General features: G+C 40.5%; 8 protein-coding genes and 1 long non-coding RNA gene across 21 annotated transcripts; 8 read left to right on the forward strand and 1 right to left on the reverse strand.

Moving 5' to 3' along the window:
• The first annotated feature begins 9,753 nt into the window (after positions 1–9,753).
• Positions 9,754–13,211, forward strand: LOC114146372 (uncharacterized). Its single transcript, XM_028020340.1, has 4 exons — positions 9,754–9,960; positions 10,546–10,649; positions 12,544–12,693; positions 12,777–13,211. Exons 1-4 carry the CDS (start codon positions 9,769–9,771, stop codon positions 12,937–12,939), a joined length of 609 nt encoding a protein of 202 aa, XP_027876141.1. The 5' UTR covers positions 9,754–9,768; the 3' UTR covers positions 12,940–13,211.
• Positions 13,212–20,253: 7,042 nt separating this feature from the next.
• LOC114146373 (uncharacterized) lies at positions 20,254–23,590 on the forward strand. The gene is made up of 4 exons (XM_028020341.1): positions 20,254–20,460; positions 21,045–21,148; positions 23,039–23,188; positions 23,272–23,590. The coding sequence occupies exons 1-4, from the start codon at positions 20,269–20,271 to the stop codon at positions 23,432–23,434; spliced, it is 609 nt and encodes a 202-aa protein (XP_027876142.1). The 5' UTR covers positions 20,254–20,268; the 3' UTR covers positions 23,435–23,590.
• Positions 23,591–28,298: 4,708 nt separating this feature from the next.
• LOC114146376 (uncharacterized) lies at positions 28,299–32,460 on the forward strand. Its single transcript, XM_028020345.1, has 4 exons — positions 28,299–28,667; positions 29,252–29,355; positions 31,691–31,840; positions 31,924–32,460. Exons 1-4 carry the CDS (start codon positions 28,476–28,478, stop codon positions 32,087–32,089), a joined length of 612 nt encoding a protein of 203 aa, XP_027876146.1. The 5' UTR covers positions 28,299–28,475; the 3' UTR covers positions 32,090–32,460.
• A 619-nt stretch (positions 32,461–33,079) lies between these two features.
• On the forward strand, positions 33,080–36,440 carry LOC114146374 (solute carrier organic anion transporter family member 1C1-like). The gene is made up of 6 exons (XM_028020342.1): positions 33,080–33,422; positions 34,004–34,094; positions 34,961–35,212; positions 35,422–35,486; positions 35,559–35,676; positions 35,770–36,440. Exons 1-4 carry the CDS (start codon positions 33,276–33,278, stop codon positions 35,472–35,474), a joined length of 543 nt encoding a protein of 180 aa, XP_027876143.1. The 5' UTR covers positions 33,080–33,275; the 3' UTR covers positions 35,475–35,486; positions 35,559–35,676; positions 35,770–36,440.
• Positions 36,441–40,074: 3,634 nt separating this feature from the next.
• Positions 40,075–41,981, forward strand: LOC114146375 (calcitonin gene-related peptide). The gene is made up of 4 exons (XM_028020343.1): positions 40,075–40,233; positions 40,921–41,024; positions 41,375–41,521; positions 41,606–41,981. The coding sequence occupies exons 2-4, from the start codon at positions 40,945–40,947 to the stop codon at positions 41,778–41,780; spliced, it is 402 nt and encodes a 133-aa protein (XP_027876144.1). The 5' UTR covers positions 40,075–40,233; positions 40,921–40,944; the 3' UTR covers positions 41,781–41,981.
• A 3,826-nt stretch (positions 41,982–45,807) lies between these two features.
• pyroxd1 (pyridine nucleotide-disulphide oxidoreductase domain 1) lies at positions 45,808–52,689 on the forward strand. 4 transcript variants are annotated; one of them, XM_028020337.1, is made up of 13 exons: positions 45,809–46,133; positions 46,926–47,006; positions 47,107–47,226; positions 47,365–47,493; positions 48,217–48,290; positions 48,396–48,592; positions 49,177–49,274; positions 49,370–49,472; positions 49,579–49,694; positions 50,439–50,561; positions 50,692–50,829; positions 50,944–51,033; positions 52,011–52,689. In XM_028020337.1, the coding sequence occupies exons 1-13, from the start codon at positions 46,056–46,058 to the stop codon at positions 52,167–52,169; spliced, it is 1,506 nt and encodes a 501-aa protein (XP_027876138.1). In that variant the 5' UTR covers positions 45,809–46,055; the 3' UTR covers positions 52,170–52,689. The 4 variants fall into 4 exon arrangements, with proteins under 4 accessions (XP_027876135.1, XP_027876137.1, XP_027876138.1 ...); XM_028020338.1 differs by having other exon boundaries at positions 49,582–49,694; XM_028020334.1 differs by lacking the exon at positions 52,011–52,689 and having other exon boundaries at positions 45,808–46,133; positions 50,944–51,883.
• A 3,244-nt stretch (positions 52,690–55,933) lies between these two features.
• Positions 55,934–69,598, forward strand: LOC114146371 (ethanolamine kinase 1). The gene is made up of 8 exons (XM_028020339.1): positions 55,934–56,241; positions 58,688–58,947; positions 59,895–60,026; positions 60,471–60,613; positions 65,895–65,978; positions 66,083–66,243; positions 66,924–66,997; positions 67,189–69,598. Exons 1-8 carry the CDS (start codon positions 56,095–56,097, stop codon positions 67,259–67,261), a joined length of 1,074 nt encoding a protein of 357 aa, XP_027876140.1. The 5' UTR covers positions 55,934–56,094; the 3' UTR covers positions 67,262–69,598.
• Positions 69,599–82,179: 12,581 nt separating this feature from the next.
• Positions 82,180–131,394, forward strand: LOC114146581 (uncharacterized). 3 transcript variants are annotated; one of them, XR_003595919.1, is made up of 5 exons: positions 82,189–82,724; positions 82,813–82,925; positions 82,999–83,103; positions 128,970–129,136; positions 129,902–131,393. It is a non-coding gene; the product is annotated as an uncharacterized LOC114146581 (long non-coding RNA). The 3 variants fall into 3 exon arrangements; XR_003595918.1 differs by having other exon boundaries at positions 82,180–82,724; positions 82,813–83,103; positions 128,970–129,229; positions 129,902–131,394; XR_003595917.1 differs by having other exon boundaries at positions 82,185–82,724; positions 82,813–83,103.
• On the reverse strand, positions 115,549–225,202 carry sox5 (SRY-box transcription factor 5). Of its 8 annotated transcripts, none has more exons than XM_028020792.1 (15): positions 224,921–225,202; positions 212,844–213,039; positions 202,140–202,362; positions 170,012–170,098; positions 162,391–162,563; positions 160,903–160,971; positions 151,968–152,091; positions 147,485–147,561; positions 138,664–138,828; positions 131,581–131,779; positions 127,834–128,009; positions 124,878–124,980; positions 123,489–123,662; positions 121,304–121,520; positions 115,549–119,710 (listed from the first exon to the last, which is right to left on the reverse strand). In XM_028020792.1, the coding sequence occupies exons 1-15, from the start codon at positions 224,995–224,997 to the stop codon at positions 119,413–119,415; spliced, it is 2,358 nt and encodes a 785-aa protein (XP_027876593.1). In that variant the 5' UTR covers positions 224,998–225,202; the 3' UTR covers positions 115,549–119,412. The 8 variants fall into 8 exon arrangements, with proteins under 8 accessions (XP_027876593.1, XP_027876592.1, XP_027876596.1 ...); XM_028020791.1 differs by having other exon boundaries at positions 138,664–138,825; positions 151,968–152,094; XM_028020795.1 differs by having other exon boundaries at positions 127,834–128,006; positions 131,581–131,689; positions 151,968–152,094; positions 224,921–225,201.
• Positions 225,203–288,358: the final 63,156 nt, after the last annotated feature.

The following is a 288,358-nucleotide window of genomic DNA, read 5'->3' on the forward strand; positions in this document are numbered from 1 at the left end:
AGATCTTCTCTACATTTATTTTTGACTCCAAACCGTTGACTTTGTTGTCCTTAAGCCACTTTGTAACCACTTGTTTATTCATCTGGATGACCAATCTGTGCCCAAGTTTTACTTCCTGTTTGACATCTTTAGATGTTGCTTCAACATTTCCATATAATGTACTTATAAAGATGCCATCTGTTAAATGAAGGGCACCAGCTCCTCCTGCAGCAGTATGGTGCTTGGACATTCCCACCATGTGTATATTTGCGTATAATTGAAAGGATGAATGCGACACTTTTGTATTTCCAGCGGAGCTTGGTTGACGCTGTTTCTTTGTGTGTGTTGATGCGTCATGAGCTGGGAGGACCTAGAAAGAGATGCATACACCTTAAATGGGCACATGCTCTCTCTGTTGCAACACCTTCCTCTCAGAAACATCTATAGGATGTTTGGACATAATCCACTGTCAACACTGCAGATTGGATCCTCTCAATTATTATTAGAGACCACACGTCATTAAATCGGTGGGTGCAGGTTTACCAATCATCTCCTGTCGACTTTTGATCTCAATCATGTTCGACACTGAAAGCAGGAACAAACCTTGCCGGACATTTATGTTGCAGTTTATGAGGACCTGTGTTTGGATTTATTGCAAAGTTGCAATAAAAACTGCTTTACTTTGTTTTCTTGAAGCAGAAGTTTTACTACTTCCTGGGAAAAATCTTCCTCCTTAGTGTTCCTGAGTGATCTGTGGGTCAGGATGACATTTTCCCTCCATTCCTCTGACAAGGAAAAAATGTAGACTGGCTGAGTCGTAGGCAGTGGTGCACAGTTTCTTTATCTAAAAACAAACATTAAGCTGTACATTTTTGACCCAATTCACAAACATGTTGTCAAACTGGTGAAAACCAAACTGAGCAACCTCACAAGGAGGCTGAATAGACAACAAACTTTTGAGTTTTCAGTCTTTTCCTGTTAAGAAAGTTGCTGAAATTTTAAAATGCTAACGTAAACTGTGAAATTATAAAGTTAAGGTAAGTGAATACACTGAATCAGAAATGCTAACTGGGCTTCTCACAATGAATAGCATCAAAATACAGTTTTATTGCTACTTGTCTCTCTCACACACAGTGTGACATCACCTCTCCAAGCACTGAAGGGTTAAAAGGAAAACATAAATCAGACACCAACATCAGCATCATCAGCCAGTGGCGTTGTACTGCCATGTCTCCAATCCCTACTGACTGGACATCCCTAAAAGCCAATAGATAACCTGTTGTGGCCCAGTTGACAGAACCTGCCTGTGTCACCCTCTGATATAATGTCGCCCTGGGCAGTGACCCATATCATCCACATCAAAAACTGCCACAAGGGCTAATATTAAGTCAGATTTGTCATTGGTTGGTCACATTCCCAAAGGCCTTGATGGACACACAACTTTATTTGCATTGCTGGACACAGACTTTGCTGCCAAATTCCAAAAAAATTTATTTAAAGAGAATTACAACATAATCATTCAAAAGTGATTTAGTCTGGTTTTCCCAATTAACAAAATTTAACTTTGGTAAGTTATGATGGAAGATTTTTTTGATACATTAGGAGGAAATGTGTCCAAATCAACCTGCCCTAATATGAAAAAGCAATTGCTTTTTCTATGTTTTTATTCCATTAAACAAATCCTTTGAAATCTTTGAAATGTGTTTTGTTGTATTTACTCAGATTGGTTTTGCCTGATGTTAAAATTAGCTTGGAGAAATTAGTTTGTCCATTAAAAACAGTAATTGTTCATTTCTTCATTGGGTTTCACATACATGCAGTATTTTATTTTATTTTTTTACACTTCATCAATACGTTATGAATGAATCTGTAGTGAATGACAAATCACGCTAAACTGATAAGCGGCTATTCATTATTAAATGCAATTCTTCTTCAAATCTATTATTAATCGCCTTGGAGTCCCTCAGGGTCTCAAGTTTGGCGACCTGTTCTTCATGAGGCGTCTCACAAGGCAAACAGCACTTTGACAGAGTTCTGCTCTCTGTTGAGTTTGCGGCGGGTCAGTCCCAACACGGCGACTGATGACAATGGTGACGAAGGAGGTGATGATGACGTGCAGCAATTCCTCTGTATGTGGCTGTCCGAAAACAAATGTGGCTGAACGTATAAGAGTCCCTCCTTTTTCCACCCAACCCTACGTGGAAATAAAATTGCTTGGCTATATTTGGAGAGAGCTGATGTCACAAGTGGTTTGAGCAGAGAGTTTATAAACTGTGACATCCTGACAAACCATCAGACTGCTCAACAGACAGACGAGGACGAAACGCTACACCCAGTGAGTATAGGAACCTTCCAGTTCCTATAGGTCTTTATTTTTTTATGTTTTACTGACACTAAGTTCTTGCTTTAAGTTTGGACTTTTACAAATGTTTGTTTTTGGTTTTTGATGCAAGATTTCTGCTAAATCTGTTTTTCTTTTTCAAGATTTTCCAAGGCAAGTGATTTTTACCAAGCAAGAAAGGATGCAATTTTTAAACCATTAGCAAAAAGCTGGTTTATTCTATTAAAAATATAAATCAGTTTCATGTAAAGCTATAATACTTTTTATTATATAAATCATGACAAACACACGTTTGAATGTTTCCACTAAAATTTTGAGATTAAAAAAAGAATTCACTCATCAAATCCTTTGGGTATTTATTGATTCCAAAGTAATCAATAAATACCCCTTAAGAGAAATGACTGATCTCAGCTTCTATTATTTTTAACTTCATATTGAAATCTGTTTTTTGTATTGTGTTTTAAATGTTTTGGGGTTTTTTTTCTTTACCAATTTGCATATCATACTATACAAAAAACATTTCTGTAAAGATGGAGAAAACAAAGTCTAACGTTGATGAAACCCTTTGTGTTTCTCCAGGAAGTCATCAGCACCAGAAACACCATGTATCACCTGAGAGTGCCTGTGTTTCTCCTGGCGGCGCTTGTGTTGCTCCGCTGCATCGCAGCCGCTCCAAGCCTCAGGTGAGGAAATGAGCTGGAGAATCTGTAAAGTGGACAGCGGTTTCGTAATTTAGCTTTACTCATCAAATCCATTCAAACATGAACCTAAATAGCTGTCTGGATATAAATAATAAAATGCAATATTTGCACCTAAATTAGGAGCCATTTATCTGCGATATCCTGAAAGAATATCTCAGCTTCCTGGTCTGCATCAGTTGTACATAAATAATCTCAGGGGTTTTGAAGTTGATCTTGTTGTGTATGATACACTAGGTCAAATAAAATAATATTCAAGCAGATAACTGGAAGTAGCTCATGGCAACGTTTATTTTCCAACAGGGAACCTCGTCTTCTTCTTTACAGGGCCAGCTCACATCTCTTGTGCACAGCAACAGCGCCACCAATGGCGATTTGTTATATTTCCTGTATCGTCAGATTTACAATCAAACGGCCTTCAACACAGGAACATAATCAGACCGTGTCGAACGGAGCCGGGCTTGGCCAGACCTGGACCCTGCAGTGCAAAAACGGCTTAAAAAAGCACTGCATTTTGCAAACCTAGGATGGCTGACTAAGAGTCCACTGTCTCCCCTCTCACTCGGTGTCTCAAGACTAGCAGCTAGTATAAAGAGGGTATCATCAGCATGAAATACTTTGACCTTTTTCCATCTGTAATCCAGGTACTTCAGTTCCGGTTCCTCCTCCGACGACGACGAGCAAGAAAATGCTCTTCCAGACAAGGAGAGCAGGTCACTGCCAGAGCTAATCGCCGACCGGTTCTCCGGCCTCACAGGCGCGCGGCTTCAGAGGGGGCTCACAGCAACGAACAGGTACGCGCTCGTGAACATGAGTTTTTGTCGTGTAAAAACATGTTCCTTATTGTATTTTTAACGTGACGTTTTATCCGTTTCAGTCATGACTTACGGAAGAGAGAGGGCAACAAGCCTTCCTGTTTGAAGCAAAAGTTACCAGACTTCCTGGGCCGTCAAGACAAAAAAGGAGGAACCAAGGACTCATTCGGCAAGAGGGAGATACATCTGCCTCCCGCCCAGCTGCCATAGGGGAACTGGCCCAGAGGAGCCACGACTCCTATGTAGTACAAACTGGGATAATACCCCAGTGACCTAATGATCATGTGTAACAGTGAATGAATGAATGACGACTCTGATGATAAATCACATCATAAGATGATTTTTAAAAAATCATTTTATTAGCTTCAAGACTACAGTGCCTTTGATCTAAGCCTTCTGAATCCACGTATGTTTTCTTCCAGCTTTGTGAATCTCGTAAATCACAGCACTAATGAAATGAAGAAACATGTAGCTGCTCTTGCAAGAGATTTCTGTTTCAGCACAACATGCAAATTAAATCAATGAAAGTATTTCTTCCTCAACAGGTTGGGGTAGAAAACACAGTGAGCATTTCGTGTCCTTTGCTCATCATTTAAGACTGCTTTTCAATGTGTCTGTAAGTCACAGGTAATGAATGAGCTATTTAATAGCGTTTGTTAAATGTTGCCACAGGTAACCCTAAAGAAATGCTTTGTTTGCTGTGACGCCCTATTGCTCCCCTATGGTATGTAAGCATTAAACTTAGCCTGGGAACAAACCAGCTTTGAAGACTCAGGCTACAATATTCATACACCTTCAGATTTGCTCTATTATGTCAATTTACACAACAGTCCTGGGTGTCCAAATCCTGACCCACAGAGCCAGAAAATGGCAGAGGATGTCAACAGGATGACCTTTTGGTCGGCACTCCACAAATGTGACCTTTATGGAGGACTGATATGAAGAAAGTCACTGTAGAAAGAAAGCCAGAAGAAACCTTCTCTACAGTTTGCCATGAGCCATTTTACACTCCATCCACTTGAGGATGTTTTTTTTATTATTTTGTAAAATGGGTTGTTGGTTTTAAAAATACCCACATCTCCAGTTGAGAACATTCCTAGAAATGTTTTTGAGCCACACGGAAACGCCAAAATCAGGACAAATCACTATTTTTGCTCCCCCAGACCTGTAGGTGGTGCTAAACATGGAGCATAGGACATGCACTCAAAGTCTCCACAAGAGATTAGTTTTAGTTTAGAAATTAGCACAACATACACATTTGGGGTTATAGGTAAGGTTAGCGGTTTGGCTAATATGTTAGTGTTTTCACAACAGAGGCGTTTTGCTGCTCATGTGAATATGTAACTGTAAAACTTTCCTTATGGAACTTGTGCCCTACCTTTTGTGAAGGCGCACCCTGACTTTTGATCTCAATCATGTTCGACACCGAAAGCAGGAACAAACCTTGCCGGACATTTATGTTGCAGTTTATGAGGACCTGTGTTTGGATTTATTGCAAAGTTGCAATAAAAACTGCTTTACTTTGTTTTCTTGAAGCAGAAATTTTACTACTTCCTGGGGAAAATCTTCCTCCTTAGCGTTCCTGAGTGACCTGTGGGTCAGGATGACATTTTCCCTCCATTCCTCTGACAAGGAAAAAATGTAGACTGGCTGAGTCGTAGGCAGTGGTCAAATATTAATTACAGTTGTGTTTTCATAAGACTGCGATTAATTATACACCAGTGTCCAGTGAGATTAAGGTAAATCTAGGTAATCTCTGTTTTAGTCTACACACAAACTGTATGTGGAATTAATATTTATTCAAGTTTTTTTCCTGGTTTCCTTTCAACTTTTATGAGTCTTGTGCAAAGTTTTGGGAGGTGAATTGAAAAATATCACTCTATCACTGTTTAAGGTAAAGTGTAGTTGTGAGGAAGCAGAGATGCACTCAGAAACTGGCTGGTTGTGCTGGCACGGTTTCTAATCAGGAAACAATGCTAACAACTCACACTAGCAACTTTCCTTGGTGTGGAAGTTGCTATTGAGGGGATTCAACTCAAGGTGAGCAATTTCAGGATCAGTGTTAAAACGCTGCAATACTTCTGGGGTTCTACATGAAAATTGTGATCGCAGAATGTGCACCGATTAGATGCCCAGATGACCCCGAGCCAATAATGTAGCCAGGTGCTGGTTTGACTCTTTAATCAGCCGGTGACAACTGGTTTACAGGCAGGATGTGCGTGAATTGACGTTTGTAGGCCTGTGTGTGGTTCTACAAAAAATTAATAAATACAAATTACAATCCACTATGAACGCAGATACTAATTTACAAACATATTTTAATCACATTATTTGTCTGTTTCATTAATACACTGCCTGGCCAAAAAAAAAGTCGCCACCAAAAAATGGTCACACTCTCTAATATTTTGTTGGACCGCCTTTAGCTTTGATTACAGCCCGCATTCGCTGTGGCATTGTTTTAATAAGCTTCTGCAGTGTCACAAGATTTATTTGAATCCAGTGTTGCATTAATCTTTCACCAGGATCTTGTATTGATGATGGGAGAGTCTGACCACTGCGCAAAGCCTTCTCAAGCACATCCCAAAGATTCTCAATGGTGTTAAGGTCTGGACTCTGTGGTGGCCAATCCATGTGTGAAAAAGATGTCTCATGCTCCCTGAACCACTCTTTCACAATGTGAGCCCGATGAATCCTGGCATTGTCATCTTGGAATATGCCCGTTCCATTTGGGAAGACAAAATCCATTGATGGAATAACCTGGTCATTCAGTATATTCAGGTAGTCAGCTGACCTCATTCTTTGGGCACACAATGTTGCTGAACCTAGACCTGACCAACTGTAGCAACCCCAGATCATAGCACTGCCCCCACAGGCTTGTACAGTAGGCACTAGGCATGATGGGTGCATCACTTCACCTGCCTCTCTTCTTACCCTGATGCGCCCATCACTCTGGAACAGGGTAAATCTGGACTCATCAACCACATGACCCTCTTCCATTCCTCCAGAGTTCAATCTTTATGCTCCCTAGCAAACTGAAGCCTTTTTTTCTGGTTAGCCTTACTGATTAGAGGTTTTCTTACGGCTACACAGTTGTTCAATCCCAACCCCTTGAGTTCCCTTCGCATTGTGCGTGTGGAAATGCTTTTGCGTTCACAATTAAACATACTTAAACATACTTAACAATTAAACATACTCCTGAGTTCTGCTGTTGTTTTTCTTCGATTTTATTTGACCAAACGTTTAAGTAATCGCCGATCACGATCATTCAGGGTTTTTTTCCGACCACATTTCTTCCTGGAAGACGATGGTTCCTCACCATCCTTCCAGTTTTTAATGATGCGTTGCACAGTTCTTAACCCAATTCTAGTAGTTCCTGCAATCTCCTTAGATGTTTTCTCTGCTTGATGCATGCCAATGATTTGACCCTTCTTAAACAAACGAACGTCTTTTCCACGACCACAGGATGTGTCTTTTGCCATGGTTGTTTAAGAAATGAGGAGTTACTCATTGCATCAGCTGGGGTTAAATAACTTGTTGCCAGCTGAAAGATAATCGCCTATGCAGTACTTATCCAATAGGGGGCTTGTACCCATTTGCTTAGTTAAATCCAGGTGGCGACATGTTTTTTGGCCAGGCAGTGTATTAAAGTTAAATAAAGCAAAAGAAAGCAACTAAACATAATATAGTTTACCATTTTAGCACAGAAATTAGCTTAGCCTAGCCTTCGCTTATTCTAAAAGAAAATCTAACAACAGGAAATGTTCTAAGTACTAAAATGCACATATAATGCCACTCAAACATAAATACACTGCAACCTACCAGTCATATGGACGCACAATCGAACAAAATCACAAAACCATATTCAAACACCACGTCCGCTAACCTGCAAGGCTTCTCAATCAATGTTTTGGTATGAAAAAGAAATACTACTCACAAACGGTGGCGCCACCTGGTGACGGAGCTAGGAACTACAACATGGCCTTCAGAACAATCATTGAAACATGAAGGAAGATTCAAGAATTTTTCAGAGAAACTCAGAGAGACATTTGATGTTCAGCTAGTCTGACAGGTAGTGGTCTTTTTACCACCTTTGCTATTTTGCACAGTTTCTGTATCTAAAAACAGACATTAAGCTGTACATTTTTGACCCAATTCACAAACATGTTGTCAAACTGGTGAAAACCAAACTGAGCAACCTCACAAGGAGGCTGAATGGATAAAAAACTTTTGAGTTTTCAGTCTTTTCCTGTTAAGAAAGTTGCTGAAATTTTAAAATGCTAACGTAAACTGTGAGTTTATAAAGTTAAGGTAAGTGAATACACTGAATCAGAAATGCTAACTGGGCTTCTCACAATGAACAGCAGCAAAATACAGTTTTATTGCTACTCGTCTCTCTCACACACAGTGTGACATCACCTCTCCAAGCAATAGATATAATTAATGACCACTCATCGCTCAGAAAAGTAGGAAAAATATCTTGAATGCTGTTTATTGTATTGGTGTGAAGAGAAATTGAATTGGTTCAAAATCCACATTAGAAAAGCAAAAATTAATACAACTATGACTGGCAAGCCTTTTACTTCAGGGTTAAAAGGAAAACATAAATCAGACACCAACATCAGCATCATCAGCCAGTGGCGTTGTACTGCCATGTCTCCAATCCCTACTGACTGGACATCCCTAAAAGCCAATAGATAACCTGTTGTGGCCCAGTTGACAGAACCTGCCTGTGTCACCCTCTGATATAATGTCGCCCTGGGCAGTGGCCCATATCATCCACATCAAAAACTGCCACAAGGGCTAATATTAAGTCAGATTTGTCATTGGTCGGTCACATTCCCAAAGTCCTTGATGGACACACAACTTTATTTGCATTGCTGGACACAGACTTTGCTGCCAAATTCCAAAAAATGTAAGATCAAAAAAGGTGTTTAAAGAGAATTACAACATAATCGTTCAAAAGTGATTTAGTCTGGTTTTCCCAATTAACAAAATTTATCGTTGGCTCTGATGGAAGATTTTTTGATACATTAGGGGAACATTTATCCAAATTTAACTTTGGTAAGCTGTGATGTAAGACTTTTTGATACATTAGGGGAACATTTATCCAAATTTAACTTTGATAAGCTGTGATGTAAGACTTTTTGATACATTAGGGGAACATTTATCCAAATTTAACTTTGATAAGCTGTGATGGAAGATTTTTTGATACATTAGGGGAACATTTATCCAAATTTAACTTTCGTAACTATGATGGAAGATTTTTTGATACATTAGGGGAACATTTATCCAAATTTAACTTTGATAAGCTGTGATGGAAGATTTTTTGATACATTAGGGGAACATTTATCCAAATTTAACTTTGATAAGCTGTGATGGAAGATTTTTTGATACATTAGGAGGAAATGTGTCCAAATCAACCTGCCCTAATGTGAAAAAACAATTGCTTTTTCCATGTTTTTATTCCATTAAACAAATCCTTTGAAATCTTTGAAATGTGTTTTGTTTAGTTGTATTTACTCAGATTGGTTTTGCCTGATGTTAAAATTAGCTTGGAGAATTTAGTTTGTCCATTAAAAACAGTAATTTTTCATTTCTTCATTGGGTGTCACACACATGCAGTATTTTATTTTATTTTTTTACACTTCATCATTACGTTATGAATCTGTAGTGAATGACAAATCACGCTAAACTGATAAGCGGCTATTCATTATTAAATGCAATTCTTCTTCAAATCTATTATTAATCGCCTTGGAGTCCCTCAGGGGCTCAAGTTTGGCGACCTGTTCTTCATGAGGCGTCTCACAAGGCAAACAGCACTTTGACAGAGTTCTGCTCTCTGTTGAGTTTGCGGCGGGTCAGTCCCAACACGGCGACTGATGACAATGGTGACGAAGGAGGTGATGATGATGATGACGTGTAGCAATTCCTCTGTATGTGGCTGTCCGAAAACAAATGTGGCTGTCCCTCCCTTTTTCCCCCAACCCTGCGTAAAAATAAAATTGCTTGGCTATATTTGGAGAGAGCTGATGTCACAAGTGGTTTGAGCAGAGAGTTTATAAACTGTGACATCCTGACAAACCATCAGACTGCTCAACAGACAGACGAGGACGAAACGCTACACCCAGTGAGTATAGGAACCTTCCAGTTCCTATAGGTCTTTATTTTTTTATGTTTTACTGACACTAAATTCTTGCTTTAAGTTTGGACTTTAACAAATGTTTTGTTTTAGTTTTTGATGCAAGATTTCTGCTAAATCTGTTTTTCTTTTTCAAGATTTTCCAAGGCAAGTGATTTTTACCAAGCAAGAATGGATGCAATTTTTAAACCATTAGCAAAAAGCTGGTTTATTCTATTAAAAATATAAATCAGTTTCATGTAAAGCTATAATACTTTTCATTATATAAATCATGACAAACACACGTTTGAATGTTTCCACTAAAATTTTGAGATTAAAAAAAGAATTCACTCATCAAATCCTTTGGGTATTTATTGATTCCAAAGTAATCAATAAATACCCCTTAAGAGAAATGACTGATCTCAGCTTCTATTATTTTTAACTTCATATTGAAATCTGTTTTTTGTATTGTGTTTTAAATGTTTTGGGGTTTTTTTTCTTTACCAATTTGCATATCATACTATACAAAAAACATTTCTGTAAAGATGGAGAAAACAAAGTCTAACGTTGTTGAAACCCTTTGTGTTTCTCCAGGAAGTCATCAGCACCAGAAACACCATGTATCACCTGAGAGTGCCTGTGTTTCTCCTGGCGGCGCTTGTGTTGCTCCGCTGCATCGCAGCCGCTCCAAGCCTCAGGTGAGGAAATGAGCTGGAGAATCTGTAAAGTGGACAGCGGTTCTGTAATTTAGCTTTACTCGTCAAATCCATTCAAACATGAACCTAAATAGCTGTCTGGATATAAATAATAAAATGCAATATTTGCACCTAAATTAGGAGCCATTTATCTGCGATATCCTGAAAGAATATCTCAGCTTCCTGGTCTGCATCAGTTGTACATAAATAATCTCAGGGGTTTTGAAGTTGATCTTGTTGTGTATGATACACTAGGTCAAATAAAATAATATTCAAGCAGATAACTGGAAGTAGCTCATGGCAACGTTTATTTTCCAACAGGGAACCTCGTCTTCTTCTTTACAGGGCCAGCTCACATCTCTTGTGCATAGCAACAGCGCCACCAATGGCGATTTGTTATATTTCCTGTATCTTCAGATGGGGGCTAAGAGGGGTTCTAAAGAAATTATACTAAATAAATGTCTTTTTAAAATATTCAGTGGTAGATATTTTTTTCTTCACAATTTTCTTTTTACGGTATTATTGAAAATACATTAAAATTATTTTTAATAAAAATTGATTTAATGAATTAAAGGTTATGGTACTGCTCTTTTAACTGCTGTATGGAGATAGGATCACACTTTCTATCTACTAAATCAGGGATCTGCAACTTGAATCTCTGGAGACACAAGTGGCTCTTTGGCTCACATTGTTAAATGATGAAATATTGCTCTGTTTGTGTTTCATTCTTTTTTTAAGTGTCTCCATAAAAACCCTGTCTGCACGGGCCCCTGTGATAAATTTCATGTGGTCTTCAGACTCTGTTTCAAACTGAGTTTATACACCTCTGGAAAAAATTTTAAAGTTTCTCTGATTTTGCTCTTTATATGTATATGTTTGAGTAAAATGAACATTGTTCCATTGTTCTGTGAATTACTGACAACATGTCTCTTAATTTTGTTTGTGAATGTATGTAAATAAGCAGTTAGATTTAGAAAACCGCACCAACGTATATCGTCTCATGGCTCTTAGCCCTGCTGGGGGCTAAGCACCCCTAAAAATCAGATCCTAGAATCGCCCCTGCATAAGCCACTTTACCACCTTGCCGTTTCAAGCCCTTTCAAAAATAAAAGCATCGGCTACAAAACAACAAATACTTCTTAGTTACAGGAGGAAACAAAAAATACTAATAAGGTCATTTACAATCAATAACAGAGGAAGAGCACTGATTAGACGGGTAGCTTGGGCACTTTTGTCTTTTAAATTTGAATTGTAGTAGTGCACTCGACAACAGGGAGCTAAAGATGAGGCGGCAGAAAAAAAACTCTGGGGCACAAAACAGAAAACGGAAGGAGGGATAAAAATGTTGGAGAGACGAAGAAAAGCTTTTCAAAGAGGTTGAAAGACAGTAGGTATGTCAGTGTATCGACAAGAGAGTTGTAAATATTCAGGTTAGCTTAAGCTAGCCTGAAATGACAGGCGGTTGTTGTTGTCTCCGATTTATCCTGTCTGCCTATAAATGTCTGATAGACACACCTATCACACACATCTCAACAAAAACAAAACACAGGAAATATTAAGGTCAGCTCTTTGGCTCACTTATATATTAAATTATGAAATATTGCCCTGTTTTTTGTTTCATTCTTTTTTAATCGCCTTGTAGGCACCAATGTATTCACATATACGTACATCTATTATTATTGATACTTTAATTAAAGATGAGTTGTACAAGTTTATGTCATGGGGGGGGGGGGTTGCCGGTGACATGTTTGCATACACCTCAGAAAGAATGTAGTTGCGCCCCTGCCAATAGGCCCGGGTCGAACGGAGCCAGGCTGGGCCAGGCCCGGACCCTGCAGTGCAAAAAGAGGGTATCATCAGCATGAAATGCTTTGACCTTTTTCCATCTATAATCCAGGTACTTCAGTTCCGGTTCCTCCTCCTCCGACGACAAGCAAGAAAATGCTCTTCCAGACAAGGAGAGCAGGTCACTGCCTGAGCTAATCGCCGACCCGTTCTCCGGCCTTATGGGCGCGCGGCCTGAGAGGGGACTCACAGCAACGAACAGGTACGCGCTCGTGAACATGAGTTTTTGTCGTGTAAAAACATGTTCCTTATTGTATTTTTAACGTGACGTTTTATCTGTTTCAGTCATCACGTACAGAAGAGAAAGTGTGACTTAGGTACCTGTCATAGAGAGAGGTTAGGACACGACTTGATGGTTCTAGCTGGCAGAAAAGAAAAAAAAACAGACGTGGGAGAGAACTCATTCGGCAAGAGGGAGATACATCTGCCTCCCGCCCAGCTGCCATAGGGGAACTGGCCCAGAGGAGCCACGACTCCTATGTAGTACAAACTGGGAGAATACCCCAGTGACCTAATGATCATGTGTAACAGTGAATGAATGAATGAATGACGACTCTGATGATAAATCACATCATAAGATGATTTTTAAAAAATCATTTTATAAGCTTCGAGACTACAGTGCCTTTGATCTAAGCCTTCTGAATCCACGTATGTTTTCTTCCAGCTTTGTGAATCTCGTAAATCACAGCACTAATGAAATGAAGAAACATGTAGCTGCTCTTGCAAGAGATTTCTGTTTCAGCACAACATGCAAATTAAATCAATAAAAGGATTTCTTCCTCAACAGGTTGGGATAGAAAACACAGTGAGCATTTCGTGTCCCTTGCTCATCATTTAAGACTGCTTATCAACGTGTCTGTAAGTCACAGGTAATGAATGAGCTATTTAATAGCATTTGTTAAATGTTGCCACAGGTAACCCTAAAGAAATGCTTTGTTTGCTGTGACGCCCTATTGCTCCCCTATGGTATGTAAGCATTAAACTTAGCCTGGGAACAAACCAGCTTTGAAGACTCAGGCTACAATATTCATACACCTTCAGATTTGCTCTATTATGTCAATTTACACAACAGTCCTGGGTGTCCAAATCCTGACCCACAGAGCCAGAAAATGGCAGAGGATGTCAACAGGATGACCTTTTGGTCGGCACTCCACAAATGTGACCTTTATGGAGGACTGATATGAAGAAAGTCACTGTAGAAAGAAAGCCAGAAGAAACCTTCTCTACAGTTTGCCAGGAGCCATTTTACACTTCATCCACTTGAGGATGTTTTTTTTTATTATTTTGTAAAATGGGTTGTTGGTTTTAAAAATACCCACATCTCCAGTTGAGAACATTCCCAGAAATCTTTTTGAGCCACACGGAAACGCCAAAATCAGGACAAATCACTATTTTTGCTCCCCCAGACCTGTAGGTGGTGCTAAACATGGAGCATAGGACATGCACTCAAAGTCTCCACAAGAGATTAGTTTTAGTTTAGAAATTAGCACAACATACACATTTGGGGTTATAGGTAAGGTTAGCGGTTTGGCTAATATGTTAGTGTTTTCACAACAGAGGCGTTTTGCTGCTCATGTGAATATGTAACTGTAAAACTTTCCTTATGGAACTTGTGCCCTACCTTTTGTGAAGGCGCACCCTGACTTTTGATCTCAATCATGTTCGACACCGAAAGCAGGAACAAACCTTGCCGGACATTTAGGTTGCAGTTTATGAGGACCTGTGTTTGGATTTATTGCAAAGTTGCAATAAAAACTGCTTTACTTTGTTTTCTTGAAGCAGAAATTTTACTACTTCCTGGGGAAAATCTTCCTCCTTGGTGTTCCTGACTGACCTGTGGGTCAGGATGACATTTTCCCTCCATTCCTCTGACAAGGAAAAAATGTAGACTGGCTGAGTCGTAGGCAGTGGTCAAATATTAATTACAGTTGTGTTTTCATAAGACTGCGATTAATTATACGCCAGTGTCCAGTGAGATTAAGGTAAATCTAGGTAATCTCTGTTTTAGTCTACACACAAACTGTATGTGGAATTAATATTTATTCAAGTTTTTTTCCTGGTTTCCTTTCAACTTTTATGAGTCTTGTGCAAAGTTTTGGGAGGTGAATTGAAAAATATCACTCTATCACTGTTTAAGGTAAAGTGTAGTTGTGAGGAAGCAGAGATGCACTCAGAAACTGGCTGGTTGTGCTGGCACGGTTTCTAATCAGGAAACAATGCTAACAACTCACACTAGCAACTTTCCTTGGTGTGGAAGTTGCTATTGAGGGGATTCAACTCAAGGTGAGCTATTTTCAGGATCAGTGTTAAAACGCTGCAATACTTCTGGGGTTCGGCATGAAAATAGTGATCGCAGAATGTGCACCGATTAGATGCCCAGATGACCCCGAGCCAATAATGTAGCCAGGTGCTGGTTTGACTCTTTAATCAGCCGGTGACAATTGGTTTACAGGCAGGATGTGCGTGAATTGACGTTTGTAGGCCTGTGTGTGGTTCTACAAAAAATTAATAAATACAAATTACAATCCACTATGAACGCAGATACTCATTTACAAACATATTTTAATCATATTATTTGTCTGTTTCATTAATATTAAAGTTAAATAAAGCAAAAGAAAGCAACTAAACATAATATAGTTTACCATTTTAGCACAGATATTAGCTTAGCCTAGCCTTCGCTTATTCTAAAAGAAAATCTAACTACGGGAAATGTTCTAAGTACTAAAATGCACATATAATGCCACTCAAACATAAATACACTGCAACCTACCATTCATATGGACGCACAATCGAACAAAATCACAAAACCATATTCAAACACCACGTCCGCTAACCTGCAAGGCTTCTCAATCAATGTTTTGGTATGAAAAAGAAATACTACTCACAAACGGTGGCGCCACCTGGTGACGGAGCTAGGAACTACAACATGGCCTTCAGAACAATCATTGAAACATGAAGGAAGATTCAAGAATTTTTCAGAGAAACTCATAGAGAGACATTTGATGTTCAGCTAGTCTGACAGGTAGTGGTCTTTTTACCACCTTTGCTATTTTGCACAGTTTCTGTATCTAAAAACAGACATTAAGCTGTACATTTTTGACCCAATTCACAAACATGTTGTCAAACTGGTGAAAACCAAACTGAGCAACCTCACAAGGAGGCTGAATAGATAACAAACTTTTGAGTTTTCAGTCTTTTCCTGTTAAGAAAGTTGCTGAAATTTTAAAATGCTAACGTAAACTGTGAGTTTATAAAGTTAAGGTAAGTGAATACACTGAATCACAAATGCTAACTGGGCTTCTCACAATGGATAGCAGCAAAATACAGTTTTATTGCTACTCGTCTCTCTCACACACAGTGTGACATCACCTCTCCAAGCAATAGATATAATTAATGACCACTCATCGCTCAGAAAAGTAGGAAAAATATCTTGAATGCTGTTTATTGTATTGGTGTGAAGAGAAATTGAATTGGTTCAAAATCCACATTAGAAAAGCAAAAACTAATACAACTATGACTGGCAAGCCTTTTACTTCAGGGTTAAAAGAAAAACATAAATCAGACACCAACATCAGCATCATCAGCCAGTGGCGTTGTACTGCCATGTCTCCAATCCCTACTGACTGGACATCCCTAAAAGCCAATAGATAACCTGTTGTGTAGGGTGACCATATTTTCATTTGGGAAAACCAGGACACATTGGAGCGGGGGGGCGGCGGCGAGGGGGATCTCTGTTCCCATGCATAGAGATGTCTGTGGCATGCACTCATTTAACATAGGCCTACGTAATCCTACAATAACATGATATTTACAGTTGGTTTATTAAAAATGCTTTTCAGTAAAAGTCAACAGCAATAACTCCAATAACAAATGATAATTATATTCAAAATGTACTTATTAAAAAATGCTTAACAATTCCTGTAATGAATGAATAGCACAATGAAAGAAATAATGTCTCATCTAAACATCCCTCACTTAACAATAAAAGTTAACAATAACTCTCAACTCCCAATAACACATGATACTCAGCCTCAGTAATGAACGGAATAATGTCTGTTCTGTAGGCTATTGGAAAAAATAAATTAACAAATGAGCTAATTAACAAAAAATACCTCTTGTGTAGCAAAAATAACTCAAAATGTACCAAAAACTAACAAACATATCAATAGACTATCTTTACTTTCCTGCTTAATCCTCGTCTTCCTCTTCATCTGGTTTTTCTTCCTTGTCCTTGTTTGCCCATTTATATTTTGCTGTAGAGCTGATCTTTCTCAGCAGTTTCTTGTGGCTCAACACATATGTATGATAGTCCTTGCAAGACATATTTTTGAAGTTGTATTGCACAAATAGGATCCCTGTCAATGATTCAACTGAGAGCTGGTTCCTCTCCTTTGTCCACTGGCTCTGCATCAGTGAAAAAACTCTCTCTACATTTGCATTGTGAGGAGGAAGTGCAAAGACAAACTGTGCAATCTTCAGCAGTTCTGAGTAGCATGCAATACCTTTGGCCTTCTCAAAGTATTTGGTCCACTTCTGGTGCACCTGCAGGCCCATGAACTCATCATCACTGCAGCTTTCTATGAATTTCTTCAGATTGGCAACTTGGTCAAAGCATTTAACATCATCAATTGGGACCCCCTTCTCTCCAAGGTACTTGATACAGGCCTCCACATCATTCCACTTTGGTGGCTCACTCATGTCCATCCACATGAATGGTGAGAACTCTTCCATAGGTGTCATCCACTTCTCCAGATACTCCAAACATGAACTGTACACGCCGAGCACATCGGCCATGAACTTGTCATAGCCCTCTTCAAGTCCTTCTCTGCGATTTTCGGCTAGCAGTCCCTTAACTTTGAGGGACATGAAATTGTTGTTATTCCGTTCAATAAGAATGTTGTGGATGCTGCTCAATATTTTCTTAACCTCCATGATGGAGTTGTTCTCCCTTTCCATTTCTTGAATGTGATTGTGGAAGACGGACATGAGTGAGTGCATGTGCCACAAGTATATCTCACTAAATGGGTTTTCAAAAAATGCCCTGATCATCATGGGTGGCTTTTCCTGAGACAAAAAGAATGCTTTTAAAGCAAGGAACATTTGTAGCATCCTCTCTATGCCTGGGAACAGAGAGAGCCACCTTGTCTTGCTGTGTGACAGCATCCTCTTGTATTCAATATCAACAAAATCGCAGTACTCTTTGAGGGACTCTGTACGAACAGTGTAAATGTGGAAGTACTGGTAGATTTTAAAAATTATATTCTCAATGTCCACATCAAGTCTGTCTGCCCCGTGATGGACACAGTTGTTAAGTATGTGTGCTGGGCAACCCACGCCAATCAATGTTTTGTTTTGTAGCATTCTCTTCAAATTTGCAAATACATTATTCCCCCCTTCTTCACGCCGGGTTCCACCAAAATTAGTGTTCCAATTGTCCCCGGTAAATGCGACGCATTTGGAAGCCAAATTGTTTTTTGCCAATGTTTCCATTAGGTAATTGGCGATGGTGTTTGCAGTCTCATTTGGTGTATCTTGCACTTGAATCAACTTGCTCTGCACACCACCCTCCTTCCAATCAAAGGAGGGTGGAAGATTTTCACCGCACCGTGATTACTCCCATCAGTACTTACACCACAAAATGGGATGTCTTTGAGCGCTTCGTGCGCCACTTCAACAGAATGAGGAGCCAGAACACCATCAACAATAGCCTCGGTCTTAGTTCGGGCACAACTAAACTTTTTGGCAGTGTCTGAATCGGGGAGGGTCTTTTTCAACAATGAACTCGTGCAGTCCATAGATCGATAACTGTTGTGATGTTTCACTGTGTGGAATGACCATGCAGCCTCCGCTGCATTCACTGCATCCTCGTTCCCTGGTTTGACAAAGCACTGTGTGATCGAGCTAGCACTACTCTCACCTTGGACAGCTGTTTTGTGTTTCTCGGTGTCCAGGTGGCTTTTCAGATCCCTTGCACCTCCATTGGACACCGAGACATATGTGCCTGCTTTGCACACTGTGCACAAGGCCTCCCATTTGTCTCGACCCGGTCTGAAAGCGGGGAAACTCTTTTGTAAATCGTCGGTAAACATACATTTGCGCTTTGGCATGTTGTTGGCGTACTGACAGCCACGCTATCTATCTTATGATTAAGAACAGGGCTGCCCGCACTGACGCGGCTCAGGGATTACGTCACACGCAGCGCCGTGCACAGTGCCCTAGTGCCTGTAAATTTAATGGTCCAATGAAGGTAATTTAAAAAACAGGACATTTCCTCACTTTCTAAAAAAAACCCGGGACGCCCGAGACAGGACGTAAAATACCTACATGTCCCAGGAAATACGGACGTTTGGTCACCCTACTGTTGTGGCCCAGTTGACAGAACCTGCCTGTGTCACCCTCTGATATAATGTCGCCCTGGGCAGTGACCCATATCATCCACATCAAAAACTGCCACAAGGGCTAATATTAAGTCAGATTTGTCATTGGTCGGTCACATTCCCAAAGGCCTTGATGGACACACAACTTTATTTGCATTGCTGGACACAGACATTGCTGCCAAATTCCAAAAAATGTAAGATCAAAAAAGGTATTTAAAGAGAATTACAACATAATCGTTCAAAAGTGATTTAGTCTGGTTTTCCCAATTAACAAAATTTATCTTTGGCTCTGATGGAAGATTTTTTGATACATTAGGGGAACATTTATCCAAATTTAACTTTGATAAGCTGTGATGGAAGATTTTTTGATACATTAGGGGAACATTTATCCAAATTTAACTTTGGTAAGCTGTGATGGAAGATTTTTTGATACATTAGGGGAACATTTATCCAAATTTAACTTTAGTAACTATGATGGAAGATTTTTTGATACATTAGGGGAACATTTATCCAAATTTAACTTTAGTAACTATGATGGAAGATTTTTTGATACATTAGGGGAACATTTATCCAAATTTAACTTTAGTAACTATGATGGAAGATTTATTGATACATTAGGGGAACATTTATCCAAATTTAACTTTGATAAGCTGTGATGGAAGATTTTTTGATACATTAGGGGAACATTTATCCAAATTTAACTTTAGTAACTATGATGGAAGATTTTTTGATACATTAGGGGAACATTTATCCAAATTTAACTTTAGTAACTATGATGGAAGATTTATTGATACATTAGGGGAACATTTATCCAAATTTAACTTTGGTAAGCTGTGATGGAAGATTTTTTGATACATTAGGAGGAAATGTGTCCAAATCAACCTGCCCTAATGTGACAAAGCAATTGCTTTTTCCATGTTTTTATTCCATTAAACAAATCCTTTGAAATCTTTGAAATGTGTTTTGTTTAGTTGTATTTACTCAGATTGGTTTTGCCTGATGTTAAAATTAGCTTGGAGAAATTAGTTTGTCCATTAAAAACAGTAATTGTTCACTTCTTCATTGGGTTTCACATACATGCAGTATTTTATTTTATTTTTTTACACTTCATCAATACGTTATGAATGAATCTGTAGTGAATGACAAATCACGCTAAACTGATAAGCGGCTATTCATTATTAAATGCAATTCTTCTTCAAATCTATTATTAATCGCCTTGGAGTCCCTCAGGGGCTCAAGTTTGGCGACCTGTTCTTCATGAGGCGTCTCACAAGGCAAACAGCACTTTGACAGAGTTCTGCTCTCTGTTGAGTTTGCGGCGGGTCAGTCCCAACACGGCGACTGATGACAATGGTGACGAAGGAGGTGATGATGATGATGACGTGTAGCAATTCCTCTGTATGTGGCTGTCCGAAAACAAATGTGGCTGTCCCTCCCTTTTTCCCCCAACCCTGCGTAAAAATAAAATTGCTTGGCTATATTTGGAGAGAGCTGATGTCACAAGTGGTTTGAGCAGAGAGTTTATAAACTGTGACATCCTGACAAACCATCAGACTGCTCAACAGACAGACGAGGACGAAACGCTACACCCAGTGAGTATAGGAACCTTCCAGTTCCTATAGGTCTTTATTTTTTTATGTTTTACTGACACTAAATTCTTGCTTTAAGTTTGGACTTTAACAAATGTTTTGTTTTAGTTTTTGATGCAAGATTTCTGCTAAATCTGTTTTTCTTTTTCAAGATTTTCCAAGGCAAGTGATTTTTACCAAGCAAGAATGGATGCAATTTTTAAACCATTAGCAAAAAGCTGGTTTATTCTATTAAAAATATAAATCAGTTTCATGTAAAGCTATAATACTTTTCATTATATAAATCATGACAAACACATGTTTGAATGTTTCCACTAAAATTTTGAGATTAAAAAAGAATTCACTCATCAAATCCTTTGGGTATTTATTGATTCCAAAGTAATCAATAAATACCCCTTAAGAGAAATGACTGATCTCAGCTTCTATTATTTTTAACTTCATACTGAAATCTGTTTTTTGTATTGTGTTTTAAATGTTTTGGGGTTTTTTTTCTTTACCAATTTGCATATCATACTATACAAAAAACATTTCTGTAAAGATGGAGAAAACAAAGTCTAACGTTGTTGAAACCCTTTGTGTTTCTCCAGGAAGTCATCAGCACCAGAAACACCATGTATCACCTGAGAGTGCCTGTGTTTCTCCTGGCGGCGCTTGTGTTGCTCCGCTGCATCGCAGCCGCTCCAAGCCTCAGGTGAGGAAATGAGCTGGAGAATCTGTAAAGTGGACAGCGGTTCTGTAATTTAGCTTTACTCGTCAAATCCATTCAAACATGAACCTAAATAGCTGTCTGGATATAAATAATAAAATGCAATATTTGCACCTAAATTAGGAGCCATTTATCTGCGATATCCTGAAAGAATATCTCAGCTTCCTGGTCTGCATCAGTTGTACATAAATAATCTCAGGGGTTTTGAAGTTGATCTTGTTGTGTATGATACACTAGGTCAAATAAAATAATATTCAAGCAGATAACTGGAAGTAGCTCATGGCAACGTTTATTTTCCAACAGGGAACCTCGTCTTCTTCTTTACAGGGCCAGCTCACATCTCTTGTGCACAGCAACAGCGCCACCAATGGCGATTTGTTATATTTCCTGTATCTTCAGACGGGGGCTAAGAGGGGTTCTAAAGAAATTATACTAAATAAATGTCTTTTTAAAATATTCAGTGGTAGATATTTTTTCTTCACAATTTTTTTTTAAGGTATTATTGAAAATACATTAAAATTATTTTTAATACAAATTAATTTAATGAATTAAAAATTATAGTACTGCTCTTTTAACTGCTGTATGGAGATAGGATCACACTTTCCATCTACTAAATCAGGGATCTGCAACTTGAATCTCTGGAGACACAAGTGGCTCTTTGGCTCACATTGTTAAATGATGAAATATTGCTCTGTTTGTGTTTCATTCTTTTTTTAAGTGTCTCCATAAAAACCCTGTCTGCACGGGCCCCTGTGATAAATTTCATGTGGTCTTCAGACTCTGTTTCAAACTGAGTTTATACACCTCTGGAAAAAATTTTAAAGTTTCTCTGATTTTGCTCTTTATATGTATATGTTTGAGTAAAATGAACATTGTTCCATTGTTCTGTGAATTACTGACAACATGTCTCTTAATTTTGTTTGTGAATGTATGTAAATAAGCAGTTAGATTTAGAAAACCGCACCAACGTATATCGTCTCATGGCTCTTAGCCCTGCTGGGGGCTAAGCACCCCTAAAAATCAGATCCTAGAATCGCCCCTGCATAAGCCACTTTACCACCTTGCCGTTTCAAGCCCTTTCAAAATAAAAGCATCGGCTACAAAACAACAAATACTTCTTAGTTACAGGAGGAAACAAAAAATACTAATAAGGTCATTTACAATCAATAACAGAGGAAGAGCACTGATTAGACGGGTAGCTTGGGCACTTTTGTCTTTTAAATTTGAATTGTAGTAGTGCACTCGACAACAGGGAGCTAAAGATGAGGCGGCAGAAAAAAAACTCCGGGGCACAAAACAAAAAACGGAAGGAGGGATAAAAATGTTGGAGAGACGAAGAAAAGCTTTTCAAAGAGGTTGAAAGACAGTAGGTATGTCAGTGTATCGACAAGAGAGTTGTAAATATTCAGGTTAGCTTAAGCTAGCCTGAAATGACAGGCGGTTGTTGTTGTCTCCGATTTATCCTGTCTGCCTATAAATGTCTGATAGACACACCTATCACACACATCTCAACAAAAACAAAACACAGGAAATATTAAGGTCAGCTCTTTGGCTCACTTATATATTAAATTATGAAATATTGCCCTGTTTTTTGTTTCATTCTTTTTTAATCGCCTTGTAGGCACCAATGTATTCACATATACGTACATCTATTATTATTGATACTTTAATTAAAGATGAGTTGTACAAGTTTATGTCATGGGGGGGGGGGTTGCCGGTGACATGTTTGCATACACCTCAGAAAGAATGTAGTTGCGCCCCTGCCAATAGGCCCGGGTCGAACGGAGCCAGGCTGGGCCAGGCCCGGACCCTGCAGTGCAAAAAGAGGGTATCATCAGCATGAAATGCTTTGACCTTTTTCCATCTATAATCCAGGTACTTCAGTTCCGGCTCCTCCTCCTCCGACGACAAGCAAGAAAATGCTCTTCCAGACAAGGAGAGCAGGTCACTGCCTGAGCTAATCGCCGACCCGTTCTCCGGCCTTATGGGCGCGCGGCCTGAGAGGGGACTCACAGCAACGAACAGGTACGCGCTCGTGAACATGAGTTTTTGTCGTGTAAAAACATGTTCCTTATTGTATTTTTAACGTGACGTTTTATCTGTTTCAGTCATCACGTACAGAAGAGAAAGTGTGACTTAGGTACCTGTCATAGAGAGAGGTTAGGACACGACTTGATGGTTCTAGCTGGCAGAAAAGAAAAAAAAACAGACGTGGGAGAGAACTCATTCGGCAAGAGGGAGATACATCTGCCTCCCGCCCAGCTGCCATAGGGGAACTGGCCCAGAGGAGCCACGACTCCTATGTAGTACAAACTGGGAGAATACCCCAGTGACCTAATGATCATGTGTAACAGTGAATGAATGAATGACGACTCTGATGATAAATCACATCATAAGATGATTTTTAAAAAATCATTTTATTAGCTTCAAGACTACAGTGCCTTTGATCTAAGCCTTCTGAATCCACGTATGTTTTCTTCCAGCTTTGTGAATCTCGTAAATCACAGCACTAATGAAATGAAGAAACATGTAGCTGCTCTTGCAAGAGATTTCTGTTTCAGCACAACATGCAAATTAAATCAATAAAAGGATTTCTTCCTCAACAGGTTGGGATAGAAAACACAGTGAGCATTTCGTGTCCCTTGCTCATCATTTAAGACTGCTTTTCAATGTGTCTGTAAGTCACAGGTAATGAATGAGCTATTTAATAGCATTTGTTAAATGTTGCCACAGGTAACCCTAAAGAAATGCTTTGTTTGCTGTGACGCCCTATTGCTCCCCTATGGTATGTTAGCATTAAACTTAGCCTGGGAACAAACCAGCTTTGCAGACTCAGGCTACAATATTCATACACCTTCAGATTTGCTCTATTATGTCAATTTACACAACAGTCCTGGGTGTCCAAATCCTGACCCACAGAGCCAGAAAATGGCAGAGGATGTCAACAGGATGATCTTTTGGTCGGCACTCCACAAATGTGACCTTTATGGAGGACTGATATGAAGAAAGTCACTGTAGAAAGAAAGCCAGAAGAAACCTTCTCTACAGTTTGCCAGGAGCCATTTTACACTTCATCCACTTGAGGATGTTTTTTTTTATTATTTTGTAAAATGGGTTGTTGGTTTTAAAAATACCCACATCTCCAGTTGAGAACATTCCTAGAAATCTTTTTGAGCCACACGGAAACGCCAAAATCAGGACAAATCACTATTTTTACTCCCCCAGACCTGTAGGTGGTGCTAAACATGGAGCATAGGACATGCACTCAAAGTCTCCACAAGAGATTAGTTTTAGTTTAGAAATTAGCACAACATACACATTTGGGGTTATAGGTAAGGTTAGCGGTTTGGCTAATATGTTAGTGTTTTCACAACAGAGGCGTTTTGCTGCTCATGTGAATATGTAACTGTAAAACTTTCCTTATGGAACTTGTGCCCTACCTTTTGTGAAGGCGCACCCTGACTTTTGATCTCAATCATGTTCGACACTGAAAGCAGGAACAAACCTTGCCGGACATTTAGGTTGCAGTTTATGAGGACCTGTGTTTGGATTTATTGCAAAGTTGCAATAAAAACTGCTTTACTTTGTTTTCCTGAAGCAGAAGTTTTACTACTTCCTGGGGAAAATCTGCCTCCTTAGTGTTCCTGAGTGATCTGTGGGTCAGGATGACATTTTCCCTCCATTCCTCTGACAAGGAAAAAATGTAGACTGGCTGAGTCGTAGGCAGTGGTCAAATATTAATTACAGTTGTGTTTTCATAAGACTGCGATTAATTATACGCCAGTGTCCAGTGAGATTAAGGTAAATCTAGGTAATCTCTGTTTTAGTCTACACACAAACTGTATGTGGAATTAATATTTATTCAAGTTTTTTTCCTGGTTTCCTTTCAACTTTTATGAGTCTTGTGCAAAGTTTTGGGAGGTGAATTGAAAAATATCACTCTATCACTGTTTAAGGTAAAGTGTAGTTGTGAGGAAGCAGAGATGCACTCAGAAACTGGCTGGTTGTGCTGGCACGGTTTCTAATCAGGAAACAATGCTAACAACTCACACTAGCAACTTTCCTTGGTGTGGAAGTTGCTATTGAGGGGATTCAACTCAAGGTGAGCTATTTTCAGGATCAGTGTTATAACGCTGCTATACTTCTGGGGTTCGGCATGAAAATTGTGATCGCAGAATGTGCACCGATTAGATGCCCAGATGACCCCGAGCCAATAATGTAGCCAGGTGCTGGTTTGACTCTTTAATCAGCCGGTGACAACTGGTTTACAGGCAGGATGTGCGTGAATTGACGTTTGTAAGCCTGTGTGTGGTTCTACAAAAAATTAATAAATACAAATTACAATCCACTATGAACGCAGATACTCATTTACAAACATATTTTAATCATATTATTTGTCTGTTTCATTAATATTAAAGTTAAGTAAAGTAAAAGAAAGCAACTAAACATAATATAGTTTACCATTTTAGCACAGAAATTAGCTTAGCCTAGCCTTCGCTTATACTAAAAGAAAATCTAACAACAGGAAATGTTCTAAGTACTAAAATGCACATATAATGCCACTCAAACATAAATACACTGCAACCTACCAGTCATATGGACGCACAATCGAACAAAATCACAAAATCACATTCAAACACCACGTCCGCTGACCTGCAAGGCTTCTCAATCAATGTTTTGGTATGAAAAAAAAATACTACTCACAAACGGTGGCGCCACCTGGTGACGAAGCTAGGAACTACAACATGGCCTTCAGAACAATCAGTGAAACATGAAGGAAGATTCAAGAATTTTTCAGAGAAACTCATAGAGAGACATTTGATGTTCAGCTAGTCTGACAGGTACTGGCCTTTTTACCACCTTTGCTATTTTGCACAGTTTCTGTATCTAAAAACAGACATTAAGCTGTACATTTTTGACCCAATTCACAAACATGTTGTCAAACTGGTGAAAACCAAACTGAGCAACCTCACAAGGAGGCTGAATAGATAACAAACTTTTGAGTTTTCAGTCTTTTCCTGTTAAGAAAGTTGCTGAAATTTTAAAATGCTAACGTAAACTGTGAGTTTATAAAGTTAAGGTAAGTGAATACACTGAATCACAAATGCTAACTGGGCTTCTCACAATGGATAGCAGCAAAATACAGTTTTATTGCTACTCGTCTCTCTCACACACAGTGTGACATCACCTCTCCAAGCAATAGATATAATTAATGACCACTCATCGCTCAGAAAAGTAGGAAAAATATCTTGAATGCTGTTTATTGTATTGGTGTGAAGAGAAATTGAATTGGTTCAAAATCCACATTAGAAAAGCAAAAACTAATACAACTATGACTGGCAAGCCTTTTACTTCAGGGTTAAAAGAAAAACATAAATCAGACACCAACATCAGCATCATCAGCCAGTGGCGTTGTACTGCCATGTCTCCAATCCCTACTGACTGGACATCCCTAAAAGCCAATAGATAACCTGTTGTGGCCCAGTTGACAGAACCTGCCTGTGTCACCCTCTGATATAATGTCGCCCTGGGCAGTGACCCATATCATCCACATCAAAAACTGCCACAAGGGCTAATATTAAGTCAGATTTCTCATTGGTCGGTCACATTCCCAAAGGCCAACAATGAACTCGTGCAGTCCATAGATCGATAACTGTTGTGATGTTTCACTGTGTGGAATGACCCTGCAGCCTCCGCTGCATTCACTGCATCCACTGCATCCTCGTTCCCTGGTTTGACAAAGCACTGTGTGATCGAGCTAGCACTACTCTCACCTTGGACAGCTGTTTTGTGTTTCTCCGTGTCCAGGTGGCTTTTCAGATCCCTTGCACCTCCATTGGACACCGAGACATATGTGCCTGCTTTGCACACTATGCACAAGGCCTCCCATTTGTCTCGACCCGGTCTGAAAGCGGGGAAACTCTTTTGTAAATCGTCAGTAAACATACATTTGCGCTTTGGCATGTTGTTGGCGTACTGACAGCCACGCTATCTATCTTATGATTAAGAACAGGGCTGCCCGCACTGACGCGGCTCAGGGATTACGTCACACGCAGCGCCGTGCACAGTGCCCTAGTGCCTGTAAATTTAATGGTCCAATGAAGGTAATTTAAAAAACAGGACATTTCCTCACTTTCTAAAAAAAACCCGGGATGCCCGGGACAGGACGTGAAATACGGACATGTCCCGGGACATACGGACGTTTAGTCACCCTACTGTTGTGGCCCAGTTGACAGAACCTGCCTGTGTCACCCTCTGATATAATGTCGCCCTGGGCAGTGACCCATATCATCCACATCAAAAACTGCCACAAGGGCTAATATTAAGTCAGATTTGTCATTGGTCAGTCACATTCCCAAAGGCCTTGATGGACACACAACTTTATTTGCATTGCTGGACACAGACATTGCTGCCAAATTCCAAAAAATATAAGATCAAAAAAGGTATTTAAAGAGAATTACAACATAATCGTTCAAAAGTGATTTAGTCTGGTTTTCCCAATTAACAAAATTTATCTTTGGCTCTGATGGAAGATTTTTGATACATTAGGGGAACATTTATCCAAATTTAACTTTGGTAACTATGATGGATTATTTTTGATACATTAGGGGAACATTTATCCAAATTTAACTTTGGTAAGCTGTGATGGAAGATTTTTTGATACATTAGGGGAACATTTATCCAAATTTAACTTTAGTAACTATGATGGAAGATTTATTGATACATTAGGGGAACATTTATCCAAATTTAACTTTGGTAAGCTGTGATGGAAGATTTTTTGATACATTAGGAGGAAATGTGTCCAAATCAACCTGCCCTAATGTGACAAAGCAATTGCTTTTTCCATGTTTTTATTCCATTAAACAAATCCTACTTTGAAATGTGTTTTGTTTTGTTGTATTTACTCAGATTGGTTTTGCCTGATGTTAAAATTAGCTTGGAGAAATTAGTTTGTCCATTAAAAACAGTAATTTTTCATTTCTTCATTGGGTGTCACACACATGCAGTATTTTATTTTATTTTTTTACACTTCATCAATACGTTATGAATGAATCTGTAGTGAATGACAAATCACGCTAAACTGATAAGCGGCTATTCATTATTAAATGCAATTCTTCTTCAAATCTATTATTAATCGCCTTGGAGTCCCTCAGGGTCTCAAGTTTGGCGACCTGTTCTTCATGAGGCGTCTCACAAGGCAAACAGCACTTTGACAGAGTTCTGCTCTCTGTTGAGTTTGCGGCGGGTCAGTCCCAACACGGCGACTGATGACGAAGGAGGTGGTGATGATGACGTGCAGCAATTCCTCTGTATGTGGCTGTCCGAAAACAAATGTGGCTGTCCCTCCCTTTTTTCCCCAACCCTGCGTAAAAATAAAATTGCTTGGCTATATTTGGAGAGAGCTGATGTCACAAGTGGTTTGAGCAGAGAGTTTATAAACTGTGACATCCTGACAAACCATCAGACTGCTCAACAGACAGACGAGGACGAAACGCTACACCCAGTGAGTATAGGAACCTTCCAGTTCCTATAGGTCTTTATTTTTTTATGTTTTACTGACACTAAATTCTTGCTTTAAGTTTGGACTTTAACAAATGTTTTGTTTTAGTTTTTGATGCAAGATTTCTGCTAAATCTGTTTTTCTTTTTCAAGATTTTCCAAGGCAAGTGATTTTTACCAAGCAAGAATGGATGCAATTTTTAAACCATTAGCAAAAAGCTGGTTTATTCTATTAAAAATATAAATCAGTTTCATGTAAAGCTATAATACTTTTTATTATATAAATCATGACAAACACACGTTTGAATGTTTCCACTAAAATTTTGAGATTAAAAAAGAATTCACTCATCAAATCCTTTGGGTATTTATTGATTCCAAATAATCAATAAATACCCCTTAAGAGAAATGACTGATCTCAGCTTCTATTATTTTTAACTTCATATTGAAATCTGCTTTTTGTATTGTGTTTTAAATGTTTTGGGGGTTTTTTTTCTTTACCAATTTGCATATCATACTATACAAAAAACATTTCTGTAAAGATGGAGAAAACAAAGTCTAACGTTGTTGAAACCCTTTGTGTTTCTCCAGGAAGTCATCAGCACCAGAAACACCATGTATCACCTGAGAGTGCCTGTGTTTCTCCTGGCGGCGCTTGTGTTGCTCCGCTGCATCGCAGCCGCTCCAAGCCTCAGGTGAGGAAATGAGCTGGAGAATCTGTAAAGTGGACAGCGGTTCCGTAATTTAGCTTTACTCGTCAAATTCATTGAAACATGAACCTAAATAGCTGTCTGGATATAAATAATAAAATGCAATATTTGCACCTAAATTAGGAGCCATTTATCTGCGATATCCTGAAAGAATATCTCAGCTTCCTGGTCTGCATCAGTTGTACATAAATAATCTCAGGGGTTTTGAAGTTGATCTTGTTGTGTATGATACACTAGGTCAAATAAAATAATATTCAAGCAGATAACTGGAAGTAGCTCATGGCAACGTTTATTTTCCAACAGGGAACCTCATCTTCTTCTTTACAGGGCCAGCTCACATCTCTTGTGGAACATAATCAGCGGTGCAAAAACTGACCATGCACTGTATGCAATGCATAGGGGCACTGGATTAGAGTGGGCACCAAAACGATGTGGGGAATGCTTTTTCTAGTCAGCATTTTATGTACTTAACAGCTGTTTGTGTATGAAATGATCAATATATCGTCCCGGTTGAAAGGATGGTCTCTCAAAAATGTTGGAGAGACGAAGAAAAGCTTTTCAAAGAGGTTGAAAGACAGTAGGTATGTCAGTGTATCGACAAGAGAGTTGTAAATATTCAGGTTAGCTTAAGCTAGCCTGAAATGACAGGCGGTTGTTGTTGTCTCCGATTTATCCTGTCTGCCTATAAATGTCTGATAGACACACCTATCACACACATCTCAACAAAAACAAAACACAGGAAATATTAAGGTCAGCTCTTTGGCTCACTTATATATTAAATTATGAAATATTGCCCTGTTTTTTGTTTCATTCTTTTTTAATCGCCTTGTAGGTGTTACCCCGCAACCTTGGAGGGCTGAGGGTAATGTATGTGATGGTCTTCCCTCAACGTGTGGTGCTGTGGTATAGAAAAGATGAGGCACACACGTTAAGCTTTCGGCAGCATAACAGGAAGAGTTATTCTGCTTGTGTAATGAACATATTTTCAAATATTTGTTTTTTTAACAATTCAAATAACAGTGCATGAATTTGCTTTTCGATATTTTAATAGCCTTCACGACCTATTATGCATAGGTAAAACACACTTTAATGTCCGAGCATCTTATCTTACAACACTACCTTACCTGCCAGATAAATAGATACAACACTGGAAAGAAACAAAATGCATCAAACCAGTTCAATATGAAATTGGTAGTACTTTAGCCGTTTCTCAGCTAGCTTAATACATAGAAACCAAAGTCCGCTAGCATTAGCATACCCCAACCTCCAGAACTGTGTCCCGTTTTCCACACAATACTCAACACAAACCGGACAAAATGACTCACTAGTCAACAACCGATTCAATGAGCTCTTTAACTCCCGAAGGTCATCAATATATATGTATGAAAATACATTTTACCAACCTGTGATATAGAAAAGATGAGGCACACACGTTAAGCTATCGCCAGCGTAACAGGAAGATTTATTCTTCTTCTTCTTCTTCTTCTTCTTTTTGATTTATGGCGGTTGGCAAACAACTTTTAGATGTGCATTACCGCCATCTACTGGAATGGAGTGTGGATCGGGACGCTAACTATATACACCCCCCTCAAAACAAAACAACACAAACAAAACAATAAAATAAATAAATAAATAAATAAAATAATAATAATAATAATAATAATAATAATAATAATAATAATGATTTATTCTTCTTGTGTGCTCAGTCCTTTCTATACCACCAACGCGACAGCGTCCCTAGCGGCCGCGTGCGGAATTGCACGAACGAAATTAAACAAAACTATCTAACTTATTACAAAAATTAAAAATACAAAATGAAAAATAATGTTGGGGTGCCTATTTTTCTACTTCTTGCTTTTTATTCACTAATAACTTGTTTTTCCACCCCTCTACACTCTCCCTCACTTAAAAAAAATGTCTCCTGACATTAATAGTTTCTTGTGTGATGTCTCACTGTATGGGAGTGTACTGCTGATACACATGTGGATGTGAATATGGAATATAGGGAAATGGCAGTAGACCAGGAGTCATTGGGAAGGGTTGGTTGAACAGCAATGGACTAACATAGGCACCAATGTATTCACATATATGTACATCTATTATTATTGATACTTTAATTAAAGATGAGTTGTACAAGTTTATGTCATGGGGGGGGGTTGCCGGTGACATGTTTGCATACACCTCAGAAAGAATGTAGTTGCGCCCCTGCCAATAGGCCCGGGTCGAACGGAGCCAGGCTGGGCCAGGCCCAGACCCTGCAGTGCAAAAAGAGGGTATCATCAGCATGAAATGCTTTGACCTTTTTCCATCTATAATCCAGGTACTTCAGTTCCGGTTCCTCCTCCTCCGACGACAAGCAAGAAAATGCTCTTCCAGACAAGGAGAGCAGGTCACTGCCTGAGCTAATCGCCAACCCGTTCTCCGGCGTCACGGGCGCCAGGCCTGAGAGGGGACTCACAGCAATGAACAGGTACGCGCTCATGAACATGAGTTTTTGTTGTGTAAAAACATGTTCTTTATTGTTTTTTTAACGTGATGTTTTATCTGTTTCAGTCATCACTTACAGAAGAGAATGTGCAAATTCTCTACCTGTCATAGAGAGAGGTTAGCACACAAATTGAGCGTTCTAGCTGGCAAAAGTGGAAAAAAAACAACAGACGTGGGCAAGAACTCCTTCGGCAAGAGGGAGATACATCTGCCTCCCGCCCAGCTGCCATAGGGGAACTGGCCCAGAGGAGCCACGACTCCTTTGTAGTACAAACTGGGAGAATACCCCAGTGACCTAATGATCATGTGTAACAGTGAATGAATGAATGACGACTCTGATGATAAATCACATCATAAGATGATTTTTAAAAAATCATTTTATAAGCTTCAAGACTACAGTGCCTTTGATCTAAGCCTTCTGAATCCACGTATGTTTTCTTCCAGCTTTGTGAATCTCATAAATCACAGCACTAATGAAATGAAGAAACATGTAGCTTCTCACAAAAAATTCTTGCAAGAGATTTCTGTTTCAGCACAAGATACAGATTAAATCAATAAAAGGATTTCTTCCTCAACAGGTTGGGATAGAAAACACAGTGAGCATTTTGTGTCCCTTGCTCATCATTTAAGACTGCTTTTCAATGTGTCTGTAAGTCACAGGTAATGAATGAGCTATTTAATAGCATTTGTTAAATGTTGCCACAGGTAACCCTAAAGAAATGCTTTGTTTGCTGTGACGCCCTATTGCTCCCCTATGGTATGTAAGCATTAAACTTAGCCTGGGAACAAACCAGCTTTGAAGACACAAGCTACAATATTCCTTTGTATGTTTCAATTATGTGATTCTGATTCCACAGCTGCCCCTGAATTGGCTGGCATAAATTTGTGCCCTGCTGTAAGACAATAAGGAAATAAGTTATTTATTACGGATGTGACGTGTACATAACCTGACTGATACGGTCGTGGACGTTAGTGCTTATTCGCCTAGTTCCGCCGTCTACCATTGAGAAACCAGTAATTAGAGAATTATGGAAAGTTTTATATTTGCAGTCTCCGTTAAGTTTCATTAATTTATTCCTTTGAATGTTTTAGTTATTAGAAATGTAGTAAATCATATATTTGAACAGCTACGGATAAAACATGACGTGTACTGCGTTAAGCTCCGCCAGCGGTGCACGCTGATGATATAAACAAGCGGCTCTAAAGAGTCGGTGGAGTTACGTACTGCTAGCATCAGGGGAACTTTTTTTCTCTCACGGATGGGTGGTTCTTTCTGAGAGGCGTTGCCATACAGCGACTGCGCCAGGAATATATACCCGCAGTCACTTACTCTGTTTCATACGTTGCGCACCGCGTTGCCATTTCTAAGCACCGCTTACTTCGCCGTGTGAGTTATCTTGTGAAACGCTGTCTTCGCCATGGCCGACTACATTCACGTCCCAGACGAGGCTCCCGCTGTGCCCAAAATAGATGTGACGGTCGATGAGAACGACTACCGACCCGGTGCATTGCGGCTAATGAAGGAGCTCAGACCAAGCTGGAAGCCGTCCGAAATTAAAATGAAGGTAATATTTATGTCGTTTTATTTTAGAAAATGTAAAAATAGATTACTTTGTTTAGTGGACTGTATTTTTGCACGCTCTAAAACCGAAAATGTTTTTTTTTTTTTTTTTTTGCTACCTGCTCGAGTTAGCTAGCTAGGTGTCCAATTTAAATAAATGTCACAGGCTGACGTCAGACGAAACGGAAGGATTATAATATCATTGCAAGGCGCTGGAAGGACAAATATGTGCTATATTCCAACTAAAATACATTTCATTGTATCCGAAAGTGGTGGATAAACTTATCGATAGATGCAGAGATAGAAGGCGACCCTTTTATCATGAATATTTTAACTTTGCGGTTAGCATCTAGAACCGAGTATTTTGATTTCGCTTTTTATTGGGTATAAAACTCTGCTTGCACCCCCTCATTTGTTAAGGCAATAAAACTGGTAATGTATTGCTGGGTTTCAGATGACGTAACACAGATGTCACCCAATGCAGATGGAGGGCAAGAAGTAAACGCGGCCCATTTATTTCTATTGATCCAGCATAAAAATGCATAAAGTCTGTGTCATGTTTAATGTTGTAAATGTTTTTGGCAGCTTGTCTCCAGTCTATTACTCTCCATGGTTGGATTTCTCCTGGGTTCTTATATTGCTGAACTTTACGTTGACGTAGGATGTGTTGATATGGGTAGTATGATGGTACATTTCCTGAACATGTTCTAGTGATAAATATGGGAATTTGTACCAAAATTATGTAAAATGTTGTTGCTAATCTTGTTAAAGACTTGGATTAATGATATATGACATAGTAGCTGTATAAGAAACCAATTCATTTGTTATTTCTCATGTTTCCTGACTGATTATCACAGAAAACCAAAGGCTGAACTCTTGCACAGATTTTTTCCCCCTCAATTTAAGATTAAAATTAATCTTATAAACAAATCTGTAGGTGCTTTTTGGCAGCAATCTCACTCTATGTGACAAAGTGGATACACAGAACTTGGTTCTGAGCTTCATTTAGATCGAGGGCAAAAGGTTTGACACACTTGTACCAAAGCAGGTAGCAGATTTGTCAGTGAAGGTTAGTGAGAACTTTTCTGAGTTCCCTTGGGGAAATTCTTGACTTGTTTCCCCAAATCAATTATTTATTCCCCACAATAAGATGAAGTTTAGTGGCAAGTTCCAACACATATTCCCATCTCTGAAAATCAAAGCAAAACAAAATCTGCTCCTTCATGTGGATACCAGGGTTACTCTGCAGTCTGGAAAAGCATTAAAAAATATGGGATTTATTTTCAGTATTTTTCCATCCCTTATAATCAGAATAAAATAAAATAAGAGTACAAAAAATGTTTTGCAGACTTTTATCCATGTTTTATTGTCTAAAATGTGTTATTTTTCCATTCTGTCCTTTTCCCTTTCCTTCTCATCCCCCTCTCTTTCTTGTAGACATATTTTATCCCCTTGTCTTTTCTTCCATTTTGTTTCTGTTTTTTAATCTCTTAGCTTCTGTTGTTGCCCTCAGATGCAAAACTGTTTTCTTTCTCGGTGCAGAAAGCATCACCATAACTCCAAAAGATTCCCGCTGGGTGGGTGCCTGGTGGCTGGGCTTCCTGGTATCCTCTTCCCTGCTGCTGGTCTCCAGTATCCCTTTCTGGTTCTTGCCGCGCTCGCTTCCCAAACAAGGGCATGAAACGGACAAACCCACTGATCCTCCCTCCCTGATCCTCGTTGGGGCAGAGAGTGCACAGAACAGCAACCAAACCATCAAGCTGACCGAAATCGCAAAAGGTTGCATTTTAACAGGTGTGTGTATGACTTTTCAAAAACTATGGTATTTGATTACTTAGTATACAGAAGTAATTACGTGACCTAAACAGAAACTGCTTTGACCTCCCTATATTCTGAAAAGAGACAAAGTTGAGTTACAGTTTCCAGTTTTATTGTTCCTAACTGTAAATATTACTTGCTTAAAAGTTTCTCCTCATTGCTTTCTTTTTGTTTTTTCAACATAGCTGCATCACACCAGACCTCAAATCCCTCGCTTTGGGTATTCAGACTTTGGTAACCAGGACTCTTGGTAAGCATCATCGTTTCCCTTGTATATATCATCTGAGATTCTTTTATGTAATATCTGCGCTACATTTTGTAGGTGGAATTCCAGCACCTGTGTATTTTGGAGCTCTGATAGACTCTACTTGCCTGAAGTGGTCCATCAAGAAGTGCGGGGGAAGAGGGGCGTGTCGCATTTACGACTCAAATATGTACAGGTAACACGTCCGCTAGCACAAAAAAAAAAGGCTCTTCCGTCATCTTTAAGCTTCTAATCTGACCTTTCGTTTGTTCATTGTCTCCGATGAAAGAATCGTTTTCCTTGGTCTGATTACTTGCCTCAGCGGCACTTCCTATTTCTTCATGATTGCCGTCATCGTCCTCCTGAAGCGACAGTTTTGGAAAGCAGACCGGGAGACAGAGCTGCAACAACCCAGAGCGGCAAAGGAAAGTGGAATTATGGTTCAGCTGGACATTCAGGAGAAGAGCAGTGCTGGGAACACAAGTCCCAAACTGTCTTCTGACAAAACAGACTCTGCTGGAGTTGAGAAAGACTTGGAAGGATGAGGGGAAATAGTCAGAACAGAGCGACTCATTGCAAATAATAGTCTATTTTTCATAAATATATATGATGGGAACCTGACAGAGACTTCAGGTGAGTTGTTTTTCTTTCTCATAGATAGTCAGAGAATGTTATCAACAAAACCTCTGGTCTAAAAAAGATCATTATTTCCTAAGTCGTGCAATAAAGCAGGCAGTTCAAGTTAGTCTTCTCTTGCTATGTCTGTTTACCTCCATATTGGTTATCATGTAACAGTTCGTTTTACTACTACAGACAGGTTGAGCAGCAATTTAATATACTGACCTTTTTGTACATATGACAACGCTACATCTCTGCCATGTTGAAAGCAAAACTGATTGTTTAATCAAACCTCTTGTTTAAAAATGCTATTTTTGGCAATAAATAAATCCTTCAGTAAAAGATTTTGTCCCATTTGTTTTTTGTTGAGATCTTCTCTACATTTGTTTTTGACTCCAAAACGTCGACTTTGTTGTCCTTAAGCCACTTTGTAACCACTTGTTTATTCATCTGGATGACCAATCTGTGCCCAAGTTTTACTTCCTGTTTGACGTCTTTAGATGTTGCTTCAACATTTCCATATAATGTACTTATAAAGATGCCATCTGTTAAATGAAGGGCACCAGCTCCTCTTGCAGCAGTATGGTGGTTGGACATTCCCACCATGTGTATATTTGCGTATAATTGAAAGGATGAATGCGACACTTTCAATCATCTGGAAATTGTTCCTAAGGATGAACCAGATTTGTGCAGCTGCACAAATCACCTCCTGATGTTTTGGCTGCTCAAAAAAAAGAAAGCAATGTGTTTCTCACTATATAAAGAAAATTTCTCTATTTTTTGTTATATCTACTGTCCTATGAATTGTTCTAAGAACTCCCACATGATTACTTCTACATGTCCGCTTTAATAAAATTGATCATTTAGTACCGAAGTGAAAACCTACCAGCTTGTTTGAACAAAACAGCAAAAAATGTAAACATCTTGATTGACTAAAGAGTCGCTCATTTCCATACAATTAATTTTGATCTCTGTTTGTATTCCCAGCGGAGCTTGGTTGACGCTGTTTATTTGTGTGTGTTGATGCGTCATGAGCTGGGTGGACCTAGAAAGAGATGCATACACCTTAAATGGGCACATGCTCTCTCTGTTGCAACACCTTCCTCTCAGAAACATCTATAGGAATGTGGATGTTTGGACATAATCCACTGCAAAGACTGTCAACACTGCAGATTGGATCCTCTCAATTATTATTAGATACCACACGTCATTAAATCGGTGGGTGCAGGTTTACCAATCATCTCCCGTCGACTTTTGATCTCAATCATGTTCGACACCGAAAGCAGGAACAAACCTTGCCGGACATTTATGTTGCAGTTTATGAGGACCTGTGTTTGGATTTATTGCAAAGTTGCAATAAAAACTGCTTTACTTTGTTTTCTTGAAGCAGAAGTTTTACTACTTCCTGGGAAAAATCTTCCTCCTTAGTGTTCCTGAGTGATCTGTGGGTCAGGATGACATTTTCCCTCCATTCCTCTGACAAGGAAAAAATGTAGACTGGCTGAGTCGTAGGCAGTGGTCAAATATTAATTACAGTTGTGTTTTCATAAGACTGCGATTAATTATACACCAGTGTCCAGTGAGATTAAGGTAAATCTAGGTAATCTCTGTTTTAGTCTACACACAAACTGTATGTGGAATTAATATTTATTCAAGTTTTTTTCCTGGTTTCCTTTCAACTTTTATGAGTCTTGTGCAAAGTTTTGGGAGGTGAATTGAAAAATATCACTCTATCACTGTTTAAGGTAAAGTGTAGTTGTGAGGAAGCAGAGATGCACTCAGAAACTGGCTGGTTGTGCTGGCACGGTTTCTAATCAGGAAACAATGCTAACAACTCACACTAGCAACTTTCCTTGGTGTGGAAGTTGCTATTGAGGGGATTCAACTCAAGGTTAGCAAAGTTTTATTGCTACTCGTCTCTCTTAAAGTGTGACATCACCTCTCCAAGCAATAGATATAATTAATGACCAATTAATGATCGTTAATAAGAAAAATAGGAAAAATATTTTGAATGCTGTTTATTGTATTGATGGGAAGAGAAATTTAAATCGCTTAAAATCCACATCAGCAAATCAAACACTAATACAACTATGACTAGCAAGCCTTTTACTTCAGGGTTAAAAGGAAAACATAAATCAGACACCAACATCAGCATCATCAGCCAGTGGCGTTGTACTGCCATGTCTCCAATCCCTACTGACTGGACATCCCTAAAAGCCAATAGATAACCTGTTGTGGCCCAGTTGACAGAACCTGCCTGTGTCACCCTCTGATATAATGTCGCCCTGGGCAGTGACCCATATCATCCACATCAAAAACTGCCACAAGGGCTAATATTAAGTCAGATTTGTCATTGGTCAGTCACATTCCCAAAGGCCTTGATGGACACACAACTTTATTTGCATTGCTGGACACAGACTTTGCTGCCAAATTCCAAAAAATGTAAGATCATGTTATGTTTATTTAAAGAGAATTACAACATAATTGTCAAAAAGTGGTTTGGTCTGGTTTTAAACAAAATTTTACTTTAGCTCGCTATGATGGAAGAGTTTTGATACATTTCATTTATTGGGGGAAAATGTATCCAAATCAACTTACCCTAATGTGAAAAAGCAATTGCTGTTAGACCTGATAAATAGTTATGCTGCTCACGTTGCCTTCAAGCATTGGTGATAACTGGTAATTAGTTATCTCCGAGACTTTAACTAGGCCGTCATAAAACCTTTTTTTTAATTTTTTTATTTTTTTCTCCGAAGAGTTTTTTTTTTGCGGCGCTAGTGGCTCGTATTTTTTGTACAGTAGGCAGACAGGAAGGAGGGTGAGGAGAGGGGGGAAGACATGCGGTAAAGGTCGTCGGGACCGGGAGTCGAACCCGCGACGTCCGCGTCGAGGACTAAGGCCTCCAAACGTGGGGCGTGCTAACCCCCTGCGCCACCACAGCACGCCCCAGGCCGTCATAAAACCTTGATTTTGAGTTTCTTGTTTTGAAATGCTCTGTTATTTTTGGTCAACAGTGGTTGCGGCCGTGGAGGCCATTTTCAGCCAGTCTCATTCCTATTGTCAAATCATGAACTTTAACCTTTACTGTAGCAGGTGAGGCCTGGTGGGCCTTAGATGTTGTTCTGGGTTATTTTGTTACCTTCTGAATGCGTCATGGATGCATAGAGTAATTTTGATAAATCAGCCGTGTTATTACCATTTGTGGATAACTTTGACTCCCAAACCTGGAAATAACTTCCCAACCCTTCCCAGACTAGAGAAATGTTACTGACTTCCTTTCTCATCTGTCGTTGAATATCTTTAGATTGGATAATCTGTTACTTTTTGAGAATTTCTTGGCCTACTTCATGTTGTCGGATACTGCAGGTCTAGCAGTAGAATCAATGGGTTTAGCTAGCGAAACCGGAACAAAAATCTTGAATAATCATGGATAATTTATGATGGTGGCGATGGATCCGCTTTTAATCCATTTAACAAGTCATACTTTTAAAAATTGATTTGTTTCGTTGCATTTACTCAGATTGACTTTGTCTAATGTTAAAATTAGCTTGAAGAATTTAGTTTGGCCATTAAAAACAGTAATTGTTAGTTTCTTTTACACTTCATCATTACGTTATGAATGAATCTGTAGTGAATGACAAATCACGCTAAACTGATAAGCGGCTATTCATTATTAAATGCAATTCTTCTTCAAATCTATTATTAATCGCCTTGGAGTCCCTCAGGGGCTCAAGTTTGGCGACCTGTTCTTCATGAGGCGTCTCACAAGGCAAACAGAACTTTGACAGAGTTCTGCTCTCTGTTGAGTTTGCGGCGGGTCAGTCCCAACACGGCGACTGATGACAATGGTGATGAAGGAGGTGATGGTGATGATGACGTAAAGCAGTGTCTCTCTATGTGCGTGCATGTGCAGTGGCTGCCCGAAAACAGATCTGAACGTATCAGAGTGGATCAGATGTGATATACATGAAGTCCCTCCCTTTTTCCCCCAACCCTGCGTGAAAATAAAATTGCTTGGCTATATTTGGAGAGAGCTGATGTCACAAGTGGTTTGAGCAGAGAGTTTATAAACTGTGACATCCTGACAAACCATCAGACTGCTCAACAGACAGACGAGGACGAAACGTTACACCCGGTGAGTACCTGCCAGTTCCTATACGTCTTTTTTTTTTTACTTTCTTTTTCTTTTGTTTTTACTGACTCTAAATTCTTGCTTTAAGTTTGGACTTTTACAGATGTTTTGCTTTGGGTTTTGATGCACGATTTCTGCTACATCTGTTTTTCTTTTCAAGATTTTTAAAGACAAATGATTTTTACCCAATTTAAAACATTAGGAAAAAGCTGGATTATTCTATCAAAAATATAAATCAGTTTCATGTAGAGCTATAATTCATTTTTATAAATCATGACAAGCGTTTGAATCTTTTCACTAATATTTTGAGATTAAAAAGAATTCACTCCTTTGGGTATTAATTGATTCAGTATTAATAATTAAACATTAAACACCTATGAGAAATGACTGATCTCAGCTTCTATTATTTTTAACTTCATATTGAAATCTATTGTTTTTTTTATTGTGTTTTACCTGTTTTTTTTTATTTTTTATTTTATTTTCTTTACCAATTTGCATATCATACTATACAAAAAACATTTCTGTAAAGATGAATGTTGTGATTTGATAACACACTACAGGTAGATGATGCAGTTCTATATTACCAGATTTAATCTTTCCATGCATCTTTTTAATAAGTGGTAGCCCTAACCCTACCTGTAAAGATGGAGAAAACAAAGTCTAACGTTGAAACCCTTTGTGTTTCTCCAGGAAGTCATCAGCACCAGAAACACCATGTATCACCTGAGAGTGCCTGTGTTTCTCCTGGCGGCGCTTGTGTTGCTCCGCTGCATCGCAGCCGCTCCAAGCCTCAGGTGAGGAAATGAGCTGGAGAATCTGTAAAGTGGACAGCGGTTCTGTAATTTAGCTTTACTCATCAAATCCATTCAAACACGAACCTAGACAACCACACGGAACTCCCTCGGTTGCTGTCGAGACTCTGTAATGTGCCTGACTGGAAATCGCCTCAGCTCTTGCGCGTAACTGTGAGGCTGGAAGCAAAGTCATAACGCCTCTATGAGAAAGCACTCCATTGTGCAAACCTAGGACGGCTGGCTAAGTGGCCACTTTCTCCCCTCTCACTCGGTCTCTCAGGACTAGCAGCTACAATAAAGCGGGTATCATCAGTGTGAAATGCTTTGACCCTTTTCCATCTGTAATCCAGGTACTTCAGTTCCGGCTCCTCCGACGATGGCGAGCAAGAAAATGCTCTTCCAGACAAGGAGAGCAGGTCACTGCCTGAGCTAATCGCCGACCAGTTCCTCGGCGTCACGGGCGCCAGGCCTGAGAGGGGACTCACAGCAATGAACAGGTACGCGCTCGTGAACATTATTAGTCTTTATCGTATAAAAACACACAATAAAAGCAACTACGAATGTTTTTTTTTCTTCCCCAGTCATCACGTACATAAGAGAAAGTGCAACACAGCTACCTGTGTGACCCAGAGGTTAGCAGACTTCCTGGTCCGGTCCAGTAACACCATCGGAACGGTCTACGTCCCGACAAACGTGGGCTCGAGCACCTACGGCAAGAGGGACCTACATCAGCCTCCCGACTACCTGCCTTTCTAGTACAAACTGGGAGAATACCCCAGTGACCTAATGATCATGTGTTACAATGAATGTGAGAATGTCGACTCCATAAGATGATTTTAAAAAAAAAATCATTTGATAAGCATCAAGACTACAGTGCCTTTGAGTTAAGCCTTCTGAATCCATGTATGTTTTCTTCCAGCTTTGTGAATGTCGTAAATCACAGCACTAATGAAATGGAAAAAAAATTCAAAAAATAAAATATTCTGTCAGACAGAAGAAATGTAAGGCCCTTTAATATGAATCATCTGATATGTTTTGATAATAAAAATGTTGAACTCTATGTCTGACTCTTGCAGGAGATTTCTGTTTCAGCACAAGATACAGATTAAATCAATAAAAGGATTTCTTCCTCAACAGGTTGGGGTAGAAAACACAGTGAGCATTTCGTGTCCCTTGCTCATCATTTAAGACTGCTTTTCAATGTGTCTGTAAGTCACAGGTAATGAATGAGCTATTTAATAGCATTTGTTAAATGTTGCCACAGGTAACCCTAAAGAAATGCTTTGTTTGCTGTGACGCCCTATTGCTCCCCTATGGTATGTTAGCATTAAACTTAGCCTGGGAACAAACCAGCTTTGAAGACTCAGGCTACAATATTCATACACCTTCAGATTTGCTCTATTATGTCAATTTACACAACAGTCCTGGGTGTCCAAATCCTGACCCACAGAGCCAGAAAATGGCAGAGGATGTCAACAGGATGATCTTTTGGTCGGCACTCCACAAATGTGACCTTTATGGAGGACTGATATGAAGAAAGTCACTGTAGAAAGAAAGCCAGAAGAAACCTTCTCTACAGTTTGCCATGAGCCATTTTACACTCCATCCACTTGAGGATGTTTTTGATCATTTTATAAAATGGGTTGTTGGTTTTAAAAATACCCACATCTCCAGTTGAGAACATTCCTAGAAATCTTTTTGAGCCACACGGAAACGCCAAAATCAGGACAAATCACTATTTTTACTCCCCCAGACCTGTAGGTGGTGCTAAACATGGAGCATAGGACATGCACTCAAAGTCTCCACAAGAGATTAGTTTTAGTTTAGAAATTAGCACAACATACACATTTGGGGTTATAGGTAAGGTTAGCAGTTTGGCTAATATGTTAGTGTTTTCACAACAGAGGCGTTTTGCTGTTCATGTGAATATGTAACTGTAAAAGTTAAAATGTAACTGTAGTTAAAAACGTTCCAGTGTAAACAAAGACAAATATGAAAGAAGGCTCTCTGGTCAGACGAGACCCAAATTGGGTCTTTTGTGGAAAACCAACATTGCACATCACCCAACACCATGATAGTAGCACTTTACCTGGTCTTTACAAACCCATCCACACCGCTTGAATTTTTTCACATATTTTCACTTTACTACCATGAACCTCTGTGTATTTTATCTGGATTTTCTGCAATAGACACACACAAAGCAGTAGATAACTTTAAAGGAAAGAACATGATACCTAAGTGCATAAAGTGTTCTATCTTTGTCTCTCTTTAAAGTATTTCAAGCTCAGTCTTTTTGCTGGAAGGTGCCATCAATAAGCCAACGCTTTGTGCTTTTGCACTTTTCTGTCTGCTCTGTCCTTTCTTTCTGTTCCGTCTTTAATATGTAGATATCTGTATTAAAAATGATTCCGTGGGTAAATTTCTTAATATTTGTTAAGTTAGTAAGTGTACACTGTTTGGTATAGGTCACCTATTCTGGGTTCTACTTTAGTTAATTTTACTTTCAGTGCCAGTAAATCGTCATCTAGTGTTTACTCAGTTACGCTATAAATCTGAACATGGCTACATCTGGTGAATGTAACATTTTATTTTCAACAGTTAACATTAAAAAACAAATTTAAATTTTTTTTTTTTTTTTTTTAATGCAAGGCTTTCAATTACACGATCAAGTGTCCTGTAAATCATTTATGCCCACTTTTCCTCAGTTTATTTCCAAACTCATGTGGTATGCGGTGATTGCATCTAGTGCTTATTAGTGATTGTTTACCCACATTACCTTTAATGGCACAGCTGCAATCACAATATTGCCTCCCATGTTGTCATGTGTCGTCCTCCGACGGTGCTTACTCAGGGTAATGAAAATCAAGAGCGAAACGGTGACGCACGGCATCAACCCCTGTTTGATTAGCAGCGACCTGATCATCTCAGACGCTGACATCAATACCCTCGTGCGTGGCTAACACCTGTGTAAAAGGCTTTTCGAAAATAGAACAAGTGGCGGCTTTTGCTGATGAGTCCAAAAAAAATAAATAAATAAAACCCAGCCATTATCTGACAAACACTCCCCGACAGAGAACGGGGACCGTGTCAAGATCTGTCGAATACTTCATGTGAGGCCTGCAAATGGGCTCTGTTGCCGGGTTGTTTATTGTGATAATGATTGCGGTTGATGAATGCTTTGATGGAATCTCAGCTTATGTATTTATAATGATGAACTGTGACTTCCCCATAGGGAAACGCCTACCTGGCTTTGCTGCACAGGGGAGAGAAGGACCCAAAATATCAGGCGAGGACTACAGCAAAAGGGTTTTAATCCGTTCTTTTGTGTTAGTATGACCCCGTCAAAGTCCATACTAACATACTAAAACACAGTTTTTGTGTGTTAGTACGTCTCAGTCAAGGTCCAGCCTTAGATCCAGTTGAACATTTGTTCTAAGATTCAGTCTAATGTGGGTCGAGCTGATTTGCCAGGAAGAGCAAGTAAAAAAAAAGGAAATCTCTCTTTATGTGAAAAGCTTGTAAAGACAACTCCAAAATATTTTCACCTGTAGCTGCAACAAAAGGTGGCTCTTAAAAGTAAAGACTCAGAGAGGCTGAATGCAAACACGCCACAACTGGAACATTTGTGGTTGTAATGAAGGGGTTTTCACCTCAATTTCACAATTCTGCACAATTTTGTGTCGGTTTGGCATACAAAAACCCAATAAGATACATTGACGTTTGTTGCTGCTTCAAGGTAATCCATACCCATCCACACCTGGGATAATATGTGGAAAGCTTAAATTTAATCCATTTACCTGAATCAGGAAATTTCGATGATTGAAAACAGTAAGTACAATTTTAAAAATAACTGATAGTAATGAGCGACAGACTGGCGACCTGTCCAGGGTGTACCCCGCCTCCCGCCTGGAACGTAGCTGGAGATGGGCACCAGCAACCCTCCCGACCCCATTAGGGACAAGGGTGCACAGAAAATGGATGGATGGATGGATGATAGTAATGATCCCTATGTGCTTGGCCAGGTCTAACAGCAAATCCACAACACAATGAGTGGAAAAAATAAGTGAATCCAGCCCCAAATATATTTGGGTGATATAGTTGTAAAATGAGACATTAATTGGACAATGCACGTAAAAATATTCACAAACCTCGACAGAATGGAGCCGTGCTGATGTGAAATTCTGTGAAGTCTTCTTTGGGATTTACTAGTAATTTATCCAAGCAGCTGAAACAACTTCAATTGTCAGTTTCTCCATCTGGATGTGGCAAATGTGACTATACACAGTAAAAATATATTTTTCTATGTTTTTCATCTTTTCTTCTTTTTTAAAAATCAAACTGAACATTCACGTAGACATTTTTAAATTCTGTAAACAATTTAAAAATAACATCTGAAGAAATGGCAAATAAAAACATTGACATATATTACACACCTTCCAAAAAAGAAATGAACTAAATTATTTCACAAACGATGCGTACACAAATAAATAGAAAAAAATAAAAAATAATACTTTAAATCACTAATTCAAATAGACTTCATGACGCTGGCTAACGCTTGTGAAAACGCAAATGATTTTAGCGCCATCTACTGGAGAGCAGATGCAAACTGCAATTTTCAATGGTAGCCTTTCTTCACTTGTAGACTCTCGAAGATATTACATCAAACACATCATATCAAAGTGTTATATACGTTTAATTTTACATTTAATTGTGGTTAATTCTGTTTTTAATGAACCCGAGATGTTGCTCGTGTAAAGAAAAACATGCCCTGCTGCTTGCCGTAGATAAATGTAAATACGGAAGTGACGTAAAACCAGTGTTCTATAACAGAGTGCTAAAACAGGCTTGATAGAATTACCTCGAAATATTTGACATTTTTAAGAGTTACGTTTGATGTGAACGTTTTCTTATAGTTTATTTGTTTTCGGATTAAATGGGGGAAGAAACCTCAGGCAACATAAACTCATTTTGCGGTTTGAAAGGGAGGCTTCCTGTATCGCTGGTACTGTTAGCATGTTAGCTTTTTGAGCTATGGAGAGTAAAAAGGAGAAAACGTTCAAGTTTGTTGTGGTCGGAGGTGGCATTGCGGGCGTAACATGCGTGGAGCAGGTAAAAACAAAACTTACGGGTGTAACTAAAAGCGCTAAAATCTATGTTAGCATCAGGGTGTTGCTAGAGTAAAGGCCTGTCTCCATGTTTTAGGGAGTCTTCGATACATTGGCTCAATTCAGGTTAAATGTGTCGAATATTTAGGCTTGTAAAATGTGGACTGAATTCCTTATAGATTCTTTAACACCCAAGTTTGTCGTCTGTAAAGCTGTGAAATAATTTATTTGTGAAAGTGTATACTTGTGGAGCCGCCATTAATATAATACAAGTCTAAAACAACAACCCTAGAATAATCATCTGACCTGGATCAGGATAAGATAAGATTTATTTGTCATTGTCATCAACAGATTACAACGAGATTGAGATTTGCTCGACTCGAGTTAAGATGCAGGTTATGTGTATATACATAACATACAAAGATAAAGAAATAAATAGTACAAAATGAGAAATAAATAGACATCAGAAGATGGTTGCAGCGCCTGGAGGTGTCGCAACAGAATTTACATTTTTAACAAAGTGGTGTCAAGAGCAGAAGTTCTTATGGTCCACAGGACCTGGACATATTCTAGTCTTTTTAGTGTTAAAAAAAATAAATGCACGGTTATCAATAAAGACAACCCTAAGCATTTTTCTTTTTTTTTAAAGTCCCATCTCAGTAATCATAAACAGTTTTTAAGTATCTGGGAAAACAACAACAACATGGTTTTATGGGATTTACCCAAAACTTTTAAACAAAAATGTCAACATATTCTATATGTAACTTCTAAACTTAAAAATCCTCTCCACTTGCAGCTGTCATCTCAGTTTCCATCAGAGGCCGTGGCTCTTGTCACAGCAGGTCCCCACATAAAGGCGGTGACCAACTATAAACAGGTAAGTAGTTGAACTCTGGAGTTTTTTTGTTTTTTTTTACACTTCCAACTGAGAGGAGATTCATGTTCATGCACATCCTGATCCTGGTCCCGTTCATTAGGTGTCCAGAAGACTGGAGGAGTTCGATGTGGAGGAAAAACCCTCCAGTGTTTTAGAGGAGAAGTATCCCAACCTGACCATCATTCATTCTGCTGTAAAATCCCTCCGCACACGTACACATGTAAGGAGTAAACCTCTGTAAAGCCTATTGGCGCCCCCTTGTGGCCACATGGCTTAACGGCTCAGTGAAATGCTTGAATCTTGTTCCAGAACTGATTAATTCCCCCCTTTCAACGGATTTATTTCTTCTGTCACTTAGTGTGTGGAAACCGCAGACGGTCGTGTGTTTGGTTACGAGAAGCTCTGTATATGCAGCGGTGCCCGTCCGAAACTCCTGACCCAGGAGAACCCGCACGTGCTCGGGATCCGGGACACAGACAGCGCACAGGTAATAATAAGCATGTTTTTGAGTTCGAGGTTTACATTTGTCATTATTAGAATACATTTGATTTTAATTTTGGTATTTTAAGTAGTGAATTGAATATTTTCGTATTCAGGTCGAACGTCTTGGTCAGCAAGTTTGAATTTATTATTAATTTTTCAAAACCATGCCATATTGGACTAATGCGCACACGCTTTTATATACCAAACCACACATTTTGAGCTTTTGTTGTAGTACCGGCTGCACATTTGACTACATATTTTGACAGAAATTATATTTTATTTGCTATGGACACCAATGAGAACTCCAACACACCTGAAAATGACTTTAGGAATAGTTTAATCAGGCTGACATTAAGTTTTCAGAATGTCCCTGATCACTGAGACCATATCTAAAAGTAGGTCAAATTAAATTAATTCAATTTTCCCTGATACAAAAGGTGGTCACACGTGTAACCAGAATGATGACTGTTGTTAATTTGACTAAATTCACTATGAAATAAATGGTCATGTCTAAAAAAAAGTATCGAAGGTCTACGTCTCATAATCAGCAGTAATACTTTTTTGGTTGCATTGGATTGCATCTTTGGCTGCAATTCAGCTAACTGTTATTGAAGACATGAGTATAAATGAGTAGAATTTCCTGAAAATGATTAAGCTGAAGATCCAAGCAGTAACGTTTGCTTTGAGGTCACACAGCACGCTAGATGCTGTTCTGTTTGGGTTGCAGGAGTTTCAAAAGCGGTTAGCCAAGGCCAAGAGAATCGTCGTCGTCGGAAACGGAGGGATCGCATTGGAGTTGGTGTAAGTGAGTCAACGGAGCAAAGTCATTTCTCCTCATTTTAACCTGCTACTATTGCCTGTATTTATTCCTGTGTATTTATGAGCAGTTTGTTTGTTTTTTTCCAGGTATGAGGTGAGGCGCTGTGAGGTGATCTGGGCTGTGAAAGACAAAGCCATTGGAAACACCTTCTTTGACGCGGGAGCGGCGCAGTTCCTCATCCCGTCGCTGGAGGCCGACAAAGAGCAGGCGGCGGCTCCGTGCAAAAGGCAGCGCTTCACCACGGAGGAACCGGCGCCGGATGCTGCGCACACTTTCACAGCCGGTACTTGGGATGTTTCTACGTCTCTCACGGTTTATCACGTGTTCCTTGGTCTCCTTGATTATGTTTGTTCTCTAACCAACTGGTTGCATAGGAGTTTATTCAAGGATTTTAAATAGAAGGGAACCGAAACCCAAAACTTGTGTATGCCTGATCACGAAATTAGGGCTGGGAGATAAATCGATTCCATCCATTAATCAAATTTTCTGTTTTTGAAGATTACATTTCTGGAAAATTGTGTTTTTCTTTTTCTTTTTTCACCTCTTGGGTTTCCATAGCGATTTTAGCCAAGAACTACCATTTTGGATGATAAGGTGTTTTTTTTTTCAGATCAATTCACAAAATATCTGAAAAATTTAAACTTGCGGTTGAAAATTGAAATAAAATACATTTTAAAGATATTTTCTGTTACTTTTTTTAAGGGAATCATAAATCACATTTAGTTAAAAAAAAAATCTGAGATCTTATTTTTAAGTTATATCACCCAGCCCTGTGCAAAATATCCATATTACTGCTGTGACTGTGTTGCTCTTTCAGCAAATGGTGTTTTTTTTTGTGACTGTATATCTTTTCTTTTTCATTCCCAGATGAATATTCCCGCGGGCAGAACCCCGGTCCCGTCGAGTCCGGCAGCGCTCTCGGCCCGGACTGGCATCGAGGAATCGAGCTGCGAGGAGCGGAGCAGGTGGGACGATGTGTGTGTCTGCTCCGTAACCCTCTGTGTGTTAAACACTCCGTTTGTTTCTCACATATCTCTTCACTTTTTCTGTTTCTGTTCAGGGGTCCCGCAGAGTTTCAGTGGAGTACCAGTGTGAAGTGGAACACATCTTCACCTTGGAGGAGTTCCTCGTCTCCTCAAAGCAAACTCCAAAACCTGACACTGGTGGGAACTCCTCTTACTTCTCTAACTCTTCCTTTGCTTCCCCGCTTTCCTCTTTTCTTCTCTCCCTCTACACTCACTTTTCCCCCTCGCTTTTCTTCTCGCCCAGCAGGATCCTGGCCGGTTTACGTCCAGCTGACCAATGGCGAGACGTTTGGCTGCGACTTCGTGGTCAGCGCCACCGGGGTCGTCCCGAACACAGAGCCATTTCTCCACGGCAACAACGTGAGAAAACACTTTGGTCGAATTTCTAAAAGCTGCCTCAAAGCTGAACAAAACGGCCTAAATAAAGTCTTTTTTTTTTTTTCTTAAAAAAACCCCCTTATATTGAATTGGGACTGTTAAATGATACATTTGATATATATTTCCATCCTGGAACACTTCCAGGGTGGAAATAAAGTAGATCTCAGTGCACAAGTTTGAATTTATTGTGGGTTTTCTCGTAGCTATAATCACAGAAAACATTTTAATAAGTCGTTAAAAAAAGGGCTGTAACACATTTTGCCCAGTAATTATCACAATAAACGATAATATTAATGTTTTTACACAGTTGCATTATTTTGCCATTACCATTATGTCACTTGAAAATGGTCTCAAAACAACAATATTATCTTTTATTGCAATAACGTCTGGGACAATTTATCAACCCGAAATGTTTATTTTTTAAATCTGATTTATTTGCAAATAATAACAAAGAAAATCAAATCTTGTCTTTGTTATGAGACAGAACTCTACTGAGTCAATCTACTTCATCATACGTTGACAGAGTTTTATATTTTGTTATATTTAGTAAAAATGGATCTTCTTTCTGTGGCTTCTTGAAACAGATTTGTTCCATAAACAGAAAGACCAAGCAAATGTTCCATTTGCTTAGTTCTCACATTTTTCTCTGTTATAATCAAATAATAATAATAATAATCAGATGTTATCGACAATCAGGATCTTTTTCCCCCCACGTCCCCTGTCTAGTTTTCATTGGCAGACGACGGCGGCCTTCGAGTAGACGATCACATGATGACATCAGAGACGGATGTGTACGCTGCAGGAGACGCGTGCAGTGCATGCTGGGAGCACAGCCCACTTTGGCAGCAGGTAGAGGCACTACGAAATGTATTGGTGTGAAAAGCTTTACAGCGCAAACAATAGAGGATGTTAGCGGACTACATCTGGTGGGGGGTAAAAAAAAAGGTGTGTGTGTGTGTGTGTGTGTGTGTGTGTGTAGATGCGGCTCTGGACGCAGGCCCGTCAGATGGGCTGGTACGCGGGCCGCTGCATGGCGGCCGATGTCCTCTCCGAGCCAATCGACCTTGACTTTTGCTTCGAACTCTTCTCGCACGTCACCAAATTCTTCAACTACAAGGTAAGCGACGTTTTGGCCTCCAGCTAGCCGAGCTGCGTAAACGACAGCCAGCGATTAATTGAGCAAGCCGTTTTTTGGGGGGGGGTTTTTTCATCGTTTCTGCTTCTTCCTCAGGTGGTCCTGCTGGGGAAGTTTAACGCACAGGGGCTGGGCTCCGACCATGAGCTGCTGGTTCGCTGCACCAAAGGCCGGGAGTACGTCAAGGTCGGCGCTGGTGCCGGGACGATTTCTGCAGTGTTTCTGTTAATGTCTCTAGTTGATATTTTTTTTAAAATTTTTTATATAGGTAGGATCAACATGTCCAGGTGTTTTCTTGCTAAGTTTACAGATATCAGAGGGATTTTTATTTACATGAGGCACAGCACTGCAAAAACTCAAAACCTTACCAAGTATTTTTGCTGTAGTTTCTAGTTCAAATATCTTATTACACTGAAAATAAGATGAAGCTAACGTACAAGTAACTTTTCAGCAAGAAAAAGGAGCTTATTTTAAGTCAATTATTTAATATTTTGCTCCACTGGCAGATTATTTTACTAGTAACTAGCACTTATTCATCAATGTTAAGTAATTATTGACTTTATATAAGCTCACGTATCATGGCAAATGTGCATGTTTTGTGCAGACAAACTACCTAATACAGATTTTTTTCTCATTTTTTGATACATGTTTGTTTTTCATACATATTTTGCTTGCCATAGCATGTGACGGACAAAGATTTTGAATGAGTTTTATGTTTTAATTTTGATGAAAGAAACCAAATTTTCACATACATGGATGATAAGGTTGTCATGGTTTTTATTTTATTTTTCAATGGTTTTTCTTTAGGCTTTGTTATATTTCTTAATTCGTTTTCTAAAAAAATAAAAGAGAAAGTTTTCACGTTTCTGGTTGCAACATGACAAAATGTCGCTGTAAGCTGAAGTTCCCGCGAATACTTTTGCGTCAAACGGCACGCAATCTTAAACTTCAGAGAGAGAATAAAGAACGTGTAAATTCAATTCTACTTATCGGAACTTGGGGAGGGGGAAAAAAAAAAACGTGTCATTTTTTAAAACAGACGTAATCTAGAGCTCTCCGTTCTCCCGTCGCTGTGACCCGATGACGCATTGTTGTTAAAAACTCAAAGTCAGAATACGCGCAGAGCTTGTTTGTGACAGAATGCCGCCATTTTCCACGTGCAGGTGGTCCTCAGCGGAGGCAGGATGGTGGGGGCCGTGCTGATCGGAGAAACCGATTTAGAGGAGACGTTCGAAAACCTGATCCTCAACCGGATGGACCTGACGGCGTACGGAGAGGAGCTGCTCAACCCGGACATCGACATCGAGGACTACTTCGATTAATCGCTCTCTTCCGAGTCTGGATAACCGTGAAGAAAGAGACTTTTATTTTATTATTAGGTAGGTAAAAATCTGATTTTGAAGAATAATTAAGACTTTTTTACATGAATTATCACCTCAATCTTCTGTTGTTTTTTTTTTTTTTGCCAACTCATTGATCGATTGAGTCGAGTTTGACAGATGAAGGCTAACTCACAAATAAAAAAAGAGAAATTTAAAAGCTTCTTAAAACAAAACATTGTGATATTTCATGACTGGAGGATTATACACACAATAAAACCCATCTTGATAAATTCTATGTGCTCAAATGTTCACGATATTTTCAAATCTGTCAGGGAAAAAAACAACAATTAGTCGATAAAATCTGGCTGGAATTTAAGTTGTTGGAAACCAGAGAAGCATCTGAGAGACGGCTCGAGTCGTCGAGTTTAGATGATAAAAGATGCCTTTGTTTGCATCAGTGTAAATGTGTTTTTGTGCTATAATTATTTGAAAACAAAAATAAATTATTTTTCGAAAAAGTAAGTTTGTTTTTTTCTTCGTTGTCGCAGATACGCCCTTAACAAATACGCTGATGTTTAGCCAGATAAAGCCTACTTATGTTTAAGATTATGTTTGAATTTTCATCAAACACATTTGCCAAGGTAAATTAAGATACTGTCCTGCCAACTATCCTCAAATTTCATTGTCTAGTCGTGGTACACACACACACACACACACACAATAGAATGGTTTGTAACACTGGACCTTTGTTTAGCCAAAAAAATAAAGGGACAAAAAAGAAATGCTCATATCTAATTAAAGTTGACTTTTTATGGCATTTAAGGAAATTAGTATGTTTGGAAAAAGCTATGTTATTTCTCACAATTTTAAAAACTGAGAAATATTTCCCTGTCCCTATAATCAGGCTTGGTGGTGGCAGCATTATTCTTAGAGAATCCTAATTAAAATGACGCTGAATGTTTACATAATATTTAGATTTATAAGAGACCGAATGTGGAAAATTAGAGACATTAATTGTGAAAATTGTAGCTAATTATATACATTTCTTTCATTTGATGGTGGGGATGCTTTGTTTAATGTTAATAGGTTAGTAGGTCAACTAAATCCATTATAGTTTAGTTAAAAAAAAAGGCAATAATATTGAAAAACTTAAATGAGATGGGGTTTTTTTTTTTCAACCTAAGCGCTTGATGACTCTGAGCCAAAAGTGGATTTAAAATACAAGCTCCTTATTTGAGCTCAGACTATATTTTTATTGTTTTCCTTTGTTGATTTACTTGAACTCTTGCGTAATATGACCTCGTGTTTACCAGATCGGTGACTTTGCAGCAGGAAGTCGCCGACAGTGAGCGAGGTGTCTCCGCTGGCTGACCTGGGTTGGCATAGTAACAAGGCTTTATGTCTTCTGGGAGTTATGGAAAATTACCCAGCATGCATATAAATAGAAAAAAACGAGAGAATAATCTCAAGGCATCTCTTCTAGGAAAAAAATACATTTTTGTGGGTGTGTGTGTGAGTGAGTGTGTGTGAAGAGAGCGACCTGTTAACTGTCAAGAGGGAGAGTCAACAGAGGCACGCGTTTGAAGATCCAATTAAAATCCTTGTTCATATGGAGACGCTGGATTAGAGTTGGTCTGGAGAGAACTCAAGAAGCAACCTATTCATTATGAAGGTTGCTAAGTAACCAGGCAATCAGGCCTGGTATGCTGTGGAAGAACAGAGAGGGTCAGTGAGTTTTATCGCTGTCATGGGAATACAGCAGGATTTTTAAGTCTCTGTGCAGTGTTTTTCTTTATTCTTTTAAATATTGTTTATTTTATATTTTTGAAAGAACTCATCAATTTTCTAAAAGAATCCACCTGGAACCTGCAAGATAGAGCCGATTCGTCCCTCCTTCCGGAAGGAGGGACGAATCGGCTCATTGCACAATCAGAAAATATTTAACATTTTGAAGAGTCTCTTTCCAAGAAACTTTCTCATTAATCAATGACCAGAAAAGGTTGAGTTAAAGAGTAAAGGCGTTTTCTGGAGGCCACAGTAGCTTCAGAGCTGATGTGCAATTTATTCCAATCCTATTGGCTGATATGTGGGCGGATAACCTGCTGCTGCACCTGACTCCGGGACAGATTTCCTATGGGAGGTCCCTCATGCATAATTAAGACTTTCCACTATTCTTTTTTTAATTTTTTATTGAGCAGTTATTGTTGCAAGAGCGCTCTTTTGCTAGATAAAACAAGTAAATAACTGTGTAATTTTAATCAAGTCCCCTGGAAGAGGAGAAAAAAGGAGAAATGTTCACGTTTATTTCTCAGAATTTTGACTTTAATGCAGAGGAGCTCCTGGGAGCAACCAGCTCCAATGACAGAGATGTGCGTTGTGAAGAAGAAGAACTGCATTTCTGGAGAAATTTGTTGGATTTAATTGGTCAATAAAGTCAAAATTCTTTTTTATTTATTTATTTTTTTCAGTGGCCCAAATTCTGTACCAGAAAGTCCTCTAACACTAATACTAATACAACTCTAAGACACTAATTTCTATCTGGTAGAAATTGTGAATACAGTGGACTTTATTTATTCATAAGAAAAAATATTTGTTATTTTCATTCTCCCTCTATATTTTGTACTTTTTTTCTGTTTTTTGGGGATGCTCATGCAATTTCAATAAAGTGCATCGAAGTTTGCGATTGGAAAGTAGGAAAAGCAAAGTTTTCTCCATTACCTTAACTCAATGCCTTTGTCGGCAGAGACTCTGTGTTTTGAATTCCAAACGTTTTTGTTGATGTAGTACTACATCTGATTGTGACAATATCATACTGTATAACAATAAAGCAAACACACCAATTCATTTGTGATTAAAGTTGATCACATTTGAAAGCACCTCACATGGAAAAGACTATAGATTTATATGGAAAGCTGTCAGTTTGCCTTAAATGTGAAGCAACTCATGTTGATTGGTGGATTTTTTTTTTTTCTGAATGGGGGACTGATTTACCAATGTATGTAGTTAATACTGTTAATAATGTTTGGCCTTCATCTCGAGAGCTTGTGGGCGTGGGGGGCCCTCATGAACAAAAAAACCCAAATAGTTTTTTTTTCGTTGGAAAAGTAATAGAAAGTAAGGCTGGTTTTTAGGGTTTGTTTGGATGTAAGAGTTAAATGCTGTTGTTTTTATCAAGGTGCCATCAATACAGTTCAGATTGTTTTTATGAGTTATTCATTTAAGGAATCGCATTTAAGCTGTACATTTTGAGTGTCTTTATTTCCAACTAATGTCGTTTGTATATTTGCCCTTCAGTTAGTTGCTTGGTTCTGTTCTTCCTCTCTGGGAGGTCACGTAATAGCATAGTATTTTATTAATAGTATTGTTGTCAAGTGCGACTGAAATATCACGTTAAATGCCTTACTTAAATTTATTTTAAATAAGTTATTTATTACGGATGTGACGTGTACATAACGTGACTGATACGGTTGTGTACGTTTGTGTTTATTCGCCTGGGTCCGCCGTCCACCCTTGAGAAACCAGTAATTAGAGAATTATGGAAAGTTTTATATTTGCAGTCTACGTTAAGTTTCATTAATTTATTCCTTTGAATGTTTTAGTTATTAGAAATGTAGTAAATCATATATTTGAACAGCTACGGATAAAACATGACGTGTACTGCGTTAAGCTCCGCCAGCGGTGCACGCTGATGATATAAACAAGCGGCTCTAAAGAGTCGGTGGAGTTACGTACTGCTAGCATCAGGGGAACTTTTTTTCTCTCACGGATGGGTGGTTCTTTCTGAGAGGCGTTGCCATACAGCGACTGCGCCAGGAATATATACCCGCAGTCACTTACTCTGTTTCATACGTTGCGCACCGCGTTGCCATTTCTAAGCACCGCTTACTTCGCCGTGTGAGTTATCTTGTGAAACGCTGTCTTCGCCATGGCCGACTACATTCACGTCCCAGACGAGGCTCCCGCTGTGCCCAAAATAGATGTGACGGTCGATGAGAACGACTACCGACCCGGTGCATTGCGGCTAATGAAGGAGCTCAGACCAAGCTGGAAGCCGTCCGAAATTAAAATGAAGGTAATATTTATGTCGTTTTATTTTAGAAAATGTAAAAATAGATTACTTTGTTTAGTGGACTGTATTTTTGCACGCTCTAAAACCGAAAATGTTTTTTTTTTTTTTTTTTTGCTACCTGCTCGAGTTAGCTAGCTAGGTGTCCAATTTAAATAAATGTCACAGGCTGACGTCAGACGAAACGGAAGGATTATAATATCATTGCAAGGCGCTGGAAGGACAAATATGTGCTATATTCCAACTAAAATACATTTCATTGTATCCGAAAGTGGTGGATAAACTTATCGATAGATGCAGAGATAGAAGGCGACCCTTTTATCATGAATATTTTAACTTTGCGGTTAGCATCTAGAACCGAGTATTTTGATTTCGCTTTTTATTGGGTATAAAACTCTGCTTGCATCCCCGTTTTATTTGTTAATTTAACAGAACTGGTTATGTTGGGAGCAGTCTTTATCAAAACCTTGGCACAACTCTGTACATTTGTTAGCAGCGGTGTTTCTATCCTGACTGGCGCCCAGGGCGAGGCCATGTTCCCCAACCCCCTCTCTCTCTCCCAAAAAAGAAAAAAAGGTTAAGAAAAAACGAAAATAAGAACCACGGATATGTAGTTTATTATAAATATGGAAAAAATGGGGATTTTTAATACTGACACTTAGTTTTTTTTTCATTTGTTTTCATATATATAGTTTTAAAGTAATAAAGTTGTATTTGCTGTTGTGACATATGTTGTAATAATTGGGAATCTAGGTATCATTTGCATATTTGAAGTAGACTTTTTCTATTATTATTTATCTACACTCCCACACAGCAGGGGTGCTTTTTTCCCACGGAAAAGGGAAATAAGCATAGAAAACTTGTCTGGTTTGAAACTTGAATAATGTTTTCTTTTTCTTTTAACCCCCGCATGTCTCCCATATCATGAAGCACCACTACTTATTAGCTCATGAAGTTAGGGAAGCCAATAATTAGAGCTAAGAGATCAGAAGGATTTCATAACGCAGCTTTGGAAACTTCTGGAAGAAATGTCGACGACCTCGTGAGCTTGACTCTCAGACGTTTGCATTTATGATTTGCATAATTCACTTGATCTAATCCTTTAAGATTACAGATGTCCTAAAGTCAAACAGTACCTGACTCACGCCATCGGCACAGATAAATGCTGCGAGTCACACGTAAATTAGTCCAAGTGGAGCAGGAAAAAATTTTCCTCTCCTGTGATGGCCCGGGGGTGTGGCTCAGCTTAGTAAACACAGCCAGGATGGAGGATCACATGCCCTGCTGCTTTTCCCTGTTTTCATCAATGAGGCAAAGTGGGGGGTTCAGCAAATACCAGTCGGTCCTTGTGCGTGGAAAAATAAAATTCCACGCAATCCTGTCATTCTCCGTCAGTCCTAGACAGAGTAAACAGTCTGACTGTTACGTAGCAAGCTGAGATCTCCCTTTATCTCCCTCCCCAGTAAATTTCCAGCTTTGTTGTGCCGGTAGGTCAGTTTAAATTGGTCAAACAAAGTCACACTTCTAGTTCAGTCTGTTTTACTCTATTAATGTTTACCACATCCCGACCTGCTCTAAGCTTAATGGTTAAATCCTTCAACCCTTCATTCATTTGCCTTTTTTTGTAGTTGACCTATTTACAACTAGGTGCTCTACATTTGAATATTTTTGATATAAAAAAACATATCAGAGCAATTCATTCTATGGAAGTACAAACAAAATTCAAAAGCTAAACAGGTTTCTACAGAAGGTTATTATAGTATGTTTGTGGCTACAGCAGATTACTGTTAATCACTTTTCTGCTAATGTTTAACAGATTAAACATAAAAATAGAAAGTCTTCAGAATTTTTATAAATACTTGCACATTAATTTTATTTCTTGTGTATGCAGGCAACCTTTAGCTAAACTATACTTTATGAAATAAACAGACCTGTCACAATAACACATTTTACTGAACGATAAATTGTCCCAGAAATTATTGGGATAAACGGTAATATTTTTGTTTTTGAGACCACTTTCAAGCAATATAATAGCAACGATCGCATAATGACACAAGTTTACCCTCTCAAATAATAATAAGTAATTTTTTTAAAGGACAGGTAACACTGGAACTAGAAGATATTTTAAATATCTAAAATAAATGTTAAAAAATGATCAAAAACATTAAATGAACCCACAATAAATGAAATGGAAAGTAAAGAAATCAAAGCCCTTGATATCTGATCCACCACTATAATCCTTGCTTCTCAATTGCAACCGCTGCAGCTTGCCTCCAATGTTTACCAAAGTGGGACCAAATGAAACTAGTTTCATAGTAATGCTTCTGTCCTAATGAGTTGTTTTTAAACACAGGTCTGGAGTTAAAATAATGCATGAAATATAAAAGCTGGTACTCAAAGTCATGTCCATGGCCCCACAATTTACTGTAGGTGATGTTGTTCCTCTCTGCAGTTTTTCACTGATGGAATAACCAACAAGCTGCTTGGCTGCTATGTGGGCCCAGTCATGCAGGATGTGGTCCTGGTCCGCATTTATGGCAACAAAACGGAGCTGCTGGTCGACCGGGACAACGAGATTAAAAGTTTCAGAGTGCTGCATGCGCACCGCTGTGCCCCCCGCCTTTACTGCACCTTCAACAATGGCCTCTGCTACGAATTTCTGCAAGGAACCGCCTTGGAACCGGAGCATATCCGTAGCCAAGTTGTTTTCAGGTAAGGGAAGAAGACAAACCGGGATGAAAATCCCAATCTGCAGTCAAAACAGTAAAAGTGCTAAGTTACATTTTAAATTTTTATCTTCATACTTTCTTTTTAAGTTCCAGTGATATATGGTGTTTTGTTTTCGTTTTTTCATCTGACAAGTCGGTGATCATGAGAATCACCTTCAATGTTCTGCATTTCCATTGAACATATAATTGAGCAAATTGGAATTACAAAAATACATTTGCTTAACAGAAACACAGCAAGTTTGAAATATCTCATGTTTTTTGATAATGTTTTTGCACTAGAATGCGGTGATCTTTTTATTTATTTATTTTTTTGGCCGTATCAAAATTAGTGTTTTTAGAAAAGTGTGATGGAAAGACTTTATTTTTTTCACATTGCATAAGTAATGTGATCAATGCCAGATGTTACTGCTGGCGAAAAAGATGAAGAAGACGACAGGAAGTAGTTGGAGGATGACGGCGTGGCGTATTTTTCAATGACTTATTGCGTGAACAAAGTTCTTCATGTGTGATTTTAACTGCAGTTGCAAAAGTGAGTTTTTTCAACATCAGCGGAAGATAAAAAAAGTTTTGCGTACATTTGTAATGGAAACGCAGCTAGTGTCTAATGAAGGAATAATAATATAGGAACCAAAGTTGGCTGCTGCGATCACAAATGCTTGATTTGCGTGGACTAAAAAGCCTTGTACTGTAAGAGCTGGTTATTTTATAATTCCTCTTTTAGATGCCTTGTGTCATATTGCTGTTGGTAATAAAGCAAACAAAATACAATCTTGGTTCTTTGCTCTGATTTTCCCCGTTTAAAGTGACATTTCCAACTCAAATCTATATTTACACATCTGTAAGCTGATTAGCAGTATGGGGCATGTCTTTGGTCATATTGGTTTACAGTGACATCTTTACATATTGATATTCGATGCCCTTGCCATGCAGGCTTATTGCGAGACAGCTGGCCAAGTACCATGCCATCCACGCCCACAATGGCTGGGTTCCCCGCTCTGACCTGTGGCTGAAGATGGGCAAGTACTTTGCGCTCATTTCCAAGTGCTTCCAGGATCATGACAGGTGAGTGCTTGTCTCTTAACTCTTCAATGACTTAAAAATTCACTTCTTATTGCAAAATGTTGCATCTAATGGCTTTAATGGAAAAATATTATCTAGTCTACATTGCGTTGGTAGTAAAATATGTTGAGAATGGTTTTGGTAGCTGTTAAAGCCGTAGGGAAAAAATTAGCTGCTGATGTCCTGTTCCTGCTGGGTTGCGAAATTTTGCGTACCAGCCACAGCAGTCCCAGGAACCCAAATTGTAACCAGAACATGAAGTCATAATGAGATAATCACATGCTTTTCCTCACCTGACAGGTGTCATTTGTTCATTTGTCTCTGCTAGATGGTATTTTTATGCAAAGGCAAAAAAACAAATTTAACTAGTTCTTGACATAAACCAGCCTATTTTCCTGCATAATACAACAGCATGGCTCAGAGTGTGGACCTTTTGGCTCCCTCCAGGTTGAACATGGAGGTCCCCGGCCCTCAGTCCCTCAGCAAAGAGCTGCTGTGGCTGCAGCAGAGCTTGTCAGTGCTGGGCTCTCCTGTAGTTCTTTGCCACAACGATCTGCTTTGCAAAAACATCATTTATAACCAGAGGGAAGGTGAGTATGAGCCACAGAGGTGCAGTCTTGGACGTTTCTGTGTGACTGGTTGCTGGTGTGAGTCTTCGTATTGAGCAGGGGTGCATTCAGGGGATGTCATCTCCTGCACACTGCTTGGTAGTGTCTGTATTCGTCTGCAAACATTGAATTAGATCAGATTAGACATTCTAGTTCCTTGTTCTGCCAAAGTTTCTACTTCACATGAAGGTAAGATGAGATTCAGCCCAACTTAATACGTGCAACACTTTAGAATTTTCATTCATTGCAAATTAACTCAATTTTAAGAGTTTACATTTTTTTTATTTAGTCTTTTTTTATGTCTAAGTTCTAATTCTGTGCTGCTTTTACTGAAGTTGGAACAATAGCTAACATTAAATGAGTTTGCATACTAAGTCTCTGAGTTTATCCTCCTGAGGCTGTAATGTTACCACTTTGCTCATAATGTGTCCTACTTTTACACAAAGCAGCATCTTTCTGGCTAGCCAGTGAAACTGTTCTACTTTGTTGTTAACAATAAAACACAATAGGTGAACGGAAGAGCACAGTCTGGTCGGTGGGGTGAAGGAGGATGTGCGAGCTGTCGGCCCCCTCGTCTATTTGCGACGGGGGGGTGAGGAAATTCTCACAGCTCCTTGTGTCTAGCTTTTCTCCCCCAGGAGTGACGGCGGAGGCTTTGACTGCCGCTGCTGCTGGGCCGCCATGCCCTTTGGGGAGGCAGTGGAGAGAGACTAACCAGCACTGTGAGGGACCCTCATGTAGTGTGCCCACTGCTCAGGCTAATCGGGATGAGTTCATGGCAGCAGTAGGAGCCACATACATGCGTATCAGCAGTCAGTTGTTCACATGACATCTTAATATCAAAATAAACATCTAAAGTATCAGTATTTTAATCACAGGGATGACTAAATGGTTACAAAAAATATGATGGTGTGATATTTTTTTTTCTTTTCCTGTTAGTATGCCTACAGACAAGACCAAACCCAACCTTAAACCCAACCTTGTCACTCGTAGTTGTATGTTTTAGAAAGTACTTTGTTTAATCAAATAAAAATGATGACAAATCAGTAAATCTGCTGTTTGGTAATATAATTACAAAAAACATTTTGAGGAACATCGAATCAACAGGTGTTTTATTCCGGAAAGTTTGACAGTGTGTGACTTGTGGAAATTCTTGGTTCTGGTCTTGTTTTTGGGCGTAAACAACATGAATAACGTAGAATATCAACTTAATCTTTATAGGCTGAAACATGCTTATGTGAAGACAGTTTAAAAGCAGCTGTACTGTCCGTTGTTTTGTCGACATGCTCACTTATAGCACAGATAGTTAGCAAAGATAGCGATCAGTGTTTCCTGTACATGTTCCCTGCTCTCTGTCACACTTTTACACACAGGAATAACCGGTATCTGTGTACAGTCCCTCAATACCACCTTAAAGGAATCCTTCCTTGTACTCATAGATCAGTGGGCGTGAAATCTATGTACGTGTTTTAATCTATGTACGTGTTTTCTCTTACACAATCATGTCTCAGGTGTCAGTTAAAACAGGTTCAGGAGTTTCGTTGTTGGTAAATTAGTCAGAAATCTTTGCAGGAAAAATACTTTTGACCCATGCCAGAACACTAGATATCTTAAAATGCAAACACAAAAATAAACTTAAATACACTCGACATGCAAAGCCTGCAGCTTTAATTATTCTATGTTTGTCTTCATCTTTTCAGATGATTTTAATTTAGTTTAGCTTTTTCTTACCTCTTAAATGTCTTGTAACAGAAAAACCAAAAAACTTGAATATATTTTAATGGGATTTTATGTTTTATACCGACTCAAAATAGTATATAATTTAAAAGTGAAAGAAAAAGGATATGTAGTTGCTCCACCATTTATTTATTTTTTTCACATAGAAATCTGAATAATATGGTGAACCCTTTGTATTCAGTCCCCCTAGTAAAATCCAGTGAAATTGGTTTCCTTCATAAATATCTTGAAGTCACCTGTGTATCATTTTTTTTCTCTTAAGGAATTTGTTGGAGACCATTAGTGACCAAATGGTAGCATAAAATAGCGTAGTCAAAGTCCAGTACTAAACTCAACTGAGAATCATGAGCCAAACTTTGAAATTATTGTAATCAGACACTTTTCATCCTTTTTTTGGAGCTTTTTCTCAAAGAAACACTCCAAATAAAATCTAAGCACAAAGCTGGTAAACATATTGTGTTGAAAGGTGATTCTATAAAGTATCAACTCAGGTGGGCTAAGTACAAAAACACACCACACTTTTCCATTATAATTTTTTTTTCTCTAAAATAATTTTGAGAACCATTTGTCCTATTTCCTTTCCTTAAGTAAATGTTTGCTACTTTGTTCTGGTTCAAGGTCAAGAGACAAACGTTTTCAAGTCACTGTAGTTGAAACTTTTAATAGAGTAGATACGAGAACAGGTTTGCTGCCAGGCTGCTTCTTGTGCCTTTTTCTCTGTTGGACAAAATTGATACAGTAGAAAGTGCCACTTCCTGTGTGAATAAAACCAAAAAACCCAGGGTGGAAGTGCAAAGTCACTTAGCTTTTAGTGTTGCCCAAAAATAATGCTCACCTTTCATCTCAAAAAACCCAGTCACATGCTGAGTGTTTCTCTTTCTTTTCACTTCTCATGTTATTCAAAAAGTAGATTGAAACCCATAAGTAGGCCTCTCAAAGATCCTGTCACATGAAAAAGCAGCAGAGGTCTTACACCATTGGACTTTTGCTGAGCCAATAGGAGCAGAGCATTGGGAGGGGGAGTGGCAGGTGACTGAAACTGTAGAGGGAAGAGACTGTTGCTGTAAAAGTTGAGATGGGATTTTTATTTTTTTTTTTATTTGGCAGCAGGCCCTGATGTCTGGAAACTGTGAGAGAATGGTTAAAAGACAAATGTGTGAGGAGTGTGAGCATGTGTGAAAGATGTTTGCCCAAACCTTTTCATCTGCTGCACAGGGGGGCTATAGCCACTGCCCGGAGGTGTTCAGTTGTGTCCCGCTAGGACCTACACGCCGGCTGGTAACCCACCTCAAAGTGTCTTTCTCTCTAGTCCAGCCTGAGAAAAATTATTCTTCCTATATGTCAGGTTTAAGGAATTGACGAACGTTTAAGAAGTAAAACTATTAGGTTGCTACTCGGAAACAGAATTTCGGGGGCGGGGGTTTATTTTCTGTGTCAGCGGGCCTGTCAAAGTAAGGGTTTGGATTTTGAGATAAACCGCCTCATGACTGACTACTTCCTCCTTTCTTTGTCTGTTAGTGCTGATGCTTCATTTTGTCAGTGGTTTAAAAAAAAAAAAAAAAGCACCAAGGCAGCAACACATTTTGGATGGTTTATTTTACACATTTAAAAACAAAATGTAGAACTAAGCTAACAGAACAATGAAATTTGACATTTCAAATCCAGATTATCATCTAGAGAGAATACATTCGGGTTGATGTATTTTGCAGCTGGAACCATCACTCCATACGACACGCCTATTAAGTCATAGTTTCAGTGACCTCACCCCAAAAGTATGTTGTTTGGATGAACGAAACAGTTAAAAAGTTACAAGTTTTTTTTAGTTTTTTCTTTTAGTCCACGCCTCACAACAGATTCAAAACATGATGTATACTCATGACATGACGTCTCTGCAGATTTTTCCATTATACCAGTCAGAACACATGGATGTAGCAGCCAGGTGCTGGATCAGATCTTGTCTGCCAGCTTTCAGCTCCAACCCACACCGGAGATGAAACCGAATTCCAGAGCAGAACGTATCGATAGAGACAATCGCCGTGGCAGACTGTGTACGTTTGCTTACGTGCTCGTCAGCTTGTGGCTTTAAATGTTCTGTTCAAACAGTTGGCAGTTAATTCCTATGCACAATCCATGTACATGCATTAACGCTGTTTTAAGTACAGAAAGCTTCCTCCGATCCCCTGTTGGCTAAAAGCTCGTACAACTTAGTTTTTATGTTTCCAATAAAGTCTGTGACGACCTCAAGACGTCCTCTGTAATACTCCATGTAACTTAAAGAGGACAAGTCAGATATTCAAATGATAGGTGATATCTTTATGCAATAAAGTGGTTTAATAATTTCCACATTAGGGATGGAAGTCATCGATTTAATTTAAAGTTGATTGATCTCATCGATCAACTAACGATTAATAACCACCATTTACTTAAAAACCTTAGTTTTCTGTTGTATGAAGAGGGCTGAACGTCTTTCCGTAACATTATTAAGGGCTACACATTTCATAATGTGCTGAATTTTGGATAAAAGCACATTGTATTTTAACCATTTTTGTGTGTGTTAAATACTGATTGAATAAACAGATAACTATGGTTTTCTCACATTATTAAACTTAGACTCATTTTATAAAATGTAACAAAACTAAGTGGATGTTATTGGAACAAATTTTAATCTAATAAACCATTTAATCAACAATTAATGGTCTACAATTAATCGTCCGACGGTTGATTGTTTGCATCTCTACTCCAAACCGACTTAAACCTGCATATACAAAGATCTGATAAAGATATTTTATAATCTCTCTCATTTTGCAAATGAAAGAGATTATAACTCTTGGTGTGTTGCTGTCTTGCTACAGACTCTCTGCCCCTCAGTGTTTTTTGTTTTTTTGTGCTTTACCCTTTCACCTTCTACTTTTGTTTCCATCTCTTTGTTTTTCCGTGCCTTTCCAAAAAGTTTTGTCTGGCCAGTTTCCTTCTTACGCTCTGCATGTATCCAAAACAAATACTCACTGGAAAGTCAGCTTGCCCTCCTCCCAGCAGACTTTTACAAGTGTTGCACCGTGCCGCACACATTTTCACCTCTAATGTATCCCGGTCACCCTTTTCTGTGTGCGTCTGCATGTTTTCATTTCAAAACGAAGAAACAAGCAGCCCATAATAAGTCTTACTATAATAAATTACAGTGCGAGTGAAAATGTGGAAGCTTTTTTTCTTTCTCTTTTTTTTTCATTACCTTGGTTCAAGCTTCCCCGTTCTCCATAAATAAAAAAGCCTACATTTCTTAAACTTACTGGAAGGGGCTTTTTAGTTTGAGTACACACATCTTTCTGCCTTCCTCTAGTTTCTATTGACGCCTCAAAATGCAAACTCTTACTTCTCGCCCCTGCAATTGGCTGCCTAGACGGCTTGTCCATTTAGCTGACTAAAACATAGAGCTTTGACAATTCAGAGTTATTAAAAGGGAAACAACATAATCATTGCATCTGCATGTCCGGCATCACTGTCTAAACAATGCGCCTTCTGTTTCCAGGCAGTGTAAAGTTCATTGACTACGAGTATGCAGGGTACAATTACCAAGCCTATGATATTGGGAATCATTTCAATGAGTTTGCTGGTGAGTACAAATCCACAAAATCTGAAATGTTTCATTTTTGCTGTTGAAATTATTATTTTTATTTATTTATTTTTTCAATTATTGTCCATCTTCTCATGTTTTAGGCCTGAATGAAGTGGACTATAGTCACTACCCGGAGCGGGCCTTTCAGCTACAGTGGCTGCGCTCGTACCTGGAGGCCTACAAGGAGCACAAGGGCCAGGATGGTGAGGTCACAGACACAGAGGTGGAGATCCTGTACGTTCAAGTCAACAAGTTTGCTTTGGTAAGTTAATAAATAAATAAATCGCAGCAAAGCAGAGTTTGAAAAATTACCTTACTGATTGACAAAGCAGGTAATTCCTTCTTTCATTTGTTCAACAATTCATCCAGATTCTTAAACGCAACTATAGCGCAACTTAAATTAGTTTTTGCACAACTGACAGAATATATCAAAACACGTTGCTGCCACCTCTTCAGTGTTAAATTCTCTTCCTGTTCAGTATCTAAACTTGTCAGACTGGTAATTTGTTAATACCTCGTAGTCAACGCCCTTTGTTGTTTGACTGAACTCTCATTCATGAATTGAGTGTGGTGAAGTTTTCTAGGAAATGCTTTGCGGAACAGACATGCCATCATTCCTGCAAAAAAATGCCTGTGGGGCATAACTAAGAAGTAATTGACGCCTTTAGCCAGTGTTTTTTTTTTTTTTTTTGGTTGAAGTGCACCTTTTAGATAAAACAATAAACATTTCTTTATCTTACTGAAAGCTTCCTCGTTGCTAAAAATAAAAATGAAGCTGACTGCAGTAAATCCTCTCGGCTGTTTTTGTGTAAAGATTGAAAGACGGCTAACTACTTGTTTTCTGAGAGGACATGTCAGCTGGCTTGCTTATTGTGTCCAATAATTCAAAAATAACCTTCAGTAATCTTGATTCTTTTCTCTTATTTCTATCTTTGTGTCCAGGCGTCTCATTTCTTCTGGGGTCTCTGGGCACTGATTCAATCCAGGTTCTCCACCATCGACTTTGACTTCCTTGGGTATGTTTCTCCCTACAACAAGCTAGTGTGCTTACACTTGTGCTTAATTATTATTATTATTACTATTTCTATTTCTCCGTATTCAGCAGAAATTTTCTGCCATGTCTGCTGAAGCAGACGCATCTCTAGCAGAGAGCATTTTGTTCCATCTCATTGCTGACCGTGCTCTTTTCTCTCTTTTCTACCTGAAGATATGCAAAGCTGCGCTTCAACCAGTACTTCAAGATGAAACCAGAGACGGCTGCTCTGACATTACCCGAATAAAACTTAACAATTTCTCTCTTCTTCTTCCTCCTGCTTTCCCCCTGCCTGCACCCTCATATGATGACTGCAGGGCGCCCTCTAGAGGACTGTGTTGAAATTCCCTTTTGGTTCCCATTGTCCTTTTTTTCCAAAGGAAAATGTACCTTGTGGGTTAAAATGGAGGACCTGTTATAATGTGAAGCCCATGTGACTAAATGGTTCTTATTTAGTCATTTTTGTACTGATACTATCTGGGATGTGGGCATTAGATCAGCATACTGTACTCTGTACTTCACTGTATAAGCTGTTACAGAGACAAAACAAAGTCTCCTTCAAAACAGATATGGAGCAGGCACCTGATAGGCTGGGTTTTTTTTTTCTCATCTGGATTATAATAATACTGGCAAACATGGAGAGACTTAAGGGTAAAAAGGAGGAGATAAAAAAAAAACAAAAAACACACGACACAAAGGCGGTTTTGTGTTCCAAGAAATAGATATGGGACGACTCCTTTTTGAATCTCATGCGATACGAGTTTCGTTCCCCACCCCTTTCCTCCTGGCTTTGTTGTCACCCTTATGTTACCTCGTACTGTACATATATGGGTGCTACACCAGAGTAGCCACGCAGTCACTGCTGAGCAGCTAGACGAGGGCTGTTTTGTTTGCAAACAGCGACTTGTAGGAAGGCGTCACGTGTTTAATTCTGACGAGTTGTGAGTCACTGGATTGCCTTTTCAACTTGGTGTAAATTTCATGCTTTCTTTGGCACTTTTATGTTTTTCTTTTTCTTTTTTCATGGTTAGCTGCTTCCAGGAATTTGAACATTCCATGTTCATAAGGTCGTGCAGGAAACATGGTTGCACCCGTACGATGGGTCAGGAGCGGGATTGAAGTCGCTACTGTTTTAGACAAGAGAAAACCATTACACTGTCCGTATGGGGATTCTCTGTGGTATTCCATCAGTTTGCTGTTCAGTTCTGGTTGTCTTCGTATGCTACACACTGACCACTCCTAAATCGAACGTCTCAAATGTCTGAGCCAGTGCTTGGAGACGAGGTGCAGCATGGTGAATGTTCTTGTTTAAAATAGGCATGGGCTGGAATGCCGTTTCCAGAAATGACCTTTGTAAAAAAAATAATCTCTAGATTTATACACAAAATGTAAAATAAACATGTAAAACATGATCCAGTTGATTTTGTTTTTAGTGGAAAATTCCTACTGCTATTTAAAACCGTACGACATTGCTTAGTGGTTATGTTTTAGATTATTTTGATACCGAAATATAGAAAGAACCCGAGCCAAATCTGGTTGGAATCTTCAAGCATACATGCTCGTTACAGCTTTTAGCATTGGCAGTCTAACTAGTCGGGACAAACTTTGGTCACTGTGGCAAATTTTCTGGCATCTCATCAAAAGGACCATAAATTGTATTTTGTTGTTTTCGTTTCACCTTGATGTCGGTAATTGGCCCATGCCTAGTTTAAAGCTCAAATTAGTCGGATGACGAGTTTGTTGGGGAGGGAAATGGCCTCTTGATATCAAAAACCGATTTATTCTTCATTTTTCAAACAAGCCAAGACCAAAGTGCTGCCACCTTGCTTGTACATTGTGCACATTTCTGTTTTGACATGGAGTTAGTTCTATTTTTTTATGTATATATTTTGAAATGGAGCTCCTGTTCCACGGACACAGTCCAGCCTGGAATGTTGTGTGAAATGTTTCTGCACATTACCTGCTAAGGAGTTGGTTTCCCTGTGTGACATGTGAAAGCACATATTTCGCACTTCTAGTAAGTGACTCTTGGAGCCTGTTGACTTGTTTTTCTTGGCGACGCAGTGAAGAATAAACTGACAGTTTGAGTTGAACCCAATCTAATGTAGAAGTTCTCTCCCACGATTGATGTGAAAAACTAGAGTTCACTAGTATTTTTTAAGGGATCTGTAGGAGGAAGTTTTCTTTTTTTACATGTGGTTAATAGACTTTCAGATCATGTTTACTTTAAATTGATATTTTCTCACATTTTATTTTTTACATTTCATTAATTTCTAAATGATTAATTCAAATATTTTTTACACTCGTTTCTGTTTATACATCTGTTCCAATAAAAAAATGACTGCACATTTTTAGACGACTCTAAATTATGTGTAAATCTCTCTGGCCACTGTAACATTTTACATGTACATCGAGCGTATGTATTGTAATGCTTACACTCTAATGTGAATAAAAATGTACATAGCAGAATTTTTATGTTTTTTTTTTATTATTTTATTTTGAAGATTGCATTAAAGTGTGGTTGCCTGATGTAAGAGGCCATCTTGGATAAAAATGCTTTTGAAAATAAAGTATTTGCAAATAAGGGTGTTACTCTTGAAGTGTCCTCACTTTAACTGTGTTTATGATGGGAGAAATATTTGGCTTTATCTGCAGATTATTACTATTTTTATTTTTGCCATTAACATTCCTTTAGAGTATGCCGTCGTTTCAGGGCTCTTCCAACATAGAGAAAGATTTATTAGAAGAGCTTCTTTGTTCCTTAATAAATTGTTTTTTTTTTTTTTTTTTTTTTAAAAAAATACATTTATTCAAAGTACATTTTTCATTAATAATGTAGAACAAGTGTGATTCTCGGTTAAAAATTTAGCTTTTCACCGAAAAAGTGTAACCGGACCTTTTCAAAGTTCACTTCAGGTGTCTTCACACTATCAGCTGGTTCAGGTCACAGCAGAAATCTGAGTTTGTACCACGGATGACCACAAGATGGCGACACAACCCAAAGAAAAACATCGTCCTGCTCAAACCCAACAGGAATCACACACACTAATCTTATCCAGCGTTTGATTGTCGTGAATGAATCTAGATCGACATATAAAAATATATACAAAATAAACCCGGGTCATGTTGTTCTGCGAGATCCCTATGAAATTTAAACAACACCCTGCTGAGACTGGCTTACATTGCGTTTTGACTCAACTCTCTTTTGCTAGAAACTCTTAGCTTTACAGCCAAATTCAGTTAAACGTAATACGTTTACATAAATGCAGTAAGGGAAATAAAACGGGAGTAATTGTGCACTGTAAAACAGCGGGACGCTAATTTATTAGCTTGTTTATGCTAACCTAATGGTTAAATTCACGCCTCGCACCCAAAACCAAACAAATAACTTCCACTATTCTCTCGAAGCGAATCAAACCCACTCCTCGTCTCCCTAATATGAGCAGCGTCTTATACAGTGGAACAATTACAACAGTGCGTTATCCAACTCACTGACTGTAATTCAATTATCCTCCTCCCCCCGGCTTCATCCACCCAGATAATACACACATTAATTAACAACAGAATCCAATATCGCCTGTTCTGCGCCTCCACTTATTTTCATTTCCAATAAAAAGGTCACAGCAGCCACTTCCCACCGAAGACAATTAGCGTAAGTGTGCAGTAATGGATTACGCTTGTAAATCACCAGCGGCCCGAAGTGTGTGACGGGGAGCGGGAGAGTGAGCCCGGCGGTAGCGGGAGGGTGCGGCCTGGGAGAACGGAGGTGCCGACTCGGCTGCCATTAACATCCATCAGACGTGTCACTCTGGAGAACTCATAAAGCAAGAATCTCCGCAAGGTGGATGTTTTTGCGTCACGTATTCCGTGGGAGCACAAGGAGATTCTTCCCTCTGTTTCCTTCAGGTTCAACGGCAGATCACAGTAGTGGACATTGCCGTGGTCCAACCGGCGTGTAGCGCGAGAGTCCTCCGTCAATTCAGGATGGAGGTTTAATGCATAGAGGCTGGCAATGTTGCTAGAGTTTTGCATGCTTTCCTCATGCTTACCTAGGGTTTCTCCGGGTACTCCAGTTGCCAGAGCACTGTTCAGCCTATGGCTTGACAACAGAAACAATCAATCTGTCGCTTGCAAGCAAGACTATTCTATTTTTATAGCCCAAGGTAGATTAAAAAAACCCCACCTTGATAATCCTCTCTTTTATACTAGATACAGGTATCCATTATTTAATATGTTTTTAGTTCATTTCTATTCATCTCTTCATTTTTCTTACTGTTTAATTCTTCTTTTCTTTTACGTTACTCTATTTTGCATTTTATACGTCGTAATCTTTCCCTGGGAAATAGAGGTGTGGCGGGAGTTTTATTTACCATGAGGCACAGGTGAACTTGTCTGTTCAAGAGCACGAGTGAGAAAAGACACCACGGATGAAAACTCGATAACTCATGGCAGCATTCTCCCACTGTCACAGATGAGCAGACAGTAAATCAGGAAAATGCCAGAGTGAATGGGAGGGGGCAGGGTCAGTGCAGATTCAGTCATCCTCACTAAGGCTGCGACCTAATTACCCAAAGAGAGGGAAACAGTAATTAGCAGAGAGTCTCACCTCGTTAATCACAAAGGGCTCCTTCACTCTATTTATATCTGATTAATGGCTTGCTTAAGCACGCTGAGGTATTTATTTTTCTGTTAATTGTGTGCAGCTTGTCTCCTCTCAGCTCACTGCAGATTGCTAACACCCCCAACTGATGCACACACCTCCATGACACCTTTCCCGATCTTTATTTATTTTTTTTACATTCTCATTTTGACTTACTGGCTTCCTGACTGAAAGATGACAAGAAGTTGTTTCTCCAAATGTGAGGAAATGGAGTACTTTATCTGGAACGTCAGGTGTTTGTGTATAACGCTGCTAAATATTATTTTGACCCTCCCGAATTTTTGTTGTTGTGCTTTTCTGCTAATCTTAAATGTTATCAAATGATGATTTAATTTATTAAGCAATGAAAGCTACCCACACCAATCTGACCCTGCTTGAAAAGAAATAGCCTCCTACGTCGAATCACTAACACCCTTGGCCGAGAACAACTGCTACTAAGCATTTACGAGAACTGGCAGTGAGTCTTAAACTTTGCTGTGTAGAAATTTTGGCCCACTCTTCCGTCTAGAATTGTTTCTTTATTGTGGCCAAATTGGAGGGTTTTTCAAGCACCAACAACCTGTTTCAGGTCATTCCACAGCATCCTAATTGAATTCAAGTCTGAACTTGGCTGGACATTATGACCAGGCATTCTGCTTGAAAAGTTTCTGCTAAAGATAAAACAAAATTTATATTTTCAGCAGTCACTGATTTTCTGAAATGCTGCTTGTTTTACACCCGGTTTAATGGGATGGACTAGACTGGTAAACACCAGCCCTTTGTTCTAGACAGAGTCTGGACTCTTGGTTATGATTGCTTGCTGGAGGCATGGACTCTATTGAAGTCCGAAATGTTACTGAGTGAATCATGTTTACCTATGACATATGCAATGAGGCAATTTGATGCTATGAAACTTACCAGAAATTGCCTGAACTGCAAACAACCGTCCTCCACTACGAAGGCAGACGTGCAAAACCGAACCAGCTGGGTGTTAATGTTGACGGAATATTTGGAAACATGGCCAACACGCATTTAATGGCTTTGTTCACTTTATCTGCTGCCATTGCTAAAACTACAGGCGGACTGCGATTCTAAAAAAAAAAAAAAAAATCTATGTCATTGTTCACAGCTTCTCCTTCTGTCTGCTGTTTGGCCTGGTTGAAATTCAACCGGAGAAAATCCACCTTAGTGGGATAAAGCCCAGATGGGACGATGAAGAGAGATTAGAATCAAGTGGAATTGTGCAGTAAGGGCAATAGCCAGGTTAGGGATGGACACCTTCCAAGAAGTTCAAAGTTTGTCTCTTTAGCTCAGGGTATATTTTCCCAGAACTAAAATCCAGTTCTGCAACTTTTTGGTGTGTCCCTGGTCCAACATGCTGGAGTCAAATGGTTGAATTACCTCCTCAGTATGCAGTCAAGTTCCCAAGAGTACTGCAGGACATTGGCTCTTGAAACCTCGATTTGAGGTCCTATGATCTAGAGGATCATCAAGATTTTTTATTTTTTCCAATTGTGTTACATGCCTTATTGTTCTTTTTGGTCAGCAATGATTTTTTTCCTTGAAATTCTTCCATGAATGCCATTTTTGGTTGACCAGTCAATCTGGGTAAGGTTCACCGCTGTTCTTTGTGTCCCCCCATTAAAGGATTATGATTCTAACAGTGGTTTGCAGGACTCCCAAAACCTTAGAAATATCTTTAACTCTCTCCAGACTGACAGATTTCAGGGATGGTTCAACATAAGTTCTTCTGGCCTACTTCATGTTGTCATACGGGTACTAGAATATATAAAAGAGTGTTAATAAAAGGCCAAAACAGGGGACTTCTGTAGTACACCAACAGAATCTCACTTTCAAAACACCAAACTACCCCATAAAGGAATCAAACTGCAGCTTTAGACCAAAACCTCTAGATGAAAGCCTGGAGAACAAGCAGTCCTTACCATCTCCCTCATTGTTCGGTGAGGGCTGTCAAAGGGCCGCACGCGGAAGCGCAGTGCGAGACATCACTTTTCAGACGAGCCTCTGACGGGGAGCTCTGCGCGGGTTTCCCCCCCTCTCGTTCCCTTTCTCCCCGCAGATCCAACATTCCAGCACAGCTTTGCCAGGCTCAGCCGCTCGTCGTGAGCGGCGAGGGGAGCATAATGGGAGAGGATCAAAGAGCTAAACGAGGGGCTAAAAGATACTGAAGCAGATTAGGAGTGCTTCCCACAATGCCGACAGCTGCTTTAGAACTGCGCCGGGCCTAAAGATATTGTCTCAGATTAGCGGCAGCGCTACAATGCCCAGGCAGCTGCCGTCTGCTACCCGCAATACAATGGGAAAGGGAGGATCAGCGAGCGCGCTAAAAAACATGTGTTATCATCACAAAGGGATTGTCAGCTTCAAACGCCTTACATCCTCCATGCCATCCCTCAGGATCAAACAGGCTGTTGGCTGGCAGTTATCACAGAGCGCTACTCCAGTCTACTCATACCCATTCTCTACTTCTCCTCGCCCCCTCTTTCCCTTTTTTTCCTCTCTCAGCAGGCCTTAATCTCAGTCATTCTTATCCTCGAAGCCATCACAGACAAATAATCAAGACAATCCCCTTTGTCTAGTGTCTGGTTTGGGCCTTCTCGATCGCTTTCAATATTATCAACAACGCAGGATCTCATTGTGGAACTTGTATGCATCACAAGCGAGCAGCGTTTCTGAAACAGATCCGGGGATTTCATTGTTCCTCATTGTAAACCGATGAACTCTCCAACTCGATCCGCCGCATCCTAAGCAGACTCCGGGCTGAATGCATCACACTGGTATGAATGTGTCACATTATGAGGCAACAATTACAAGAATTAGAGAAGGATTGTTCTCCGTTAAAAGACGACGTTTATTCTCTCGCCGTTTCCCATGCTTCGTCCCACCGAGGAGTGATTTCCCAAGTCACACATGGATGTAAACAGCGCAAACTCATAAAAATGAAGAAGGAGAAGTAATAAAGTTCCGGTGGCTTTCACTCCAAGTTCTTGGGCAGATGAACAATTTGAAGTTTCCCCGTGTTTTGTGGTGCAACAAAATCAGCTTTTCTTTGTGACAGACCATCACAAAGTAGCACATGACTTTGAAAATGAAGGTAAGTGGTGCAACAGGCCGTTTGACACAATCCTGCTCAGCAAAGTGTTCAAGCTGTCTCATGTTTAAAGGATAATTACAGATCTGTTTGTATATGCCTTTGGATGGCCATTAAAGAATAGCCCAATGATTTCTTTACCCGTAACCTGCAACCGATGCTGAGTTTTCTGGCATTGGGGAGTATGATTTGCTCCAGAATGCCTTGGTAGTCTTGAGACTTTGTTATGCCCCGGAAATATTCAATGTTAGATGCTGTGAAGTAGCCCAATAACAAGACAACTCCTATCTTTTTTTTTTACGCATTCTTTTCTGTAAAAGCTTCCTTTTTCCTTTGATTAACAAAGAGATTAAACGACAGGCCAAAAAGGTTTCAGCTTCTTCCCATCAGCTCATCAGATAGTGAAGAAACCTCGGGTCTTGTCAACATGCATTTTGGTGAATTCTAGTCTAATTTTTTTTGTATTTTCCTGCCAACAGTTGAATGCTATTTGGTCTTTGTCTTTTATTGGTTGAAATGTGGTGTACCTTGACCCTGTAAATGTGAGGAGTAGCCATATTGAAACACGTAGCTGGCCTTAAGAATATGGGGTGAGTTGGAGTTTCTACCACTTTCCAAGTGCGAAGTCTGACGTCTGGGGGCGTTCCAGTTGATGTTTCTGACCAAGAAGTCGGAATTTCCGATCGATTTCTCACGGTGAGAATGTCTGACTGCTCCCAGAAAACAACAACAAATGTGTGAAGTAGACAAGAACAGCGAAGGCTTCAAAATCTTGCAAGCATCTGCATTGGTTTTTGGCAGAACAAGCATATTTGTGCACTTCTTTTATGAAAGCTGATTGGTCAATCGTAAAATTGACCAATACCAAGGACTTTCCAGCAATCGCCATTTGGGTGTGATTGGATGTGTTCATAAAGCAAGCATTCATGCTCTTATTTCACTATTTCATTAACTGTGTTACATCCTAAAAACATACAGGTAGAGATCAGATTAGATTAGACCATGTTAACTTCTATGAAGGTAATTTGTTGTTCTTTTCAAAGGACCTGACGTTAAATTAGCATCACAACATCAACATGCTTTCCACATGGGTGTACTTAGACATGGTTATTTATGCAAACTCTTTTGACGTGAAATGCCTTTTGATTTTTTGAAATAACATTCCGAGTCGGTGGAAGTCACATCCCTGTTATGTTCGTGGTTTTGTCCGAGGCGCCTCGTCTCTGGAGTTGTCCGTCTATCTGGATGGAGAAATGCCTCGGCGAGGCTTGGAGTGTCCCATGGACTCCCCTCGTTCTCCAGTAGATGCCAGCAGTGAACCATTGTAAGCGCAGCATCCAGCCCCCCCCCCACCTCTCCTGCTTTTAATTCGAGGGTTCTCTGCCTCTAACTGCTTTGGAGTTGGAGATGGTACAGATGGCTGGCCTAAACGCAACACTTATCCAGACATTTCACTGTTCGCAGAATGATATCAAAGTCAACTCAAAATGGAGGCTGTGCCATCAACTTGAAACAAATTCTAACACTCCCAACAAAATTGTATTGTGAGCAAAGTCACCATGGATTTTGGTCAGCGTTCAGCACAGATGTCCCCTCCCCTGAGTGTGTGTGAGTGTGTTGCGGTGCGCTCGCGCTTGTGTCTGAACGTGTGTGTGTGTGGGTGTGTGTGCGGTTGCGTTAAATAAAAACAGGAGCTCACATCCTCTTAAAAATTCTGCAGTGGATTTCGGGGGATAAATACTCACAGTTCTAATGTTTTAATCCAGATTGGATTCAGACACATTTATTTATTTTAGAGAGTGAGAGTTTAAATCATGCTTTAAAACATTAGGAGGGCCGCAACAAAAACAAATACCCTAAATTATGGGAAAACGTGGCAGCCTAATTCGAACAGCAACAGGCGTCAATTTCTCTTCATTTCTGTGCAAGATAGTCTTCACATATATATTATATTATATTATATTATATTATATTATATTATATTATATTATATTATATTATATTATATTATATTATGGAAAAGTATTATTGTTATATAATACATATTGTTAATACCTGGAATTTCTATTAATACTTTTGAAAAAAAAAATGCATTTTCTTATTCCTTTCTAGTTAATTCCATACATTCAATACAATTTTCCTAAAGTATTGACATAAATTCATTGAATAATTCATATTTTATTTGCTTTGCTCCTTGTTCCTCTCCCTCCTGACACACATCGCAGTCACACGGGCCCAGATTGAAGTTGTCAAATTCCTCTTACGAGTGTGCTAACCTCGGTTTAATTTTAATATGTGCAAATTAAGAACTACATTTGTTTCTTAAGCAAAGCGTCCTGATGGAGATGAATGAGGAGATCTTATTCATGATGGCATTAAGGGGGGGGAAAAATTGGTTGTGAAAACACCAGCAGCACCCGAAGAACCAGTTTAATTACAAAACATGTTCACAGCTCGTTTAACAGGAAATACACTGAATTTGTGTGTGTGTGTGTGTGTGTGTGAGAAAGAGAGAGAGCTGTTCCATTACCAACAATAGGCTATCTGTGCGTATTTCTCGAGGGCGGGGCCCCTGAGACCTGGCCTCCCCGTGCGATTGGCTGGCTCGCTGTTGTGAGAAGTTTACTTTGGAAGGTGCTGCACTGTGATTTTTATTTTTTTTATTTATTACATTTTTTTTGCTTCCAATTAAATGTGGAATGCAGGACTCTTGAAGGCCGTTTGAAGTGTGTTGTGTTTGTGTGCGCACGTGCATTCGTGTGTTTGTATCCATAACCTCCTCCTTTCATTTCCACACAACACAGGGGTCCTTCGAGCGAAGACGCGGCGGCCTCCCGAAGCAGGTAAGACGGGACCCCGAACGGGCTCGGGTCAGTTCTCCGTGCCAACCTCGCCGCGTCTCAGTCTGATTGCGTCCGCGCTCGGCGTCGTGACCCCGAGGTGGGAACGGGGAGGCTGCGAACACACAAGCATCAAGTTATTTTCTTGCTATGTCAAAATCTTCTCATCCGGAGAGGATTAGCACTTCCTGGGAATGTGTGTGTGTGTGTGTGTTGTGTGTGAGTCATAAAAGACTTCTTGCTTCTTGTTTACTGTTTGTCAGAGGTGTCTTGTGTCTGGATGTGATTACAGCCGGCTTTCCACCACCCCTTTCAGTTCAATCACACAGGTGGGTACGGCCTGTTTCCAGACGGCCTGGTCAAATACAGACAATTTACTGGGCACCTCTGGTAAAGATGTGCAAAAAAAGGGGGAAGCCTTGAAATTATTTCAGCTTTTATTGCAGCTATATAATCTCGTATTGAAAAAAAATAACAAGTAAAAACTTTAATTTGACTTTTATTCACTGAGATAACTTTTTTTTTTTTTACTTCAATGGGGTGGAGGTTCTGTGATGCTTTGGGCCTACATCTGTTCCATAGGCCACAAAGTGCACAGTTTGAAATATCATATTGGACCTTAACATGTCACACAACATAAACACGACGTGAAGACATGACAGTGACTCTTTTCACGCCGAGTGACGGAAGGTGCAGCAGAAACCTTGGACAGAGAGATCAGTCTCAAACTGAGTGGAGAGCAGGTTGTGATTGTTAATGCTCTCATTATTAAAATTAAAGTCTGAAATGAAAGTTCAGAGACCTTCTGATTTCCCTAAACGATTTTGTACAAGATGGCCAACAATGATCCAACATAAACCTGGCGTAAGATTTACATGGCATTGTAAATCCTCTGAAATTCAAGCTATTACCAAAAGCATTGGCTTGTTTGCGTTCACACACATATGAGTTTGGGTGAAATCCAGTTCTTAATCCACTTGATGATGACGGGCCAACTTCTGCAGCTACAGTACAATAGATTCAACTCTTCTTTGAAGACTTTCCACAAGGTTTTAAGAGTGTGCTCATGGACATTTTCGACCATTCTCCAAGAACCCCCGCAATGATTCATCCCGAATATGTTCTATCAATTTGAGGTCATGACTGTTTGCAGGCCAGACAGATTCCTACACACCAAGCTTGTTCATTCCTGACTTTAAAGACCTTGCCTCGTGTGAAAGGGTCCATCCTCGAACTATTCACGCAAAGTTGGGAACACAAACTTGTGCAAAATGTCTTGATATGTCGAACTTTATGAGTTCCTTTCACTAGAAATTAAGGGGCTGAACCCAACTGCTGGAAAACAGTCAGGTAAGCCCGGACTTGTCCTTGGAATTGCCACACAGACAGGCTTATTTGCCTCTGCAGAGAACATATCTCCACTACCTTAAAATCACTTGATATCATGCTTTACATTTGCAATTTACATTGCACAAAATTCTGCTGCTCAGCCATGAAAACCCATTCCATGAAGTTCTCTATTGACGTCACTCTCTTCAGAAAGCGGCGCACTCTGCCATTATGGACGTCAACGCAACCGACGCGCCGCTGTAAAGCTTGTCAAAGAAACCTAAGCCTAACCTCACTTTAAAAGCGGTCACAGGGTACTCCGCAGTCAGCTGCACAAATAGTCAAGGACGAAAAACAAATGTGTCATTTTAATGTGCAATTTTTAATGAGGAACAAAATGGTGGTGATGGACAGCAGCTGTCAATCACAAGGACCGGCAACTCTTGGTATATACGCGGATTTGTAGCAAACGGTTTTTACAAGGTAAGAGCCGGCAATTTGATCAAATCAGCACATCAAAAGGGAGAAGGTACGGGTCGGTTTCTAAGCTAACTATTTCTAAGCTACTATATCTTCCCAGCTTTTGTAAATATCGTTGTCTATGGATCTCAACTAGGTGTGCTACTTCCAAAGTCAAATTAGCTTGACTTGACCAAGTAGAAGTCATGGCTAAACTGGCAAAAACAACTTGGGAAAACAATCTCAGTCGTTCAACACTCCCGTCCTGGCGCCTCGCGTGATTAAGTGAACTATTGCAAAGGATCGATCCGTTGTTCTTTATCTAATATGAAGGCCACATGAAGTTTGGGTGTCTCCACTCAGCAGAACGTTGTTGACATCTTCGTAGTCTATTTGTATCCACTGACTCGGTCTGTTATTTTACAATTGCCTACTACTTCTTCTTCTAAATTGCCATACTTCCCATTCACTTCCATTTTGTTATAATGCCACAGTTGATTGTGGAATAATTGTTGTCAACAAGCAAACTTCCCAGTTGGGGTTACGGTTGTGGCGTCTTATCGCTGTATCACTTTGGAACTCACTTGAGTCCTTCTGTATTTTGTGCATTTATGGTCTTGAAAGTCATTCCAACATCTCAATTCAACGATTAAAATGTACAACCTAATACTTTAGACACTAGGGCGTAATCTGAAAAATTTGTCATCAATGCATCTTTCAATAGAAAACGGAGGATACATTTCTTATTAAAACTTGTCTTACATTGATTTGGAAAGACCAAACCAAGACAGAAATGGCTGACAATCCAAAATCAGCCATCTTTGATGACCGTCCTAAATCAACCTGTGGGCCAAGCTGAAGAGAAGAGAGCATGAGAGAGGATCCAGGACTTTGGATGAACTGGTCTAAGATCCCTCTCTCTCTCTGTATTCTCCAGCTTGGTGAAATGTCATCGAAGAAACTTACTGTAGCACATAATTTACAATTAAATTATAAATTAGATTTTTTGCTCTTTTTTCCCCCCGAGAGAGCTAATATGATTGCAATTACAAATGAATTCCTTTCAAGGCTTTTTGCACATTTTTGCCTGGATCGCCAATAAATTTGTTTACATCTAATGTAGAGGGCGACAAACGAAGGAGGAGATGTCATCGACAGCTTAAGTATTCCCAGACGATTTGTGCGGTACAATGTGCCCCGCCAACAAAAAAATTAAAATGAATGAATAAAAATAAATAAATAAATAAATAAAAACAAAGATGTTAGCACCCAATATGTGGAGAAAGCGGAAATAAAAGCGAATCTCAACTTAATGAACATGCATTACTGGCATGGGAGCGCTTTCATCAGCCTCCTTTTCAAACGTGTTTTCACGTCCCCTCAGATGCAACATCACAGCCCCACTGAATCTGACAGGGAGGAGAGAAAGTCTTTATTTAGACTCAAATGGGTCTCGTCTGAAATAATGAATATGTCCTTGAGAAAAACAAAGAGCCCCGCAAAACAGGCTACTCTTCCACAGAGGAAACGAAGATGGCAGATAATTGTTTTCAAGTCTGGCACCGCTCTGTAAATGAGTTTGTTCTGTTCTCCGGGCGGCTAACTGTGCCTTTACTTCCTTTTATTTCTCTCTGCTCATTGTTTCTTCTTACACACACACACACACACACACACACACACACACACACACACACACACACACCCATGCACCTTTTGATTTTCCTTCTTCTCTCACCTTTGTTTTTTTCTTGTTATCCAGTCTCTATGTTTACCCTCTCCTCTGCTTTCTCAACAGCCTCTTTTACATTCCTTCCTCTTAATTTGTCTTTTCTCCCTCTTTCCAGCATTCTTTGATGCAGTCAGCTTTTTACATCTTTGCTTTATTCGTTGTCCCCCCCCCTCCCTTTGTTTTGTTTGCTTGCTTGCTAAGAGCTTACAACAGAGGAATTTTCTATTTTACTGTTGTTCACAGCAAATAGCTCACCTTGACTTCGGCCGCCTCAGCCTGCTGTGTTCTCGTCAAATAGTTATTAGTGCTTGGCAACAATTGAAGGGGGTCTCCTCACAAAACGCGGCTCCATTGAGCTCCGAGCCGCTTTGGACAGTTTCTTACAGTAGCTCTGGCCATTGAGACAAAACAATAAATAAGAGCGAGGTACAAGGTGTCGCCCGTGGATTGTTAGTAGTCCTTGTAGACATAGATAAAGGAAGCCACTGATTCATAGAGCCTGGAGGAAATCCAAAAGAACTTTTTTTCCTTCAGAATATTCCTTCTCTTGTTGAACACATGGATATTTATACAGTTCTTCTCGCTTCCCCACACTGTGGGACTTTCATGTCCCTCTGTTATTTCAATTAAATTATTCAGTATTTTCAGTTGGGCTTGCTGAGGTAGCAAAACACAACCTTGATTATCATTACTCCAATAGGATGAGCTGAAGAAGAAGGAAAAAAATATATATATATTTCTTTTTAGATAATTATAATTATGATTCCAACAGAAATCAACTTGAATTGTTCACACAAAAAAAAGTCAAAAGATTTTCTCACCAACCAGGACCTGAAGACCAGCAAGACTAGCTCATACATAACACTAACAATGGTGACAAAGACAACTTGCATTTTTGATCAACTATCTTAATAGAATGTTTCACAAACAGTGCAACACGACCACACATTAGTGAGGACGCTGCTACAGTGTTTGATTTAACATGTAGAAAGAAATAACAGTTTGTTAGCCATGTCACTGATCACATCAGTTAGCATATGTATATCCAACAAGTTTTTGAACTTTCCTCAAGGTTGATGTAGTTGGTGATGTTTAGATTATATATTTATGATCTGTCCTGTAGAGGGCTTCTCATTTGTGTTGGTATAGTTTGCTAGGTATGTTTTTTATTTTTTATTTTTTGCAGAGAGAGTAAATTATGATCAATTCTCACCAGTCTACGTTCAGGTTGAATCAAAATAGATGCATTAGTGAGCATAAAACATAGAGAATAGTATGGAACTGGTTAACAAAATACATAAAATAAATAAAATACATGTAAGAAGCAGAAGTGTTATGAGCTGTACAGATTGCTTTAGGGCTCCGTCAATATTCCATGGGACTGTGAAAATGTATTCCATAATAAAAACCAACATCCCTCCATTTTCTCAAAGTGTTGAGATGCGTAACTGAATTATCTAACAACATGACTTCTGATTGGCTGAACGGATGACGCACGGAAACCACGTCAGGAAGAACGTGAAAAACAGAAACGCCGAACTAGACGCTAGGCTGCGAGTAGCACGCTACAAATGGAGGGGAAAAAAAGAGACTGAACATAAGGTCAGTGATACTTTAAGGCACGTCTATGTTTCTGGTTGTTGTACATAAAACAGCGGGATTTGAAGAATCTCTTTCATGTCCTGCGTAGCTTCGCCAGACTGAGGTAATGGGCGAGACGGCAACTGCACGTGATAGCGCTCCAGGTAACCAGGGGAAACCATGGTAACTCGACTGGCAACGCTGGATAAAGCTGGGCTTCATGTGAGTAGTAGACTTTGCTGCTTTTGTGGAAGACAGTCCGCCGGAGAAACCAGCTAGCTCTCCGTGCTACTAGGTCCTCTGACGACGCGGGATACAGCGACATGTGCCGCCGGACTCCGCCTGCTCCACGTGGTTGGGAGGCGTCACTCAAGGTCATGGACATTTCACCGCAGCTAAGGTGAGTACGGTACTAAATCTGGCCTGCGACGTCGGGGCTAATGTGTGTCGAGAAGTCAAACAGCGCTGATTTTGATTTGGGATTGAGTTTTAGCCATTTGTTCTTCAAAAGGTTGTGCATGTGTGAAATTAGATTCACATGTGAATTTTTATTAGCAATGTTCTATTTAAAAAATGCTGTAGTTATTGAGGGAGGGAAACTGACCGGGTATAATTGCTGTTTTATGTAAATCTTAGTGTTATTGAAGTAAGCTTAAAGTTCTGAGTGAAGCAAGACTGAGATATTTTGAAATAACCTTGTGGTTAAAAAAAAAACCTTACTGCAATTTGCTTTATTTTTCTCATTTTAAAATTGCTTTTATTACTCTATTTACGGTGTCCCAGAAGGGTCAACAAAATGGAATTAGTCAGTTGTCTGTTTGCTGTTGGAGTGCTGTGTATTTTTTTTTCCCGTTGCCTTTTAGCTATTTGCTGTTTTGTTGTGGCTCTTTTCTGCCGTTTGTGGGTTTTTTGCAGGTGTTTTGTGGGTTTTGCTGGCTTGTTGTGGCTGTTTGATGTGTGTTGGCTTTTTTTGTTGCCTTGTGACTCTTTGCTGTTGTGACTCTTTGCTGTTGTGACTCTTTGCTGTTGTGTTGTAGTTCATGGTGTTGTTGGGGCCTTTGCAGTAATTGCAGTCAAAATTGCTTCAATCGTACTTACCTCTCTATGATGGTGTACAAATAAAGCGGCACAAAATCAAATATATCATGAATTAATTTTTTATTGTTTATTTGATTGGACAGGCACAAGAAACTTGGATCAAGACAATCTGTGAATGAGAGATGAAAATATTATCTTCTGTGAGCTCTAAAGTCATCACAGAGATGCAAAGAAGTATAAATAATGGCTCATCTGTGTCCAGCATAAATTTCCATTGAGGACTGGAATACTAAAACACTACAATGTGTCCTTAACATTTTAAATTAAGGTTTCTAAAATTAAGACTGAAACGTCTTAAATCCATTTTTAAAAAGAAAGTAAATTGGCTTTAATTTAATCACAGGTTTAAATTTTTTTCTTGACAGGACTATTTAATCTTATGTATAGATTATAGATATAAACTGCATTTATTTTTTTGTTCTCATGGAACTTTTGAGGCCACTGGTAACTCACTGCTAGGACACCCTTGCTAGTTAGTTGACATTTTATGTACCTATTATGAATAACTTCAAATTTATCGCCAGTTGGCTGGATGAGGTTCGTACGTTTCTGTGGCGACATAGGTCTGAAGTTCTGTTATTTTTTTATGCATATATTTAAAACCATTACTTAATAATGGTTTTAAATGAACTTTTTCTGGCCATGCTTAGCCTTAAAGATAGGATGAGCCGACTGAAGCAGAACTGCTCCTTCTTTGCATCGAAAGCAGTCAGTTGAGGGTGTACTTGTATAGCGCTGTATATAGCGCTTTATCAAGTCCAGAGGACACCAAAGCGCTTCACACTACATTCAGTTTTTCACCCTTTCATGCACACATTCACACACTGATGGTGGCAAGCTACTGGATAGTAGCCACAGAGCTGAGGCTGCAAAGCCACCGGGTCCTCTGCCCACCACCAGCAGGCAAGACGGGTGAAGTATCTTGAAAGACATGATGATTTAAGCGGACGGAGCGGGAAACAAACCAGCTATACCATTGATTGTGGGACAAACGCCTACCACTGTCTCCATAATCATCCCATAACTTGTCAAAGGGACTTTCTGGGACTCTTCTGGCCTCAAAGGTCTTCCCGGAAAAAGTTAGAAAGTGTTTCTGGGGACAAGGATATCTGAATTTCCCTCTGCTGTTAATCTCACGACCTGTTCTCAGTTGCGCAGAAGACAGCATATCTCCTCTAGTCTGAGAACATGGCCAGATTTATACCATATCTGGAGACCTGTTACTACATTTCCGTCTGAATTCAGAAAGTTAAATGCTTTGCTTCCTCTCTGCTTACTTTCCCACTTCCCTTCATAGTCTCAGTGGTTTCCTATTCCCAGGGTTCCACTCCACACGCCTCGAGTCCCTTGAGAACCATTCGTAGCTCTCGCTGGCTGGTAATAATGGCTTTCTAACGTCGTCTATTTAGACTGCAAGTTTCCATTAAATCTCACCATGGCATTGCAGTTCATATCCTTAATTATGCAGCAAATGTCCCCAAGGGAATATCATGGAGGCCACCACTCCACAATCTGTCCATATGGCACTTAATTAAAAGTTTTCTTAAGAATAAATTGTATTCAATTCAATTAAAACTGTAATGTCATACCAAAATAATGGGCATAGCCTCCTACAACGTGCAGCTCAGAACGCGTGCACAAAAAAAATCCACCTCCCCCCCTTTCCATGTTTGCAATAGGAAAAGTGCATATCTGCCTTCCAAAAAAGCCCCCTACTAGAAAATATGCAAAAGGCAAATATCACCAAAGCCTCCTACATGCCACCAAGCCCCAGGCAACAACGCGCTTGAACAGTCGAGCTATTTCTAGATTCTACTCTTGGAATTCACACCATGACAAATGAACCTTTGGAGTTTGGAATTCCTATTTATCTGCGGCGCACAGAGCCTCTTGATTTGGGTGTGAAGAATAAAGGAATTATATGGACAAAAAAACAGACAACTTAAAGGATAAATGATAAAAAAAAAAATAAAATAAATAGATTGTGTGTGTGTGTATGCTTTCCCTCTGGAGCCTGAGCTATTTGTTCATCTGATTTGAGGGCGTTTTGGGTGGGTGTGTCCTTATCATCTGGATGCTCTGATCTAACCAAAGCAATGCAGTTTTTTATTTATTTTTTTTAAATAAGCTGCATCTGATATTGAACATCCCTGGCATAGATTTGCGGCAAAAACCCTGCAGGATTGTCTCCAAGAAAATCTGTCTCCTTTCAGACAATAAATAACGCGTACTTGCATATAATTTTTCCTTCCCTGAAATGCCTCAATAAGTTAAAACCTGCATGAGAGCAAACAGTCGCCTCAAATAATCACAGATTTACTCTGAGCACTCTCTTGCCTAACCTTCCAATTACAACTTCGTCTTGCAGATGATGAGCATTGATTAGAGGATGGGGGGGAACAAAGTCCATTTGGTAAAGTAGGCCGCTGTTCTGCACACCCCATCTGCTGGGTGTGAGATGCTGACTTCATCTGTTGACAACGCAACGGTGACTAGGGAACCAGGGATGAGTTGATTTCCCTCTTTCGCTGGTTGAGCAGTGAAGGGCCCTACAGCGTAAACAAAGTGTTTTTCTTGTTCTAAACACAGAGTCTTGGCTCGGGTTTGACTTGGACTTGGCTGCTACGTGGGTGCGTGCGTGTGTGTTTGTGTGTGTGTGACTCTGCTGCTCACTCAACCCCACTTAAAGGACCTGTTCAGTTTCTACAACACAAATACCTCCCCAACTAGCCATTAGCAGGTGACCAGCACACATAGAGTACAGTGCCTAGAATATGTTTTCACTCTCCTTGAACAGTCCCACATTTTGTCATGTTGCAGCCACAAACTCCAGTTTTATTGGGATTTTAAAGGCCCGTTTACACAACAAGGCCAGGACAGTAAAGCGAGAATATTATGTTGCACTTTGACTTCTTCATGTTGACATGGGATAATAGCATTTGCAAAAGTTTGACAACGGGTTTAAGAGTGAAACCTTTTAGAATCACACTGTGACTCGTGTTCATGTAAACGCAAATCTCAGTCAATCTCGAACCTGCGACACCCGGTTTTTCACCCGCGTACAACAATGGCAGACCTCCATGTTCTGTCAGAACAATGATGGGGTCAGCTAAGACTCTGATTACATCGGCAGATCATATGTGCACCTCAGAACTTGTCTTCCTTTTGTTCTGGACTTACAAGCCTGTGCTTAACCCCTGCGTTGTGTCATCATAAGGTCTCACTGCCTCCCGCCAGCCTGGCATGCCACACTACAGCGTTTTGCAGTACTAGCTGCGTTTTCATTCCTCTGTTGTGTAAACGCAACAATTTTTTTTGGAACATTGTCTTACAAATAGGGCGTGAATGATAGGTCACCATGGAGAGATAATTGGGAGGAGGCTTCAAAAATATACTTTATTCTAATAAATAGAATTTTGAGGTGTTTGTATTCTAACCCAAAGTCAAAACTTTGTAGAATGACCTTTCATTGCAGATATAGCCGATAGACCTTTTTGGGAAGTTTGACCAACTGCCAGGGATCCGAATAATGACATTCCCACAGCATGATACAACCACCACTCTGTTTCAGAGTAAGGGTTTCACTAGATCTTCCCAGAACTCCTTCTTCATATTTTTGCCCCCTTCACAGCCATAAGTACTGCTCCTTCTGATGTTCTTATAATGGCTTCCTTATGGGTTCTTTTTTAGATATTCAATGTTGGGCATATTTGTTTTTATAACCTAACGTACTTTAAACATCATTGTTCATCATTTAAACATTTTGCTCACTAAAGCTCCATATCAAACTACTAAGGTCTTCAAGTAACTTTAATACTAAAATTAAGTTACACATAGATGTACATTTCGTCATAAAGTGACTTTTGAAAGCAATTGGTTCTATTGGATTTAATTTCGGAGATCAAAATAAATCAAGCCCGACGTTTGTGAACGCCATAGAATTTTCTTCCACTTCACAACATTGTAGGTTTATCATATGGAATCCCTATAAAATATACTTTTGTGGTTGTAAAGTTGAAGCGCTGCGAATACTTTTGCAAAGTACTGTAAAATCTCCATGCTTACAAATGAAAAACACATCAGCGTCACCCAGCACACACACACCTACACACACACACACACACACGATGCTGCGTTTTTAGTAGTCATACCTTTGATTATTCGCACACTAAAGAAGTGGTGTGAATGGAAACGTACTTTAAAAAAAAAAAAAAAAAAGAAAAGTCAATGCTGAGGATCAAACAATTTCTTTCAAATCGTCGCATCTATTTTCTGCCCTCTGCCTACACAGAAATACTCTGACTCACTAAACAAAACACTGAGTTTTGAGTTAATCACACCAATCAACACCGTAGGTCCAGAAAACATGCCTTTATGTCACCGTGAGTGTTTGCGAGGATGTTTTGAAGGCAGATGCGTTGTTCCAGGCAGCAATGAGCTGCGTGGCCTCGACCTGCCCTATCCCCTCTGGAAATGTGATGTTTCAAAAAAAAAAAGAAACCTGGAAAAATCATTGATTTGAAACAAGTAACAAATATTTTAGCCTGTTGAAGATATAATTGATCTAAGTTGCTGGCCAGCACACTTTAAACGAAAGGGAAAAAACCAGAGGGAGAAATATCCGTGAGAGACAAAGAACAGCAGAGACTGGAGGAAGAAGGCATAAATAAATTTTGTCCTCTGCACTGTGGACATCTGATAACTCACAATGCGAGCCTGAGCGAAAACACTCGCTGTCAACAGCCAGTTTCACTGCACTAAGCCAGTCTAACAGATGTGCGCTCATCCAAAAACTAATGCAGATGCCACAGCTGCTGCTCCTGTGTGAGTGTGTGTGTGTGTGTACAAACAGGCTTATACTGTATGTGTATGGCCATGTCAGGCATAGTTCGGCTGTGCCTGCATAGCTTTAAAAAAAAAAAAAAAAAAACACGTTTAAAAAAGAGGCATAAATTTGCTCTTGTTGGATTTGATGATAATTACATTAGCAGATGGACACTTTCTTGGCTATTGTCCTGGTCTGCAGGGCTGATTCATGCTCACTTATGGGCCGTGATGGGCTTCCCTGCACAGTATGTCTGCCCTTAGTGAAGATATATTTTGTTCTTTTAGGGAGTGAAGGGGTTCAGGGGGGGCATCCTGTGGCCAAGTTGAGAGTCTCATTCTGGTTCAGATGCTCTAACCTCAAACTTTACAGCTCAGATAAAGCTGGGCTCCACTCCCAGCTGTTTGTTTCAGAAACAACCTAAAAGGTAAATGGACCATTAGTTTGGAAGTCACATGAGCTGTGACTTGATTTGATAGATGTCAAAGTTAATTTTGGTGTTTAGAAACGATACGTTTGGCTACACAAGATATGCGTTACTAACAAACTGCATGAATTGCAACATTTACAGCCATCTAGCGATCAAGATGGAGCAGCTAAATGTCCCTAAACATACGCCTGTCGTAATAAGCAATGATTCAACTAATCATATTATAAATTTCAAAAAGCTCAATTCGATTTCATGTTTTTCTCTTTTCTCTCTCTCTACCTACACCAACCAAATACTGGATAACAAAAGTCTTCAGTCTGGTGCTTTGGTCTCAACTAGCCCATTTTTTGAAGGACAGGTTTGTTTACAGAGACTTCAAAATTCATTTTATTTGTTGTTTCTGCTGTTTTGTTTATCTATTTAACGTATTTGAAACGTCTTCCAGTTCCACTGTTAAATGTTTATTAGACTTTAAAGTTTATTGCCCTTCTAAAATGTGTTCTTGCATTATTATGCCATTGATATTACATTACTTGAAAGTTATTTTAAGACAAAAATATTATCATTTATTCTAATAATTTTTGGGACAATTTATCACCTAGAAAAATGGTATTGTGACAGCCTTACTTACAAATGAACTATTTACTGCATTTGCAGCATTGATTACTTGCAACACAGTGATGTGATGTAGAAGGAAGTCTTTGCTCTCTACTCACCCATTCACTCATGAATGACCCATGAAAAGTACCTCATGAATGTTTTTTCATTGTCAATAATGGCCACGAAAACACATTTCACAGAGGTAGAAATGTGTTGGTGAGTGATGTGGAGAGTCAAAAAATGTTTTTTGGTAGCCACAGTGGTGTAGAAACAAATTAAAGGAAAACACCGCCACCATAATTTTGGGACGTCAGTGGCACTCCTCCACAGTTTGTGAGTGGTGTTAAAGCGCACATTTTGTGTGTTGGTCTGTGACACACATCACCCTGGTGATCATCTGGGAATGAGATGCTGAGAAAACTTTGAAATGGTGTGTGAACTTTGATTTTTACATTCAAGTTGGCTTATAGACGTCTTTTATTTGAAAGGTATTTATTTCTACGTATGGCTCGCTTAAATAACATTAGTACTATGATTAAAGTTCGATATGGAGTGAAATTAAATGTCTGAGAAGAATCATGATGCGGTGTGGCTTCAATTCCCCACCTCACCATGTGCGTCGCCAGTTTCCCCGTCTTAAAAAACGAACGCAAGAGTCAGAGTTTACGTGAGGGGCAGCATTTTCCCCCGTCAAGTTTATGTTTTATACATCACAACCTGCGTGGAAAGTGATCTATAAAAGTGATTCTCTTTTGGGCCCTGTTTTTATTTTATTTTTTTGCACACGCCACGTTTATAAGTGAATTCGAAGACCTTCATCCAATTAGGTATCCTCAAAAAGACTTACATTTGTCTTAAGGGAGCTGAATGCAAAGTTTCATTTTGCATTCAGCAAAATAAAACTGAATGCAAATTCAGTTTGCATTCGGTGCAATGTATTTTATTGCCGTTCAGACGGCAATAAAATACATTGGAAGCCACTATAAATAGGTACTTTAGTCAAAGAAATGAAGCAATTTGTTAAGAAAAACATTCATTAATCAATATTTTTTTCAATAGTCCTGAATTTGACTCAACTAAAAGACTCCTGATGAAAGTCAACATTTTCAAATAGGTCTTTCCAATTATATTTTACAGTTTCATTTAATTTCCACCCGATGTCACTTTGGAAAATTTGTCAAATTGATGCTTCTTTTGCTTTCATATCTCCCATTGGTTAAAAACACGTTCACACTAAGAGTTTGTCCCGTTGGCAAACTTACCTGCAAAAAAAATCTGAAACACACTCAACATAATCGCCCATCTGTTGCTGTTAGATCTGCGGCTATTGATCGTAATGTTGCCTTAAAAAGTGTGCAAAAAAGAAAGCGGCCCACTATCTCAACTTCTCCTCAAATTCACGGCCAAGTCTGGTAGCTTTGAGAACGAGGTTGTTTGGCGCCGTCCCTGCCTGGTGGGCAACGCGCAGCCAAATTACCTGCAACTGAACCATTTCTCACATAGAATAGGTTCAAAACTCCACATTCTGGTTACTTCGTTTATTCACTCGTATAAAATTTTCCAGGAATCTAGCTTTTTTTTTTTTTTTTTAAATTCGCGCGATGAAACTTTTCAAGCGTTTACGGAGCAAAGTGAAAGCAAATGTTGTTGTTTTTTCCCCCCTCCCTTATCCGTCCAAAGGTGTCGCATTATAACAAGGCAGCGCTTTTAGAAAACGGTCCCCGATCCACTCGCCAGACTGTTGCTGTTAAAACTGTGCGACTGTGGAACTACGGTTTCTCTGTGCACTGAGAAAACAGCCCCACAAACACACACACACACACACAGGCTCAAGTGCCATCATGGGTGTGTGTGTGTGCATATGCATGATTGACAAACACACACAGACACACCACTCTTTCTTCTTGTCTCATTGGCAGGCTCATATCCCATCTGCTCTCCAGGGGGGCGGACACAGAGATACTTGTCATTGTGGAACATCTCTCCGCAGGCACACACACACACACACACCACTGGGTACCAAACTGACTTACACACGCACACCTCACAAACCCCCATGCAGTCACTTTTATGCATCTTGAGTCCAGCCACATTCTTCTCTGCTAATTGACTGTCATAACGGCTGGCGAGATTAACTTCAGCTCAGTCCCTGCAAGATAAAGGATAAAGATGCGGGGGCCGGACTGGGCTCGGATGAGGGTGTGGTGCGGGGCCCAAACTGGGCTAATACCGCCACGTTTCCTAGATGTTATTGATATTTACAGGCCATGGTGTCACTCCTTGCTCGCTCGCCACCCCTCCTCTACTTTTCACCCAAACAACTAGCTCCCCCTTATAGGGATTAGCATTAGTGGCAGGCTTATGGAGTAAGCGAGCCCCTGTCAAAGCCATGTCCCCTCTTTGCCATCTCCCAGATTAGCTCTGTGACTGGCTCTCTCTGCAAGACACGACACTGCAGGCGTAAGGGAAATGACAGAACTTGGTGTAAACTTTTCCTAAAGCAGGGGGTAGGGAGCTGGTGACTGTTTTTCTTGAGAGCATACATTGTCTTATTTTTAAGAAAAATACCAGGTTTTTAAAACATAAGGAAGCTAGATAATGATAAATAATTCATACACTTTTTCCAGTTTTAATGTAGCACATACCATGGGGACTTCAATTGTAAATCAAGCTATTTTTTTAGGGGGAAAACAGGGCGAAAAAACTTTAAAAAAAAATCTGCATTCAATGTTTGAGCTAATTAGCATTGTCAAGTTAAAATGAGGCAAAGTTCTCCAAATCTGTCAGATTGAGAGGACATAGCTTGTCAACAGCTCTCTTCCAGAGCCCCAACAGATGCCTAAAGTAAATTTTCCTCCCATAACTTTTTTTTGTTGATGTGAATATATATTTGGACTCAGTGTGTAGCTAAAAAGATGTTCAATCAAAACTGAAAAGTATTTTGAACTGTTCCTAATTTTATCCAATGCAGCATAAGTAGCAAGAGATTAATGTTTGCACAACCGTGTTTCACTGTGGGTGTGGGGTTCTGATCTTTTGAAATTGTGGCCTTATTCTAGACTTGCGTACTAGAATAAGGCTTCAGAAATAAGCACATCTTCTCACAAGGTTTTTCAACAAAAGATTAAACAGTTTAAACAAATTAAATGCCCCATTATATCAAAAGGTTATTGAAATAATTGATCCACATGTGAAAACCCCGGAATTTTAACATGTTTGCACACAAGGATACATGCATATGGACTTAAATAACATGTAAAATATCTAAAAAGGCATAATATTCTGTTACTTCGATCTCTTTGAGCTTTACGTATCAAAGTTTTGTATTACTGTGAAGTAAGAGAGAGTATATAGGTTCCAACATTTATAAATAAAAATCAAGGCAAGTTTATTTGCACAGTACATTTTAGCTAAAAGACAGTCTAAAGTGCGTTACATCATAAAAGTATCATACAGTCATCAGTTAGGAATCAAGCAATGAACATTAGGTCAGAATCCAAATATAGTGTTTAAAATCTTAACAGCATGTAGGTAGGTTTAGGACTCTTATTTTGGAGTAAGAAAGGAAGTAGTTCAACCAAATTGGGTGCTTGTGTGGCAGTATTTTGGGTGCTTTCTAGAAAAAAAAAAATTAACAGTTTGACGCACAACGCTGTTAACATTTAACGGTCTTCCAACAAGAATACCCATTGTGGCTAATTGTTATCTGCTAATAGTGCAAAATTTGGCATCTGCTTGTGAGCATACCATCAGCACTGAAGAGCTATTTCATTTTTACTATTTCACAACATACTACTTATGGCTAACTGTTGGCTATAAAAAACACGAAAGTGTGAAAATGCACATACTTGGGGGCTGCTTATCTGCTAAATGTCTACTTTAAAAGTTTGAAAGCAGTGTAGGAATACTGTTAGCTAACAATGCTAAAGTTAGCATCTGATAGTTTCCTAGCAATACTAAACTAAAGGTCTTCTCATTATATGCAAGCACTGTGAAGCTAGGGCAGCTGGCTAACTCTCAGCTGCTAATGCTAAAGTTGGCATCTGACATGGAGCCTCTTGTCAGTGCTAAGCTAATGGTCTACTTAGCTTTAACAATTTTATGATTTGTAAGCACAGTGGGGATACGATGACTAGCTAACTGTTAACTATTAGTCATGGTTGGCATCTGATTCAGAGCTTCCAATTGATGCTTAATTAAAGCGTTATTTTACTCTAAAAGAAACTGGATTCCATTGTCTGTGTAGTTTTTCATGTCTAGTCCATAGACATGAGAAAACTAAGTCTATGGACTAGCTAACCTTTGATTATGTCATTCTACTCTAATTATTTATCACAAACATCTGGAGATTTCTGAAACCTTTTCTGTTGCTATTGGCTGTTAAATACAATGGGAAATGTAGCAACATTTTTTAGCTCGTCTGCTGTTTATACATTTCTGCAAAGTCAATGTCAAACCCAAAGAGAAAATCCAATCCACTATTTTTTTTCTAGAGTGACACACTCTGACCAGTAACATAGTAGAAGTTAGTGTTTTTTCTTTTCCTTTCATCCCTAACTCCTCTCATTTCTGCCTAATCTACTTCTCCTTTTCTCTCACTCCATCCCAGCCTCTGCGTTTCTTCCCTCCATCCTGGCCGTGCGGATGACAGCCGTGCTCTCACGGCATCTGTCTGCTGCTCCCCAGCTTGTCTGTGTGTGATCAACTCCTCTCCAGCTCTCCTCCACACTTTATCTCGTCGTCTTAGTGCTCCCTTTTTTTTTCTTCACTCAGCCTCCTCGCTGCCAACTCACTGTCGCTGTTAACTCACATACCATCTTATGTATTGCCAAAGCAGATTGTGTTTGGAGGGCAAGCAATTAAGGGGGAGGCAAGCGCAAAACTGTAATGTAATTTTGGCTGCAATATTTACAGGAGGAGGTGGGAGTGGGGGGGTAAAAGAAGAAGGGTGGGAGGCACAAAAAAGCACAGAGGAGGGCTTAAGCGGGTCGGACACCGTGGAGTCAACACCGTCGAGAATAATGATTCTGAGCTGAGATTTAGTGGGACGGAATCTGGCACTTCCCTAATTACGAGAGGCCAAATGTCAAGCCTGCTCGCTGTCAGCTTGGTGGCGCTCAGTGCTGCTTTCTCTCCCTCTGTTTCTTCCCCTCTCTCTCTCTCACTCTCATGCTCTCCCTTTTTCTGCAAGTTTGTGCATGTTTTATGAATCTCATTAAAAGTCATTAAAAGTGTGGCGAGATTTTCACAGCCTCCGCTCTGTGGCCCTGTAGTCCTCTTTCGATCTGTCACAAATCTGAGCGAAAAGAGACAGAAGGAAAAAAAAAAAAAGAAGAAAGAAACTAGTTTGAGAGTTGGAACATTCTAAGGTAAACAAGTTGGAAGGAATTACAAGAGAGAGCACTGAGGGCAAGGTTTCTTAGTGGAATAGGGGGTAGGTTTTGCTGAGCGGTTTCTAAAGAAAGGTCTCATTTTTACAGACGTGTGGTGTTATCGGCCCTTTTCAAGGAGCAAACAATCTAACATATTGGGGGAATGTGAACAAACACCTTGCTGGAGGAGGGTTTTCTGACAGCTTGGCCTATTTGTCGATCAGCATCTTTGGCCAAACATTCAATTCAATGAAGTCTTGTCTGTATTTACAGCTCCCATTTCAGCTGATGCTCGATACAGCAAAAGGGGTCAAAGTCAAGGTCTCTCTGCATCACTGATTGGATAAAACTTTCAGCTGCTTACAAGCTGATACAAAGACCTGTTTTGCCTGGTTTTATGGCAGACCCGGTCAGGGTGAGGGGGGGAGGTTTGCCCAAGCCGCGGACCTTCGGCTCATTCTCAAAACTCCCGGCGAACATTCGTGCCTTGCGAGCAGAATGGACCACCTTCGCTTTTCAGGAGAGACATGTGAACGGAGGAGTTGGAGGTGAAAGCGGGCGACGTAAAGCGATGAAAGAGTGTGAAGGAGAAAGAAAGGGATACAGAGAAGGCACTAAAAGCAGTTAGTCTGACTTATAGCATTCCAGCCGCTACATCGTTGGTCATGCTCCCAATTACACCACTTCAATAGACCGGCTGAAATCACATTGCCCCCCCTGTGTGTATGTACTTCTTCTATAGTGTCTCCTTCAGAACACACTGTCACACCCACACACAGAAAAAAATAAAAAATACCTCCTACCTCAATACAAACACACACACAAAGGCGCACATTGTTGCCTTCTGTGTGGCTAATTGAAGGTGTGCATGTGCGGGGCCTAGAAAAGGTAAAAGTAGTTGTGCAAGGGGATTTGGCTCGCTCTACCGATGTACTAAGAAGTCTAAAGATGGCCCTGCAGTGCCACGGCGGTGACACTAGAATGTGTGTGTGTTTGCGAGTCAGGGAGATAGCACATTGTGGAGCCTCGGGCACCATCGGAGACCCCCCTGTGACTTGGATGTGGGAAGCAAGCGGGGAAAAAGTCTGCGTGGGTGGGTAAAGGTATGAAATGATTTAAAAGAATAAGGACCAGGAGGCGGGGAATTGGCTAAATGGAAGAATGTCAACTTCAGGGGCAGGTAGGGTTTGATGATCAAGTAACGGTGTTGAGGGAATGGGAGTCAGTCTTGAGCTTTGACCGGGAATATGGGAACAATAAAACATCTATTCTATCCAAAAGTGGATTGATTTTATTATCAAACGTGGTCTGTTTTGCAGCACCCTCCAGTTGAGGAATTTCATCTTCCTCCTCTTATGGGAATGCTCTGGGATCCCTCTGATTGAGCTGGAGAGAGTTGATTGGGAAACTGTTCTTTGCCATGCTTACTTTAGCCAGTTTCTCTTTTTCTAAAATGACCCCTCGAAGTTCATTGTGACAGGCTTGTCATTGTGACAACCTCACGAAGGAGCTTGGAGCGTAATGTTGTTTTAGTGATGTTGTGTCGCTGGGTAAACACCTGGATCTGATGTGCCTTGTGATCCAAACTCTAGAAGACGATGACTAGGATGGACGAATGTCATGAAACAATCCACATGTAGGACAGTGGGAAGGCCTTCATTAGAAAGAAAAGTAAACAGTGGAGCACAACCACCATCATGTTTCAACAACATAAATCCTCCTAAACCTGCAATAACTTTTTAAATAATTGCTACCTCTTCATTAATTCTAATTTAGGTTGATGTTGTGTAGTGAGTTTTTCTCATTCTTTCTAAAATCTTGCAACAGATATTTGATAATATAACTAGAAGTGATGAAAAGATTGAAATACAAATGGCTAGCCATGAAAGAGAAAAGCAAGAAAAGAAAAGCCCGTAAAACTAAAAGAACAGAGCATGATATAAAAGACACGAGATCTAACAGCCTGTACATTACTGCTCCACACCAGGCTCACAGAGGTGTGAACGTAAAATTTTTATCCCCTCCAGCAGTGAGTCGTTTGGTCTTTCTGAACTGACTAAATGTGCACATATGAGGTAAAAGTGGTGAATAAGAGCAAAAATAATAAAGCCCTATTAATGCCTCATTAATAAGGTTCTAGTGGCCTGCAGAAAGTGAAAGGACACTAATTATGGGTAATTTTGTGCAGAAGCAAAAGGAAGAAAAAAAAAATTCTACTATTCAGGCTAAAACTCGATTGCTCAAATTGGAGTACAGCTGGGTTTTCCTGAGTCTGTTCTTTGTGAATACCATAGGAGCCTGTTTCTTATTACAACCCACCAGTTGACTCGCATTTTAGCTCAGAGAGACGTTAAGCACAATTGAATCAAGGGAAGAAGAACAAAATATAACGTTTCAAAGCATTTTAGAACGTTTGTTTCCAGTATAAAATTTACATCAAATTTGAATCAGGATGTCTATAGCAGGTTTCTTGTACTGCTAATATATTGAACCCGAAGACCTTATGGTCTGCTTCATGACTAAAAGATAAAAATAAAGCAAAAATAAGATTCATTCACATTGTATGACTTTGACCAATCCCCCAAAACTATTTACAATTTTCCCTTATGCATATATTATAGTTTTCTAAAACTAACATTGTAAAAATGCTCTTATTGTATAATTTGTCACATCGAAGGACCTTTTTTTGTGGGATTATTATTTTTGTTGGAATGGCCCAGATAAAGTTGGGAGCTAAATTAAGTTGAGAATCTGTGGCAAGATTTTAATCTTATTTTATGTTTTTTCTTCAAACAAGTCCAATCTGGCAGCGTAACAATCAGAATAGTTGAGTAGGTCAAAGAGGGAGATGAGAAGAGAGGAGAGGAAGAAGGATAAAGTGAATACAAGAAAACATGCTAGGAATCTGCTCCTGTACCTGCAGAAAGCGAGAAAACAGACACAGCAACGAACATTTAACAACGTGTACATGTATAACTTTGGCTTTGGCGGCTAAAAGTTTTGGACTAAAATAAAGTTTTAGTCCAAAACTTTATCTCTTCTTAGTGGAAACACGACAAGTTCCATCTAGAAAGTGTCTGTTTTACAAGATAGTGACTAAAAGAAACTAAATACAAAATTGCTCCAAATTTTTAAAAAGATTTCTGCGGTAAAAAGAAAGTATATAAACAATGTTGCTTTTTTTTTTTTGTCATGCTCTTGTACATAAAGTATTCAAAAGAAACCCTTGAGAGTTGTTGCTGTAATGGGGGGGAGAAAAAGTGTGTTCCCATGTTTTTTTAATTAATTAATTAATTAATTTTTTTGTTGCATTTTTCGCTAAGCTGTTGTACTTATCTAAGCTCCTCTATCCAACTTCCAAAACACTCAGAAAACAAGCCCTGAACGTCTGATTAGACTGTCAGATGACGCTGGTTCTCTGTTTTCGGGTTTTCAGAGACTCCTCTGTCACACACTCCAACCTCTGAGCGATCCGAACAGGGAAAAGTGAAACTGCAATGTGCAGGGGAACCCCTACTGGGCATGAAGACAAATGCGGTCCACACACACTCTCTCCGACACACACATGTCTGACAGAGCCCTGCAGTCCCACCTTTGACACTAAGCTTCCAGAAGCAGGGAACTCTGGCTCATCCTGACTAACTCAGACTGGCAGGTGAAGCTAAGCACCCTCTTTTTTCTCTTGCACTCCTCTCCTTTTCTGTCTCTCTTCCACTCTTTCTCTTACCTTTTTTGTGCGTTTCTTGCATTCACTTTCTCCTATTTCTGTTTTCCTATATCCATCTGTTTCTTTCCTATGCCCCTCCAACCACCATCCCCTTCCTTTCATTCCCTCCCTCATCTCCTTTCCTCTCTCTTCCCCTCAGAGGCTGCGGGCTGGGGTTGAACTCATCTGTCAGGATCAGAAAGGGTCTGGAGTGACGGGAGACTCCTGTTTTAGCAAGATAAACAGCCAGCGCAGATCAAAATGCTCTCTCTTAAACGTACACACACGCTCAGACACGCACACCTACAAAGGTACACACCGAATGATCCATCTCGTACGACGGCAGATTGGGGGAGTTGTCAGCTTAGACAAGGCGCAGCATCTAAATGCAGGTGGTTATTTACAAAGTTAATCATGGAAATTTTCAGCTAAAGCTTTCCAGAAAAAAAATAGGAGGATTGGGATTGTTTGTGTCCAGAAAGTTCCAGGTATATATCCATTATGTTTTAGATGAAGTCTGCTTGCTTTGACTGCAATGCCTAAAATCTAAAACAGCTTCTTTTAAAATTTTTTATTGCTGCTTCCTGTCTTCCTATATCGCCCTTCCCCCAAGTACACACTCCGTCAATGAGGACAATACTACAAAAATGTAAAATAACATTTCATCATGGAATTTAAAAAAAAAACTTAATAGATCCTAATTATAAACTGGTCTTTGATTTTCATGTACATGGTCTCAGTGTTACAATATTGAAAAGGTATAAATTATTTATGCTGTTAATTTATATAAGTGATTTATTTGTGTTGATTTTGATACGCTGACGATCAAAAATGAAAACATATATATCATCAAGTAAACATGCTTATTCTGCTGAATATTTAAAAAAAGTTTTTGCTGTTCTGCTGTTTAGATAATAGACTTCAGCCTTTATGAGATTATTACGGTATGATACCTTGAGTAAAAATATCAGAGCTACACAATATCCTTGGTATTCCTACAAATTCAAAAAATGAAGTTTAGCAATACCTCGCTGTTCTTATTTAAAACAAAAACATGTTGTACTTGTTGCTAAAAATATTACAGTTCTAATATTTTATATTTTGACTATTTTTTATATTTTTAATATCACTATTTTTATTTTAAATTTTTTAAATGTACACAGTGGTTAATGTAGAATAATCCCCGCACTGAATTGTTTAAGTAAACTTTTAGAGAGTGGGAGTCTAACGAGCTGATATTAGTTGTTTAATTGGCCAGGCTGGCCTGCAGTCTGCTGCTTAACAGACGTGCTGCTCTAGCCTCGTAGTATCTGTACTATGCTTTCAAATAAAAGCCACGTAACAACATTAATAGGCAGCATGCCTTTAGATTACTCATAGTGGGTTTCTTTCTTGTAAGCAAGATAAATGTGTTGGGGTGACCAGTAGTGCTCCATAACAAGTAATAGAAGCAACTCCAAACAACCAGAAAAAAGTGTCCATTCTGGAGCCTTCTTGCATATTAAAAGAACGATACATTGTAAGAATCTTGTTCTTACAATGATTTTTAAGCTAGTGCTTTGTTGAAACTTTTGAATACCTTAGCCTAAGGTATTCTGTAAGTCTGATGGTAGGGGCACTAAGGCAGTCCAACAGTGGCCCACCATGTTTCTGTGTTTAAGAAGAAAAAAACCCCCCTAAAAGTTACAAAAATTTGTAGGTGGGCAAGTAGGCAACATTATTTGGAAATAGTAGAGCAGCACAATTGGTACTCACCCTCTTGTGCCTAGCTCAATGCGGCAACTATAAACCTTGCTTAATCACGTTTTTACTGTCATTGGTGTATAAAAAAACCTTATTTAAATTAAATAAGCAGAATAAATAAACAACTTGTAGCCTGGTGGCGGGGGGGCAGGTAAAGCCTGGTGGCCCGCCAGTCTTGCAATACACCAGGCGGAAACTCTGCTCAGGACTATCTGCTTTGGTTATTACCTCACAACGGTCCAGAAATCTTCAGCTTTTTTTGTAGCCTCTCATTGAACTCCTTAAAATCATAACCGGATGTTTAGTAGTTCTGAAATTGGAACCTTTGATCACCAAAGTGGAAGCTATTCACCAAGCCAAAATGATCTTGCAGTACTGTAGAGAGGGGGTACCTAATCCCTACTGACAGGACAGGCAAATCAGCTGTAGAAAACTCATTTAACTGATATAACTTTTTTTTTTTTGTCTTGAGTGCTCCTGCTGCCCTGCAGGCTGTGCCGCCCTGGGCACTGAGCCACATCGCCCGTATCATAAAACCACTACTGGCTGCTCTTGAACTTGCCAGGATGATAGCAGTTGCCCACATGTCCCATTTGATGTTTCCTGCCTCAAGAACATGTGGGAGAAAGGGGAAGGGAGCAGGAGAAACAAGGGAGTATAGAGAAAATAAGTGGGAATAAGAGAGGGAGGGAGAAAGAGGGGAGGTGGAGGGGAGACAACAGGGGGAGTCAAAGCACATGAGAATGAGAGGAGTGGAAAAGAACATTAGCTTGAGAGATGCCAAGTTCACTATCTGCCAGCCTGAGGTGTGTGTAGCTCGGCTGTTGTGCAGGGAAGGAGGGATGAGGCAGGCAGTGGGTGTCAGGTATGTCTCTTTTTCTATCCGAGTGCTCCAGCACGCTCCTCTCTGCCGCAGCTGCTGCGCGCCCGGATAACAAATCATTCCCTACAGCGCCTTCTGGTAACCTCGTCATTCCCGCTAATAACATTTGGAGATGCTAAGCTTGTAAATTAGCAAATCTGGACCGAGGAGATATTATTTATGCTTGTCTCCCATCCTGAAAGACCCGTCTTGATGGGTAAATTGTGTTTAATTCTCGGAGGAAGACGTTTTTTTTTTTTTCAGCGCCCCAGCGTGAGATGAGATTAATCCCTTGACAACCTTTGCGGGCGCGCTTCAAAATTGCTCCCAAATGTCACCAGCGCCGCCACCATTGGTGCCACCGCACAGATTTGTGGAAGGGTGTAAACGGGGAGGAAACGTGCTGAAACGGGGACACGCCATCCCTTCCTGGTACACACAAACATACTCTTGAAGTGTATTTTATTTTCCTCTTCTTGGCATTCACAGAAAAAGCGAAAAAGAAAAAAATTACTCGAGCCACAAGCCGTCGCCCGCCCCCACACGCACAGACACACACACCTTGCACCCTCCTATAGATTATGTTCTTGTTATAATGACACACACATACCGTCGCAAAATAAAACTCTCACTTCGAACTGAAGCAGAGACGGCAGTCTCAGAAATACAGGGAGCACACACTGTAGCAGTTGTCCCAACACACACACACGACACAAACACTTACAGCTTGTTCCCCAGATTGCCTTTTACTAATTTGTTCCCTCCAAGTGAGAGTTTGTTTTTGATTTAATGTCTCTGTATGGCTCTCGGTGAAAAGACAGCCTGGGATTTATTTAACAAGAAGGCAGAACAGGCCCTGCAGCTTTTTTGTTTTTTTATTTTTTTTAAATCACACATGAAATCAAATAGTTGAGTGAAACACACACGCACACGCACACACACACACACACACACACACACACACACACACACACACACACACAAAAAAGCATCACCTCTGGTTGAATGTAAGTTTAAAGGGAAGTCCAGCAGCTCTGGAGATCAGCTCGCCCCTCGTCCCTGTGAGGTCTGTCGGCTGATGAGTTTTGGTCGCGGTTCAACCTACCCTGCAGCTCGGAGATCAGATTCCCAGAGCGGAGTTTAACTGGAGACTCTATGCCTTCCTTAATGACCCACAGAGCGGCAGATATCAAACCTGTCAACACACATCTGCATTCTTCCTCTCCTTTGACACTGTCTTAACAGTGCTATTAGATCAAATATCTAATATACTATCTAATATCTAATATACTCTCCTAAATGCGAACTTCTACATTAACTTACCTCTGGTGACATCACATAAGGTTGAATCCAACAAATCAGTTTTTAAGTACTTACATTTGTATCTTCCTATTCTTTGTATTTAGTTTGTTTGGTATTTATTTGGATTGTTTTAATAAAGTTGCAGATTTCCCTTTTACTAAATCCAGCTGATCAGGCTTGTGCCTCCTGTGATGTCATCGCTGCAAGACGTACACCAAGCAGGAATTTTCTTCAAGGCACATCTTAAAATCGCTGTATGTAGTGAAATTCTTGAGTGCAGAGCTACACGTCATTTCCCAGTTGTGTTTTTATTGTAGAAGTAGATTTGTGAGTGGTGGAAAAACGGAACAGTGAATAGTATCTTTAATGTGCAAAAAAATAAGTTGGAAAGTGTTGTTTGAGTAAATTACTCTGAGATCCCTCCGCTGCATTGAAAACCCAAAATGACACGTGGGACTGTTTTTATGGAACAAGTCATTTCTGATAATTACAGTTATTTGTGGCAACTGTCCATACACACTAATTAAACCCGTCTGGGGCCTTTCAGTGAGCATCAGAGGGAAAATAAAAGTTAACTTTTGTTTTTATTTTTAAAACGGCAAACAATTGTTGCAAAAAATAACCGGAAAACACACGACAATATCCCCACTATATAGTCTTAATTTTCAACTTTGACCTCTGACTCTAGAGCATTAGTCAAACATTCGACATCCAACTAGACTTTATGTAAGCGTGTTTATTGTGACATGAACTCCCCCCCCCCCCCACAAGAACTTTGATAATGTGTTTCATAATAATAATAAAATAAAAACTCAGGGTTTTAAAGTTGTTTTTGCAGAGCTGAAAAGATGTCATTTAAATAGAACATAATCCATAAGCTGAATAACAAGCAGAGATGTTGGTTCGTTCTCTCCCTCTCTCTGAGTGACACGGCTACATAATGTCTGTCTGTCGCCGTCTGAATGTAGGCTGGAGATCTGGTGACACACACTTTTTCAAGCACGCGCAGGCAGAGAGAGCTGTCTTCTTGCATGCTAACGTGGATCTATCAGAGCGTTTTAGAGCCAGCGTACTTCTGTGTATGAACTGACAGCTTGGCACAGCAACGAAAGAAGGAAAAAAAAAACAACTCACTTTTCCAGTTCAAGACGGCCTGATTGGCAAGGATAGAGAAAAATGTCCCACTGATAAGGACTGTTACTTTATTTTATTCCAAATGAATTGTCTTGTTGTCAACTTATAGTCAAGATAATGCAAACTTGAAGTGTTTTGATTTTTCTTAAGGTCTTTGAGTTGACAGACGGATGTCAATCTGAGAGTCACTATTGCTTAACCTCAGCTGATGTTAGAGTTCAAAATGCAGACACTAAGAAATTGGCAAACATGGCGTCAATGGCATTAGATGTAAAACTGACAGCATTTCAGAACAAAATACCAACAGTCAAACATAGTGGTGGTAGTGTGGTGATCTGGGCTGCTTTGACACTTCAGGACTACAGACTTACTGTAATTGATGGATGGATGGATTTTAAGCTCAATCACATGAATATTATGCACCAGGACAATGAACGAACCAGCAAAAACAAACTGGCTTGGAAAACCAGTTTCTGAGGCCACTAGTAAACGGCTGGATTTAAGTTGAGCAGATATGGTATTACCTTAAACAGGCCATTCAGTTTAACATTTCAGTGTTGCTGAAGTAAAACTATTCTGCGAAGAATTGACAAAATTGTTGTTGTGTTTACAATTATTATTTTCCATACATTAGTTTGGATAGATTTGATGGTCTTTAACAATACATTGGATTATAATTTGAAAAGTACTTTTTCTATTTACCTAGATTAGCTTTGTGTGACATTATTATTATTATATAGCAGGTTTGGATCAGTAGGTTGTGAGTTTGATTCCAACTTCCCTGTTGACCCTTGTCAATGTGAATCTGGACTAGGCATTTAACTCCAAGCTGTCAATCAGTATTAGCATCAGTGTAGGAATATGTGGATGGTGAGTTCAGCTGGGGAAATTCAGCCAATAGGTTGTTGGCTAGCAAAAAGATTCATTTTGTGAGCTTTTGGTGTTTGGATTTCACGGTAGATGAGTGGATCCATTGCTTGTATTTGCTGATTTTCGACAGTTTAAAGAAAACACCATTTGCTTTAAAGTTCTTCCACATAACTGTAAATCAGCATTTAATCTGTGTTTAAGCTTTGGACAACACACCTTTAATTAAGCTTCGTGCTCCGTTGAGACCATGCAACGGTCTTGAAGTTCAATACTTTAACCCATAAGGTCTGACCGTTTGGAAGTCATACATCAGATCCTTGCTTAAAATGACCTGCTTAAAGTTCATATCCCACCTTGATAGCATTGCAGATGCAATGCTGTTGAAGTCATTTTAAGCGTTTTTATTTTTAACGTTAGTGCAGTAAGCTAATGCCAGAACACTCATGTCCACTGCATCAGACCTGGAGTGCATGGTTATTTTGGAGAACTTCCTCGGCTGTGTGCGCCGGCCTCTCCAACACTGTTTATGGAGCTGTGTGTTGTGGTCAGTGTGGTCTCTCGCTTGTCCCCGAGGCCTAGTAAAGAGCCTCACCACAGGGCTGCTCAGACTCGGCATGATCCTACCACAACACCAGAACGCTCACATCTGCTGCGCAGCAACATGTCAGAGCTCCGGATTTATGTCTGGCACCCGGCGGGACGTCAGGAAAAAGCTGACGTTCTGCTCCCGAGCCCTGCGTTTGCACACTGTTGTTTCAATTGTGCCGTCTGATTTATTGTCTCGAAAAGGTTTCGCTTCCTGGAGCTCAGATGGGATTTTGGGTTACTTTGGGTCAGAAGTTTTCATGCCTGCTTATTAAAACCCAACATATCAGAATACATTCCAAGGATTTGGGGTTAAAAACATGATTAATTTGTCAAACCATTCTCCATCCAGAGGAAACATTATTTGCCTCTCTCACTGCGCCGTATATTCCCTAATGATGTTTCCTTTTCTAAAATAGTTGAGGGAAACTGATGATGTGAAAATAAATTGCAGTGATTGTGCATAATCGCTGGAATTTTCCCCTTTGATTAATGCAACAGAGAGCTTTTCATTATCCAGAGAGCGTTTGTTAAATAAAGCGTTAATTTGAATTCATTTAAAGCTTTTCAGAATACTTATTGTGAATGAGATTGGATTGGAATTTCAATGAATGTCAACACTCAAAGAATTCTTACTGTCCTGAATCTCTCTCTGCACCCCCCGTCCTCACACACACAAGCGCAATCTCTCACACACTCAAATGATGGCGACGGCTAACACAAGCCATTTAAACACCCCCCTCCCCTGCACCCCTTATCTTCAGGAGTTATGGTTCTAAATCTAGTCGTAATACATAGCTCACTGAGGGTGTAATCCCTGGGAACATCGGAGTAAATCCGTGCTATATCCGCTACATGCAGACTACAGCGACCAGAGCCAAGGCCATTATGGTGACTGAGAAAGTGAGGGGCATTAACGGGCTGGGCATGGATTCGTGTTAACGCCGAGCCATTAGGACACCTCCACTGTGGAAATCTCCCGAACCCTCGTGACCAAAACAGCTGTCCAAAGTGGAACTTTAAGTCCCTCCTTTTGGCTGTTTGCCCTCTTGTCTGCCTTTTGGCTCAGATTGTCCCCAATTTGTCCCAATTAGGGAAAAAAAACACAAAAAAAAAACAAATTAAAGTTTAACAAGTGCACCCAATGTTGTTTTACAATCTCACCCAACCAGGACCTGGCCAAAAACATGAAGTAGTCTATTGGTTTTTCACAAAACCAAAAGGTTTTCAAAAACTAAAAAAATCAAAAGAACAAACAAAATCATCTATATTTGATTCAAAGTTGGCTGTCAGGATACATGGCTGTCTGCGGAGCCATTATGACACTTGTTTTGTCCTTATTAGAAAAACCCCCACCGTGGTCAAAAACCAGAACATATATTTTGTTGGGTTTTTTTTACCCCAAAACCTTCAACATTTTCAAAAACTAAAAGATGAAAAGAAGCAACAAAATCAGTTATATCTATGATTCAAAGTCAGCTGTCAGGATACATGGCTGTCTGCTGGAGGGAAGAGAGAGGGAGGTGGATCTTGTCATGTCCAAAACAACAAACCGTGGAGGAATAAGTGGGTTTTTTAATCTTGGAGCAAAGAGAAGTGACGAGGCGCTCAAATTAAAAATGCAAACCCGAGCTCTCTCCCACCCTTTCCTCCCAGGCCAGAGTGAGAAAGTAACACAGACAGAGCTCTTCGTGTACTGACGGGAAAATCAGTACACGAAGGAACCCCTGGGTTCCTTAACTCCTTGGCCGGACGACAGTTTCCTGGCCTGAAGGGGTCAGCGGTGGGCTGTCTGGGAAGCTGGCAGCCATTGGGGCTCCAGAGGGATGGTGGGGGGGAGCGGAGGGTAGTTGAAAAAGGCTGGAGGGGGGGGGGGGTACATCTTGTGGCTGGTTGGCATGGAGCGGACACTGACAGTTTCCAAACACACTGGCTGTCGCTGCCAGGGCCTGCTGAGCTCTTCCACATTACACCACAGTCCGGGAAGACCAGAGGAACTGGAGGCCTGGAGCTACAGAGCCCCCCCTACAGATTCATTGGGTATCTACAGGGTCCAGGGCTCGGTTAGTGGTGCTTTACAACTCTCAATACTCCAAACAATTATATGTTGTTATGGTGGAGTTTAATTCCTGGAAGAAAACACAAAACTTAAAGCAATGAAAGTGTTGATAAATTTGATAAGCAAAATATATGTCCTTGTTCTTGTGTATATTAACTACTCTGATTTTTATGAGTTTATTCTACTAATTTCAAACTGATATTTTATTAATGGACTAACAATTGTTGATGACTGAAAAAGCTTTAAAGAGCTAAAACAAATACTTGCATGTTATAGAACTTTATTCAATAACTTTACAACGTTAAGCATAGTTTTTTGTTTCATTTTAAGCATAGTAAAAGTTAGGAAAACTAAAGTTCTAGTTTAGTATTCCTATCTATTTAAGCTTAGACTCAGAGCAGGGTTTTAATGCAGTGGTTGTTGTAAGGCACATATGTCAGAGTCAAGGCCCGCGGGCCACATCCGGCCCGCGAGAAGGTTTTTTACGGCCCCTGGAATGATCTTGATTTATTATTAGAACCGGCCCGCAGACCACAGTAAGCCGGCACCCCGTCTGAAAAAAAAATACCTTCCTTATTTGAACTGTAAGTAGTTCTTTAAATGTTCTGTGAGATGATGTACTTACCCATGTATCCATAACAACCGGAACTTTCAATATCCACCAAGTTATTGCCGAAATATACCATCTATTAAAGGAGTGCCCCCCGGATTAATTACACTCTCTGCAGCTGCAGCTGCGAAGTTACAGTATTAACCCGATACTTGCTGGAAAGTGCAACGTCTCCCCTTTCAGAAACCGTTGGAACTTTTCCACTTAGCGCTACGTGTGGCGGAATTACGGTACTGCAAATTTAGATGTGTCGCCGGCGACACGTGTAGCTGCGCATCCAGGCTGCTCAAACGTTGTCTATGTTTGGCAGCACATACCTGTGTGAACAACTGTTTTCTTTGATGAACCTGAACAAAACATCACACAGAAGTCAACTTACTGCTGAACACCTTCACTCAATTCTGAGGATTTCCTCAGCTCAGAGCCTTACCCCGAACATTGATGAACTTGTGGAAAAGATGGGACACCACCAAGTATCACCCTCAACCTCAAACAAGTGAACATTACTGTGCAATCACATATTTAGAGTTTTTACTCAGTTCAAGTTTAAAAGTTAAAGTTTAATATTTGTTTTCACTGCATGTTACTTCTCCTTGATGAAAGTGCTGTTTTTGATTAATAGATTTTTGCACTTTATTTTATTGTATTTCAATCCAATTATATTTTAAAAATATTTCAGTTGTGTCTGTTGAAAATTAAAGATTACTGACAGAGCCATAAGAAAATATTGCTTTATTTATCTGATCATATTGGAATATATTTGTTAGGTTTTCAGTAGGTTCAATTAGGTTCACTAGACTATATGCGTCATTTAAAAAAATTTCAATGAACATTCGATCAGTCCGGCCCTCGGCTTGTAGCTAAATTTTTTATTTGGCCCTCCGTCCATTTGACTTTGACACCCCTGTTGTAAGGTGTGGCCAACATGGACTTAACGGCTTTGTTCACTTCCTCCGCTGCCATTGGTAAAACTACAGGTAGATTACAATTTTAAAACGACGCAGAAAAGTGACATTGTTCGCTGATTGGCCCTGTTCAGATTCTACTGGGGAAATCCAATTCAATAGGAGAAATCCCAAAAGGAGCATTGAAGTTAGCTAAGAATTCCTGGTATTCATGGTCGTTAGGGACCAGCTTCTCAAGCTACATTTGCTTTCTAATTCTTTGGATCGGCTCTACAAAGAAATATCCAGAATTTCAAATAGTTTCGAGGTCAGTTTGATAGAAAAATCACAGTAGGGGAATCTGCAAATACTGCTAAATCTGAAGATTTCCACCTCTGTAGCAATTTTCCTCCGAATTTGAAAGTAAATATTGAACTCTCCCACCGGTGGCTACATAACAACCGTACCAACTTAAGAAAGTCATTGAAAGTGTGAGGGTGGCAATGCTTGATAATCCTAGCCTATTAAACGGTCATTTCAAATGTTTTTTCTGGCACCAATTTCACCTCGGAGACGAGAGGAAACCGTTCAGGCCGATCAAACATAGATGTTGTAGATAAAAATAAAAACAACAAAACATTCTAAGCCAGAGTCTTACAATCGTGAGACTGTAAACACGAGGCATGACGATAACAAGGCAGTCGTAAGAGTCAAGAAATAACTCTTGGCTGCTCACAGCACCGATGATCTCGTTCCCGTTTGCTACCAGGAACAATACAGGAAATCCAACAGGAGGCTCTTCTGCTTTTAGTGTGAGTGAATGAGGATACGGTAAAGCTCAGGGAAAGTGGATGCATTTACATAATGAAGCCATAAGTTAAACGGCGAAGCATTTTACGACGGTTTCCGTCGGGTCAGGCGCATTACATTCAATGAAACGCACCTGTGGGGGCAGGGTCACCAGCTGAACACATAATGCATGTTAGCTGCGTTCTCCCAGTCACCCCTGCTGCACCGGCGCGTCGCACAAAAGCACCCAAACAGCTCCACGTTCACGTCCCTGGCCCTTTCAGTTGAAAGATTTGCAATTACAGTTCCTTCCAAAAGTATTTACACCTCTTCAGAGTTTTAACTTCTTTACTTCAGTGCATTTTAGTGGAATATGATTAGCAAACTGGTGCATTGCTATGACAGAACGCCTGCTAGACCTGGTGGTAGGAAGGAACTTCACCGGCCGGCCACCATGTTTTTGTGTTAATATATGTGAAAATTGTCACTAAATTTAATAATAATTTAAGAAATTATTATAGGATCCCATGATATTAAATAACAATTTAATAAATGACTAGGTAGTTGTATGTTTATTGGAAGACATTGTTGGCAATGCTTACACATACAACTGTAGATTCTTTAAACACTTAAAGTCCCATTTAGTGTGAATATTAGATCTGATCTGTAGTTCTCTGATTCAGCCAGGTTAGCTTCATATTCAGATAATTGACCTGTTGCCGTTGCTTCCAGTGCAGCAAAATCATTCAGATTGCAAAAGTAGGCAAGGGCTTTATCTTTTCAGTTTTCAGCCATTAACTAACAGGTTCCTGTCTGTTCTTCAACTTTGTCATTTCTTTTAGCCCTGCTTGATTTCTCTTCTCGCTGAACACCTCCAGCCTTTGCTCCTGTCATTTTTCTATTTTTACTTTTTCACTCTTTAATCTTCTAAAGCCCTTTCTCCTCTTTCTAACCCTGGTCGCTCTGCTCGGCGATATTTCCATATCCCTGAGCTCTTTTTCTTTTCTTCCTCCTTCCCCTCACTCGCAGCCTGTTGTATTCCCGCTCTCCCTTCTCATCCGTTTATCACTGGCCCTTGTTCTGTTAATCCCCGAGGGTTTTGTTTATTTGTGTTGGAGCTGCTTTTACAGCTTGCGACTGACCCCACCTATTTTCTCACCAGTCATTTGAACAGCAGGGCTGCTTTGCAGCTACTCCACCAATTAACATACCATTAGCATAATATTTGCATGTGTGCATTAGGGTGTTGATGGGGAGAGAAAATAACACTTTTACAGGGTTCTAGATTTTTTTTCCCTTCCCATTTCTCAAAAAAAAAAAAATATAAAAAAAATATATTTCATAGAATGACGTTAAAGCGCCCACAGGCTGTTTTATCTCGCTTTGATTTGATTTGCGGCTCGGCGAGCAGCGTCTCTGTTTCAAGTTTACTGTGAAAAGTTCTGCAGCCCACCTACACGCTAACATCTGATGATCAAATTCAAATCATTTCCACTGTGTTAATTTAAGTCGTGTTTTATCAAAATGCCAATACTTACACGTTTCGTGTCTTCTAAAGTAGGAGTCAAAACTCAGAAATTTCAATATGCAACTTAGTGTTATTTAATAATAGCTACTAAGTTTTGGTGTTTTTAATATTTGTTTTTTTAACTCAGATGAGTTACAGATATGGATTTAAAGATTTGCCATGATATTTTGCGATACTATTGTTACTACAAGAAAACTGACAATAGCCATTTATTAAATCTTTTTTAGGCAACTTTATGATTTATAGCCCCAAAAACACAAAAACTGCCCTCGAAAACATTCCAGTTTAAGAGAAGTGTGATTTGTATGACTAAGCAGCTCACAATAACTTCAGTATAAAATGTATTTGTATTTATTGTTGCTTTAATTGAGCAGTGGAGAAAATATTAAAACTAAACCCTGAGAAGGATAATATTTGTTTTTTTTTTTAAACATCTTTATTGGACTTTATTGTGACAACGACGAATCAAAATCCTTATGATAAGAAGTTTATTACAATAAATCATAAACAATACGATAAATGCCCACCCCTGGTCACAGGTCAAGAGGATGGAGTGGAAACAGGCGGGGAAAAAAAATCTTCTGATGAAGGCAGAAATGAGAACAGTTCACTGGGAGGTGACGCATCACAGCAGGGAGCCTCGGCTTGACAATGCCGTAATAAACTCGTTCGTAGGTTTTGATGGAAGCCGACAGGAAGGGATGGGTGAAACCAGGCCAGCCGAGATAGACCAGAGGGGGAGAAGACGAGTCCGGGGCGTCGAGCCAGTTTCCCGGCGCCGATCAGGGATCCGCCCGCGGGCCCCGCTGTTCCTCCGGTGTGCCACGCCTGTCCCTCACACGCCACCGCTCCCAGAGCTGTCACATTAGGGCCGTCGCTCAAACCGCCGCCGCTTTTGTGTCCGTTTGAGGTTTCAGTCACCGAAACCTGAGTGACGACCGGCCTGAGGTATTAGTAAAATAAGCAGGTGTTCAGCGCATCCAATCCAACAGGAGCACTAAAGGGTACTAGAGTTGTCACACGCATCACGTATACGAATGAAAGTCTTTTTGTATAAGTGATACATCATTGGTAATCATGCAAAAACCTCCCCAAAACACAAAATGTGTCTGTAAATTGGTGTAGTCTGACATTTAACTAGAAATGTGTGTGGTGTTGAACAAGCTTTTTGGTTCTGCGCACCGTAGAGTTCCTTAGTTTGGATTTGTTGAAAGAACAGGATGGAGATGAAGACGCATTTTGTCAGATAAGTTCAGTCAGTCCAGCCAGAATTAATATCGGCGTTTCTGAAGCCTGAACAAACTTTTAATACAATTTAATACATTACAGGTCTGTAAAGACAAATAAAGTGACGTTAATGTGTTTAAGTTCAGACACATTGGCTGTAACGTTAAACAAAATAAAAAATAAATAAATCTAACTGTATATTGTGTTACTTATTCATGGACGGGTCGTATAAAATGTCCTAAAATCTTTCTTCAGTGTTCCTGTAACTTCAAGTCCTTCCAATGTGAAGCCATGGGAAACTCCAAGTTATCTTTGGCTTCCTTTGGCTGTTTGCTGCATAGAGTGACCTAGAACTGCCCCTCCCCAACTTGTTGCTGTACAAACAAAACAAAACAACAAAACAGCTGGACTTTCTTCTTAGAAGAAATTTAAATTTGGCTGTTTTGAAGAAACCCCCCCCCAACAATCACAATTTGGAAACAATTTATGTATGACCCATCACTCTTATTATGGTAAGGCTGAGACGCGACTAGCACCAGTTAAAGGGTGTATTTTCCAGGCACATAGTGATATTTTGTAGCACATTCAAGTTACTATATTACATTTAGTTGTTAAAAAATGCTATATATAATTAATAACTTCAAAGGAATTCAACCTTGTAATTTGGCATTTTGAAATTGAAGCTCTGCCTTCAGCGCGTTATAAAAATGCCTTTCCATGTCGAACATTTCAATTTTACATAACACTGCCCCTTTAAGGAGACGGCTGCAGATTAGCAGCCGACTCGGATAGCCTGACTAATTAAACTAACTCTGCTTGTTCCTCTTAAAGAGCAGAATATCAAAATGCTGCTCAATAACTACTTCAAGACTACAGCTGAATTTAGCAGTTGTTTATGTTATTTTCTACGTATAACTATAAAAAAAACTATCTGATATTTGCATGAATGGAAATAGTTGATTTAAGTAAAAGCAAATAGATCACGTTGTGCTCTTTTTGCTCATCATACTGTTATAATGTCATGCTTACCTGCTGTGGTTGGTATAATTGACACTTGTCTGTCATGACAACGGTTACATTAGATGTGTAATGCATAAACGTTCAAACATGAATAATGTAAAGGAAGTATAGGAGCTGTAGGGTCTGATGGTATTTGGAATCCATCCAAATCAAATCATGTTTTTCATCCCGTCTCCACCCGTTTGACCTCGTGGTGTTTAAAACTTAAATACAAATCAAGAAAAATAAAAATAAACTTGAAGTAGATTTTTATTTTACTGTGCTTCTAAGCCTCAAGTTACCTCATCTTTTATACTCTGAAATTTTAATACAGACTAACACAGACTAACAAGTCTTGTTTACCCCCCCCCACACCTTTTTTTAGCTTAATAAAAAAAATAGCTGATGAAATATTAGAAAACAGAAACCTAAACACTTGCTAGAGTTTTTTTTCCCTTCCTCTGATACTTGTGCGATTTTTAGTTTTCCGTGATGCTGCAGTTTGTGTGTGTGATGGTACGGCAGACCGGGGATTAGCCGAGCAGCCAGAATCAGAGATGAAAGGAGAAGGCACTGCTCGGAGATAAACACACATTTGTGCTAATATCCCAGTTAGAGGCAAGAATTAATTTCTTTGAAATGTTTTCATAATTGTTTGTTTGCTACTAGTCATCTGGGGAATACAATGTTTAGAAACTAAATCCTAGTCACACAAAAATAAAAAAAGAAAAACATATGTATATATTTTTCAATTCTGCATGCATATTTTTATTTCTAAAAAGTTGATAAAAAATTTAAATATGAAATTAATTTGCATTTATTTTATATATATATATATATATATATATATATATATATATATGAAATAAATAAATTAAAGTGAGGCCTTGGCTAGTGTGCTGCACTCAGATCAAGCTGCTCTTGTCTCTGTATAATCCTCCTCCTCATGAATACATTAACGCTGCAGCCTTAAACTCAGTTTAGCTGGCGGCTCAGCGTCACAGCACATCCTATTACCGACTTTAAATCATTAATGTGACATCGTTTTCACTCAATTTCCAAACACCCACGGTTGAAAGAGAGGGAGGGGGGGGATCCACGGCATGTTTCACCGAGCCGATGCAGGCTGAGCGGCCCGCTCTCGGAGCACACCGCTCAGATTTTTAGTGTTCAGTGCAGTTTGCACAAGCAGGAAAAGTTCAAGGCAACTGTGCTGATAAAAATAATTTTGCCATTTGATAGTTTTTCCTTCTTTGTTCTGAATTGCCCACCTCCAGCCCACCTCAGGGTGTGTGTGATTTAATCGGAGGCTAACCACTGTTTGCTTCCTTCAGCATTCCAAAACTGCTGACAATAAAATAGAAATCCAAACTCTTTTTCTGCTCCTCAGCTATTCACACACACAAACCTTTTCTCTTTCTCAGGTTCTTTGCCTTCGGGCCGCTTCTGAAAAATTCACGTCGCCCAGACAAACCGAATCCTTCACTTAGCGTATTATTCCGTGAGTTTTGAATCTGCCCCCCTTCTTGCCTTTTTATTGCATCAAAAGGTGTTTTTAGGGGGGCAGGCAGGGGAGTGTGTGTCTGTGAAGTTCTGGTAATTAACAAAGCACATAAAATCCTGTCCTCTGAATGCATTTAGCTTGTTTTCATGCGCCGCGCGTCGGGCAGGGCTGTGGGGGTTGATTGCGGAACATATGGACGCAGATGGGGGACAGCATTTTAATGGGCACGCTGAGTGGGGTTTGGTGTTTTTAACCCCGGAAAATGGAGGCACGAACATTCTCAACATCCATAAGCAAGCATCAATTATACATTTGCGGGGCTTTTTAAACCTGGTGACAGCAGCAAACATGTTTTTCTTTTTTTTTTTTTTTTTACAGAAAAGTGTCCCTTTAAGGACAGATAACCAGATAACCTTAATTAGGTTAACAGGCTGTGATTCTTCATCTTCTTCTTCCCTCTGATTGGAGAGGCAAGAAGGTGGACTTACCATAATTAACATTATGAATATGATTCAATCACTCAACTTTGCTGATGGCTCACATAATAAGAATAATAAAATAAGTCGTGAGGAAGACATTTCTAATTGCTGTTGGAAGTACCCTTCACTTACTCTGCGTCCAAGTATTTATTGACACCACACTTTTATTGGTGTAGGGAAAAAAATGTGTGTCTATATGAAAGTTAGTGGCGGGAAAAAATGAGCAGGACCAGCACAAGTTTTACTCAACACATTGCTGTCTTTATTAGAGCCTCGTCTGGCAGTAATACTGAAAAAAAAAAAAGTGAACTCAGAACAGATGGTGGTGGCAGCCCACGGATTTTTTTTGTTGTTTTTCCTGTTTTTCTTTATTTCGTTGATATTTTTTTCATTTTTTTGAGAGAGTACTGCGACTCCACTTTTCTGTGGCATGAATAAACATCAATAAAAGAGACAGTAGGGAGAGAAAACCAAAAAAAAAAGAAATATACAACTTATATTACACTGTGTTATGAACAAAATATAAATCTATAACTCTATGTTATATTTACATAATTATCTTTCTTGATTTTTTTTTTTCAAGTTGAGATGGTAAGATAGTTTTTTGTTGTAATAATTCTTACTTTGTTGTGAGCTCCACTCGTGACTTGATTGTCTTAAATAATATTTTCATTGTCTTGTCATGGGGACAGACCTTGCCAGCAGGGATGATTGATGTCTTTAATGCCCCACACGCTCTCCTGATTCCTCTCTCCAGCAACAGTGTGGTGATAACAGGGGTGACTTTACAGCATAATTAAGACCCAGAAGCTCTTTATGTGGAACATTTATATAGCGATTTAAAGAAGATGAAGAAAAAATAGATAGGGGGGTTTTGGGGATCATTAAGCGACGTCACACCTGAAGAGTAGTCATGGCTCCTGTAGCGTCGCGTGGAGCTCAAACAAAGCAAAGGGCTCCTGATGAGGGAGGTTAGAGATACCGCCGGGCCGCCTCGCATGCCGACACGGTGAAACACTCCTGCTGGGTCAGAGTAAACACTGCTCTCCTGTGATAATGATGATGATTGGATGAAAGAAAATCACTGCTATTACAAAAACATTCTAGATATGTACAGGGTTGAAAAAAGCAAACAGCATAGGATTTGTTTAGTTTCAATAATAACCTCTTTATATTGTCGGAGTGTGTTTTAGTGATTGTGATTGTGCGTGAAGACGGTTGAATACTCTAATCAGCATGAATGTCAAATAAGGGAGTTTAGATGATGAATTAAATATCTATAACTCTTAAATTAGAGTAAATAAAAAAAAATAGACCCACATAAACTGAACATTAAGATAAGCTGTGTACTATTTTATCAGTCGACTAAAATCAGTTTTTCTTTGTATAGGACCAAATTAGATCAGTGTGAAAAGATGTTAAAATTATTAAATTTTAACTGATAGTTTTATCATTACATAAGCCGTTCTACAGCCCCTTTGAGAACATTCATCATCTTGATGCGGTCCGAAATGAAAGGTTTGAATATGCATATTGTCAGGGCCAATCCAGACGCGCAATGGTGGGCAGTTGTACTCCAGAGCTAGATTTTACGTGAGTTTGGGACACCCAACTGTGTCTTAATGTGCAGCTATTCGTTGAATGAGGAGAAATTGGTTAGAATCTTCTGGAACAACCCAGAAACCACAATGGCTGAAGTTCTACTGCATGGTCTTAAATTTCTTCAGGTAAAGATTAGCAAGATTGATTGGAGGATTCGAGGTGATGCTTGTAAAATTAAGAAAACTGCACCAACTGCTACACATCATGTTGTGCAAATGTTTTGATGTCAGTGATTCTGCTAGATGGTTACAAAAATTGGTTATCCTGTTGGAAGCAACCAATTATAAACGTTCAAAACTGGTTTCAGAATAGTTAAAGCAGGCTAGCATTGTTTGCTGACCACTCCCAATTTTAGCCCGATTTATAACGTATGGCCTATGCTGGAGTCTTCATGCAAACTGAGCAATTTAAAGAGCCAGTGGTCAATAATCAGACAGAATTATGAAAATACAATTTCATGGCTTGGGAAAATGTGTACAACTTGCTAAGGTGTGTTTAACAAGACATATAAGACACAATTCTGACTCTTGTTTTATACAACATATTCCTTTTTTAAAAATTCATGTTTATATATATATATCTTATCAGTCCAGCTTAAAATAAGAAATGTTCAAATGTGTTAATCAGTTGACATTCATGCCGATCAAGAGTATGTAAACCTCTGGGCGGGGCTGTGGACGTGAGGATCCCAGCAGATGTTTCACTGCGTCTCGGCTCAGCGGCTCAGCTAGTAAACGGGGACAGGTCTTTGTTCACAGAAATCCTTCAAATCATTCTCAAAGAAAACAACAACAAAAAAAGAGGAAACCTTCACATTGTACATGGTGATAATCATTACAAATAAAATTATAACAATAATAATAAAAAATATTAATGTTCTTTATCTCTGACTGCAGAGAGTCTGAGTGCTTCGTAGAAATGGGCATGGACATAAAAAAAAAGTCTTCAGCGTCTTTAGAGGAGCTCGCTGTCCTAACTGAGCCACACATCCGTCCGCAGGGGTTAATACAAGTCAAAACAGATTTAGGAGGGGAAAAGAAAGACAAACAAACAAAAACAAAGCAAGGTAAAAGAACAACTTCTGCTTAAATCTAAATCCTACCAGCTAAATAGAATAATGTTTCAGTGACCGTTTCATACGGTCACAAAAACCTGATAAGGAGGAGAAAAATAAATTATACTGTACATAACTTACTTAACTCAGGAAACGCTGACCATCCTCTTAATTATGGTTAATAATAATAATAATAATAATATTAGACTAGAGGCAGTTTTAAAGAAAAATAATAATAAAATACAGAAACACTGACTGCACTCCGGCTCCACCCACTGGCTTACAGCAGGATGACGTTGATTGGAGGGAGCAGAAAACACTTAGACACAACAATAGCTTTCTGTGTGTGTGTGTGTGTGTGCGTGAGAGAGAGAGTGTGTGTGTGTGTTACAGCGCATTAACAGCAGCAGAACAAGTTTCTTATCCTTCAAGATTTTGTTTTAGCGCCTTTTTTTGTTGTTGCTCTAAACCAAAAACAAAAGTGCTGTAAGCAACACACACCGACGCGCACCTGTCGGATGTTTCAGGAGTCGTGCTGATGATGATTTTTAAACTTCTTTTCTTTTTTTTTTGCCCTACACGATATCGAGATGGAGACAGGAGGGACGGAGTGAGAAGAAAACTCGTGGATTGTCTCACAAACACAGTGCTTTCAATTCCTCTCCGGGACGCTTCCCCCCCTCGATCGGGTCCCCTCTGTCTCCTCCCCCTGAGCGGTGGAGGGAGAGAAAGAGGCGAGTGGAGACACCGATAGCACACCGCTAGGCTGAGGATTCAGTTAAAAATAAAGGTCTGATGTCTTTCAGGTGCTTTACAACAAAAGGGAGGGGAAAAAAAAGAAACGTCTCTTTTTTTCTATTATTCGAACTTGTAGCACAAAAAACAACAAATCACATTCACAAGCCACTTATTGGCACCGTGTACCTGAGTGAGAATATTATAGAACCAAAGAACAAAAAAAGCTGTTTCTTAAAAGTGTCTCTTGATAATAAACAGGTCTGCCGTCCTAAAGTGTCATCTGTTAGCCTTTGACAGGTCCGCTGTTTTAGTTTTTCAGTTTAAAATGTCTCCTTTCCCTCCAGATTGGACTGAAAAGGGTTGATTTTTATAAACGTCTTCTCACTTGTGGCATCACACTCTCGCAGTAGTACTTGAATATTCCTTAGTGAGCTTTAAACTGGCTTCCTCCCAGACTCCAGCATGTGTAACAGTCAGTGTGAGTGACAGGTCCTGTGCTTCCATTGATTGATCAGATGCTGGTATCAGGACTCCAGTGGGAGGGGAAAGGGAGCTGGCTCTGCCGAAAGAGTCCGTGTCAGTCAGGAGAAGAGGGGATGGGAGGTGTTTTTATCTTTTAAACTGGAGGTGATTGGCGAAATACAAACTCCTCTTCCTGACTGATGTGTTTAGAATCTTTAGAGCGCCACCGGCAGTGACCGGTGCCGCCTTAATGGGGGATATGGTTGTCGTTGTCGCTGGCGTAGTCGGCCTCTTCGTCCTCATAGTCAAAATCATCGTACACGTCACCGTTGCTGTCGTCTAGCCGCAGCTCCTCCTCCTTGATCCGTGGCTCGTCCCCCTTCAGTCCGGGCATGTGGGGGTTCTGGTGGTGGTTGGCGTTGGGCTCTGGGCTGCTGGACATACTTGAGTGCTCTGAGGGCATCTGGGGGGAGGGCATCCCTGCCATTGAAAGGGCACCTGGGTAGACCATGCCTGCAGAGGATAAGGGCAGCTGGCCCTGCTGCCTGCATTCACAAAAAGAAAGGAAAGTAAGGAGTAACGTCAGAAATATGCTGTAGTCAGTAAGGTGAAACCTTTGCCTCGTTTCCACTGTGCTCAACAGAAATTTCCACGGCCAGTTGGACTTTACCAGGGCAGGCAGGGTTGAACCCAAACACCTAACGTTGAATCAGACGAGTGCAACGACAAATTAGACGCACAAGAATGACGTTTTTCTGTTCCCTAATCAATACTGTGTTGAGAGATGCCAGTAGTTCCACTCTTACCATACCATACAACTATCCAATGGGCCTACACCTGAATGGGGCCCAGGAACAGCGTGGTACAGATCGGTTGTATGGGCCCCTTTTATAATAGACAAACAGAAAATAGCCTACCGAACCGTACCACTCAATGGAAACGAGGCATTTGTTGATAGCCCTGCTTAACAACTGAAGCAATCTTTCTTTCTTGTAGAATAAGATGTTTTAGGGGTTCAATTATATTTTTGCCATATGAAAATACAAGCATTTCTTATCAAAGTTGAGCCTGACCTACGAAGCACTATCTAATGGATGCATGTGACTTTGTAACTGAGCGTGTATGTAACAATTCACCCTCTACTTTGGCTTAAAAGGTTTGCTTCTTTTAAACCAAACCATGTTGGAAACATTTCCCTGATTACCACCATCAGAGCATACAGAGTCTTAAAAGGTTACTGTCGGAAAAAAAAAGTATAAACGTCTTTTAATTCCAGTTTGACTCCGTGTATTTCAGTGCTGTAGTCCTTCTCTGCCTGTTGTTCATGGCCAAGCAGCTAGCTCAAAAAGGCAGCTATTCACTTTTACCTACTCTTTAAAGAGAAACTTCAACTGTTTTTCAGCACAAACTGTGATTCGGAAAAATAAAATGTATCCCATTACAAATAAAGGATCCTTTTACACAATTTAGCTTTAATTTAATTGTAAATATGATGAAAGTGAGGTAGCTTTATTACCTGCATGTAAAACATTACTGACCCAGGCCTAAATTTTGGGTATTTGGTACAAAGTGAGCTACTTGCATTAAGTTGGTTTGTTTCAAAAGAACAATTACAGGAAGATCCAAATATGAGAATAGTACACATAAATTTAAAGTAGAGATGCACCAGAGTTTATCTACCAAATTATGATTTCAGGTTTGTTGTAAACACTGAAATATTTTTACTCGACCTTCTGCGACAAAGCACCTTTCCTTCGTCCTCTTACTTCCTTTTTGAACACGTCACTCATAGTGAATTTTTTCCTTTGTATTAACTTCTGTACTGAAGAGTGTTGTTATGGCAGACTGGTAAAGTTTAAATGTTAATGATCTGAAAAAGGTCCCACAGGCTGGTTAAGCTGAAACACGTCTGATGGGTCACCAGCCAATTTCTTAGTGCATCTCTTTGGTCAAAATCCTTATTAGTAACTATGATATATTTACATAAAAACTAAAAGAAGAGGAAAAGCAAATTTACATTCAGTCTCTGCGTTTAAAACAGAAATAGAATGATGAGAAAAAAAATCTTATAAATTCTGATCTTTTTATTTGCAAAACAAACAAAATCCTCCTGGACCTAGAACTACCCAGTCCCTCACCCTACGCTGAAGTATTGTCTCATCTCCTGCCTGCGGGACCTCATGATGGCCTTGTACTCGCCGATGCGCAGCTTCTTGCCGTCCACCAGGCAGGTGCGTTTGGGCCGCGGCTTGTACTTGTAGTCCGGGTATTTCTCCAGGTGCTGCTTGCTGAGGCGAGCCTGCTCCTCGTAGTAAGGCTGCTTCTCCAGGTTGGTCATGGCTTTCCATCTCGAACCTGGAGACAGATGGAGCTTTTATTAGCTGCTGCTTTTCTGTGAGACAATTTCCCACAGAGGGCCTGTTGTAGGGCTGGACAATATGGCTGAAAAACCTAACATGACATTTGCATTTCATGTCTACAATGGTGTATTAGGGCCTTTGTAGATAGAGAAAAAATTTGACAAAAAGCACTAAAAGTTCCAGATTAATGTCTAGAAATTAACTTTTTTTAAATTACGATTGCTCTAATACACTATTGTACATAGCAGTTGATATCGATAATCAATTTGGTTTTTGTTAAAAATATCTGAAATACTGCCAAGTTGGTAGCGTGATCCTTACTTTAGTTTGTAAAGCAGTTATGAGGCATGGGGGTAAAGCTGAAACTGTTGCTGCGCAAGTTACTCAACAGGCTGTTGCTAAGTAACCAAAGAGCGAATAAGTTGGGCTACGTTCACACTACAGCCGTTAATACTCAATTCTGATTTTAAACTTTTTTGTGTGTGGTCGTTCACATTTCCAAATACATGAGACTTGACGCGTGAACTGCAAGCAATGTAAAAGTGTCCGCATGTCCAGCAGAGGGCGCAATAATGCGAGCGTGCTCGGTGTTTATGGAAGTACATGTGGATGATAATGGTGGAACATAGTTTGCAATTTATTTATTGCATATTAGCTATTTTAATTTTCATTATTGTCCTCCATTGTTGTTGTTTTACTTCCCTCTTCTGCGTATCATGATGCAGAATAGTGACTTTTATTGTGTATCACTGACATACAGGTGGGATGTGGTACAAAGGCAGGTCACATTAGAAAAGGTCGGATACGTGTTGGATTTAGAACCACGTATCCAAGTAGCCCGGGTCAAATCTGTATAAACTGGATCTGTGTTGTTCAGACTGTCATGAAAAGATGAGAGAGGTCACAGAAGGTTAAAAAAATCTTATTTGGGTCACCTCAGTCTGCAGTGTGAATGTAGTCTTAGTTGATGCCACATTGAGCAGTAAAGTCTTTCCTGTGCCTACATCCCCCAGAATGCTGTGAGATTCTGAATTGGAGTTCAGTGAAATTATTGAATATTCTATCAGACGTATTATCTATTAATATTAATCATGCAATATTTATTTATTGTCCAGACCTATCTTTCAGCGCAGTCACTGATTACTACTAGTCCTGACATTTCTTTGAAAACATGACCGTCCGCGTGCAGATTGGCTACTCTGACTGATGTGTGGTGTAGGACGCTCAGCAAACAGTTTAAACTGATACAAGTGAGGATGAGCTTAGAACACATACACACACACACACACACACAGTGTGGTGCTGGAAGTGGCACCCGGAACAAGAACGCAAAAGAGAGCAAAAGAGGGTTAATGAGGAGCACCGCTGGGACGACAGGTACTCATCTCAACTAATGAGGACTTCACTTAACCTGCTGTCATCTCTCAGCTCGGTTGCTGCTCACAGATCTGTACTGTATGTGTGTGTGTGGGTGGGTGGAAAATCTTGTGCCTGTCTTCCTCTGTGTGTGTGTGCTTCATATCTGGTCTGAATTTGCACTTGACTACTGTATGTTTAATGGGTAAAAGCTGTCAGTGCACGGCTGTTCTCTCCCCCTCTCTCTTTTCTCCCTCTCTCTGTGTTCTGCGATCTGTTAGCAATCGAAAGCGCGGAGGCTTATTAAAACCAGATTTCCCTGTGTTATAAAACGCTTAGGAGCTCTTTAAAATGTCAGGGCCGATCCCGGCGGTCTGGGGGAAATGTCAGGCGGCCTTGCGCTGCTTGTTTAATGCATAATGAATTATATCATCATTTGTCGTGGTGGTGCTCTCCCCCAGCCTTTCATTAACGCCCGCTTCCACAACGCCGCCGTAGTACGAAAGCAGCATTAGTTTGCAATGCATGTGTGTGTGTGTGTCTGTGAGACGGCTTATATGATAAGGACGCAGCGAGCGCATTGAGCTGCTGAAGGGCGGCAGTTTACCGAGGATCTTGCTGATGTTGGAGTTGTGCATGTCTGGGAAGGCTTGTAGGATCTTCCGCCTCTCGTCCTTGGCCCAAACCATGAAGGCGTTCATCGGCCGCTTAATGTGCGGCTCGTTGTTGTTCCTGCCACGCGTTTCCCGAAATATTCTGGAGTCAGACACGCTGGGGGATCCTGAGGAGGAAGACCAGTCAGGAGGAGACAATAATTATGCAATGTAAAAAGAGAAAGTGTAGATCAACTTTTGTGCAAGGTTGAAGCACACACTGCAAAAAATACAAAATGTTACCAAGTATCTTTGGTCTTGTTTCTAGTGCAAATATCTTAGTTTTGTCTTATTTCAAGTCTACTAACTTACAAAAGTACTTGTTCCACTGGTAGATTACTTCACTTATAACTAAAATACCCAAAGGTGACAAGTTTTGATAGGATCCATTTAAAATGTACTGGTAATTCAGAGTTTGTAATGCTGGGCAAGGTTCCCACCTCGATCTTACAACCACAGACCAACGTCCCAGTAGAGTTTATCAGACTCTATATTTATGCTCATGGTGTTGGGACAGAAAAGGTTTGGTGAGCCTAAGCTGCCGATAGTTCCTGCAGTTCTCTAACAGAGAGAACTAGTTAAAATATTTCCTGTTTTACCTCACAGTGTGTAGCAAGAATCCAGCCTTCTTTGTCAAAGCTGTAGATACTTTAAATCTGAATCATTCCTCTGACTGGTGAGGTTCACATTAGTTGTCATGTTCAGTTTATTTTATACACCACAGTAGTTCAAAGTTCTTTACTCCATAAAAACGTAATAAAGTAAACAATTATGAAATAGCAATAAATAAATTTTTGTCAAATACAATGATCAATTTTGCAGATTATTATTAATCAAATGCATTTAAAGGGACTCTGTTTATGCAGTTTCCTGTAAGTTTGTTCCAAATTAGTGGAGCATAGAAGCTGAATGCTGCCTGAGTACATATTTTGTAGAAGTATAAATATTAAAAATATCAAAACACTTTTTTAAATTGAATGTTTTATCTTTAAAATTTAAAAGGTGGCAAAAAGAAATGGGACTTAGATCATATTTGTACCTCAGGAAAAAAGAAAGGTAGTGAATACTAATTAAGGACTTACAAAATCTCAAAGCTAGCATAAAATGAAAACAATGGTTTCAGTAATATTTGTTAAACTATTTTCAGTTTTAAATGAGTGTTAAAACTAAAGTTGAAATAAAATAAAATCAGAGTCAGATTATGCTAAAGCAATAAAAGATGAATTTTTACTTCAGCATATTTGTATCAGCTGTGCAATTCATCTCTCCTTTAATGTTCAGATATTCTGAATGCGAGAATCCTTCCTTTGGCATTTTGTGTGTGTGTGTGTGTGCGCGCGTACCGTCGGAGTCTCCACTCATGGTGAAGTCCAGCATGGCGTGGCTGAACTTGTCGTCGGCCTGCTGCTTCAGCTGCTGACTCAAACTCTCCAAGGCAGCTTTGTCCTAAACGGTTCACAGTAGCAGTCGGTCAGTGTCTGAGTCATACGCTGGGAAAACATGAATGAAACTCCAAACCTGCACTTCTGACTGGCAGCTCCCAGTCCAACTACTCTCATATCTTTACAAAAAAATTTTTCTCCCGTTTTAGACATTTGAGGTGAAAATGAGCAATTGTTAAATGTTATAAAAATATATATATTTTTCCCCCCAAACAGACAAGCTGTTTGACATGTGGAAATGTTAAAAGCCTGAACACACATCTGCGTTTTGAGTGTGTTTCCATGTAAAAGAATGTTGATTTTACTCCGGTTTGGATGTTTACTGTTATGTGAGTGCGCTGCTGATTAAGTGTGTGTTTGCGCGCGCGTGTGTGTGTGTAGCAACTCCTGGCAGCCACCTGCGAGAGTGGAGTGCGGCGGCTTGCCTCTCTCTTGCAGAGGCCCCTGAGGGTCGACGCATTAGAGGGAGAGAGCGCAGCGCGGACGAGAGCGGGGCCACGCCGTGCGGCCCCCTGGGTATTTATTACAACCAATAAAAGGCTGATTTACTGAGCATTTACATGCCTAATGCAAGCAGCCGGCACACACTGCGCTGGAGCTCGGCTGATGCTCGCTCGTGTGCGCACACGCACGCACACACACACACAGGCGGCGCGGCACCAGCGCCAACGTTTTACAGTTTAATTACACGATTAGGAGCTCTACCCAAAACACGGCCGTCTTCTAAAACGATGTTCCGGAAAGTGTCCTCCTCCATTTCCATGTGACCCTGGTGAGCCGGGTGGCTGCAAGCAGGGAGGGCAGAATGCTAATGAAATGCATTTTATCTATTTTTTTTTTTTTTTTTTTTTTAGTCCAACGCTGTTTAATTGTTAGAGATAATTTCCCCCTGACTCCCCCCAATAGGTTGGAATAAATAGGGAAGAGGAAGAATAAAAGCTCTAAATGTTTCAAAAGCATTTTAGTTTTAATTTCTTCTGCTTTTATAAATGCATAATAACCCTCAATGGTTTGGAGTTAGTCATTTTGTATGTAAATCAGAAATATTTTAGGAGTTTTTCCCTCATTTTGCTCTAATGAAAGCCTCATTCAGTCCTTGTTCCAGGAAAAAAATAGAGCACAAAATGTCTCCTCACACTTTCAGATTTTAAGATTAAATATGCGCTCTCAGTTGGCTTTATGGTGTGTGTGTGTGAGAGAGAGAGAGAGAGCAGAGACAGAGTGGATGACAGCCTAGTCTGACATTAAGCCCCGGTACAGTACATGGGAAAAGTGGATTGAATGGCTGACATGAGAGCAGAGACACAAAGTAGTGACAAAACTAATCCTCTGAGTGTCAGGGACGCCGCCGCTGTATCCCGACACACAAAGCCCAGAGCGGAGGAGGAGCAGGGCTGCAGAACATCACAAAGAACCAACACTGTTTCATAAAGTCTTTACAAATCTACAACTTTATAACAGAAACATCTGTTTGTCTTTCTTAAATGATTTCTTGTCCTTTAAAACTCTGAGCTATTTACCACAATGCCGAGCAATTTATAATATTTAATGCAGTCAAACCTGCTCCATATTTCCTCTTTGATCATACGAGCAAACAGTTTTAAATGTCATTATTTATAAGAAACATTTAAAGCATTTACATAAAATTTAGTGGTTTTAAAAAGTCCAAAGAATCAAATCATCTACTTTAAAATTGCCCGAAAGATGCTTTCCCACATTTTCACACCGACATTCTCTGAAAGATTTGTTGCTGAAAAGTTTAAATTAAATCTCAGCTGACATTTATTTAGATTGAAAATAAGAGTTTCAAATAGTTTTGACGCTACAGTTATAAAGTCGGCTGCAGTGTAAATAGTCTGTCCATTTAAACAGCCACTGTCAAAATTTATGCTACTCCATAAAGAGCAGGACGGAGAAAAAACTATATTTGCAACTTGCAAAAAACACTATTTAGTTTAGTAGTTGGTTTTATATATATTAGTGTTAATTAATGATCCTGAATGCAATATTTATCAGCAATATCAACATGAATACAGAAAAGCAGCAGGAGGAATAAGTCCTGCTTTGACACTCCAGCTGATTCCAAATATGTTGAACAAATACTCAGAGTTTATCTGAGCCGCTGAGGAGCCGACGCAGTCATTTCACATTACTGTCTCCTTGACACTCCGCTGTGCCACACACACACACACACACACACACACTCAGAGCCCTACAGTGTGCCTCACAGACGCAGTCATTAACCTCCACGCTGCCTCCGGTTTTTACCTTATCTGGCCACGTTTAGCTGTGCGAGGGCATTGTGTGCCGATTTACCTCCTACATGCCGCGGCGGGGACGGCACATGGCACGACAAATTACCGCACGCCGACAATGAAGACGGTCACGGCCTGCGATGACTTCAGAGGGCTCGGGGTAGATCTGTTGCATTTATTTATTTTTTCTCTTTTAGCGCTCTGAATTCAGAGGCTGAGATAAAAGGCGGCGATTTGTATTCGTTTGTGCCGAGCTCCAGCTGACTGAGTGTAAATCATTTGTTGTGGGGGGGAAAAATCCCGACACAATTAGTACTTCACCTGAGGCGGGAGCTGAGAAGATTTTTCTGATGTATTTATATACACTGTGTATTTCTGTAAGCCGTTACATGTCTAGGAAATGCCCACTAACTATAATTTCGATTTTTAATTTGTGAGGCTGTATAAATTGTTTCATTTAAAATAATTAAAATTGTGCTTTAAACAAACTTTAAAATAATAGAGGAAACAACACATAGTTGCTTTTGCCAAATTTCATGCCGCAACGACTGGGTAGATTTTAAAATCTTTGTGCGCTGGAAGGAAAATCAAAAGACCCTGACCTTGTCGGAGCGGCCGTTGTTGAGGCTGAGGTTGCTGACGGAGGCCATCTTGGCGTCCAGGGCCTGCTGCTCCCCCTTCAGCTGCTCCTTCATCTGCCGGGCCTCGGCGAAGGCCTTGCTCACGGCCTCGTGGTCGTTCAGGTAGGCTGTCGACGACAACGAAGACAACAAGTCTGCTGAGACGCAGACAGGAGGGACAATCTGTTAGCCATCCTGTTCAGCGTCTTTATTTTTCATAAGCACAAATGCAGATTGAGTATTAACAGCAAAAACAAAAAAAAAAAACAGCCTTTTTAAAATTATTATTATTGGATAAACACTCCAAAGTGTTTACTTTGAAGGTTCTCATCTGGAACAAATCTTCTGAACCATAAGGTAAAGGCATTAACATACAGTTGATGAGGGGAGGTTGCCAGGGTGTGTGTGTGGGCGTGTTTTTTTATATATATCTAACTGAAAACACTCAAAGCGACTGACCACTTTGCAGCCGAGTGGAGCATGTGAGTCAGAGTTTGCCCCCAGCAATCTCATCCCCTTCAACAGAACGCTGTAAGCAGCGTTACAGTCAGCAGAGGCACCTCTTATTATTCTGCATGTGTGAGAATGTGAGGTGGCGCTATCTCCGCTCCCCATCGGTCCGGTTAGTTCTTAACAAAGAGCCGCTGCTGCTTTATGAGGCCTTTATCTGCGCTAATCCGCGCCACTAATGCCATCTCGGACCAGATTATCGACTTCAGATTGGTAATGACAGAGCCGTGAACTCTTTCAGAAGTCATAACCGGAAAATCTGGACGGGAGTGGAGCCCGACAAAAAAGAGAAAAAGAGAGGGTGCGGGATCAGAGGCAGGACAGAGGAGTGAGAACAGAGATGAGGAGGTGGAGGAGGGGGGCAGGCGGGGTGACAGAATTGGGTGGCAGTCAATTTTAATCTGCAGTCAAAAGAAGAGGCAGCGGGGGGGTTGATAGAAATTCCTGCGCACACGATTGTGTGATTGCTTCAACTGACAGAAATGACAACCATCCAGACCTGACGAGTGAATGTGACCCAAATAAAAGGAGGGAAAGGTTGGAGGGGATGTCTACTGCTCTCTCGCTGCAATAACACAAGTTCTATTTTTTTTTTCTCTTCTCTGCAGATGCATGAGGGACGTTTATAAGGAAACATTTGAGTTGGGGGACTGCAGTTGTTCACGGTGCAGACTGAGACAAATGTGTGACGGTGGTGGAAATTACAGGCGCCTACATCGCTCAGTCTGGTTAGAGAAACATGGACGGATGGAGAGAGAGAGAAACATTCCTCCAGGTGGAAAGGTCTTCACAAACCAAAACACTGGGATCATGTTTAGGTTTACTGAATCCTAAAAAGTATTGCAACAAAGCAAAAGCATCTGCTTGGGTTAAGTTGAAAAGCATTAAAGTTTTAAGCAGATATCTTAACGTGATATTTAGCTTGGTTACAATAGGTCCTCACCTTTTTAATGATTGTTTTAAATTTAGAAAAAGAAATCTATATTTTCTGGGAGTAAGAGCAAGAAAAGATCAACATGGTTTAAAGAGATGTAAAACTAATAGTTTTAAACCTACAATTAGCATGCTAGGAGCAGATAGCCTGACTAATTAATCACCAATTATCAGTTAGTGTTGCTCTGTGAAGACCAGAACAAAAGAAAAATTTGTACAATTAGAAAGTTTTGCTAAATTTGTTATTAAAGTTTGTGCATATGAGGTACCAAGACAGCAACTCTAGAAATCTATAAATTTCTAAATCTATAAATTTTGATCTACATTTTATTTCCATTTTGTTCAAACAGTGTTAAAATGTGGATATTGTTTACTTACAGTTTTCCACCAGCTATATGTATATATAAACAAACACACACATCAGGGTTAAAAAGCTCTGATCTTATTATCAGACGTATGCGGTCTGAAAAAGAACTTGATGAAAAACTAAATGTGTTCTGCACTCAGAAGGGTTTAATCAGGTTTCATTCTGATTCCAGTTTGAATATAAATAACCCCAAAAGGCCCTCCTAATCTGCGACCCCCCTCCTCTGTCTCCCTCAAACAGATTGCAAATCAAAACGACCACCTCTGGACCCCGCTCCAATTTGTCCGTCCGCCCTGAACTTGTAAAACGGATCCTAATACGATGAGCCGGAACGCGGCGCGGCGCTCCTGACCGCCTGAAACTCAGCGGCAACAGATGGAACAATGAGCTCCTGCGTATCAGGGATCTGGCCTCCGCCGCGCAAGTAATTCAGCCAGGATCACACACAAACTTAAAACACTGTAATCCATTTTTCTGAACAAAAAACATCTGGGACCGAAAATCCACTAATCTGATATTAAATCCGCCGATTTGTTGAAAAACAGTGAGATTAGCCAGAATGTCAGGAAGAAGAAAAAAAACGGACTTAACTGCATTTGAGGAGGAGGAGGAGGAGGTTGGATTGTGTGTGTGAGGCTTTGTGTGAGTTTGAGTGTGTGTGCTGGTATTGTATAGTTAATGTTGGGTGTTTGCGCTGTCCTGGCTCATGTAAGAGGCTTGTCTAATCTCATTGGTGATACCTTCTGTCTGTCATGCACTCCTCTCTTTATTATTCCCCCACTTCATTGCTCTGGAAAAAAAAGGAAAGACTAATCCCCATCTCTCTCTCTCTCCCGTTCCCTCCCTTCTCCTCACTCCTATGTCTCTCTCTGTCTCTTTCAGTCACTAATAAACACATAACAATGAAGCCGCCCTGCAGGCAATAGCAGCACGGAGGAACAACACAAACACTAATTATAGCCTGTTACATATGTGTAATATTTGAACTATCAGTGCTGCATGAAAAATGGATTAGGAGTAAAAAAAATAGTGATTCATTTATGTCATTTTTTCTTTATGTGTGCATGTGGTTAGGAAGGATTATGGTGCTGTCATCACAGTACTGCTAGAAAAAACACTGTTCTTGTTGTTATAGAAACGCTGCAGACACTTAGTCTTAAAAACTTTGAGATTTCCACTTATGGAAATGTATCTTTCTGGTAAAAATGTTTGCAGCTTAAGAAATGGAGCTTGTACATCTACAGTTTGTTTAGAGATGGACTGGTAAGTTTTGATTGGTCAAAAAGCCTCACTCATAAGTGTTGAAGTTGTTACTGATGGAAGTAGACTCACAGCTAGATACTTTTAATGTCAGTAAACAGTTAAAAAGTAACTGTGTTCCCTATTATCCCTAAAATAAAATCTGGTACCAGTGACAATATGCCCAACCCATGTCTAATTCTACTCTTTCTGCTCTGAGCTTTACTTTATTTTACATATTTAGAATTCCTAATTCCACTTTCTGAACTATTTGAAAGAAGATTTGTTGCATTTTGTTTTTAGTTTGACCAACATAGTCAACCTATTGCTTTTGTCAGTTTAAGTTTCTTTATTTATTTTACATTGGCTGTTATTCTCCTAATTTCACTGATTGAACAAATTAAAGTTGTTTTTGCATATTTGAACAAAGCTTGTAAAGTTATTGATCAATTTAAGTGTACTTAAATTGTACTGATGCAGAGTTATAAAATAAATTTGTATATAAACACACAACAGTTTTCTGTATCAGATCGGTATCAGCCAACTAAACCCCTAAATGATGTTGGTATGGGAAGTGAAAAAAGTGGATTGGTGGTTCCCTACTTCCACTTTCAGCCCCTTACTTGCGTGTCTTTACTCTCTAGTGCTCTGCTGCTGTACAGGCTAGTAAATGTACTTACCTATTGAGCTGACTCTGGTGGACGGCGCTCCGATGCTGGAGGGCACGGCGCTGTGCTTCACGGAGCCGGCGGGACCCAGCTTGGTGGTGGCGGCAGCGGCAGCGGGAACCTGTGGGGAAGTTGGGGGGGAGTTGGGTGACTTGCTCTCGGATGCCTTAGGCTTGGCCGACAGGTTCAGTGGCTGTGCACCCTCACTGTCCTGCAAAAACCAAAACAGCACAGGTTCGCCCACCGTGACCACCGTAAGGTAATTTGGAAGCGGGGAGGCGAGGGGGATGCCCTCACATCTCCCATGACCAAGACCACGTGCCGATTTAGCCGAACCACCATGCACAGCAGTCCGAGGATGAGAAGGTGACGGGGTGCATGCCACTGCCTGTCTTCACACAACGACACACACACAGACCTTTGGGTGCAAAAAACCCCCCGCACTGACATTCACATGCAAAACAACGGGCCATCTATAACAGCGACGCATGCACACTCCACATGCAAGCTGCAGGAACATGCAGTACAGTTCTGCTTCTTGAAGAGCCTCACATCCAAACAATATGGCAAGCAACAACTAAATATACGGTGAGGAGGAACACTGTGGCGCCGTGTATAAATATACAGGACGCCTCCCGTCTTTCACAGAGAATAACGCAGCATTTAAAGGTGTGAGAGCGCAAAGATGCAGCGACGTCGCAACGCATCAAACAGCGAGCGGAGCAGAGGACAGTCTGTCACTTCAAATCGCTCCTGGTCCGTTAGAGAGCAGAGACCTCAGAGAACGTCCCAGTGTGTGGAGGAAGGCAACCGCTTATGCCTCAAACACACACACAGCCCCCCACACACACTGAAAAGAGTTATTTTACTTATTTTACTGGTGACTTGCAAAAGTTTTCACACCTGTCGAACTTTTCCACATTGTGTCGCATTACAAGCACCTCGACGGCGTACTGGGGCCATTGTAGACAGGACGGGGAAAAGGAGAACAGTTTTGAGTTCCAAAAGCTGAAAACTTTCAACTTTTGAAACTCAAAAATGTTCTTGGTTTTTCTAGAAAATTTCTGAGATAAATCCCAAAATTTCAGAGTTTTTGTATTCCATCTACAGTGACCCCAATAAGCCATCATACAGCCACAAACTGTATTATCTGATTGAACGGTTGAGTGGAAAGAAAGTCTTTCTCAAACATCTGAAAAGGGTACAGTACTACTTTAGCCATGACAGGCCAGCAAATTAACCAATCAGAGAAGCAGCCAAGAGGCCCATGGCAACCATGGAGCCACACGGGGAAGGCAGCATCATGCTGTGGAGTTATCCCTCAGCTGAAGACCTGAATGTGATGTGAAGATGGCCGTTTACAAATGCTCTCTATCAAACAGTGACACAGATGTCTGTTGTTTAATACCCCAGATTATATACAATTACAGAAAAAAGTTATTTGAAATATTGAGCAAGGGGCAATTAAGACATACAGCTGTATACACACTACACTTAACAAGGGAGGAAAAAATGAAACGTTTTCACTATATTTACAACTAACATCTTAACAGTTATACATTGCAAATGAAATTAATCAAAGTTTGTATTTTTGCGACAGAAAAATATGGAAAATTTCAAAGGACAGAAAAAGTTGAACGTTGTCTGGTGAGCTGTCATGGCAATGTAACCCCTGCTGACGACCTAATCCAATCAGGAGCAGCGTAGACGAATCACATGACGGGAAGGAAGGAATTAGATCAGAGCTGGAGCAGATGCACACACACACGCACGCACACACACCACCCAGTGTAATTAAAACTCCACAATTAAAAGCCCGATGCCAAACGAGACGGTGATGCAGGCAGGTCAGGCCAGACTGCAGTCGTGTGAAAATACAGTTCTGATTATTGAAATGTTATTTAACAGAATTGGGGATAACTTTCAGGTGTGGCTCTATTTAAAGCTTAATGGGAGATAATAGAGACATTATTTGTATTTTCTGGTCATTAGTCTAATTGCAGCTTAGGCAGTATAGAAACCAGAATATAGTGGGATTCAGAAAGAAAGAAAAAGTATTGTGTGTGTTGTATATTCACTCATTAAGGCCGACTTTTCCTGATTCCCTCTCCTTGAGTCACACTAAGCCTTATGAGCCCCTCACAACTCAATTAAGCCCTTCCAATTAAGCCCCTACGACGTGTATGTGCCATCCTCTGTGTGCGTGCGTGTGTGTGCGACGAGTCCTAACCGGATTGTCCTTCATTAGGGAGGTCTTTCTAAATAGACGGAGGACCCCCAAAGATGCCTTCAGAAAGACAATGGGCCGGAGAAGAAGAGGAGAGAGGAAAAAAAAGAGGAAAACTGAGCGGGAGCTCCTCAATCCTGACCCATATTACGGCTGGCTTTGGCTGCGAACGCGTTTGAATATTTATTACAAATAGATAATGCCTCTGCTGCTCGTACAGTGGATGGGGGAGTTTCCTCTCTGCGCCAAGCCAAATCCTGTGGTGGGAAGGTGGCCAACCTGCATTATGCCAGTGTGGAGGAATTAGTTTAGAGAGTGGAGCTGAGACGTTGGACAGACTTGTGTGTGTGTGTGAGATATTGTTCGACAAGCTCTAAAGTGTGTGTGTGTGTTTGCATGAGGACTCTAAAGGTTTTGGAATCTTGAATTAATACAATTGTTTTTGTGTCTCTCTTGGCGGAGGAAACAGTCTCCAGCTTTGAGACAGAAAACATGCAGAGTGACAGCGAGAGCCAGAGGGACACGGAGATGGAGAGGAAGCAGAAGGGGAGAGATAATGTGTGTGTGTGTGTGGGCTGCTTCTGCGGATGCCGACATGTGCGAGTGACATCAGTGTTCTGCATCTTATTGCAGGAGCTGACGGTTCAATTAAAGCGACATGTGCTGTGCCACCACCGTTTATCCCTATCTGCTCTGCATGACGGCGTGTGTGTTGGGGTGTGTGTGTGGAGGTGAGCTGTAGTGACTGTTCTATTAACTTTAATATCATTAATCCATCCATTATCTTACATGCTTATCCCTACTGGGTGCTGGTGCCTATCTCCAGTGGTCACCCTGGACAGGTCAACATATCAAACTTTAACAGGTTGAAGTCAATTTTAGGTCAGCGATGCAGAATTGCATCAGTCTCCAACATTTAAAGTGCCTTGCAGAAGTTATACATTATGAACTTTTTCACATTGTCAGGATACAACTACACGAGGCATGCTCTTTAATCTAGTAAAAACTGGCCCTCCATATTACCTACTGTGAAACATCACGCTGTGGGGAAGCTGGTCTAGGATTTGTACAACCTGCTGCAAAAGACTTGGATAGAGATTCAATTTGGACAACTAAACATACAGCCAGGGCTGCAGTAGTTTAGTTTGAATGGCCCAATTAAAGTTCAGACTTAAATTCAGTTAAGGATCTGTGGCAAAACCTGAAATCTAGCTGAGCTTAGGTTACTTTGTAATGAAGAATGGGCAAAAATGACTGATGGTCATTAATTAAAAAACTTCAAGGTGTGATTGCAGTAAAACGGCTGGTTATTGATTGAAGAGGCGCAACACAAATGCACAGATTCCCATTAAAATATTTCTGCAAAGTATTGCATACAGTCATTTAACAAATACTGGAAAAACATGTTGGCACAAATCTATGGTGGAGAAGTTCCGACTCTAGTTTGACAGATTAAAATTTTTTTTTTTTGCGTCGTTTGACTTTATCTATTAAGCAAGATAATATTGTTGAAGCTAATTTTAGTCTTATAATATGTCATAAATAAAACAGATTTAAAACAAACAATACAGATTTTTTGCCGCAACTTAGAATTACTTCCATCTATTCAGAAACATTTGAGAACTTTAATTAAATTAAATCTGGAATCAGCAGCAGTCTAGTAGCTTCCTGTTGCGCATTAAGTGGATTTTAAAATATTTCTGAACTCTGTTCCACTTTGTCTTAGAGCCCTTTAGTTGTGTTAGCAGTTTGTTTTAGATATACACGATTCCAGACTGCTGCAGATAAAACTCAGTTTGTATCAATTAACACTTTTTGAAAACACATCAAAATTTGCCTCTTTAACTGCTTTTCGTGTTGGCATTTTAAAGAATGTACCATATATTTAGTATTTTTACAGATTTCAAGATTTCCCCTAGTCTATTATAAGCCTGGCGGGGTACCAGGCTTTACTTGTGCCCCACCAGGCTTAGCATTGCTTATTTATTTAAATATTTTTTTAAATAAATAAGTATATTTTTAAATGTTTGCATTTTTTAAGAGTTTATAGTTGGTGTTTCAGATATTAATCTTCCAATCTTCCAATAACACATAATTATCAAGTGATATTTTCAAATTTCCTGTCAACTTTAAACATTTTTTAACTCAAAAACACGGCGGGCCGCTGGATGAATGACTGTTTCAACCTAGGATTTAATATTGTTTTTATTATATTTTCATTATATATTTTTCTGTTTGATAAACAAAAATTAAGATGCCTTTAATTTTAAGATATTACAGATGTTGTTTTTAACATCTTAAATCTTCTTAAACAATATTAAAACACCAGAAAATCTTCTCAATATAGTTGGATTGTATTGAAACAATAAGCTATTACCAACCATCACACTCTTGCATGTGTGTGATTGTGCTGCATGTCAGCTAAAGCGCTACATATGGCGCATCATTTTGACCTCCATTGTGTGTGTGCGTGTGTGTATGCATGCCTGCATCTCCACATCCACTCTTGCGTATAAGAAAGCTTTATGCAGTCTGCAGTGATTTAAGCACAGAGGGTGTATGTGTGTGTGTAGTGCTCCACACCTGTGTGTGTGTGTCTGTGTCTCACCCGAGGGTAAAGCACTTAAGCGGTGTGTGCCTGAGTCCAAACAGCTGTGAGCAGAGCCAGCCACTGAGTTTCTAAATGACTGGAGCCCTGACATAGAGCCCGCATGGGGAGGACACCAATGAAATATACATGTCACTTGACTGAAGACATGGTGACAAAGAGGAAAAGTTTTTGAGGAAGCATTGAGGAGGTCAGTCTAAGCCAAAAAAAAAAGGTGAATGTCTTTAAAATTGATCTAAAACGTTGGTAAATAGGCTGTCAGGGTCCAGTCTGGTCTGCTCACCAGCCAGCCATTACAACTCCCTGGTCTTCCTCCACCACAGGCCATGACTTTCACTGCCAGCCTGACTCTATATATATGGTAATAAGTGTGTGTGTGACAGCGGGGTATGGTGGTTGTGTGTGTGTGTGTGATGGAGATATAGGGAGTGCGTCGGTAGTTGAGGCTGCAGGGAACAAAGTCATAGATCAATTTGCTGAGAAAGGAAACAATGGAACATTGATCAGGAATCTGGAAACTGGAGAGGAAAAAGTAGAAAAAGACGAGCTAAACTTTCTTGTACGAACGTCCTTGTGCGTGTTTGCCTGACTGACCAGAGGTCATGCGAGCACCAGGGAGCGTGTTTGTGCGATTGTGCAGGAGGCCGACCAGATATTCATAGGATTCCACCTGGATGGACACGAGGCTTCACTCTCATCACACCGATCAGGCAGTCAGCCAAGAAAACGACACAAACTCCAACAGATCCCCCCAAATGGACCGCGATGGGACACCAGCTGGGGGGTCTGGGATGAAGTTACTCTATTTGATTTGTAGACATGAAGTGACTGAGAATCGTCGGGGAGCAAGTTTATCTGAGGAAAACTCAGAAAAAGAAGGAAGGACCTTCACTGTTTACACAAAGTCAACAGAGAATTCATTGTGACCACAAACAAAAAGTTGGTTGTTAATCTCAAAAAACGTACATTTTGAAAATTACTTTTGGTAAGACATATTTTAATCGTACATTATAGGAATGAATCCTGATTTTAGTTACTTTTAATGTTCGTTTGGGACTAGAAAGTCGTTTTTGAAGATGCTGGTAAATTATGTCAACGAGAGCAAAGGCAGTCATGTATCCAACTACAGCTTACACTTTATGTCCCAGGTTTAACACATGAAAGCATATTTCATGTGCCTTTAGGTGTTCTTTTGTACAATTACCTTTATTTAAAATTAAATTAATTAATCCATGTTGCTAGACTGCAAAAATACAAAATCTTACTAAGTATTTTTGGTCTAGTTTCTAGTGCAAATATCTTGGTACGTTTGAAATACAACTAAACTAATTTACAAGTAACTTTTCAACAACATGTAAGAGCTTATTTTAATTAAATAATCCCTTGATATTAATAAAAAAAGAACAAGTTCAACTGTCAGATTATTTTACTTATGGGAAAAATTTTGTTATAAGTGAAATCTCAGTCGAACTGGTACTTTTTCATCAATATTAAGGAATTATTAACTTAAAACAAGCTTCTATATGTTGCTGAAAAGTTACTAGTAAGTTAATTTTGTCTTATTTCAACTGTACTAAGATATTTCCACTAGACACTAAACCAAAAATACTTGGTAAGATTTTGTGTTTTTGCAGTGCTAATCTATATCATTTTCATCCATCTTCCTTTCAGCCTTAAAATTTAAAATTAGGGCCTTAAAATGCCTCAAGCTCAGCTAAAATAAGTGACCTTTAATAATGATACCAGGTCTTAAAGTTTGTCTTGACGGGACTATTTAATCTTGTATGTTCTTTCTCTTTTTTTTTCTCGCACAACTCTTCTGTCAGGCAAAAGTTTGAGTCGCACACAGAGATATCTTTATTGTGAGGCTACCGCTAACTAGCTACTAATACACCCAAGCTAATTAACTAGCTTTTTTGCATTTATTTTTGCCACTTGCTTTTATACAACGTTTATACATTTCTGTGGAGGTGCAGGTCTTAAATTCCATTCATAACGGTCTTAAAAGGTCTTAAATGTGTGTTACTTTAACTATTATCTGAAATAGAAGCGTCTTCATAGCATGGGGGGTTACTGTGTGTTCAGGCTGAGGTGCAGCGATACACTCAGCTCTGCCCTAAGTTATATAACATATAGAAATACATGACATGTAATCTTGCAGATGGGTTCTTGTTGTGTGTTGAGTACAGTAACATGCACATCCACAAGCGCAAACACAAGGCCTTTTGAGTTTAGTTTTTTTTTTTTTTACCCATCTTACCTTGTTTTTGTTTGAAGGTGGGGAGCTGCGGTTCTTGTCGCCCTGTGGATGTGAGTTGGTGGGTGGGGAGTGAGCGCCCAGGTTGGCTTGGGGCGCGAGGCTGCCACCGTGCTGCTTCGTCCCCGGGGAGACCTGCATGGCCGCCAGCTGAGCTGCGTACAACTGCTGCCAGGTCAGAGAGGGGGGCGGGTTTGAAGGAGTGGACAGTAAGAAGAAAGGAAGAGGAGCGAGGTTACGGGAGGGGGAGGAAAGAAAAGGATGACATGAATAAATGAATACTTAAGAGCACACACACACAAAAAAAGGAAGAAGGCAACTAAAAAGCTCCAGAAGAGGAGGCCATTAGTGGCCCGGCCTCTGTTTGTGTGACAGAGGGACATTTTTACTGTCACCCCCCTCAAATCCCTCCCTCAACCCATGGGAGAAGCGCTAACAGCCTCTCTGACAGGCCTAGAGATGGGCATGTCCCCTCCAGGTGCATCGTGGGAGAAAGGCAAACATTCTGGCTATCGAGGTCATGCCGGAGAGCCCGGCTCTGGCACAAGGTGGGAAAAAAAAATTATGATGATACAGAGAAAAGAGAGAAATGTGTCTCTTAGCTTAGTTACAATAAGAGCTGCAATGTAGTTCAATAAAGATAAATTAATTGAATAAACTGTTGTGGAGGAAACAAAAACGCAGCTTTCCGAGTCTTATTTTTTTGTATTTAATTAGTTTCTAATTAATTTAAGGCATTATGCTGCAGGATGCTGTGTTGGTAAATTCACTTGTTTTGTTTTTTTCCCTCGAGGCAACACACACACACACACACCCCCCACACACACTAAAATGATCACAACTTGGAAAACGCTTCAGTGTTCCTTTCTGTCTCAATCAAACCCATCCTGCAAAGCTCAGCTGCTTTCATGTGCTCTAATACAAATCTCCCAGACGCCGTGTCGTCTTGCGTTCCTCCGAATTGTTATTCCTCCCTCTGAGGAGCAACAGAATGCTTAGTTTAGAGAGAAGTCACTGATGTGTTGGTTTTTTTTTTTTGAATAGTTATAATTGTTATTTATTTCTTGTGGAATAATTTTCTGGATGAAGATCACCGTTTTTCTTTTTCTGAGTTTAACTTCCGTCCTTCTGTTGGCGCTTGGCTGCCGGCCACCGGCGTCAAACAAAGGCTGGTTTATGCAAATGGACAAGGAAGAGATGCTGTCACCGCTATTTTCTTCTCTTCATCATGCTTTTCTGTCTGCTTGTACCTCTTTCTGTATCGCTGCTGACAGCCATGTTATCTCCTGCTCTCCTCTGCTATCTCAAATAAAGAGATTAATCTCTGGAAAGAAACAAAGGCATACTTTCAGGGAGGAATCTACGTCCATCACAAGTGGCTGCAATAATAAATACTCCAGTAGTACAACAGAAACACGTTTTCTTTTACAATTGCCTCCCTTTTCTATTCCTCTTGCTGAATTTCTACTTTAGTTTATTTTTTTTTTAAAGAAAGGATACCAGTCATTCCAGCGAAATCAATTATTTACTGAAGGAAGAATCACATCTCTGGTTAGCCCTGACGAATACCTTGAAACTTTGCACTTGAAAACTACTGAATTGTGAAACTGAGTTTATGCCAAAAGAAAAAAGTTTCTTCACATTTGTGTGTGTACTTTTTAAAGGATTTAGATGTTTTTTTTAAAAAGAATTTCCTGAAAAGTTTACAACATATATCTCAACATCATCTGTTTTTGCTGTAACGTATCACTAGGGGTGTCCTGATGCAACTTTTTCACTTTCGATACGATACACATATCGCATATTTGAGAATTGTCTGATACCGATAGTGACCCGCTACGATATCTGCGCGAGTCACAGATACTTTTAGAACTTATTTTGTTCTGTGCAAGGTTAGAAAAGGCTTGATAGAGTGACAAACAGTGATCAACTATAGGTATGATAACAACTGACCCATTTATTATTAACCAGTGGCTCTACTTGTTAATAATAAATAAATATTTGAAATTTAGGATTAATTCTTGTAATTTATTCAGTCTGAGGAGGTTTTCACACCTGATAGTCCAGCAGACTCAGTTTGATGCAGGTCCAAAGTTGCAACATTTGTTCCAGCTGGAGTGGTTCACCTTCCCACTGCCAAATGAACCAAACTAATTTAAAAACCTGATCAACCAGTTGCCTGTGGTGGTGCTGCACCAAGAACTACCGAAGGAAACTACATGAAAACATCCGAAGAAGACATGAGCGCAACTTTCTTCTTCACCAAATGTAAACAAAAATGAGGTAGGTCAAGCCGTTAATGCTAGACTCATGCATTTGTTTGGTTGTATTTACCCAGAATGCCCTGCGCTATGGTCCACTTCTGACTTTTGGAGCGGTCAAACTGCATTCAAACTGCACCACATGCATTCAAACTGCACCAGAGTTTACTTTAACTGAGCCGAGTCATAGGTTTTTAGGCAGACCAGAGTTTGCTCTTTTGGTCCGCATCCGCAACAGAGTTCAGTTGTGCATTCACACCTCCCCAAATGAACCAGAGCTTGATTAAAGCAGACCCAACAGGACTGGTTGGAATGCACACTTAAATTACTCCACGTGTTTATTTCTCGGTGTCTTTACCAAGGTAGCATGTACATTATAAGGTGCGGTGTTTTGTAAGCCAGCAGATCCGTCATGAATCACTGGATGTGGAGGCCAGCTAGCTGAGATCTGATCAGCTACTTGCTCCCTCATTTCTCTTCAATTAGCTGCACTGTAGCTCCTGGAAAAGAGGTGGAGGAGAGGTGGTGGGTGGGAGGGTGGAGGTGCAACCAAGCATGAACTCCCCTCACCACTAGCCAAACTCCTCCAGCCTGTGCAACACAGGCGGGTGTGTATGAATTTGTGCATCTTGGTGTGTGTGTGTGTGTGTGTTTTCTGCCATATTCGGACCAGTGGTTCAAAGGCCTCTTTATTTGTGGACTGAATCGAGTTCCATTACAAGGCCAGGCCCGCGTCACTCAAAGGCTGCTCAATGGGCCGGCGAGAAATGACACACACACCCGTTTGACTGCACACATGTACACACACATGGTGCAGAGGGCAGCGGCACTGCGGAGCGTGCCCAGAGCGTCGCCACGACGACATGCATGTCAACAAACAGGAAGTGACAGCGCAAAGCCCCCTGGGGTGACTGGAGGAGTGAACACACACACACACAGACACACAAACAAAGAGTGAGAGGGGGAGAAAATTCAATCGAGGTTGCTGGATGAGACCAAGAAATTTAAAATGTCACTCTCTGGCCAGGCATACTGCTGCGCTTTCTGTGTGTGTGGGCGTGTGTGTCCATTAAGACCTGCTTCTCGCTCCTTCTGTCCTTAATCCCCTAATGTGAGTCCAGCAACATCTGCATATGTTTGTGTAAGCTCGTGGTAACATGTTTAGTGGTCAGTGAGTGCTTCTTGCCCTCGCTGACACACTGTGTGTGTGTAGCATGTACTGCTGGAGCCCTACTGATGGACAATGTGAGGCTATTGGAGATCCCAAACTCAAGACATAGGGTGACTGTTTGGTATTAGCGCTATTGACTCTGTGCAGTGTGTATCTTGTTGCAGTCAGTGTGTGTGTGTGTGTATTTGAGTCATTGTCAATAATCTGCAGCTTTAGAGAGATTACAAACTCACTTGATCCTCACTGAGCTAGCTAGCAATGCGTATTGTTTACATGGACACAAGGGGAGTTTGTATGGATCTGAATGGATTCTCCTCCACCACTGTGCATTTCTTCCAGTGATGACGAAATGTTCTGGTACTTTAAGAGACAACAAAGTCAGCATTTATAGACTTCAAGTAGCAATAAAACAAACAAAAAAATGATCATTTTTTAAATAACTCTCCATTTCTTTTTAAAGCTTGGACACAGTGCTTTTTTAAAAATAGTAATTCAACATTTTAGATTTTTTTTAAAAGATTTGTTCACCAGCTTTACCAGCCAGATTATTGCCAATTTAAAACTAATTTTAAGTCTTGCAACAGATTCTTGGATGAATTTAGGTCCTTACTTTGATTAGGCCGTTCTAACTCAAGATTACAACTTCATAGAGCTCTAGCTACATGTTTAGTCAATCCTCTGCCACAGTCTCGAGCCTTTACTTGCATCCTTCTTCCCATCCTGTCCATACCTGAGCTGTGGATATCCGTAGCTCCTCTACAGTTGCCATAGAAACGTTAACTTGCTTCAAACTTCTCCATAGCTTTATCCTCGACCTGTCTGCTGTTTTCTGCTGCCTTTATGGTATTGTTTGTTCACTAATCTAAATAAGAAGCTCAAAGGCTTTTTGTTCACACATAATACAACGAAAGAATTAAGCTGTGTTAAGAGTTTGATTTGGTATCAAAGTTGTGATAGAAAACTTAAGAATCTGTCCACAAAAACAGACCCTTGCTAGCATACCAGCTATCTGTACAGCCTTGATTGATTCCTTCACTTATCCCAGCTTAGCACGAATATTTCTTGGAATCAATTATCACCTCCGGTAGGAGAGATACCAACACAGACAGAATTCCCATGTCCAGGAAAACTGCTTTGCTGTTACTCCGCTTCTTCCCAGATAAGGTTTTTGTACAGAGACAAGCTACTCCATTGATTTCTCCTCTACCTCCTCTCATCTGTTCCTCCTTTTTCTTCCCCCTCCTCCTCCTCCTCTCCTCTATCTGTCTACCCGTTGTTCGTCCATCTATGTCTCCGGAGTACAGTGCGATAATCCAGGACAATATGTTCCAACATCTGCCTCTCCATATGATGCCTGACCCACGCTGTTGACCCTCTTTATAACACACATGCACACACACATTTTCTTCCTCTCACACATCCACCTACTTCCTTCTCCACCCTTTTTTTTATCAGTTCCTCCCTCCATCTGATCCTCTGGATGTTCATCCTTTACGGCATTATTATCAACATTCCCCCAGTCTGTCTTTCGCCATTTGTTTGATGTGAATGATAACTGTATCAATGTATGAAGGGTCAATAGGGAGTCAGATTAATATGCTCTAATGCACAATGTCCCACTCATCTCTCAGATTAAGATGCTAAATGCCAACCTTACACACTCCAAAGCCTCCATTGCCTTAAAAACCTTCTGTAGAGGATTCTGTGTTAAGCCACTATTGACTGGAAGAGCTAGTCTGCACATTTCTATGGAGGCTGTTAGAAAAGAAGATGACAGAAAGAGCATTAAATCACAGAGATTAAAACATTTTCTCTAAGAAATGCACTTATCACGGGGCTTTTGAGAGATCTCCTCTTGGTTGTCTTTTATCCCATGTATACACTTGCTATGGAGTGTCATCGGGTCAAAAGCCATGTTTCTAAGCATGACTCCTCGCCTCTTATCTAGAGTATGCATCAGTTCACTTGAGAGCAACATTATGGAAATAACAATAAAACCCGCAGCAGCTGTTTGTGAAGAGAGCCACAGCCATCTATGAAAAGTTGTTCATACAATGTGGTTTTTTCCATGCCAGTTCATCTGCTAGATTTTTCCACCTCCACTGGTGTAATAAACCTAAATGTAGACAAAGTAGAAGGGATTTGCAATATGGACTTAAAGTTTTATCATCATATTTTGTGGTACTATTGTGATAGCGATAAATGTGACGATAAGAACTATTTATTTGAGGTAACTGTACGGTTGTGACTGTGTCACTGTAATTACAACCCCACTAACACAAAACTGCTCTTGACAAACATTCCCATTTGTATTAGGCTGCTTTATGACACCAGTCACATATAAAGAAGTGTGATTTATATCACAAAGCTGCACACATTAACGGATATTTAATCGTAACTTCAAATGTATCGATACTCATTGAACAAATGGTGGAAAAAATAAAAGAGAGAATACAGACAATTTCTGGGAATTTTAAACAACATCAATTGGAATTTACTTTTTTTTAAATTGGAAAAAATAAATTATCACGATAAATGATAAACGATACTATAAATGGTCACCCCTACAAAGTAGTCTTTACCATGGTTTTAAAAATGTTTTCTAAAATTCTGCAGTGGAAATCCATACTTCATTACCTAGCAGGATTTTTACCGTCAGCAAACATTTGTTGGAGGAAAAAAAAAATATAGACAGATAGCATAATTAAAATGGAGATTTAAATAACAATTTACATAATTCGTCTAAGTAAGTGTCACTGCAGCCTCTTAAACAACAACATATCTTTATAGTTTCCAAGCACATACAGCAAACATTCAGTTGGGTGCAACTATACTGTAGACAACATCTATGTTGATCTTCAACGTCTGCCCTACTGACTTATAGATCATGACTTATGACTCGGAGATCATTTACAGTTTTGTTTCAGAAAGATATCCAACGGACGAGAGTGAGAAGTCTAAGGTTTGCCCTGTCTGGCCTGATGGAAATAAAAGGAAATTTTGAAATGTTTTGGTCTTAAAAGGTTAACTCTGCTTGCTTAGTGGCCCTTATTTGCTTTTTACCTATTTTTCTCCCTTCCTAACATAAAGGTTAATTAAGAATTAGCAGAAATGGAAACAGTTGGCAGCCCTTTGTTGTCGACAGCAGGGTGCTTCCAACTGCTTCAGATCTTATATTGTGTCAGTAGGGGTCTAGGATGCCCTTCAATAGTGCGATTACACCAGCTTCATATTGCCTTCACATTAGTGTTAGCATTGTGGTGACAGTACTCAAATCATTGTAGCAATTAGAATATTAGCATATGTAATCACTATGTCTCTGCATGCTAACCAGGCACTTTTAGCTTGTTTTTGTCGGTGCCTTTGTGACGCAGTGTGTCAGATGTGTGTGTGTGTGTCTCCTCTCTCTGCGGAAGCACTAAGGTTATCGCCGCGTCTCGTCTCGGCAACAGAAACACCTCCTTATCAAATGAGGGCGCCATGACAGCCCCGAAGGAAATCCATCCACGCTGAGACATCTGCACTCGTGTTAGCCTGGGCAAATCTGTTCCTCTCTGACGAAGCCTTAATCTCATCAGGCGACTCTGTCAGTGTGAGGACAAAATCTGTTACTGAGATGATTTGTTTTTCTACTAGTTGTGTGTTTTTTAACCTCTCAAAACTCGTAGAAAAAACCCCAAAACAAACTAAGGTGGACAAAGCTGTTGAGCTGATTTTAAGCGAACACATGGACAGCTAAATTGAAGCGCAGACAGAGAACATTATTCTCCAGCTACACACATACACACACACGCGAGTAATAATGAAATCAGTGTTGACAGCGGGGCCTGTTCTCCATGATAGAGTTACACAGCTATTGCGTTCTCCCTGTAGTGTCTAGCATATTGGGCGGCACGTTTGGCTGACAGGTGCAAATGTATTACGCGCGCACTGTGTCTAACCCCTTAACCCGTATTCTCCAGTCATTCTCTGTGGGTGTGTGTGTGTGTGTGTTTGCGGTCAGCAAAAAGACGTGTTAATGTACTTGACAACCTGCGTGTGTCAAAACAGCTGCACAGAGCCAGACATCAGTGCGTGCACGTGTGTTACATTTAATAATTATTCACATCAAGGAGGCAGAGGTGACGAGCCCAATACCGGAGATTAACGCGTTTTAGAAAGGCAGCTGATGGGACACCCGTACAGGCTGTTAGCCTCTGAGAGAGGAGGGCCACAGAGCCCGTGAGAATTGTGGTGAAACTGTGTGATCTGCTTGAAAACGGACCAAACACACAGTCATCCTGCTTCTAAGTGGGATAGCAGTTGACTCTTTCCATGGTTTCCCTTTGCACCCCTGCCTTTGCTGTTTTGACCTAAACTGGCTGCTGTCAGCATGCAGATAGCTGTAAATATTTTGAAGACTGTGTTTTTATATGTAGACATATAAATTCACCTATATTTTAACAATAACTGCAAATAAAAGATTTTTCAGCATTTTGAAGAAAGTTTGTCCCGTTTTCTTTTCTTCCTTCTATGTATTTTCCAGAGCAGCATAAATTAGTTTTATATGCAAATAAAACAAAAATGAAACAGTTCAGATTTCATTACTGTACAGTATAAATAATTTAGGACCGACGACAGAAACTTGAGGGACCCCAGAAGTGATTTTGATGAACTCTTACTAGAGTTTATTTTAATATATTTTTACTGACCTTCGCTGAACTGCTAAGCAATAAATGTGCTCTTTCTCTAATAACATATCTCTGAATAATGGTGTCGAAAATCATTTTATTCTCTATTGATTAAGAAAATGATTGCTACATTATTTCACCTACATCTTCTAATTAAGTTAAATACAGCTCTACTATTCTCTCACGAAAGTTTCTGTCTTCCTAGATTCAAAGCCAATTTCGAGACAAGTTGAAGTTAAATGTTTGCTGTGACCGGAGAGGGAAAAGTCTAGATTAATCAATATGGTTGATCTGAATAACTCTGCCCTACGTGTGCTGACCCCTGTCAGCCACTCTACTGGACAACATCGATCTCATTCCCTTTTTATCTCAGTAAAAGCCGAAGGCTAAGGTTGCATTTGTCAGATCCGTGTGATTTTTCATGTCTGATCATGGAGATCACGTTGCGGCTGTCTCTCTCTCTCTCTCTGATGTCCAACACTCTGGCTGAAAGTGACAGCTGTGCGTCCCCTCCTGCCCGCCACTCTGCTTGCGGCTGTGCGCGGAGCAGCAGTATGTTGTGTGAACGCTGCCGGGCTTTAGGAATTTATTCACAATGACCGCATTCATCAAGGAAGAGAGGGGGGGGGGACTGAAAAGTGTTTTCTTGAGAGTGTAAAAGTCGTTTGATTCGAGTTGCATGCTTGCCCTCTGGCGTATTTTAGTGGGCGATGCAGACTTACTTGTAGCTGCAGGGGCCCCAGGCCGGGCGTGGCGGCGGCCATTGTTGTGGGGATGAGCTGGAGAGGGTAGGGGTCACCTGAGGAAAACAAATATAGATATTTTTTTACTTTGCAGCCTTGCATTAAAACATCATTAAGGTGTGTTTCACGCACCGGTTGAACCTTAGTTTCAGTGTTTATCCTTGTGTGGACTTTTAAGTTTTCTCATGACATTTGTCTGTACTGTTGTAATAAGAGTAAAAGTAACAATAAGAACTATTTATTACATCATTCCTAAGTGTATAGTGTGTGTCACAGCAGTTACAGCCTCTAAAAAACACAAATAATGCTCTTGAAAAACAATCCTGTTTATAATATGTTCGCTTAGGACACCAGTCACGTAAGAAAAGTGTGATTTGTATCACTAAACTGCGCACTGTAACTGTATTTTCTAATTTATTGATATTTATTGAATAAACAGCAGAGGAAATCGATATCAATCCTGACAATATGGACAGTTTTGGGGAATTTTCAGCATCATTAATTGGAATTTATTGTGACAGCGATAAATCAAAACTCTAATCACTATAAACGATAAAAGCCCAACCCTAATAATCTTGTTTTACTCCCTTAATGCCCCCCGCTGTTTTTGTGCATCATTTTATTGTACTCGTCCCACCTTCATCCCTCGCTCCTCTTCCCCCTCCTACCACCTGAGTCCCTCTGCAGCTGTTAAAGCCCTCTTTTGTGTGCCCTGCCGGTATGGCCCTAATGAAAAGCCTGATTGTGTGTCCTCCTCCTTAATACCCCCTGACAAAGAGCAGCGAGGTGAGGGGATTCTGATAAAGCCAGCCCCAGCGCCGTAATTAAGAGCCGTGAACACCAATTGCTGCTCTTCCCCCCTCCTCCATTTTCTACCCTCGGCTGTTTGTTCTGCTTCAGGTGGCTCGTCCTCTTGTTTCCTCCTGTTGTCATCTTTCGCTTTTCATTAGTCTTCGTCGTCTTCTTCTTCTTCTTAATAATCTAAGCATTTCCCCTCTTCCAGGAAGAACAAATGAAAAAATAGATGTATGAAACAGACATAATAGGAGTGAACTGACGACAGCATGGAAGGAAAAGGATGAGTCGTGTTATTAGTTAGTAGGTGCAAGATAGGCTGTAATTACTTTGAGAGGCAGAGACGGGGGAACAAAGAGGTCAGAGATGAGGAGGGGAGAATGTGGAAAGGATATTGTTTAATTATGATCATATTGTATAAACATACTGCTCTAATCTGCGTTTAAAAATACCAGCTAACCACAGTGCACTACACGGAGGAGGTCAGGCTTTATTTCATCCAGGAAAACTTCAGTCTTCGCGGAGAAAACTTGAGAATGTTCTCTGGGCTTGAACTTGCATCTCTGGCTTGAACCTTCAGAGCAGGGGTCAGCCTCTTGGCTCTAGCACTGTGTGTATGTAAATCTGTATGTGTTTGCGTGCATCCTAGCGTGGCATAAGCCAGACTCTCCTTGCAACATATTTTCCCATCTCTTTAGAGACGAAAAACAACGAAAAGCGAAACCGAGACATTCTTGTTTCCAATGGGGAGAGGGCAGGAGGGATTAACAAATTATTTCAGGACTGTGTATTCTAGGAGATTGGTCTTTTCTACTTGCTTCCTAAGCAAACATGAGACCAGTGGATATTTATGCTCCTCCTGGGGGTCGCTGTAACAAAAGGGAGAGGGACAGGGAAAAGCAAACATGTTGCTCTTGGCTCGGGGACAGAGGCGAACCAGGCTGAGATTTCTCACCGACAACCAGACGAAAGACGAAGATGAATGGAGCGAAGAGGGAGAAATAAAGCAGGGACGGTCCGTCTCGACCTGGTGTCATGTTTCACACAGTTTGAGATGTAGGAAAAATCGTTAAGAGCACATGTCGCCAAGTCCGGTTTGATCGTCAAGAGAGGCTTTTAGGAAAGTGGTTCCCAAATTCCTCACCAAACCTTTGCACAAAGCTTCTGAACACGCTTCAACAGAAACATCATATATTATTTTAGGTGCAGGAAACATTTTATATAATTGGTAAACTTTTGATTTGAGAATATTTTGCTTTTTTTAACGACAAATCAATTTGAATGTTTTCTGGGAATTATCTTAGTTTTATCTACAGCAAAGAACGTGGATACAGTTAAAGTCCTGGCAGAGATTACTGAACTGTATCTGTTTACATTTATGATGGTGGGACAGAAAATCCTTTCTTCCAAACATTCGATTGGCATGAAAAAGGCATCTAACAGTTGTTATGGAAACACTGTTCAGATCTCCAATTGAGACCTTTGGAGATTTTGTTGTTTTATTTCAAACTTTGCTACTTTAGTCTTCATTGTGTGTGAAGACATGGGCATAAACTGCAGAAACTGACTGGATCATTTTTCATTTGTATTAATATCTGAGGCTCATTATCACCATCACTACAGCTGTTTAATTGTTTGCCCTGATCTGCAGTGTTGTATTAATCTGACTTCGTGTTACAAAATCTAATCGTAAGATCGATTCTGCCTTGTTCGCAGGGCGAAAAAGATTTTCACTGTCTCATTGTATAAAGTAATCATTTAATGACTAAGGTGTTAAAATGTCAAGACATTTAAATCAAATCCATTTGAAAATGCGACTGTATGAATTCTGCATGTCCCTTTTCAGTTTTAGTCAAAGAAAGTCGTGTTTGATGCTGTCCAAACAAGCCGAGCCGTGCTTAGAAGTCCGTACTGCACACACAATATCTATTCATATCTTCAGCAGCGCCATGAGAATATGTCAGAGCACAATGCTACACATGTCCTATTTAGAGCTTGCCGCACCAAACCGCATCGCTTCACAACAACTTCCAAAGTTGCCAGAGAGTTTTCTCAGGGGCGGCTTGGCCTGCGACAGTGTGCCAGTCCGGTTGGAGTTGGCTGAGGCAGCGAAAAGACAGGCCCACTACTTGTTAGGGTATTTACGTGGGCCGTGGGTGTGGGTGAAGATGGCACTAATTAAAATGGAGTGGACTTGTTTAGGAAGCTGTGAAACTCTAAGTGGGGTGGGGTTTGGGGCGGGTATTCCGGTGGTTCACCAGTCTGTGTTCTTGTGCGCTATTGTGGAAGTTTCTTTCGATAAATTTCATCGTCTCTATCTGTGTTTGAGACGCGAGTGTGTCTGCGTGAGCGCTAGTGCATGTGGGCTGAGTTGGAAACGTGTTTTGGCTGCGTCCCGTGTTAATGTGAGGAGAACCTGGGGCAGGTCACATTACCACCCCCTTACCCCCCTTCTGCTAACCCCCCCCACTGTGCATTTATTCCCAGCATCCCCTGGCAAGCAACAGTCTCTTTCTCTCTGTCTCTGTCTCTCTTGCTATCATGGTAAACAACACATTGCCACACAGCCGGAGTGTAATGGCCAAGAGAAAAGAAAAAAAAAAGTCCTGCAGAACGCCTTCATTTTGTTGCTTTTATATGTCAAAAAATAGACAAGACAAAAGGAAGGAGCCAAAAGGACTGAGTGAAAGCGGGAGAGATACTGAGTGTAAACAGGAAGGCTGTATTTGGACTGGTTTTTCTATTAGGAGGGAGATGTTGTTGTAAGGGCAAGCTTGCCTTTGGGGAAGCAACCAGACTCGTCATGTGGGAGAACGCTCAGCTTCTACCTTTCTTGGTGGACAACAACTGAAACATGAAAGTTATTTTCTCTGAAGGTTGCCTCTCTTCCTGACTCCACATGCAGTCAGAGTTACAAACGCTCCTCACCGGCCTGGATAGCATATTCATTCAAGACCTTCTTTTTCTGGGATGGCATGATGGTACAGCAAACAATTTGCCCGTTTTTCAATCAGATATGAAATGGTTTGCCTAAATTAGTTGACTTCTTGGCACCAGGCTTTAAGGAAAGTCCAGACATGTCCAACAGGGTTGAGGTCATTCCAGGAACCAGCCACTTTTCATGTGTGTTTGTGACCAAACACCCAGTTTGGTCAAAGTTTCAACCACCTGTCATTTGATTATTTGAGGTAAGATGGGAGTATTTCGAGGTACTCCTCTATTATCCTACTCCCTTTGTGCAACGACAGTATCACAAGCAATAAAACAGACTCACACCACGAGGATGCTACAATAATCTTAGGTTTAAAGCCTTACCTGACCTCTATCAAATACAGCTTAATACTTGAGTCATCTGATAATAAATCCTTTCTATAGTAGCAATTTGTTTAGCTTGAAGAAATTCTGTCTTGGTCGGCACCCTCTAAATCTACAGTGGCCTAACACTTTACCATAGATAGGAAAGCTGGTCTTCCTATTCAATTTAAAGTTTGTGTTCCTGAATGGCCTCGATGTTGATCCTATGTAAAGTTCATGGACTATACTAAGAAGTGGTACTACTTTTGATAAGACTGATTAAACATCCAGAATTCTGGAATTCTTCTTTTTTAATCCACTTAAGTTCTTAGTGCAAGAAAACTTTAGGTGTGTGAGTGTCGATACCACTCACTGCAGCCAGGCTTGTAGTTGAAGCCAGGGGGCATCAGGAAGCCCTGCTGGGCTGCGGCGGCCGCCAGGGTCCGCTGGTCAGGAGGAAACACGGGAATCATCAGTGGAGGGAGCTGGCCCTGGACCTGCTGATGAAGGAGGGAGAAGAGGTTGGTGGGTAAAAGTGGTAAGAAGGGATGGGAGATACGAATAAAGAGGTGGGAAGAAAAACAGAAACATTAGCGTGCATGTACAAAGTCAGGAAGCACATTACCTAGCTTAAAAACTGGATGTTGTCTCTGAAAAGAACATTGATGGGTTTTTCTTGACATTTTTATCTATAATATTGTCGCAGCTTGTATACTTTGTTGCCTTAAAAAGACCTGGGTTATTCTTGTTTTAATTATGAAACAGAACATCCCATTTGCCTGTTCCTGTCAAGCAAATCACCTCTGACACAATCAAGAAACCAGACCAACCAAGTGAGCAAAGAAAAATAAACAACAACAAAAAAACTGGTCTTTTTTATGTTTAATTGTATTCCATATTTGAAATGTTTATTTGTTTTATGTCTAGCAGATTTCGTTTTACCTCACAAATACATTAGAAACTGCAGAAAGAAACTAAAAAAGACCTGCCATCCCATCACTTCAAGCCACAAGGACAGTTCACTAAACTGTAACAACAGCTGGGCTTTTACTCTTATTTGGAAGATAATGTTCTCTCTCTTCTCTCCGCACCGAACCAAAAAGCTCGCTAACCCAACCCTCTGCGCGCGCCCGTCGGCAGAGTGCCATACGACTTCATAAGATTTCCAGGATTTGAAAAGGAGACGCAGGAAGAGAAAGAAAGAAAAAAGTCTCCTCCGTTGGGTGACTTTGGCAGAGACGGCAGGAGAGAGAGAGAGGAGGAGGAGACAGATGGTTGCACTAAACAGCGTTCTGCCAAAAACAACACACAAAGACTCGCATGTGATGGACTGAGTGACAGCTAAGGATGAGAGGGAAAGTGGGGAAGAGAAAGGAGGAAGGTGGATATGAAATGGATCTTCTCTACATGAGAGCTGGTGTGATGCAGAAGTCGGAGCGAGGCCACCGGTTTTGCTGTTGAATCTTTCGGGATGGCAACAATACAACGCTCGCCTACACTGTACTGAAATAAATGAGAAGTAGAAGCAGGTCCTTCAGTTTCACCACTTATCCTACACACTACATCTATACTTTTTTCTCTTTATTTAAACGTACAGCAGCACCAGGAGAGGTTTTGTGGAGGTAAAAGTGACAAACTGGTAAAATACCCCATGAAATCCAACCCTTAAAGCCTTTGACCTGCATGTTTCTGGCTTGTAAGCGCTCTTCCCTCTTCGCAGCTCATCTCCCTCCCTTCCTCTATTCTGTCGCTTTTATTTTGCCAGGAGGCCAGAGAGGTAATGGCTGAATAGGATAATGGGCAGGTAAAAGCTGTCTGATGTGGAAAATTGATCTGGAACGACGGAAACGGCAGCACAATCGTCAGGAAGGTGGTGCTGGTGGTGCCACGGTACAATCAGGTAATATCTCAGCACTTGAAGTGGTTTACAGCGCTTTTACAGTGTTCAGTAAGTACACCCCCCTCAGCCACCACCACCCTGCCATCCTCTCCTGCTGCTCCTACGTGTTGGCATGCGACCGCAGGCAGCACTGTAATCAAACTATCACAGCGCAGGGGGAACGGCGCTCTCTTCAAGCAACTTCCCTACCCCCGCCTTCTTCTCTTACACCAAAAACAATAATTACTCCACCGTTTTTCTTTTTTGGGTTAACCATAAACCGCCGCGCCGCCTGCGCGCCACGCGATCAGGCAGCGGACAGGACCCCCGCGGGGACGAATCACAGACAGAACTGTTCTGCTTTGCCTTTCAGGCCTAATTGGACATATGCTGGAGCAGCAAGGCTGGCTAGCTAAACTGTATCGTACCAAAGGGAGGAGAGGGAAAAGCAGGACGATAAGTTTGAGACGTGCGTATGGAGCGTGAGATGTCAGAGCGCGCGCGCACGAGGCTTTGCTTCTTTCTTTCCGCAATTGAAATTATCATAGAAAACCCTTCAAAGCATCCAAGGCTTCTCTCTTCTCTTATCTTTTCTTCTCTTTTGATCTCGTAACAAAAAGCCTGCACACAATGGGCAGACATTAATCAGCCTACAGAACTGTTGCATAACATATTCAAGTCTCCACAATATATATATATATATATATATATATATATATATAAAAAAACAGGCTGGGGGGGGAGAGCAACAAAAGGACAAGAAAGAGACACAAAAGCAGCAAAGCAGATATAGAACAACACCGGGGAAGGTTTCTAGTGAAACACTCTTGTCCATATGTTGCAGATATTTCTGCAACAGCTGTGGAGCTGATGAGCAGCACCACCATGCTTACTGGAACAGATGCATGTTGGGTATGAAAGGGGCGGCACTCGCATGGAAAGCAGAAAACGCAGGTCATGGAAGAACCTAAAATATACACCAACATGCAAGAGTTTCTGCTTTAGTGCACTGCAAAGCTGACACTGTGTACAGACTGGATGAGTCAGCTGGGTTAAATAAGCATTGGCCTCTTCATACTCCTTTTTGCCTGAATATGGAAGTCTTAGTTTATGTTTGGTTTTAATTCCTATTTTTATTTTTCTTAGATTATTCTTTTATATTTTTCTCTGGCATTTTTTGAAATATATGTTGGGAATAAAAATTACATCATCATCTGACTCGTCATCCCTAACATCTACAGTCTTCCTTATCGCCGCTCTGGGGAGTACAGCTAATCAGCGCCAAGGAAAATAAATGTTGCTTCCGGATTGGCTGCTTTGGAAACTCCAGCCAATAGCATGTCAAGTAGCGTTGTGCTTTGGTATTTCAGCTCTCCAACTTGTATTTTCTTATTTTCTTTCAAATATTTTAGATACACTCAGCGAAATTTACCATTAATAATAATATGGAATAGTGGGGAGGAGATTATAGTGCATCCCTGTGAAGTTGAAGAACAGGAATAAATCAACCTGATCAACTTCTTGTTCAGAAAAATCATCCTCTCCGATTGGCTCCGAGTCTGACTCTTGGTTTTCCAACACACCGTTAGCATTAGCACTTTTCCTGCTTCTCAAACTAATGATCTCCTTGCCCAGAATGCCAGTTCAATGAGACAACCATGTCTTGGTAGGTTTGCAGTTGAATATCAAATAAAGTATGTTGATGTTTGTGTTCATAATGTGATAAAAGATGAAAACGTCCAAGAGGTAGATATATATTTACAATGTGTTCAGTTCCATTTGCCCTGATATCCAAGTTTCTGTTTCCATTTCATCCAAAAGGGAAACAAGGTCTCCTCATAACCGGCCCATAATAATGTAATACCTTAAGATGAGCTGGAAGCTTTTGCATGTGAGTTTTGTGATCATCATAAACTTTTAAAGTTTATGACGTTCTCTGTAAACTAGAGAACGGGAATCAGAGATAAAGATGAATTGACTGAAAGAAAAGAAAAATAACGTTGAAAGGAACAAAGAGAGACCAGATCTATGAGACAATTTCTAGATTTTTTACATAAAGGAAGAGAGATCTGAAACAGTGGGCACTTTGGGGAATAATGCTCTCCTCAGCTTTTCTTTCTCATCAGGCCCAGAGCGAACATGAAAACCTACAGTACACACTGACAAAAGATCACACTGCTGCTTCTGTAGTCTGCTGACGTGGAGAATAAGAAGCTCCGCACGCTCTTCCACGTCCGAGAGAGAAACCTGCAGCAAACAAGACTGCGACTCATCTGCAAAATTCCTCTAATCAGCGATAGCCCAAAAGATAACAAAGGAAAGCCACTCCGAGTTAAAAGAGGGAAGTGGGGAGGAGAAAAATCACAAATATACACGAGGAACAAGTGTGAGACTTTATCTTGAGAACTTTCACAGGGTCAAAGAGGACGGGAAGAGAGAATTCACCCTGGCAAGACAAATTCTCAGGATTTTCTTTTTTTTTTTTGTAAAAAAAAAAAACAAGCAGCAGATAGAAACAACAGAATGAACAAGATAGGCAGAAGGAGCGTGAGGAAGACTCAGAGAGGGGAGCAGGAGTTGGATAATTGTCAGCGAGCTGAGGCTGCGTTCACCACGCGCCAGGCGGCACAGCTTGAACTTAAAGCGCCGCTGCGGCATAATGAAGATGTGGCCGCTAATTAACATATGGGGTGCGAAACAGGTTGGTTGGCACGCAGTATGCTAAAAAAAAACTCCAAGGTAAAGTTATTATTGGGGAGTAATTAGCTCTATGAAGTTAATGCGCCGAACAATAGCTGCCAGCGCCGCACAATATGGCTCGCATATGAGCGCACGAAAAAATAGCCCCCGCTAAAGTGTGAGTCCCACAGCTAAAATCTGTTGGCGACCATATGTTACGGCAATTAATGCAAGACCTGGTTGACCTATTGCGGAAGAGGTGACATACGAGCAATAGAACCAATAATTAATTTGGGCAGAGAGAAAGAGAAGCGGAGATATGGTCGCTGTTTAATATTAGTCCATTAACTTTCTATGGACGGCGCTATTAGGCCGGTCCCCTGTGAATGCCGGGGCCCGGTTCAAGAGGAAATAACGCTCACATGGCAAAGGATCCACAGACCAGAGTGTGTTTTTCAGGCTTTGAAAGGGTGGCAGACTCTCAGTGGGACGGGTGTGTGTGCCCGCGCACGGACACAGAGTCATACAGTGTGAATGGAAAGCACAAATTACTCGGGCTGCTGTGTAATGGTTGTGATTAAACAATTACACAGCCAATTGGGCTAGGTGCAGGTATGTAAGGGAAACAGAGGTACTCGCTGTGTTTTTGTGGGCGACACGAGGCTCTTTCTCCTTTTTCCCCCTCCTTCCGACATGATCTGAAGAGTTGCCACCAAGGTTGATAACAAGCTTGTTAGCGACTGTCCTCTGCGGTTCTGACCCTTCTTAAACCAGTCAAAGCATCAAGTGGTTTTCACTTTGTTCTGAATCTCCTCTCATTCACTGATATGGAACCTACAGCGACGGCGAATCTTGATGAGATGAAAGGCGGCACGCAGAGTACGTTGGACTGTGCCGGTGTGTTTTGGTTGACTGGCTTTGGACTCATTAGGGCCGACACTTTCTTATTCGCTCGTCCCTCTTGTTTCAGAACACAATGTCTGTGTGCGCTGCTGTTCTCTGAACATGTGCGCTCGCTCCCAAGGTAAGCCCCGGAGCCGCTCGGCAGGTGAGCTCCTTTCATCCCTGTCGCGCTTCCCCGCACGGCCGCAGCCGCCGTCCTGGCCAGCTGCAGGTGGGGGCCTCGTGGACAAGTCGTTTTAATTAGAACGAGACGGAAAGTAAAGGGAGCTCGAAGAAAATGTGCTCACCTCTTCCAGCTTAACAAGATGGCCCCTAGCGGGAGGTAATGTGCGAGGGAACGTGTTTTTTTTTTTGGTTTTTTTGTTTCTACATAATTCACACGCCTGTGTTGGGATTTCTTATATTAGCACGAGAGCTGCACATCAGGATTAAATGTAGAAAGTGAAGGTCAGTTTTCTTTCATCTGCAACTAGAAAGTAAAATGTTTTTTAGAGGACTCACGGCTTATGCTACGTTTAGATTTCAGGTCAGGCTTAGTGGTCTAGTCGGCTTAAAAATGATGGTTTCTTTTGGCCATTCCAACACACAACTATATCTTGACCAAAACCATTCGACTGTAGCTCTGGCTGTATTGTAGAAAGCTTTTGCAGCCTCTAACAAGTTTTCTTTCAGAATTGCCTTGACTTTAGCTCCATTTACTGTCTCATTAACCCTAAAGGGAGCGGGTTGGACGCATGGTCAAGTGGTTTTGGACTGTATGATTTTGTACACATCCTTCAAGGTCCACCAGTTCCTGTCAAACAAATGACCTTTACAGGTTCATAAGTTTGTAGGAATTAATGATCGAAGAGATGCAACTTCTCATTTTATTTTTTTTAATTTATCGGAAAAAAGAAAGAACAGAATGTGTATTTGGGATGTTTGCCCACTGCACTGGACGAGAACTGGATGTAAGGAGTTCAGTGTTTTTGTCTGACGCTACGTACTTCTTCACCGTCTCGGACAATTGCTTCTCAAAACTATCCATCCTGCTCTCTGGCTGAAGAACTGGCTTCTGGAAGTTGAGTCGTTGGGGCTGGCGACATAAAGGAAATAATGACGCTATTTTCATCACGCAACTGCGACGAGAAGCAATCCTTTAACCAGCTTTCCTCTCTGCTACTGTGCTACAGAAAATCAGTGCCAAAGCAGAATGGTTTCACCACAAAATCCCAATAAAACACACAGAAGGTTGTGGTTCACACCTGTCAAAAGCTAAAAACGTAATTACTAAATTTAAAAGACATTGTATAATCAGTTAGAATGACTGTCGAATGTTGATGCTGTACATCGATAGCGTGGGCTGCTATCATGACTTCCTCTTCATGCCAATTCCGAGAGCGCCTTTGGCCTAAATACGGCAAACGTCTTTTGGGGTTTCAAGGCGAGAAAAAATAGGAAACCCAATAGAAGGACAATAAATAATTTGTCCTCCATACATGAAGGATGTGTGTCACTCTCTTCTCTTTTTCATGAGCGTTGTAATTCGCTTCGTTTCATCACCTCTTCCGAGTGGACGGTTGAAAGCATTCTTCACGGGCCTTTGGGGGATTCGAGCCCAACAAAGCCAAGGACGGGACGCACACAGACGAAGGCGCGCGAACGGAGGGACAGCTGAACTCAGTCTCGTTAGGGGGAAACGCAATCACAAGGGGCTTATCGTGCTGGCACAAAACACACACGCACGCACGCACACACACGCACCCACGCCCCCCAACACACTGAACCTGGTGCCCTCGCTCTGGCAGGCCATTGTATTGTGGGATTGTGCGGACAATCTCTTCATGAATGATTAAGCAGTGCATTTCTCGACCAAGTCTTTGATGATGAGTGTGTGTTTGATCATCGACTCTACCCCGACTACGTGCGCGCCAGCAAGCGATGCCCAATATTTTACGTTTTTGCCCCGCGCGTGTGTGTTTATGTGATATTCATGTGAAAATGTGCGATTTCAGAGCTCCTGTGATGAGCCCCTGTTGATTGTGTCCCTCTCTTAACGAGGCTGCCTACAGCTGCCCCTGCTTGTGAGAAACTATTGTTGAGCGCGTTCAATGGAGAGACGCTTGTTTGGGAAAAGGTTGCAAAGTCATGGGAAAAGAGAGCTTTGTCTCGGCGGGGTCGTGAGGGAGTGAATCATGAGTGGACGTGTTTATAGCTTAACACACACACAGCTGCAGCAGAACGCACACACACACACACTCGTGAAGAAATGAAAGCATCAAGAAGGCACAGAGAAACCCTAAGAAACAAACATGTGCTCTCTTTTTTTTTTGTCAAAAGAGACAAAACGTGAACAATGCCGACTTTAACTTGCACAAAGCAAATAAACTGCTTTGCACGGAATCATGGACAGACAAACGTCCAACGCACATGCACTCACAAGGTCTCTTGTCACACAAACTGTGTATGGCTATACTCTTGGGGGAAGGAGAATGCGCGTGTGTGCGCTCCATCTTGGACAGAGTGTCTCTTTATGGTACAAAGCCCCGCTTTCTCAGCTTAAAATTCAGTGTCATCTGCCTTTATAAAGTCCCAGGCTCTTCGTTCCAAGCCACCTGGACCAAAATAGAGGCTCCAGTGTAGCACCCTAAAGTACAATACTTCTATTTTTAAAGGCTCAGATATATACCCGCCCCTTTCTCAAGCAGGAGACAAAGATTCACATTGAAAAGGACGAGTAACTCTGTGAGTCTATTTAAGGTTCTTCTTCATACTGGTCATGATTAGATTTGGACGTTTCAAATATGCGCTGAATAACTGGAAATTGAGTTTGCATTCTGAGTTTGGGATTAAAGGAGTTCCACCTGGACGTGTTACGATAATAATGGGAAAAAATGTGTCCTGTCTGTTGGAGACTGAAAGTATCTCTCAGAATCAGGACAAGGCTAAATAAAAATGGAAAAATTTCCAATACTAAAAAATGTTGGAAATGTATTGACACCCTTATGCTTTACAACCACAAACTTCTTTTACTTCTGCTGCACAGCTATGCACTCTGAGTTGGGTTAGCACATAAAATCCTAATGGAAAACAAAGTTGTAGTCATAATGTGGCAAAATGTGAAAAAGTTCAAGGGGTCACTGCGATCTATTAAACACCGACATGCTTATGCTTCCCCTGTTTAACAGAAACGAGGCGCCGAGTTGCTCATTATTTTCAACTTTACTCATCCGTTTTCAAAAATCTATCACTTAAAAAGTTATATTTCATAAAAAGTTGGCCAGTCTGTGCCACCTCTCCCCTCAGAGGAGAACAGCATGAACACTTGCTTTTCCTCCCTCACCTCTGCAGAGCAGCTGCAAAGTGGAAACTTGCTTCTTTTGTTGTTTTTTAGTCATCTTTTTTTTTCTGCCAACGCAGCCCAAATTCTTCTGAGACATAATTAGGTTATTCCTCCACAGAAATTAAAACTATAAGTGACTATTCATAAAGGCACCTGGTAGGACCCTCTTTTTTCAGCACTGAGAAGACTTTGTTTCATCACTTGATGCAAGGCACTCATTTATGCACTCGGCCGACTGACTCAGAATGCACAGCTTTATGCTTGCTAAAACATTAGCTGTAATCCATCACGGTGCACAGGCCAGTTTTAGGTGATTGCACAAGTTGTGTACATCGGAGCTGCTATAAAAGTCAATGTTGATTCAGGCCCTGAGTGCTGATGACAGAGCAAAGCTGCAACAATTACAATCACAAAACTGCATTTGTAGGCCACTCTGACACACACACACACACACACCCCACAACTGAAAGACGCTTTCACATTCAAACGCTCTCACTCGGGCGCACACACACAAGCGGGCCTCACCTGGATTTGTTGCTGCAGGAGGTTGATTTTGTGTTGCTGCTGCAGAAGCTGCTGCTGTTGCCGGGCAATCTGGGAACAGAGCACACACACTACAATGTTGTTTTTTAAAAAAAAAATTTTTTAGAGCGTGCATATTTCGAGTGTGTGTGCGTGCAGAGCTTGTGGGAGATGCGGCACATCTGCGGGTCTCTGAGGCCTGCCGGTTGCACGACAGAGGGTCGATGCCCCTTCATGAAACATTAAAGCTCGCCTCATCCGGACTCAGCAGTATGCAGCCCTTTATGTACAGGTACGAAAGCGACACGTAAAGTAAAAAAAAACAAACGCTTGATTTTGTAGACAAGTTTATGGCAAATTGTTCAAGCTTTGTTACAAATTTTGTATGAAGCAGCTCCGCTAAGACGTTAGAAGCTCAGAGTCTGGAGGGGAGAAAAAAAAAAAAATCCAGCAGGACATACAGTAACAGGGACGTGCTAAAGAGTCCAGCTTCCACATACATTCTTGTTCTGTCACAGTCATTCTGTGCGCTGCTGTGAGATGCAGCCCAGGGCTCTGTAATGCTTTGTGTTTGTCACAGGTGATTTGTCCTTACAGCTGTGTTTCTCTGTGTGGCTCTTTGTAAACCGAAGCTCTCCAGAAGCAAAGAAAAAAAAAGCACAATAACAACAACAAAAAAAGGGAAACCCTTCACTATGCAAATACCTGACAGACTCTTGCCTGGAAACCTGGATGTGTGTGTGTGGGGGTGTGTGTGAGAGAGAAAGAGAGCGAGGGAGGAAGAAGTGTGTGTGTGCTTTTACTACATCCGCTCCAATACAACATGCCCTCAGCTGGTTCCTGTGTGTTTCTCCAGTTGCACTAATGCTCTACGCGACGTGGAATTGGGTGTGTGTAAAAGAACTTGCACATAAAGTCAGATTTTTTCATTAACTTATGTTGGTGGAAGACTCTCTAATGAAGCCCCTATTGTTTATATATCCAGGTGCAGCAATAAAAGTCTCTTTGCATGGTTCCTACAACGTCTTTCACACTAAATTTTATTTTATTTTTTTACACTTATGCTGACTTGGGTAATGAAAAAAAAAAAATCTAATTGCAGACTTTCCTAGAATTTTCATGACTGCGCAGGAACAGTTTGTTCAAGACAGTAAAATAAAACTTTGGACACATGTTAAATAAATGTGCGCTGTTTCCAGTATTTCCAAGGTCTATTTATTTTCTTTATGTGTCTGCATAAATAAATGCATTTGACTGAATGCAAATATCTGCACGCTGTTGCGGCTTTGCCCACTTTTTAGCGTTTCAGCTTAGCAAATTTGCACAGAGTACAAGGTGAATTTTGGCCAAGGTTTACCTCGTTTAAAGGTAAACTCGGCGCTTTTATGATTCTTGTTTGCGCAGAATTAGAGCGACTGACTAATTAGGATGCAGTTTTCAGCTGCAGAGCTTTTCCAAATGAGGCCCTTCACATGCAGCGGGCTCCTCTACCTGGTCCTGCTGCTGCTTGGCCAGCTCCATCTGCTGCCTCTGCTTCTCCATTTGTGAGGCGGCCAGCTTCTTCTGCTCCTCGTGCGCCGCCAGAAGCTGCTCCCTCAGGCTGCTCAACTGGCCAATCATGCCCATGAGTTGGCGCTCTTTCTCCGCCAGGCTGTCTGGGGTACCTAAAGGGCAAAAAAAAAAAAAGGAGGAGGGGGGGAGATGGGTCAAAGGTGAAATGTTAGCACTTTGAAGAAGAGTACAAGACTCGGCTAAGGTTTCGCTAAGAAACTTTTTTTCCCCCTGCTCAAACGTAGAATATAAATTAAACCAACAATTTGCCTTTGTGTGGTTAGAAAGTCCTTCGTTCAGTGGAGGCGTGAGGGATTTGCAAAAGTATTGATACCTTGCAGGGCTGAAGAGATTGATTGGATTAATCGTGATGAATCGATTGAAATAATCATCAACTAATTTAGTAATTGATTAATCGCTAACTATTGGATACAGACTCAAAAAAAAATGACTACCCGCTGAAAGAAAACACTCAGAGCAGTAATTAGATCAAAACTGTACATCTTTTTTTTTTATCCAATTATTTATTTGTTAATCCAAAAAAATAATCATTAGATCAGCTGTACTGATATTGAGTCAAGCAGATGCATCTTTTGCTATAAATGGTCAACATTCACTAAAGGAATGCTACCAGTGCATCTTAGGCAATAAAATGAAATATAAGGTGCAGATTTTTAAAAAAATGAATCATCAGAATGATTGATAAAACTGTTGTTTACTAAAATGATTGTTTGCAACCTTGTAAACGTCTTTGCATTCTGACACAATGTAACCTCAAACATCCACCTATCTTTATTGATGCCAACGTAGTGCAGAATTATGAATGGAAATATATTCAAAATTGTTTAAAAATGAACATCTGTGATCAGGAATGTTCCCCTTCGTGATGGGATTTCGTTTGGGGCCCGGTAACAAATCAATGCTGCGCCCCAAATATGTTGAAATGCCACATATCGCTTTCCTTCCCTTTGCCAATTATACAATAATGTGTGTTTTTCTTTCACATCAAATCCTAATAAAATACAGAGGAGTTTGTGGGAAAAGTTTAAAAGGTATGAATGCCTTTAGAAAATCCTAGTTTCTAGACTTAAAACACCAACAAAAAAACAAAAAAAACCAACAAAAAGCATTAAACCCCAGTAAAAACATCCGTGGCTTGTTGGTTAGATTTATATATGGCTGGTTTGGGGGTTTGAACAGCAGGGGGGAGCGTGGCAGTGGAAGATGTGCTTTGATAACGAGCATTGGTCTGCTCCAGAGTCGCACAACCAGATGTTAACCGGTTTCCCTGGGAGGCAAAAGGCCGGCATCAATTAATCAAGTCCCATCCATCATCATCATCTTCATCAGCTTTACCGCCTTATTGAAAGAAGGAAAAATAAATCTGGCGGAGGAAATATTTGTAAACAGGCAAAATGTGGTGGGGAGCAGGAGCAGGAGAAAAAAAGAAGCACAAAATAAAAAAGCAAATGTAAAAATCAGAGCCAGATTCATACGTTTCACAAACAAAAACCGATCCGCAGCCAGGTTTGGGGAATTTACATTTCTCACTAAAAAACTGGAAGCCAAAAGCAAACGTATTTGGTTTTCCGCAGAATTACGGGGACATTTGGAGACTGAGCCGCAGCTATCAAGCTGTATTTCTGTGTGATTAAGCTTAGGAGAGAGGGAGAGAGAAGAGAGGGAGAACTGAGCAAAAGAGTGTGTCTGGTCTGTGTTTACTCTGCAGTCAGCCAACCTCCTTCTCACATTTAGCATGGCCTGACCTTTGACTCCTTAGATCCTGACATAGCAGCTCCATTACACACACACGTACACAGGCCTCCACACAAGGCCTAAATCATTCAACAGGATGTAGTTATAGGGAGGCACACTGAGGCCCAATCAGCACGAGTGTGTGAGTTCTTGTCTGGTCATATGTACTCATGTTTGCCTACATGCCTTTGTTTTAGCGTGTGTGTGTGTGTGTGTGCGTGTGGAAGAGCACAATGCCTCATTGTTCCTCGGCTGCTACCTTTAACAGGACCGCATTCCTGCACCAGTCAAACCAGATGAGGAAGAGAAAGGGAACAGAAAGACGGCGGAAGAAAGAAAAAGACAACACGATAAAAAAGAAAAGGAGTAAGGGATGGATGATCCGCCCTTTGACCGCTAGAGAAGGTGGAAGACGTCCATTTGTCCGCCGCCTCCTCCTCCGCTGCCCACCGGCAAACCCCGCACCTCCTCTTCCTCCCTTTTTCTTCCCCCTTCTCCCCCCCGCGCTCCATCCATCCGCCAACAATGAACAATAAAGGCAACTGTCGGGAGCGCTGGCCGCTGGAAAAATAAACACGCCGCTGTCCTAACTCACAGACCCACCTTTGTAGAGCCAGAGAAGGAGAGTGTGTGCATGTGTGGTGGTGGGGGTGGGCGTGCTCGCGTGTGTGTGTGGAGCTAAAGCTGACCGAGACAAGAAAGGGCCTTGTGTTAAAAACGTTAGGCTGTTCAAACGCGGGGTGAAGGGGTGTGGAGGAAAAGGGCAGAAAGAGGGGGGGGGGGGTCGCAAAGGTGAAACGATGGATCAAAGGAGGCTTTTTTGTAGGGGTTAACCAACCTTCCAACACAGACGTGAGACACACACACACACTCTGAAATGTAGTAAAAAACCAAAAGCTTTATTAGCTGCGTTTCCATTGAGCTTAAAACTGCGCAAATTGGAATTCAATTAACAGAAGCAGAAAAGAAGCTAGCGTTTTAATTAAACAATTTTTGCGCCAGGAGGAGGTGGTTGTTCAGCTGCAGGTGTGTTTTCATTTACCTTAAAAATGTGCAAATTGGAATTATGAAACTAAATTTGCTTTACGGAAACACGCCGACTCATCTTTTTCGCTGAAACGTTTTTTGCGCTAGGATGAGGTGCTTTTTCTGCCGTATTGGAATTAGCGTGTTTCGCTGCGATGGAAACACTTTTTTCCCATAACACTAATCAAGCGGATGTTACTACTGGTGGAAAAGACAAAGAAGACGACAGGACGTGGTAGGAGTATGACAACGCGGCATGTTTTTTAATGACTTATCGCATGAACAAACTTATTCACATTTGAGTTTAATTAACAGAAAGGCCTTAATTTTTTTCTTTAAAGGTTAAAGGTTTGTTTTGGGCTCTAGTGCCCTTTATTTGAAAGTGCTAAGACCAAAAAGCAGGTAAAGAAAGAGAGGTGAGACATGTGGCCGGGAATCGAACCTGTGACGGCCGCGTCAAAGACTAAGGCCTCCTTATGTGGGCTGTGCTTAACCCCTGTGCCACCACAGCACTCTGGAAATGCCTCAATTTTTTCGATATTAGCTGAACATCGACAAAGTTTTGTGCATGTTTGTAATAGAAACGCAGCTAGTGATTCTGGTGGGGAGAAAAAAATCTAAACTTTTCACACTCTGACCCTCTTTTGAGTATCACTTATCAGTAAACAAGAATATTTTCAGGACAAACTAGACCAGATCTCTTGCTTTTAGCTCCTCTTCTACTGACCCCATAAATCAGCCTGCATCGCCTTGTTTCCTCCGCTGCTCTGAGGCAGGCAGTCAGGCGGATCAATAACTGCTTTCCTCCACGGGTTAACACACATTCTTCCTTAGGCAGATTACTCCATCCTGTGATTATCAGAACCAAGACCAACTTTCTCCTTTCTCGCTCCCGCACACACACACAAACTCGCAGCCTCCCTCACGTACAGGATAATTAACCAATTTCCAACAATGTAATACTTGTCACCGCGCTCCTACCGCTAATTAATGACCCCGGCTGCGCTGAAAACTCCTCGCGGGTGAGACGGGAGGGAATGAGAACGAAGAGACGCAGCCAATAGATGGCGGAGCCTCGGGTAGGAAAGTGAAGGAGGAAAGACATGGAGGACAGGATGGAGAAGAGGAGTGGAGGCTTTTCAGGTTTCCAAATTTCTTCAGTGTCTGACGCCGCAATTCCGGTTTTTACTGATTCCAATTTAATTCCCAACAGGAAAGGGCAAAATTCATGCATTCAAGTACATGTCCCTCAACATTTACATGGTTTTAATTTAACTCAAAAGCGCATTAAAGTACATGATCTGGATTTAAAGAATGCTGGGAGTTATTGGTTGTGATATATAATGAAATCAAGGGAAAACTGGTTGATTCCAGGCGCTAACTGGTTGATTGGTGCAACTTTATTCAAAGAGTTTTGTCACCAACAACTTCATAAGTTATTTATAGACAATATTGTAAGTATTTATTGTGGTCAGGTCATTAATTCGCTAACAGAATTTAATGTTTGTAGCAACCAATAAGTAGATATATTCTATACTTCATAGTTTTGGAGCCGTTTTGACCATCATAACAATAAGTCATTGTTGGCTGGTTAATATATTATAGGTCCAGCATTCAAAACTATTTTTAAACATGTGATAGTGCAGGCATTTATGCAATAATATACAAATAAAACTGCTTTTATTGGAAATGAGAGATGTTTTTAATCAAAATTGGAATAATGGATTTCTTAATCATCAAATTCATTTATTTAACAATATACAGCAGGAAGAACTTAAACATTCATCTTTAAGTTGACTGTTGTTTATTAGTTAGTTGGGTATTGAATTAATGTCACATTTGTTTCAATTTATGGAACATAAGTTCTGCTACCAGCAGTGTTCATATTTTCGGTGAGCTTTGAATTTAACGAGTCTGTTTTTAACCTGGCCAACCTGAACACCAGGGTGCGCTCAGCTTCTTGTCATCAAGCTGATATTCATAGTGCACATGTTGAAAGTCTAATAGTTTGAAGGAAGGTGAGGTAAATCAAAGCCAGGACAGACATCTTTCTTTCCACTCGTCACCATCTACTGAGACGCGCTTGATGTTAATGATACTCCTCTATGTGAACATTTATTCTGTCTCTCCACTTCCATGTAACGGTGAGTGCATAGAGTTTGCGATGTGAACCGCATGGGGCCTTTTACCAACGCCTATGGAGCAGGAGGCGGCGGCGGCTCAGAAGCACTTTGTTCCCGGCAAAAAGTTCTTCAGTGGAATTTGATTTAGGGGAGAAAAAACCCCCCCACATACGTGAGAGAGCAGCGCAAACATCTTCACTTTTCCACACACACAACATTACGTAAGTACGCAGACACACTCGTCGTGGGTCCAGCAGATACGAACTTAAACAGAGGCATGCATATATTGCTCCCCAGCTGCTGGTGTGCGGCGCGCCAAGCGGGAAGCCCCTCCGCTGAAATGTCAGCGCGACAGGGAGCTGGAAGAGGGGGTTTGATCAATGGAGGCCCCCTCTAGATGGCCAGGCCCCTCAGTGAGCCTCTTTGATTACATATTGCTTTGCTTCCTAATGAAGTTCAATTACTGGAGGAGAACGACGGCTTTGCCCCGAAGTTACAGGGAATAATAGCTGCTCTCCTTTACCTTTCTCTCATCTTTTTCTCATTTCGGTCTCTGATTCCTGCATCCATCCGTCTTGGATATTAAGTAGAGGTGAACTTCAGAAAAAAAGATGGACCCACAAGGACGTAGTTAACTTTATGACATATAGCCGAGGAAGCGGGCGGTTTTACTTAACATATTTTTGAAACTTTAACCTGAATGCCTCCCTCACTCTGAAAGTAATTGACTGATGAGCCAATAAACAGAACGTGACGGTTATTCTTTTTGAAAATGCGCCAGCTGGTCCGGCTTAGTCATTTCGATACAAAATCCACAAGATGGTAGGGATGTTTGAATGGTTACCAAGAGAAACAAATCTAATGGGTTTCCCACGGTTACCATTACTCCACTAAGCTGAAAGTGATCGATAACGTCACATCCAGTTACAACACTACTCAAAACGCAGCGTTTCAGAAGTTAATTAACTTAATAACTAACATCTACATGACAGTTTAAGCAAGTTAAACAGAACTTTCTCAGCTCCATTTGTACAACTTTGACACCCTCAACATATGCTAAGCTCATCAACCGTAGATTTTACCGTTACCAGCGTCTCCAAGCAAATCCTCCATAAACATGCTTTCACAGTAACTGAATTTGACTTTAAATGGCTTTTCAGCGCACAATAAACCAACATTTTTGTGGGGAAGAATTAAATGTCTGGGAATGAAATTTTCCAGAAACAGTTACTGCTTGTAGCTTTGACACAACGTAATCTTTCTCAGCCACAGCGACACATCACAAAACAAACAAATCAACCTCAGAAGAAAAGCCTTTCTGTCAAAAATGTTAAAACGGCAGATGAACAGATGCAACTTCTTACAAACTTCAAAATAAGAGCCTTGGGGATCTAAGCTGACTTACTAATAGCGGGGTTTATTGTGTGTTTCGGCTGCAGCCTGATATTTATGCATGAAATAAAAGGCACTTGTAAAATTTAAGAATCGCTTGTAAAACACTGAAAATGATCTTAATGCTGTTAATATGTCATGAGTTAAGCTCAGCAGACAGAAACTAAGCAGTTACACATTTGCTCACCCAATATGCACTAGAGTGTTTAGTAATATTAGAGGTAAAATACTTTTTGCACAAATCTCACTGGGGTCACCCTTCACCGTCTTAAAACTATGAAAACCAATCTAGTAAATTGATAAAGTATATTCTGTTGTCTTCATGTGAATCTTTACTAAAGTGCCATTTTATAGCATAATAAAGTAGCTACATTAACCCCAGTTGTTATAAAAATGGTGTATCAAATATGACTTAAAAGAAATTTTACCTTGTAATTTAATTCCTCTGTCTCTTTAAAAACTCCTGTTCTTTCTGAAGCTCCATTACATCATTCCTTAATAAACCCTTTAACAATGTTTTTAGAAGGGTTTCACTCAGAAGTAGCTCCTATAACGAGCTCAGCAGATACGCAGTTCCACCAAGTGTTTGCTAATTGCTGCTGGCTAGTCTAAAGGAGCTGAGTGAGGGCATCCTGGGGGAGAGCTGCGCTGTTAGATGGAGCTTTGTCCTCGAAGGCGGGGCCAGGTGTTTGCACAGCTGCCTCCCATGGCGGTTGATGTGATTTCTCAAACAGGCATAAAAGCCTCGAGGCAAAACTCCAGGCATGTTTTTGATGATGAAGTAGCATTATAACATGACGCAAAGCTCAAAAAAGTCAATTTTACAAAATACTGTCTCTTTAAATAATCCTATTTTATTCATACATGTAGTCCCACAGACATCTCACTTTAGAAGACAGCCTGTGTGTAGGTGAGAGTCAATATGTGAAAAATAAAAAACACGTCACTTTTACTACTACTACTACTATTATTGTTAATGATTGTGATAATTATAATGTTACAAAAGGGTGATTTTTGGAAGCATAAAAATGTATGCTGTAAACAGGGTGCTTGCTCACTGTTTTGACTTTTTACTCATTCCAGTCATTGTGGTTAATTTGTATAAAACAAAGCTGAGCTCATCCTGGATTTTCAAAAAAATAATAAAAAAATCTATTTTTCTGATAATGCAACACAAAGTCCAGAACTTCACTTTGTATGGATTCAGTGGTCATTACCGTTACATAAGCGTTGCTTTATGCCGTTGTTATTTCCTTTTGCCGTACCTTTAATTTCTCCGATGTGCCCTGAGCCCATGGCCAAAAGTTTATCCTTCCAGTCCTTTGACAACAGCCTCTCAATGCTGGGGGCCTCTGTTTAGGGGAGGAAGGGAGGAGGTCGGGGGGTGAGGGTTTGCAGAGGAGAGGGAGAGAGAGAGGGATTCAGTTGGCTGGCCAACATGACAATAAAGCTCATTTAAAGTCCATTTGCTGTAATAAAGGCAGCGGCGGCTCAGCCTAATGGCCGCATCAGCAGGAGAGAGAGGGAGAGGGAGAGAGGTGGAAGGAGAGAAGCTGATAATCGAAAAGAGAGCAAATCTGAAAAACAAAAACAGGCGAGCGAAAGGGAAACGAGCGAGAGAGGAAGAGAGAGACGAGTGGAGGACAGAGAGACAGACAGAGAGAGGCTTTTTCTCCCCTCTCACCTGCTGCTAGAGAATCATTAGCCCTGTGGGCCCTGAGACAAAGAGGGCCTTAATGCACCCGCCACAATGGACACATTATCAGCTAGCGCTTTGTTTTCAACACACACTTCACACAGTCTCTCTCTCTCTCACACACACACAAAAAGCGCTGCACGGGCACACACGCAGAATCTCTAATTATGATTCTAACTGTGGTCACAATTCTGCCCAGATGTACACACACACACACACACGCACAGCGGGAGGAGTGGAAATGTCACACAGGAGAGCATGTGCATGGAGAGACTCAGTCCTGAGTGTGTGCATATAGACCGCACACACACGCACGCACCCAAATCAGAAAGTTACACACAGTGGTGGAAATAACATTTTAGTGTGAAGTCTTCCTAATCATTTACAGAGAAACAAACTGTATTGAACACTTCAACACCCTGGAAGTTTCTTCTAAGCGTTTAAATGACATAATTCCAAACTTTAACAGAGCCATGCCCAGCAGCTAAAGCAGAAACACCCAGTTTACACGCTGACACACATGTATTCATCATCTAATGGGAATATCTAAACCAATACCTGATGGTTTGCTTCAGCTTACAGCAGCTGCTAATGTTAACTCGTCTTAAACTCACAGTAAGCAAATTGTCACTATTCTTGTGAATCAGTGATGCATTGAGCTGCACACATCATATACAAACACTAATAAATTCATAAGTCACCACACACAGTCCTAAAGTTTAAGCGCATGGTTTATACCTGCATATTTTCATGCAGCCGATACAAACATCTGTCAGCTGGGTTTTGATGCGGTGAACTGGGCTGCTTTCATGTTTTTTTAAAGAAACTCAAAAGTCAAGTTGGACCATGAAGTACAACATCAATCAGACTAATGACTGTTCTACACTACAAGCAGTCCAGCTTCATAAATTTGACTGGCAACTAATCAGATGAGCTTGGAGAAAAACATTTCAATATATTATTTTAACTTGATTGATTGAAAATCAAAGAATTAAAAAGTTATGACTTAAAATGTTGAAAAGCACTGATTTAAATTACAGTTAGATTTTTATAAAACCTTTCCCCCCCCATATTTTTAAAGACACAAACACATACAAAAAAAATGCTGAGGGGAGTAAAAGGGGGCTCAGAAGGAAGGACCCGCCCAAGACACTATTCGACCAAGGATCGCCCTTGTAAAGGCATCGATGTTATAACCAAAACAAAAATCCAGGTTTATATCCATGTTGAGCTGAACAGCTGTTCTTCACATCCATCCATCATATTAAACAACATTATTTATTTTACTACCAATCAAAAACTGGATTCCTAATGGTTCCCTTTAAGCCGTGGAGGTATCGTCAAGAGACGAGGATGGCGGAAAATGGAAGATTTTCAGGATTCAGTAATTCCTTCAGTCACACACACACAAATCAACACATAAGGGACTAAAGATGTTCGGGCTTGGCAGAGAAACACACACTCACGCACACACACATTGTACCTCCACTGTTATGTGCCTCCAGCTTCCCCTGAGGGTCCGGTGTTGTCCCTTTCTTTTGGCTTTGAGACAAGTGCATTCACGCCTTGCTGATTACCGTGGTCGCACACTCCCAAACACACACACACACAGTCACACACACACCCGCACACGGTCAAAGATCAATACTGAAGTTCAAACCAGGCCACCTCTGACTTTTCCTGTTCATCTCGCCTTCGTCCTTGTCCTGGCCTGTCCTTGTGTTTGCCGCGTTGACAGAGATTCAGTCCCTGACGCACCCCACCACCCCTCCCTCCCCCGGTGCTTCTCGTGTCCCTCGGGCTGGGTGGGTAAGAGGGGGGGGTGTTGTTTGGCTGAGCGATGAAGGTATGAAGCAGGAGGAGAATGTTTGTCTAAAACAGGGAGCAGTGAGAGAACACACTGCAGACTCCTGCAGCTCTCCCCATGTCAGCTGTCTTAGCATCACCCCAACAGGTGCTATTAGCCCCTGCACTCCTTCTTGCTTTCTCTCCATCCCGTCTCCCCCCGCCCTCCTCCACCATCCCTCTTTCCCTCAACAATGACAGAGGCTTTTAAGCCAAAGAGCTTTGACAAGTGAGCGGGAACAACAAATGGCAGTGTCGCCCGTTCTCTCTCCGTCTCCCTCGCTCTCCGTCTCCATCTCCTAGTTATTATTTTTATTTATTAACAGGGCTGCAGCCATTGTCCCCGGTGACAGGCCGGGGCCACTTTAACTATTAATAAAAGCCAAGAGGCTCTTTCATTGTGTGGCGGACGGCAAAAAGGGAGGAAGTGGGCTGGGGGGAGCTGGAGAGGGAGGCTGGAGAAAAGAAAAGAGGAGCTGAATCTTTTAGTGAGCTGCTGAATGATGCGGTGAACCTCCACTGTTGCCCAAACCGCACTAAAAAACACCAACATACAAACTTCTGAATAGGTTGGAACTGTCACCTTAGAAAATGTCACTCTGACTCCCAGCTATTAGCTTCTCATCGCTGCTGTTTTTGGCGCATTAGAATGCTGTCAACCTCCAAATGTGCTTTCTTAGCCGACTCCAGACTCCCCGACAACAACAATAGCCATCGCGTCTGGCGCACATGGCTTCCAGAAAGCCTCCTTTTCACCTCTGCCACATTCACAGATTCAATACTTTTATCTTCCATTTCAGTGAGCAGAATGAAAACATCTCTTCTACTTTGTCCTGCATTAGAGTTGGGGACATTTGAGGCTAAAAAAACATCCAGCCGCAGATATATTTGTCATGATCCCTCGTAAAGATGTGTAAAAAAAAAAAAAAAGTCAATTTGGGCATCACTCCCCTGCCTGAACACTCAATCACAATCACATGATGTATTTTTTTCAATTACAAAGCACTCTACAAAGAACTCTAGACAGGTTACTAGGATTATTGAAAGAGAAAAAGGTTTACAGAACGACGCAACGCGGCAAAACTCCAAATATACATTTGTGATGGTAGGACAGAAATGGTCATATTCTGGCATGCTACAATGACCAGGTGCCCATAAGTTGTCACTTCTTGCTGTGCCTCTCTCACGACAAGCTCCTTCCATCTATCTCCATCAGTATCAAACTTTTAAAAACGGGCAATTTAAGTCTTGTAATTTGTAAGTTTTTTTTATTATTAAAAAACATACTTTCTAAAGTTGAAAAGCACGTTTTCTTGTCTTCCTTATTTTGAAGCCTGGCTTCACCAGGTCATATTTGTGCCACAGGGGGAACAGGAAGTCATGGATTACTAAACGGTGAGAGAAAAGCTTTTTTCCAGACATTCTTAGAGATTTCTGTACACTTGACGCCAGTGATTAAAAAACAAGCAAACAAACAAACAAAAACAGTTATTAACCTCGAATTCTTTGTACTTAATTTAAACAAAAATAAACAGCATTAAAAAAAGCAGCCAACTCATTTGTCAGAGTCTGAATATAAAATGAAAACGGCACAACTCTTTCCATGAAACTCACAAACTCCTCCCTCATCTTCTGGCGAGTGGCATGCTGCCTGCTGGGGTGTGTGGGCGTGCGTGTGTGTGTGTGTGTGTGTGTATGGGATGGGTGTATGTTGGCGGTGAGGTGAGGTAAGTGTGCGGAGTTTGTTGCCCACGCTGGGGCGGGAGCTGCATATTTCGCGGGGTGGGGTGCTCTAAGCAGAGGGCGGAGATGGGACACCCTCTCACCTCGGAACAACAGTAATGCCAACACGCTCATGTTTAAGCTAACTTATCGAAGATCACCCTTCCTATTTATATCCTGTCTAAAAAAAGTATGTTTCTTGTCATCTTGTTCCAGTTGCTTAATTAGTCTTATGATGAATAAAATATCACCTCTCCTGATGTCTCCGTGTCTCGCTCAAATTTTTCCCCAAAATGTATTCCCCACCCCCCCGACTTCTCTTAGCATATCTCTAAACACCTTCTCCATTTCTTTGACTTTACAGCACATCTGATTTAGTCTCTCGTTGTTTTTTTGTATTTTCCACACAAAATTATCAATGGGAGACGTCCTGATTGGAATCTCGCTCGGCTGAGGAGGATTCTGGGAAAAGCAGAATGGGGGAAAAAAAAAATGCTGACAATAACTCTGGACTCCAGTGCTATTATTTTGGCTCATTGGCTCAAACAGAGTCAAGCTGCTGCCCTGCGGCTGAGCCAAAACAACCCCGTCCACCTGCCGAGAGAGGGAAACCGCGTACATATGTGTGTCACGGCACCCCACCCCCCACCCACCCAACCCCCATCCGGGCTGTTTCGGATCCATGGTGAGAGGCGCAACCTCTGTCCGTCTCACAAACAATATCGCCTCTCTTGCTTTCTCTCTCTCGCTTTCTATTTTTCCCCGTCAGACGTTTTGCCTTGAGTCACCCACAAGATGCCAGCTCCATTTTTCCTATTATCTCATATTTGTGAAGACTTTTAGAGAAAAAAAAAAAGGGAGGGAACAGAGGAGGAAAAAAGAGGAGGTGGGGTGGGGGGGAAAGTAAGACGGACAGAAAGCTGGGGCTCTCGCGCGCACAACAAAGGGACCTCTGTGCCAGCGCCAGGCCCAGCCAGGCTGAGGAGAGGGTGGATGGTGGAGGAGGAGGAGGGTCCACAGGAAAGGGCCCCGGCTTGAGATCCCCGAAAACAGTCTCCACATTGACTTAAGCCTTGGCAGCGGCGGAGGGAGGTTCCAGCGACTCCACCTTTTTTCATCCTTCTCCTCCTCCACAAACACAGTAAGGGTCAGCGTTGAATAAGCAGCTATAGGAGCACGGGTGGAGTTTGTCTACGACTGCCCACCCCGAACAGTGAGGCATTGAGCCGGCAGGCAGGGAGGAACGGGCGATAATATCTGATTGAACACACGCTCACCGCTGATCAGAAACAAAACCATTAAAAGAATTCAAACAGAGAGTTTCAGAATGAATCTAAAGGAACATTTTACTTTTCTTATTTTTAAACACCATGACTGCACCAGTGAGACCTCACCCATAATAATCTGGGTTACACAATCGAAAAGGAAAATTTCAGGACGAGAAACGCTGTACTGGGAAGCACACCTGAATGCGCACTAATACATTATACAAATTACAACTAAATTAATTCTTAAAAATTTAGTTATTAAGAATGAAGGACTGAAGGACTATCTGCACTCTTCACTGCAAAAGTACAAAATCTTACCAAGTATTCTTTGTATAGATTGAAATAAGACAAAAATTAACTTTTCATCAAGATATAGGAACTTATTTTAGGTCAATAATTCCTTTGTATTGATGAAAAAATACCAGCTTCATTGGCAGATTAATTTCTTGTACTTTAAGAAATCACTTACTTAAATCCAGCTTCTATATTTTGCCAAAATGTTAGTTGCGAGTTAGTTTTGTCTTATTTCAAGTGTACTAAAATTTTTGCAGTATAAACAAGACAAAAACTATTCGGTAGGATTTTGTGGTTTTGTTGTGTAAAACGTTGCTTCCTTCATCCAAAAAAGGACGTGCTGCTGTTTGAATGATAGAGAACAGCTTACACCTCACAGACAAAAATGACTGAATGATTGAATGTTTAATACAAGATTTTTATTTATTTATTTTTTTCCCAAAAATCAGATGCTCATTTATTTACAGCCTGTTGATGCTGCTCAGTCTGGCTGTTCCCTCTCGTCGTGGCGGCGGCGGCGCCAACACGCTCCATTACGAAATGATGATGTTGATATTTTGATGATCAATCCATGTCTGGTTGAGCTGGGCCATGTGTGTCTGGACACATTTTTCATCGATTCCTTCTAAAGACGCTCCAATTGATCCAAGCCCTGCCAAGATTATGGGCAGTCTTTGGTAAGAGAAAATAAATAACTTATAATGTAAAAAAAAAAAAAAGAGGAGTCATTTTGGTGGTTTTGAGGAGAAACAAATAGAGAGGAGATGTATCAAAAAGCTTTTTGTCCAAGCCCACCCTTACAAAACCACCTCCGCAAGGTTAGCAGCTAAAAGTACCAATTACTGGCTTGTTGTTGGGGAGAACAGCGCTTGGCAACAGTGGCTTCGGCGTAAACATTAAGATCCCTCTCCTTGCTCTCTAACCCCTTCGCGGTGCTTCCTGAATACGGCAAAGAAAGAGACGGGAAGATGAAGGTCCACTGCGTGACTTCTTCGTTCAGAAGCAGCTCCGGCTATTAATAAAGCACCCAAGAAGAAGCTGAAAGAAATCAGCTCGGGTTCACACAGCGTGACGTGACAGCAACTTCGTGAGATTTGTTCACCTTTTTGGGCGACGCGACAGGGGACATATGGTCGTCCCCCTGGAAGAACGTCTCCAAACACATTTAGGGGCGGCACACCTGTTAGCGGAAAACTGCGAGCGTTCACACACAAAATCGCTTGCCAAAACACCTGAAGTGTGTCTGGGAAGCAGGTTTTATTTCTGTTAATTTAAGAAAAAAAGAGGGGGAAAAAACAACCCCCCTCGCGTCCCGATCACGCTAATACGAGGCGACTGTGGTGTAAAAATATATACACATAAATTTTTTTTTTTTAAAATCATTCAGCTATCACAAAACAACAGATGTAGCAGGATATTTTTTTCCACCCTAATATTAGGGATTGTAAGGATGTATAGCAACAAGCTTCTATGAAATCCGACGCGCTAAGAATAGGCCGCAACACATAAAGCGAAAATTTACAAGGGTGTCAGTCAACAATTTAATAAATTGAAAATCCATTTATGTGAATGCGGAGCTCTGCCCTTCACTCCGCTGCCTTTTCCCTAACAGATGGTGTTGTGGGTGCTTATGTCCAATTTGATTTGAACCAAACCCTCAGCCAATTTTTACACTGGCATGAAATCTCAGCGAGCCAGATCCACACACTGGCAGTCAGAAATAGCAGCGGAGAGGGCGCGACATTGTGAAAGAACGATGAAGGGCAAAATCTGGAGCGACATTTGAGAAAGTCGCAGAAAAACTTTCCCTGTTGTTTCACTCCGGTTGTTTGTTTTCTCTCTCTCCCTTCTTTTGCGTGTTTTATTTTTGTGCTGGGCTGGTAAAATTACCGATGCTATCTTAATGCTTTCTTTTTTCTTTTTCCCTTCGCAGGAGACAGAGAAATGTTCCTTTCACACACACAAGCGCACCATTTTCCCAATTGCCTCCATGACCTCCATTATCATTAAATGGCGTTTGATAGCATCGAGACATTTGAATCCGCTGTGGACTAATTCTGCTCAGGCCTTGATAGCCGCTGCCACAGCACCTTATTAGGGACAAGTTATGGGAGCAAAAGCAGAAGCCATTTTCATTTTACTGCCTCATACTTTACAGGCTGAAGTGTCAGCTGTGGTACTGATAACCACTGAATACGGCCCACTAATTGCCCGGTTAACAAACACGGCCTCTTGGAAGACTTTTGAATAGATAATAGAGACTCCCATGCAACAATGGGTCATGCTGTGTTTGAAAATGTATGAATTCATTGAGGATTGTTTCTTTTTTTTAAAAAACTGCTCTAACAAGTAAATGATAGTGTTTTTTTTGTTTTGATTTTGTTAAAGAAAGTTTGAAACTTATGTCTTTAGGTCTAATTTATTCCATGAATAGCATATGGCTAATCATTTTCCTGTCCACAAACTGTCCCACTTGAACTGTGGATCACTGCAGCTCCTCCAGAGTTACCAAGGAACATTCGCGCCTGTCTCATTTTGCTTCCATGTTTAATCAATTAATCAATCAAGTTAATTTGTGCAGCACATTTCAGCAACAAGGCAGCCCAAAGTGGTTTACATTATAAAAACACAAAAATAAAAAGCAACAAAACCGACAAGTCACCAATTGAGAAACCATTTGAAGATGGCACATTTTGACGAATGCCAGGTATTATGGTTTTGTCTTTATTTAAAGGAACTTCATGTTTCAGCTGTTTAGATGGTGGGCTGATAGGTGCTCTGTTAGATGTTCAAAATATTAGATTTTATGACCTAATATTGCTGTAAAATTCTGCAGAATTTTATTCTGACTGGTCTGCTTTGTACATCAATCTTCATGCTCTTTGTTCACTACTTTAACCTAACAAAAACCCTCTGAAGACTTCACAGAACAACTGGATTTACTAATCAGGCAACTTTTGAAATCAATTGGTTGCACTTCGATGTTTTTAATTTTAAAAACCCTAGTATCTGCCTCCGCATTACAACTATGGCCTACTTTGTGTCACGTAAAAGCTGCTTACAATTCTCTGAAGTTTGTAGTCCATGTGATTAAATGTGAAAACATTCAAGAGGTAGGAAGACTTTGCAAAGCGCTGCAAGAGGTCAAACGCAGGATCATGATGGTATCTTTTAACCAATCCATGTCAATCCTGCAAATTAGGTTTGAGGGCAGGGGAGTGGGATAATTTACTTATTCGCAAACCAAAATGAGATTTGCGTTTCACTCGATGCTTACACTTAACGGAAAAACTTGATTTACATCAACGACCTGTGGAAGAGCCGATCAGATAAGCCACCAAGAAGACAAAAAAAAAGAAGAAAAATTGTCATACCGAAGTCAGGGCGAGGAGAGGGTTAACGAGTCGAGGGCCAGCGCTGCGTTTTTAATGCACGCACATCTCTCCCTGTCAAAAGCATCCTGTTAAAGTCGACCGAAGCGTGTACACGGGCTTGTAGGGGTGTGTGGGTGTGTGTGTGTGTGTGTGTGTCGTCCACAGTGGGCTCGGGCTGCTGTAATGGAAAATGACACTTGCAATCTGTCTCGTGGCAATAACCCCTCTTCAGCGCTCTTGTCTCCGCTCGGCGCACGCCGGCGTGCGCGTGCACACACCCACACCCACCCTGAATGGTTCTGTCACTGTGGCAGCCCTCGGGCCGTCCTTGTCACTGCACAGCTTTATTGCATCATTTTAACGTGACAACAAAAGAACACATTGTGTATTAGGCCCCACTGTGTAGAGACGGGGAATGGACCCACGCATTAACCACGCTACACACACACACACACACACACACACACACACCCCAATGTTTTCACTCTCGAGTCATGACATTTTCCGTCTGCCTGTCAAAGCAATGACAGAGAGACAGGCAGAACAGCAAGGCACTCCTGACACACTAATGCTGCTTTGCATGTTGGAAGTCTTTTCAAACTGTGCTGAGCTGTGACTTTAACCTCCCCTGTCGGCGTGGGGGCGTGCGTGCGTGTGTGTGCGCATGCGGAGCTGATGGGTGAAGACTGTTATTTCTGATGCTATCATAGTTTTGGCCCTGTCTTTGCGGTTTGATTGACAGTTGGCTTGGCTTTCGCCGTTGCTTTGCTGGACGGCGGAGGCGGGGCCCGCCTATTTCGGTTAACGCGAACACTGTTGACGAGCGCAAACAGACGCGCATGCACACACTTCTCCCTCTGTTTATCTGCCTTGATATCCCTCTCTGTCTCTTTTTTTTCGTCTTTTTCTTCTCAGTGCGTGTGTGTGTGTGTGTGTGTGAATGCGTGTTCCATCTGCGCCATTGATCGGACCGAGACAGAGCGCGCCGTAGAGTCTTAAGAATAGCCGACATTGTCCCGTGCGCTGCCTTAAAGACAGGAGGACGGGACATGTGAAAGCCATTAGACTGATAGCAACAACGGCCCAAAGAGCGCTGGAATGCCCCTCTGACTAACGTGCGTGCATGTGTGCGCGCGTCCGTGTGTTTGTGTTTGTGGACGGTTGGAGCCTTACGAGTCACTGTGCTCCAATTATTCACTCATGTCAATGTCTCTTCTTGTAAATCTTTTCCTACTCCCAAGTTTTGCTGGCAAAGATTTCACCGCTTTTAGGCGAACAGAAAAAAAAAAAAAAGTTTGATTGGTTGTGGAGATCTGCCTCGTCAATATCGGGTGATGCTGCTGGTTAGGTCGCATTCAGATCATTTAGCCATCTGTGGCTAACAAATTGGAAGAGAACTCAGACAAATTAAATGACAATATCAGACTTAGGGAAAGAACTTGGTGTTTTCTTTTTTTCTTCTTGGCATGTTTGCTTTGATTTGACTGAACAGAAGAGAGAAAGACCAACAGGAAAAACAGAATGCAAGAAACATGCTTAGAGGCTCAGTTAGCATAGAGATGAACGAGAAACTCGGCCAGATCTAAGTTTGAAGTTTCGGATGAATTTTCAGCAAGTTGACCTGTTTCACCTGACAATGCAACAGAAATGTCATGGCTGCCATTTCCTGAAGAGCTAAGAAGTTTGGACGAGATTCAAAATCTCTAAACATTCAGCATGAAGGGATAAGAATGCTAAACTTCATGGAACATGTTTTAGTTTAATTTAGTATTTTTAGAGATGACACATCTTCCTGGTTTATACTTAATCCTGTATTTTTTTCAGGTCTGACCTGCCTATTCTGATATTAACTGATTATGCTTTTCTGTTTTTGCCTCAGGTCTAAGAAACAAATCTGCTCCAGATTGCTTGACAAAAATGGAAGTTTTTCATCAAACACCCAATGAAGAAGTTGCTAAAATATCCCTCTTTGTGCATCAAATTGTTTCCCCGAGAACCTTCATCTGATTATCGTTAAACTAAAAGTGTGTGTTGTGGGTTGATGCTTTTACAGACCACAAAACGGTGGGAGTTGTTAGTTTTCCTCACTTATCTTCTTCCTATGCATACATGACTTCATTGGACACTTCATCCTCCCCACTCCATTTGTCCTTTGACGAGACACCCATGACTCTTTGAGTGGGCTAATGATCTAACGTTTGGCTCACGAGAGAGTGTAGCCTACAGTGAAAAGTATGATAGCCTTGGAATGAACCGAGTTAGCGGAATTGAACAAACCAACAAACTGGACAAGGAAGGCGGGTTTCGCAATTAACTGGGGTAAAATATGTCTCAGTAGATTTGATACAGGAGTACTGGTAATGTAGCGACTTCAGTGTTGGCTTCGCGCACAAACCTGTCCACTGTCTGGGAGTGAATGACTCCCTGATCTGCTGTTTGCAGAGTGTCTGGTTTAGGTATGGGCCGGTGACCAGTATCAATGTTTCAAACACAGTTTCTCAAACTGTTCCTACCGTTTAAAGTAGGTGCCAGAGAAAATGTTGTGGGGATCAGAGGTTTTTCCCCTGAAAGGGGCAGAGTGAAATGAACGACTGGGAAACTGGCTGAAAGAACGCTATTATACTTTTCTCTCATTACAGCTGTTTGTAAATTTTTCCAGCTGCAAAAGACATGGACGGTCACGGTTTGAAACTAAAGGAACGCCACCCCGGGGAATGGGCTGGTTGCTGCTATCAAGGCATTCCAAGACATTTAAAAAATTAAGGTTTCAAACATGCTTTTTATTTCATTTTATTTTTATTTTTTACTGTTCCTTTGGTTTAAAGTCTTGCTTAACAAGATGCCAAAGAAATTTCCAGTGTGACTTGAGTTTCTTTTTTGCCACGCACCTCCTCTGTGCTGCTGCACATTGCTGGTTAGAATAAAACACTTTTCTTCCAAAAAAAGAAGAAGAAAAGAGAAAAACATGCCTGTATGGGAATATTTCACTAAATTAGAACCACCATTTGCTTTTATTAAGACAATCCAGATATAAAAAAAAGAGTTGGGAAGTGTGGGTGACATGCAGGATTAACTATCTGAGCAGATAGCTTGACTAATTACTCCGCTAATATTAGCTTGCTACTCTATAAAGAGCAGAATGACACTGAAAATCACCAAATATCCCATATTTTTGCTTAGGTCTGTGTCTAATGGAAAATAGCAATAAGAGCTAAGATTACATAACTAGATTTTGTTTTTCTGTGTAAAATAAAAATAATTAACTCATGTTATAAATTTTTACTTAACGCTGAATTTGTGGTATTTTTACTCACTCAAGGTTTTTACATTGTGAAGCTTGAGAACGACAGTGAGAAAACGCGTTCAAATAAAATGCTTCACATTTAATGAGACGCAAAATCCACAAAGGAGGGAGATGAAGATGGAAGACATCTTAATTTGTAGATGTTCTTGTATCTTGCTATTGACTGTCGTGTGTGTGTGTGTGTATAAATTTGGTGGAGCCACCAGCATGACCGCTCAGTAAGCCCACTACCTACCATCTGACACACATACACAGACGGGAGCCTGCAGACTCTACCCACATCTGAAGGAGACATAAATAGCGCTGCTGAAAACCACTTATACACCACTGATCATTTATATTCATAGTTAATCATCGTTTTACTCACATCACATTTAAGCAACAAAGATCCACCAAATCCAAATTTAAACCTCTGTCTGGCGGAAAAGGCATGTGAGTGTAGGAGGGGGAGGAAGGGGGGACTGCCAAGACAAACTGTGACGCAGGAAGACGTTAAAACACAGAGAGCTTGGATGTACAGGGCCAAGTTTATGGCAACAGTTTGGATCTTTGTTTGTGTAAATCCTAAATATTGCACGGTGGATGATGTGAAAGTTTGAGGAGTGAAACCCAAACTTTTCTTTTGATTTCTGTTGAGCTCAAAACGTCACTGCCGCCCAGTTTGCGGCCAACATAAACCAGTTGAAACTTGTCGCGTTGCAAATCGGCAAGATTTGTAAGCTTTATGACGTTTCCAAAATCTTTTAACAAAATACCTAACTTGGAAAAAAAAAAAGTAATTTGTCCTGTTCTATCAAGAGTTTTCATTTAAAAACAGACAGATGCCTTTGGGTCCATTCACTTCCGAGTGTTGCAAATGTTATTAGCGAGAGAATTCTGGCAATCAAGTCAGCGTGTAAACACATTTCACAAAGTTAGGCAACATTTTTTAAATTTTCTTTACCCAGTTTTCTTCTGGCCAAACGCCTACCTTTTGGCTCAGAGTTTATGCCACAGACTTTCTCTGATCAAATGGAGGTGTTCTTAAATCCTGAAAAATCAATATCAAATTTATTTATTTTTTTAATCATCGTCAAGCAGATTTGCTCTATGGGTAAATGAGAAATTTGTCCTGACTTGAACAGATCAGATCTGGTTCAGAAAATATGACATAGAGTATATGACAAGAAAATATGACAAGAGACAAAAAAAGCAAATGGAGGAGGATTATAGCAACGTTAAAAAATAATAATAATAATATTCTGACTTTTGATCTCAGAATTCTTTATTTTTGTGGCCCTAGTCCTCTGCTGCTATTTCCTTAGAAAAATCCACCACATTATTTTACCTTCGAATGAAAGAAATTTAAAAAACATCAGTGTTTTGCATCTCTGACAATGTTTTAATGATGACTGCACTCAAACAGACACCTGCTTTATACCTGCTGACTGTGATGTTTCAGTGAGGCTACATAAACACACACCTTGATTATTGTGTGTGTGTGTGTGTGGGGGGGGGGGGCGCGTTACTGCGTTTGCGTGTGTCTGCGTGAGTTTGTGTGTAGGTGACAACTCCAGCCCCAAACTGACTGGCATCTGGCGGTGGCAGTCGTTTTAACAGCTGAGCTGACAGCATTAATCTGAACGCACCCAAATCAAAAGGAGACAACACCTGTTCACCGCTCCTGAGCCCAGCTGAGGAGGAGAGAGAGAGAGAGAGATGAGGGGAGGGAGGGGGGCAGCGGGGTATGAATGAGTGCAAGAGATGGAGGGGGAGTGATTAGGAGCAGGTGGAGAGAGTGATGGAGAAAAAGGCAGATGATGAAGGGAAGGTAGAAGAAGAGAGAAATGCAGATCAAGGATGGGAAGAAGGGGATGAGGGAGGAATAAAGGGAGAGAGAAAAAAGAAGGGATTGGGAGAAAAGGATGAGAGTGGGCATGGTGCCAGGCGGCGCACACACTCTGCTTTTTTCCCCCCTGGAGCGAAGCGGAAAGCGGCAGCGGGCCAAATGAGGAAGGAGGAGAAAAGAGAGGAAGAGGTAAAGAGAACCAAAGTAGTAGTACGGGACAGGATTAGCTGGGGATGTCTGATCTGCTGGCCATGCAGTGGTGAAGGAAAAGAACGCAGCCAATGAAGAGCAAAGTAGCGGGTGGGGTGTTGGGGGGTTGTAGAGCAGCTCTTGAGATGCTTGTCTCCCAACATCTGGCTCAAATAAGCCGGGGTCATGCTGCGGGCTCTGCTCGTGACCCCCGAGGCTGACAGCATAGACAGCGCCACTTCATCTACCGCTCCCACCCTCTGACCGGCCAGCCAGAGGTTAATTAATAAAGACCGCGTGGCTTCAAAGACTGACACACTGACTGGCTGATGGAGCAGATGAGTGGCCGGCTCGCTGGCTGGCTGAAAGGATATCTCACCAGTGGGGCGGCGCGCCGGGTAATGACAGTGACTGGACGACTTGTTGCTCTCTGGCAGTGCTCTCACTACGCCGCACGCAAAAAGGGCACTTTGTGTTTTAATGCCTGTGTCTTTCAAAAACGTAGAAAATCATATATTTTAAGATAAACAGACTAAATAATGAAAAAGTATGCAAAGTAGTAAATTTCACTTTTGATTAAGAATATCTATAGCAGAGAAGTGGTCCGTTTAAAGTATGCTGTACTCTACAGTAGGCTCTAATGTTTCAATAAAGGTGCAAGAATTTTGGAGTAGACCTGCAGGATTGTCTGCTTTAGAAAGGTCACATGAACATTAGAAATGCAGCAATCCACTTTTTTCACTTCTGGTAACAATGCCGATATTTGAGGTTTAGAATAGGCAGATACCAATTCGATATAGAGAAACAGTAGAGCTGAACTGACTTCAAACTTTCTGTTTTTTAGACAAATGTAATGAACTACTCGTTTATTTGGTAATTCTGCACCAGTAGAGCACAGTCAAATTCAACAATATTTTCACAAGCTTGGTCAAACATCTAAAAACAACTTTAATTTTTTCAATCAGTGAAATAAGGAGTAAAACAGCCAATGTAAAGAAACTGAAACTGACAAAGACAATAGGTCAACTACCTTGGTCAGACATGTAAAGAATAAACTGCAACAAATCTTCTTTCAAATGGTTCAGAAAGTGGAATTAGAAATTTTAGATATAATATAAAATAAATAAAGCATGACGTCGCTCAGAGAAAAAAAAGTCATAGAATTAAACAGAATAGATCTGCCCTAAACGATCAGGCACACTGTCACGATACCCGAGCTATTTATTTATTTTTTCCTATATCAGGAAAGATACAGATATTAATATTGGATTGATGCATTTGTAATAAATATTCATATAAACATGCCAACATATAGGAAAACATGCATAAGATTTGGGTAATTTTGGATTTTTCCTCATTGGAGGGATTTAGTCAGTGGAAGATTTAAGTCGAGACTTAGAGGTACTGAAATGGGTCAATAAAAATAGACATTTCAAATAAAATAAGTAGAAGTTATTTGGGTTTTTTTTTTCAAAAAATGTAATACTATTTGAAATAGTACTCAAACAGCTGGAAATAAGTCAAACACTGGTTTCACAACCAACACTGTTTACATACATAACACACGATGTTGCAACATCAAACTAATCTGCATATTGTCAAGAAAATCCGAGCTCATCCCACTTCCCCATGCTAGAGATTTTAGTTTAACAGTAATAATAAAGTTATCTTTAAAATGAATCACTCAAGTGATATCAAGGCCCAACAGTAGACTTAAGTGTCAATAAAATAAATCTGGTTGTGTGTGTTGTTTTTGTCTCATGCAAACTTTGCTTTAATTCTACTTTTTTCTATCTAATCATAAGAAATCATAGTCAGTCAGAGAGAGTCATTAAACAGGAAAAGCAGGTTTCCTGGAAAAAGAGGAAGTTTCCAGCCTGCAGATTTATAAAAATAGCTGAGACTATTTTAAAGCATGAAAGTTTTAAAAAATTAAATCTAAACATTATTAGTAATTGGATAAGATTCAAAGTAAAATACTTATATGAATATTGGTTTACTTGTAATAATACACTTATATTTGTGGGAACTACAAGAAAAACAAGTAACTGTAACTTTAGTAGTAAATAATTAGAATCATGTATTATTCTTGGTTTCTTTTCAGAAAAACATCTGTAATAACTCACATTAAGATTATAATAAGAATAATTAATAAGTTATGGTTATAAAATTATAAATGAATGATAGATCAGAGAAGCTGAAGAAAATAAATGTGATATAAGTTATGGTTATAAAATTATAAATGAATGCTAAATCAGAGAAGCTAAAGAAAATAAATGTCATATAAATGGGATTTTGACAATAAACTTGAAATGGTGTAAAAAGGTGTAACTGCAATTAAACATCACTGATATGTTGGAGGTAGAGAGTAGGTGAAAGGTTGTGCAGGCAAGGGACACAGGAGGTTGAGCAACCCTGAGACATTGGCACAGACATCAGGAAATGTCTGTAAGACAGTGATGGATATGAGATCATCTGTCTAAGCAGACAGCAGGCGCACCAGGGGGGTGGATGAACCCTATATAAGGTGAGTGCAAAAGAGGAACCTTTTGTTGGATCCTCCGGGCAGCTTCGAGCCAAGATCGAGATGGACAAAGAACTCTGCAGCTGAAGAAGAGCCGGGGCCACGGAGCCGGAGACTGTCCTGCACATGGAGACCAACCCGTCTGGCCCACAATCTGTGGCTTCGAATCGCACTTCTCTCATCGGCTGGGTTCAGACCCCAAAGACAAAGATGAAGACAAAGACAAGGAAGAAGAACTGGTGCCTTTTTTCCTGCCAGCACCAAGTCCTGTGTGACCTCAGCATCCATGCGGAGAGGAGGCTCATCAGACCTGCGGAGATCCTGGCCTTCATCGATCAACATCTTCCTCCTGTTGCAACACCTTCTTCATCATCGTGCCAGGTCTGGGGTTCGAGGCGCCAAACTCCGTCCGTCTCTCTCAAAGGTTCCCTTTTTTAGTTCTCAGTATCAGCAGTAGGGAAAGATAGACTAGATGATTGATTTTACTTATTTGATTATTTTTGCTACTGAATGAAGCTGTACTGACCCTTGCAAAAATGCCTTACTAATAAAATATTTAGCATAAAGAAAATCTAAAGATGTTGTGGACATTCAGTTAATGAGTCACCTTAAAGTTCTTTGATGGTTGTAAAATAGCTGTGATGTTTGATTCTGGAGAGGAAGAGGTGGAAAATGTTTTTAGGTTGCTGGTAGCCCATATTTAAAACCTCATCCTTGGGACTCGACCGAGTCACTAAAACCTACCTGGTTCAATAACAAATGCAAGTTGCAAAATAGAGAACGAGCGACCGTTAACAGGTGTGCTCTGTGAAACTAGTTGGCTGTAGGCTGCTCAGTCTGGCTAATTCACAGGGGGAAGAAGGGTGGGACACCTGGATGTAGGCCGTCAGATAACCAGGCGAATCGTTTCTCGAAACCAGCTTAAACAGAGTTTACTTCAGTTCTGGACAGGGTAAATCCCAGCAGATTTAGGAAACTCAACGGACCCGTTAGACGGAGAGCTGGTAGCACATCTCCCCTCTCAGAAGAGGAAGTACGAGAGTGAGAGAGTAGAGACAGAAAGGAGGGGGGGGGTGTTGCGCAACAACAAGTGGCGCCCAACGTGAAATGGTGTTGTTGCGCAACACCCCCCCCCTCCTTTCTGTCTCTACTCTCTCACTCTCGTACTTCCTCTTCTGAGAGGGGAGATGTGCTACCAGCTCTCCGTCTAACGGGTCCGTTGAGTTTCCTAAATCTGCTGGGATTTACCCTGTCCAGAACTGAAGTAAACTCTGTTTAAGCTGGTTTCGAGAAACGATTCGCCTGGTTATCTGACGGCCTACATCCAGGTGTCCCACCCTTCTTCCCCCTGTGAATTAGCCAGACTGAGCAGCCTACAGCCAACTAGTTTCACAGAGCACACCTGTTAACGGTCGCTCGTTCTCTATTTTGCAACTTGCATTTGTTATTGAACCAGGTAGGTTTTAGTGACTCGGTCGAGTCCCAAGGATGAGGTTTTAAATATGGGCTACCAGCAACCTAAAAACATTTTCCACCTCTTCCTCTCCAGAATCAAACATCACAGCTATTTTACAACCATCAAAGAACTTTAAGGTGACTCATTAACTGAATGTCCACAACATCTTTAGATTTTCTTTATGCTAAATATTTTATTAGTAAGGCATTTTTGCAAGGGTCAGTACAGCTTCATTCAGTAGCAAAAATAATCAAATAAGTAAAATCAATCATCTAGTCTATCTTTCCCTACTGCTGATACTGAGAACTAAAAAAGGGAACCTTTGAGAGAGACGGACGGAGTTTGGCGCCTCGAACCCCAGACCTGGCACGATGATGAAGAAGGTGTTGCAACAGGAGGAAGATGTTGATCGATGAAGGCCAGGATCTCCGCAGGTCTGATGAGCCTCCTCTCCGCATGGATGCTGAGGTCACACAGGACTTGGTGCTGGCAGGAAAAAAGGCACCAGTTCTTCTTCCTTGTCTTTGTCTTCATCTTTGTCTTTGGGGTCTGAACCCAGCCGATGAGAGAAGTGCGATTCGAAGCCACAGATTGTGGGCCAGACGGGTTGGTCTCCATGTGCAGGACAGTCTCCGGCTCCGTGGCCCCGGCTCTTCTTCAGCTGCAGAGTTCTTTGTCCATCTCGATCTTGGCTCGAAGCTGCCCGGAGGATCCAACAAAAGGTTCCTCTTTTGCACTCACCTTATATAGGGTTCATCCACCCCCCTGGTGCGCCTGCTGTCTGCTTAGACAGATGATCTCATATCCATCACTGTCTTACAGACATTTCCTGATGTCTGTGCCAATGTCTCAGGGTTGCTCAACCTCCTGTGTCCCTTGCCTGCACAACCTTTCACCTACTCTCTACCTCCAACATATCAGTGATGTTTAATTGCAGTTACACCTTTTTACACCATTTCAAGTTTATTGTCAAAATCCCATTTATATGACATTTATTTTCTTTAGCTTCTCTGATTTAGCATTCATTTATAATTTTATAACCATAACTTATATCACATTTATTTTCTTCAGCTTCTCTGATCTATCATTCATTTATAATTTTATAACCATAACTTATTAATTATTCTTATTATAATCTTAATGTGAGTTATTACAGATGTTTTTCTGAAAAGAAACCAAGAATAATACATGATTCTAATTATTTACTACTAAAGTTACAGTTACTTGTTTTTCTTGTAGTTCCCACAAATATAAGTGTATTATTACAAGTAAACCAATATTCATATAAGTATTTTACTTTGAATCTTATCCAATTACTAATAATGTTTAGATTTAATTTTTTAAAACTTTCATGCTTTAAAATAGTCTCAGCTATTTTTATAAATCTGCAGGCTGGAAACTTCCTCTTTTTCCAGGAAACCTGCTTTTCCTGTTTAATGACTCTCTCTGACTGACTATGATTTCTTATGATTAGATAGAAAAAAGTAGAATTAAAGCAAAGTTTGCATGAGACAAAAACAACACACACAACCAGATTTATTTTATTGACACTTAAGTCTACTGTTGGGCCTTGATATCACTTGAGTGATTCATTTTAAAGATAACTTTATTATTACTGTTAAACTAAAATCTCTAGCATGGGGAAGTGGGATGAGCTCGGATTTTCTTGACACCCCCTCCACGAGGTCAGACCTTTCACATGCTGGGAGTCCATCACCCTCCTGCAGTTCGCCGTCCTCATCCCCTAGAAAGAGAAGAAGTTCGTCTGGGATGTGAAGATGCAGATTCTTCATCCTCAGTTTTCACAGAGGGCTCAGTGTAGTCATCAAAACTCCACTTCTCTTGACACCCCCTCTTTGGAGTTTTGATTTCCCCCATGAGGTGATGAATGTCGAAGAAAACTTGGATCGCTCTGATTCTTCTACAGGAACCTTCGCTGGATGAACTGTCGGTTCTTCAGGATGTGGAATGGTTCTTTAGGAAAGATGGGCTGAGACAGAAGGCCTCAAAAAAAAAAAAATCAAATTCTGGCTGTTCAGCAGAGCAAAGCAAAAAGCATAAGCATCATGACGCTTTATCCGTAATCATGATCCTTTTCCATTTTAATCCATCAGGTTGTGACAGGAGTTCTTCTTTAGCATAATCCAATTTCTTCACGGCCCTCCCAGTCCAAAGCCTTGAAGTTGTTCTTTGAACGGCAACCTTCCCGTAATAGTGACCAGTCTACTGTAGGATGGCATGGTGCTTGATTCTCTGGCCATCTTCTTGTAATGTTCTGGTTCGCTGTAGCTAAGAACTGGCTTGAGCACTGCTTCCTCATGGACCCCTTTCTTCATCAGTAGTACTGTGTTGAAGTTCAGTACTTACTTTACAAAATCTCGGGCGTTGAATCTCAGCTTGATCACCGTAGCTGCAGGCCGATCTTGAGCTTTAATCCAAACTCTCTGCCCTGTTTTCAGTGACACTTCAAGCTGCAACTTCCCTTTTCCTTCTCTAAGCAAAAAGGAGAAGTGTCTTCGCCTCCCTGCTTTCTGTGACGTGAACGGAGTTCCTCTGCAGGGGAAGACCTGCTCTTCTAGCAGTTGTCACTGTGTCCATCAGCACCAAGAGGTACTTCTCACCTCTCTTTCCTGTTGTCCCCATTGGCTCTGCTACGTCCATGCAGACTGAACCCCATGGGACTGTGCTCTTGATGAACAAACCTTCCATCCGCTGCCCTCGGCGACCTGCGTTGTATTGACCACACACTTCACAGTCCCTCAGCACGCGTTGGACTTGTTTCACTGGGATCCAAAGATCTTGCTCCTCCAGCTCCTTACGGGTAGGTCGCACGCCTGCATGTCCAAGGGCCTCATGCACGCTCCGCACGACCTCGACCACGTACTCTTCTGGGACCTCCCGTCCTCTGGGAGTACTGTCCCACTTCTCGGTACCGACAAAGACGATCTTCCTTTGTTGGACATAACAGTCCACTTCATCATTCCCACGCCAATGAGCTCCCTCATGCGTGTGTGCTCTTTGATGCTCAACTTCTATCTCCAACTGCATTTTTAGCTCAGCAATCTTTTTCCACAAATCTTTGTGTGCCACGGGCTTGCCCTTTGCAGTCTCGAAACCATTTTCTTCCCAAATGGCCAAGTCCTCTCTAAGGGCCTGAGCACAGTAGTAACTGTCAGTTACTAACCTGGCACTCTTGATTTTCCTTTTCACCAGCTCCAGCAATCCTTCCAGTACTGCCGTTACTTCTCCGGCTTGAGCACTACCGGGAGCTTTTCCTTTCTGACGGCATCTCTCTTTGCCGTCTTGCTTCAGAATAAATCCCCAGTATGCCGACTGGTCGGACCCCTTTCTGGATCCATCGGTGTAGATTGTCCATTCCGGTTGTTCTGGCTTCTCAGATGTCTCTTGCGGTCGTTTCTTACTGGTGGGTTGTGCTGGCCCAATTTCAAGCTCCAGATCCAGCAGGATGTCTTTAACCATGTCTGCGTCTGTGTGATGATGTCAGCTGCTGGTGTTTGTTCCTCTGTTGCCGGATGTCTTCTCGATGGCTGCAGTGGAGGACGCGGTGTGCTTCCTCATCCATCGTCGGCTGATGATACTTTTCTCTCCAGCAAGACTGAGCCAACTTTCCTTTGTCTCGGGTTGATGTTTCAGTTCCTCATTCTTGGAACCAACTTCCCCACTTGCTTCAGGTCTGAGTCACAGTAGCTGTGCAGAAGCTGATGCAGTTCTGTTGAGGTCTCCTCCTTTTCCAAACGATCTGGACGGCCGGCTTCCTCCGGTTTCTTCCCCAGATTTTCCTCCTCGAAGTGATCATCCATCACTCCGTCTCTCTGTCGGTTCGAGTTGTCTATCCCCCAAAGCCTCTCTTTAGCCTTCGAGCAGGGATGGGTCTAGACTATGTTGGCTACTAGCTTCACTGTCTGGATCCGGTCATTTATCCTCAGTAGAAGCCTTCCCTCACCTGTATGCCATACAGTTACTGCAAGGGTTGTGACTGACGGCCTTATCAGTCACCATTAACTCTATTCCCTAAGAGTTAACCATCCAAGTGAGCTATTCAGAATCACACATCTGTTTTTACTGACTTGGTTTATGGGGCCCTCCTACTCCGTTGGATCGAGCCCCACGTTGGGCGCCACTTGTTGTTGCGCAACACCCCCCCCCTCCTTTCTGTCTCTACTCTCTCACTCTCGTACTTCCTCTTCTGAGAGGGGAGATGTGCTACCAGCTCTCCGTCTAACGGGTCCGTTGAGTTTCCTAAATCTGCTGGGATTTACCCTGTCCAGAACTGAAGTAAACTCTGTTTAAGCTGGTTTCGAGAAACGATTCGCCTGGTTATCTGACGGCCTACATCCAGGTGTCCCACCCTTCTTCCCCCTGTGAATTAGCCAGACTGAGCAGCCTACAGCCAACTAGTTTCACAGAGCACACCTGTTAACGGTCGCTCGTTCTCTATTTTGCAACTTGCATTTGTTATTGAACCAGGTAGGTTTTAGTGACTCGGTCGAGTCCCAAGGATGAGGTTTTAAATATGGGCTACCAGCAACCTAAAAACATTTTCCACCTCTTCCTCTCCAGAATCAAACATCACAGCTATTTTACAACCATCAAAGAACTTTAAGGTGACTCATTAACTGAATGTCCACAACATCTTTAGATTTTCTTTATGCTAAATATTTTATTAGTAAGGCATTTTTGCAAGGGTCAGTACAGCTTCATTCAGTAGCAAAAATAATCAAATAAGTAAAATCAATCATCTAGTCTATCTTTCCCTACTGCTGATACTGAGAACTAAAAAAGGGAACCTTTGAGAGAGACGGACGGAGTTTGGCGCCTCGAACCCCAGACCTGGCACGATGATGAAGAAGGTGTTGCAACAGGAGGAAGATGTTGATCGATGAAGGCCAGGATCTCCGCAGGTCTGATGAGCCTCCTCTCCGCATGGATGCTGAGGTCACACAGGACTTGGTGCTGGCAGGAAAAAAGGCACCAGTTCTTCTTCCTTGTCTTTGTCTTCATCTTTGTCTTTGGGGTCTGAACCCAGCCGATGAGAGAAGTGCGATTCGAAGCCACAGATTGTGGGCCAGACGGGTTGGTCTCCATGTGCAGGACAGTCTCCGGCTCCGTGGCCCCGGCTCTTCTTCAGCTGCAGAGTTCTTTGTCCATCTCGATCTTGGCTCGAAGCTGCCCGGAGGATCCAACAAAAGGTTCCTCTTTTGCACTCACCTTATATAGGGTTCATCCACCCCCCTGGTGCGCCTGCTGTCTGCTTAGACAGATGATCTCATATCCATCACTGTCTTACAGACATTTCCTGATGTCTGTGCCAATGTCTCAGGGTTGCTCAACCTCCTGTGTCCCTTGCCTGCACAACCTTTCACCTACTCTCTACCTCCAACATATCAGTGATGTTTAATTGCAGTTACACCTTTTTACACCATTTCAAGTTTATTGTCAAAATCCCATTTATATGACATTTATTTTCTTTAGCTTCTCTGATTTAGCATTCATTTATAATTTTATAACCATAACTTATATCACATTTATTTTCTTCAGCTTCTCTGATCTATCATTCATTTATAATTTTATAACCATAACTTATTAATTATTCTTATTATAATCTTAATGTGAGTTATTACAGATGTTTTTCTGAAAAGAAACCAAGAATAATACATGATTCTAATTATTTACTACTAAAGTTACAGTTACTTGTTTTTCTTGTAGTTCCCACAAATATAAGTGTATTATTACAAGTAAACCAATATTCATATAAGTATTTTACTTTGAATCTTATCCAATTACTAATAATGTTTAGATTTAATTTTTTAAAACTTTCATGCTTTAAAATAGTCTCAGCTATTTTTATAAATCTGCAGGCTGGAAACTTCCTCTTTTTCCAGGAAACCTGCTTTTCCTGTTTAATGACTCTCTCTGACTGACTATGATTTCTTATGATTAGATAGAAAAAAGTAGAATTAAAGCAAAGTTTGCATGAGACAAAAACAACACACACAACCAGATTTATTTTATTGACACTTAAGTCTACTGTTGGGCCTTGATATCACTTGAGTGATTCATTTTAAAGATAACTTTATTATTACTGTTAAACTAAAATCTCTAGCATGGGGAAGTGGGATGAGCTCGGATTTTCTTGACACCCCCTCCACGAGGTCAGACCTTTCACATGCTGGGAGTCCATCACCCTCCTGCAGTTCGCCGTCCTCATCCCCTAGAAAGAGAAGAAGTTCGTCTGGGATGTGAAGATGCAGATTCTTCATCCTCAGTTTTCACAGAGGGCTCAGTGTAGTCATCAAAACTCCACTTCTCTTGACAATATCATTTAAAGTTAGCTAAATAATCCACTCCTGAGCAAACGCGCTGAGACAAACAAGCATGGAACGAAGATACCTTGAGGCCTTGCAGCAAAGCTTTTTATTAGTTAGTTGTGGCACAGTGTCAAAAGGAAAAGCCAAACATTTTTTTTATTTCAAAAAGCAACTTCCACCTACTCACAAAGTAACTGCTGGTATGTGCTCTTAATGGAAGACAGTTGTTGGTTGACTTGATCATTCTTCGTGGCAAATAAAAGTGTTTCGGCTGCTGTCGTTTGGCCTTTTGAAAAACGGTTCGAACTTCAGAGGCCAATTGCTTTCCACAATGTTCCTTGGAGTGCTTTTGTTGCTTGAGTGCCTCGTCTGAAAAGTTTTGAGATTTTTTTTTTCCTCCTTTTTCCGAGCATTTCATGTCCTTTTGATACAGTAATTGAGGGACAAATGAAAGTCAGAGCACTCTGCACAAAACTCATTAATCTTGCGGGCATTTTACAGCATAAAAAACATTCCTCAGACTCTCCATGGGAATGGGAGAAAAGGCAGAGAAAGGGAAATAACAGAAAGTGAGGAAAAGCGGCGGCAGATTGCGTTTCATGAGCGTTACGTTGATAGGTTATGGATTCCACAGATTTGGTCACTGAACACGATGCTGAATATTTAGGCTCCTGAAAACTGGCAAAGAGATATTTCTAAGGAAACTTGACAAGTAACACTTTATTAACTCTAATACACAAATGTAAAAAAATATATATATATTTTACTAGAAGATCACAGCTACTAATCTATGGAAACTCAGTGATTCATGAACTCAACCTTTTGTCCTTAACTTAATGCCACGCCAGGGGGGCCAATAACACACACAGACATACACACACACACGCCCACACACACACCTTCAGGAAAACCACAGGACCTTCTCTACTCTGTCTAAGCCCCTTCATGCACACGGACCGGACAAAAGGTTGGGCACTGTTTTTCTCCTCTGAAAAAATACATACACACACACACGCACCCCCTCCCCACACACACATACATACCATTCATCTCCTTAATATTGCTCATCTGAACTGGGAAGAATGGCAGAAAGGAGTTTCATCCCCACCGATTGTCTCGTGCAAGACTGGGGAGAGAATGGGACGTTGAAAAGCAGACGCAAAACAATTCAATAAGGAAAAAAGTGACTTGAATGCGCCTTTCATCAACCCAACAATGGCAAGCCCCACAATAGGCCTCAGGTTTGCCCCATGACGTTGCCTGTTTCTCATGCCACAAAGAGAGAGGAGAAGAAGAAGAAGAGGAAGAAAGCCCAGAATTAACTCGAATTGAATTGTGAGCCATGTCCGCGATGATCCCCCGTCCCCTCCCTTCGTCTACAGCGAATCCTACAAAGTTAACTGACACAATGACAACCGGATAATGACGAAGAGCGGTAAATGAAAAAAAGGAATTGTTTTACATTAATGAGCAACTTGAAGTAAGAGCTCCTTTCAAGCTTTCTGGTTGTTATTGTTGTTTTTTTTGTTGTTGTTCTTTGACAGTGACTCTTGAAGTAACACTGGGTCAGAAAATATGTCGTGAGGCAAACAAACCAAATCACCGAGTTCAAAATCTCTCCGAAAAGAGGTCAAGGCAGAGTTTAGCCTCGTGAAGATGAAGCCAAATGTCTGTTTGGTGAATATCAACAGCGGATTTAAAAGCTCTTGATCGGAAAAGCATTTTATTTAGTCGAAAGTCCTCTTTCTGCTGTTTGGCTTTTTCTTTATGAAAACAAATCTATCTTTTGAAGATCCCCCCGCGAATAATCTCACTCACCTTCTTCTTCCCAAAGCCAGAAGACTAATCGCAGCAAACAATGGCGCGGAGAGCCCTGCTGCACTTCGTGTTAATTTATGCAACTAACTAATTGCCAACAAAGGGTGAAAATCCCATAAAGACATTCTCCTGCTCCCACGCTAGGACTGTGAACTTGCTGCTGTGAGCGTTTGGATATTCTGTGTGCGTGTGTATGTGTGTGTTGCTGTAACTGTTAAGTTTCCCCCTTGAGGATATGTGCATGAAAATACTATGCAATGACTGTACGTGCCATTGTGGATGTTCATAGAGTGTGAGCATGTTGAGTGTTTGACATAACCCCCAGATAGCCGAGGAGAAGGATTAAGCAAAGTGGAGGGGAGGCGTAGGTGGAGGGGGGTGGATGTTGCTCGGACTGATGGATGGATGAACGAGAGACTGCCCTGATCCCATCACTTCTCCAGCTCTTTCTTTCTCCCTCTTCTTCTTCTTTGGCAGTACGTGCCCGCCCTTCCCATTGTCGCCCATTGAAGTGTACGGAGGCGTGAGGGAGCTCCAGCCACTGTGTGCTTGTGTGGCAACAATGGCTTCGCCTAAGTGCTGTCCTATAAAATGCCTCAGTGCGCTCTAAAAGCAAGCCCAAGGTTCCGTCCGTTCCTTAGGAGTTGACGGAGTGCCATGGGTGTACATGTATGAGCGTGTGTCCGTAAGTGTGTGGCTGGTTGACATCTGTGGCTGCGCTGGCAATTTCAGTGTGAAGTCTAGAGCCTTGGAGGGGTTTGGGTATATCAGGTGCCATAAGCTGTAAAAACACTATTTTGACAGAGCTTGTGCCGGATGATGTGGCTGGTGGTGTCAGAAAGTGGAGAGTGGACGTTCCAAAAACTACTGCTTTTTGGTCTCCCCAACCATGCAACGGTTTCTTGGACACCCAGAAAATTCAGCATAACTTAAATGCTTGTAATGCCATTTATAGTATTAGCTGCACTGGATTTTAAGGCATGGTGTGGTGACAAAATGTAGCATTGTTCAATCAAATACCTGGAACTGGAAAGATAATGACAATTGCAAGTCTGCCAAGACACAATGGTCCACATAAATGGACAGCCCAGACAAGTACAGCACTAATTACAGAAGCAGCGAAGAGGCCTATTGTATCTTTGGAGGAGCTGTAGAGATCCATGTCAATATGACATTTGCAGTCAGAAACCAAACTCTGTTTTTGACGCAGCAAACGTGTTGGAGAAATACTGCAGCAGTAATTGGAATAAAAGATGCTTGCCACATTTTTCTGATTTTTTTTTATTTAAAATTTGCTTAATGAAAAGCAAATAGTTATCCATTACTCTGTTGTGGTCCATCAGATGAAATCCAAATTTTGCTTGTGATGTGACAAAAAAACATTAAACGCTCAATACTTATGAATGCCTTTGGAGAGGTGCAGTACAAAACGAAAGCTGCTGTTTAATTCAAAACTTGCATTGTATGTAGATTTATTTAAATAAAAAAGTCCTCAACTAAAACGCACTTCACAGTGGGAGCCTTCGTTCATCCCTCCTTCCAGCTGAGGCTACAGTAAAAAGGAGGCAAGAGCTGAGCGCGCCCCAGAGGCCATGGAGCCCCAGTGACGGGTAGCTGTGGCTGGGTAGCAGAGGGTCAACAGACGGGTCCAGAGACGGAGCTCAGCTGGCACTTAGTGCGTGTGAGCCACTTACAGTTGATACGGCCATGTAGTGAGAGGAGAGAGAAGAAGAGAGGAGGAATGAGGCTGAGAGTCTGGTGAAAGTCCAGGGCAGTAGAGGCACCACTCCAGGGGCCGAGAGGAACATCTGTGCCCCATTTAGCGATGGTTCTCATCCCTTTAAAACCTCTTTGACTTCCTTTGTTCTATCTATCTATCTATCTATCTATCTATCTATCTATCTATCTATCTATCTATCTATCTATCTATCTATCTATCTATCTATCGTTTTTTTTTTGTGTGGTGCTTCTGGGCTAACAGATTATTACGGGGCCTTGCTCTGTGCCACAGGGGCCAAAAGAGGCTAAATGTTGAGTCCAAGAAAACTGACCAGGTATGTGTTCTTCTGCAGTCATCTCCCTTGGGTTGAACTGCTAACCCTTCTCTCGACCCTGCACCTCCATTGATGCCCTGTACTCCTTCCTCATTATGCCACATAATCACACACGCACCTACACTCCAACATGAGCCACTCAGCCACCCAGTGACCCCGACTCGGGGAAATCACAGGCAGCCGGTGTCAAGGCATCCTCATCATCTCCCTGTTGCTCCTGAAGAATTTATTAAAGACAGTAAATAATGTGGTGGGTGTGTGCGTGTGTGTGTGTGTGTATCTCTGGGGTAGCAGGTGGCCGGTGGAGCGAGACTAGAAGATGAATGGAGGGAGCAGAAGAGCAGTGAAGCCTGGTTGGGCCAGGCCATGAGGGACAGGATGCCGAGTCATTTATTAGAGGCCAAACACACCTTACCTTCCATAAATGCAAGCAAATGCAATTTTTTTTCCCGCCAACAAGCGTACACATCTGCACAGTTTCTGTCACAAAAAACATATGCAAATACACACACGTTTTCATTCTCCCAAGGGCTTTAACAGCACAAACACACACACACTGACCTAGTATCTACCACTCGCCATTCATCTAGCCTAAGTAGAGCAACACTAGCCACAGACTAAATCTTTCAAACTTAGTGCGGGCGACTTTCTGTGTGTGTGTTTGGGGGTGGGTGTGTGTGTGTGATGTGTAGCTCAAGGCCTGCCTTCGATAGGCTGAGCCCTTCTTTCTGTTTCAAGATGTTTATCGTTTTCTGACCCATTTTGTGTCTTTGTCCCCTCTTTCACATCCCTCCTGGTGTTAATGTTCAGACACTATGAATGTGTGCGTGTCATTGATCCAGCTGGAAGCAGGGTGTGTGTGTGAATGTGTGTGTATGAGCAGTAATATTCCAGGCCTTTCATAATGATTAAAGCCTTCATTAAATTTTCATCCCAACCTGCTGTTTGCTGCTAATGGCCTTTGTGAGCCACACAGCCAAACAATAGCCAGCCGGGCAGAGAAAAGGGATTTCTATCAGGCGTTCAATACGGGCCCCCTTGTCGCTTCGCTCCCTGTCCAACCCGTCCATTTCCCCTTTGCCTCTCGTCTTCCTTTCTCTGTTTTTCCCTTTTCTCTCTAGCTTGGCCTGGGCTTGTTGTTGTTGTTTTATTTTCCTATGTGTGTGTGTTGGGTCCGGAGGATCTTTTATTAGTGCGTTTCATTTAATCGTACAGCAGATAATGCCCTGGCTTGGTTTTGATGCCACATCGCCGTGGCACTGTGCTAATGGGGTCTGTGAAGACACTACTTTTTCTCTCTGTCGCTTTCCTCTCCTTCTCACGCTCTCTTTTATTTTTTCCCCTCCTCACTCTGCCCTGGCTGAGTCATAAAGATCCATTATTGTTGTTTTTTCCCTGTGCAGCCGGTTCATGAGGTCCAGCGAAGCAGCGAACAACCCAAAACACACCTCAATTACAGTTCAGCTCGAAAAACAGTCCTTTTTTTTTAGCCTTCTTTTTTTTTCGGTAAAATGTGCCACAACAGGCTTCTTTATCGTCCAGAATAAAAACAAGCAGACGGCAAGAGCTCACCAGCCGTCGCGGGCGCTTTGAAAGCCTTAGAAAAACCCAGCAAAACACGGTTACGACATCACAGCTTGAAATGAAAGCCTGTTGATGTTGTTTGGGGTGGGCATAATACACATAAAATGCACCTACACTCCAAGGCAAACTGCGCTGCTGTTCTTTCACCTTTTGGGCTTCATGTCAGTTGAATTTGAAGCGGCGTGTTTCAGGACGCTTGAATGCACCGCTGCAGTGGCTTTGGAGACCAGAGGAGAAGTCTTATTGTAGCAAAAGAAGGAAAATCAATTGCTGGAGTATGTATTTGATTAGGTCTAGACAGGTCTAACTCGTTTTCAGAACACTAGAGTCTTAGATCAAGCTGCATTAGTACAAGCAGAACTTAACTCGGCTGCCTCTTTAGGCTGCCTTAGGGAACAGGAAGTTTAGGCTTTGTCCCTTCAGGATGGATCTAAATGTCAAGTTTAGATAGAATTCATTTCCTACCTGAATAAATATGAGAACATAAATATGGTTTGATCCAAACCATTTTATTGTATTTCTGGCTTTATGTTTCAGCTCCTTGTCCTGCTCTAATGCAAACCCTCTACACTTCTGCAGCCTCTAACATCCTCTTACAGAACTCTCCTGTATTTACTTATTTACTTCTTATCAACCCCAACCAGTCTCCTTGTCCTCATATCATTTTTCGGCCATGTTTCGCAGTTTCAGGTTTCTCTTAGCCTGTCACTGAAATTTGTCGTTGCAGAGCGTAACAAATTGAGAAAATATTTTGTAAAGCGCCGCAATAGGTCAAACACACGATCACGATGGTATCTCCATGTAGATCTCTTAAATGAAGTTTGCAGGAATTATTAATGTGCTGACCAAAATGCGATTTAGTGGAAAAGATTTGTTTTAATGACCTCAGGAAAAGTCAATCAGATAAGCCAAGAGAAGGTTTGTCAAGCTGGAGTCAGGTGGAGGAGAGGGTTTAGCTGGTCGAGGTTTATTGCACGGAAAACATAAAAAACCATCAGGGACGGTTAAAAAAACTTTTTCAGTTTTTTCTGTTGGTCCTTAACATACTGCAGAGAACTTCATCAAATGTTTTTCTACCTGGTCCAGATTTTTCTATTCCTGAGTGAGATGTTGCTGAAAAGACGACTTTGCCTTGGATGTTTGCGATGTGCAAGAAAGGATCCGAGTTTCTATGTCTTTGTTTAGGCTACATTTGGACACTAAAATTGAGGAAGAAATGTGACATTTCCAACATATTTTTCTCGGGAAAAATACAGATGAGGTCTCAAGAGCCATAAAGAGATGTTCATGAACAGTGTTTGGGTTTTGCTTTGCTTTATTAAAGTGAGTTGAAGAGGGAAAAAAAATCAATTCAAGCCATTGTTAAGAGGATTGATTGAAAACTGATATTGACTGAGAATCCCCCTCACCTCTTTCAGTAAAGTGACATGGTATTAAAATGCTCTTCCTAAAAGAGACAGACACCATTGCTGAGATTTATATCACATTCTGATTGTAGCATGCATTCCAGGGAATTTGACACCATTTATCCACTCAATATAAATGAGCATTAGCCATGGGCTAAATTTATCTCTTTGCATGACTCCAACTAGTAGCCTAAGGCTCTGCTTGGGAATAAAAATGCAGAGGCTAGTGGTGCAAAGCTCTGTAGGGCCCTGCCAGATCTTTGGTTCTGCCTTCTGAACAGTAAGAAATCTTTATCTGAGTGCTTAAAATGCATCATCCAAAAGGTGGTGAGGTGTTTTTGTTACTGAGATGAGTCTGTCTCCGGATTTTAAAGCAGCAAACATTTGGAGAGTTGCTAACACTTTTTCAAGCGGCCAACATTCACACTTGAACACATGCATCCGAGTGCACATCTTACTTGTCAGGTTGTGATAAATATGCAAAGCGTGGCGGACAATAGGCCCAAGCAGCTGAAGCTGTCTGTTTGCGTTCTGGGTAAACAAAGGCTCTCCTCTTGTCTGAACATGAGTGGGTTCAGCGCAGAACAGAAGAGGAACAGGCACGGAGAAGGTACGGCGAATGAAATGAATGAAAGAAAGAAAGAAAGACAGAGAGAACAGACAAGCTGGAGAAACCGAAACATCTGAGCTTCCGTCACTGACCTTCTGGCTCGTTTTTGATCAGTTCCTCCATCTTGCGTTGCTTCAGCGTGTCCACGACGTCCGCCAGGCTGCCCTTGCGTCTCTCGGGGGTCCCCAGGGTGCCGGTTGCCGAGCCGCCGTCACTGCAGGGTCTCCCCCCGCCTCCACCCTCCTCTTTGCCTGGTGAGGTAGCGTTGTGCTGTGGGTAAGGACTCAGAGAGCTCCCCTTGATGCCATCGTGCTCCTGCAGGGCGGAGAGGGTCAAGAAAGACGGATGACATTTTATTAGTTGAAAAATCACCCAAACTCGAAGACATAATGCAACTGTAGATGGAGTAAAGAGATTGAAGAGGAGCTGGCACAGACCAACTCATTATCTCCGTCCTTCTTTCCAACTCTTTATTCTTCCCTCCACCCCCATCTCCTGTTCTTACAACCCAATGAAGCAACTTTCATCCCCAGCCAGTTATCTCAAGTTAGGGCGCACTTCTTCCGTCTCTCTAGCATCCACTGGAATCTGCATTTGACTGACTTGGAGGTAGTTGACAGAGCGAACACATGAAAAGACAGCGAGACACTCGGTTCACTCTAAAGTGTCAACGCTAACTCTTAATCACAAAGCCTTCGCGTTTGAGGGACGTCCAGCGCCACCGCTCCAAATCGCACGCCCGACTTTCAGAGCTGCTGTAGTTTTTTTGTCCCTAAGATTCATCATAGCGAGTGCTGAGGGTGCATCTCAGGCAAACAGAGAAAACGGCAAACAACGCGTTCCTTTTGAAAGAACAAAACGCTGGAGAGGTGTCAAGTCATTTCCATGAAAAACAACAACTTTTATGTACACAGTGCCGGCAAAAGTAAACGCTCTGTGCCTTTATCCAACTTTTCACCAGGACTAATTATCCTTCGGTGTTTCTTTCACGTTGAAAGTGCGGTAACCTCTTGAAATTCACAAAGGCTTGTTTTTGAATGAGCATCTGTGCAGCTTGTAGCCAAATAGTTGATTATATTCCCTTCATATAAAACTTTGTGTTTTAAAGTTAAGTGAGTACCTAGTGGCTTTTCATATTTTTCAAACTGTTCAAGCATTACCAGAATTTATTGGGTTTTATGCAGTAGACCAACACAAAATTATGCTAAATTGTAAATAGATTTTAAAGTGGAAGGGGGGAAGGAAAGGTATTTTCCAAATACATTTTTACTCCAAATACACAAAAATAAACCAGCTGCCTTCAGAAGTCACATAATTCTTAAACTCCATTTGTGTGTAGCTTATCCAACTTTTCTATGGAGGCTTTCGAGGTTTGTTAGAGAACATTAGTGAACAAACAACATCATGAACACCAAGGCACACAGCAGACAGGTCAGGGAGGAAGTTAAATGATAAAACTATATGCCTTACAAATAAAATCAGATTTTTTCATACGAAATTTGGTATCTGATTTATTTTGACCGATCCCCTGAACTCGAAATCCAAATAAATAGAAGCTGTAAAACAGCCAAACAACATGGTGGGCCTTTGGTGTTCTGACATCACTCTGAACTACGGGAACCCAGCATGTAATAAAAACCTTTTGTGTGATAAAGATAAACACTGTGGGTTTCCCTGAACATACCACTCCCCCTTGTGAAACATGGTGGTGGCAATAACTTTTTCTACTCTTATCAATTGTTGTGTTTTATTTTGGATAATTAAGATGTCTTCCAGTTCCAGTGTTAAGAGTTCTTTACAAAATTAAGTTTATTGGTCTCCTTGAGGGCAAACTTGCATTATTACGCCATAGTCAATACATTACTTGAAAATGGTCTCAAAACAACAATATTATCGTTTCTTGCACCAAATCTGTTATTGTAGTTTGTTTTATCGTATCTCATTTAATCCTTACGAACATCACATTGGAGGTTTGTGGCTACGTCTTGCCGAGCTGTGCAGCCACACAGAGTTAAGGTGGCGTGAACCGTTTTGCCAAACGGCGGCAGGTGAAGGCTGCAGTAAGTAACTTTTAGCAGGCTAATCTTTGGCCCGGTAAAACCTGTGTTTGTTTCTACAGCCGGCATTATGGACTTACAGCCGGCTCAGGCCAATTAACGGCGACACCGTGAGGGAGGTCGCCATCAAACGCACGCAACCGACGGAACGGTGTGGCGATTTTCTCGCCGTATGCCGGAGACGCGGAAAACGCACTCACGCTGGCATTCTTCCTCTTGAACTCTGATACGCGAAGGTGTGCTGTGGCATTCCAACAACAAATGAGTCAGTCTGTCAGCTCAGCTCTTTGTGAGCACGAGGGTCAATGGTCCACAGGGTTAATCTTTGGCTAATCTATCTACAGTATAGGGCATGCCACCTGAGACGGCAGCACACATGTACTGCTTAGGACCTCTGTTTGTTTGTGTGCACAGGAATTCCAGCTATATTAAAAGTCACTTGGTGTATTAACTAAACATTAACTCCTCGAGTGCAGGTGGATCACAGTCAAATATGAGGCCATCCGGGCCGCAAACGTTAGATTTTGTTCTCTTCTGTTTCTTAATAGAAAAATACTTATGTAAGAGATCTGATTTAAAAATAAACAAAAAAACAAAAGAAGAAAATAAGTATTTTTTTTTCTTTTCTTGGTGGCTTTCAATATTGACAATGCTTTCATTGTTCGTGGCCCAGCTCCATACGAGAGGTCCAGAAGAGCATTATCACTTGGCATTTTCCACACCTCACTGACTCTCTCACTTCGGCTCGTTGTGTTTCCACACTCTGAATAAGTCAGCACTCTCAATAATTCACCCATCCGCTCCTAGACGCTCTTGCACATAGCACCGCCGCAGACAAACGAGCTGCGACCGCGGCTATAAGGATTCGAAAGTTGTATAAGATCAAAATTTTTATTGCAGCATCAATATTCTTTTGGTTTTTTTAAATTCTACTTTTATTTGAAAAATTGAAGGAAAAATCTCCAAGGATGAAATTATCACTCATACCATTGATAATTATGTTTAAAAAAAAAAATCCAATGGAAGCATTTTTTATTGTTTTACAATTTTATTTATTTACTTACTTATTTTTGAGTGTTATGATCTCTGATCAAGGTATATAAAAAAAAAATTGTGAAAAAAACCTCTCTGTTCCAGAACTGTTGAATGTAGCGACATCAGGTCTCCATAATAACCACAAGATGCCATCTAGTTGCCAACAGGTTGTTTTGGAAATGATGCCAACAAAATTACACTTTCTGTTTCTCTTCCTCTACAAATGCAGACATGAGGATTGTGATCAACTGTATGCCATGCGAGAATAAACTCAGTTTGAGCAGAGTTTACTAAACCCCTTCAGGGGAGTTTAGTATAAAACAAAGGAAAAGGTGAAGACGTTTCTCATCCCATTGATTGAGCAGGTGGGATTATGTTTAATGCTGCAGGAGTTTTTCTCTTCTAACACTGATGAGGACCATGATAGATTTCACAATACATTCACTCCAAAACATTGACATTTCCATGTATATTCAGTCTTAAGTCTTCTAGAAAACCGGTAGACTCTGAGAAATAGTCAAATCTGTCTCTCTGTGAACCTACAGAAGACTACATGCTGTACTAATGGAAAGATGTGATTGTACAGTATTCACAGGAAGTGTGCTGATATTTGCATGAACATGGGATTGTTTTCCTCACTGAATAACTCTACTGTTTCTCCAAGTGTTTCAGCATGAGATCATGCAGTAACGCAATAATAGAGTCCAGCCTACCACAGTTGCGCCAGAGGAGCCTCCACTGCTCATCTGGGAGGTCAAAGAGGAACCCAGCTCTTTGCACTGCAGGCCTCGCTTCCTGCACTTAAGGTCAATGTTTATGATTCAACAATTACTAAGAGAGGTTTCCTCAAACAACAGTGATCCAAAGCACGGGAGAAGAGGCACCTCTAAATGGTTCAAATTAGAGCTGCGTGAAGGATTTGGAGTGGCCTAGTTAAAGTCAAGACTGATTGAAGAAGTGTGGCAGTTGGTATTAAGTTTAGGGGGACGAGGTCTGGGTTGGGTTTCAACTTTTAACAAATGAAATAATCATTTTACAACTTCCTCTGTTTAATAGTTGGAAACATTTAAGTGTCGAAACAGAAGGAATTTGTCCCAAATTAGTGTTGCACTGTAAAGTTTTTCACGGTTCTCCAAATATGAGGAAAAAGATGAGGCTTGAGTGAACTTCTGCTTGGCCATTAACACTGCAGCAGAGTCTTGTGATCTTAAAGCCCTCAAAGACCTTCCTCTTTCCCCTCCAACCACCTGACCAAGCGGCTGCTCCCGACTATCTGCGCTGCTTCCATTTCTCCGCTATAGTCCCGATTAGGACATCTCAGGCTTAAAAAAGCGGATTTCTTCGGGATTATGAGTTGGATCAGAAGCAGCGGCACGACATGCAAATGCAACAAAACTGAAGGCAGAGAAGGTGCGCAAGCATGAAAAGTCGAGGAGGGCGCAACATCCAAAGACAAGAAAGACAGAGAGAGAGAGAGAAGCGGTGTTATTAGAGGAAATGGAAGAGGAGCAAGTTGAAAGAGAGAGATACAGGGAGACAGAGAGCAGGCGTCTTGAAGGCAACGGTCACACCTGTCACATCCCATTTATCTAATCCAGTGCCTACTTAAAAGAGCCGCACTCTTTCTTTCGAGAAAGATGTAGTGCAAACAAAACAAACAGAACAAGAATATGGAAGGGAGACGGGGATAGAGGGGAAGTGGGTAGGTTGCTGTCGAGAAGCTGCCAGGGAGATGTCATCTGGCAGCGTCCAACAATAAAGGTCATTTCCCGATCAAACGGAATTAGCAGGGGAGCCGCTGCATCGGGGGCTCCGGCTCCGACAGACAGCCTGATCCTGCAGGCATCTTAACATGCTTATGCTTCTTTCCCAATCAACCTCCGAGCGCATAATCCACGCGCCGCGCGCGCAGACCAAACAGAGGCATCATATTTAAAAACATTTTTTTTAAAAAGAGAGATTTTATGATGTAAATGGGTGTCACTCAGCTCTCCTCCTGCTGTAACGCGGGTTGAAAAACTTTTCTCATCAACATGCATTTATTCATGAGTAGAAACGGAAATTTGGAGCACTGTAAATGTTCATGCCCTCTGCTCAGTGCATGTGTACGAGCAGCCCTTTTTTTTTACCCATTTATTTTGCTATATGTGTGACACTGGCAGTGCACATAGCCTGTAGGTGTGTGTGCGTGTGTGTGTGCATATATGTATTTATATGCACTGGATGAGGCAGGCTGGTAGTGTGGGCGGTTCTGCCTTTAGTTTGCAGATGTCAATTCTCTTCCAAATGACTGGAACAAAGTAAAAATTGCGCCTCACTCTCTTTATCCTTTTACTGCCTCTGCAATGGAACCGAATTAAACAACTTTTGTCTTCTTAAGCTCATCTGTGAGGGGAGGTTGGTTGAAAAACACTTTACTCTTGCCAAAAAAAAATAAAAAATACAGGAAGCAAAAAAAAAAAAAAATCTAAATGCTATTTTTCCCCAGCAGCCAGCACATATGCTGCTGTTATTTATTTTTTAAAACTCCCTTGGTTTGCTACCCTTCCTCCTTTTTCTCTGTTGCCTGACTCTCTCTCTTTTCTTTTTTTATAATTTTTTTCTCTTTTTTTTGGAACCCCCAGCCTGACATGTCTCAGGCTGTGAAAGGTGTACGCGTGAAAAAACATTTAATGCTTGGCGCGTCGCTGCGGATCAAGGCATGGACAATGTGGCAAGTAGGAAGAGCTGGAAACAGCTGCTCGTCTAAAACACACACATACACACACTGAGGATGTCACTGATCGCTCCCTTCAGGGGGGTGAGACTCAGGTCCACGCCAAGGCTGCCAATCTCCCCGATAGACTACTTAACAAAACTCAAAAACCCTGCTAACACACACACACACTTGCAGCAAATCCCTTTACATGCCATGGCTAAACGCAGACACCGACCCTGGAGACCCTCAGCCTGGGACAAACCACTAAACACACATTACTTTACTTCTGGCAGCTTTAAATCATATTTTAATACAATTAAAATACAATTAAGCCCTTTAAAGAAGCAATAATCTTACATTTTAAATTCTTCCCAATGCCTAGTATCTATATCAGACACTGCAGCTGTTTTTTTTTGCTGTGTTTTTAAATAGCTGTTTTAGCTAAAATCTGCACCAGTATATTTTACGGCGACCCCTCGCTGTTGACAGGCAAGCGTGTGTTGATTCATTAGTGCATCACTGGCATGAGAAATTAAGTGTGACCACTGTGTCTCAAGACTGCTCAATGGCTGTGTAAAATCTGTCATACTCACATGAACACGCCCGCGCACGCACACACATGTAATCACACATTGAAATGATAGAAGAAGAGAGAGAAAAACAGGAGAGGAAAGGGAGCGCTTGAATGAGAAATAATGCTTGATGAAAGATCGGTATAGTTCTCCGCGGTGTAAGCGGGCGTCTCGGCTGTTAATTAAATAATTTGTGTTCATCCATTAGCACGTCTATGAAAGAAGATGCTCGCCTCTGCCTGATGTGAAAACAAATTTTTTTTTTTTTGGCGAGGATTTGCAAACAAACATGAAAGGAATGAAAAGAAAGGAGGCAAAGGAACAAGATGTCAAAACCTCACATCTGCAGCTGCCCCCGGGACTTATTGTGGTGCTACAATAGTTACTTTTAAACAGGCTTCTCTGAAATGGGTCTCTTTTGTCTTTATCTGGACAGTTGCGTTATATCTGAGCACAACGCTGATTGGTTGTGCCCAGTAATCAGAGTCTACCTGTTTTTTTTTTGCACCTAAGCTGGATTATAAGCAAAGGCAAGTAAGATATTTTGACGGAGTGATAACTTTAAGTAAAATACTATGTTTGTGAGGTATTTGTACAAATATTTAATGCATAAAATCATATATAGGACCAACTCCCAGGGTTTTGGGATGGCTATTATTTTTAAAAAGCCACCTTAAGTGAGAGAAAAGTGTAACTAAGTGAGCAGAATTGAGTGATTTTAACAGATATGGGTCCTGGCTTCCTAAACTGTATATTTTAAGACAGCAGTGCCGTAATTTAAGGGATAGGTGGTGCTCCTTTGGTTTGCAACTTCTAACTGTGTTTGCCTTTCTTGTAGAAGAGCAAAAAAAAAAAAAAAAATCTATTAGCCTGTTAGCCAGCTCACCAGCAGTACATAACTACAGGTGGGGGAGAGGCTAACGTGCTAAGCTATGCTCCATGACACCAGACAAAGTCACTGCATCAGACTGAATGGCCCATTTGAACAAGTGTCAGTGGTTTTCAACCCACTATTTCATCATTATTTGGTTTGGCATTTGCTAAACTGGCTAAACAGCAGCACAAAGCAACAGGTGGGGAAGGGGCAGTCCTGGGTTATTCCGTTCTTCAAAACAGAGAAAACTCCATTCACGCTTTCACTTTCTCTGGCATCTCATTTGGGCTTTAGTGAGCCCAAATGAAAAGGTTTAAATAGTTCTAAAAGTCTTAAAAGCAAAGTTCCTCCCTGTATTAGCTTAATATAGAAACTCATTTCTCATTTATTCTGTTGCAAACCACACTGAGCAGCACAATTTCCCATCAAGTCCAACGTTTGCGTGGGGGAAAAAAACGGCATTTTAAATGGCATTATCCAAGACCGATCAGGTTTTGTGAAACATCCCGTAGTGAGTGTGTGTGCGTGCGGGTATAGCGGTCGGAGCCAAAGGCAAACAGGCAGGCGGAATGAAGAGGTCAGTGTGTAGCTGAGCGCATCTCCAGCACCGTGCTAATTCACTATGACAAGATAAAGCTGTAATCTCACCCCCCACCTCCACCCTCCCCACTGTCCCACTGCTGCCTCACTTCCAAGTCAACCAGCGGCGGATGAGCCATTTACTCCCCCCCCCATCACTTACAACAACTGCTTCAGAGAGGAAGAGACCCCCATCCTGATCTCTTAAGAGTGCCATCGACACCCCCTCCCCTCCACCGGATAGTAAATCTCCTCTCGCTTTCAGTTCCTCCTCACTCCCATCCACTGACAGTCAGCAGAGAAGGGATTGGCACTGTTAACCTCCTTTTCTCGCTCAAAAAAATTCCTAACACACATAAGCAGGCAGTCGGATAAGCCCACGCGAGTCTCCACACTTCCCTCCATTCCCAACGCTCCACATCAAGCGCCTCCTCTCTGCCATCCAGTAATGAAGCAGCTGTGTGTCCCTCTGAATGTGAATATTCAGGAATCTTCTTCTCCAATCACCTGAAGATAACAACGATAAGACCCATTTTGTATACACTCAATCTAAATGTACCTGGATTAATCTAATCACTGTCCTCAACAGCAACAGATAACCCATTGTGTGTGTGTGTGTGTGTGTGTGTGTGCGCGGTGTTCCTCCCCAGGCCAGGACTTTGGTTTACAGTCAGCACCTGTCACACATGCAGAGTCCATGGAGCCTGGGAGGGACCCGAGAGCCTAATCAGAGGGCTAATTACAGAATTAGCTTTCCATTACAACTCCTAAACACTGTTTATTGTTTTACAGCGTGCAAGTGTTTATTGTCAGGATGGGGGGGAAAGGTCGATGGTCATTATCCGAGTGCGTGTGACAAGGCCTGCATTTGGCAAGCAGAGGAAAAGTTGGTGTGCAGTGAATCACACAAGAAGGTACATGCACAGTTTTCAGCATTTACAGTATTCTAAATTGGCTTAAAGATCACGTCATCACTCTTTCAAAACAGGAACTGTAAATAACTCAAAATGCAGACAGACAAAAATGATCATAATTGACATAATAGGAAAGTGAATCATATGAAAGTTCATGAACAGTGTGGCTGCTTCCTCAGGAATACGTCGGGTAATATCAGCAGCAGATACCAAAACATATCATGAATCATAACAAAAAATGGACGTAGAACGCATCATCATCATCATCATCATCATACATGTGCCATCCAATGCCCTCGAGAAAACGGCCTGCCACAGTTCCTGTTTTGCTTTTACACAATGAGGAAAGTTCTGGTTTCCTGAATCAATGTGCACCAAACTTTCTGAGAAATTGCTCCCTCAAAACCACTAAAGATGACATCTTTACTTGCAAGATAAACAAAGCTCTCTGGGAATATTTGCATATGACAAACATTGAAAGACAAGCAGTCTAAATGAGAATGACTCGCCGCTTTTATTAGGATAAATCTGCTTTAAAACTGCAGTTATCAAGTTATGAGCTACATGTCTGTTAAGCAGCAGAATGCAAGCTGGCTCTCCCAGCAGAGAGCCGTACTAATTAATAACAACTTTACAACTTGTAATATAAAAGTAAATCAATAACATGATCCAATAAAAATAATTTTCATACTGCTCACAATATAAGAATTTTATTACAATAGTTGCGATAACGTTATCTAACCTTTTATTTGGAGTTATTTTATTTTGAATCATGCTCTTAAGGAAAATAGAGAGTTCAAATAGTGCACAGAATACTTTTCTTTTTGGTGTTTACTCTTTATGGTGTAAAACTGGAAGCAGAAAAAGCTGATTTTGTCTTTTTGATTTTGTGCAAGTGGTGGAGCTTTTCCATTGGAAATGTGCACAAAACTTTGTTAATATATGTTAAAAAAAACACAATTTTATAATTGCTGTGCCTCCATTAAATAAAAAACGCAATTAAAATCCCATTTGAATAAGTTTGTTCGTGCGATAAGTTATTAAAAAACATGCTGCACCATCCTCCTCCAACTATTTCCTGTTGTCTACTTCTTTGTGGTTTGTGCCAGTGGAGAGTTTCTGATCATGTGACATGTGTAATGTGAAAAAAGTGAAATGAACAGACTACGACAAAAAAAAAACACCTTATCCTTCCACCAAAACATTTTATCTGAAAGAGTTTTTTCAAAATTGCCGTGTTTCCATTATTTTTGAAGTGTCAAGTTACACACTTACAGTATATGGCCAATGGAAACGAAGCTAGTGCAGGGTTCAGCTACCCAACTTTACGTCTAATTATCTCAAAGCAGCACAAACATTAAAAGTGCGTCCCAAATGGTAGCCTGAAACTTTCTGCTCTGATTGAAATCAGCTCCCAGCTACAAGCTGCTGTTTACCAACAGAGGAAGTCCAATTCTTCCATTTTTAGGTTTCCATCCATCAAAGGGGCATGCGCTGTTTATTTTGATTTTTTTCCTCTAACACCGGTGTTGGTGCTATGCAGTAAATGTGTAGAGGCCGTCGTAAGCAAAATCCCAAAAAGGTTTCTGAAATCCTTAATCCTTTGGCCATTATATGCAAATGAATAAATAGAAAATGTCCCCCTCAAAAAATTGATTTCTTTTCAGGAGTCATTTTAAGAGATGACAAACATGCAAGGTCAGGGAAGTTAATTTCTAGCTGAATGGATCCACAAATGAAAACATTTTTCCAGTAAAGTTTATATGCAGTTTTCTTTTTGTCCTTCCAGCTCACTGAGGAAGCACTTATTAAATACAGAAGGTGACATTTTTCCCCAGCACCATGTGTGTGTGTGTGTGTAAGGGTGTGTTCTCGGGTTTAGGTTCCACCAACGTCTCTCAAGCACCAATAGAGGTTGAGATCAGCTGATTAGAAGGACGATGGTGTATCACCTACGTCACCTTTCAACCTCTCCGTCTTCCCATGGGTGTGTGCTTTACCTCCCCAAAAAGACGGCAAGCGGGTTAGGACCCAAACCCCCCAAACCCCTCATGAAGGTGTCCTTACCGTGCTGGGGGGGCTATCCAAGTGGCGGCTGGGGGGCGAGTGAGGGGACACCTTTCCGCAGTAGGAGGCCAGAGGGAGGTGGATGACACCGCCCGGTCCCTCGCTCTCCTCGTCCTCCACTCGCTGTCTGCTGGTTGCCATGGTTACCTCTCCATCTGTCCCCCCATATGGAGAGGCTGGTCGCTTGGAAGACATCCTGGAAAAGAGTAGGAGATAGAAAGACGAGGGAGAGGAGGGAGAGACGGGAGGAAGAGTGAGCAATATTCAAAAGGGGATACGGCTTGTAAGATGGAGGAAGTTCCTGTCGATTAAAAAAAAAGAAGAAAAAAAAAGTACTTTTCATAAACTCCCAAATGGTGTCGTAAAAGATTAATTTTTAAGCCCTTTTTCATCTCCGCAGCTCCGACATGCTCCAGGTTTTGCTCTTCTGCGTTTCTTTGAGCGAACCTCTTCAATAAATCCCCTCCAGTCGGCTTGTGATCGCCCCAGCCGCCTGGCAGACCTTCAAACCTGCTCTGAGGTCTTACACTGTGTTTACCACGGGGGCCATTCAGAATTCACTTCCCCCAAAAGGACAAGGCCATTACTGCTAAAATGGAGCCATGTTGCACGGGGCATTGTGAAGGAAATGACCATGTCTTGACAATAGGTCTTTTCACGCAGAAACACAGGAGAAGGAGAGGGGGGGGGAAAAAAAGAAAAGAAAAATGGAGCGAGGGCAGAATGTACAGTGACAGTAATATGTATTTATGAAAACGTGCGGACAATAGAGGAACCGGAGGAAAAAATAGCTGGCAACATGACAGCCCTGCTGTTTGCATTTGTTACCGTGGCTTTGTTCTCTTGAAAAGAGGGAAAAGGATATAAAGCCACATCTATTAGATGAACTCTGTCTCTCGCAAGGTAAATTTGCCTCCCTGTACTTCAGCTGAATAGGGATGAAGTGACTATGCGGCAATAATAGAATTTAATGTGGTTCTCAGCGTCGCCTGAGTGCTTTCAGATGCACTTGTCAGCCTTGAAGCCACTGCGACTATGACCCTGGGTAATAGGCTGCTAACGCTCAGGGGTGCAGAGCCAACACATGACAGGGGACGGAGGGACTCTGGGAAACTGATTGTGTTGCGAAGCGGTAAAAAAAAGAAAAAGAAAAGAAAAAACAAGCAATAAGCAACAGGCGCTCACCCCTCAAACTCCTCTAATTCTTTATTTCCCTTTGAAATAACAAGCTGGTTTCTTCACTCATCTGCACACGTCTCTGTCCTGCATTCATACCGCGCCGCGCTCTAATTGGCTCTGTCATCCTCCTCGGCCTTTCTCTCTCAAATTCTTCCCCCATGCTCCCCGCTTGTCTCCAGTAAACTGATTACACTCTTGACTCTATTGGATTTCCTCTGGACTGTACATCTGGCATTCTTCCTCGGAGCAGCCCTGCTCCTAATTCCTCGCTTATTTACCTCACGACGGTGGAAACGCAAACAGCATCGAGAGCCGCTCGCTGGACGCAGAACTTTATCGCACCTCGGGAAGGGTGGAGTTGAAGTAAAATAGCAAAAAAAGCCCCAAAAACTTGTGATTTAATGACTTGCAGGTGATTCTGGGGGGATTTTAAGTGCAATATTTATAGATGGAAAAAGAACACCTAGGGTTTTTTTTATTTTTATTTCTTTGTCTTGGATATCCCAATAAGTCTTGTTTTAAAATATATATTTCTAGAATGTCAAGTTCCCGAAGAACAAAAAGGTCCAGGGGAAAAATGTTTATAGCCCTTAATCTTTTTTCAAATGTGGTCAGATTACAAATCTGAATGTGTTTCACTAGGATTTTATGAGATTGACTAAAAGTAGTACATTGTGGGCTTTGACTAGGCCATTCCCTTGTGCTGCTCGGAGGAAAATGTGAGATTTTCGTCCACATTTATCCTGGATGAAGCTCCATCAACTTCCCAATTAACTCTCATCAACTTCTCTATTCCAGCTTGAGAGAAGGATCCCCACAGCATGATGCTTCCATCACCATGTTTCCCCCAAAGTGGTTTGTCCAAAATGATGTAAAGTGTGAGCTTTCAGCTAAAAGTTTGATCTTAATCCATCGAGCAGGACTTCTTATGCAATGAAATCTTTATTTCCACAATACAAGTTCAGAAAATACTATTTTTTAAAAATTAAAAAAAGTTTACTTTGGTCTTGGAGTTTGGTCTTCATTGGCATTTCTGATGATTATGTAACTTTTACAACACGTAGAACCACTGCGACATGTTGGCCCTATAAGTGCTAAACTACTTCAGAAGTGACTTCATTGACTTTACAGAAAAAGTCTGGGCAGCAGCTTTAATCAGACAAGTGTTCGACAATGCACAGCAAAAACACAGAATCTAATTTTGGTCTAGTTTCTAGTGCAAATATCTTAGTAACTTGAAGTAAGACAAAACTAACTCACACGTAACTTTTCAGCAAAATATAGGAACTTGTTCTGAGTCAATAATTCCTTAATATTGATTTAAAAATTCCCCTGACGGATTATTCCACTTACATATTGGAAAAAATGTTTTGTTACAAGTGAAATAATCTGCCAGTGCATAAATCAATATTAATGAATGAATAATGACTTAAAATAAGTTTCTATGTCGCTGAAAAGTTACATGCAAGTCAGTTTTATCTTATTTTAAGTGCAAGTGTAAACTAGACCAAAAATTCTAGATAAGCGTTTGTGTTTTTGCAGTGTAGAAACTTGCACGCCAAAATCAAAATGTTTCTTTCATTAACTGCTGTTTTATTGCTTCTAGTAACATAATTCACCGGACTCCACATCCTTCCACATAAAACAACGCTGAACTTGAAGTGATTGCTCTCATAAAAAGGACAGTATGTCCAGAAAGAAAAAGCACAAGAACAGCATGAAAACACATCAACAGGAACAGCAGATTTCTTTATCTATGCTGGACGCTCCACCTAGCTCAGCAAAAAAAAAAAAAAGAATGCGTGGCCATAAATGGCCGCTGGAGTTTTTGTTTCGTCTTGATGACAATCAAGGCGTTATCTCTAAATCTGATTGACACGAAAACTGAAACTGACTTGCAAAAACAGTTATGATCCCTGGGTTGTAAAGAGCGCCTGTGCTGGCGCCTGTGTTATGTGGCGCTTCACACGCCGTCCAATGCAAGCGGCAGACCCAGCTGTACAAACTGCCTTTTGAGCCACGCGGCACTCGCGCACACACCCCGACACACACACACACACACACACACACACACACATGTGTGAGCTCACACAGAACAGAGGCCTGAACACTGCTGGTCTGTCTTCATCACTACCTGTTTACTTTACCTCCTTTCACTCTCTCACACTAAGGCCTTTTGTACGAGACACAAACACACGGCCCCTTGTACCCTTGTATACACCTCTGTCTGGTCAGGAGCTGACACGCAGACCTGAGGTCAGCTCTGAATCCTCAGACCTTTCCCTTGAGTTACGCACCTTTTGCTCCAGAAAGTTCCCCGCAAACATGGGAGGCTTTTAATTTGGATTTTATAATTTTACTATCCATCATTTAACCACAGTAGCTCCTCTGGCTTATCCAAATGGACTGGGAGTCCAGAGTTAAATATTAACCCCCAAAAAAATAAACACACAAGCATATATGCAAGCCAGGAAGGAACCAGCTCCCAGCCTTAAGATTAAAAAGTTACAGTTTCAAAATAGCAAACAGTTCCTGTCCTTTTCATATGAAGTCAGAGAAAGTACAGAAGTTACTTCAGTTTTCTGGATAGCTTCCATAAAGAAAAGCTATGACACTTAGCCTTTCCTCAAAAGACAGATAAATTCATCTATTAGGGAAAAAAATGACATTCAATATATGGAAATTAGGATTTGGTCAATTATTATTACCAAAGTATACCAAGGTTTGAAAAGTTTTCAAAACTGCGAAAACGTCTGAGAAAATGCCAGAGCGACGAGAAACTTCTGGTAGGCTAGCTAAAGAAAGGCTACTTCACATTTGGGTAGCTTAAAATCAAAATAAATTTGGATTATTGGAGACATTTCTTGTTTTGGTGTGTGAAAATTCTTATTGTTTGATCATTGGTGTGTGAAACTATGTTGGGAAAGTTACTAACATAAGGCTCCACTCATATAGTTCTAAGGCACACTGTAGTGCTGAATGGCTAATATGAAAGGAGACTCAGACCTTTCCTTTGACTTGTCTCAGTGTTACTATAGTAAGAGCTGAATGGCATAAAGGAATAATGCTCTGCACATCTGTCACAAAGACTAAAAACTTCAACAAATTTTATTGGGTGTTTATATGTTCTATGTTTCTGCTTAGCTTCTGTTTTCAAGTCAAAATAGACAACATTGTTAGAACTGGAAATCAATATGTCATAATAGTTGAGTAGCAGAAGGAATATTTCTTTTTTGCTTCAAATAGAAACAGTTGTCTTATGTTACGTATTTTAATACAACATGCTGGACCAGAACGACCACAGCGGGACTGGGGGGGATGACTTCGCCCTCCCAACGTTTCACGCCATAAGATTTTCTTTCTCCTCCTCTTCTCTCATTTGGCCCCCCAGACCCACCACAACTTCCTCAGAGGTGGATGACTACGAACGCTGAGGTTTTTCACAGCTCCTCTCTGGCTGTAACCCCCCCCACCCCAACCTCTCTTTCTCTAGCTCTCCTCATTTGCCTTTGAAGTGGAATTACTACACAATTGGGCACAGCGGGTGTGCAGGTTATGCCGGCTACTTCATTTAAAGTTTGGCAGGCCTGTCACACTGATGGAGGCCTGTAGAGAAAGCATGATGGGAGGATTTATTGAGATATAAAAAAAAGAGATGCTGCTTTATTAAGCTGATAAATCGGCATAGTCGGTCAGGTTATAATTGCTGAATATTTGCATAGTTTTGTTTTTTTTCCAGCACTAAAAATGCTCCCAAAAAAAAACAAACTCTTACAGCATACACACACGCACACATGAAGCGGTGCACACAGTGAGAGCGCTAAGCTGAGATTAGAGCGCCACTTCCCCTTGGCTTTTTGATGATTAGTGGCTCCTCATCTAAGTCCCTCTCATATCACATATGTCGTCCGCCGCTAAGTCACTAATCGGACAGCGACGGACGTCCATTAACGGTCCGAGTAATCGCCATCAGCGGTGGTTAACCGTCTCCTGGCCGCTGCGCACTGTAATCAACGCACACACACACACGCACAAAACACATAGAGATGTAAACGCGGCTGAGAACAGGCAAAGATGTCTAGAAAAACGCACTTTTTAAATGAATTAAGCAGAACGGGGACAAAGATTTGTTTAAGCGTCAATGAGGGGGAAGGAAAAGACAACGCAATCATTGCAGAAATGTCTCCCTCTCTCTGTCTCACACACACACACACACACACGCACGCACACACACGCACACACACACACACACACACACACACACACATTGTGTTTCGCTCAGTGTGTCTGGCTGCTAACATAATCATAGTGCTAACTGCTCTTGTTAACTCCTCTACTCAGAACAAGCTTTCAGGGAGCGTGGGAGCCTCCTCTGGAGAATTCCTTGTGTGTATGTTGCACTTGTGTGTGTGTGTGTGTGTGTGTGAGCAGCTTCTTTTTAAATTAACTCTCATTGTTTTAGCCTGCAAAAAACGTCAATCCCATCTATGATCTGCGCTTAAAAATATCTTATTTCTTCTTTTTTTTTTTAAAGAAGACATCTATTGTGTACCAAGAACTGTCACTCAGGTGTGGGTCTATCGGTGGAAATGTGAGCCATCTTTTGAAATTGCTCTCTGAGGGAAATTGGAAGTGGATATCAAAAATAGGCCCAGGGTGCCTTTTGCCTTCTAGGAGCCAACCGCAGCATTTACATCCATATGACACCTCAGGCAGGAATTTAAACAAATGTTTCCCCCCGCGTGTCGAGCTATCACTCGCTTTATTGCTGTCATTTTCACCCCCACCCCTCTCCTTCCCTCCGCTTCTCTTTTCCTCTTTTAGCTTTAAAGCGGAAACAAATCTCTATTTCTTTCCATCCTGCTTCTCTCTGTTACACACTGCTGAACTTATCCTAACATTTTCTTTACTGCGCTCACATCTTCTGTGGCGTTGTCTTCCTCTTTGGTCTCTCTTCACACAATCAGCTGTTTGTAAGAACTTCTTTCCATCCCTTGTTTTCCTGTCTCACTTTTCCCCCTCTCTAGGCAGACTCTTAAGAATATTGCCTAATAGCTATTTATAGATTGTCCCTTTAAATAGTGGGAAGAGTAGCGGAAAGGAAAAGCTCATATATTTTCAAATTAGGTGAAAACCTTTTTCTTTCTGTGACTTCGAACTTTTGGAACACAATTTTTGCAATTGCGGTGTCCTAAGAGACGAGGTTCGTTGGACCCAGCAAGCTTTTTACCCTTTTTTTTGCGCAGTCCAGGCGGATCACACTGATCATGTGTACGCTTTTACAATGTCTTTTTTTTTTTGTTGCTATGCAGTTTCGGGATCTGACGGTCTGACAGGACAGCCCGCCGCTTCCTCGTTGTCTGACTGTGACATCTGCTGCGCTCTTCCTGAGAATCGCACTAAGACTGTGGCAGGGTTAAACAAGAAACAATTAAAATCACACGTGATTACGTTTGTTCACGCAATAAGTCAATAAAAAAACATGCCCCATCATCATCCTGTTGTTTTCTTTGTCTTTTCTGCCAGTAGTGATCACACGATTCGTTTGATGGGAAAAATGTATTTCCATTGCAATTTTATGGAATACGCTAACGTCAATACAGTCGAGAAACCACCTCATCCTCGCACACCAACTTTTATATGAAAAAATATGTTGCTCTTTTAATTGGCGCCTTTCAATTAAGCAAATTTATTTTCATAATTCCAATTTGCGCAATTACGTGGTCAATGGAAACGCAGCTAGAGATGCAAGTCAAAGCTACAAAATGTACTGCAGAACACTCATGGTCACACACAGACACACCCACAGAGGCGCAGACACACACTCAGCCTCACAAACACAAAGCGACCTCTGTGTGGTGCCCTAAATTGCCGGCCGGCAGCCCAAGCCGTGTTTCCTGTCCAGCTTAACCACAAAAGGCAATAACACACAACCCTAATGTCACCGCTGTTAATCACACACACATGAATGCATGCATGCAGGGGGAAAAGAAAAAAGAAAAAAAAAAGTCCTGCGTTTTGCAAAGCAGAAGACGGAGGCCAACTCATGTGGCCTCTGGGAGAACCATCCTCTCTCTTTTCTTTTCTTTGCTCATCCACCCAAAGCTTTACTCATCACTCCTCATACTTTCCTCATACTTTCAACGTTATATTTATGCCTTAACACTGAGTCAGTGGACATCACAACAGACGGTAAGGAAAGGACAGCAAGGGGAAAGGGAAGAAAGTCTGCTGCTGTCTGGCTCTCAAAGCCTAAGCAGCTCGTGGGAAAAACTGGAGTGTTGCTTTAGAGGAAAAAAAAAAAAAGAGGCAAGAAAGACAACGATGGGGGAGCAAAGAGAGAGAGGAAGAGAGAGGAGAAGTGCATCCGGCGGATGGTGAGTCGGATCCCCCGGTGCTTCGCGAGAGGGATAATGTTTATTGAGCGAGAGGACAGTGTTTTTTACCATTGTTGAGCTGGGCCTCTGTTTGTGCCGCATTTGTTAAGCAATCCATAAAGGAGTCGTGGCATTTGTCTCACTGTCAGCGACTTGGCCTGCCCTTGCAAAGCAGACCCATACACACGCAAGCTTATTCTCTCACACACATCCACAGACTCCCATCTGGCTTTGAAAGTCTCCCACTTCGCCCCCGAACTGTCTCGGCCTTTTCCCCCCCTCGCTACCTGGGGAGACAGAGGTTTCGTTGTAGATTCTGACACCGTCTCCTATTGTGGATTGTGGAAAGATGGAGGATTTTTTTTCTGTGACTGCTTGCACTCCAGGCAGGGTGGATGAACAAATAGGATGAGAGCGTGGAAATGAAAGTGTAAGCAACATCCATGCATGGTGACCTTTAAGAACACCACCCTACTTTTCACGGTCTTTACACATGACTTCAACAAATTAGGAAGATCTAATCTGTTTTAAAGTAGAAAAGTAGAAATTATTCCAACTGCTGCTAGCATTTTAGTACAATCGATTACTGTTAAACAATGTTTTAAACATTTGCTTGTTAAGATGATTCACTTTCTGCAAAGCAGCGTTACAGTGATGGGAAATTAGGGGTGTCGCTTTTTGTAGTTTACGCACCACAACTGGTTGTGTTTTTGGTGACCTGAGGCACTACTATATAGACAGCCTTCTCACAGCAACAGGTGGGGGAGAGACAGCAATGAACACACAGCTAAAGATCCTTTGGTAACTTAGTCCTATAAACGGGACTTTAAAACGGTAGAAAACGATAAGATTTTCACGTTTGGGTCTCAGTCTATCCTGACTCCGATGACCAGCTCATATCGAGTGGGCTCTGTTGGTGTTTCTCTGCTCTGCTGACACTGGAATGCACCCTGCTGACATTTGACCTCCACCCGATGACCCCCATGTCATATGACCCGACTCTAGTTAGCCTGGAGGGTAAGAGGTTGCAGGGGGGACACCTTTGTCCGCACTCACACACACACACACACGCACTTTCCTTCTCCTTCCCGGTCACTTCTGACACTGAAGCTCTTCTCATCACTCTCGCTTTCTTTCATCCTGTCCTCTCTGAGCCAGAACCACCACAACGGGAAGAACAAACGCAGCCTGTGCAGAAACCCCCCCCGAGGGTCAGCTGATCAACCCGGGCCGGGGCACTTTAGCATTCTCCTTTGGTATTTTTCTGTCTTTCCCTTCTTTTTTTCTGCCCCCCCCCCCTCATTGCTTCGCGGATGGAGACACGGTTATCAAGGCTCTCTGGGGACAGACAATATGGCCTAGACAATGGACTCCAATCCGATGTGGTGGGTAGGTGGGAGGGGCTGAGACAGGGCCACAGGGGGAGAGAAGAGAAGAACGGTGAATTAGTTTGCAGAGCACGGACATTCTGCTCAATTACTCCACTCTTACAAATTCTCTGTCTTCTTCTTCTTCTCTCCCCCCACCACAAGCCCCAACTCAAACTGCCTCCAACTCAAACTGCCTTAATCCCCCCCCCCCCCCCCCCCCCACACACACACACACTTTTACATGAAGTACAGCGACACTTAAGCTGGAAGCAGAACTGCTCACTCAAAATTAGAAACGAGTGATCAACAGCTGCAGAAACGTCTTCGAAAACGAACGTGTCTCTTAACTTGCCAACACAAAATTCGAAGAGTTAGAAGTTTCACACAAAGACATCCGGAAAAAGCACTAATTGAGAGAATTTCACCTTGTTTTTTTATTTGATCTTACAGCATTTTACTGCTAATCGTGCTAATATCGTTTAATCATATGTAACAATGCATCTTACTTTATGAATTGCTAATTGTCCATTTGGGTTAGGATCCGAATCTGAAAGGCAAATAAAGCTGCAGCTGTCACAGCACTTTACGCGAGGCGATGAAATGAACTTCCATCTCCGAGGCTACATTTTAATTACTAATAATGAGACTTTTTGTGTCACTGAAATCCAGACAATTCCTCTGGGCTCTTAGCGGCGCTCTGATGTCAGACTGGATACCAGTGTTGTCCCGCTTAAACCGTTCAAAGTGTTGACATGTCCTCTGCTGACACACACACACACACACACACACCTATAAACCGAGAGGGGACAAATGGAGGGGTGTGAAAATCCACCACCGCCTTAACACCACCCTGACAGAGACCTCTTCCTCTCCTTCTTATAGCCGCCCCCCCTAACACACACACACACACACACACCCCTCTTTTCACTTCATCTCTGGCACTCTCACTTTTCTGTAAAAACCTGCTTCAAATGTCTGCTGGTGAGGAATGTGTCAGTTTGACCACATCATCTCTTTTCCCCTTCATCTCGCTCTCTCCTCCACCTACGGCTACAATTTCAAATCTCGCTTGTTTTTAAAAAATTTTTATTCTATCATGATTATTATTTTCTCCCTCTGTCTCTGTTTTGGTCACTTTGGTATTCTCCTTTTCTTTCTCTTCGTGTGTTTTTAGTGCGAGGACACAAGGCTGTGCTTGCAGATTTGACTAATTTCAACCGTGCGTTAAAGTTCTGTAACACAGCAGAACATTCAGAAAACTATAAATATCTATCAGAGAAAATAATAATTAAATTTTTAGCACTTCAAAGTTAAAAGGTGAAGCCAGAAAATAGTATAAAATTAATCTGACGAATTAAAATGTTAACTTCCTACTCTTCAAACTAAGATAATATTTCTTAAACACTGTCAAACTACACTTTAACAACATTTTCAATAACTTACAAAGGAGCAGAAGAGGAAGAAGAAGAAGCATGATGAAGAAACATGATGAAGAAGCATGCGGACACTTACTGTAGCACATGAACTGAGAGCATCATTGCAAACCTTTGGGGCTGAAGCGCACACACATACACACGCCTGCACACGCACACACACAAGAGTACAGTGGAAGATACCCCCACTCTCTCTCTTTCCGTCTTGCGTGCACACATCCAAATATGAACATGCAGAGGCTCTGAAACACGGCCGGAGCCGCCGTGATGGAGTGCATTACTGGAAAGCAAGAGTTTTAAGCGCTCTCCTCTTAAGTCATTGTAATCCCTGCATTTATCTCCATACATTCTGCTTTTTGTGTGTAATCCTTTAAATGTTTAATTCCTTCTAGCTGTTATCTGTCCCTCTCTTTTCCTCCTCGACCACTTTGCGAGGATTGAACGGTTTATTAAAAACACATTTTTGCCACTTCTAAATATTTCGCCTCCACGGAAATCCCCCCCGAAATCCACACCGCCGACCCTAGTTTATCTCAGAACAAAAGATTAGTTTCATCAGTGCAAAAACAGAGAGTTGAATGGAATAAAAGTCAAGAGCGAGAAAGAGGGAGGGAGGGAGAGCAGAGAGGAAAGAGCGGCGTTACCCATGTTATGATATGTGTGAGTTAGAATTAAAATGTATTAGAGCATAATCTGCCTCTCGCGGTATTAGGATCAAACAAGCATTATTGCATGGGCGAAAGCCACTTGTGTTGACAGTGCAAGGTTAGAGGGTTCACACCTCTAAATGAAGGCAGGCCTGCACAAACAACAGAGGAGCACAGTGAGATTAATATTAGCATAAGACATAACAACGAGAAGAGCGTACAGATTGAGAATGGGATTAACGGAGGGGTTTGGTTTCATGCGTTGAGTTTGGATTAAAACAACAAAAAAAAAAAAAAAAAAAAAAATTAAATACATTTATGAGATGAGGCAAATCCTGATTGGAAAAATAATAATAATTTTAAAAAACCCGTAAAACTTAAAAGAAAAACGGATTCAGATGAGCATTTCCATGCACTTGTGAGCGTCTGATTGTGCCTAAATATACCCGGCTGCTACAGACGGAGACGCATGAGCGCTGACAGGGAAGCAGAAGTAAATAAAGTTGTGGCGAGAAGCGGAGATGAGATGATGAGAGGAGATGATCGCACATTCTGACTGACGCGTCTCGCCTCGTCTGTCTGACTTGTGCTCGTTCGGGTTATTTATTTATTTTATTTTATGCAGTTTTGTCCGTGGAAGATTTGAATGAGCGCAAGTTTTACTCAGGACGGACAGAAAAAGAGTGAGGGGGGACGCCAGGGAGGCGGACAGGGGGGAGTGGGAGTCATCTGTCACCGAAGCTTAAACAAACACATCCCCGGACATATATTGCTCCAGCTTTGCATATGTTATCTGAACTAAAAGGACAGGGAGTGAATCATCAACTCCGTCTTAACATTTCATCTCACAGTCAGAGTCAAACTCCCCTCAGACAGTTACTTCACGCACACGCCGACCCAGTCTTGTTTTCACACACTTTACACATTTACGTCTATTTGTCTTTGAATCGTTCCCTCTCTGAATCCCGGGTCCGCTCTTCTTTCTGTCATCTGCATGTGAATGTGTGTGTTTATATTTATATATCTGTGTGTGCGTGTGGAAGTGTGTGAGCGGCAGGACGTGTCACGTACCTGTTACACTCCTGAGGTAGCTCAGGCTCAGTGAGCATGCTGGAGTAAGGGTCCGTCTCTCTCGACAACAACAACATAAAACAGTCCGACAATGCTTCAGATGAACAAGGTTAGTCTCCCCCAAAAACAAGACGGGATTGAAGTGATCCTTCAACCTCTCACACACACTGCTGTTTCTCTCTCTCCCTCTCTCTTGCTCCCGCTCTCTTTCACTCTCTCTCTCTCTCTGCTCACACACTTCCAGCCTCACACCCTCCCTCTCCGTCTTTCTCTGTGCCTCTGTCCCTCCTCTTCTCCCTCCCTCGCTGTAAGCTGCGAGATCTGGGCTCAGCTCTTAAAGGGACAGCAGCCGAGTATCCCTCGCTCAGACTAGACGGAAAGAGAGAGAGAGTGTGTGTAAGCAAAAGGGAGGGTCTACCTGACCAGAGGGTTCGTCAGTCCATCAACGCAAATGCACAGCGGTGCTGCCCCCTTCCTCAGGTCCATCCTTCATCCTCCCCCCCAACCGAACACAGTTTACAGAAACTTTAAAGTAAATAGCCAGAGGTGTGTTTTCCTTTCTACCATTGTACATTTTAATAAAAACACCAGGATCCAAAAATGATAAATGTGCCATGCAGAATATCAGCTAACATGTTAAGTTTTGCAAAACAAAAACAGTCTCTGCCTAGCAACCTTCATCCAATGTCATAAGGCTAGGAAGCTGATGGCTAGAATAATTCTGAACTAGGAGAGCTGACACAAAGTTCTGAGTTTCAGGGTGATTTGTTGGTTTTAGTAACATGATGCCAAACGAGCAACTTTAAGCAGATTCTAGCGAGGATTGTGAGGCGGTACAACTGTGGCAGGAAAAAAAAACAACTTTCCTGCTGCTTTAGTTTTACATGTCTGAGCCACAATGTGACCCTGACAGCCCTAACCAAGCAGTGTTGAAGACGTCGACCGTCTTCAGGACCTAAATTTTGATGTTTTTTATTTTTTTGTGACTGTTGGTGCATAAAGATGCTTTCACATCAATCGTGAGATGCATGATAAAGCTGACACAAATCACCTGCTTTTCGAGTACACATAAACAGAGCTCTTTATTCTGTAAAACTGAGTCAGGGGCTCAAACTGTGTCTGACGGATGAGAGAAAAGCTTAAAAAAATGTGAAAAATGTAAACATGGCTATAATGGAAGATAGTTTTATTTGTTTATTGAGAAAAGCCCCATGAAAACTTCAAAGAAGTCCCAGAAAGCTACAAAAAGAAAAAAAAAATCATATCAAAGTCACATCAGCTGCTCACCAAAGAATAGGGGTGCAAAGATACACAAATATGTACTGCAAACTTGGTGTACAGTCCCTTTAGTTTGGTATGCATGTGTTCCGAATGAATATAGCAATGTTTTAATGTTTACATGTGTGGAGCTACGGTCCGTTACGCACCTTTACGCAAATGTGAAGCAAAAACAAAACAGCAGGACTCCATACTCAGTTCTGATCGACCGCAAGACTCGTTGTGTACGGTTTACGTCCCCAAGCAACCCGCATGCGCAGAACAACGATTATGTCACACAGCATCATATTGCTTAAGGGAGTAAGAATGGATGGAGCCGTCTATGGATCCGTCTTAAAGTTATTCACCAAGATGAACAGAGACAGTTGTCAAATGGTCATAACGTGAAGATAGGTAACAAAAAGCGACATAAAAGTTGAATGACATGCAACAGTCATTCTGACTGCAAATGCTTTGAAAACAATCGGATGCGTATCCGATTTAGCACCATATATTGAAGTGGCACAGACTGTGCCATTTCACAGGTTTTTGAGGGGGGTTGAAAGATCGATATTGGGCTGTTCAGTCTACTGTAAAAAGGCCAATATTGGTCGCATTTGGGCATAAAAAAAGCAGATTTGGGAGGCATTTGCCTGTTCGATGAAAGTAACCATGTTCAGCTACAGTGATGAAGCAGAAAAAAGCAGGACTGAGCCAAAGGTTTGCCAGCATTTTTAAACAATTGAAGCAACTTCATGCCGAATGTAAACACCAATGGTATTGGAGAAAAACTAGCTCATGTCCAAATCCTACTACATTGATTGGCATTCAACCAGCCTTTAAAAAATGTGTGTAACTTCCTATTGTAATTGTTTACATACCAAATATACCATAAAATAAACAACAGTCTTTTCACGACATCCACTCTCTGCTCTAGAGGGAACAGCCAATCAGAGCTAAGCTTTTTAAGTAGCTTTGTGCCTCGGTATTTCAGCTTCCCAAGCTGCATTTTACAGGTACATACTGAACTCGGACGTTAGTGTAGCTTTACAACCCTGCTTATGCAGAAACGGGATATTTCTCGGAATATTTCCTCTCAGGAACTGCAATTTTTTGAAACATATGCAGTTAAAAATAACAAAAAAGTAAAAACAACAAATATCAGTAATTTCAAAGAATTTTTCACATTTAAAAAAAAAAAAATTTTTTATGAAAATTAGATGTCCTTGGTTGGCCTCTAAAATCTAACCACTCACTTACGCAACAATTTATATATGTCATCTGTTGGCTTTTCTCTGAAAACCTTTTATCTGGCCCGATCAATCTATTAAACCTACTTCATTCTGTTTCAGACACTAAGCTCTTTTACATTTTGGTTCCTCGTGCCTTAAATCAGACACACCCGAAACAAAGATGAAAGAGCAACGGGATGTGTGACATCAGGCATTCGGGGTCGGACTGTCAATGAAGTGAGCATAACAAACGAGGCTGAACGCTTCAGACAAATGGAGGAAGTTAAAAAGACATTTAGTTATCTGTTTTACTATTATTTTGCCACTCCTTAGCTGCCCGTTGAAATATAGATGAAAACACATTCAGCTGCTTTCAGTTTAATGTTAATTTTAATGTAAATAGCAAATAAACATAATGGAAAGGCTAACAGGGCATTATGGACACTAATACATTTACTGGATGCATGAATTGAAAGGTTTATGTTATCTCTAGTAATGCCTTGGACTAACCCATGCTTAATTGGTTAACTTGTGTTGTTCCTTCCTCTTTCACTGTCCCTTTGGTTCCAGCGTGTTAGTGAAGCAAAGACGTTTTGTGCTCAACTTTGATACACATCATGCTTTTCACATGATTGGCTATGCTAACAGAATAAAGCAGCAGAACAGTGGATGTGAAACAAACCTTGAAACAAGATTAATATAAGGTATCCCGAGGTTCGAGCCTTTGGATTCCTAACAATGGCGTCTTAAAAAAGGCCAGCCATGTTGCCTTTGAAATGATTTCTTAAATTATTTGCTTTCAGTTTTGGTGTCGAATTCTTGTTGGAAATAGAAATAAGGGGTGAAAGATGCCGATCAGAGTTCTCTCCATCTTTGCCTCCAGCGATATATGTTTTAGCCGCATGGCTCTGCGCACGCTTTGACGCTTTAAAATCAACTAAATGGCATTTCTAATGCATTTAACAGAATTAATAATGGACCTCTGCATGTTATTACTTTCCTGTCATTACGATTTAACACTGACGTGAACGTGAAGGAGGGAAGCCCCTCGTACACCGTGGCCACTTGCCAAATATCAAACGTAATGAACCTGAATTCATGCTCTCTTGAGGCAATCTTGAGATAAATGTCACTTTATTACGGCGCGAGCATTAATGTCAACATGTTTGAGTAATCCATCTCTGTCAATTTATGCAGTCACTTTTCTTTCCTCTGCTGCGCTTAAACGTGGCTGGAAGATTTGTTACCATTAGCTCAAACGGCATTAAGTGACTTTTTTTTCCAGCTTTCTTTTTTATTTATTTTTTTAACAAAAAAAAATATATATATATACATAGAGAATAATTTCTTTTCTTTTTCTTCAAATTTGCAGATTTGATCCTTCAGGAACACAGCTGTACTCGCCCAGCAGGGCTCAAGCTCAAGATAAATACAAACGCGCTCAGACAGCACACATATGCAACCTGACTGAAACCTTGACCAATCCACCACACCCTGCATGTCCTCAGGTGTGTGCACGCGCGTGTGTGTGTGTGGTACATGCATGTGTCTGTGCTAGAAGTACATGCTGCTTTCAGCCCTTAGTGCTGTCAGTCATTATTACGGGTGTGTGGTCTGGGTGTCACACATATGGCCAATCCAGCTATTGTTCTGGAGCTCAGAGAAAAGCAGAGCTGACGGGCTGCCACTTCTGCCGTACTTTAAAACACACACGCCCGCGAGCACACACACACAACTTGAGTAGAGAAAGGCAGTCATCTCTTAAGATGGAAACTAGGTGCGCTTCAAATGCACAGGTGATGCCTCAATCATATTTTAGCTGCTTTTTTTATACTTCAACTGAGTGAAACGATAGATTTACAGAGATATTTTTACTGGTACCGCCATATTTCTTGGCACCAATGGCAAATAAAGGAGACTAAAACACCTGAAAACAACTGTAGTGGAAAATTAGAGAAAAATCAAACCTTTAACTGCAATACATTTATTCAGTGGGGGTAAAAAAAAAAAAAAAAGTCAAAAGGGACGTTTAATCAATAAATCCCTACTTTCTGTTTCCCATGAACATAAATATGATGCGACATGTACATTTTTCTACTACTCTTCAAAATAGCAAATACAACAGAACATATCATTCAAATAATTAAGGTGTTGGTTGATAACTTTAAGTCAGAGAATAATGATGAGAGTAACTACTTGCTAATCAGAGCTATAAATACAAAGTTTAGGAAAAAGTGAGAAAAAAAAACGACACCACTTTGTTACAGAAACAGGTGGGTTATTTGCACCAAGAGATTAAGCTGCCACAACAAAAGGTGGATTTATATTCAGGTATGACAATAAATGTGGAGGTCGCCATTTTTGAAGATTTACCAATTTGAATATTAAAAATGCAATAAATGCAACTGTTATGAAATATAGCTCTTCCATAGGTCTGATTTTCCAATTGAGGAATACAGTTTTATATAAAGTTTAAGCCAATGATGGGAAACCACCATTTATGGCCTTTGTACTCATCTTAGACTTGCTCCCACTTTACAAATCCAGCCGTTTATGTATTTATCGCTGGTGTTTATTGATCTCTTTGTGTTCACCAAATTACAGTCAAATCAGACCTTTCCTTCTGAGTGAATGACTTCTTTTAAAGGGATAAGTCTTTTGAAGTTGTAGGCCTCCTACATGGAACAATAGAACCCGTCTCACAACATGAAGTAGGAGAAAAGACTTCCAAAAGCAACGCCTCATGTCCACATCAAAAGAAATGCAACAAATGTAAAGTCATGATGACTACCAATATGGGAAGCTTTACTAAAGTAGAAGGATTCTTCTGTCAAACCTCATTGAGAGCCATTATGCAGAAATGAAAACACCATTTGAAGAGTGGTCAACCAAACACTTAAAGCACTACAAGCCTTTCTTTCTTTATCTTATACAGTGTCAGCATTCATAACTCAATAATAAATAAATAAAATTAGGAAAAACGGTACTTGGAGGACGACAGCACCAATTTATATTTGAGGCACCTATTTACCTCAAACGTCTTCATGACTCCCAAGACTTTTTGGAAAATATTCTGTGTCCTGATGTGACAGAAATAAGTCGATTACATTTGGACAAAAACTAACACAGTTTGTGATGTTCTGAGGTTGCTCTGCTGCTTGACGACCTGGATGACTCACCGTAATTGATAAAACCATGAGTTCTGCTGTATGCCAAAGAGTTAACTAATAGGCTCTATAAAAGAAATATGCTATTGACATGAAAGGCAGTTATGTTTGGCGACGTCATCTGAAAACACAGCTTTACTTCTGGGAGCAGAGATGCGTCAAGTATGGATATGTTATGCGCAACTTCAATCCAACAGCAGATGAGCCCAATAAAATCACAATTTCTTAATTTTACATTTTCTCAATCACTGTTTTCCAATTAATGCCCCAAGTTCTTGAGTTGTGGTCAAAAATGTATTGGCACAATAACATCTTATCAACAAAATCTAATCATGCCAACCAAGAGGTCCAAGTCAATGTTTGTGCCAGATTCAATGAAATCCAATCAAGCCATTCTTTGTTCAGAAGTCGGAAATAGCCAAAGAGCAAAAAGAAGAAGAAGAAGAAAAAAGGAAATGCCTATTCCAGTCGCTTCCAGAGCCAGTTCTTCCTGAAGCAAAACATTTTATGGCGATTTAATGAAATTATTCTACATTTAATCAGATGACATGTCTAACAGTTGAACAAAGAGTGGTGCAGTACAACTAATTTGCATAGCTGCTTGAATATTGGAAAATTAAGAATTGCTGGGGATAGAAGCACCAAGAAATTTCAAGTTTCATGGGAATAATAATGATTGAAAAACATTTCTTGGTCTTTATCCAGTCTATTGTCACGCTGACAACAGATTAAAAAGTACAACTTAGTTTATACAACAACCAAACCGAGGCTCTCTGTAACTTTTACATTCCCATGGGAGCCACAAATCCATACCAACTCTTTTGCTTTCTATAATATGAACATTACAGTGTCAACCACAATCAGTGGCATTAGTTTTCTATTTACCTAATCTAATTCATGGCCAGATGGGGAGAATACACTGGAAGGGCTAAATCTAATCGCATTCCCGACTAAATTGAGCCCCGATTCAACACAGCATCTCTCCTTGACCCTGTAAACAGCTGCAAAACCAATGATAACCTCATTTGTGCATTACAGAAACTTAATTTCTCCATTATGCGGCTGAGACGGCCACGATCGGTCAACATAACGGAGCAGGGCTGACCTGGGCACACCCCTCGCCCCACTCCCCGCCGCCGCTCCTTCCCCCGTCTAATGACAGCTGGAAGAATGGGCATGAGGCTTGCGTTCATATTTTGAATAGCTCTTTATGAAATTACCATTCACACAATGGTAAAGGCTAATAGCGTCTCAAAGATTTTACTTGTAATGAACTCGGCGAAGATTCATTTTGACTTAATAATGGATGGCGAAGCGGACAAAAGACGATGTAAACTATAATGCAAATTTACAAAAATCGATGTAGTTTGGTGAGCTGCATAAAAACATACAGCTTTTTTTTTATCCAAAAAGCTGAACACAGGTCAGGCAGCACAACATGCAAAATTTTTTATGTAAACAATAAATGTTTATCTAAATACAAAGGGATTAGCAAAGATCCCTTGTATAAGCTGTTCACAAACAGAAACTTATAAAGCAAAGTATTGGTAAAATGTGAAAAAAGGGATGAAAAAAGAAAAGAAACACAAAGAACGATTGATTCTATTTTAGGTCCCTGACAGTTGAATTGTAATAGGAATTGACCATGAGCAAGAACAACAGAGATCAGCAGTAAATAGTCGCAGTGTTGGAAGACAAACGTTTAAAAACACACATCTCTCCGACATTTCCTCAAACATTCTTGTTCCGCATCATGCAAATTCTGAGATAAAGACGTCGGACACAATGCGGCAAATCAGTATTTAGGGACGGTGGCGGTTTTCAGTGCAAGCTCCAGATTACTTTGCAAAAACGGCATAGTTTGCATTTAAATAGGTGAGGAATGAGCATGCTACCATTTGTCAAATATTGCTTTCCAGGCAGGCTGAGAAGCAAAGCTCTCAAAATCCAGATTTTTTTTTTTTCCCTTTCCCAATTTATTTCAAAACAGACAAGTTTTGCATTCTAGTGGTGAATGAGCGATCTATCTGTTTGTGAAGGTTTGTATTTCAGTTTACAGCTAATAACAGAGTTCAAAGACCCTGTACAAGAAGCGTTTTTAAGGTTTTGTCTTGCGTTTTCAGTTGTACCACACCATTTCTGTCCCACAATGACAGATTGTATAGTGCTGTCCGCAACATCCTCCCTGACCTGTCTGCTGTACTTCTTGATCTTCACTACAACATATGTCCACTGACATTCTCTAGCAAACCTCTGAAGTGTAGAGGCTGAAAACTGTGAATTGTTTTTATTTCACTTCATGCTTCTAGGGAACTTTGTGTCAATCTTTTACAAAAAACTGCAAATAAAATCCAATACAATTCAGGTTTGTAATGAGGGAAAATGTGAAAAAGTTCAACAAGTATCAATATTTTGCCAGGCACTATGATTTTTTTCATCCTGCCAGCCAGTGTGTGCGGATAAACCAATGGATAAGGAACCGAATTTAGATTAAGGAAAGCATAAACTGGCCTCTCTTCCTAAGATTTTTCCTGTTGCCATTGCTATATCTCATTTTATACTTTTGGCAACATCATATAACAGTTTTCCGTAACATGAGCGATGAACTGTCCCTGTCTACTTTGTCTCTGCCTCAGTCTGAGGCTGTGCGCACGTATCAATACCTCGGGAAGCTTTTCTTCTCTCTTTCTCTCTCTCGTCTCTCCAAGGAGAAGAGGAGAGGCCAGCGAGGAGAGGCACAAGCCCCTGTGAAGTGGTTTTATCGTGGGAAGAAGTGCGCAGGCAGAAGAGTCCGTCTGAAGGCTGAGTGGCAGGCAGTGGAAACCATTAAGATAGAGCCGCTATCTCTTGCTGCCAGGGCCCTTTTAATACGAGCAGGGGCTCAGGCCACTGCAATCCACACACACACACCCACGCCCACACAAAGACACACCTTCTCTCCTTTGGTGTGTCAAGTGACATGAAGTGACATGGATGTGGACATGTGTGTGTTCGTTTTACACTTACAACCAAGTCTGTCTCTTTATCTCTGTCTATTTTGCAATCCCCTCCCCTTTCTCCCCTAAGCCATCAATCTCTGCATAGGCTGGAAAACTGAGCAGGTAAATGGGGAGGTGGACAGCTAGAGACAAGATGACAGACAAACAAATTGCTTTATCCCACTTTTCGCAAGGTATAGTGAGGCGAGTAAAGTACGATAACTTGGCCAGAAGATTCATCGCTTAGGGAGAAGCAGAAGGTTAAATCTGACGTCTTGTTTTCAGGTTTTATTTTGCTTTTTGTTTCAGAAAATATACATATGCTTTGTTCTTACTTCAGTGTCACGAAAAGTTGCTTTTATAGCAAATATTCAAGAACCTGATTTATTGTCAGCTGCATTTAAACAAAGAAATAACACTTGTATTTGCAGTACAATACTATTATTTTTTGCTATAATAAGTTTAATACGGTAAATTGATAGATAGTGTGTTAGGTCTGCACTGAATTAGACCCAACAGTGGTTGTGGCAGGACACACCTAATTTCTTGAAGAGATTAGGGAAAATTAACAATAAAACCAAAAAAATACACCAGTTATAATTAGTTGGACTCTACTGAGGATTTTCATGTCCTGGATCCTAGATAATCAAAATGTATTGGTATGATTACAACTAGACATTACAGTTTTCACACTTAAGCAACTCTGATGGCAAGTGGATTATACTAGAATTCATAAAAGGGTCTAATAAATTTTATGCCAGTAAAACTGACTCTTTTATTATAATTTTTTTGCATCTTAAAAGTCCTTGAAAGGACAAAGAGCAACACATCTATTAAAAAGAAAGACTTGTCATTAAGAACTGCATAAATATTAAAACTAAATATTACATTTTTAAGTTTCACGGTCGTGGTACAATAGGTAGATGCCTTGATTTTGGTGCAACAAAAGCAAATGTCAGGCTTGTTTACCCACCTTAGAACAGAGACACAAACAAACCAAGAGTCTCACAAGGTTGCCAGTTGTTGACTCGTAACTTTATTTCAAAACAAACATTTTAATATTCTTTTCAAGTTGAAGTAAACAATTCCTGACAAACTGTTTGCATGAATTGAAGACAACTGAAGATAAAAATCTAACTTGGAGGTTTTGTCTCAAATTAATTTGTCATTTTGCAGAATATTGTGAAATATAAGATGGTACAGAGGTGAATAATTCTCTGTTTAATGCGTCTGAAGCTGGAAGTGAGATTATCGAGTCACATCAGACCCAAACTGAGTGTACTGTCACTAGATGCCAAGAAACCAGGGACTGCAGAGCTCATACTGTTAGCAATATAGCAAAGAAATATTTTCCAGTCTACGCATTCAAACACTAATGGAGCAGGTTCACTGACAGACTGGACAGCACTGTTTGTGCTACTAGTTTAATGGCATACAACCAGTCATATGTCTAAATCTGAACTTGGCATTCACTTATTTCTGACTTTCCAATTTAGAACTTCAAGAAGCACTCCAGTAAAAATGGCCACCTTATAACCAGAAATTGCAACTTCTAAGTAGAATTACATCACCCACTAACTTCTCCCCAAACAATAAAATATCAAGACTTTTGAATTACTTGGTCTCACACCATCAGGTGGCGCTTAGCTTAGCACTTTAAGAGATTTTACTTGGTGTCATTAGATAAATAACTTCCTGGTTGAATATTTAACTGTGTTACAAGAATCCAGGAGGCGTTGTAAAGAAAGAAATGCTATGGTTAGTCAAACATCCACCACATATTCCATCCGTAGCTTCCCCAGTGTCACTGGAAGCTAGGAATGTTAGCATGCCACTGTTTTCAAGCTCCTGTGTGCCATTTTCACTTGATACTTTGGATGAAGCGTTACTGTGAAACATTTTAGATCTTTATTATTTAAATGAAGGCAACTACAACCCTGATCTGTAACTTTGGCCTTGCAGTCAGAGGGTTTCTAGTTTGGAGTGTTTGTTTTGGTATTTCAGGTTTTCCAGATACTCCAGTTTCCATATAGTTGGAAATGTGTTTTAGGTTTGTTGATTTGAAATTCATTTTTGGAGTAAATGTGAACAGTTTTCTCATGTGTATCTACTGACCAGCGGCCGTAATGACCTCTAGCACATCTTCCTTTTAATACAGCTCTAACCAAGAAAAGGGGTGGGGGGTGATAAATGAATGAAAGCATGGTTCACTCTTTTGTCTGACTCTCTAAGAGTCTTCATTGAAGTTTTTTTTTCTTATTACACCTTTTCTGACACGGGTGTGGAATTCACATGTAATATTGACAGACCTTTCCCTGCCATGCCCCCTAAGTGAGCTATAAGCACGACGCAAAGAACTGTATTGTAAACAAGCTGTTTTTCTCACCAACAATGGCTGTGTGGAAAATTAATTAATCATCTGTACTCTTTGTGCGAATCTTAACTCATTCCTAATTAGCTCCTCTCCTTGAAAACATCAAGTCGGTTAATTATGAGTGAGGGAAACAGGCTGCTTCTGGTGTCACTAATTTATTAGTAATCCTCAGTGCTGTGCAAGAGCGAATGGCTGGAGCAGACAATGCGTAGTGGTGAATGAAAAGGAGTCCGTGTCACATCAGGGTTAATGAAAAACTAACCTGGGAAGATAAATAAAAAGTGAATGATTTACAACAAAAAAAAGAAAGAAAAAAGAAAACACCAGACAACTTGGAAACACACACAAGGTATGCCCACATTAAAAAGACAGAAGTACACAAAAAGTGCAAATACATGCTTGGATACACCATGTGTATCCATGTTATTCTTTCTAAAACACAAGCTCTTTTGAAATACTGCGTATCTGCTTAGACAAGAAATTTACAATTGGGAAAATTTGCAAAAGTAAAAATCAGATGTTTATTTTGTGGCACTTGAAAACGCGCTCATCTCTTAGCAACACCTTGTTATTGTTTTAAAAACACAAGTTTTCTTCTGCTCTTTTGAAATACTACTTATCTTCTAGTACTTACTACTTAACAAGAACTGTGCAGTTGGTGGATTTTGCAGAAAAGAGAAAACATTTTGGGTTTTTTTGTTATTAGTGGTAAATATATTATAAAACAGACATTCAACACAAAAGTAAAAATCTGATTTTTACTTCGTGGTACATTGTTACCAGAAAACTCTCTCATCTCTTAACACCAAATTCATAACAAGTACTGATATTGTTTCTAAAATATAAGCTCTTTTGACATACCGCTTATCTCCTTAGACACAAGAAATTTGCAGTTGGTAAATTTTGCAATAGCAAAAATCAGATGTTCACTTGGTGGCAGTAAACAAAGTAACTTCCAGATCATTGCAGTTACAAAATTGCTAAGAGATTCAATTTAACAAATTAACAACAAATGTCGCCGTTCAAAAAGCATAAGATTTCTTCTGCTCTTTTTGTTACTTGTTAATTTGGTGGTATGAGATGAATGTGTTTTCTGGTAATGAAGTGCCACCAAGAAAACATCAGATTTTTACTCTTGCAAAACTTACCAACTGTAAATTTCTTGTGTCTAAGCAGCATTTCAAAAAAGCTTATGTTTTATAAACAATAAAATTACTTGTTATTAATTTGGTGTTAAGAGATGAGTGTTTTTTTATGGTAACAAACTGCCATGAAGTAAACATCAGATTTTTGCTTTCGTGTTGAATGTCTGTTAAATAATTTGTTTACCACCAATGACAAAAAAAAGAACATTTTCACATTTCTGCAAAATTTACCAACTGCACAATTCTTGTTAGGTAGTAAGGAGTATAAGATTACCCCTATTTCAAGACAGCAGATAAATTTTGTGTTTTTCAAACAACAACAATGTGTTGCTAAGAGATGAGCGCGTTTTCTGGTAACCAAGTGCCACGAAGTAAACATCATATTTTTCCTTTTACAAAATTTACCAACTTTAAATTTGTTGTGTAAAAGCAGATAAGCAGTATTTCAAAATAACTTATGTTTTATGAACAATAACGTTAGAGACTTTACACCTCGGTTGTCCTGCCACCTTACATCAAAACAGACAGAACAGACATTTTTCTAAAATTACTTCATCTTTAGTCAGGATAAAAACGCAAATATTTAATTAAATGATATAAAAGTTGTTTTAAAAAATATTATATATCATATAAAGTACAGGGGCAAGGAAAAATGCTCTTTGGACTGTAAGCCAAGACTAAGCATCTTCTGAACTTACATTTAATTTATAAACTGAATATGCTCGACTTTCATATGCCTTACAGACTTCATCATTTTGGTTATTTTCTAAGCATATTATAAAAAGTCTGGACTACGAGTGATATTTACGTAGAGTTTCAAACTCTGCTTATATATCGAGTTATAAACACCTGATATTTAAGTAGCATGGGCCCTCTTGTCAATTACTGGCTTGTAAATTCCCGATTTGAAGCCCCCATTTTGGTTGTCATTATCCTTTCAATAGGTATACAATCATAATTGCATAAGAAAAAAAATTGTTGTTGTTTTGCATTAAAATAATGGCTCTAGAGATTTAGATCAACTTTACATCCAAAACGGTGGATTTTATAATCTGGCCAGATTTTTCAAACATCTACCACCACAACTGTCTGGTTCGCATCACTGGAAGAAACGAGAACAACAATTAAGATATAGCTGGATAACTACACTAGAATTACACTGAAATAAGTTAAATGTCTGAGCGCCAAGGATTGTAGTCTTATTCAGAGCTCTATAATGAACTTTGATCCCCAAATCTCTTATGAAATAATCTTTGAGTGCTCAACAAAATTAAAATCTGCACCACTGCTATTCTGTTTCAACTTCATCTACTGATGAAGGTCATATATGCAGCAACTCATTTCAGAAAACCTTCAGCTGAACTATTGTATTAGGTATTCATGGTATGGAATAGTGTAGAATGTGATTTCTTTTTTTTAAAGAAGAGAAAAAAACACAGGGCTTTTGATCTTTCTGCCCAAGGGGACGACAGATGTTCATGACAATTTTGTCAGATCTAACTGGTCAAACTAAGAGATTAAACCTGGTCTCATTATGTCACAGAGATGTGGAAAGGCAACAAATTTTTAAATATTAAAATACAGAAGATTATCACTTTGTAACTCCCAGAGCATTGCTTTTATCCCCAGAAGCTGATGTTCACTCACCACCTCTTCATCTCCCATCTCCCACCCTCCAGCCTCATCTTCATTTTCTCTCCCTCTTCCCTCCCCACCTCAAAGCTGTCAGGATGTTGCCTCCTTGGGTCTGAGGCTGAATGAGGGGATTTGGCACTGTTCCCTTTACTCGCTTCAGCCATTTCTTTTTTCTTTTTTTTTTTTTACTTAAGCACATGTTTATGCACCAAATCTGTGCACTTTGTATTTCTCCATGTCAAGGCGCAAGGCTCAGCCCTGGATTGATGCGGCCTGGCAGCCCGTTGTGTACTTGCTTAGAGGAAGAAGGGGGACGATGGAGGAAACAGAAGAACTGGGAGAAAGAGGAGAGGGAAATCTAAAGTGGAGAGGAGATGATTTTCTGATTTTCTACACAGGCTTTGTGGTCCTGGAAGGCTCTTCATATGTATGCGAGAGTGTGTTCTTTGAGTCCATTGGCGAAAACAAAAGATGAGCATATTGTGGTATTCACTGCCTAAGGGTGATGCTGAGCCTATATATTTAAGCCCTGCAATGTTCTTTCCTTAACAATAACGCCTACAAGTTTTAACTTAATTCTGTCATTTTCTTACTAAATAATCCACTTCCATTTATATGTCACATCTGAGGGACTAAATCTAATCTTATCGCATAGCAGACTGGGTGTGAGCCCTGACGCTTTCTATAAGTTTCTGTTTTTCCAGCAATGAGGCAATATGCAAAGAAAAAACCCCCCAACAAAACAAACAAAACCAGACAAACATTTGAGAGTGTGCGCAGTTAGGGAGGCAGGGTACGAGAATACACACTGCAGCTTCTACTGCATGGCTGCATTTGTGTTTTGCGGTACTATTGTTGAATATGTGACCATGCGTGCTTGCGATAGAAGTGTTTATCTGAATGTGGGAGTAGAGTGGATTTAGATAAGACACAGAAGCCACACAAAGATATCAAATTACGTAAAATGAAAAAAGAGAAAAATGAACAAAACTAGATGAGAAAATGGAGGGGAAAAAAGGAAAGAAAAAAGTTACTGTAAAGTCAGCTAGCCCGTGATGACCGTAATGTGCACAACATCCACAAACCTTCAATAGCTACTCACATTTCCATCAACTTTTTCCAAGACTATGATCACATCTCAGTAATAGGTAAATAAACTAAACCAATACTGCAATTACAACTTTACAACGGTGTGTATGTGTCTTGTAATTTTAGTAATTTTATTTGGAAAATGAGGTTGTGAAAGAACAATTTTTATCTTGGTCTTTCACTGGCCTCCACATAAGTTGGGCTATTTGTGGATAGTCCACAAGTTGGACTAAGCTACAGGTTCAGAAATGGAGCGCATAAACACAAGGCCATTTAGCATGTGATCAGAGTTGTACATTACCTGAACTGCAGCTGTATGTTTATTGTTCCAACCACTAACTTTTTATTTTATGGGACAGTCCAAGGAGCTTAAACGCTGATCATTGGGAGCTACTGTTCTGCAGCATCCCGGTTCCAACACAACTGAATTAAATGACTGACTCATCAGCAGGCCATTGCAGAACTTTATGACATGCTCTGGAGGTAATTTAGCCTGTTTATGCAGGTTTATTGGAGCAAGGAAACGTCTGAATACTGCTGGACAAGGGACTGTTACAGATCGACTCCTGGTTGTTTGGAATTGTGGAGATTTACAAAAATGATGCATTATTTTTGAAAAATTTTCCATCTGAAGAGCATTGGATGAATTTCTGATTAATCCAAATGACACAAACTCGTTCATATTGGATGGAGTGTTTGTGAACCTCACATTCTCCTGAATTTATGTAATTTTGCAAAGTAGTGTAGGTCTCCAAAGTGAGGGGAAAGACTCGTTGCCAGTTATCACAAATATTTAATGGTAGTTGTGCTGCTGAGATAGCTTTAGGGGTGATTACTTTCTCACATAAATACACATTATTTGAAGACTGCATTTTGTGCTCGTCTCTGATGTCAAGATTTGTTTGATGGTCTGAGACATTTTATTGCTACAAAAACACGCAAATCTAAATCCATTGTGATGATTAAATAAATAACTGAAGATGCATGTTGATGTAATGGTCCAGAATGCAACTATTTTGATCAGATCTGCTGATCTTTATTTTGCGCATATCTGCACGTTTGTCGGCGTTCTCCCGAAAAACCACACCAAGTTGTACCTCCAGGTGACACCGCAGCGAAAGGTTCATCTCAAAGGAAATTGCCTTTTTAAATTTGCGCCAGCACATACACATATGTGAGTCTGTAAAATGTGGTTGCTTGCTTCTGCTTTACCATTAAAACAAGACCCAAAAATTCTGCCTAGAAGCAGACTGTAGCAGTCAGGCAGTCTTGGCCCACTTTCTAAGTCTGCACAAAAGTTTCAACAACAGCTTTTCTCCCAGACTAAATTACCAACATGACCAACTTGTGTTGCTGTGAGCTCATATGTCAGTGCTTCATCTAATCTCAACATACAGGGCACTGTTCTGTTTTTAAATCTTTACACTTGCTTTTGTTGAGGGAGCCTCACTAATATCGCCCCCCCACACACCCCAAGTCATCCTTTTGTCACTGTGGGAACACACTGGCACACAGATGGTTAAGCCCACCCTTGTGATGAGTGGGAAGGGTGCATAGTGGTGGTGGGGAAGGGTGGGGGGGTTGTTGCAGATGGCACAGAGGGCATCGCCAATAAGCCAACATGCACTCACACACACATCAACATGGAGGAATGAAGGGGGAAAGATAAACACAAAGGGGTTAGTAGGATATGGATATGTAAGGATAGAAGAAGGTGTAGGTGGGTGTGTGGGTCTTGTGTCTGGATGTGTGCTGTGTACGTGCGATGGCTGGTGTTGATCTCGTGTGGCACACAAAGCCTTGGCATCTCGCTGGCACCTCTGCCCACGCCGTGCCACACTGAGAGGCACAGCGAGGCCTGCCAGAGGGGTTGGCAAGGCTCTATGTGCCTTTGACTTCATCTGCATCTGAACATGTCTTTGAGGTATACACATAAATAATGTGTTTCTATGAATTTTGCAAAACGTGTCCTAACACCAATTAGCCAAGGTCATTTGCTGGCTGATTGGTGCCAGGTACCTTGTACTTATATATTCATTACAAGTACAATATATGCTGCTTTTTAAGGTGCATGCCTTAAAAAGCATGTATGTGGCGTGAGACCCAATCCAATACCACACACATCAGCACACACAAGTGGTACCCTTCTCATTAGAAGTAGCCTACTCTCTATCTCTAATGGCTGATTCTTTGATATGCAATGACGACTAATTCCCTCCTGTGTTCCGCTCTCTGCAGACAGCACAGTCATTAGATCGTGGGTACGGACACACACAGACATGCACAGTTGTGTTTGAGCAGGAGTCTAATCATTTAACCCATCCAGAGTTCAGAATCTCATCCATTTTCACCTTACTGTAGGAGTCGTCTACCAAGGGACGGGGCCCTCCTCACTTGTAATGTAAATAGAACAATATTTACATAAAATATTTGAATTTATTATTAAAAATGCTTTTTCTTGGTGCAGACTGGATCTTTAAGACTAAGGTGAAGCCTAATTTCTTGTTGCGGTGTTTGTCTTGTATGCATAAGTTATTCCATCATCACCTCGCGCTGTAATGAGGGATACACAACCCAACATTTTAAAACGGCAAAAGAAATTGCCACTAGTAAATTCCTTTGTTTTTTGACAAACACAAACAAACAAAAAAAGAAAGTTCCCTGTCACATTATAACTTGATTATTCTTGGCCAGAAAAGGATAGTTTCCACATCTTTTAACAAGTAAAGCTCTAAGAGGTGTGTTGTGCACCAATTAGAACGATCTTTTTACAGCTACAATTCTTCTGGGGTACGGATCTACCAGCTTCGCACTTTTCGCCCATTCTGCTCAGATAGCTTGGATGTGTAGCATTTGTGCACATCAATTTTTAATTCTTGTCAAGGATTCTCGATTGTATTTAGGTCTGGACGATGTCCGGCCTATAAGCGCACCAACACTTGGCTTTTGCATAAACCTTTCCGTTGTAATAACAGATTACTTTCCAACACTACTTTTCATTGCTTCACCTAATAATACAGAGTTACTCCAACCACACATACTCAAATGGCTCTTATACAATATAATGGCCAACTAATAAAAAGTGATAGGATTGTGCTACAAATAGATAAACTGCAGTGCTAAAGTTTCATCTTTTTAGGACAACCAAACTTTAGCCTTAGAGTTATTTATTTTTTTATATTTTAGTTAATCTTTTTTTTTTTTTTTTCCAAAAAGCAGAGAAATAATGGATAGAACATTAAGCACAAACTTTGGGATGGCAGTTCTCATATGTTTAAGTCTATTGCATAGGGCTTTTAATATAGTGTCCATTTCTACCACTTCAGTTTGAAGGCATCAATTTTTTGCAACATTTCTCCATTTCATAAATCTCTGCCATTATTTCCATCCATTCTGTTACTCTTGGTGACTCTCTTTTCAGCCACTTCTTTGTGATAAACGTTCTTCACAGCCACCATCATTATTTTAAAGATATCAATGTCTACTTTTTCAATCAAATTTCCAAAATCAGACCTACATAAGAGACCCATCGGTCTCTCAGACCTTTACACTGAAGAACCTCATCTGTTAGCCCAACAACATCTGACCAGAATGGTTGTAGTTTATCACATGACAAAAAAGCATGATAGCGATTTATGTGACTACACTCTCTTCAATATTGTTTTGTTTTTCATATAAGGTGTGATTAAATGTAATAAATTTCTTCATCCAAATTCTCTCAAGTTTCTAGAGCTGGAGTTGCGTTTTGCACATCAAATGCCAATCACTTTCTTAGATTTCCATTTCCAAACTGTTTTGGATGGCACCAATTTAATAGACTTCATCATTTTCACCTAACACACTACAGCTAGTTGATAACTGCGATTTCAGTGTCATAAAAATGTGAGCTGCAAATACCGAAACAAGTCTTTATTTTCTATTTTGAATTATATATATTTTTTTACTCTTTCAAATGACTTAAAAGTATTTCCTTCAGTCAAAATCAAAGTGTGTATTACTGTTATGCCTCTTTTCATCCGTCTGTTGAAAAATCTTGACAGTCATTTTTAATCTGAATATGTTGGTGTTTGAAGGCAACACTTCTAGAAATTAGGCTACCTCTCATTACAGCCTTGACCATATCCCAGATTATTACAGGTTCCACTTCAACATCTTTCTTTAAATTGATGCACTCTTGAATTCCCTTCTTTCTTTCATCAGGAAATCATTTATTCTAGAATGCGCTTGGTAAGTTGCAGAATAATGAGTAAAATCCTTCCCTTCCAGATGAAAATCCCTCCACACTTTGGTCCATTTTCCTTTAGTTGTGTTTTCCATATGGTGTCTAATTCTTGTATCAAAGTTGTAGTTCAGTGTAATATTTCAGTCACCTGTGCAGAATAAAAAACCTTCACTCAAGGTGATTATTCTATCAAAAACAAGCCTGGGAAACCTCAGATCACTCTCTAAAGGTGCATATTAGCTGGCCACAACTCTGTTGATTCTGCCTTTAATAATAATATATCTACCATCTTATCAGTTACTGCTTATATTATTTCATTCAAAACTGACATGGTTAGATAGTAACATAATAACCCTCTCTGCCATTCTTACATGAACTGTAAAATGACTCTTTTTTTCATCTTTTCATGTCCCTTTCTCAACATGTGTGTTTCTGCAAGAGCTTTTATCAGAGTTCATTTTAACTTCTACATCTAAACTAAGCGATTAATGATTCATGAGTCCTTCATAAAGACTTCAAGAAATGCTGCTGATCATGTCTAATGTATTGAAAATGAATTTTCTCAGCTGTCAATTTTCCAACACCCTTACACCATACAATGGTTTTAATAATAGTGTTTAACAAGTAATTGCTTAGTGTTGCACTTCTTATAAAGTTCAGGGGTAAACTGAAGAAAATACTTTTTAAAACTGAAGCAGCAATTGAGATGTCATTGATTTTCATCCTTGGTAGGAGTCAAGTGTCTGATGATGACTGGATTCCACAAATCCCAAGTATGTAGCAGCCTTTCGACTAAGGTAAGAAAACCGAATCCATTCTTTCAGAAATTATGTGACTCGGTTGTTCTTACAGGGTCAGGTTTGTTCTATTGTGATTTTCAAACTTGAGTAAAAAACTTGAAGTTTTCACAAAAATCCATTCCTGGCATTGATTGGTTGAAATTCCATGAGAAGATCAACTCCAACACATGCTTCACTTCACAATCTCTTTCCTCAATGTTAAATTCTACACTCCTTACTTTGCTATAACCGTCCCCCACAACTACTTTCCTTCTTTTTTTCCCCGTTCAACAATCATTTTTTCCTCTATCCTCAGTTCAATCTATATCAATTAACCTGGAGAGCATCCCCCTCTCTGCTTCCAAACTCTAAAAGTCACATATGTTTTTGAAGGATTAACCATGAGTATTATAAAGGACCCTGAGAGAAGGAGAAGCATGCAACAAACAGCAAATTCTGGAACAAGTGGAAGGATGGTGTCTGGGGTAAATAGTGACACCGAGTCAGAAAAGGGGGCTGCCATTTGCAGAAAATGTGCAAACGCTTTTGTTCAATATCAACAGCTTTGGAAATGCGGCCACCATATTGTGCTATTAAGGAGCGTTGCCACAGTTACGCTCCATCACCACTGCTGAAGGAGGTGAAGGTGAGAAACCAAGGTCCAAATTATGATTCGAAAACTGTTTTTATTTACTTAGAGCATCTCTGTTTGATATTAAAATCCGTTAGGTGATTCTAAACATGCAAGTGTGACAAAAAAAGCAAAAGGGGGCAAATACTGTACGTTTTTACAGTCTACTAGAAACTTCTCTTATTTGACATCCGTGTATTATTTCTGCAATAGCAGAAACGGAACAGGCATGCATGAGAAAGTAATTCAAAAACAAGTCATATATAGATGGGAGCATAGATAATACAAATGGGAAGCAACTTGGAGGAATAAATCTTGATAAGCAGACAAGGAAATGTGGATTAAATTGTTTTATGATCAAGAGGTTCAAGAATTTAATGTGGCCTTAAAGGAATTTGCAGAAAAAAAAGGAGACCAAGTTTTGATGAAATTGGATTGAATTAAATTAGCCTTTTGGGTTGCTACATTTCTATGGTCTGTTAACTAATTAAGTCAATGATGTATTGATAGTTTCATTTTGTTTTATCAGTTGTTTTATGTGATTTTACTGGCTATAAACATTATTACTTTGACAAGAGTTTTGAAGTTGCATGTGTGGAAAAATGTTCTAAAAGTCTGACATAGCGTAAAGAGAACCAGAAACAACAGAAGTGAATTTCATTAGAACAGTATGAAAAAGTTCAACATGTTTTGGTGATGTGGAAAGTTAGCATTTTAGAGGAAGTTTTGAAAAGTATGAAAAGATTTGGGGAAAAGATCTGACTTTTAATGCATTTACCAATCTGTAGCCATATAGTTTCTATGTTGGACCATGTTCTGGATTAGAAGGATCGGGTTACCTTCAAAAACAATCAAGCAATGCTGGTGACATATGCTCATCATCTGGATTGATGCCTCTAAATGTGAACTTCACAACAGGACCGTGAGCTTATTTTCATGGACGAATGATCATTCAGAAATCCACTTTAAAGCATATCAAAATCAAGGATTGTTGCTCTACTGCCACAAACTCGACTTTGAAACATGAATGAGACATTTTCAAAATGGCCGAGCTCTAGGCCATGTCAGAGTCTTCCAGTTTGTCGCATCAAAATTTGGTTTGATTGGAATCATTTTTCCACTGGAACAACCGATGGTAACCATTTGGTTCTGTTTTATTTGACCAAAGATTAGAAAGCATATGAATGTTGATTGAGGAGCAAGTGCTTATGTTTTGTTGGGCTTCCAGGTCAGCGTAATGTAAAACCTCCTTATAACATACAGGAACACAAAGGTTCTGTCAGGTTTTAGGCAGGTTGGGGATTTGGTGGTTCCTGGGTTTTTCTGAAAATCCTACCTAATTTTCTCTCTTCTGACAGGAGCTTTAAACTTGAACAGATCAATGAACCCAAGAAGACACCAAAATGGATTTAGAGATGGACACAACAGACTTCTGAAAGAGCCCTCCAAAAACCATGTAGAAAATCAATCGACTATTCTTAGAAGTCAAATAAACAGAACCACTTACATCAAGACGAGTTGGCAAATATGTCGTAAAGATTACGTTAGAAGCTTGTTACAGCCAAAAGTATTTAGTTGAGGTGAAATCATCTTTGGACATTTCAACTAAAAATATAGTCACATTCAATAAATCTGAATATGCGTTCAGATGATGATTGCTTGTCAGAATAAAAGCATATTTAGGACTTCTTCCTAAGCGCTTATGCGGAAAGCTTCTAAACAATGGTCTGTAATGGTGAGTTTATCTAACTTTCCTTAATGTGCCACTAGATCAAACCGTTCCAGTGATAGTTGTTGGATGTAATTTAAAATCGATTCTGAATGCCTCATAGAAGATGAGTCTAGGCTTATGCAAAAAGTGATGTTTCGGGGGGGTTTTCCACAGACAAGACATTTACAGAACTTAAACACACAACGTGATGCAACGATTAGATTTCCAGATAGAATCTTTATTAACAAGGGAATTTCCTGCCAAACTTTTGGTGGAGACAAAACCACTCTGATCCACGCTGCTGGCTGCATAAGACAGACACAAAAGCTGGTTAATACCATTGTCTGTGACACAGTGATGTTTGGCACCGTGTGTGTGTGTGTGTGTGCGCATAGTTCACTGATCTCAACATGTGAACGTTTCTGCATGCTTCTGCATATCCACGACGCTGGGCTGCATTTAAGTGAGTGAAAGCATTAAAGAGGCTGCTGGGGAGCCCGGCTCGCTCATTGCCGGCGATAATGAGGATGTTTTCTATCTTCAGTTCAATCAGCGCACCCAGCTCTCTGAGACGGGGGAGAGCCTAGCAGATGCACGGCACGTAGCAGATGTGTGCTATTGGAGAGACATCTGAAAGTACAACTCCAGTCTTTTTTTTTTCTTTTCTTTTTTTTTTCTTTACAACATTGTGCGCTGCTGTTTAGATGCCTGCGATTTCCTGGCGCAGAGCGACGGCGACAACAGCAACGTGGGAGAACTAGCAAAGGAATACAAGACGAAGAAAAAAAAGGAAAAAGGGAAGAAAACCTTTGGCTGGAGTCTCGTGTTTGAAGTCATTTGGAGGGAGATGACATGCAAAATTAGAGAGTAGCGTTTCGCCCTCTCCACTTGACTAGACATTAAACGCAACAAGGAGAATTTTTCTTCCTTGGTAGAGATAAAGTGCACCCCTCACACTTCCCCATCTCCCAAAAACACAGATTACCTTGTCTGCTTGTTTTCAGGCTGTTTGATTAACAGGTGCAAGTTTTCAGCCATTCAGTTATGACTTTTCAAAGAACAACTTTTCTCTTCAACTTTAAAAAAAAAAAAAAAAAGAGTCCTTGAACAAAAACACTGCATTAGAAAAAGGCAAAAACAGAATATCTAAAATAATTCACTGTTTAGTTTCAACTATATTGTTTCCTACTGGAGAAGCTGCTTTTACCGGGGTCATGCAAACAAGACAGATACAATAGTAATTAGCTATAAAAACAAGATGCTTAGTTTTGTTTTTTTTGCAATTGACTCTAATAGTTTTCACTTGTTTAAGTGCAGTGACAACCAAAAACCATTACATTATTAAATGTCCGCTGTTCCTCAGCAGACGAATATCTACAACGGACTCCAACTGCTTCAGCCCAAAGTTAAAACAGGAGAAGGGTTTATGCTAATTTAGATTTTGTGTAGGTGAACGCTTAGCGGAGCCTTCCTCGCTCGCATACATTTATTTGTGTCTTTGAGGCCGATGCATTGTGCGAGCGTCTATAGTGCGAGGCTGATGGAGAGAGAGAGGGAGTTTTATTGTTGTGCCCACGGGAGCAGATGTCACTGGCACTTGCTCAATACTTTCTCTCATTCTGTCTGTTTGCTCCCTTGCTGCGTCGCTCCGCATCTCTCCATCTCTCGGTCTGTTTGTCTTTCTGTCCCTGCGCTTTTTTGCGCTGACCAGATGGAGGGATGCTCCGCTCCAAACCTTTTCCCCCTGTTTCGGGTTCAAGACGAATCTCTGTTATGTGATCCAGCATGAGATTTCCTCCCCGTTTCTGGCCGCAATCTACCTCGCTCGATCTACCTCGTTCTCGGTGTCCTTCTCCCCCCTCCCCCCAGCACCCCCAACCCTACCAGGCCCCCGACAAAGCCAGACAAAGGCCTTTCATTTCTCCATGCCTGCTTGTCCTCCGCATGTTTGTACTGTACCGAACTAGGCTCCCTCTCTCATTGTATTCCCTCCCTGTGTTTCCAAAGAAGGTGTCTAGGGGCCATGGGGCCCCCGCTTGGAGACTCTCTCTCTCTCTGTGTGTGTGAGGAAGCTGGCAGGGGTGGGAATGGTCTGTGTTGTGAGTGAGCGAACGAACGAGGGGAGGAAGAAAGAGTAAAAGCGACAGAGTATATTATTTCATTAAGTGCTTTGGAGCTTGGCGGCGATTGGGGAGTAAAACCTTGCAGCTCTGTGTGTGACAAGGGTACGACCCCCCACAACCTGGGAACTCTACCCACACATTGCGCCGCTTTCATCTGATACTAGGGGGTGTGTGAGAGCTCTCAGTCACTTGGTGCTGAGAAGGCTAAGACTTTTTTTTTAGCCATGGCCTGCAGGAAAGGTGGTAAAGATGATGGAGAGGAGGGATGGAGTGAAGGTAAAGGGATGATGGGGGTAGGTGAACAGAGGACATGGGGAGGGGGGCTTGCTTTGCCCTCGGTAAGACAGAATTGGGCATTGTCGCCAAGCGGAGTGAAGCAGAGCTGGCCCATTCTGTTGATCTGAGCAGGATCCCGGAGAAAACAAAACTGTATTGTTCCCCGCAGATGGAAGCCAGTGTCTCCTGGGTAACAGCATTAATCTCCTCTTTTCTCCTGCTTCCTCTCTTGTCGGGGGCCATAATCGGTGGGCTCCTTTCAGCAGCCGAGCCAGCCTCAAAGCCCGGGCTCCTAACTAGCCTCCTAATTAGCTGCAATTACAATGAAGACAACATGATGAGATAATAGAAATTTGCAAAATAATGACATACCACGGGAAAATATTCCTCCTCCCCAAGCACCGTTCTTTTTCCCTCCAGGAGGAGCACAATGGAGAGCCGGGGCCCTTTTCTGAAAGCGGGGAGCTCAGAAAAAATGGTGGCGCATTATGTGGCATAGAACCCTATTGTCTGCCTTCTGGTTGCTTCAATCAACAGGCCATTGTCTGGCTGCTTAAATCAAAATGACTCAAATACGGGCGCCGTAATGATGCCCTCTCAGCACTGCATACTGAACACAGAGATAGATTGAGGGAGAAGGAGAGAAGAGAAGAAGAGAACAGAGGAGAAGAGCTAATCATGGAGCATGAAACAGCCGGTTAAATAGCTAATATTTGTCAAATATCCCCAATGAGAGAAGCACAATATGATCGGAAAGTCATTGATATTGTCTACTAAATGCTTTAAAATGAAATGTCAGCATCACCCAAGACACAGGCAGAAAACGTTAACCGAGTTGGGGAGGGGGCTTTACGCGTTGACTGCTACTTATCAACTATCTGTGATAAATTAAGTCTTGGAAAGCAGATGGGAAGAAGTAAATATATCCACTTATAAGATGAAAACAAAGTATCTTTGTCCATTATTATCTGTTTGTTTAGTTTTCCATACATGGCTGTAAAAAGACATTTGGAAATGAAATAAAAGTGCAAGTGAGGTAGTGTGGTTAAGGGGGGGAAAAAAGAGGAATCCACGGATAAATCAGGGAGGAGATGGAGGTAAACAGCAGGTGGTAGTCATGCACAGAGCAACATCTTTAGCAACTCTAATAACCAAGAACAAGAAACTGTTTTCTGTTCATCTTTTCTGTAGCCTTTATTAAAAACTACGTACATTTTCTTAAATTTTTTCTTTTTCTTTATAAATCTAAGCTAACAAGCAGTCAGCTTTTCTCTCATCTGTCCTCAGGCTTAGTGCTTGTCACCTGATAGCCAGGCTGACATATTGAATGAAAAGACAGACAGCATGTGGACAGACAGGCAGAGAAGGGAAGGTTAAGATTTTGGAGCAAATATAAGTGTTATGTGATCTTTTGAATTTAATTTGTAATGCAGCTATCACACATCTTAATATCTTTATTAGGATTTTATGTGATAAACACAAATAATTATGAAGTAATAATTTTAGCACAACTAAAATAATTTTTTTAGATGTGCTAAAAAAAACAAAACGTGGTATCCATTTATGTTCAGCTCTATTTAGTAGGAAGTCTTCGGACTCTTGTCGAGAGCAGCTGAAAGCATTGATTTTTAAGTTTTGTTGACATTCTTCTGTTTGAACAGTGACGGCCATCTTATGATCTAAAACACAATGCTTGCGTCCAATTTTTCACGCTCCTACCAGACTTATACATAACTCACAGGACCGGACATGATGTGCCCTGGTTGGACCACTAGACTTGATAACGCATCAGAAATGATACCAGTGTAAACACAAGTCGGCTGGCAGTAAACTTAAAGCTGCTTGAGCAAAATTGTTGTTTCACTTTTGCGTATTCCTGTACAAAGTACACAAAATTTGGGGGAATTAAAAGTTTCTAGTTTATATTTTCTCCTAAACCGGATGTGTTGTACGTTGCCACTGTGGCTCACTTCCTGTCTCACTCAGGACATTTCCATCAAATTGCTTGACAGTTGGAGATGCTGTTGTAGAGAACTGCGATTGGTCTTCAAGGCCTCATTGACTGTAGCGTATTCTAATTGTACATCATCTGACCCGATTTTCTGTCGGATTGGATGCCAAAAAAAGGTCCGGTGTATTTTTGTCCTAATGCGTCAAAATGATCCTATTGCAACTCTCTGCAGGCTGTAAGTTTAGAGTCGTCCAGCTAGAAAGTGAGCCTCTGCCTCAGTTTTGATTCTCTTGTAGCTTTCAAGAGCTCCCTTCCAGAATTATTCTTTAGCTCCATCAATATTCTGATTAACTTCAACCAGCTGGAGAAAAGCATCCCACAAATTGCAGTGGTGGGATAATACGGAGAGTTAGTTTTCCTCCACACTGTGTTTGCTTGAAGGTCAAAAAGACTAAAAATAAATTATGATCTTATATGACTATAGAACCTTCCTTCACATTTGCTGTGTCATCTGTGATGTGGTGAACAGCAAACTGCCTGTCTTACAGCATTATGTAAAAGAAAATGTTTTTTCTTGTCACTCTTCCATAAAATAAAAACTATCTGTTTAGGGGCTGGACTCATTGGTGTCCAGCTGACAGATTATTGTATCCAAACTGCAAATCAGTTTGGATACAATAATCTGAGTCAGCTCCCGCAGAGTAACTATAGGCTGCGAGGCTGCTTCTCCAAACCATGTCTAAGTTTAAACAAAGTGATTGTTTGGTAAGTTTGTAGTTGTGCCATATTCTTTCCATTTTCATGATCAGATCTTGGGATATTGCTCTATAACCCAGCACTACATTACAGCTATGTTTGTCTATAGTGATCTTTGTCTTAATGATGTTGTTTATGTACTAATGTCCTCTAACCAGCCAGTAAGAAAAACTCATTTAAATTATACACCTGTTTATTGACCAATGAGTGTTTCTTTTAATTATTATTACATTAAAAAAACTTTTGAAAACCATAAGTCATTTATTTTCACATTGCAATTATGCTAAAAAGAAATTCTTAGAATTTCACATGATAGACCAACTAATATGCCTTGTTGTTTTAACTATGCAACATGAGGTATGAGTAACTTTGCAAGGCAGTTTAAATAACACTATCTGGATTTAAATCTGGTCTGCAATCTAATCTGAAAGGATTTAAGGGTGATGCATTGGGAATTTTGGATGTATTTGGAGAAATAAACATGAATAACTAGTGGCCATCTTGATATGAATAACATAGAAGTTGAAGTTTCAACTCTGTTTCATACAGTAAAGCAGAACAATGAATAGGTACATATTGATCTAAAAATATAAGTATAATCCTCTTTAAAACATTTATAGATGTTTGTATCGGGGTGCTGGAGCTGGACTAGATTGACCTCCCCCCTTACCCAAAGCACAGAGGACTCCCATGGAGTAATTAGCTTGTGTCAGATAAGTTGACAAGCTCGTTAACACGCCGCATCATCTGATACGGTCGCCTTTGTTTTTGTAGGCTTCTGAGAGGAAGTTAGCAGTCTAATTAGCATAATTACAACTGCAGATTTATATGGGCGTAATTAGCAAGCAGCTTTCTGCATGTTGTGATCTGATGGAGACATGCTGCTGCAGAGGAAGAAGCTGGAGATTCCCGTACATCGTGCTCAAACACACAAAGCTTCACTACGTGAAGGGTGGAAGCAGCCATGGCCTTCTGTCTCCTCCAAAGATAACACATCAGCTGATATTTCAGAGTTTAAGCTCATAAGGCGATCTCAATGTTAGATGACTTTTCATTTTTTGTAACTGCACTTTTATTATGTTAAAAAAACAATCATTGTAAAAAATAAAGACTTTTCATGCCTAAATCTAAAGAGAATCGAAGCAAGGAACACATGCATGCAAAACCATCTTCAATATAAACATACACACCCTCACACCCACCGAATAAACTTATGCTAAAAGGTGTAAAAATGAAAGGACGGGAGCAAACATGCGACGCAGAGGCATGACCCGCCCGACAAGTTGGCCTTAATTACAGCAGACATTCACAGTAGGACGGTGAATTAGTGCAGTTACCTCTCATCGCTACTGTAAAACCCCAGGGTTAGTAGATTAACAGACACACACACACACACACACACAGAAAATGTGGAGACACACAAAGTGCAGGGTGCCGTCAGGCGGTTTTAGCAGCTTCTTAGGTGACATGAGGTGAAGTAAGGGTCAAAATTAATCACTGTGGCAAACCAGCACCCACAACAATGTGCAAAACGTCATCATAAGCTGACTGGGAGAGTCCTGGTGCCTCGAGAGCCTTGAAAGTCTTTTGTGAGTCTTTTCACGCCGGTTAATTTGTCAAATGCACCCGTGCTTGTAGCTAAGGAGACACCCTCATTTGTTATCTACACCTTTCTTTTAGGGAGGAAAGAGTTCTTTCTAAGTTAAAAGCAAAACTCAAAAACAAAACACACTTTTAAAGAATCTATGACAGGAAATACCAGGTTCTAATTATTACATAAAATGAAGTTCTTACATTGACACAAGCTTTTCTAAGTTGACTAATTTTCAGAACATCCCCCACCAAATAAAATCCCAAACTTTGATCTGTGTAAACTTAGATGATTTAGATCATTTATACCTCGGATATGCAAAAATCATGTAGCTCTCTAAAGAGTAATGCTTTGAATTGATTGATTTTCTATACATGAATTACATAAATGCCAATATCCTGCATAACAGGTGCATGGATTTGGTGCTGTTGTGGATTTGGCAGAGTTTGAGCACATGCATGTGTAAGTTGTAGATTGACTGCATTAATTAATGCAGTGCAGATGAGTCCCCTCTGAGCTGTCTAATTAGACATTAGCATGAAGATGTAATTACCTGAGAGGGCTCAACACGTTTCACTTAACTACTCTGCCTCCTGCATGAAAGACCGTGCAGGTAAGGCTCGTCCTTTGTGTATGTGGAAGTGTGTGTGCATGTGGGTTTGTGTGTGCTACTGAAAATGTGTGTATAGTAAATATATTGCTGAATGCAGGTACAGGTGTTGCTGTGTGGGACTGTTAGAGGATCTAATCACATTAATTCTAACATAACCCATTTTTATTTCTCTTGGGTTCATTTATTGCGGCTTCCTTTTTTCAGCACTGAAAAACCGAAGCTTGTAATTTTTCCCCCTCCCTTTGAGTTTTAACCATCTCTCTCTTGTTTGGGTCGAAAGTGCATTAGGCAACTCTGAGCGAGCGACATGGGTTCGATTCTTGATCAATATCCACCACTCCACAGGCAAAAGAAGAAAAAAAATATAAAGCTCCCTGTTTTGTTTTTTTTGGCCTCTCTTCCTCATAGAGACAAGGGGAGGGGGGAACAAAAGGAAAAACAGATCTCTGACATCTGTTTACCAGAGTCGCCACAGCAACGGCCACTGCCAACCTTGACACTGGAGTTGCATTGTCTGGGACCCTGACATTAGGTAAATAAATTACACAACCTTTGGAGCAAACAGACACGCATGCTTTCTCTTTATCTTCTCCCTCTTTCACAAACACACACAAACAAAGGCAAATACAATTTTTTTTTTTTTTTGCAACTTGAAAGAAAAAGGAAATCCAGAAAAGAATGCATAGCCGATGCAAACAAAAAGCCCTTTAGATACACAGACGTGCTCGACAGGTCAGTGGTCCACTCACACCAAGAATTAGCTCAAATACTATAATTTGCCATTTCCTCTGATAAAAACAGACTATCAAGCTGAACCGAGAGGACACAGTCGATACAAGACAACAGATTGCGAGAACCCCTTGAACTCCGAAGCCGCCTGCAACAAAATCTCTCGGAGCACCAGGAGGAAATCTATGGGCTGCTACAAGCATTGTCTTCTTATCTGTAGAAGGGTCTGTCCGCTTTCAATGAGGATCAATAATGCTATTGCATTAGCATGTCTGAAAGAACAACAGACAGATGGGCTGAAGGAGAGCAGCTAGAGACCTTTGAACAACGTTCTAATTACAAACACGCAGCATTTACACTGTCTTATCGTACTGACAAGTCCTAACTGAAAACTTTTAATATAGTACAAAATTCTTTCTGATAGAGCTCCTATCTCTTTACTATTTGGTTTGTTTTGTACCCATTTCTTCTGCATGCAAAAAGGAGACCAGCAACATTTTAAACCAACAATGCCTCAATTCATAAACTTTATGAGGTTGTTTGGCTCCCCCTTTTAACAACCAATGTTTTCAAGAAGTTTTATATCGTCTATTTATAGGCTGTCGCAAAGAAATGTGACTGTCTGACTCCATTTCAAACACTCTGATGTGAGATGAGTAGCCAAACATTTTGAGAAAAAGAAACATTTTTACTAAAGTAAAAAGAGTATTTAGTACTAACGCTACTCAAGCACTAAGTATCTGATCACGACGTCTTATTTAATATTTTAAAGTTATGTCAAACATTAAAAAAAGTGTTATTAACTTCTGGTAATTTAAATACTAAAATAATTAAATAAATGAAATGATTACCAAACTGACTTATGACAGTGGGTTTAGAAAGATAATGTTAATTCAAGCTGGAGATCAGCAGTCTGCTATTTGCAAACAGAGCCGTTTTACTTTTGACTTCAGTAAATAAAGACGTGGAGTAGGGCAGCATAACATTAGGAAATTGGATTGTGACCATATTGTTTCCGGCCTTCTCTGAGGCCTTTAGCTTCTCGGTCACCGTCATCTACCTGGTAAACTCCAGCAGTGAGACTCCAGCAGGCCGAATATCTTATTAAAAATAGTAACCAATAAACAGTGCATTCCAATTTTTTGCAATATTAATAAGGTACATGCTGATATTGTCTTGATATATTGTAGAGTCAATACTTCAGGGATGTAACGATTCCTCAAATGATTCAAATACCTCGATTACTAAAATTCGTTGTGCCTTGAAGCTTTGCTAAATTATGTTTTATTATTTAGCAGCAGGAGATTATTTCTGTTGCGCATCGCTCTCACTTCCGCCTATGAGTTGTTGACGAATGCTAAGTGTTAGCAGCATAGCATCCAATTTTTAAGTTTGATCTGGGGGGTTTTTCATTGATTGATGATAATGTCCGGGTTTTTACTGGGGACCAATAAGAATCCTTAAAATGACCGGCATGATGCCTGGAGTATAACAGCCTTTCTCATCCCAGAGCTGCTGCCTGGTGGCTGGTTCAGCGCGAACGAAGGGGAAGAGTGCGGCAGGTGTATTTATACAGGTAGAGTGGATAAATGGAACAGAGTGGGCTGCTCTCTGTGCTGTAGTTGAGGCTTAATGTAAGTGTAGCTTTACAGACAAACCAGAAAATAAATTTCATATCATCCCGGTCGGAACAAATGGGTGGCGGAAAGCATCATGGCTGTACCACAGTTGTTCTGCACATCAACAGTATAAAAACATTTTCAGATTCTAATATAAGAGCAAATAGAGTTTATTTATTACATTCCCAGCTCAACAAGAACAAGATGACTTGGTTAAAAAGTTCTGATCCAATAACAGAGTTCAAAGATTACTAACAATATCATGTAAGAAGAAAGAGGTTGTTAATGGAATCAGGGAGCAGCTTAACATGTGAATGAGAACAATAATGACGACACAAAGAAGAGATAAATCCTTTGTAAGTGCTTTGGAATTATGTCGGCTCAGTGGATTATAAGAGGCCTTGATCCAGCGCGAGTTGGAAAGCAAGGCGCCTATTCTTACACGTTTTCACACAGAGAAACGCACACAAATACCAACACATTATGCCAAGTCAGAAACACGCAAACATTAACAGACGATAATACAAAAACACATGCGGGCCCATATGTAAATTACACAACTGCATACTCACGGAGGCACAAACATCAAACCTCAATATCTACTCATGCTGGCGGATAATTGAATTAATTCACCCGAGGAACAACTTCACAAATTAGTGACTAAACTTTTCAATAATAAGAAAAAACTCAGCCACGCGTGATAATTACATTTGTTTCAAATGAGGGCAGACGTCAAAATGTATCATGCGTTGCCACGCGTCCACAGTTTAACCCACACGCTTGCATGCACACACACACACACACACACACACACACACACACGCAGACACCGCCCCGAATTGATTGAGAGACAATGACAAATTCTGACTTGGAAAAGAATGAGTAATACGGACACCGGCTCAGTGTCAATCCTGACTAAGGGAAACCAGTGAGTAGAATACATCCAAATATTTGCCCATATTTCCCTTCCAAATACATGAAAAGTATGTAATAAGACTTTTAAAAAGCTATATTAAAAAGCTCCACTAGCCTGAACAAATGTTGCCACCTAGACTGCCAGTTTGGAGCTTTAATATTCAATGAGCAAAATCAACCAATGGTAATCGATATCTATTTTTGAAGTCACAGCACCTTTAAAATGCACATGATTATTGAAACACAATGGAGCGCAGTGCAACCGTACAGCAACCTTACTACTCCCATTCCATTTTTATGTATTACATAAATTACTAAGGGGGGAAAAAAGTGTCATTTTATTTAACCTGTGAAAATTTACACCAAAATATGCCTCAACAAGTCGTCTGTTGCCTGCACCCACAATCTGCAACTACAGCCCAAAGGGAGGGAGATAAAAGCTAGAATTTATTGATATAATATTTTATAGGACAAGTTCGTGGCTTGCATTTTTTAAGCATCAGAAACGTGCTATAGCTAGTGCCTAGTGGTGAATAGTTTGTGTTATAATTTTCCACTTTTATCAGTGAATGTACCATTTTTTGACTAATCCTTAGACGTTTCATTTCAGTGTTCTGGTGGCAAGTCTGAAATTGTTTCATATCAAATGTCTTTCACTTATATCAAGACATTTTCCCATGTTATGTGTTAAAAAAAATCTACCAGTGGAACTAATATTTTTTAAATCAATATCAAGAAATTATTGACTTAAAACAAGTGTACTGAAAAGTAACTTGTAAGTTAGTTTTGTATTATTTCAAGTGTACTAAGATATTTGCAGTAGAAACTAAACCAAAAATACTTGGTAAATTTTGTATTTTTGCTATGAAAGAACCCTGGCTGTTTCATTTAAAAATGTAAATTTCTAGAGGAAGATGAGATTTTGTACTGATAAAATATCCCGATATTTATCATCAATACTGGGATATATATATATATATATATAATTATCTCAAGCTTACATCTTTATAAAAGCTCCAGTTTTTTAAAACTTTGATTCCATATTCTCTTCTGTTATGCATAGACATCCAGAATATGCAGCAACAAACTTGGAACAAATACAATTGATGTCAATGTCTCAGTTTCACTTTTGAATGACTAGTGTCATTGATTTACAATGATTTTAATTGTTAATTATTATTTTTGTTGACTGCTCTGTATTCCAAAGGATTGTATGTAACTTTGTACCATTTAAAAAAAGTTCTACTAAATCAACATTCCAAGAATTAAATAAATTTGAGAGCATAGTAGAGAAACATTTTTAATGCTCTTTTGGCACTGGGACCAACAAGACCCAAAATGAATGCTCTGCACAAATCTGGAATGGAATATTTTACACAGACAGGAGGATAAGTTTGTTTTTTATCCAAGTCAAAAATAAATAAATAGGTATTATTTCATCTCATGTTGTTCTGAAGAACTTAGTATTTCTCAGCTTTGTGTTGGAGATCAACGTATCACTAGATCCCTAATAAGTAAATATTAGGGACCAATAAATTTGGTTTCAATGTTATATTGATCATCAATATCTCATTGCTTTTCTCCTGAATAACATCATATAGTTGTAAACTGAAAGTATATCTACACAAAGATGTGTTGTGGTTGATGATGACTTTCAATGTCTTTGCTCATACTAAATCTGTATAGGTCCTAAAGTTGTTTTCTTTCTACTTACTTGGCTAAATAAAGAAAAGGATATGCCAGGCCTTCAAAAAGCCAATAAAGAGTTGTCTATGAAAACTCGTGTTTAAGGAATGCACTAGGAGGAGGAATCGCTGCCAGTCAGTGATTAAGTGGCTCTCCCTAGATAGAAAATGTTTTTTTCATTGATTTGAATAGTAAACTAAACCTAACTGTATAGTTTAATAACTAGGATCAATTTGAATGTATCTGTTTAAATAATTGGATTGACTTCCTGTTATAAAATGTGTTTTTTTAAGACGTGTTTTGAATTGTCGCAATATAAAGCTGAATTGAATTGACAGAAAGTAAAATTAGCACATTTGTAGGAAATTAATGGCAATAATTTAAAGTCTAAGTTAACAATAATACTGAAAGTCAGAGTTATCTGTAGATTGATGCATGAAAATTTGTGATGTACCATTTGTTGTACCACAACATTGAATTCTTAACCAGCACAAAGAAGAAAAAAGCCATAAAAATTCCAGAGAGTTCATTGAGAACCTCTCTAGTTACCCTCTGCACCCCCATCCCTCACCATATCGCGCTTCCTCTCTGTTCTGCCTCTCCTATTTCTGTCTATTGTCAGCACAAAGCATCACATTCAGGCCCAGATGACTTCTCATATGGAAGCCAGTGGTGGACTTAACGTACAATGGCCACATGAAGACAAAGGACAGTTTATTAGGCTGAGGAGTCCCAGAGACAGATGGACTGAGAGGGGCCGAGGCTGGAAAAAAGGAAAACGGAGGGGAAGAGTGGCACTCTGCGTTCCATTGTGGCTGGACCCACATCTGGTGGCCATGTGTGACCGGAGCGGCGGGGCTAATGATGGGCTTCCTGAGGCCGGCTCAATTAGGCCAGGTCTCACCGGACTCCCAGAGAGAAGCAGAAAGAGAGATGACTATCGACATGCTGGTTACTGTTTGTGCTAGCTTGTGTATTTGAGCCAGTCCATCTCGTTTACCCACACGTATGTCCTTCTGAGATGAGCTTAGACATGAATGCGTGCACAGGTGAGGTCTGTGACAGGAGTGGCATGAGGCTAAGGGCCCACTGAAACAACCTTTGACAATTTTACTCTTATTCAGCGTCTAAAATAACATATTTTTCAAAGTCCATTAATAATGCTTTTGACCAGGTTAAATAGAAGTACATTGGCGTAAAGTTCATCAGTGTTTCCCCTACTATAATATAAGCCTGGCGGGACACCAGGTTTTACTTGCGCCCACACATGACTGTTTGTTTGTTTGTTTGTTTGTTTATTATATATTTTTTTTACACCACTAACAGAAGTAGCAAAAACAGGTTAAATAGTTTCTTTGGTGAAATGGCTGCACGCACAATGGCAACATAATATGATCAGTATGTGAACACATGTAGTCTGAGGTCAGGTGTCGTTTTTTAAATGACTGTAACTCCATGGCAACCGCCAGTTTTTACTGGTCTTTAGACACCTTAAATAGGGTAAAACAACAGAAGTGCAAAAAAAGTATATTTATTTTAATTGTACTTTTTAAATATTTGCCTTTTTAAGACTTTAGAGTTGGTGTTTATGCATTGTTGCTAATGTCTTCCAACATCATATTTATCTGGTCATATCTTAAAACTTCCTTTCAACTTTAAATATTTTTTAACTCAAAACACAATGGGCCACAGGATGAATGCCCGCCCTAGCATCATTATCCCCGGGCTTAGCAGTTTTCTGGGTGAACGATTTGATGTCTTAATGTAAGTCTTCCAACACCTTTACCCCAGATAGAAAACAATGAGTGAGTCCTCAAGTATCTACAGTCATTTCTATGTCCAATATGCAGTATGTGCGTGGGCACCAAATTAAATGGGTTCCTGCAAAAGCACCATCCTTCATCATTCCCCCTTTGCCCCTACAAGACACAAGCCGAAAAAGAGAAACCTAATCAACAGAAAAGAAAAGCCTGTTTGTCTTTCTTAATAAAACATTTTATTGGGGAAATTCAATGCCAATTCTTCCCATAATCACGTGTTCCTGGTCAGATGTGTATAATTAGCCTTGCAGAAGCAATCACACAAACAAGATCTCGGGTCATCCAAGGCTCTCAATTTCAGCGAAAGGACAGAACCACACCTACAGTGTATTAAGTTAATGTTTCAGACATGGTGTTTGTCCCCCTCAGCAATATCAGTGGTCATGGATTAGTAGTTGGAGTTCCCCAAATAAATGATAAAAAGAAAAGTAGTTTAATCTGTGTAAATCATTTAGGAAAGTTAAATGTATGACTGGATGAAAAGATAGGAAAATAACATTGAATATCTAGGTTAGGGAAGCAACTTAAAGCAGAAAACTTCAAAACCAACATGTCAGGATTTTTGGAATTTGAACTCAGTTTTTGCAGTAGTTAAAAGTGATGTGCAAATATTTATGGATTTTTAAAACCTTTCTTAAATCTATGGCCGCTATGATGTTGCACCAAGGATTAATGTATGGTTTGTCTAATACTTGCAGAGATGATAACTTTGAAAGACCTGATCTGAGTTGCTTGTAAAAGAAGGCAATACGCTTTTAAACTTTTCACATTTTATTTCACGCTACAACCACAAACGTTAATGTACTATTTTAGGATTTTAAGTGACAACACCATAATTGTGAATAAAGAGGCTAGTCCTATTGCTGAAAAATACTGCATATCTCTTTGAACACACTAAAACATGGCAGAAGTCATTTGTCAATATAAAGTGCATGTATATAGCAATTTAGTCTAAATCAGTTTTTGTTTTGACACTAAAAGGTGTTTTGCTCATTTTTACTTACAATAAAAAGGGTAAAACAACCAAAGAGTGAATATTTTTTTTGGCTCTGTATTTCTTCAGTGGGACTGGGGAATCTGGTTAAAGTTGATGTCAATGATGCTAAATACAATGCGATCCAGGAAGAAAATCTGCCACATGACGCTTGAGACTGTGGTGGGGGATAGCTAAGATCTACAGTTTTCCTTATCTCTGCTCTTGGGGGTACAGCCAATCAGCACTAAAGAAAAAGGATGCAAAAACTGTGAAATGTTGAATTTCTAGCACGAGAAAGTAGGAAGATGAAGATGAACTGAGTCCAGAAATAATCTCTTCTGCCCACATTCTCTGTCCTGTTTCCCTTCTAACACCGAATCAATGGCAGTCAGCTGGAGTGTTCGATCCCCATCTGTGTTCAGAAGCTTCTTTTGTCTGGCTTTACAGAAGGTTTCTGTGGTTACATGATCTCCCTCTGTGGAGTGGAAGCGGATCTTTAGTTTGAGAATCACAGGTTTCTGTCAGAACATCACCAGCTAGAGTGGGCACCATCAAAGTTGATTGTCGTGTGTCTGACCGACTGCAACCTTCCGCGCTAAGCTATTTGTATCGTTGTTTCTCAACAGGTGTCCATCAAGTGCTGAAGTAAATACCATCTGTGGAAAACTGAGAGCAAATCTACTAAGTTTGTGACACCATTGCCAAAGCTGGCATTCAAACTCAGACGGCTCTGGTGGATGTTTCACATAGTGTGCTGAAAAAGATAAATCTTAACACCCTGACAGGCGTGATACTTCTCACACAACAATTATGACTGTAAACAAGTTTAGATGGAACGTCGTGTCAGCTGTGCCCTGAAAAAGTTAGAAAAAAAGTATCATGTGGACTTACGTATGTGTTCATGGAGTGGATATATCTTTGCAACTCTAACTTCATCCAATTGCTTTCACTAACTAACAAAGAACTTTTCGACCAGATATAGGAGCTCAGGTCAATAATTCCCTAATATTGATGAGAAGGTATTAGTTGCACCGGAAGATTATTTCACTTAAAACAAGACATTTTTTCAAACGTTATGAGAGCAGCCATGTTGGCCTTTTAGTACAACCTATGCCACCTGTTGGATGGCAACAGCAGCAAACCACCGGTAAGTCCCTCAGTCCCCTTCTTTGTCTCCACAGGAAATGAGCGGGCAAATAAGCAGACAGAGATAATTACAGACCAAACAATGGCTGTCATTTCTGTCTACATCAACCTCCCAGCTCTGCCCTCCCACCAACAGCACAGCTCTTTATTACCCGAGTCCAGTTGGAGGACGGCTGAATCCAAACTGTGCTGCACGGATCTGTTCCGGATGTGTATTTCTCATCTCCCTGCATGCTTTGCTGTTTGCAAAACAAAAGCACGTTAACCTTGAGCTGCAACACAGCTTTGTACCGTCGTCTAAGGAGGTATTAGAAGGATGATTAAGTGAGATTGATGGCACTTTAATTCCCCAACAAAAATAATGGCTCCCGCCTGTTGTTTAATCTTCAATCTTCATTACATAAAGAAGAAACTCAAGAGAGTGTGTTCTTTAGCAAAAGAAGGCCACGCTGACAAAGGACATCATCAAGGATGGCATATTTACATACCTAATCACAATAAATTATAATTGAAAGTCCAAAAAAGAGTGGGGGAATTCAACAACATTTATCCTGAAAGGAAACTGTTAACAAATTCTGAAGGTAAATCTTTTGAAGATGTTTAATTTCTCATTCTTCTCAGATAATTCAGACTATTTAGTTGCAGCTGAGCACCACCGTAATTATGAATACAATCTCAAATGTCTTGCGTGCATTTGTTATTCATTCGTTTATGTCATAGCTTCTATTATTCAGCATCAAATAGACTTGTTACCATGACCTTCCTGCCAAATACCTTTCAAAACTCATTATTTTGAAGTAACAAAACTGAAGCAGTAGTTATTTCTTAGCTTCAGTTAAATGAGATGGAGTACAAAAGCTGCTTAAAACTGTAACGTATAAATGTTTTCTGGTTGGTTGCTTTGCAGTATGTAGCTTTCATTAACAATATGTTTATTTTAAATATTCTTAAGGCTATGTTGTGATAGTATAACATGAAGAAGATATTCTGTGAAAAAAAAATAAATCAAGATTTTTGCCTGCGGTCCTACTGCCATTTGGAGATAACACACCACGTGGTCAGAAATAACCAATCAGAACCAGGACAACGGTCTCAGCACTGTCAATAATGCTTGTGTATGCGCTACAGTTGTGCTAATGGTGGGCAAACAACTTATCGTTACAAGAAAACAGTTCAGTCACCGTCATTGGCGGCCATGTTAACTAGCTTGCGCCACCGACTCCAGTGTGGGGACTTAGATGTAGCCTAGCAGAAAGCAAGAGGGAGAGTGTGAGCAACATGTACAGGAGTATAATTGACAGCGCCAAGACTCCCCCCTCCTGGCTCTGATTGGTTGCTTTGGAGCGGGAGGGGTGCATTTCTGCAGACGGCAGTAGGACCACAGGAAGGAGGCAGAGGAGCTTGATTTTTTTCTCAGATATGTCACATTTTGTATCTCATACTGTCAGGACGTAGCGATAGCTAAGAAATATGTAAAACAAACATAAAAACACATATATTATAGTGACATATGTATTCCTCTAGTGAAAATAAAACTGAGTTGTAAACGTCTTGGTTTTGGTGCTGCCTTCCCAAACCAAACAAACCTGTATCATATTTTTGCACCAAAGCTGTGGTTAGCTGCTAGCATTCTTCCATCGAGTGATCAATTCAGCAAGTAAAAAAAAAAAAAAAAAGGCCAACGAGTGCAACCTCAACAGTGAGGTCAAAACAAAAGGTCGGCAGAAGAGCAGCGCTCTCACAGTGGACAGAAGTTGTATGTCTTGCTCAAGGACACTTAAGGGTGGGTGCTTGCCGACATGCAGCCTAGTTCCTTCAGTTCAAGGGATGGCTCCTCACTTGCTGCAACCGTCTGCTCCTCTCAAAGAATCTGCATAAATAATGTGGATTTAACACAAAAGTGCACTGTAAACAAGCATGTGGTATGCTGTTAGCAAGATACAAGGTCTTGCATTTACGAGGAGCGCCTGAGGTCATTTGGTTTCACCAGAATGAAAGTGAAATTTCACTGAAATTTAAATAACAGAATTAAATGAAGGCTTCAGAGCACACACCATTTTCTACGCCGCTGCCTATAGTCTACAAAAATATTATCTGTCTTCATGTGATTATGTTAGAGGCCATAAGGGTCTCAGGCAAAGTCAACGTGAATGCACAGAGAGGCTTTATCTGGCTCTATGTCTTCGTTGTGAAAACAAGCAAACAGGGTAAGGAGAAAGTCTGGCATATTTTCTCTTTCATAGGACTGAAAAATTGCTAATAACATTCACTTGTTAACCCAGATTGCTCCTGTTTATTTGAAGTAGGTTATTTTAGCTAGTTACTTTTCTTTGCCAGAGAATTTAAAAAAACAACGAAAAAACCTTTTGCTATGCCACGACCCTAATTTGCGTTTTGAGGAATTTCTTTATGATAGGCCAGCACAAGACTGCTCAGAATTACAGACTGAAAGGAAAGCAACAGGCAATGAGAACTGTAATAAATTAACAACTGAAAACTGCAGATTCGTTTAGCGTTTAGTGTCTACCCATCATCTTCCACTTACCCAAGATTGGATCAGAGGGCAACCGATTCAGAAAGGAACTCAGTCAACCAGACTATCAGGCGTGAAAACAGCAATCACAGGTCCACCAACACATAGATGTCTACCTAAACTGATTGGCTTGGCAAAGATATTAATCAGAGAAGTAGTGGTTCATCTGGAGGAAGCACACAGCTCCACGGCATGAAAATGCACATTTTAAGAAATGCGTTTGTTAAAAAATTTAAACACCGTTTCATTTTGCTTCCACTTCACAATTACTACTGCACTGGCATATCACAAATATTAAAAAACAATACATTGACGTTTTTTATGTTTTGATTAATGACTGCAAAAGATGAACTATTAATGCAATTAACCGCACATGCAAAAAAAAAAAAAAAAAATAGTCCCACAGTGTTGCAACATATGATTTAACATAACCAAATGTTGTTTTTTTAAAATAAATAGGTGAGGTTAAAGGCACAAGAAGACTTTACTGCAGACTAAAGCTGACCCTCTGTATAATCAGGACTACAGAAGGAACAGAAACAACTCCTTTAATCTAGTGCATCTTTCGCTGCATTTCAGTGTGATGTCTGACTTCACAAAGAAAGGTCAGTTTAGGTGGGTGGAACAAACGACTGGGATGCACTGGTTCTCCCCCTCTAACCCTCCCTCTCTCTCAGTGGCTTCAATTTGTGCTTTGGTGTACAGTTACAGTTAGTTTATTGACCATTAGAGCAAAGTCAGTCTTCTAAGTTTTCTAATAGACTTGTGTGTTTGTTGTGGTGGTGCGAAGGAATGAATGATGAGGCTTTTTTTTCTATCTTTGAAAGCTGAACTGCATCTGGAAAAAAGTTAACCAACTTGCCAGAAAAGTTAATTGTATCTGTCAGATTTTTCTCTTTGTTTCACTTTTTCACTCTTATTTGACTCTTTGCTTTGAAATATTTTCCCAAAAATAAAATACAAGGCGGACATCTAAGGATCTGCAGACCGACGGACGAATGCACGGACAGATCTTTTAGACTGTGTGAAATTGAGAAGAAATCTGGCAGGACTCATATTTTTCCAAGCGCTGTTTGATTTTTCAAAACCTATCCACACATGGGAAATATTTAAAACAAACCCCATACTTTTACAGACTTCCAGTCTATGTAGCCTAAGCTAGCTCATGCTCCAAACTTCAGCTCAGCTTCTTAGCGAGACGAGAGGCACTAGAAAGAAAGAGCTACAAGGAGACGGAGAACAGGGAATTAAAGGAAAACAACACTAAAGGAAGAGGAGAGAGGAGGATGGGGGTCAGTGGAGGTAGAAAAGAAGAAATGAATGCATCCTCTGTTCTTCCCCACTGTCTCAAACAAGGCCTTGGTAAACAGGAAGTGCAGCTGCGCTCGCTTTGTCCCTGTGACTCTGTCTTTAACCTCCTGCATCTCCCTCTTTGGATTATCTTAAAACATGCTTCATTTATACATATAAAAAAAAGCACGCTGACATAATTTGATATTTTCTTTTGCAAATACAACAATGCTAGAAAGAGGGCCAAAAAAGTGATACCAGGACATCTAAAAAAAGAATCTTTCGCCTTCTTGCCGTCACATGGTGAGGAGTCATGATAGTTGGCAATCTGGACACGCAGTTCCCCTCTGTGGGCCCTAATCCCCCTATTTCTTTAAGAGAGAGGGAGTAGAGAAGAGGAGAAAAGAGGCATTGTGGCTCGAGACAGTGCAGTAAAAAGAGGAGCGTACAGTACCAAATTGAGGTCGCGGCAAGACAATGGCTGCCCTTCACTGGCTCATTCACACACGGTCTCCACACAGCTCTATCAAACGCCTCTTTCTTTTCTTCTTCCCCTCTGTTCTGTTCTCTTTCTTTCTCTCACGTCCGCCTTTCTTCCCCTCATCACAGAGGGACAGGGGATAATGAAATTCCCCAGGCTGTTTTGGGGCCTGTTGGAGACAAGAGGCTCTCTCTCGTTCTTGTCTCAACAGGCACCTTTTTATTAACTATATCCAGCACTTTCCATTAGCTCCACCCACTGATTTGTTTTGGAAGGAAAGTTTTTAATTCCATTCCCTAAGGTTTAGTTTTGTGTTTTACACCCTTAAAACTGAACAATTCTCAGTGTCGCTGCCTGACCATTAATGCTTCTTATTGGTGTTCACTTTGCTTCATCACCTAACATAACATAACACAGTACCTGCTGCTGTGTAACTGGTTCTTTTGAGTTATGTAAGCTTGCTTCTTCTTAATGTTTGTGAACCTGTTTGGTACTAGTTGAGCCAAAGGGTAAGTTGAGCCACCCCTTGTTGTTAGGAAATAGCAAAAAACATTGAACATGTGATCAAATAGTTTGGAGGAAGGCATCATTTAATGAAGATTGAGAAGGTAAGAACCTCATAGTTACCTATGTTGGTTAGACATACCTTGGTTAGACTTTCATTTCTTAAAAAAAAATTTTACACTCTTGAAAGTGAATTTAATCTATGATTAGACCACGTTTAGACCATAACAGATATTTTTTTAAGTACTGAGTTATGTATGAGCTACACCATGAGGTTATAAACCACAGATTAAAAATGTTGAATTTTAGGTGTGGGCAGAAACAAAATGAAATTGGTAGCTTTATGGCAAGTTGAGCCACTGATGGGGTTGAGCCAGAGAGGGTGGAGTGTGTGCATGTGTGTGTTTGTGTTTTTTTTAGGTGTACAGTTCAACTTGCCCCGTACATAAGGTAAATTATGCTATGAGACAACTTCTTTTGGAAATGTTCTATTATCAGAACAATTATATCTACCCCCATTCTGATAGTATGAAGAGATGCACAATTTATGTGTAGATATATGTTAGCAAACACACTAAGGTTGCCTTGATGTAGTGATCCTAACGGGCGCTGCCAGGAATCTTGGGCCCCATGACAAAAAATTAAATTGGGCCTCCTGCGCAGCTGCTGTTACAATTTTTTGAGTCTATCTGACCCATCAAAAGCGTCACAATTTTAAAGGCTTGCTACTGCCTTGCTTTCTTTTAACTTACTGAAATGTCTCTCCTCACGAGCAACAGTGAAAAGCAACGTGCAAAATATACATGACGCAATCCAGACTTCTTAAAAAATGCTATATAGTTGCATTTTATTCAAGCTGCAGTATATAACTTTAATAAAAACTATGTTTGCTCCATATTTGTTAAAACTGTCATCATGTTGTGCCAGTTAATTATGAGACAGATAATCTGTGAAAATATCAATCTCCTCCACCTCCTGGAATTACTATTGCTACCTAAAGTAATGGAAGGTTCTGGCTAAATCAACCAATCAGAACCCAGAGGAGGATCTTAGTGCTGTCAATCAACCTCATTCACTCACTGCTAAGTGTGCTAATGGTGGAGAAACAACTTATCATTACAGGAAAAATGTTTATCTGCTGTCATTGGTAGCTATGCTAACTAGACTGAGCATTCACAACAGGCTATGCTTAGCTGCAGCATAGGGATGAGCAGCCACATGAGATTGTGATTGACAGCACTAAAACTCTCCTGCCTCTGATGAGTTGTTTCTAGATAGCACTGAGAAGAGGAAATACAATTTTTCACAGATTATCTCTGATGCCATACTTTCACAACATGATGACAGTTTTAACAAATAAGTAAAAAAAATATTTTTCATTTTATAAAGTGACAGACTGCAGCTTTAATTTCATTTAGGAGAGGGCAGGTCAGGAGGGACGCGGGTTAGAGCTGCTGTTGACTGACTGACCTGTTGTTAAGTGGTAAAAGGTACAAGGGACAAGTTAAATATATGAATATCTGGGTAATTTATTTCCTTAATTCATTAAATGTTAATGAAATGGAGGCAAACAGTCTGTAGCTAAGCTAACTATGCTGAATGGTTGATAATCTCACACAGTCTCCCCACCTCTCTGAGAACTGGGTTACAAATTGACACTCTTATCTTTTTCTCTCTTCCTCTCTCTATTTTTTTGAAAACCTGACTTTATCATTTTTATTGGCAGCATAGTAACAGCCGCAGTCGTTCTTGTCTTCCACTGACTGCTAGTGAACACCGTCACCGTCAAGCGCGCCAAGCAGGAGCGAACCATTTCATGCAGATCCAGGGTGTTCAGTGCAAATATGGATGTCTGGGAGGGGTAACATTTAATTTTTACTGTTAAAAACAATTTTAGAAAACACAATATAATAAATTTTATAATTGACAGGGCATTATTTTTTTTAAAATTTCTATGAACAAAAAAAAAGAATTGTGGAGGGCCCCCTGTTGGTCAGGGGCCCTATACAGCGCCCCTGGATCGTAAATATGAAAAATGGCTCATCTTAGCTCAGCCTCCCTAATCCTTTTTACTGACAATGCACTTAACAAAACAAAATGTCTGAAGCTGAGACAGCTGTGGTTGAAGACACAGATTGTGTGACAGTCCAACCTGTGGCTGATATACTAAAACTGCTCATCTAGAAGTACATCACTAAACTTGCCAAATTCAAGTCACGGTCAAAGCAGTTTTATCTGGATAAGCACAAATTAGCATCCAGTTTAATTTCAGGACCAAGTTGGAATGACTGTGGGGTGACCTCTCTGGGCTAGACACAAACAGTGATTTAGTGTGGAACTACGTCATGCATCCATTGTTTCCGCTCTTGTGGCAAGTTGGCCCAAAGCTGTAGCATAAGGCCCTTGACAGCCGGAAGATAACAGTTTGGTTTAAGTGGGTGTCTGAGCTGATCCAGTACATGTTTGTTAGGGGGAAAGACTGTATGGCTGTGTTGCCTCAGGAACCCAGTGATGTGGAGCTGTGCAAACAAGCTCCCTAAAATCACTACTAGAGGTGACCTGACTTAACACCAGGAGTAACGTCTGTGTGTCTCTACACAACACCGGCAGCACCTCTCCTCTCAGTCCACTTCTCAAATCATACAAAATTGATTTCTACAGTCATTCTATAATTATTGCTTTTTAAAAATAATTTCTGGTTTTCCTTTTCCTTCCAATTGTTACAAGTGAAAAGGGAGACCCTCAAGGTGCTGTCCAAGGACCTATATTCTTCACTATTTACATAAATCTTGGGCAAAATATTTGCCAATCAACTTTTCATATCATGCCAGAACCCTCTCCTGCAACTCATGCATTTCATGGATTACAAGAACATTTGTATCTACAGCTTTTTATAAATTCAGACAAAGAAATGTCTGCTGTGTAGTAAATTAAAAGCTGAGAGATCAGCATCATATAAGATGGTCAACAAATTTAGTTGACTTGCAATTAGACTTAGACTTAGACTGACTTTATTGTCATTTTGCATGCACAGGATGTATACAGAACGAAATTTCGTTGCATACGGCTCAGGACAGTGTTTTGAGCTTCCAATGTTGTGAGGTTAGGGTGAATTTTTCCAAATACTGTGAACAATACTGAAATTTATTGTCAATTGTGGCCCATAACTCTCCAGTGTTTACTTGAACAAAAAGTCAGTTTGACATCTTCATGTGCTTAAGGTCTTAATCACTTATGTGTTTGTATAAAGAGTTATTTGGTATAATTTCTTTCTATGTGCAAAGTAACACTGTGTGCTCCATCAATACTATGGGTTTTCACAGAACGTAAGTGGGGAAGAAAGTAATTAGGTTTTGGACATTAAATGCATTGTTTAGATTATAAAACTAAACTTTGGCTTCAAGTTCCTGTTACACTGAATGAGTTAAGATATGTTGACGTTACAAAGAACAGCACAGTGAAAGAGATCTCTGACCACAATGGGAATCACATGGTTAAACAAAAGGTTATAAAATATAAATAACTAGCTTCTCTATATGTTATACCACCAGTACCAGGTGGGGTAAAAAAGGTTTAGAGCCTTCCCACCCAAATTGACTGAGCTAGAATTACATTGCAGTTTCTGTCTGTCAGGATGAATAAGATGGAAAATATTTGCATTGTTTTCCTTCTACCTAATAATTCATTTAGTCTATCACATTTCATCAAAATTAAATGTGTTTAACTTGTAGTTTTGATCTGACAATATGAAGAATTTCAACGTATGCAATGCACTAAATTTAAGTTTGAACAAAAAAGAAGCAATGCTTACAGGATTTGACTTCAGGTACTATATGCAGGAAAATGCATTAAATGTTAAATGAAACTCATTGAAGAAACTTCTTACATGAAGAATGAAGACACAGTTGTAAAATGGAACCAGCTGTCTTAAAAAAGTTAGACAAATGTCTTATTCATTAAGTCTGATTGCCTATGGAGGGCTCGTGAAGAAGAATTGGACAGTGAAATGTGATCTCTTTCTGCTAATAAAAACATTCATGGAATTCACATTTTCACAAGTCTAAGAAGTTTACAGGCCAAACGTACCTTCAGGCAACTACGGGTCACAAAGGCTGATCGTCCTCAACCCTAATTTGGCTTGGCAAGCCTAATCGTTCAAAATTGATCAACTACAGAATCAATTGGTGACATTTAAAGTGTTTATTGTGTAAACAGGGATTGGTATTGTTACACAAACCCCAGAAAAATGGGGTTGAGCGCGTGATGGTCTTAAGGGGTTCGACATGGCTCCAGTGGAAAAGAAGTCGCAACAGTTTTGATAGTCAAGTGCTGTTCATTAGAAAACAATGTGTGTCATACCAAAAAACAAGACCGGGGATGTTTAAATTGTGGCCCAGGATCCATTTGCTCACTATTTGTTATTAACCATGTTTTGCGTTCATTTTAATGTAAATATAAATAGGCTCACAACCAACCAGCTGGCTTTACTTGAAAGCAGATCTTGGCACATGAAATTTAACTAAAACAACAGACATTTTTAAAGAAAGACTTACCAAAACCCATTCCTCAAAATGTTCTTCTAAACTAAGAAACAATCCAGTCTATACAACAATTTAGGAATTCATATGCTTTTCTTTTGTTTATGCAAATGTTGAGGGCCCTTCTTATATTTACAGATCTCTTTTCTACAAAAATCGGCATTTCATTTTGTTAAAGCTAGTCACTGCTTAGTTTAACAGATAAGGTTAAACTTCACAAAAAAAGAGAGATGTTCTTATGTTTTTTAAAAGATGAAGACCACATATGGAGCCTGAGATCAACTTCAACTTTTTCCCATGTGGCAAACAGTTTGATCAAAAAAGCTAAAACCAAGTGTGACGGTAATTGCAGACAGCACAATCAGACCTCATTTTATTCTTTAACACCTTTGTTAACAATTAACTTCTGAAAGAATTTAATCATCTCATGATGGCAGAGGTTTGCAAACACTGGCCGAATTCTCCGACCACAAACCTATTAGGTAATTTCCTCTTTAATAAAACCAGAAGGGCTTTTTAAGGTCTGAGGTCATTCATTCATCAGTCACCTTATACATGGTTAACTTCATTGTTCAGGACGTTTGTTTTTTTTTAATAGCAGAACCTCCTAAAGGGAGGTACCAGAACCATAGGTGCTGCCAGAACAAAAAAAGTACACTTTGGTGGCATTTCAGTTGTCAATTTTACGTGTTACATGATGTTTTATTGCATTGTATCTGTATATGTTTTAGAAAACCAGAAAGCAGCACCTGCACTTGACCCTCATGATTAACTATCCTAGTTCTTTGCATAAACGGAAAAAAAGGAGACAATGCTTACACGTACCTAAAATCCTCACGCCCATCGCCCTCTGTGTTTCTGCTTTCAAGTAATTACCCGTGAACCTATAGTAGGTGGTGACCATTGTGTAATGTCGGCTTAGCGCACAGGGACATGTTGGATTTATGCATGCTCAGCGACCTTTCTGATTGGGGTTAACAGCGGCCTCATTTGCATGAGGAGATGGGGTCTTTCATTAGCTTTGGTAGCAAGACCTCAGGTGTGGAACACACATACCTGGATGTCTGACCATGAATCGTATTATTAGGGCTTTCTGTAAGTCATATGTCCTGCAGGTCTCTGTATGTTCACTGTTTTATATCTAAAACTTGGAACATTGGTTTCAGATTTAGTCAACTTAATTTTTCTTTTCAAGATTTCCTCGGTTTTGTTACTTTTGACACGGTAAGTTTATTCATGTTGGTCTTTCTTCAACATTCTGTGTTCAGGTTCCCATTACAGCTGGTTTCATTTTGCAGCAGTTCCTTTGTTCATTCCCATTTGTTCCCTGCCCTTGAGTCACAGTTTCATTGCCTTACCTGCTCTGTTTTAAGTCATTGACTCACTCAGAATATTTCTACTTTGCTTTCCTTTGTTCACTGCTAGTCCTCAATATTGTTTGTAGCCATTGTTCATTTAATAATGTTGAGATCATTTATTTTCTGTCGCAAGTTGGTTTTTCTGTCCAAGATTTTTTTTTGAATTGTTTAAAAGTAACCTTAAGATTTCAAATTGCATGACACCACTTTATTCTGACAGTGCCTTCCACCTTGAACTTTTCACATTTTATCCAAATAAAATCAAAAGTTTCACAATCTTTTAATTGGAAATAATGTAATAGACCAGCTGTCAATTACACCGTCCACAGGTACAAATATTCTGGTATGTGTCTACAAGCCCCATTCTTCTTTTTAAAAGGCTTTGAGACACTAATAGTCTCTATTCACTGTGTTTTAGACAGAAAATAGGCCAAGTGAGAAGATATACAATAAAGCCTCTGGTTAACAATCAAACCTAGGCCTTTTTTTTTTTTACATTCAAATAAATGACTTCCTCAGCAAAGAAAAATACACATTCTCTCTTGGAAATATAATCTCCATCCAGAATCATGCTTTTATTGTGTGACAATTATGTTAAGGTGTCTGCAGACATGTATTTCTAAGCAGATATCTGTGATTTACTTGAAAGAACTTTTTTTTTTAACTATGAAACATTTCTAGATATAAGTGCTGAGAAATGCAAAGGTTTGCAAGTGAAATGTTCTTGAACAGCATACTGAAGATGCCCTCAGTAAAGAGAAGCAATAGAATATAGTCATGCTACAAACTGGACACTTCACTCACTGACACCTACAAATGCTCTCATACACATACACACACACACACACCCCCGCATGCCTACACACGCACGCCTACACACGCACACATGTACACTGTCCCTTTGCTGTCATGTATAATTCAACATGTGGTCGGGTGGGCAGATGCCTCATCCCCAGGGGGTCCCATCATGCCTTTGCTAGAATGAAACATTTAACAGCATAGGGCAAAATGGAACATGCTCGGTGAATAAAGGGGAAATGGTTTTGGAACAACACATACAACACACACCGACATGTACCCTTACACACCCTTTGCCGTCCGTCGCAGCATTGCTTTAAGATACAACAAACTCAAATGTTCTCGTTGTGACTAACCTGTGTTTAATTCAAACTAAAAGATGACAAGTTCGTTTTGCGCTTCGTCACAAACTGCAGAATTGTGTTGTGGATACTTTCAAACACACAGTGGAGAGCAGAGAAAGATCCGTACGTCTCCTTCAGCAAATGACCACGCCCTCACAAACAAGCAGATATCTGTGTTGGTCACCAAATAGTATAATCTAGAACGCAGCTGTAAGACTGCTTCTAAAGAGTCCTTAGAGATCCTCTACAGAGATACAATATGTTCATATAATGTCAGTGTTGCTCTATATTCAACACATGATAGGACAGAAAGGAGGAAGCGGTGTGTGTGCATGTGTGCCAGTGTGTGTGAATGTGTGCCAGTACTTGATGGAGCAAAGAGAGAGAAGCTCTGCAAGTCTGAGCAGATGCTGGTGCTTTGAATATGTCTGAGCGATGGAAACGGCTTAGGAAGGCCTGGAGTGAGTCCAGGCAGCTGTAAAGCGTGAATATTAATGTACTGTAACCTTGACACAGGAGAAGCTGCTGGTACTCATGAGGAGGCGCCTTATGACATCAGACAAGGGGAGAACAACTCCTCCTTCATGTAACACACACACACACGCACATGCTGGAAATCTTCATCTCCAGCTCTTCAGAATATAATCTGTGTCCCACATCGTTCTAGTCTAAAAAGCTCACCTTCTTTTGAATCTGCTTCGTCTCCTCCGTTACCTTTCTGCTCTTCTGCCTCAGCTCACCATCTGCGTTTCTCGTTCTCCTGGACCTGAAAGGATGTTCGTTGAAAAAGGTCGTCACACCTACAGTACCAGCCAAAGATATTCCCCTTGAACTTTTTCCAGTTGTCACATTAATACCAAAAACATCAATATGACGCATCTGATTGTCAATCAAATACCCTCACTTAGGGATAGTTATAAAGTGGAAGAAGAATTATGCAGAGTTTTTATTGTTTTTAATGTGGAAAAATCTGTATGTACAGTTTTTAGATCCACCTTTTGGTGCAATTACAGCGACCTTTTGGAAGAGTTTTCCACTAAAACCTTTGCCCATGTCAAATAACTCAAACACTGTCAAACTGGATGATTGGTGAACCTCCATTTTAAAATCAGGCCATACATTCTCTACTGAATTTAGATCTCGTAAGCTGTTCCATTGTAGCTCTGGGTGTTGGTGTTCAGTCACTTGTGCTGAAACATCAACATCCTTCTGAGTCTAAAATCTTATGTAGCATCTAAGCACTTCTTTTCAAGAATGTCCTTCCATTTAGCTGCCATTTCTACAAAAAGCATATATTTAGGGTCATTGACATTATCATCACACATGACCTTTGAGTGCATCCAAAAAGAAAAAAACTTAGAGCCCCGTTTTCCACATGTTTGCTGTATCTCCTGCATGACTTGCGGCTAGCTGCAAACAGGGTTTCTTACGACTATGGCTTTTTTCCACAAGGGCCACTTTTTAAGTGCTTGACTTATAGTTGCCCTGTGGTACAGAGCCTCTCACCTCTGGCTTTGCAGCTCCTCTAGAGTTACGATTGGGCCTCTTGGCCGCTTCACTAGTAAATTTTCTCCCTGCTCAGCTTGTCTATTTAGGAGAAAAGTCATGCCTTAGTAGGTTTACTATTGTGCCAAACCATTTCTATTTTCAGAACTGGACTTAACTTTGAGTTGAATTAAACAAATGGAGTAATTGAGTGGTTTCTAAAGGAAACTGGTTGCACTGGGTTTTTTTTAGGGAAATCCCATTAAACAGGTCACATTTTTCAGATTTTGAACACCGTCTATCATTTGCATTCCACTTAGCGACCATTGTGTCTGTCATATAAAAGGCCAATGAAATCCAATGAAATACATTGAAGTTTGTGGTTGTAATTTGACAAAAAATGTGCAACGTTTAAAGGATATAAATATGTTTATAGGGCATTGCACTTTGACGAAACTTTACTAATTAACCCCTAAGCAGGACTGATGTAATGTAGAAGCAAATTATTAGTACAGATGAAGGTAGAATAAAGTACTTTCAGCCAAAAATAAGGTAAAATAGATGTATCCAACTTTTAAATACTAAGAAGTTTAAAGCATTTTCTGATTAGTAATAAAAACAACATTTTATTAACAAAGAATTTCATTCAGTTTAGCGTTACATCACAATCTAAACTTCTACGTCTAAGAGGCATTGACAGTTTTGCTAGAAGCATTACATTAAAAATCAGAGCCGGGGCCAACGTATGGTTTCTTAAACCCAACCACAACTGAACAGTTGATGCCTTCTTGTCAGAAGGCGTCAGATGAAGCGTCTAAACTGGGCTAAGAAATATCTTAAGACAGGTTCACGAAGATTTTAGGGAGCGATGAAATGAGGAGGTCTCTTGACGGACAAGATGGTTTGGCTCGTGGATGGATCAGTAACAGGCACATTTCCACTTTGAGTCAGATGCAAGCAAGGTGGAGGTAGGATGGTGATGTGGGCTGGTATTATTAAAGATGAGCTGCTTGGACCTTTTTGAATTGACACTCAACTTTAAATCTACTCCCAAACCTGCTGCCAGTTTTTAGAAGATAAGTTCTTCAAAAAGCCCTTCAGAAAGAAGCCTGAATCTTTCAAAGACAATGATTTTTATGCATTTATATAATCCTCAAAAGTAAGACTTCCCTAATAACTGTGCACACAGTGCATCATGCCAAGAAGTAGCAGGTGATTTCATAAATGTCAACTTTAACTCCAACGCTATTGCAAACCAGGTTATCTTTAACCGAAATCAGCAGAAATGTTTTACCCAACTATCTAAACCCTGACCCCATCACACCTCTGCTTTCCTGTCTTTAAATCTCACATTCATCCACTCGTGTTTATTTGACTCATCTTTATCTTAATTTATTACACAGCCACTCCGGTTTTAATCCCCTCCAATTTGTCGTCGTCCTTTTCTTTCAAATTGTCTTCGCTTTCATTTCCGTCTTCCCCTCCCGTTCTCCTTTTCTGCCCTACTCCCATCTTTATTTAATTTATTTGCCCCCTCCACTGTTTCCATCCATTACTCTGTTTTTCCCTGTCATTTAGTGTTGTGCGCAACAATCCTTTTCAATGTCTTCTACTAACACCTTGAACACCCCCAACCCCTGGTACTCCTACCACCTCTCTCATCTTTTCCTCTGTCCTTGCTAAGCACTACAGTCATTCTATTCTGTTTTTTCCCTTTGTAACTGCATGTGTATCAGGGAACACTCCAAAACTCAATTTTCCGATCTTATTGTCCTTCCATTCTCCGTCTCTCTTCCTCCTCCGTGCCTCTCTCCCCCCTCTCCCTCCCTCTTTTAGCTCACTGCCAGGCTACCACAGCCCAAACTGTTCGGCTGCAACTGTTCCAAACCCAATAATTACAGCTTGTCAGAAAGAATTAATTTTCTCATTTCTCATAAAGACGTGTAAAAAATTACCATGTTATTATAACGCTGCCACTCTCTTGAGGCACCAAACGAAAACCAAATTTAATTTCGGAAATTCTTCCCTCGCACATTAAATTAAACACATAAATAAGAGTTTTGGAATTGGGGGGTAGCTGGGTGGGGGGAGCATATGGTCGTTAGGCCAGCCCCAGCTCTGGGTAATGGCCATCGTAATGTTTTGATGGGCCCAGCTATTGGTAAGCACCAATACATTTGCATGATCACCGTCACGGCAGGCGAGCGAGCGTCCAATTAGCTCTCATATAGGCCTGGACAATGCTGGGAGAGAGAGAACAGGGGATCTGTTTGGCATAGGAAGCGCACAGCACGATATGGAGCACAGCTAATTAACAAGCACGTATGGAGAAAAACATATTTACAACGGGGGGATTCTCTAAGGGACGAGTAGCCTTTCATGGAGGATAATATCCATTGAGGAAACATTTATGAGTTAAAGTACAGCAAGGCTTCACTTCACTGGTACAAACCCAAAAAAACAAAACAAAACAAAAAGAAACATGGCAACAGACTACACATTCCCTAGGAAAACAATCCATTTCATTTCCGTATCAAGTTATGTAACAATTCTATTAACAGTATTTTGCTCTCTTTTCATCTGTGCTGAATATATAGCACAGCTATTGGAATTCGCAAACTAGCAATAAGGAAAGTGTTTTTGTTATTTTAGGCAAGCATTACAAAATCTTGTTTCTATGGACTTTTTTTTGGCTGCCTTGTCTCAGAGGCACAGGTGAAACCAGAAACTTACATACACAGTATGAAAATAAATTGTGCTTAATTGAGATGAGAAATGAGAAATTTAAATGACATAAAAACCAAGATTACCGGTTGCAAATCATCCTCCTTATGGAGACATGCTGTGTGGTTTGATTAAATTAATATTGAAGTTTTCCACCGTAACGTCTATTATTGGATTGTTAAGAAAGCAGAGGGACACTTTAAAACATATTCTACCCTCTCTCAAAAGTCAATCTGCTATTCCATAAGCAACTAATCATAAATATGTACGACAATAATGCTGCTGAAAGGGTTTGATGCTGCTGAATTACTTCAGCACAGTTGTTAGAAGGTCAGATGTCCTGGAAGTTTGATGAAACCGATTTAAAACGCCAGCGTCTCTTTACTGTGATGGGGAACTCCAAAAAGAACAAAATCTCACCCCAACACAGATGAATAAGGTGTCCCATCTGACTCCCTGATATGGGAAAAACAGGGACTTTCCCTGCCTGCAGCACAAGATACGCATATGGCACACACACACACACACACACCATTACCAGGGACACGCATAGCAAAAGGTCACCTCGAGTTGACACACATGCCGTGGGCAGAGTCATGGCTGATCTGACAAGGCCACGACAAACACTCGTACATCCGTATGCATACACAGAAATGCTTCAACACACACACACGCATACACATGCAGGCGCAGGTCAGCGCAACCAGTGCCAGCTAACTTTCCCCATCAGAGCAGCAACAGGGCTACAATCTGTGATTATGATATTGCCTTGACACGCGCACTCACTGGACTTCTTCATACACAAATATGTGCCGACACATACTGTACACACACACACATGCACAAAGGCAATGACACTGCTTCCTGTTTCATGGTCACTTGTCTTGTTTCTAGTTTTGTTGTCACTGTTCTCTCTTCACTCCGGGCCTTGTGCTCCACACAGAATGAGCCCCTGCTTTTTGTCATCACAGCTTACAACTTGCAACTTTTATGCCACAGCATATAGAAACACTCACAGCTATTCCTAACACGCTTTTTATGACTAAGTAAAAGTTTCAATGACAGAAAAATGTGGCGGCATTATATAAATAATTCAGTCAGTAGACAAAGAGTCAAAGCTCTGAAGGATACAAGTTCAAAAGGTCAATCTGACTCTGACCTGCTCTCGTTAAATCAAACTGTATTATGTGATAACGTCTTTTCAGATTAAGATTAGGTAGCTTCATTTCACATGCTAATGAGCGAGTTTCTCTTCCCTGTATAATCAAATAGAGTTTATCTAACGTTTTCAAGAGTAATTAACTTTTAATACGGATATATTTCAAAATTCCCTCAGCCTGGATACTTTAATAAATACCTCTTTATCAAATTTATTTAGATTTTCCCAAACTGTATGCCGACTGGTTGGTCATTTAGTTGCGAATGCAAGAATATTTTAAGCTGTGATTTCACCGTTAATGATTTGACACACTTAATCCTACCAAATTAATGGTCTCATCACGAACCGCAACATATTTATTGGGATTTCATGTGATAGACCAACATAAAGAAGCACATCATGAAAAAAGCCATGTGGAAGAGCAACCAAGAGCCCCACATGGGGACTCTGGAGGAGCTGACGAGATCAACAGCTCAGGTGGAAGAATCTTACGACGGAACCCAAAAAGCATATAGGAAACGAACAAAAACAGATGAGACCAAAATGTAACTTTTTGGCTAACATACAAAGCACTCTGACCGAAATATAAGAACGTGCGTCACTCTCAACACTCCAATACAATAATAGCAATAACATTGTGGCGTGGGGAAGTGTTTCTACAGCAGGGATTGGAGCATAAACCTCAATAAAATAGGCACTTGTGGTCTAAATCTGAGTAAATATTTAAAAGTTATGAATGCTTTTGCAAGTTATTGTAGGAACTTGATAATATGGCAACACTTCGAAACAAATATTCAAAGGTGAAGTATTTAATTAAAGCCTTACCAGGAATTGATGAATGACCTCAAGAGAAAAATGCCAAAAAGCTGTTCCTGTGTACAGAGCCCTTTCACTCCTGGACACAAAGAAAAACAAAAATTAAACTTATTACTTTCAAGGTTTCTGTGTGATCGTGTCCAATTAAAAAATATTGTTACTTTATAATGAAGCAGATTTGATTTAAGACACATGGCAGCAAGTCAAAGAAACTAGAATAAAATCTAAGAAAACAAGTCAATATAAAAAAAAAAACTTTATAAACTTTTACTTTTTTTAACTATTAGCAGCGATTCTGAAACTTTCAGATGTTAGTAACAAACTAATAGGACCCCAATTTAGAGAAGGCAACAGAAAGTAATTGGAGGATCCAGAACTCTTTGCGCCCTTCTTCTGTAATTCCTATTCCCTTTCCTCCTCCTAACTCTCCTTTTCTTGCTCCCTACATTCCTCCCCCCCTTCCTCATTCACACCAGAATTCTTCCATCTATAAATATCAACAAGCGACTATAGGACTGCGTGCAAAACCACACACACACACACACCAGACTAAACCAATGAACACAGTGGCGTATTGTGCCAGCGGAGCCAATACACACTTCCACGGCCATTACTCCCCATGGAAACAGGCGAGTGTGTTCGCGCACACATGTGATGTTGACGTTGTACCCGCACAGTGGCTGCTTTAGACAATAAGCTATTTCAGGGCCAAATCACTGACAAAAATCCATTTTTCCACCCCACTAAAAAAGATCAGGAATGAGGGTGGGAGAAAGAGCGGGATGAAGAGAAAAGCTGGAATCAAATAAACAGTGGCGCACATCTCTCTTAAGCTGGATTTATCTCTGTATTTTGTCATCATTCTAATTTATTCCCCCAACCTGCTTACAATTACCGCCTTTTCAAAACTCATAACGGAGGCTTGTTGCTGTTTCCAGAGAGATTGCGTGGTATCTGCGGATGAAAGAGTGGGGGACTTGCATAAGGTGGAAAAGCTCCTAGTGTACTTTTGTAGATTATCCACTTGATACCGATTCATTTTCTCCCTCGCTCCTGTCACAGTTTTGTAAAGGAGGCGATGTAGGACAAACACACACACACACACACGCCCGCACGCCGTACTGTAGAGGAGTGTAGAGGGATGGGAGTGGGCTCATCATCTTTAGCTGTGATTACAACACTTGGCAAGCTCTCCCCTGCCTGTTTGCCTGTCTATTGCCTTACAAATGGATTAGTAAACCCTGTTCCATTTGTGTGTGTAGCTTCGCTGAGATTTAGGCTGACTTACAAATAACACCAATCAGATTTGGAAACAGCCGTTGTGTAGTCTTTTCCGGGGAAAATACTGAGGAATGTGATGTGGGGACATCGCTTTAGTATCATTTGTACTGAATGTACTTAGTTTGGGAAAAATAAAATAAAAATAAAAAAACTGTGTATTTTTGTGTGCACATACAATATGAGGGGATGTGTTGCTAAGATTTGACATGTCCTATAATGTCAGTGGTTTAAACTTTTGGAGTTAGTCAGCGGTTAATCCAAGGGAGGCCTTCTCTTTTATCCCTAGTTTACAAGTAATATAGAGGAGAATAACACAGATTAGATTAAAAAAAAAACAGACATTTAGTGGAGAGCACTTTTAGTAGACAGAGATAAATATTTTGGTATACTTGCAGCACGTTGAAGCAATGCAGAAAAGTAACTCAATGAAATGTTAGTATCCATTGTCTACATGATTGCCTCTAGTGTGTGGCAGACTAAACAAGACTGCAAAAAGGTCTACTGCTTTGTTTGCACTTTCAAGAGACTATTAAAAGCTTATAGCCTTAAGTATTTTAAGTACCTTCATGTTTTTGGTATAGCAGTACACACCTCACTGAACATGCTCCTCTGGCAGCATTTTGAGCTGCCAGAGGAGCTCAAAATGAAGATTATGGAAATCCATGTGAAATGTAAGAGCTGTAAAAGATCATTTACAGGAAGATCCATGTTCCTGCTGCCAATATTATCAAGACATCTATAATTCAGGTTACTTGAGCCAAGCCCCCAGAGAGTGGACCCAAGATTGCAACCCCAAGTTGATCAGACGGCTCCTGTGTCTTGTAGAAAAAGAGCCAAGAGAACCATCCAAAACAATTCACTCTGAACTCCAACATCAAGGTAAGTCCCTTTCTGGTCATTGTGTTTTGAACCGTAACAAGAGACGACCCAGGAGGGCTTCACTGTTGCTAGAAAAACACAAAAGGTTCATACTGTAATTTACCAAAATGAATAATGACATGTCCAAATGTTTGGGGGAAGAATGTCCTTTGCACTAATGAGACAAAAGTGGAGCTTTCTGGCTCATCACATTTACGTTGTGTTTACAGAAGGAAAAAATAACCATTTACAGAAATACAATAAAACATGGAGGGTGTTTGGTTTTGTTTTGGCGGTGTTTTGCTGCATCTGGCACAGGGAACGCCAAAAATACACTCCTGATCAAAATCTGAAGGCTACAGCAAAACTTATTTACATTATTTACATTTAGCACAGCTGGACTGAAACCAGGCTGTAAGCTGAGCTTCGAAGTACAAAAAGACAAAACAGAAGCAAGATATTTAAGTAAAGGACTTAAACACACACAGTATGTTTTGCAAAAGTTCAGGTCTATTGCTCTGAATTCCAAAACATCGCTAAATGAAAAGGCCAAGAGAAAAGAGCCTGCTTCAAAACACATACTTTCAAACTTGACTGATTATGGCCCACATGGACATGTCAGACAAGTCCAAGATTGAGCTTTTTGGTCACAGTGACTAGTTTCAAGAACTCAAGTTGAGTTTTTCAACCCTAAGAATACTGTACCAGCAATTGGTGGTCGTAACATCAGCTGAGTGCTCCAGCTTATCTTCAATCATGGAGTTCTTCAACTTAAAACCAAATAAAGAGTTAGAACATTAAGACTGGAGAATACTGTTACTACAAGAAAATGTTTTGGAATGAAGTTACTGTTAACCTTCGGAAATAACCCGAAACTCAAACATTTGCTGGTTCATGTCTCTTGTGGTTTCTGTGGCCTCTCAGTTTTTGTGTGGCATAGATTTGATCAGCCATACCAATCCAACAGCCGCCAGACAATAAACCTTCCCAAACCCAAATCCTTCATTTAACAGTGAACAGTCCAGGCATTCGGCCCCAAAGAAGCACAGAGGTTGGACAGAAGCCACATTTCTTCCAATGATCACTCAGAAAATACAAGGAAATAAAAAACCATGACGTTCCAGGGATAAATCATTCAAACATATCTTTATTAGAACAGTCAGATGATAAATAAGCATATCTAGGGGCTGAATTAGGTCAGTCCACACCAGACTGCAATGGGAAAATGTAGTTTCTTATTGTGGTAAAGCTTAGCTAAAATGGTTTTAATATGTTTATGCTTGTCAGTGAGGTCCACACTGTTCTAAGTAAGGGGATGCAGAAACCAAGTACAACTTTGTTAACCCAGTGAAAAACACGAATCCCTAAAGCTGAACGCAAACAGAAAGAAGTGTGACTTTGTTCTCTGGTAAGGATGCCAATATTCCACTTTATCTTCACACTGTCTTATTGTGTGTTTATTGCACCTTCTCTAATACATGTGTTGTAATAGGTTTTTTCTTCTGTTTTGTGTGGCTTTAATTAGAGATGCTAATATGTGTGCAATGTCAGTTGCAGAAGAACCTGCTATACCCAGAGATATGTCAATTTCTAGTAAAACTTTTTCATTTTTCAACCTTAGATTACAATTCACAAATATTCCCAAAATTTGTTGGTATTAACTTATTATTAAGTCATAAAACCAGGATTTTTCTGAAAATTGAACTATGTGAACCTTCCAAGACAATTCAAAAGAGTTCATCTTAAACAGAGCTCAGTACATTCAGCTCTGAAACAGAACCATTAAGGAAATGTCATCATCTTATTTTCAAATTTCATCTTTTGTTGTCCATATGAGACATTTACGTTGTATTCAGAGGATCCTTGAAGATACTGGGCCTTTTGTGTTTTAAATGGTACTGGATGAAAATAAAACAACATTCTGAAAAACAAAGAAAAGAGATTACACATTCAAGACATGCTGCGAAAAATCATGTGTCTATTCTTAATTATGGAAGGGCTGATCCAGGTCAGTCCAGAGAGAAATTGAGATATAGATATATAGATAGCTATGCATTCGCATGTATACACGGACCCTGTTATACATCTTATTTTAGTGCGAGATGAGCACAAAGTGTTTTAAGTGCTTTGGTGTCAAGCAACTTTCTGGTCACAAACTCTTCCATCACTTGAAAAGCATTATAAAAACAAGAGCACAGACTTAAGAGGAGAAGAACAAGGTGTGTTTGGTAGTATATGGGAAAAGTGAGTGTACACATTTGTGCTTCTGGTGACCTGAGAGTACTGTTAGTGTGAATAAAGCTCTAAGCGGAGCTTCCATTAAGGCCCTTTCAACACAATGCCCCTCTTTCTCGGAGCCTCTGTCTGATGGAAATCTGCTTTTGTTGCAACAGTTCAATGTCTCTGCTATCTCCTGATGGAAGCGCGGAGAAAGGATCGTCTGAAAGGGTTTCTATAGTTTTGTTTTTCCATGCAGTTCCACACACGCACGCTTGCAGCATTGCACTCAGTCCTTGCTCTGCAACAATGAAATCAATGCTCTGCGTTCCACACACAGTATCTTTACCAGCCAAAAGCTTCTTGCGATCAGACACCACATCGAGTTCTGCAGCCGTCAATGATAGAAAGCAGAGGTGCTTCTGTGGTCTGGCCTTGACCCTAATTAAAACAGTTACAATGGTTTTTGATTAAGTTTTTCTCAATCATGTCTCATTTGCTATATTATTTCTATAATTCTTTTCATTTGTAGCATTAGGCTTCTTTTGTAAGTGGTAGTGATATGTTTCACACTAGCTAACTTTCTAAATAATGGGACAACAGTGATATCGCCTACCAACCTTCACTGACAGCATCCTTCTTCTGGCCACTTGGTAGCTGCTAAGTTAGCAAGATTAAGCTAGCAATTTTTAGCATCAGTGACTAAAAACGTGTTTCCATCATTTTTGATGCCATTAAAAACAATTTTTAATATTTTATTGTATTGTATTTGAAAAGTTAGACAGAAATCGGAAAATTCGAAATTAGGTCCTAGATTTTGCAAAAAAAACCTCGGGTGGTTTTTGGCTTTTCCGAAAAAGAGTTCATGTGCCAAAGGGGAGATGGAAGCGCACTTCCTGAATAAGTTCTGATTTTTAAAACATTTACCTCATGTGTTTAATCGGCTGTGTTCCTCTTGTTGTGGAGTTTAATTGCATTTCTTTCTTTCTACGAACACCTTGAAAACTTCTCTTCATTTCTCTGAGATACGAGGGCCGTGTTAGTTGGCAACTTCCACTTCCTGGTTATTACCTTCAAGTATAACGTCAACATCTGACAAAATTACACTTTGTATACGAAAAACGCCTAATCCGCATTTTCTTTTTTGCAACATTTTAAAATTTCGCTCAGAATTTGCATTATAATTGGATGGAAATGCAGCTAGTACAACAAGCATAGAGACAAGACGTTATTTAAGACAGCTGCAATTTTTTTCACGTTGAATCTTTTTACCACTGAATGCACGTAAGACTTTACATTTGCAGTAAATATTCCTCTTTTGAGAAAAAAAAAATCCAACTGTTGTTGTATTGGTTGAAGATGAATACAGTAGACTGTATCGAGCTGCTTATACAGTCTTAACTGCATTTGTCCGAGTTAACTCTAACCACCTGGATACAATCTACACAGGCACTGTCACACACAACTAATAAGAGGCAAACGCACACACACACACACACACACAATCTCACATTAACAGTGGTGCACATAAGGTCGCATGGAAGACAGTAACAGGGCCATGAGGAGACTCAAAATGAAAATAAGTTGTTGTACAAACACAGACATAGACCTCCACAGCTGCATGACTGAAAGCATCTGACTTGACGACTTGATTCAATTACAGCCAGGATACAATGGAGACAAATAGGGAGGTTTTGGCTTGTTATCCAACAGCACTGTTGTGCCAGGCCTGCAAGTTCTTTGAGTCAAATGAGTTTTTAGAAGAAGGCGCACACATGAATATGGTACTAGAAACACAGAACTGTTTATTTATTTTGTTTTTTTTCATTTTGATTAAAGAGTATTTGGAATAGGTGGAAAAGCGTACTGAATATTTTAGATACCTGAACATCTCATTTGCAATTTATGCAAGCAACACGCAGAAACTGTTAAGGGGAAATAAGCTCATTGTTTTCTACAATAAATACATCAGTTGGTGACAGGTGAGGGTCTCACGGTTCCGGAATAAAAGAGGATTTAAAACAACATAAGAATTCAAAGACATCCTGCCGCAAAAAGGCCAGGACTCAGACAAGCTGCTTGATGGGTGTGACCTTAGAACCCCCAGGCAGTGCTATAAGAAATAAAAAGGCATCATGCCATCATGATCACACGGCCTCTCTGAAACAAAGTACCCCCAGTTTTCAGTAACAACCATTGTGTCACATGGGTTGCATGCAACTATTGTCACCAAAAACAATCTACTGCTGCTTAGATGAATCAGTTCCTTCTGCTTTTACGAGTTCTACCAGCAATGGGTGTTACAGGCCAGCCTGCTGTTTGGTTTCTCTTATAAGGAAATTAAAGTTGTACTATTAAACCAACATTTGAAAATAATTGCTTTGGTTTTTGTGAGTTACTCAGGTATACTTGCTGATGTGCTTTGGACCATTGCAGATACACCAAATCTTGAATTTTTTTCCCCCAGTGTTTAATCATAAATACTGACTTTAACTTGAGCAAATGAGATGTGGAGTGCGTAGTGTTTAGGTATCTTTTTTATTTCCAATGGTTTAGTTGATTCATATTAATAAAATGGCAAATATTTCTTTTTCAAATTTAAGCAAGTTTCTTTAAATAGCAATTTGCCTC

Source organism: Xiphophorus couchianus, chromosome 6, assembly GCF_001444195.1.
Source record: "Xiphophorus couchianus chromosome 6, X_couchianus-1.0, whole genome shotgun sequence".
Lineage (NCBI taxonomy): Eukaryota > Metazoa > Chordata > Actinopteri > Cyprinodontiformes > Poeciliidae > Xiphophorus > Xiphophorus couchianus.

Coding starts and splice junctions, on each gene's coding strand:
- pyroxd1 (XM_028020334.1), top strand. CDS start 46,056: ATGGAGAGTAAAAAGGAGAAAACGTTCAAGTTTGTTGTGGTCGGAGGT. Junction 47,494..48,216: donor GGGACACAGACAGCGCACAG/GTAATAATAAGC, acceptor TTTGGGTTGCAG/GAGTTTCAAAAGCGGTTAGC. Junction 49,473..49,578: donor AACTCCAAAACCTGACACTG/GTGGGAACTCCT, acceptor CTTCTCGCCCAG/CAGGATCCTGGCCGGTTTAC.
- LOC114146376 (XM_028020345.1), top strand. CDS start 28,476: ATGTGGCTGTCCGAAAACAAATGTGGCTGTCCCTCCCTTTTTTCCCCA. Junction 28,668..29,251: donor AGGACGAAACGCTACACCCA/GTGAGTATAGGA, acceptor GTGTTTCTCCAG/GAAGTCATCAGCACCAGAAA. Junction 31,841..31,923: donor GGACTCACAGCAATGAACAG/GTACGCGCTCAT, acceptor TATCTGTTTCAG/TCATCACTTACAGAAGAGAA.
- sox5 (XM_028020789.1), bottom strand. CDS start 224,997: ATGTTGTTGTTGTCGAGAGAGACGGACCCTTACTCCAGCATGCTCACT. Junction 162,564..170,011: donor GCACATCGGAGAAATTAAAG/GTACGGCAAAAG, acceptor TTTGCCCTTTAG/GTACCCCAGACAGCCTGGCG. Junction 160,972..162,390: donor CCAAGCAGCAGCAGGACCAG/GTAGAGGAGCCC, acceptor CTCTGTTCCCAG/ATTGCCCGGCAACAGCAGCA.
- LOC114146374 (XM_028020342.1), top strand. CDS start 33,276: ATGGCCGACTACATTCACGTCCCAGACGAGGCTCCCGCTGTGCCCAAA. Junction 34,095..34,960: donor CGTAGGATGTGTTGATATGG/GTAGTATGATGG, acceptor TTCTCGGTGCAG/AAAGCATCACCATAACTCCA. Junction 35,213..35,421: donor AAAAGGTTGCATTTTAACAG/GTGTGTGTATGA, acceptor TTTTCAACATAG/CTGCATCACACCAGACCTCA.
- LOC114146373 (XM_028020341.1), top strand. CDS start 20,269: ATGTGGCTGTCCGAAAACAAATGTGGCTGTCCCTCCCTTTTTCCCCCA. Junction 21,149..23,038: donor GCAGCCGCTCCAAGCCTCAG/GTGAGGAAATGA, acceptor TCTATAATCCAG/GTACTTCAGTTCCGGCTCCT. Junction 23,189..23,271: donor GGACTCACAGCAACGAACAG/GTACGCGCTCGT, acceptor TATCTGTTTCAG/TCATCACGTACAGAAGAGAA.
- LOC114146371 (XM_028020339.1), top strand. CDS start 56,095: ATGGCCGACTACATTCACGTCCCAGACGAGGCTCCCGCTGTGCCCAAA. Junction 58,948..59,894: donor CGTAGCCAAGTTGTTTTCAG/GTAAGGGAAGAA, acceptor CTTGCCATGCAG/GCTTATTGCGAGACAGCTGG. Junction 60,614..65,894: donor CATTTATAACCAGAGGGAAG/GTGAGTATGAGC, acceptor TTCTGTTTCCAG/GCAGTGTAAAGTTCATTGAC.
- LOC114146372 (XM_028020340.1), top strand. CDS start 9,769: ATGTGGCTGTCCGAAAACAAATGTGGCTGTCCCTCCCTTTTTCCCCCA. Junction 9,961..10,545: donor AGGACGAAACGCTACACCCA/GTGAGTATAGGA, acceptor GTGTTTCTCCAG/GAAGTCATCAGCACCAGAAA. Junction 10,650..12,543: donor GCAGCCGCTCCAAGCCTCAG/GTGAGGAAATGA, acceptor TCTATAATCCAG/GTACTTCAGTTCCGGTTCCT.
- LOC114146375 (XM_028020343.1), top strand. CDS start 40,945: ATGTATCACCTGAGAGTGCCTGTGTTTCTCCTGGCGGCGCTTGTGTTG. Junction 41,025..41,374: donor GCAGCCGCTCCAAGCCTCAG/GTGAGGAAATGA, acceptor TCTGTAATCCAG/GTACTTCAGTTCCGGCTCCT. Junction 41,522..41,605: donor GGACTCACAGCAATGAACAG/GTACGCGCTCGT, acceptor TTTCTTCCCCAG/TCATCACGTACATAAGAGAA.